The 232,258-nt window shown below is 39.4% G+C and overlaps 1 protein-coding gene across 2 annotated transcripts; it reads left to right on the forward strand.

Moving 5' to 3' along the window:
* The first annotated feature begins 2,919 nt into the window (after positions 1–2,919).
* On the forward strand, positions 2,920–220,969 carry HMCN1 (hemicentin 1). 2 transcript variants are annotated; one of them, XM_030031794.2, is made up of 107 exons: positions 2,920–3,374; positions 36,433–36,503; positions 40,705–40,863; positions 41,427–41,549; positions 55,434–55,605; positions 57,349–57,455; positions 70,336–70,456; positions 71,023–71,286; positions 71,554–71,698; positions 81,186–81,307; positions 87,011–87,286; positions 97,961–98,102; positions 98,524–98,651; positions 99,369–99,482; positions 100,702–100,860; positions 101,619–101,813; positions 102,799–102,897; positions 104,375–104,502; positions 106,520–106,664; positions 108,228–108,340; positions 109,776–109,935; positions 110,751–110,925; positions 113,262–113,389; positions 115,249–115,521; positions 116,595–116,690; positions 117,110–117,304; positions 118,370–118,500; positions 119,176–119,323; positions 119,827–119,953; positions 120,812–120,966; positions 123,629–123,907; positions 124,525–124,806; positions 125,866–125,974; positions 126,555–126,724; positions 126,962–127,116; positions 127,908–128,031; positions 129,334–129,435; positions 131,709–131,885; positions 134,369–134,520; positions 135,290–135,413; positions 139,444–139,619; positions 139,931–140,027; positions 142,064–142,186; positions 143,930–144,091; positions 144,847–145,128; positions 146,422–146,589; positions 150,201–150,314; positions 153,891–153,977; positions 154,374–154,565; positions 155,312–155,485; positions 156,702–156,815; positions 158,263–158,408; positions 160,316–160,466; positions 161,798–162,001; positions 163,049–163,162; positions 164,145–164,332; positions 164,898–164,994; positions 168,114–168,275; positions 169,356–169,469; positions 169,603–169,805; positions 170,040–170,121; positions 170,252–170,383; positions 170,608–170,757; positions 172,002–172,161; positions 172,784–172,908; positions 174,439–174,622; positions 174,789–174,886; positions 175,282–175,560; positions 176,159–176,349; positions 177,535–177,616; positions 178,411–178,547; positions 182,298–182,439; positions 183,503–183,647; positions 184,537–184,664; positions 185,069–185,225; positions 185,404–185,525; positions 185,728–185,892; positions 186,104–186,211; positions 186,673–186,810; positions 186,993–187,127; positions 187,400–187,669; positions 188,031–188,221; positions 188,597–188,810; positions 189,387–189,521; positions 190,010–190,200; positions 190,923–191,004; positions 191,814–192,083; positions 192,616–192,786; positions 192,992–193,162; positions 194,234–194,404; positions 195,662–195,832; positions 197,510–197,680; positions 199,682–199,852; positions 200,312–200,461; positions 200,793–200,930; positions 201,252–201,373; positions 202,899–203,136; positions 204,830–204,892; positions 207,347–207,466; positions 207,715–207,849; positions 208,283–208,396; positions 208,726–208,851; positions 209,669–209,797; positions 214,416–214,766; positions 217,564–217,683; positions 218,332–218,458; positions 219,556–220,969. In XM_030031794.2, the coding sequence occupies exons 1-107, from the start codon at positions 3,107–3,109 to the stop codon at positions 219,920–219,922; spliced, it is 16,920 nt and encodes a 5,639-aa protein (XP_029887654.1). In that variant the 5' UTR covers positions 2,920–3,106; the 3' UTR covers positions 219,923–220,969. The 2 variants fall into 2 exon arrangements, with proteins under 2 accessions (XP_029887654.1, XP_040983936.1); XM_041128002.1 differs by lacking the exon at positions 214,416–214,766.
* The last annotated feature ends 11,289 nt before the right edge of the window (positions 220,970–232,258 follow it).

Raw genomic sequence — 232,258 nt, forward strand, 5'->3', positions numbered from 1 at the left:
GATCCCAGGAGGAAAATCTGTTTTGGTATCAGCAGTTTGCTCTGTAATTAGAGAGTAACATCAGCTTTAAAAACAATCATTTTGATATTCTCCTTCAGATGGAAACTTCAGTTTTTGAAGTGGATGGTCATTTACTATGAACAAGAATGAAACTGCCGACTCTTTCTTCATTAGCAGCCATTGGATAGTAGCAATTTTTAGCTGCAAATTACAAAATGGAGCAGATTCAGACACAAAAGCCCAAAGGGCGAAAAGTACTTTTTTTCCTTCCCAATCTTCTAAACTAGTATATTTCCCCTACAGCATACAAATTTTATGCTTTTTATATTTGAGACAAGCTAGGAAGAGAGAAGGAGTTAAATGACTTAACTCTTTATTCCACTTCTTCTAATAATTTACAACTATCCAGGATAAATAGTCATAGAATCATAGAATAGTTTGGGTTGGAAGGAGCCTTTAAAGGTCACCTAGTCCAGATGGGTAACGCTTTGCTCACACTCAGAGTGGCAGTATATGAGTATGGTGGGAAGGACAAGTCCACATCTGTTGAATTCTCCTGTGCTACCAAATTGCATAAACAAATGTCAAATTCCAGCCCCAGAATGGGCATGAAAAGAATATCAAGGTGAAGTTAGAAATGCTCAAAATTAGGAAGTGTCCAAGACAACTATAATTACCGTGCACGCAAAAGAGACACTGAGTCTCTATTGGAAATCATGAAGGTGGTAGCCTGGTGTGGCAAAGCCAGGTCTGCAGGGAGGTGGGGGACCTCTCCCCCCGGGTGTACCCCGACCTGGCTGCCATCCCTCCCCCTGTCCCTGGCCCCCCTGTCCTGATAATCTCCAGGTGTTTGTGCTACAGTGTGCTTCAACAGTGGCATGGGCCTGACCTCGAGTGTTTGTGCTTCGTTATTATTCTGGCATGCTGTCAAAACCTTACTGTGGAGCATGTCAGAAGGAACATAGTGATTTTTTTTTTTTCAATAGATGATTCTTTGGCAAACTATGAAAATAATTTCATTGGAGAAGGAAAAAAAAATCCTTCCTCTTGCTTCAGGGCTTTCTTCCTGCAAATTTCAAAGGCCTGCTGTGAATAATAGTGTTAGAGCCTCCAAGCTTCAAGGATATTTTATAGTGGAAAGATTTAGGCAACCAAAATAAATATCAGTTTCCACTGTTACCCTGTATGTGTCCGAGAGGTTTATTTTTTCATAGAAGACAGTAGGTTTGTTCTAGCTTGTTTACATTTAAATGAGAAATAATTTAAGACAGAAAGAACATGATGGCTTGCTTTGTGAGGAAAAATGTAACAGGAATTCATCTTCATAAAGGACTGAAGGAAATCCTTAAATCCAAGTGCTGCCAGTCTCTAGGGTGTTCAAAATACATATTCCTATTTTATGGCTTGAATGCATCTCTACTTACAAGATTTGTGAATATTTTTGACAAACCTGGTCTGAGTTTTCTGCTAGCAGAGTTACAGATGAGGCAAGTTTTCCATGGTTTGGGGTTTTATTGCGAATGCTTTGCACAGCTCTGGTTATGTGCTTCCTTCTCATGACATCAGTGCTGAAGGGGAGAAAGAATGTAAACATCTGTTTTTTATAATTCAATTCCAGGCTTATAACTTGATTAGGATAAGCAATGTTTCTACATGATTAATTTTCCAGTCACAATATGATGGTTTTGAGTGTGCAGTTTTAGCACCAATTTTAAGATTAGTAAAATAAGGAGGGAAACTAATGAGGTAAATTCTGCTTCGTGGTCTACCTTCCCGAGCTGCACCAAATGCTGTGTGCCTCATCCACCTCACTCGTCCCACTGATAACAAAGGATGCAATTTCCCTCCCACTTGGTGTTTAAAATGATGTCCTGTTGCTCCCCGCAGCACCTGGTGCAGCCGATGGGAAGGGAGGCTTGTGATAGCAGCACTGAGGTGAGCAAGGGCAATGGGGATTTGGCTCCTGGCTCTCCCCCAAGACCTTTCATGTGACGTTGGGTCAGCCACCGGGTGTTCAAAAGGTGCCTGCTGAGAGGTGGCTGCATCCTTAAACAACTAAGGAGCTCTGAAATATATATATACACACATATATATATCCTTTAATCTCTTCCACCACCTGAGCAGGGCTAAACCACCACTCTGGCCCCTTTCTTTTCTTCTTTGCCCAGCCTTTCTCTTGCACCAGAGACTGTCAGTGCCTGGAGCCGTGGTTACGATCACATCTTGGGGTCTTTACAATGCACTTTAATAGTCACTGTAAGAATACATACATAGAAGCTGAGGAGAACCGAGGCTGGAAGGGGCCTCGGGAGGTCCAGCCTCTGGGTTTCGGGTAGCACTTGTGGAAGCGTAACTGAAGCGAGGGGAGAACCGGGGCAGCAGTGCACGGAGGAGCGATTTCAGTCTCGTATCAAGCGTTTATAATAATAAAAGAATAAATACGCTCCTCTGTCTTCCTAGGGATGAGCTCGGGTCAGCACCGCCGTTCTCACCGCCCCGGCAGGTGGGGGAGCAGACCCCGCTCCCTGACGGGCAGGTCTCTACCGCACCCGCCGGCGCCCCGTTCCCGCCAGGGAGGCTCTCCCGCGGGGCTCGGCGGCCGCCGGGGCCGGGGCCGGGGCCAGGGAGGCAGCAGGCGGCCAGGTGTGAGGGGCGGCCGCGGCCGCGGCCCCGGCCCCGGCCCCGGCCCCGGCCCCGGCCCCGGCCCCGGCCCCGGCCCCGCCCCGCTAACGGCCGCGGCGGGAGGGGGCCCTGAGGTGAGGGCAGGGGCCGCGGCGGGCCACGGGGGGCGGGGGCGGGGCCGGGGCGGGCACCGCCTCACTCCGCAGCCGGGGCTCCTGAGGCAACTCCAGCCCCAGCCGTGCCGGCAGCAGTTCCCGCACCCCGCGGCATGGACGGGGCTCAGCCTTCTCCCTCGGGGCGGCGCTGCCCCAGCCGTGCCCGATAAGAAAGGCGGAGCGGGGCCGCGGTCGCGCGCAGACAAAAGCTGCGGCGCTTCCTGCCCTCCGCGCGGAGGGGAGCGGGTGGGTGCTGGTTTCTGCGCTCCTGCGGGCGTCGCGAGCGCCTTTCTCGGCCGCCGCGGGAGCTGCGCAGGCTGCCGGGTAAAATGGTTTTCCTCCGGGGCAGCGGAGCGTGGGGAGCGGGTCTGGGTGCGGTGCTGCTGCTCGCTCTGTGCCCCTGCGCTGCGCCCGAGCCCGGCGGCGAGGCGGTGCCGGAGGGAGCCTCCACCCTGGCCTTCGTGTTTGATGTGACCGGCTCCATGTACGACGACCTGGTGCAAGTTGTCGAGGGGGCATCCAAGATCCTGGAAACGTCGCTAAAAAGACCCAAGAGGCCGCTTTACAACTTCGCCTTGGTGCCTTTCCACGACCCAGGTAGGGGTTTCTCCCCTGAGGGCGCGGGCGGGGTCCGGGCAGGGTCAGGGGCGCGGGGGCTCCCCCGCCAGCCGAAGCAGGGAGCGCGGCGCGCGCCGAGGTGGGCTCGGGGGCGGGAAGGAAAGGCAGGGAGCCCGGGAAGGAGAGCAGAGGAGGTCCTGCTCAGGGCTGGCTTTTGTGGAAGGTTGGGTTTCCTGCGCTTCCAGGGGCCTGGAGCGTAAATATTTCTGTCGCATCTCGGCCGTGCCTGCCACACGAGTCTCTCCGCTGCGGTAACTTCCCAGGACCCAGTAAAGTTTTCCGGACCCCCTCCTTGTCTCCGTGCAGACAGATACCAGCAGACCTTCCAAAAGCCTTCAGGATAAAGTGAAGCGGACACTAAGTGCGTTAGGGCATCAAGTACTCCTCTTAATAATTCTAACACGAGCTGAAGCGGCTTCAGTGACCTTCTGTCCTAGTAGAGAGCAGGCATACTAGTAACAAAGCTACCAAGTTTTTTTTCAGTACCCTTCTATGTGAATACACTTATGAACGTACATAATACAGTTGCACTTTTCCTCCAGTCTTGTCCCATGTTTACATTGAGAAACTTGCACTGAAATGATCCAGGAGCTTTACATGATGTGTTTTTTGGTTTGGGTTCTTCTTTCTTTCCCTCGTTTTACCTTTTTTGTTTTTTTTCTTTCTACTGTACATTGTGTGTTCCTCTCTTTCAGCATCTGTTTTCTGTTCCTGTCCAGTCCCTTTTCTCTGGCTTTCTTACTCTTTCCTTGTCAAATATCTTCTGGTGACTTGAAGAGGAAATAGGAACAGGGTGCCCCAGGCTGGTAATGTAATCACAAAAGGGTCTGTTTATGTACCTCACTGTTTTCACCTTTGGTGTCACTTTCTTTTTTTTTCCCTCTTTACCTTTTTGTTATTTTATGGAACAAACATATATGGGACTTAAAAAGCATCATGCCACAGAAGTAAGCAAGAAGGAAAATATTTTGGTCAAGTGTAGAGCCTAGAACTCTTACATCCTTTTGGAGAATCAAGCTGGTAGTTCTCCTTGGAGCTCTTTCTCCTTGGATGTCGCAGAAAATCAACGTGTTGGGCTGGGAATGTCTTGGGTTTATTTTCTCTCCATAACCACACTTTATACATCTTCCCTTTCTGCTCACCAAAGATTCACTATAAGAATTGGTAGTTCTCTTTTTTTAGAGGGCTTAGGTATCTATACCAACCATGGGAACAAGAAGATGATCTTGCGTGGTGCACTTTTAGTTTGCAGGTTTGTGTGGATGGTCCTCTGTTCCTGTGTGTCCTTGGTAGAAAAAAGTTCCAGGTTTTGTATCACAAGTAGTTCCAATACTTAGCTTTCATCACAGGCTGCTTTCAAATTCTTTGTTTCAATAGTTAATTTCTTTTTTCTCATCCCACATGTTTTCTCTTCCTCATTCAGTTTTTCTTCTGCACGTTTTTACCTTTTCATTCCTTTTCTCCCATCTCCCTGACCTTCTTGCTTCCATTGGCTCTCCAGGATCTTTGCTTCTGTTAGACTGATTCTTTTAATTATGCTTTACTGTACCACCGCCTTCTTGCTCTGTACATACCTCACCAACAACAAATCTGCTGCCACCTTCCTCCAATTCACATTTTTCCCCCTCACAGACTTTTTGCTTCCTTGCCTCTTCCCCCATTCCCTCTCTTTCCACAGGAGATTCCTTTCCTTGGCAAATGTTAGATTTCATTCAGTAGAGTAACTGAAACTTAAACCTGCAGAGAGCTGACCTATACAACAAAGAACTGCAGGCAAACATATATTGGTGTATCCTGTTACATGTCTCTATATGGAAGTCCAACTTCCTTGCACAGCCAGAGGGGGCCCTACTTTTTAGCGTGATGGATAATTTGTGAGGTCATAAAGCTGTTTGAAAGTGGAGAATGTATAATTTTAAACACAATTTTGTCTTAGTTTCTGAAAACTATTTCTGTGTGTCCTTCTTTGAGTTAGAAGGACCCTTCACAGTCCAGTGTCTTGAATTTTGTGGATGTAGCAGTTCAGACTGCTGGTAATCTGGTATTTTACATCTGATGATGACCAAGCCTAGGCACTTGAAAAGAAATGCAAGAAATACTGTTGTGACCAGTTCAACATCTTTTTTGAATCTATAGAGAAGTAACTTTTCTCAAAAACCTAATTAAAAAAATATTGCTTGGCTTGTATTTCAGAGTGTCCAATTTGTTTACCTGGTGTTGTTCTGTCTGAAGACTGCTCAAATAAATTGATGAGATTTACCCCCCCCTCGCCCCAAGTTGTCTGGTTATTTGCTCAACTGAGAATTTTTCTTCAAAAAAGAACTTTCTATGTAGCTGCCCCACAGACAGACTTTCATGATGTTTTTGTGGGGTACTGTGGTCCATGAGGCAAATGGGACTCTACAAGGAGTGCAACAGTTGGATCTCGAATCCAAGGAGCTCTTTGTGTAAAGCTGTCCTAATCCAGATACACTCTTTATTGATAGGTAATTACAATTTAAAGTTGGTATGGATTTGGCTTTTAACTCCATTGTTTTCTTAATTTATGTTGCACAGTGTATGCTGAACAGTGCCCCAGTCATTCACTTTGCAGCACTGCTTGATTCATACTGGTTAGTGAAACAGCTCAAGTGCTTTCTAAGTACCATAAAGAAAGAGCTGTTGACAAGGAGAGTGTATTCAACAAAACCATATAAGAATCTTGTCTTGGAAGGGTACTTGACATCACACAAGGTACAGCTGAATTATTTATAATTTTAGTTATTTAAAAATCCTCTCATATTCTACTGGACTACATTGTTACCAAGGTGCTGCATATTAATGCTGCATTGTGATATGCCAACACATTGTGGCCTTTGGTAGATTTAAATGTAGTGTTATGACTATTGCAATGGTATTTTGCTCAGAGTATGACGTTTTGGTAAAACAGTAATAATTAAAATGTGTATATTTTTTAGTAACAAACCTGAGGTTTTTGGCATAGAGTTATGGCCTACAGAAAAAATTTGTAATGGATTTCGCATTCTGATACCGCTGTACCATCTGGTGGTATGCTGAGATCTCCATTTTGAAAAAGCCTTTTGTTTTGGATTCTACTTCATGTGTAAGCATGTCCAATGCTTTAACAGATTACAGGAATTTTTCTGTTGTGGTTTTTCAATGCCTAAAGATGATCACAGAAGTTTTGTAGATAGTGAAAAGGCTGTTGACAAAGAAATCTCTTGCCAGACTTGTGTTCAATGGAAAAACTGGAGGGGAAAAAAATAAGTCCCAAATTAAGAAGAATTGGCACAGGAAGATTTTGAATTGAAGCTAAAGCTTAAGATCAGCAAATGCTTTTGTTGTTCTGTGTTGTGGGTCCTGATCTCCTAACTCCCATTGTATCCTGTGGAAACGGGACTGGACTCAAAATGTCTTTATTTAACATCTGTGGCCAGCTTTTTTATTTTTCCTTTATGCCATTAAGGAATTTTGGAATGGAAAATAAGCTTAAGAGGATAAATTAATCCCTAGTATTTTTCTGTAAAGCTAATGGAATTATACCAGTAATAACTTTGACTCCGTGTGATTTAATCCAGCATTCCTTTAGTGTGAATGATTATTTTATAGACCACACTCCAATAATATTAATTACAAGAAAAATGAAGGGAATATATAACCTCTGGACTCCCTAGTGCACAGGATGATGTTTGCCTGTTAATACTCTGCATGTCTACAAATCTCTGATATGAGCATCTCCTAACCCTTTTTCTTACAAATCAGATCAGCAACATATTGCCTATGTGAGAAAAGGGAAGACGTTAATACTACTTTGTTCAGATGGGAAAATGATACTGAACTTCAGTCATCCACCTAGGGTCACATAGTAAATGGAGAACTAGAAATACAATATTTTATTTTTTTTCCTTGATCCCACTCCTCTTTTTTGGGGAGTAAAGCTCTAATTATATCACGGAGTAAAGGTACATAATTACATTTAACCTAATAACCTGGGGTCTCCTTTATTTAATGGACTTGCAGTGCTATATCCATAACAATGGTTAGGCTGCTGAGCCACATACTAGCTTGGAACAAGTTCAGAAGGTCATATGAAAGGTCTGAGAACTTTGGTTTTTGCAGGTTTGATAAGTTTTTTTAGAAATTATAATGAAGAAGAAATAATGTTTTTTTCCAGAGGACGAGCATAAAAAATTTAAATTAGGCTATTAATGGAATTAAAAATTTTCATACTTCTTGATATAAAAAGTATTGTGGTTATACAAATGGATAATAAAGGGAGATGGAAAGCTGTGTGCTGAAATGGAGAAGTATAAGCTTTCCTTTACATGTTAACTTCTGCCTTGAAAAAGACGCTTGTGAGTGATGAAGATTAAATAGTCCTTCGAGTGTAGCAATAAAACTTCCACCCCTGCTCAGCTGAAATTCTTCCTGGTTTTAATTCAACTGCAGAGGCTGCATCGCCAGCCTTCCCAATATAAGCCACCACTTTGTCATTTCTGTATCTACAGGTAAACAGTATCACTGCCTCTTTGCCGCCGAGCAGGTTTCTTATATCAGAGTCTTCTGACAGCTTTTCTCCAACATGTTGCCCTGCGCATCCCCTATTGCATTCTTCTGTCACTTGAGGCCTTTGGCCACAGGCTTTACTCTCAGATTTATGGGTGTCTATTAAACTTTTCAGGCAAAGGCTGAATGTATATAAATCAGTTGTCTGAAACCTTTTCCCATTCGGGAGAAGTTGAATGGTCCTTCTGGTATAGCCTGAAGGTCATTGTCTTCAGGATTCCCTCAACTTCCTTTGGGTGGGGGAAGAAATGCTTCAAGACTTGGTATTAGTTTTACTAAAGAACAGGAACATGGCTGTGGAGAAACTGTATGGCAGTTGTTTTCAAAGCAGGAAGGACAAGTTTAAAGGAAGTACGGTATTTTGTACTGGAACCTTGAGTTTGCTAGCACCACAGAAGTGGCGTTCGTACAAAGGATGGGTGCGGCATGAGAAAAGTCTAGGAGTCCTGCGGTGTGCCATTCCCTTGCAGTTCTCATTCTGGGGGTCACGTAGACCTGTTGGTGTCATTGCGTTTGTGGGTAAGTAATAGCATTTATTTGAGGTTGGTCTGTTATAAGCCATGCTGTGGTGGGGTATAAACTTCCTTAGTGGGTGACATTTAGCACTGTGTGGGTGTAATACAGTGGTTTTTAATTGAGTTTTGAGTACATTGTGATGGAACTAGAGGGGTTAGAGAAGAGGTGGGGGAGGGATATTGCCGGTGTTTTACAGTGTATCTTTTGCTTAAGAGAAAGATTCAGTGGGTTGCTGCTGTGTGCGTGTGTCCTCGGCAGACATCTCATCAATTTCTTGTATTCTGCAAACCACACAGTGAGATGGAAATGGGAATCTCTGCCCATCAGGAACTGAGGACTTGGTGGATTCTGGGAAGGTCTGCCTGTCTTTGGGCAGTAGCTCTTCCTGTCCACATTCAGTGGGTCTCCTCACCTTCCTCAGTACGTAGAACTGTTTGAAAACTGTCTAATATTTGAAATAGACAAATTATTAGGTTGGCGAGGAGGAATAAACCGCTTGCCAATGAAGTTCCTGTGGGGAAATGTTTTGCAAACACTGGGAACTTATAAAAATCCTATAGTTTTTATAGGAAGGAAAGAAAAGAGTTGCCCCAGTTCTGGTTGGTAAAAGGGTAAGGCCAGAGGCAAAGAAAATTATTCTCTCCACTTAATTCAAATAGTTTTCTTATTTTGAGCGTTGAGTGGGTTTCATATTATTGCTGAAATCCAAAGTGGGGCAAAAAAAATGTGCTAATTTAACAAGTCGGATCTCCCTGTTCTGGTGCAGTAGCTCTACCAATGCATCACAGAATATCAGGATAAAGTTGTCACAGCTGATCTTTGAGTAGTGTTCTTTGGTGGCCTTAGAAATTTCTGAAAATCCTATCTGAAAAACTCAAGGTTGTGTAAGGTTTTTTGGGGTATGATTTATTTTGGACTTCCTTAGATATATAGTGATATATAGTGACAGCAATAAGGAGTGCTTATCCAAGTTTTCAGTCTGTCTTTCATGTTTTAGGAGACACAATGTAAATTTACAACTGTTCAGTGCTGTCTTGGTATGCCTGAAGACAAATGATAACCAGAACTGGGCATAATAACTGTTAGATCTGCCCTTTGTGCTATAACTGTTGAAGTGTTACTATTACTTATTATTTCACTGTTGACAATTTCAGCAGGAAATACTGTTTCCTTAAGGTTTAAATACTGCCTCTTTATTGTTACTACTACTACTACTACTGAATTTTATTGTTACTGTTATCAGTTGAATGACAATCACAGATACTGTATAATAGCGACCAACTCTGAGTTGATAAGGATAAAGTCTAAAGCACCTACAGATATTCTCCATCTCTGTTGAGACTTCTATGATAACCATACTGACTGTATGTGAAATAAGTGTTTTGAAACTTTATTGTCATCCTTAACAGAGATGTTGTGATATCTATAAAATTAATTTTATGTGATTACATGGCTGTTTTCTTGATCCTCTGGAAGGATTTATCTGGGGTCCCTCTAAAAGTAGCTGTTTATATAGATTACAGAAGACAGTATTGCTAGTGCCAGAAGCTCCAAGATCTGTGAGACAGCCAAAATGTTGTGACATCATCCAAAAGCCTACTAGACCATCACTTACAACTTATTTTTCTGCTGTCGTAACTCTGCCTGTCCAGCCCTGAAGGTATGCACAATGGTAATTTTCCCCCCAGTTCTTGTATCTTTTTTTGCAAGGGAAAGGATTTTTATCCCTGTTTTTACTTGAAGATACACTGGAGATTGTTTTTTCCTTAGGAAAAAAAGTGGTAATGCCTCAAATATGTCATTCTCTTCTGCTTTGCATTATGAATTATTTTTCGTGTTACTTTTGAAACTGTTGCCTACTGAACTTACACAGAAGCTACTTATTCTATTTTGCTTTGCTATCCCCAGCTCCAAGTGGTGACAATTACATGAAAAGCTCTGTAGCTCATTAGTAATGCATCCCAATGTTACTCTGTCCCAATAATTATTACTGATGTCGTTTAGCAAATGAGGCTTGCTGTTTAGCAGCATACGCCTGTTCTCTATCGCTTCTGGAGTTCACATAGAGGGTACTTCCCCTGTTGTGTCCCAAATAGCAGTCACTATTACAGTGCCATTGCAAACTCAACCATTAGGTATGCAACAATGTGGCAAACAATTGTACAGAGTTTTAAATTCACTCCCAAATACAGTTGTTTTGAGCTTTCTATCAGTTGCCTTAGAATCTTTACTTTACTATTATCCCCCCATGCACCTGAAAAACTCTTTCACTTCCCAGTATAGTAGGTTTTCCTGCATATCGGGTACTACTATTGTATTTTCTGAAGACTATTAGATAGCAAAATGCAGACTTTGCTGGAGGATCACACCTTGTTGAGAATGGAAGGGTGGTGTGTAGCTTCTGTAACTTCCATTCCAGATATGGTTGTGTCTTTAGATCATGTGCAGTGAACTGAACCTGTTGAGAAGCCACTTGTCACTGTTCTCGGGGACATCAGTGTAGAAGTGTAGGTGTACATCACAAAATACACATTTAAAGAACAGCACAAATCCACACAGTGACAGTATGAAGGTCTGGTTGGTCTTTCAGCTGCTGTTCTTCTGCACAAAAAGATTTGTCCCTGCCTTCCCATTAGAGGTTGCTGCCCCATTATTTCTGCTACTTCAACTACTTGCTGATTCATCTCAAAGTAAATATCACACAATACTGAACCAGATTAGAAAGTGATCAAGCTGGTGCTAGTTAAACTGAAAAACCAGTGAACCCTTGCCCCAGATAAGAAGTGGCTGTACAGTGTATTTCACCATGTCCTGACTTACCCAAGCAGTGAATATGGCTTAATCCCTCTGAAACACTGTGTGGAAGGAGGATCTGTTGAAGCTGTATTTTCTGCTTGCATGGGCAGCTGGGGACTGTGCCTTCTCCTCCTTGTGAAGCAGGGAATGGTAGTTGCTGTCATCTAAGTTAGCAATGTCTGAGAACTGGGAGCAGCGGGGAGAAGGTAGATGCCAACAGTGTAAGAGCTGAATTTTAGTCTTCTGCCTTTCTCCATTCTCCTTCCCCTCTTCTCCCCATTTTCCGTTTATTTCTCAAAAGTTGCAGGAGCCTGTGTTTCCACACAGTCATGTATGGAAGCCAAGTTAATCCTATTCATGGCAATAATTGTTTAACAGTAGGCCACGTTGGCTATGACTCTTGATGGAAGCTCTATGGTATGGAAAGAAAAGAGAAACTTATGATGATGTATGCATCTACTGAATTGGTTTAAATGCCCACAAATCAAATTTGTAATGATTTATAAACTTAGATGCAGATCCTCAAATGCTTTTAACCTATGACTAAGCTGTCCCTCCCTGAGATTGATATATTCTGTCTCTTTCTTATCTGGAGAAAGCAGTTATTTTTCTGAGAATGCACAGTAATTAAATGAATGAAGAGGCATAAATATTATATACATCTTTATCTCACTTTAACTGAGGCAATAGTGTTCATTGCAAGATGAACTGTCAGTGAAATATACAGAGGGAAGTTGACGAGGAGGCCAACCAGAGAATGTTTGCCTCTTGAAATGCCAACCTTGCTCTTTTAAAGCAGCAATGCTAGAAGATAATGATGAAAACCAATGCCTTCTGTGGTGGGGAATTAATAGCGAATGCCTTTACTGAAGAGAGCAACTTGAGTTCTTGGAGGAGAATGAAGGAAAAAAACCAAACAACCCCAATAAACCAAGAACTGAAGACTGCTGAAACTGAGACTGTGATCCTTAATCCTTGCTCCTTACTACCATCTGGCAATACCAACTTGATCTGGATCAGGCATGAGGACACGTTCACATGCCTTTTGAAAGCTCTGTATCGCATGATACAGAGCTAGGCCGTGTGTGAACTGCAGGGTGGTGAACAATACTTGTCCTGTGTAGGGAGGCATGGACTGATGGGACTCCATTTGCTGGTACAAATTGCTCTTTAACTTTTCTTAACCAACGGTGAGCAAAATGAGTTTCTATTGGGTCAGTGCTTTATGTGTCTGTGACATTCTTCATCCTGCTGTACCAACTTGTTAGGAACCTCAGAGCTATTTCCATTATGCTGTGTGGACCTGAGGTATGTGTCTCTGTAGTCTTCTTCTGACTTGTGCTTTACACTTTTTGTGTGTGTATTGGAGGCTGCTTGGAATTTATACTAGAGTGGATTCAATTCAGTCAGTTGAGGATCTAGATGAGATGGATTAAGGAGTACAGAAAAGGAGTAGATTTTTCATTTAGTTAATGGATTTTGAATGTGGCCTGAGGAATGACAGGAGGCATCCTTTAGAGAGAGAAAGCCCTCAGATGCCAGTTGGTATATATTTTCCAATCAATGATTTGATTTTTGGCATATGCTGTGGACTTCAGTTTTGAAGGAGATGCATACATCAGAGAAAATATTGAGAACATGTCTTTCAGTTTGCAAATGGCAGAACAATTTCTCTGTTGAAAGAGATTGGTGGTGTTACTTGATCGGCTCACCATGCCTTGATAATCAAAAGAAGAAATAGGTTGGATTTAATGAATTGTGCTCTGGGCTGGCTGCTTCATATGCTTTCTTTACTACTGCCAGAGAAAATGTGTTTTACCCCTCAATTACATTCTTGAATATAATTCATTTTTTATAACTATTGTCAGTGTTTAGTATTTCTTCTTTTAGGTGTGTTGCACTCAGATCTGATTTATGAGATCCTTCAGTTATGCCTGTTACGAATTCATGCTATGCAGTTGTTTTTGGGTGAACTCTGGGCCCAAGATTTGCATTTTGTATAGGGATAGTTTGCAATGTTATATTTTTAAGTGGGATCAGAGAGGTTTAGGTCACGCATATCCCCTTGTGTTCTATGGTTAAACTTCTCGTTGCCTTTTGAAGAACACGTGCAACTATTCTTGGTAACTGTAGATGTGAGCTGAGCTTTTCCCTGTTTTTGCCAGAGGAGAAGCACAATGACTTCATGTTCCTGAAGCACTTGAATGGGGTCATGTTATGTCATGACACTGAAGACTGGATTAATCCCATTTCACTTCAGGTACTCAACTGGAGAACCTCAGCTGAGAGACTAGCTACCCAAAGGTTCTTTTTGTAATTCACAAAAAGAAACTGACACCTTTATGGAGCAATTCATCACCTGTGAATTTTTAAATACTCTTTGGAGGTCTCATTTGCTTTCGCTGGCTGCACAGGGAGCAAAGGTTAGTTCAGTTGAAGCCCTGAATTTAGGAGGTATAAAGTCAAGTGATAGAAAGCAGAAAGCCTAACTTTTTCCTGATCTGGGGCTGACTGTCCAAATAATAGTCCCCGAGATCTGTTTCATACTGTTTTTCATCCTACCATATAGATACTGAAGGCTCAGATGAGCCCAGCTCACATGGGGTAATATGTTGTGCCCACACTGTGATGTCCTCTCTGGTTCTGATCTGACCCCAGACCTTCAGTCTTGCTGAAGAACTTCCCCTGGTAGGGCATTTTGAAACTTACTAAAACTGAGTAATGCTCAGAGGCAGCCTGTACAGGCGGCTCCAGCATAAGCTAAGGGGTTTCTGTGAGTCTGCTTTGCAGAGGGTTTTGGTGGATGCCTAATGATGTGGCTAAGCAGAACATCTTATATCTCATTTGCCCTTACCGCAGGTTGTCAGCCGGGTTTGGACCTTGGGTGTTCAGCAGAGACTGTTCTGTGTAAGCTAAAGGAGTAATGCTGGCAGCTATGAGGCTGATAATCTCTGTGGGGATAAGCCACAAATAGGGGCTGTGATGCACATTGTTAATGTGTATTACAAATGTAAACAGGCTGTGTGTATCTATGAAGATACGTTAACTTATTGTTCTGTATCCCATGTACTCTTCCATCTTGGTTTTCTTTGGCATCCTTGGTACTTCTCTTTGCAGAGACTGTGTGCAGTTTTCTAGCTCTGCTCAAGTTGCAGCCCTTTTCCTAAAATATACTTAGCTGCAGATTTCAGTCTGCAAAGCATTACTGGTAAAATATATGCATATTTGAAAATGACATGTTCTCAGACACCAAGCCAACAAGCTGCATACATCACATGCAACGAAAGATAATTGAAAGTGTTGAATTTATTTTCAGTAATGTATCCCTATTAGCAGTTTCATCTGTTTGCTCTGGAATAGTGGCTTCCTTACCATATGCTTTTGGTAATACAACAGTTAGTGTGTGGTATTAGGTACAATGAATCAACCACATAAGTGTTCAGAGCCTGTATATAACATAATGGGTGTCCCAAAATAAACTTGGATGTTTGAGTGTTGTGCAGAGAGAATTTTAAATTATTCTTTCAAGGTGCCTGCATGAATCGGCTCTTACAGAAGACAGCTGGCCCCCTCACGGCACAGAGCCTGTTGCAGAATTGCAATTGAGAGGGAGTGAGCTTTAGCTCTGTATTTCAGTGCTTCAGTGTTTTCACGGGAGCTGTAATGTGTCCTTCCTCTGCTGTTTTTTCCCAGCCGTAGGACTACAAAATACAAAGACAGCTTTAAAAGACAGTTTCATGTAGCCTGATACATGGTAGAGCCAAATTCCAAGTATCAACTTTATAGGATAAATTACAACTAGTAGAGCTTGTTCTGCAATGAGGTGTAACCAAAAGCAGAATGGGACCCCAGGTTTTCAGACTGGAAAAACCCTGCTGAAGTGGAGTGAGTGGGGGTGGGTTTGCATAATTAAATGAAAATGAAGGAATGTCTTGTGTTGCTATAGTCCCAAATGTCTGGTCTGTTTGCTAAGGATAGCAGCTCTAATCTACGACTATAGGTTACTGCTGGATTCCTGCCATCTTGTTTAAATTAGATTCATAGCCTGGGGGGGTGGGGGGTGTAAGCAGGAAGCCATTGTAATTTTCATGCTTTGGACACCAGTGTATTTTCATGAGCTGGTTAAGTCTCTCTGGGGATGCTGAATATCACTGAAACATTTCCTGAGTTCTCCTAAGCTGCACAATGGTATGTCCGAGTCTGTCTTCCAAAGGACAGAGCTTTTTGTTTAGTTAGTGAGGTCTTAGTTAGTTCACTGAACTAGCATGCTTTTCCACTTGCAGTTCATTGAGGAACAGAAGAAGAGGAGGAAAGTTGTGCAGGAAAAATGAAGTCCTCTGCCTTAGACCAGCTAGGAATACTGGTTTTTTTTATGCCCCTGTATGAATTTATACTTCTGTTTACTAAAATCCTCAAGAGGTTGTGACTTTACAGCTACTGTGTCACAGGTAGTTTTTTAGGCTGTAAATGGGTGAAATGGTTAGGCAAGCACATGGTTTTAGGTAAAAGAGCAATAGCTGAAGCACCCAGGTAGAGAGACTATGATTGCTGCCAATCTTTGGGCAAATCACTTTGCATTGTGGCACTTCTTTTCCATTTTATGTTACTTAACTTGTACAGCACCAACACAATAGTAGTGTGGTTTTAATTAGAGATCTTTAGCGTCACTGTGCACGCACTTACTGTCTTTTACCAGACTCTGAGTACCAGAAGTACTGCTAGCCCCCACCAAGTGGCACAGGCAAAGCCAAGCCCCAGTGTCGCTGCTGATAGACTGCTGAAGCAAGACATGGTGTGCACTGGTTGGGATAACATTTTGACTGCTTTCCTGCAGCATTTGGAGAACACAACATGGTGCTTAGGCAGTGGTACATGTCCAGGATTACTGCCTCCTGATTTAACAACAGTTAAGTAAACCTTAAAAACTTACATCTTGTTGTTTTACAGCATTTCAAATGAGTGGATTTTTGTTTGTTTTGATTTGGTCATGTCTTCCTCTTCTAAATTTTACATAAGCTGAATCAAAGCACAGAGAATTCGTGTGACTTACTCCTGAGTCAGTCCTCTGTGTTAACCACAAACCCACAAATCACTTATTTGTCCCTGAAAAGTTTACTCCTTGTTTTCCTTTCTTTCCTAATCTGTCAGACTCCCACATCTTTTTATCTTCCTCTCTGCCTTCAGCCCATCCCTTCCTCAAAATTTCCATTGACCCTTTTCCCTCAGAGGTTCAGTGTCCCTTCTCAGCACTCCCCTCCTTTATCTCAAGATTTCTTGGCAGTCTGGTATCTTTTGCATATACAGACTGGATCCTGGCGATGAAATGTGTTGCTGCTAAAGGCAGCATATTCTTGCTGTGAAAGAAGTGCTGTGTTAGCCACAAATAGGTTTGTGCAGGAGATGATGGAGAAATCTTTCTCTTGCTGCTTTCAGTGTGTTTGATGGCTGATGTTTGCCTTAGCATGAATGAGGGTGGTAGCAAGGACACGTATCGTTCTCACTTTGCATATTGGCCGTGTGAGCGAGTATGTTTCTAGAGTTTGATCTGGGTCTGAATTGGACCAACAGACTCTGATATTTTGTTCTCTGAAATTTTGACTGAATCTGTGGGCATACCTTTTTGTTCAAGGTGTAGCTGTATCTGATGAAAAAATTACTGCTCTGTGCTGCTATCTGCTTCCCTCTTCTTTGAGATTATGGCCTTTTCTTATCCCCAGCCATAAATGCTGCTTTGCAGTTCCAGGTTCATTGCAAAATGGTCCAGGTTAGCAGAGACTGCTGAAACTCTTTGAGCTCACTAGCTTGTTTAAAAAGGGTGTGCATGAACCGCTTTGCTGCCCAGTGGAGGAGGTGATGACTTGTGTTAGGATGGTTCTGGAGAGCAGGGCTGGCAGTTTGTTTGGCTGGCATAGCTGCAGTGGGAAGGGAATGAGTGTCCCTAGCGCTGATGAACTGAATTGAACTGGAAAGATTGAGTTACACAGGATCTGTGTGTGTGCAGATCTAGACAGTCTCTGTGAATGCTGACAATGGGAGAAAAAAATGCGGCTGCTTTGTTCTAAATATTATTGTTGTTGCTCATGCCTAGGGTGTGAAAAGTAGAGATCATGTCATTACTGTAAAAACTCAGCCCTTTCCCCACCCTTGAAAGTGTGTGTAATTGAGTATCATTCTGCTACCTAAAGTGAACCGTGGTATATGAAGATAAAAATAATGCGTGTTGGCTAAATTGCGTTTCAAAGAATTTGGCAATTTTATCTATTAAAGCAAATCTTTTAAGGTCCTGGTGGTTCAGCATAGCCACCTATACTGATATGTACCCATGTTTTTTCTTTTAGAGGGAAGACACAGAAATACTCCACAGTGTAGAGGTGTGTGGTAGCTTACGCAGATGGACCTCTAGCTTAGCAAGTGGTGTGAGAGGATGAATTTGGTTCTGTAAAGGGTATAAGGGAAGCAACTTAACAGATGCTGTTGCATGCGTACTTCATGGGGATGAGTCTTATTTTGTAAAGAGTATGGTTTGAGATGAAACGAGCAAATAAGAAAAGCCCTAAATAAGTGAAGCATGTTTTGAATTAACTCTTTAATTTGCATAAAGCTTGTTTAGAGACAGATTTGAAGTACATAAAACCTTTCAAACTTGAGAAATTTTGGCTGTGGATATTTATGTAATGACTCAAGTCCACTTCACCTTTTGTGTTGTAGCTACATAGCATTAAACTGTTTCTTAGTTACTTGCAATGAAATGTCCCTTTGTGTAGATATAAAAGCCATATTTTCCACTTCGATATTCTGTCTCCTTGAACAGGTTTTGATCTCAGTTAACATGGAGTAAATCCAAAGTAATTCCATTACAGTCAGTGATGTTAGTTTGGATTTACACCAGTATAACTGAGGTCAGAGCCTGGCTTTGGTTGTTTGCTTTCTTAATTTGCTAAATATTACATATTTTGCAACTATGCTTTCACATCTCCTCTTCAGACCTTGCTGGCTCCTCCTACTTTCCCAAATTCCAAGGGTAACAATGTAGGTGAAATTTACTTGATGAAAGATTGTTTAAGCAGGGTCTGTTTTTTATTAGCTCAGCTGTTTTTCATTCTTTCAGCACTGTTTGAAGTTTCATTGTACTCAGGGTAGGATCTGAATTCATCATGCTTTTTCTACTTGACTGTATTTTGTCAATTAGAAGTGTGGTGTTTTAAATTATAGGGTGCTCTCCGACGTTATCATTGAGTAAGAATTGTATGCCTCAGTGACATTTCAAAGCAGTTTCTAACTCCCAAGATCAGAAAAAGGAAAAAGGTTGTGCCTTAAGGCATTACTGTTAATCAGCAACATAACATGTTTGAAAAAGCTTAGTAAATGCGAGATGTGACACTGGAGAATGAGATGAATTAAATTTTTCCTATTTTTGTTTATATTTCCTGACATTACACTAGTTTTGTAGAAGTGTACTCTGAACTTTGTTACAGAGTATTTTAATTTACCATGTGTGAGTGACATCTGGAATTTCATCTAGGTTACTCTGTTAGTTAAATTGGGTTTATTATTAAGGTTAGACGTTTGGACAGTTCTATCTGTGATTATATAGTTTAGCTGGTACACTGGGGTCTTGGTCCACATAATCATACGAGAAATGAATCCGTAACATTTGTATTAACGTCTTTACAGTTGGACTTCTACTGGTACAGTATCTCTATCTTCATATGATGATAAATAATCCTGCCCAGAATATCCAGCTCTTACTCTAGTGATAAAGAAAGGATGGGAGATGGGAAACACCACCTCCTTCACAGTCTGGAGACCTTGGGCACAAACAAACTCTGTCAGTAGTTAAGCAAAACACTTAAGAATTTTTTTGTATATATTCTGTTGATTTTGATACAATTTTCACATACGCTTAAGTGTTTTTCTGAGTGAGGGCCTGAAGATTTGCCTCTGGCAACAAAGATAGGCTTTGGCAGAACTACTGATTTAAACCTGAGCGATACAGTCTTAATAATTTGGATGCCATTTTGTACTGCAGATACCTGAACAAAAGCTTCACAGAAAGACGGAATGTCTCCTGAAGTCCATGCAGTAGCAGTCTTCACCATGACTATACCAGTGGGCAGTTCATAAAAACAGATGGTTCCTTGATCCTGCACAACACACCGTTGTTTAAAGAGTTAGTCATGCACTTACGGTTTTTGGTCCTTGGCATTAGTGTTCAAGAAAGTTAGCCTGACTATTAATGTATGTAGGAATTTCATGTTGGTTTGTGAATGCCATTAAGAACTGCATGTTTTTGCTGTGGTTTTGAGCCTTCTTTTTGGATGCAAGAACTAAGGCATAAATGAGTAGCTCTGAGTAGTTGTAGCACAGCCATCAGTTCTTATACCTGTGCTTTCGTCTTAGAAATGACTGTGCTATGGGCTGGACAACTGCTCTGGTTTCTCAGGCAGCTGGCTGTGGAAGCCTCATGGCTGGAATGAGAAAGTTCTTGAGAAGATGTGCAGAAGCAGAAGGGGGGTTGGCAGAGGCTGCCTTCTAAAGAGACTGCTCTTCAAGGAAGAGAAGCTATTCCATTATCACATGCTGTTCCAAGGCCTGAGACTTGCATGGGGCAGTGAAGTCCCACTGAAGGGGGTAGCATTCAGAAGTATATTTTCTTCAGATCTGAACTGCTTATGCTGTTTAAAAGTGTCTGTGGTTAAGATGTTCCTTTTCTAGAGCTGTGGTTCCTTGCTTTACTGCTAGGTTGCGTCTGGACAGCATAACTAGCAAAGCAGGGCTCTCATCACTAGCAGGCCTTTTGTTCAAAAGTATGTTTGGAAAAGTCTGTAAGTGAAGGTGAAATGAGCAGTTGAAGATTCAGTTGTTGAGTCACTGGGTGGCTGGACTCCTAAGTCTTGCTGCCTGTGAAGGACATTGGGCATGAGATTGGCACTTGAGGGCGTGCCAGAGAGACTTTGCAGCCGGAGCACTAAAAACCCACATTAGTACAAAGACAGAATCCAATCTATCAGGGCAAGATCAATCTATTTTAAAACTAGCTTCAGTGAGAAGAATATATTCTGAGAGATGTATAACTAGTGCTCTTGTTCTTTAAAGAAAATGAGTGACATGCGTTGTGTGACAATTTGGGCCACTTTAGTTGTTAATTCACATAGTCTATTGAAAATTATTTTTTTTTGTTCTGTTTTTAATGGTGTAGAGTTTTTGGATGAGTTTTATTTTTTTAGCACTACTGGGATCTTATCAAGATCTCATAATTTTAAAAATTGTTCCATATTATATATGCTAAGCCACTTTGCTCTGAAGAGGCTGAGGAGTGCTCACTTGCCAACTCTCATATGACAGTAGTATTGAACTACTTGAGGGTGGACTTTGCTGTAGTAACATCTAGAATAACTGCTGCTGTTTAGTAACTAAAGTCTTAAGTCTTAATGATACTAGAGGACTACATATATTGTGTCAGTCTGACAAAAGAATATGAGAGATGAGAAGCCCATGGAAGATGTAAAATAAAGAAACGCTGAAACCATGCCCTTACCTGCTCGATTCTTTGCTAGCACAAATAGGGTGGGAAACTTTGGTAACAGAGCAGCTGAAAATGCAATCAACTGAGAGCAAACTTCAGCTGATGAGATCAGCCTGTGAGCCCCTTTATTTCTACTCAGCAGTAATGGTGAGTGACAAAAATCTTGCATTGCACTAAAAGCACACTTTCGATGTTCACTGAGGTGGTATCCTCAGTTAATGTATGTGGCTGCCAGCTGCAGCAACTAAGAAATTAGCACCCACCTTTCACTTGTGTTGACTTGCAAGGGGAGTGGTTACGACTTAAAATATCCCACCCTAAATTGTCAAAGTGTATTTGAAAGCACCTGGATGTTCAGAGAGTCAGTGTTTTTCAGGGTCTGCATTGTGCCTGGAAGAAACTACACTTTTGATTGATGTACATACACAGTACAGGTCAGGTTGTAGCATTGATTTTTGGAGCTTGATGGCTTCAAGGCCACAGATCCAAATTCTCCAAAGAAGAAAGCTTTGTGCTCTGTTATATAAACAGGCTGAACAATTTAGTGAAAAAAAAAAATCATGATATATGTTTCCATTTTTAAAATTTAATAATTTTTTTAAGAGTAACTTTGGTAATTATTTAGTGATTGATTATTTTATTTCCATGTGAGAGTTCCATGTTTTTCCAGTAGTCAGCTGAGTACATCCTAGTCTTGTTGGGCTACGCCAGACAGAAGGTGAAATTAGGAAATACAGGGATCAAGGCAAATGAGTTAGTCTAAGTTAATTTCTGTCTAAACATAAATAGTGGCATTATTTTGAACAAATTTTAAAAGATGAGCAAACAGAAAACAAGGTTTCTGCATAATGTATTCCTGTTTAACTGATTTAAGTTATCCTCATGTGAAATGAAAAAGACTGTTTTGTTTAGGGTAAAAAAGTTAATGTTCTCATCTTTTTTTCCTCCTCCCTCACTCCTCACATCTGCTTTTTGAATTAGTTTGGAACATGCTTGCATTTTTACACTAGTAAAGCTCAGTGGAATTTTATAGTCCACAGATAATATTTAATGTTTCCCTCTCTTCCACAGCTTCCTAAAAACTACTGAACAGTCAAACCTGCATCAAGAGCAGAAATATTCTCATGATTTTCCTTTTTCTTCTTCCAAAGCCATGAAACAGCTTTCCTATAGCCATTAACCTCCTGTTCTGTTCAGGCATCCCACTGCACATTTGGATACATCATGTCATGTTCCCTGTGGTCAGTGCCAGGGCAATGAGCCCTTGCAAAGGGGTGATAGAAATCTGCACAGAACGTGATTCTGCCCCTGCCGACACTGCTAACTGCAGCCAATTGCACTGAACTGTGGTGTGTAGATATGTGTGGGTAAATCTGGATGGATTAGGAGCAACACAGTTAAGCTCTCATGAATCTTGCTGTAATGAGCTGCCTAAAGTTATTGCTTGCATAGAAGAGTTGGCAAAAAGGCAGTGTATTTGTAAGTAAGCTGCCAGTGGAAAGGAAACAAATGCCACTTCTGGGACTCATAGATGGCGTCTCAGTACTGCTGCAGGCCAAGCGACAGGACCAGGCCCTGTAACCTAGACATAGCTGTGTTATTTTTGTGAAGCTGTGCTTTGTGGCCTCAAAATTAGTTTCTTGTAAAACACTTCTGGTGGTTTATTCCGAGTTTATCCTGAGCCAAACGTGCAGGTTTGGCTGCCTCCTCGAGTTGGTAGCTGCTTACACAGGGAGTGAAGACATTGCACGGTAGTACTGCTAGTGGTTAGCAAAGGCTCTTGCTGTACCTGCTCAGATGGGGGGAAGGGGTAACAGGTAAAGCTGAGAGTCTGTTTATTTTTTTGCTGCAGACTCCAAAACATTGATAGTCTATTCAGCTTTAATCCATACAATTTGTGAAAACCTTGTGTTTGTATCTTTTCTGTGGAGACACCAGCAATGTCCTTCAGCTTAGTGGAGCAGCATCATCTACTTCAAAAACTTGTTATACCCAAGAGATTTTAGGTAGAGCCTGAAGGATGATGCAGAAGGTGACTGATGAGCTTTTAGGATGCTGACTCCTGAGTGGAGCTAGCTCAGGCTGAGATGGTGACATGCTGTGTGTGCATGGCTGAGCTGTTGGTGGTGAAACCCTGGAGTTGCCGTTTCACAGCTGGAGAAGCAAGCTGAGATTGGTGCTTTCTGAATGACTGCACGACTCTCTTCCAGCTTTGGTTCTCTTCTAGTCTTTTCTCAGTCAATTTTTAAAATTACGATGTTACATTATAAGGTGTTTTGCTGGCTGGCTGAGCCTCAATTTTATACGCCAAATGACTGTCAGCAGAGATGGTGCTTAGACATGAATTGGGGGATTGTTTACATACCATGGAACTTACATAAGGTCAGTGAATTTGCAGGTTCTCTTTCCAAAGTGAGAAGTAAACATGTCTGGCTTGCAGCCAAATCCTTAGCAGCACAGTCAGAATCGGAGACTTCTGTGCAACAGGATTTATTTAACAAATATTCTCAGAGATTAATTGTGTGACTACTGTGGAGACAAGTTCTGGTTTTTGATTATTCCGCCAGATTGAAAGGATGAAGTAAGTGCGATGCTACAGAGCGGGGAGAAGAACATTTTGTTACTTCCTGTGTGGTTGTTAAATGGCTCCCAGCAGCTAAACTTATGGGGACTGCAGTGTGCTAGTTAGGACGGTTGACTGTGTGGCTGGTCCTCCTGTGTGCAGCCTGCACTGCTGCTGCGGAGGCCTTTGCATGCTGCTGTTCCAGGGTGAGAGCTGGGAAGAACCAGAAGCCACACCATAAGGCATTTTCACTGGTTTGGACCACAGAAAGGAAGGAGAGACATAAGACCGTTGTCACCACCAAGCTATTCTGGCGGCTGTGGAGAAACTCCTCAGCCTGGCCGCATGACTCCTTTTCCCTTACCCTGAGGTTGCGGTGGCCATTTGAGTTTCTCAGGCTTGGTTCCCTATAGTTCTGCAATAAGTTTATCCCTTACTGAATGATTTCTGCTGCTCAAAAATGTTTTTGTTGGTGCCTTTTAGAAAATTACACAATTACGAATGATACAGGCGAAAAGTTAAGGGATGGGAGAGAGCTGCTTCCAGCTGCCTTGACAGTTACCAAAGTAAACAGTGCTCTAATGAAGGTTTTGAGAGGCTTATCTGGCCATGAAAAACTTGCTATATCTTTCTTTTTAAATTGACATTTAAATCCAAACCACATCTTTAAAAAAATAGAACTAAAATGTTTCAGTATCCTCTTTGCCCAGATTGGCTCTGTCAGATAAGCAATTTTGCAGTCAAGTTTTCTGCAGCTTTTTCCCGTCACTTTCTTGTGCAATGGAATCCTACAACAGCCCAGGTTGGAAGGGACCTTGAAAAATCATCTGGTCCAACCTATCAAACAGAGCCTCACCAGGAGTAAGAAATCTGTCTGTTAAGTAGAAATAGAAAACAAACTATTTACAAAGTCTTCACTGTTAAAATTATTAATAGATTTTTTAAAAGGACCAGAAAGTTCACTTTAACCTGGTATACCAGTAACTGACCTTCTTCTAACATCTTTAAATAGATGGTTTAACTTAACAAACTAATTGATGCTTCTTTATTCACAGCAGTATTTGAGGCACCATTGAACTGTTGTTAGAGCCGTGGGGGTAATATTCACAACTGGATATTGTCAGAGGGAATAATAGGTGTATACAGACAATGTTATCTGCTGTAAAATTCCATGTTCTGTCAGCTGCATATGGATTAGTTTTGTGAAATAGACATTTATTTAGAATGATGCATGGAGATTTGCATTTACAGTTATAATGGCTAAAAGGAAACGGTTTGGGTTTCTAATGGCTTTACACTGGTAATTCTTTAGCAATTCATTTTATAGTGTAATACTTGGAGGCAAGCTGGGACCTGTTCTAATTGAAATCAGTAAAAACTCTGTCATTGACTTAAAAAGAAAGCAGATGCATTTTTAATAGTAAAAAGAAAAAAATAAATTTTTTGGTACAGAGTAAACTCATATGCAGAATACTCAGAGTTTTGTACTGGACGTGACACAACTTCTTTCTCCTAGCAGCTGGTCTCAGGTTACTTTATTTTTGTTGTGCTTGAAAATCTCTGTTACTAAAGGATGGCAACTGGATACATCATAAAACATTTTATATAGTATTGAATTGATTATGTTAATGCACAAGTATGTATATACATGCATGCACACGCGCACACACACAATGTCATCTCGTAAAAGCTTGTTTTTATTCTCCTAGAATTTTCTAAAAAAAATCTTTTTTTTTTTTTTTTTTCCTTCTTTGCTCTTTTGAGAGACAGGTGGCTTGGTATGAAAAAAGAGGAAAATCCATTTAGTTGTGTTTTAGTTATGCAAGTGTGGGTAGGTCTGTGGTTAGAGTCTCATTATCTTTTCTATTTGTTTAGGGCTAATTGGCTAATGTGGTTTGCTGATAATTTTCAGAGCAGAATTTATTTAAATAACTTTTCAAGGATTTTGTCAGGCATCTGAAGGAATTTTAGGTCAGTCTTTACTTTTTTGTGATTAGGGTTTTTTCCTCTGTAGAGGATAAAATAAAGTTTACCACACTGTGTATAGGCTTCGTATCTAACAGTTGTGCTGTTCTGTTTTGTGCCAGGTCATGCAACTCCCTCTTTTCCAAGAAAGCCGAACAGACCCATTTGAATATGATACACCATATTCCATCTATGATTTTTAAAAAAATTCTTTTACCCTGTGAAGGCGTTACCAGAACATAAGTCTGTTAAAGAACAGCATAGAATTAATATGGTAACTTTGGAAAGTCCTTGTTTCCGTGGTCTCTTGACAGTTTTAAGCACCAACTGATTAGTGCTGTGGTCTCCATAAAGCTTGTTAGGAGAATGGCTCCTTCAAGAAAACATTGACTCCTGGTTTATTAATAACTGGGTAGTAATTACACGTTAAGAACGGTTCCTGACTTGGGTTATCACTATATGCTACATAGCGTGAATGTAGAGTATTTCTCATCATGACAGACTGAGCAGTACTGGGTTGTCCTGCTCTCAGGATGCTCAAGTTGCTGTTGGTAACTTTATTTGCGTACATGGTCTGTTTTTATGTAGATGTTGGTGCTGAGTGCATTAGTAATTCATATCCTTCATGAAAGCAATGTGGCTGCAGTTTCAGCAGGAAAGAGCCAGTTGCTTTTTCAGTTTTGATTGTCTCATGATCAAAAAGCTGACTTGGCGTGAGTAAGGTAGCTCTCTCCAAGGATCTTCCAAGTCTCTTTGAAGGAAGTAATCTGTGAGTATAATCTTCCAAGCAGCAGAAGCTTTTAATTAGACTTTGTAATTGGATTCCTCTATTCTGGAAAAAAAAAAAGAGAAGCTGTGATTTTTTTTTTTTTTTTTTTTTTTTTTTTTTTTTTTTTTTTTTTTTTTTTTTTTTTTTTTTGTCAGTTGGCCTATGGACCTCTCCTATGGTGAGATACATTTGGGGACACGGTGGGAACCAGAGTTCAGTGAAGAAAGCGAAGGAGCCTTATGTGTGAACTTGCAAGAAACCTGCAGTGCCAAGAGGCTTCCAATGATGGAGCTCGGCTATTCTTGGCCAGCAGCAGCGCAGCCAGCGGTGTGGGCAGCAGCTCAAAATGAATCTTTCCTAGATGTTGCAGTAAATAAGTTCATTTTGTAATGCAATACCAAGTATAAATTTTGAATTAAAAATTTAGTTTTAAGTAGTGTTTGATTTAACTTCAATGTGTTGAGGTTATTAATCACAAAACAACTCTGTAAAATTTGTATTTATGTTCATTCCTGCCCTATTCTTTAGTGTAAGTTTTATCCAGCGCTGTTACAAGTGTTGAAGGAGTATTGCCAAAATACACAGACCAAGAGATGAGACAGAAATAGACCTGGACTGAACAGGAGTTCAGTCTGGAGAAAGAATTTAAAGAGCATGAACTGAATTTTACTCAGTTCAGATTGTTGTTAACAAGGGGAAATAAACAAAACCAGAAAGTAATCTGATGACCTTTTCAGCTGTTCAGTGTGAGCTAAGAGTGTGGGCCAGCTTCAGTAACTGATTGCTGCTCCCATGCTGTACAGTAAGGAAGTTGTGGTTGTAGTCCTTATCAGCTGTTTATTCTTTACTGTAGACTGAGGGAGGCAAATTAATCAAAGCTTGCATGCTGTATAGCATCAACAGATGCTTTCTTTTTTTTTTTTTCTTGTGCCTGCTGGTGCTTTGTCTTGTTAGAAAAGAAAAGAAGCAGTATGAACTTCTGTACTCTTGGCAATACTGAACTGACAAGTGTAAAACCGAAACCCTCTGTGCACAGAAGAGATGCGTAAGAGCGTGGGGCAGCAATTTGGTATGTACTTGGTTCACTGGGAGGCTCAAGGCTTGAATGTAGGGGACCACCTAGTTGCAAGAGACTCGCATAATCTCCATGGCTCTTTCAGTCCTTTGGCCTCTCTTGGGGACTGTCAGCTGAGTTGCCAGCTGTGGCTGTGTGTTTTGTGATTTGGGCAATCATCCATTGAGAGCTGGCTAGAGGCAGCCAAAGTCATTTCAGAAATGATGGCTGCTGGCCCCCTGATGACAACAGACCTCCAGGGCTGTTCAAAGAATCAAGGAAAGGGAGGAGGAAGGTGGGTCTCCTGCAGATGCCAGGATTCTGTATGTTTGCTTGTCCCCAGAAAGGAAAAAAATCTTGCTTTGTGTCAGTCTTTTTACATTTGGGACATTTAATAGCCACTGGCATTACTTTAAATTTTAACCACATGGAGTCAAGTTTTCTGGTCTCTTTACCTCTTATTTGTGCACCAGCAATAGACAAAATCTGGCCTATCAGTGGAACTAGAGGGGATGTTCAAGTGCATTATTTCCCTGAACAGTAATCAACCTGTAGACCTATTTAATTCAAGCTTTCTTTTACTTCTTTCCAGCCTGAGGGAGTAGATTTTTCTATCAGTGGTTCTGTGGTGAGCGTGATATAGTACCACTCATCCAAGGGGCTTGAGAAGCTCTAAGGCTGTTTTGTCCATCACCCATTTAAGACAGAATTTGTAGCAAACCTAGATTTATTTTAATGGTCTCTGGGTGGAAGAGGTTACTCTGCACGTCCTGTGGTTTGTGACTGTAGTTCTTAGAAGGTAGAGTTAACAGTGTGCTGGTTGTTGCTCTGCTGGGCAAACTGGCACCTGATTTTTATTATTTGTTACCACGTTTGGTTAATAACTTTTAGACAACTGCACTTGAGGCCCATAAGCTAAACTTGGTGCTTGTTGCAGTAGACAAAGATGATAATATTAGATTTTATCCACTGTAGGTCTCCAAGCTAGGTTTTCTTTTCCAAGAAAAGTAAACATATATAATGCCTTTTTTTTACCGTTGCTATTTTCCTTTTTAAAAAAAAGAGACACAGGCTCATAAATGTTATAACAATGGGAAATAACAGTACAAACATGGTACTTACTAAGGGACATTTTTAGTAAAACTTCTGTTAAATCTTTGGTCTCAGAGTTTAATCCAGGCTTCGGTGACTGCCCTGAGGTGACTGGTGAAGAATTTGATGTACAAGTGTGATGACCATCGCCATCCGTGAGGATGGAGCTTCAATAGTGCTCCACTGATGCGAGGTTAGGCACCTTAGCAGTGCTTTGCAGTTTGCATGGACTGTCTATCTGTTTTTTATTTGAACAGCCAACTAAAGAAAAACTGTGTGCAGTCTGACTCCTTCCAGTTACTTGTCTTCTTAAGCTGAAGTTTGCATATTAAAGTTAATACTCATAAGTCATGCGGCTGAAAAGCTATTTAAAAATACAAAAAAAAAAAAAAGTGACTGCATTAATGAAACACGTGAACTTGCTGGGTTTGTTTGGCTTTTTCCTGTCTGGTTAAGAATCTGGTAAAAGTTGCTCGCTGCAGTTCTTGGGCTCTTTAAAAATTTAATGATACCCAGGTTAGACTCTGAAGGCTAAAAGCAACTGAGTCATGAGGGAATATTATTTAGGAAGAAACTTTAAATAGCTTATTACATGTTCTAGTGCTAAGCATCTTGGCTTACTCCAGTGCTCCTGAGTCCATTGGGAGGGTTTTTCCAGTGGGGTGTGCGTTGGCCTTGGGGGACTCATTGTGATTGTAGGCAGTATCTCCAATGCTGCTTGTGCTTCTGGAAAAATTCAGCAAGGTGTTTACTACACAGCTCCCATCATCTTTGATACGAGCTGAGGGTGTCCTTCACTTTAGAGCAGGAAGCACAAGGCCCTAAGTTTGGGTATGTTTTTTTTTTTTCTAGGTGGTGGTAAGTAATCCTTATCTAGCTTATATTTTCAGAGTCAGCTGCTTGGGTTTAGTAGTCTACTACAGAAATTTTCAATCAGTTAAAAGTGGAGCAGCATTTTAATTGCATTAATGCTTAAAACATAACGGTAAAAAAATCTTATGTTTCTGTGTACGTATGTTTGTCAGCTGTTAGAGGAATAAAAATGTTCACTATAATTTGAGATGGCAGTTAAAAGTATTTTTCTTTTATTCAGTTGCACCTGTGAGGTCACACTCTGATGTTGGAAAAGACAAGAAAGCACTGTGAAACATTTCTCATGGCAGCTCATGAGTGATCTGTAGTGAGGCGAAGTCCTGATGTGGAGGACCCAATTTGCTGTTAGGAAATTAAAGATTTCTGCTGAAGTGCCCTTAGTACAGACAGCTGGCTGGAGGCTGGTTAAGAGTAACTCTATCATTCTTATTTTCTTAATCCTTGGCAGGTAGCTACTCCTACAGGTCTTCAGAGGAATTAAAAGCAAGAGCTTTACAATGAATTGGATATAGAGAAGGAAGCTTGAGCTCTATGCTCAGCACTGTTAGTAAACAGCTTTTATGGAATAATTGCACACCAATTTCTTTTGGCAGCAATCCTGGCTTAGGCATTTTAGCTCTCCTAGCTGATTATTCCTAATCCTTTATCATCTCTTCACTTGTGGTGATAGAAGTACTTGAGAGTGTGTAAAGGAAACAAGACCAGAAGGTAGATCTGATACAAAAATTTTTTTTATATATATAAATAAAATATGGGCAAGCAGGGGTGTGTATGTATATATAAAACCCACATTAGTCTTCTGATCTCAAAAACTGCCAAAATTGCCATAGCTAGGAAGCAGCACTCGGATGGAAAGGCACGATGGGAAGTGCTTAAGCTGGCACTACTCATGAAATGAATGTATGTAACCGTGCCCAGTGTGTGATTTTTATTTTTTTTTATTCCCCACCCCCCCAATCAAACATACATCACAAGAGGTAAGTCTTGACATATGTTAGAAATGTATGCTAGAGTGCCTCCACTGGGTTACCTAATTCCCATTCACATCATCGAAAATCTTTCCTTCTTCCCTTCCACCTCCAGCTCTTTGCCACACATGTATTTTCAATGATCCCAGTAAATCAGAATCTCCCAAAATTGTGTGAAAAGAAGACATTTGACAGCCTGAAGATACAAATAACTCATTTGCATAGTTTGACCTGTAAATTCTTATTCATACTATTTCACTTGAATCATGATACTTAGTGTACAGTGGATGGTGAAAACAGTGATTGCTTTGTAAATGCAACTTCCTGATGAAGACGTAGCAATCTTATGTATACTGCCAGCTCTGAAAATGATTTTTCATGGGGATATCAAAGTTCTCATAGCACACTGTCCTGGTTTCAGCTGGGATAAGAGTTAATTGTCTTCCTAGTAGCTGGTAAGGTGCTATGTTTTGAGTTCAGTATGAGAAGAATGTTGATAACACTGATGTTTTCAGTTGTTGCTAAGTAATGTTCAGTCTAAAGTCAAGGATTTTTCAGCTTCTCATGCCCAGCCAGCGAGAAAGCTGGAGGGGCACAAGAAGCTGGGACAGGACAGAGCCAGGGCAGCTGACCCAAACTGGACAACGGGGTATTCCATACCATGTGATGTCATGCCCAGTATATAAACTGGGGGGAGTGGGGGTGGGGGGATCGCCGCTCGGGGACTAACTGGGTGTCGATTGGCGGGTGGTGAGCAATTGCACTGCGCATCATTTGTACATTCCAATCCTTTTATTATTACTGTTGTCATTTTATTAGTGTTATCATTATTGTTATTATTTCTTCTTTTCTATTCTATTAAACCGTTCTTATCTCAACCCACAAGTTTTACTTCTTTTCCTGATTTTCTTCCCCATCCCACTGGGTGGGGAAGGGGAGTGAGTGAGCGGCTGCGTGGTGCTTAGTTGCTGGCTGGGGTTAAACCACGACACACACATTTCATTTTTCAAGGTATGCCTTTAAAAAACGTGCATGTCTTACTGAGTACAGATCCTTATTTTTCAGATGCCTAGTGCTAAACTTGTTAGTCCACTCCATAAATAAAAAAACATGTGGGAGATAATTGCCACTAAGGTATTCTTTGTGTTATAAGTTGGGGGAAACTATGTATTTCTTGAGTTCTGTACTACATAATGAAGAAATAACTAAATATACTTTGATCTGTACAGTTCTAGGCCACAGAATGCTATACTTTTACTCCATTGCAAAGATGCAGCCCTGGTGAAAATCTGCATTATACCAATGAACTAGTAGAGTTGGGATGACATATTGTTCTGTGTAGCAAAACAGGAATGTAGTAAAAGGGTGTTGTAATTACATTTGTTATTAAAATACCAGTTTTTTGTTGCTTTTGTGTGTGGTTTGGTGGTGTTTTGTTTGGTTTTTGTGTGTTGTGGGTTCTCTCTCTCTCTTTTTTTTTTTTTTTTTTTTTTTTTTTTTTTTTTTTTTTTTTAATTTTCATTTGTAGTGTACTAGTTCTGAAGGTTGTGTTCTTTGGAAGTATCCAAAGGTGTGGGGGCTTCCTGGGGGGATGTTTTGTCTTGTTTTTTTTTAATCACGGATATGGTTTTGCACCAGGGAAACATCTTTGCTCTGAATTAGAAGAAGGAATTCAGTGGGTGAGAGTGCTCCACAGGGTTTAGCCTCTCTTCTGAAATTCCTTCAGCTACCAAGTATCAACTAGAATTTTTTTTTTCTTCCAGAACAAACAAATTCAGTGTTCTGAGTTGATGAGAGGTAGGCAAATGGCTTCCATGTTCCTTTGCTAGATCTCCTAAAGCATCGTCTTGTCCAAAACAGATATTTGGTGCAGATGTCTTACATGGTCAGAATTAAGGCAATGCCAAATTTGCAATCACCCTCAGGGGTAATTATACGTGATTGTGTGTCATTGGGTAATTTGTGATTTTCCCAATGTGCTGGCTGTTCAGCTTGTATATAAACATGTAGCCATTGAGATGTGGCAGAAAGTCATGGAAGAACATCGCGGCTTTTCAGAATAGGGAGTTTCTCCTTATTTAGAAAGGAGATGGTTTTAATCAGATTTGCCCCAGAAAGGAAGTACTGAGATTCTTAATCTCTGTCAAATAGACTGGTACTCAGTTTTATGTTATATGTTATTATATGTATGTTGTGATATTTGTTTAGTAGCTTAGGTACAACCTCAAACACCATAGTGGTTACGTTGAGCTTTGTGATTTCAGTTTAGGAAGTCTGGGCTTTGTTCAGTAATGTACAACCATTCCTTTAAAAAAGGTTTCCTTTCCTATGTTATCAGTTTTATGTGTGTGTGCATTAAGTCTTGGATCACCAAGTCAGTCTGAAAGAATTGACATTTACATTGTACTTTTGAGACAAGAGAATTCAGTTGCTGCCTAAGACAGACATGCTGTCATGCTGTGTCTGTGTCAGGTTTTTCACGTTTTGCATAATCACCTCTAGAGGACTGGGAACAGCTTTGGAGTAATGAGCCATGGGGAGACCTCCACAACAAACTAGTCCCAAATATTCCAATATCAGTGCCTAAAAATGGATTCATAGTTCAGCATCAGAAGGCACATATTCTGTTAGAGTATTTCATGTGTCAGTCTTTGCCTAAAGAACTGATAAAGTTAAAAAAAAAAAATTTTTTTTCTGCTTTACTTGGCGTGCTTGCAGGATCTAGTTTCTGAGTAAATATTCTGTATTTAGAATGATACCTTTGTAACTATGCTTGATTTGAGGAATGTCTGACTTGTGTGTTTGGCTTCTGCATGCAGTTATTAAGACTTTGGGCAATTTTGGATGTGGATAAACGTGCAATTAGACCTATGAGTTGACTGGCTACATGGGTACCATTAAAGATGCACAAAAGAACAAAGTCATGCCTTCACTGCTTTTCTCAGACACCAGAAACTATTTTGAGTATTGACACATTGGTCTTTTTCTTTTTACAGTGTCTACTATCGTCTGTTAATGTGACTGTATGCTTTTTTGATATTTTATATTAGTTTAATGCCACAAAGCTTTTCAGCATTGTTTCAATGAAAGCTCTTACACAAGATGAACTTGTACAGTGTGGTACTGTAAAACTGTTAAACCCTTTAAGTTCCTTCAGAAACTCTGCCTGAGCTCATGCTTCACAGTTAGCATCTTGAAAGTTCTAAGAACAATTCTCCATCATGGTCTGGAATAGTTTTCACGTTGTTAATAGTGCTGTAGTTTAGCATTGCACTGGTATTGGTGTCTCAACTGCACTGAGTCTCAGACCTGCCTCTCTGCATTTGTTCTACAGAGCCAGGTCCAAACTGATGACTGCAACTTGATTTAGACTATACAATTTTTGAGGTTCTTAGTGTATCATTAATTTAACCTTCTCTGATGCCTTGTGAGAGAACTTGCCATTCTTTCCCAAAGTCCTTTTTGGTAATAGTTCCTAGCTGGCAAGTAAACTTAAAGCACTTCTGGTAATGTCTTCTCACTTTTGTCTATTCTGAATGCTTTGAAGGCCTGTGTTTACCTGCACTGATGAAACGGTCTTGCATGGGTTGTACTTTGAGGTAGCAGAATGAGGATAAAAGAAAATGAACTTGGTGAAGCCTATTACAGCTTTTTTGGCAAGTGGGTCACACAAGCTGGTGGCACAACAGCACGTGAAAGACAGTAGATGCTGAGTTTTTTGGTACAAGTTGGTGAGCGTTCAAATCGTGAGAATCAGTCATATCACCATTTAGACCTAGAACGATGGGCTTGTAAGCTCCATGGGAAGAGTACTGAATAACCTTCATACAACTAAGAGAAGATCAGATCAAGTGGATGGGGGAAGCGATACCAGCCCAGAGTTGGATGGTTATTGCCATTCCAGATGCCTTCTGCATCAGTAATTGATTAGTTTAATGTTGGCAAACTGACTGTAGCTGTAGGTTTACATGAAGTACTAGCATCATTGCTTACAACTGGAAGTCTTCCTGATGTCCCTAAGATAAGAGCTGACGTAGAGAGATGTGGTTGCTGTCTTGCACTGGGAATGTCAGTGTCATTCATGTTGCCGTTGTTTGTCCCTTAGAAGAGATCATTGTTACTGAAGATGTGAATGATGCTATTCACTCCTTTCTGGGGTCTTGCTTGACCTCAGGGGAAGCTGATGAACTCTGGCCTTGGTTGCAGGATTGGCTGGGGAGATCTGCCCTCTGCATGCCTCCTGTGAAGTTCTCAGTTCTGTCCTGACAACCGGTAACTCTCTACTTGATGCTGACTAGGCCATGCTCCCTTTCCAACCTCTGATCTAGGTGCCATTTCAAAGATCTGCTCTTTACTGAGCTCACACCAGAGGGCGGCCAGAGCCTTGGCATGATCTTGTGGTGTGCTGGCAAGGGCTTGGGCTTGGCATCTGTGTGCACTGCTGGAGCGAGCCCTTGCTGCCTCTGGAGAAACAAGGCAAAATTCTCATCCGATCTAAACTGGATGTGCTGTCTTAGCTTAGCTGAAGTAATGTTGCTTTTCAGATCTTTATTTTATAGGGAAAGAAAGCCTTTCCAAAGGATTTACTGCTCTAGAATTGAAAAATGTAATCCCTCAACTGACAGGGAATAATGGAGCTAGTGGTTTTACTGTATGTATAAAACCCATTCTATTATATGCTTTAGAACAATGGTTGGCAGGGGATAGATTTGAAGCATAACAATTTGGAGATAGCTTTATTACAGACGTTTGCTTTAAAGAATACCCAAAGGAGGGTGGTACCAGGTGGAGTGGTAGGAGTGGGAGCATCGCAGGATGAAATATGTGGAGGAATGGTGAGTCCTTATAATTGCCTTTTTGATGATACTGTAGTATTTTGGTAAATAACGTTCACAGACAAATGACTCAAAACCATACCAAAACCCCCTTAAAACAGTTTAATATTCTAGGAAAGGTTTTGTGTGATCTCTTGGGTGACTTTCAAACAAATTAAAACCTATACTTAGCAAAAGGCACTCATAAATAGAGCCCCCCAAGCAAACACATGTGTGATTATAGTAGACTTTAGTGATGGCTGTTGTTGAAACTCCAGTGAAATGAAACTTTGGACCATTTAAAAAAGAAAAATGTCTAGATTATATGAAAGATAAGTATATATTAACTTTTATAGAGCTTGGAAAGGGCTGTATGGTCTGCTGAGGCAGCACTTCCATGTAAGCTACAGCTGTGTTAAATTGGTACCACTGCAGTTTCATGTTTTTCTTTCACCCTGACTGCATAATTGTACCCCATTTTGCATGCCAGTACTCAGCTGATCTCTTCATGAGTGGTTTGGGGCACTAAACTAGCAGAAATCTATTCACTTTTTTTCTTTCTGTGTGTGTGTCTTTATTTATTTTTGGCTTAGCACCCTGACCCAGCTTGCTGAGCTAGATGAATGCCATTACTGGCACAAGGACAGGGCAGGAATGCCTGCCCAGGACAGGGAAAGAATGAACTGCATGAGTGCCAAGACAGATCAAGGTAAACTGTCAGGAAATCACAGCTGTAGGAAAACAGCTGGTTAGAATCACATTTGATACCAATTAGGAAGGCAATTGTTGAAGGGGCAGAAGGAGGCTTGTGGTACAGCTAGTGTGATTGGGAAATGCTCAAGTATGTGCTGCTGTCACACACCCCAGTCAACTTCAATTTGGCATCCTGCCATTTCTCAATATACAAAGACATGGGAAAGACCACAAATAAAGTTGATTCTGCTTCAATTCTTTCTGGCAACTGCCGCTAGATATGCTGTGTTTGGGCATTGGGCTCACACCAGGCTTTTTCAGCTAGAGGGTACATGTTCTTTCAGGCAAGAGATGTGGCACTTCTTTTTTGGTGGGTGTGGTTTTTTTTTTTTTTGTTTTTTTTTTTTAATACATTGGTCGGTGAAGCTAGTATGTATATTCTGTTCAGAGGCCTCTCCTTCATGTTTACCTATACAACTGTTTCTGAAAAAAACATTATTTTTTTGTTGCAGCCATACTTGTTTTGGGGATTGTTCTTCCCTTCTGATTACTAAGAACAATTAAATGATTGGTCATAATCAAATGTGAAAGAAACACAACACAGAATGCTTTATGTGCCTATAAATGTTTAAGACACCTAGAAGTTGGTAATACTGGAATGATTTTAGAGTTACTGGATTTGGAATCATGGATTTCAGTGCTGGGTATATCATTCTCAATTATTCCTTTTTAGTTTCTTTTTTACTACCAGATTTTTATTAATCTGTTTCAAGCTCTTCACTTGAAGTTGTCTTTTGATAACTTTGTGTTTTCCTCATAGTTTCCAATTGTTTTCATCCTAGAAATTGGTCCGGTGACGATAACCACAGATCCCAAGAAATTTCAATTTGAACTCAGGGAACTTTATGTTCAGGTGAGTAACTTGTTCGTTCTTAATGTGGTTCTAGCAAAGGCCCTGTTTCCTCCCTCTAATCTTTCCTCTCGTGTTGATGTTTCTGCTACAATGCTTCATCAGGATGTAGGCCACTTATCTCTGTCACTTCACCTGCACAAACTATCATCTTCCTGTTCCCTGGTCATCTTAGTTTATGATTATAATTAATTATTTTGTCTTAGTTTACATCATTGTGTGGGGACTCAGTTCAATAATATAAGAAAGAATAGTTAGATAATGCTAACATTTATTTTGCATTTTAACTAGTCCTGCCACTTGTTCACAGATGCTTTTATGAACGGTTTTACTGTGTTCTGGAACTTATTTCCCATGAAAACCCCTCATTAGCTTTAACTAATTTAGGTACAAAAGGACTGTAGGACCCATCAAGTATTACTTAGGTACAGCCTTCACTGCCATGTGTTACTTAGCACCTACTGATTCAAAGGCATCAGGCTGACTTGGCTACTCTTGACTTACACAAACACTGTTGAATTGCTTCTGTAGCTGTGCTTAGGAGACAAATAGCAGTTTTTAAACTAGCACACCAGTACATCTCCCTTGGTGAAGTTTCCCTGGGTGAGAGTGAACCACAAATGACATCTGGATCATGTCTTGGAAAGAAAGGGAAGTACTGGAATGGAGTTACCCTTACTAAAAGAAAATATGATCCTATTGTCTTGTCTTTTAATCAAGCAAAATGCTTCTGACCTGCAGAGAACCTTGCTGGAGTCAGTAGTGCCAGACAGGCTCTTCCTTAGAAACTGGCACATGCTGTAATGCCTGTAATAAAAGATTGTTTGAAAGCCAATAGTGCTCTTTTGGGAAGAATAAGTAGTTTAAATGTTGGCAGAAAGCTTGAAATTCGGAGAAGACAATAGTAAACTTTCAAGGAGGCAGAAAATGCCAGCTGTTATGCTTTTCTCTTTCATGGGGAAACGTAAACTTTAAAAATCCTTCCAGTCTTCACTTTTTGTTTTCTAAATAGCTATACTGGAAAATAACTGCAGCTATTTCTAAAAAGTATATGATTTAAAGGAAGCTTTTGGGAATTTAAAACTCTTCATTTACAAGTTGTTTAAAAGTTACTAATGAATTTAAGATTTCTTTTTTTAATCCCAATTGATTGCATATTTCATAATTACTTTCAAGATATGCTCATTCAGCTAAATTAAGACTTTCACTGACTTGTATTCATTCATTATATTGGTGAAAGGCCAAAATATAAATTAAAAAAGTGATTAGAACAGGACTGATAGGTCATCTTGCAGTAGTACTCTCAGAAAATGTAAACTTTTCCTACATGTTTGTTATTAGTATTTTTCTTAGAAAGGCAGTTAAGATGCAGGAATAAATATTGTGGAGGTAGGGGAAATTTTAAGATAGGTTTATTTGAAAAACAGTGTAGAGCAAATATTCTCTTTAATAAACAAAGCTAAAATCAAGGTGAGGATAAATTATTTTAAGGAGTCTTATGTATAAAACAGATCAAAATATGCTGTCCAGGAATACTGCAAAATTTGTCCTCCCTGGACATCAGGATAAGCCCATCCCTTGTTTTCCAACAAAATTCATCTGGTCACAGAACAACTGGAGGGTCTGTACATGACATTAGAAATAAGCTTTTGGCTGGCATTTGACATCAGGTAAAAATTAGTCTGTATACATTTCACTGAAGAAACTAGGCCCTGTTTCTTTTTACATTCAAAGTGATAAAAGAAGTATTCCTTTGACACCTCATAAGTTGATCCTATTTTTGCCTATGTTTCATCTGTAATTAACTGTGAATCATTCTTATGGACAGCATGACAATAACTTGTACTTGGCAGCAGTGGCTTCTTAGTGTCGTCTTTTTTCCTGAGTTAAGCAGATTTTTTTTTTTTGGTGTATTCTTGTATTAAATACTGTTTTCACAATGGATAATTATTTGCATAAGCAATATACTTAAATCTTGTCTATATAAAAAAAATTCTAAAGTTATATTCACATAGTTTGAGTGTTACATGATCCTATGATACAGGTGCCAATACACTTTCATCAACAGTTATGAAAAGGCCTTACTTGAGTATTTCTCAGTGTAAAAATTAACAACTTAATGAAAGTAGTATTCTGTAAGAGTTGTTGATAACACTTTTTAAATCTGATACTAAATTATCCATTTGTAAGTGGATACAATGGCATTTAAGGAAATAGTTATATAGTTATTAAATTTAGACATAAGAAATGTCAATAGTACAGATGAGCTGAGCTAAGAACCTACATTTCTGTATGCCTCTCCAAACCAAACGGAAGGTGAGACTTGCTGAGCTTTACTCACATCTGTCTTTCCAGAAAACTTCACAAAGTAATTGTAACCATATTTAATTGCAATTTGGAGAGAAAGGCAGGAAACACTTAAAGGAAAATTTTCATCTTTTTTTTTTTTTTTTAAATAAAGCTAATACATTTGTTTCGTAGTTTTACCTAGCTGCCTTTTGAGAATACCCCTCTTCTACGTTATGAGAATAAAAAAGTTCATGCTTGTTCTCAGAACAACCATTTAGCTCAGCAGTGCTTTTCCTATTATATGTAGAAAGTAGATGTTGCCAGCAGTGCTTTTCCTGTTATATGTAGAAAATAGATGCTGCCATATAAAATACTACAGGAGACAATAATCAAGTAGACTTGAAGTGGGAATACAGATTTTCTTGTTCCAGGTAGGTGTCTGTAGAAATTAGCTATTATCTTGATTTTGCCTACAAATTAAAGCTTTACTTGGAAGAGTCTTTTCCTGAGTATGATACTCGCTTTGCAGGAGCAGGAAAGAAATAACTTGGATATACTGATCTGTCCCATAGGATTGTATAAGCATTGCCAAGATAAAGTTCTGACGTGTCAGAAATGTTTTTGGAGAATTATCTCTTGAATTTCAGGCTGGCTGGAGTCTGCCACTTGCTTTTCCCATAAAAGTTAGACTATGTTTAGAAAGGACTGACTTATAAAAAAGGACAATGGCAATGTACCTATTCTTTAACATAGCTGAGAAGTTTATTGATATTCTTGCTTTGAAATGGGATTAAAGATACTGATAGATTAAAAATTGTTACTGACATGAACATTTAATTGGGGACAGCTGAAATTCTTAAAGACTGGGGGACTGTGGGACGCAAGGTTTTTTTCTGGTTTATGTGTCTCTGTGAATGTTTAACCTCAAAATGTAATTTTTGATGGCATCTCAAGGATTAAAAATAGATGCAACAATTGTATTATCTTTTTCCTTCTTCCTTGCCAGCATGTGGAGATTTGTATATAAGTATGTGTGAAGGCATGTTGATTGTAGAAATAAAACAAATAACAACTTCTGTATTTTATCTTGAAAGTGCAGAGATCTGTTGCTGTTTACAGGGGCAGGTTTTACAGTTCGTATTCAGCTCTTTGGAAACTTCTGCCTTCAATATGCCAAATTAGTTTTTATGTAAGTTAAAGTGAACTTTTATTTAAACAGTGTTTTCCTCTAATTCTTAATTTAGGAAGAGAAACTGATCCTTTTATATAAAGTTAAATAAAGTCATACTTGGAAGCATTTTGATTGAAGAGATGGTCTGAAAAATCTCCAGTTACACAGCTGTCTACTTAGTGATACAGGTCACTGGGAACACATCACCTGTAGCCCCTCTGCTGAGCTCCCTGCACTGGCTGTTCTGCGGTGTGAAGTCTAGGTCAAGTTCTTGCTGTTGTGGTATCTAAAGGTCCTCCTGGAGCTCAGCACTGCTTGGCTGAGATCATTTCCCATCTGTGTCTGTGACCATGACCTCCCATGACTGCTGCATACTACCGGAGCAATTAAATTGTCAGCCAGTAAGGGAGCGTGCGAGTATAGGAAAAGGAGCTGTCGCAAGAGCTGGAGCTAAACAAAACATGGTGCTCCCAGAAAAGATAAGAGTGACCATGACACCAACCATTTTCAGAGCTAACCACAACCCTCCCTTTGATTTCATTTTCCCTAAGGAATCGTTGCAGTTGCTGCTTGGGAGTGTGAGTCTGTGACAGCACTCTGCAGAAACCATACAATGCTTAGGATAAAAAAAGTGAATAAATTATTATAATCTGAGAAAGCATCTGTCCTGAATATTGCAAAAGTAACTTATTTGGCATGTTCCTTCTCCTCAGAAAAATGTTTTGTTTTTCTTATTGTGAGCAGGGTGGTGGAGACTGTCCAGAGATGAGCATTGGGGCAATAAAGATTGCTCTAGAAATTTCTCTTCCTGGTTCATTCATCTATGTATTTACTGATGCGCGGTCCAAAGATTATAGACTTACCCATGAAGTACTTCAACTCATTCAGCAGAAGCAATCACAGGTACAGAGGGGATTTACATTGAGCTGGTTTATGTATTTAATGCCCTGTTTTCTCAATATTGAAGGGTAAAATTTTTCTATGTGAGGCTTGGTGAAATCTTTTTACAGAAGGGAACATACTACTTCCATTCTAGGGAACTTTTTTTTTTTTTTTTTTTTTTTTTTAAATAGAGAGTTAACTGATCTGGCTAAGAAAAAACTTAAAGGAATATTCCTTTTAATGTTGTGAATTAAATAGTGCAAGTGAACCTTCTGCCAGTGTATGTATTCTTGGTCAGCTTACTACTTACATGGGTGTTTTTATATTGTTCTGAAACAAGTATTCTGTGAAGTACAAGTGCTGATAGATAAGTATCATTTCTAAAGTGATTCTTGTCTGTTCCTTTTCTTCATTGCTTTTTCCATCAGTAGTGAGTGCAATATGGCTGTCCTTCATGCAAAGTAATATGAACCCAAGCCAAGTGATACAGTTCTTTTGTCATCATGCCTTAATGTTGTCTTTGCAATGTTTTCCTAAAGTTTGCACCGTGTGCCAATTGATTATTTTGTTTTTTTTAAATACAGGTAGTATTTGTGCTGACTGGAGACTGTGATGACAGGGATCATATTGGTTACAAGGTCTATGAAGAAATTGCCTCAACGAGTTCTGGTCAAGTTTTTCACTTGGACAAAAAACAAGTTAATGAGGTAAATTTGCTTGAACTCTGCAATATATATAGAAAACAAGGCAGAGGCTTATACTCTAAATCTTTAAATGACCTGATCATGGGTTAGGGAGTGTAAGAGGAAATTCTAAATGTGGTACTATTGGTATGTGGACTCTGTTCCACCTTTCTTTTCCTTCTTTTTCCATCTGCTATATCAGGATGCAATTCTGCGACTTTTATTTACATTGGGGAAGTGTGAACTGCCATATCTGAACAGAACCTTGCCAACTTCCCTCCACCTGTGCCAGAAGGCTTCCAGGAGGAGAGCCTTTAAAATAAAGAGCAGTTTGGTGGTCTGAGTAGCCCAGTGACTTTAGTCTGAAGCAGAGTGTAGTATCATCTTTAAATGAGCATTTTGTTAGTAAGCAAGGGATTGCCAGTAAGCCTGGACAAAAATGTTCTTCACCTTATGGACAGATGGGTGTGAGCTAGCAGTTTTCCATTGTTCACAAAGTAACTGTGGCAACTTTTTAATTGAGGTTACTGTTTCAATACTTTTGACAGCTCTGCTGACCTGCTGTTAATTGTGATTGCTGACTCACAGCCTTGAAGGACTATTTTCTTTGAAAACTCCAGTGAGTCTTAGGCAGAAATGAAATTTCAATAGTGCATGACAAAATAATTTGGAGAGATGAACTCACTTGTTAGTTATCTGGAGAGCTGGAATTGTTTATAAATGTTGTAAATGTTTTCTTTTGACTTCCTGGTATAGGCAAAAACTAGATGAGTTTTTAAATAAAAAACTACTTCAGTTTGTTCCTTTTTCTTTATTTCCTAGAACAGACAATGACAAATGTTGGAAATAAATTGCAGTTTTCTACTGTTGTTGCCTAGAAAAATTGAAGTACTTATTGGGGATGTTAGGTTAAAAGTCACAGGAAAAGAAATTAGCTGTTGGGACTGTGCAGTTCCTGACCTGCGTTTTGCTATTATTTGCCTATGAAGGGTAAAACTTCTCTCTGTGAGACTCCATGAAAACCCTTTATACAGAAGGGATCATGATACTGCCAGTGCGAAATGCTCTTTGCCAGGACTGAGGTTTTAGGATTAAGGTTTTGTTTGATTGTTTTGGTTTTGTTTTCTTCTGCTTTTGGGAGGTAGAAGTGAGGAGAAAAAGCCACTTATAGGAGCTAGGCAACACCATGTTCTTAAGTGGAGCTGCATGCACTGTTTTGTCAGCTGTCTGCCTCTGCTTTCTGAACTTCTTGGCACTTTTCAGTTTCTAAGAATACCAGCTTTTGCTTGAATCGTTAGCCTACATGAATTTTGAGTAAGGTTTTAAGCTGGTGGTTTCAGTAGCCACTTTTACCTCCTTCCTGCTTCATCTCAGCATTTCCTTTGAGCAAATAATGAGCTCTTCATCTGTGGGCTAGACAGCCCATGGCTGCACAAGAGCCAAAGATTGATATCAACAAGTGATGATATCGGTAGGTGCTACTCTTGCAGGGTCTTTTTTGAGGGGGAGGGAAGACTACACTGCTTTATATAATTGCATCTCCTTTCAGTGGCCATAGGCTGTAAGAGATCGCCTAGGTAAAAAAACACAACCAAAACAAAAGCTCTAAATCACTTCCAGAAATCTTCCACAATAACTGCTGAACAATTTGCATTAAAACCAAACCCCAAAGACTCTAAAATAATTTTAGTGATCATTGACCTTACATGAAACTGCATCTGGGCTAAGAGACTGTGAAAATGAGTTTACCAAAACACTGTCGTCCCAAATAAAACCTTCACTGCAGATTTCAGTTCTGGATCAGAAATCCTATTTTCAAGGAGTGTATCTGCCAATGGGTGGATGCAAATGAACAGGAGATGTAGTAGTAATCTGCATCATCTGTTTATGGTATATCCTTCAGGCAAGATTCAACAGAAATAAAACTTGCCCTCCTTTTTATCTGAGTAGTCAATGATGTGTAAAGAATGAAGTTTATAAATGCTAAAACATATTCACTGTTTTGGGCCTAGAGACAGCTAATGCTAAATTGTAGATTAGGAAAGAGCTACAAATTCACTGACTGTGAATACTCTGCCAAACCAATGTCTTGTTTTGTTAAAACATTTTTGATTGTTCTACCCCCAAAAAACCCAAACAAAACTATTTTTAGTGTGTAAAGTTTCAAACCATTACTCTCATGCTTGCCCTTTGTGCATTAAGTGGAAAATGAAGCAATATTATAAGCTAGGTACAAGGAAACACAAGAAAACAATACTTGATACTTATCCAATTCTTGTGTTATTGAGAAGACTAAGAAAACTTATTGCTTTTTTTCACTTCTGAAAAATATGTTATGATCTCAAATACTACAATTAACTTGGTCAAAATTATTGTCAATTGATAAAGTGGTGTTGGGTTCAGTCCAGCGATGCGCTTTGTGAAATGTGTAAGTATCTCCACTTATTTGCTGAATGAAGCTCCTCTAACAGTATGACAGGAAGGTCATATTTTGACAAATTTGCAATGGTTTGTGTGCATTAGATTAATAAGAATATTCTTAAAAGTCCAAAGCACAAGTTGTGTTTTTATTATCTAAAATTCTTCTAGATTTTTCCTTTATTTGGGATATTGGGTGTACCATCATCTCCAGAGGTAACTCTGTATTCAAAAACCATGACAGGTTTCTAATAGGAAGAGGTGAAATATGTTTTTGTCATATTTGGTAAAATTTGATTAGTTATCTGATTCCAGGTCTGTAAGAGAGAAAAAGTATTTTGTGATCAGAGTCCTTAAAAGGGAAAGGTTTACTGTTCAAATTTTGAAGTTCTACTTTTATTAACAATTTGTAAAGACTGCCATTCTTAACTACAAATTAAGTGGTCTTCAGTTTGAAATTTTTCAAACTGATCTCTAGTTTTGAGATTTTTATCCTCTTGAATCAGTTCTAAAATGATTGTCTATCCATTCAAAAGAACGGTAGCATTCTCATTTTGCCTCCAATGTCTTGGAAAGGTTATTATGCTTGTTCTATCAAAGCATTTAAGCCCTGATCTTGAAAGGTGTTTCTTTAGGGTGTGATTTTCTTGGCTGCAGTGAGGTTGCATGGCTGCTTTTGTAGGCTTAGGGCTTAATTTGCAATAATTGCTCGAAATTAAAATGCATTGAGAATACTCAGCAAACATGGGTTAAATTCTTCTGTTAAGAACAGATTCTGTATTTTCATAACCATATCCAACTTTATTTGTATCTTTCCAGAAGGTACTAATTTTGACTTGAACTGAAGTTATATTACACCACACTTACTTACTCCCCTCATAATGGAATACTTTAAGGAAATTCCTGTAAGTGATTCTGATGCCTGAAGGTTTGTACTGATGCCAGAACTGGTGTTAAGATGAACAGTGATGATCAGCAGAGTATGAATTTGGTACAGCTTAAAAACAGTGGAGATTAATTAGTCATCACATCACGCCTCCAGATCATTTTGATTGTTTGTGGTAAAAATGAGTCATTACTGTGTCTGATGAATTGGACTGATCAGTATGGCTAAAGCTGGGAGTTCACAAGAACTGGGCTAGTGAGTGGTAGTTTTCCATTTCTTTTAGTATTGAAACACTTGATTTTTCTAATTCTAACCTTCCTGCAAAAAGGCAAAATTTTTTCCTGAGCTGCTTAGAAATACAGCTTGCTTACTGATTTTTAAAATAAGTAGTAATTTATGTACCTTATATGGAACATTGATGGGAGGAGAACTGAGAATGACTGTAAAGGAGATTGGAGACATGGTGTTGACTTTGGTAGAAAAAGGGGGTGTTGTTGAGTGACTCGAAAGTTCGATCACACTAGATGAGAAGAAAAAAAAAAAAAAGTCTGGAACTTGGGTGAGAAGCCTGTGAATAAAAGCAATGATGTGAATGAGAGAAGATTGGGAGGGGACTGAAGACAGGGATAGGACAAGACTAGTAATAAAACATGTTAAAAGGAATGGTGCAAAAGGAGTCATTCTTATGGGGAAGGTGCAGAAGGCTAATGTCTGTAAGATCATGTGGATCTGGAATGGAGTCCAGTACACTTCACACTCATGAATGCTTTGCTGTGAACAGAAGTCTCTCAAACTCACTAGAAAAACTTCCTATTTCTCCTGGCTGTTAGTCCTCACGGAGGATGGCAACCTAGGACTTAGGCCTACACAGCTTAGGTTAGTGTTAAAGGTCTGTAGTGTGTATGAACCAAGCATATGTTTGGATGATGGTACATGAGGAAGCAATTTTAAATGTTGTTTCACTTTGTTAAAAATGTAAAAGGCCCCTCTACTTCTTTACAAGAATAATATGAAGGTGACAAAGTCAAAAGGTCAAAATTACATCTTAGAATTAAGGTTTCCTGCATAACCCTGTTTTCTTGCCTTCTCTTCTCCTTCCGTCCTGTCGTGGTTTAAGACCAGCTGGCAACAAAGCACCACGAAGCTGCTCGCTCACTCCTCCTCTGGCCCCGGTGGGATGAGGAAGAGAAAATATAAATAAAAGCCCATGGGTTGAGACAATGACAGGGAGGGATCACTCACCAATTATGGTCACAGGCAAAAACCAGACTCAACTTGGGGAAAAAAACAACACCAATTTAATTTACTACCAATAAAATCAAAACAAGGATAATGATAAATAAAACCAAATCTTAAAACACCTTCTCCCCACTCCTCCCTCCTTCCCGGCTCAACTCCACTCCTGCATTCTCTACCTTCTCCCCCCCCCCCCCCCCCCCAGCAGCACAGGGGGACAGGGGATGGCGGTTGGGGTCAGCTCGCCACACCTTTTCTCTGCTGCTCCTTCCTCCTCAGGGGCAGGACTCCTCCCTCTTCCCCTGCTCCACTGTGGGGTCCCTCCCATGGCAGACAGTCCTTCATGAACTTCTCCAATGTGAGTCCTTTCCATGGGCTGCAGTTCTTCATGAACTGCTCCAGCATGGGTCCTTCCCATGGGCTGCAGTCCTTCAGGCACAGACTGCTCCAGCGCGGGCTTTCCCATGGAGTCACGGCCATCTTTGAGGGCATCCCCCTGCTCTGGCGTGGGCTCCTCCCTGGGCTGCAGGTGGGCATCTGCTCCCCCACTCCCCTCCATGGGCTGGGGGGGACAGCCTGCCGACTCACCACGGGCTGCAGGGGCATCAACCTCCTCCGGCGCACCTCCTCCCCCTCCTTCCTCACTGACCTTGCTGTCTGCGTAGGGATTTCTCTCACATTCCACTCTCCTTCCCCACTGCAGGTTTCCCCTCTTAAATCTGTTCTCCCAGAGGCAAGATTGATGGGCTCAGCTTTGGCCAGAGGTGGGTCTGACTTGGAGCCAGAGAAGGTTCTAGCAGCTTCTCACAGGAGCCACCCTGTAGCTCCTTCCCCCTACCAAAACCCCACCACAGAAACCCAAACCATGTCCCAAACAGTCATTATCCATTTTCATAGAAAAAGAAGGAATGGTTTCATGGGAGAGGCAGCTGAATGCTGCCTTGGAGAGTATGCTTCTACTCTGAAGATATGTATTGTACAGTGAATGCCAAACAAGGAAGGAAAGAAAAATAGTTACAGCTGTCTTTTCTCTACTTTATATGGAACTTGGATTCTCTGGAAGAAATAGACTGTGATTGTGTACATAAGCACTATCATAAAGCAACTGCAAAAGGATATTTTAAACACAGTTGAAAACAGGCAGGCTTAATTCTTGTTTCCGAACTTTGAAGAGCTTGAGATTCAACACTAATAAACTTTTCAGTTGTGTGTTTTTTATACATGTAATTATATATATAATTTATGATTTATTTTCACAGCATAATTTTCACATGCACTGTCTCAGTCATATTTTTAGATGTGCATTTAAAAGCATTCTTAGAATATTTTTCTCTTTGGGTGGAAGCATGAACCCATATATACTTAAGCAATGAAACAGTTAACTTCGAATCCTGTTGGTTTGACTGTTTGAGAAATATTCTTGAGACCCAGAGTAAACAAATGGGAATAGAGACCATGCTCCATAGATTTTTCCAGGTTTCAGTATGCATTCCAAGAAATGACCTGACAGCAGGGCAGGTTGCAAGAGCAAATTCTCTGGTGAAGTGTTATAAATTATTTCTGTGTTTGCCCTTCCCCCTCTAATAATATTAATCAAGTCACATTTTGGCAGAACAACAAAAGCTGCTGTTGTTTTGTGGGCTTTCTGTAAGGGTCCCATAGGAGGAAAAAAAAAAAAAAAATCTACTTCCAAACCAGTGTTACAGCAGTATTGCAAACCTCTTTGGAATGAGAGGGTTGGGAAATGGATCTCCCAGAATTGCTTATTGAACTTTGGGGAAAAAATTAACTATATAAGCAAGTTACTGCCGGACTTAAGACAGCTGGGTCATTCTGTTGCCTTCCATTTTCATTTTTTGAACATGAAAAACTCTCGAAAACTGAAGTCAGGTTCTACTCTGAATTCAAGATTCTTACTTGCTCTCAGTAGCTTCTACTTCTGATATATATTTTGGTTAAAAACAAAGGTGTTCTTGCTTTCTTTTTTCTGAAATGGCAGTTGCACAACATAATTCTTCCCTGGGATGATGTGTTTTATTTTAAGGGCAATTTCTGCTATAAGAGAACTCCTAAGTAGCTGCAGGATTATCAGCCAGCCTGCATACAATTAATAAACTGGAATTTTAGCTAAGGTTTACAGCAGTTGCTGTAGAATCTAAGTAATTCATTGCTGTATCTGTTCGCGTAACACTCCTGTGAGATAGAAATGTGGTTTTGTGCCCCTTTTGGTTAAGGATCATAAAGAGATTAAGGTGGTGTGGCTAATGTAACAACTTGGCAGTTATGCAAAGTAATTGCACAAACTAACAATATAAGAATGAGGACATAACCCTTGTCAGCTTAGGCAATGTATAATTATAGGAACCGGAGGCTCTAAAAATCATACTCTATATAACTAGATCAGTATGTATTTATATAAGGAAATACATTCCTATATGCCTAAGGTCAGACATAGTTGGCATAACGTGTGCTTAAGAGCCCATGCCTAATGTTTAGTGTTGGTTGGACTTCCGTGAAGATCTTGAGCCAGGCCCGCTTTTCTTTACTTTGTATTCACAATGGGTCAAAATATAAAATGTGTATGCCAGCTCTTCAGAAATACGACACACTTTTGTAGCTCTACTCTTCCTTCACAGATTTCAAAAGTGGAAGGAGATGCAAACTCTTCTTAAGTTTGGTGGGTTTTTTTTCGTTTTTCAGTGTAACAAATGGTAGGAGCTACAGAAGTAGGAGATGCTTTTAGAATCCTGGCAGTGATTTGTATTCATGTCCTCATCTGACTACCTAGCTGTTGGAATGAAAGAAGACAGACCAAACTCCCATTAAAGGTATAGTGGGTGCAACAGTTCAATCCAGTAACCACTGCCCCCTTTGGAAAAACCCGTGCTGACTGATCCCTGTCACCTTCTACTTCATGTGCCCAGAAAGATAAGGAAAGATAACAGAATTGTGTGTCATTAATATTAAAAGATAATCAGAACCAGAAAAACCTCATGATGTGCTTCAGGAGCAGATGAATCTTCTCATTCTGTCAGATATACACATGGAAACCAAGTATCCTTGAAATTCATGTTATACATCTGAGATGAAACTATGGCAATACTTGTCTTTCCATTTTACATCTATTGCACTAGCTAAATTATCAAACTATAGCAGATGAGTAAAGGTGTTTAGAAAGCTCTGGCATGGTGGAAGACTGTTTTCATTAAGAAAAGAAAACCAACCTGGGTAAAGATTTAAAAAAGAAAAGTTTGAGCTCAGTCTCTGTTCTGGACTCAGATTGGATCTTGGTAAATGTTCAAATATTTTTACATCTTCAGAATTCGTTTTCATTGCCTGCAAATTATCTAGTTCCAGCAGGGACCACAAAACTTAGTGTGTACTCATCCATCCAGCTGAAAATTCCCTTACTTTAAACTCAGCTGGTTTAAATTGATCTAAAAATCTAAGGCTGAGGGTTTTTTTTTTTTTTTTTTTTTTTTTTCTTTGAAGCTGACATTTTGAAGCCTTCTGAAAGCAAAGGAATGTTAAAAAAGGTTGGGTATAGTGTTTTGGTTTTGTTTTTTTTTTTTCTTTCAGTGTGTGTTATTGCTTTAAACAAATGAGATTAACTGTGTTAAATTCATGTTTGTATGCTAACTCAAACCCTAAATTGGTCTAGTGGATTTGTATAGTTTTTGAATGAATGTTCTTATTTGTAAAATGAGAGTCAAAGATGGGAGCAGAGGGAGGAGGAGGGAGATGGAGGAAAATGTTACCTTTGCTTCTCTTGGAAAGAGAACATAGCTAATTCTCTATGTTGAAATTTTTTAAGGAATCTAGTGATATCAATTTTGGTGGTCTTGAGTTATGTCAATACTGTTTTTTTGTTGTGCAGTGGTAGCTGTATGTTCAGAGAGTTCTGTCTCAGACATGTGATCTCTCTTTGACTTTGTTAAAAAGTAGTTTTATTGACAGACTTTCCTAGCTGCACTGGGAAATGCCATAAGGAATCACATTCAGTATGCAGCTCTGGAAATCAATCAAATCATGGTTATTTACAACTGCTAATGTGTCATTTTGTGACTGCATAAAAAATTATTTCTGTTTTTATGCAGACATCTGAATCATGTTGTGGTAGCTCAGTTGCACTTTAACTTGGCAACACAGTGTGGAAGCTAACCCCTTGGACCCATGTTTTCCATTATTAACTGACTCAGTGAGACAGCTAAATATGTGCCCTTCAGGTTAGATTTTTAACCTGATTTGATTTGGTACCAATAAACTATTTACTGGATTTTATCAGGGAGGCTTAGCTCCTATTTCTGGTAAGATGTATCCTCACCTTGACAAAAACCAGCCTGGTCACATGCAGTGGACAATCCAGGCTGGATTGTCTCAACAAAGAAACCAAAACCTAAAGAGTTGGTTCTCTTCCACACCCGAAAATACTTGATGCACGGTCTCTGCAGAACATGCCCAAGAGGTGCTGACAGTCTGTCATTTGAAGAAAAGTGGCCCAGTGGAAGTTGAAGCCAGTCTTTTTATGCCAGATGTGTTTCTTCTGTCCAAAGACCAGCAACTTACCTTAAAAGAATCAGAGTAGCATCACAGTTGCAAGTATATTGGTTGGTTCAGCAGCGGACTGTGAGGAGTTGGGGTACAAGACAGGCTCTTCTTTTCCCAATGCTGTTTGAATTGGTGTTGGTATTTTTGTGGCAGTGTTGTCTGAATTGACTTTATGGTTAACTGAAATTACTTTTTTGTCATTGATGGGAGAAAGGAGTAGAAGAAGATTGGATTTACTTCACTTTCTTTACTGAAAATTCCTTTTCCAATTTGAAAGTGTTCTTTATTCTCTTAAGGTACACTAGACTGCTGTGCATCATTAAATAACTGTTGCTTCTGTTTCCAGTGATAGGATACAAGGCCTCATATAATTTACCTTTGAAAGAAAGTGAGCTTTTGGAACAATTTCCATGTCTCAGCTCTCCTGTCTGCCAAAAAGTCTATCTGGGGCTCATAAAAGCATTGTTTTGATTAGATTTTTGCTTTGAAATAAATGGTTGCATGCTGATAAACTTCCCGGTGGAGAGCCTTCCTACTTGTCTCCCAAATTTTTAGAAGTAACATGGTCCTGCAGTGGCTTGAAGTGAACTATACTGTGTGAAAGCCAGACTTGTAAAGGAAATTAATATGATGTAGTAGACTGAGATGTAATTAGGAAAAAACCCACAACAAACACAGAAAAATTTTTAAAGGTGGAAGAACCTGTCTTAAATTCTTTTGCTGAAGTTGTGTGCTATGGAGTTTTGGTGACTGTGGTTGAAGACATTTTCCCCCTCTTTGGGTTGTTTTCAATCCAGATCCTTTTAATGATTCTATGATTCTAATGGTCTGGCTTGCAGCATGACCCCAGAAGCAGACAAGCAGGGGCAGTGAACTTTAGGAAGGAGAACGAGCAGCAGCAAGGAGGGAAGAGAGAGGAATTCTTTGTTGGTTTCACTTCAGAAACAATTCCTTCATGTCCCTGTACTCATGAACTACGACATACGAAAAACAACATATAAAACCTGAGCACCCCAAGGAAGTAACCAATGGCAAGATGATAATTTGGCTCCAAGTGCATTTTATAATCAGTGTGACTGCTGTTAGGCATTGTTTTATATCTTTTGGTAAGAGCTGCTGGAATAGTGTCATTGCCAGTACTCTGATTTTAAGATGCGTTATTCGTGTTGCAGTTGCTGTCAAATGTCAACAAAGTGCTTTGGGATCACTGAGATCATGTAAGCTTTCAATTAGTAATTTTAGGATTTAAGTTTGTTATAATTACAATTCTTTCTCATTCAATGCAGGAATGGCTTAGAGCAATCATGAACCACTATCTTGTGTTGGTTTATAATGTGGAGAGATGGTTTGTAAGCTTTAGTAGTGCTTGCAGATTGACCTAGATAGAATTGTGTGTTCTTTCCATCTGTGTTTTCTATTCTAGCTTGTTTTCACTGTGAAATAATGGTTTCAATAGAAAACTGAACTAATTATAGAGAATCTTTTCTCATGAGGCTAGAGTATGAGAGTGAGCTAAGCCACTGAAGGCTTGGACCTTCTAACTCTTTCCAACCATGGGTAGTAAACACAGAACTGGTCCAGGAGTGCTGGATGGGTGGGTTGCCATATCCACCCTGCCAGTTGCTGTGCTTGCTGCTCAGGAAGAGGCATGTCAGGTTGATGGTCATGAGTTGGGCATGAGGTAGTGATGACTAGAAGACCCCAAAAATGTGTCATGGGAGCTAAAACTGTTACCTAATTTTGTTGTTTAAAAAAAAAAAGTAATTTGGGAATAACAATTTTTTCCCTATTGTATCCATGTTAAAATGTCATTTTACCAAATTTTCAGGTATGTATTATTAACCCTTCTGAGCTTAAGAAAGAATTTTGTGTATCAATACCAATGTGATTCCAATTCTTATATATATTGGCAAAGCTCCTGCAACGATGCTTTACTTTGTGACTTGATTTAATTTACTTAAGTCTTTTGAAATGAGTTTAAGCTAGACTGGAAAATTCCTTTCTTCTGAAAATTTATACAGGTTCATTAAATTTTACAATTCGTTTAAAAACTTACCTGTGAACTTAAGATCCTGGAATTAAATGGAAACTTTTCCATATACCTAGTACAAAAAAGCATCATACTCTTCTCAATATAGGTGAGTAGAATAGATTGAAATTTCTTTTGGAAGCATTTTTGGACTCAAATGTATAATTTCTAAAGGTAAAACTTAAAATTAGCTGGATCTTTTTGAAGCCTTGTGATTCCTGTTCCAGGCTTGTCTAAAGTAAACAGAGTTGCTGAATAGCTGGTGTCACTAGCTGTTGCAGAAACAGTATTTCTCTCAGATCACGTTACTTCAGGGATTTTGAGTAGTATAGTTAGTTTTACTGTGATTTTAGTATGTTCTTTGAAAGTATGCCTAAGTACCTTGCTTATGCAGACCCATGTGGAGAGAGCACATGGCACTGTTGTTACACGGTCAATGCTGTTTCACTTCACATTGCGTTGAGAGTGTTCAACATGTCTCAGGTGAGGCATTACTAGTAGTGGAGGGATAATAATTTTTGAAATCATGCCCCCACCATTTCAGATGCCTTTTGAATGATGCCCTTCACTTAAACTTTTCCCATTTGCACAAAGGTTGCTGGGCATTCATAGTATTAACATAAAAGAACAAGTACACTTTTATTTAAAACAGGCTGGTATCTAGTTTCTATCACAAAGTTATCTCGCACAGAAACCTATGGTATAACCCATTTTTTTAATGGAAAAAGTAGGCAAGTTATGCCCAACAAACCAAGGAAATGAGGCTCTTTGGGGCTAGTGTGTTCAATCGCGTCCTAGAGCTAAGGACTTACTCAAGCCCTCCATTGCTGATGGATGACATGTCCAGGTTAGTTTATTGTTGGTTTCCAAGTCTTGTGCACTGACCAGTTGAACTGGCATAATCAAAAGCTCCTTTAAAAGATGTTTCTGAATGCAACCATGGTTAACTGTAATCTAAAATCATGGTTCAATATTACTGTGAATCATACTTACAATGTTACATGAAACCAATATTGCTTCAGTGGGGTTAAAAAAAATATGCTGCAGCTCTGTGACATACAGAGCTGATGTTGTGTAATTTATTTTGACAGGGCAGGTGTGGTTTTGGGGGGATGTTGGGTTTTTGGTTGTGGTAGGTTAGCCTTGGCTAACAGCTGAGCTCCCACTCAGCTGCTCGTTTGCTCCCTGCAGCCAGGCAGGGTGGAGAAAACAGGAGGAATGGAGTGAGAAAGCTTCTGGGTCGAGATAAAGACAGGGAAATCACTTACCAATCACTGTTGAGGGCAAAACAAACTCAACTTAAGGAAAATTAATTTGTTGCCAATTAAAATAGATATTTAATTACTCATTCAGGTAGTGGGAAACAAAGACAAGTATGAACACCTTTCCCCCAGCTTTCCCAAGCTCAACTTCACTCCTGACTCCTCCTCACTCCCCACAGTGCCACAGGGGGATATGGAGGTTGTGGTCAGTACATAGGGGTTTCTCTCTGCTGCTCCTTCCTCCACACGCTCTTCCTCTCCTTCAGTGTGGTCTCTCCCATGGGCTGTGTTCCTGTCAGGAAAAATCCACTCTGGTGTGGGGAGGTTTCACATGCTGCAGGGAAATACCTGCTTCGCCTGGTGTCCCCTCAGGCTGCAGGGAGATCTCTGCTCCGGCACCTGCAGCACTGCCTCCCTTCCTTCTCTCACCTGGGTACTGCAGGGCTGTTTCTCACACTTTTTTTCCTCACCCCTCACTGCCTAGGCAGCATTTTGCCCTTTCTTAAATACATTTACACAGTGGTGCCACCAGTGTGGCTGAGGGGCTCAGCTGTGGCTATGGTGGGGCTGCTGCAGAACTGGCTGGGACTGGCTATGTCCAGCACAGGGCAGCCCCTGGTTTGGTTTTGGTCACAAGAATTTCTCTTCTAAAGCATTGTTCCCCTCTATTCTGACCTGTATGCTGTGCCTAGTAGTAATTTGTATTAGGTGTTTTAGGGGAAAAAAAAAAAAAAAGAAAAAGTCCATAGATGGCAATTACTCAGTATATCTGGATGAGGGAGTTTTCCTTCTTGCTTCAGATGATTAATAGTTAGTTGATGACCAGAAATATGCATAGATCTGTATCCTTAATTCCTTTTTAAAAGTGTATGTGTGGATGTTGTGTAGACATGTATCTGGTCTGTTTCTGTACTGCTTTAAACATGATGCCAATCATGGCTTCAGTAGTATCTTCTATTAAAATTGCATGTCTTCAAAGTGTTAATATTTTTTCAAATATATTTGCCCTAATGTGGCAAGTAAGCCTATTCAATTCAGAACTGGTAACTGCACTGGTAAGACAACATAGTTTTGGTCCTTGTTTTTCCAGGCTGTCTGTTTTGTCATATCATATGTATTGATTCTTACATTGAACGGTAGAAGTTGAAGCTTACCTTTGCTTTGATGTTGCTGCTTGGTTTCCTGTGTATTCCTGGCATGCTTTCTTCTTTTCTTTCTGTATTCCTGTGCTCTTGTGTGTTCCTGATACAAGTTGAAAACCTGTTTGTGCTGTCCCCAGAATGTCTTTGTTGAAATGGATGCATTGGGCGATTGTATTAGGCAAGTCCTTTACCACTGTGTTTGCTCAGGGTGATGCACTAGCTGCATGTCATCAGACAATAGGATGATAGGTGAAAGTAGTGATCTTCTATTATAATAGAAGTTAACATGGAATCTCTACAAGACAGTAGAGACAGTATTTCAGCAGAAAACATTTTAACAGCAAATACAATTGACAGTATAATAACAACTGTTATTTTCTCTTCTAGGTGTTAAAATGGGTTGAAGAAGCAGTTCAAGCCTCCAAAGTGCATCTCTTGTCCACAGACCATTTGACCATGGCTGTAAATACTTGGCAGATCCCTTTTGATCCAAGTCTGAAAGAGGTTACAGTGTCCTTGAGTGGTCCTTCACCAGCAATTGAAATTCATGATCCATTAGGTGAAGTAGTTTATACCTTCTTTTGTGATAGCAAAAAAAAGTGAATTAAAAAGACAAATCATCTCCCACTGTCTCCAGTAAGGAAGGCCATATTTGTGATTCATAAATGTCTTTCACATTTTGAAAACCAGTATCAGGATTTCAGGATATTTTTAAATCTTATTTTACTTTTAAAATACAGGATCTTTGGATATCTGCACTTCTGATATTTAAATTGTTCCTGATGTTCCATTTTTTTGACTCAGAAGAAACTGGAAGTCTCCCTTATTCTGACCACTTCATCTCACCTCCATCTACTTTCTTACTGTTTGTCCTTGCATTTCAAATTTCTGGACGCTGTTGTTTTTCATGTATTTATGTAGTCACTGAACCACCATTTAGGGGTTATACATGACAGTTGTTTTTTATGTGGTGGAAGGTAAACCAAGGTCTGGATTCTTTGAACTATGAAAAAATTCAGAATCAAACCCTGTCTCGTGCCCATCTCTAGCTGAACAGTGTGTGATGGGGAATGCAATGACAGATTTAGATGCTAATTTGTAATTGAAGATATTTTGAACAAATCTACTGTTCATTGTTATGTTGATGCCTTAAGAACCTGGAACAGCTCTCCAAAACCAAATTCAGATCATACTTTGTATTCTCTGAATTACTTTTGGCTAAGGATATAGCTTAGGTTTTAGTATGTTGGAAATATTTTATGCACAGGATGGGTTCCATGCAATATAACTTGGTCTCTTCTCCACTGATGCATTCTTCTTTGTTTACAGGAAAGAAATGTACTCAGAGTGTTTCTCTTCAAACCATAACAACACACGGTCTTGGGCGCAACTGTCAGGCTTAGCTGAAGTTTTGACCTCATCTATATGTTTTCCTTTCTCATAGGTCAGCTCCATGCACCTAAATCCACACAGTTTCAGTGAAGTTAGTTGAGGCATGTCTAATAAGGTCTTAAAAAGTGACACTGGGACATCCCATTCTCAACTTCACCTTTCCCTTTCGTGCTCTGAAAGAGCCAGATGTGTTTTTAGTGCTGATGGTACTTTGTAGTCAGTCTTGAGCGAGCAAAATGCTTATATAGAGAACTAGTTCCTGCATACAGCCATCCATGTATTTGTATGCATAGGTGTACATATAAAGTGTGGTATGGTGCAGTATGAAAACTTGCACTCTTTTATTGATGTCTGTGATGTCTAACAGGCTAAATTCTGTGTGAGGATCTCTGTGAATTCCCACCCTTATTCACATGCTAATGCCCCTCTGCCAGGAGAACCTGGCTTATCAGTATTTTTACTTGTGGAGTTTATCCTGCTTGAAATAGGTCTAGAGAATGGAAGAGTGGGTGGGCTGGCAGCTGGCAGGCAGGTTAGGGTAAGTCTGTTCTAAGATCTCCTTCGAGGGAGTTTGCTTCTGTTCTGCCTTCTTTCACTGAGAGCTGAGTATTTTCTGTGAACAAGATAACTTATTTTACTTACGCTTTCTGGGTTTCTCACAGCTCTGTATTGTTGCAGGATGTATTAAATTTCCCAAGTGAATAAAAAGAGTGAAAATAAATGAGCATTTTTAGTATTCTGGCAAAGAATCACAGGGAATTTTAACTGTTGTAAATGTCATTGACCGCTAAGTAGTAAGTCAAGTATTGTAAAATACATCAGTACAGAAGAACAATATTGTATTTACTCACTGTTTTTTTTAGGCAATATTGTATTTACTCAATACTGTATTTATTCCTTGTTTTTTTAGGCAAGCAGATCAGTAAAGGATCAGGACTGAATGAATTGCTAAATATCCACAACTCTGCAAAGGTAGTAAATGTCAAAGATCCAGAGCCTGGAACGTGGACAATTAAGGTAAAGTTATGGCAGAAATCACATATGACTTGTCCTGTAGCTTATAAGGGAGTTGTATAATGATTTACTACACTATTTATCATAGATACTCATAGATGAGTTTGTGTTTATAAATGTCCTTTCTGACCTATGTGTTGTGACATATTCTGAAGGCAGTAGTATAAAATTCTTATTGAGATGATAACGAATTAAATGTTACTATCTTAAGTCAGATCCTTAGGTTGTCCTTTTCCTTTGGACAGAAAAAGTATGAAGTGAGCACGGAATTTTTGGAGCCTAGTGAGCAGATACTCTCTGTAGAAAGTGTGCGCACAGAGGGGCTTTGCTGTGTATAGCATGTTTGGAGGACTGGGAGAGAGAGATGATGTGCACTTTGCAGGCCAGATATTTCATTAGCAGGTTCACAAAGTCAGTAAACATACATTTAATTCGAACTCCTTATCAGTAAATTATTTAAATACTACAGTATGTAAATTTGTTCATGTGAGTGCTATCCTAGCATATACAGTTACAGAATGTACCCTAAAGGATTTGGAAATGTTAAGATCAACATGATTAGCAGTAATAACCAAACAAGAAAGGATCATTACGACTCTGCTGAAATGGTCGTCTTGGAACTGACTGTAGCAACCTAATATGACCACTTGATCAAGCTCCCTATGCCAAAGGTTGCTGCTCCCACAACAGTCTGTAGGAAATTTCCCCTTTCATCTGAAGGCTCCTTGCACTAAGCACAATCAATATGCACTGAAGTGGATGAAGAGCAATCATACCTGCTGGTTCTGAGAGTGATAGCAAGCAACCAGCTCCTAGGTAATGATACATTAACATACTTGCTTCTGAAATGAAAGAACAAAATGTCTCAGCGATGAAAGGGCCACTTAGAACTATGGGTCTATGGGATTTTCTCTGGGTCACAGCACTAGTTTAAATGTTTGGTGTTGGCCATGTGTTCCTGTGAGTGCCATATCATGGTTTTAAGGCATGTGGTGAACAAGGTGTGTAAATGCAATAACCTCCAAGAACACTTATGACCTGTTACTACACTAAGAACTGGGAGCTGTGAATTGAAGCCAGTGTAGGTGAAATCTTTACTGTTTATAGATCAATAAATGTATGTATAAAATAGGTGTAAATCAGGAACAGAAAGTGGATTGCTTAGACTAGCCTAAACCCCTAATTTAGCAGAGATTCAAGTTAACAGAGTATATCAGGCCGAAAATTGCTTACCTGCAACCATAATAGGGAAAAAGGATGAGCAAGAGCACTCTTACTATAATGCGGTAAACTGGAAGATGAAGCTTAGGACTTGGCTAGACCTAGGGAAATGTATGTATTCATCATTTTGTTTTACAACGTGTTCATTATGTCATTTTAATGAACTGTTCAAAATGTAATTGCACCAAATGTAAACAGAATGTTAAAACTTTAAGGATTGTGCTATGGAAAAGATAGTATTTAAACTTAAGAACTAGCCACAACGCTGTTTTTATGGCTAGATGCTGATGTTTCAAAACACTTGAAATGTGTTAGCTAATAAATGACACCCCACTACCACACCTTAAAATCTGTGCAAGGCCTACCTGTTTATGTAGAAATCGCACTATTTAACTATGTTTTGTGGAGAGATTGTCTTCAAACAAAGTCGATCTCTACCTTGAGCTGGTTTATAGGGAGCAGCATGTGTTGACATATGTGCTTAGAGTGGGGTAGAGGAAGGGAGGTATAATGAACTGTAAGTTTTTACATCATCTTCTCAACTCTTTTGTGTAATTGTGGCCTAAATTGACTCGTGCTTTGTCTTATTGTTGTATACTTCTTTACATAGGTAAAGCAGCATGATCCTAGCTTTCCTAAATTGATGTGGAAACAATCATATTGGTATAGGTCTTTTCCAACTGAACTATCCTATTCTAGAAGTGTAAATACTATATTGTCATTTTTGGAGGGGATGTCACCCGTGTAAGAGTCCTTTATAGCCAAGTTAACAATGAGGTGTGCTGAATGGATGCATGCTGTGTATTGTCTGTGCCATATGTGCAGAGGTGGTTTGAAAAGGATTATTAATTCACATACAGAACTGTAGGAAACTATTGATACTGCTGCAGAACTGGAACTAGAAAAGCAGGTTGAGCTCTGCAGCTCTATGGAGAGTTATTTGAATGTCTGTCTATGCTTCCAGGACCAGAAATGCTGAAAAACCTGGTGGTCTGTTTAACAAACAAAACAAAATAAACCCCCAAACACCAAACATGTTTGGGTCCCGCTGGATGTAGTAACATCAGACATTGGGTACTGAGAGAACTTTTCCTACAGTCAGTGCCTTAGTATTCAACTCTGTAGCTCGTTGGAGTCTTTTAGGTTAAGCCTGCAGTCTAGTAAACATTCAATGCCCTGCAACACAGAGGAACAGAGTACAGAAAAAGCAAAAGCCCTGTGTGATCTCTCCCTGGCCCTATATAGCTGTTGCTAAGCTGAGGCCTTTTTGGATGTGAGCTGAGCCATGTGGAACCACTTGTGTATGCCTGCACTGTGTTGCCCAAATTTCTGGAATCCAGAAATTGCTGAGAGAGGAGCTTGCCACTCTTATAGGCTCAGTGTGTAACACCCTTCAGACCTAATAAGCTCTCCTAAAGCTGAGGCTGGCATTCAGCGGTGCGAACTGCCAAGTGGCTCAGCTGGAACCAGGCCAGCATGCTCAGCTAGATGCAAACCAGTCCCAGCCAAAGCATCAGGCTGCTCCTGCAGTAAGGGTTTTTAAGGTTTTTGGTTTTTTAAGCTCAGCATAATGCTGTCTCCAATTCTGTGGAGAATAAAACATTCAAATTTATGTGTTTTGGGTAACAACAACAAAAAAAAGTCTTGAATATAGTTGAAATATTTTTGTTATAGACGCTCGTGACAAATTGGAGGAGCCAATTTGTATTAAATAAAAGATCAAATTTATTAGCAAGCGATAAAAGAGCAAAACAGCGCTGGGCGGCCGGGGAGACAGTGCTCCGCCACAAGCTCGCACTCAAACAGGGGAAGAGCCTCTTTATTTATACAGTCTTTTTAGTCCCTGATACGTGAAGGCTGGCTGGTATCTTCGGTATCTTGTGCCATCAGGTGTTAAGTGGTCGTAATTTGCCTTCTGGTGGTTGTTGGGATGAAGGCCGAAGTTTTCCTCAGCTGTTCTTTAGGTGACTCAAGTCCCGTTCATGCTCTCTAAACGTCTCTCTACATATGCTAATCATCGGTACTCATGGTCTTAGATAAGTGAAGAATATCCCTACCTCCACATGCGATTTCATGAACAAAGTTAACCCGTTCATTACAATCCCCCCTTTTCTATTTTATCCTGATTTTGTTCATTAAATCGATCTAATACTTCTTTTGCCCGCCCGAGGATAGGATTAATTCCTTTATCCTTTATTTGTTTATATTGTTTTCGTAACAGCATTAAGTGTGCAGCTTCTAAGCGCCCTTTAACAATAGCGATCAACTTATTAAAAATGCATGGCCCAAAAGTCAAAAATAAGATTAACAAGATAAGGGGTCCTGTAATAGTTGACAATAGGGTGGTTAACCAGGGTGAATAATTAAACACAGACTCATACCAGCTCTGTTGTGCTTCCCTGTCTTTTTTCCGTTTTTCTAACCCCTCCCGTAGCTTGGCCATTGTATCTCTAACTACTCCAGTATGGTCAACATATACACAACACTCTTCCCGTAGGGCTGCACATAACTCCCCCTGCTGCATGAACATTAGGTCTAAGCCCTGTCTGTTTTGTAATACTACTTCTGATAAAGACCTAACAGACTCAGACTGTTCTAGGGCTGTCATGGCTTTTTCTATCCTAGCCAAATCCTCGTCGACTGCTATTCTTAAGGATTGAAATTTTTGATTTTGTTGTACGAGGGAGGTTATTCCTGTACCAGCTCCAGCAGCTCCGACTGCTATGAGGGTTGTTACCGTGAGGGCTGTCAAGGGCTCACTTTTTTGTATGTGATGGGCCTGAGTAGTTTGATAGTCATAAACAAAATCTTCGGGATGGTAAATAAGCTTAGGTATTACAGTTACTTGTATACAATATTTAGTTATCCAATTAAAAACCTTTAGGGATATACAAGGTGTAAGCCCAGTTTGGGAACAAATCCACTTAGTATTATCTGTAGGAATTAACCACTCAGCTGTTATTTCTCTTGATTTGTGAATTGTGTTACACAGGTGTCGTTTGTCTTTTGGGACATTCCCTATACATCTTCCTTTTCTTGATACTTGGGACTTTGTTATCCCTTGTTTACGTCCAGATTCCTTATTCCATAAGCACTGAGCTGGGTTTGTTCCGTTGGACTTTTTAAATCTACTGTCTACCCCAATAGCTTCATAAAAGGGTGGTCGAATGTCGTAACACAACCAACAATGCTTAGTTATATTAGGGTGGGTGGCATTCAGTACCTGATAACTGGCTTGGAGCATATCCCACAATGGATTGATTCTTGTTGATACGCCCGAGATATTGTCTTCAGTGATGTCTATATTAGGGAGGATAGTAGCAGTCTGTACAATACTGTTACTATCATCTTCCTCTGTTAGGACTGAATTTGGTCCTACACCAGCTCTTTCCTTATCGTAATTATTCCCCCTTAATCTGCGCCTGGTTTTCAAAGTCTGACTCCCCATGTTCCCTCGGTTAACCAAGCAGGATCTTTCGGGTTGGTTGCATTAATATAAATATATGGGCAATTTCCACTCTATAGTCCTGTTTGGCTTCCATCCCAACCATGTGAAGCAGGTGTACATCCATGAGGCCCCCACCTTACAGATAGGAATTTATCTGGACCTCCCCTAGGAATCCAATCAGAAGCTATAGTTTTGCAACCCCAATAAGCACAATAGTAAGAGTCGGGATGGTTGCAATACCCCTTTCCAGGGTTAGAACTGGGACAAAACTAAAAGCCTAAGTTATGTAGACATGGGTTCCTGGGTATGATCTGACATAAGGATTGATTAAAGCTTGGGACCCCGGCAGCAATTACTTGCTGTAGTATTTTTTGATCCTCCCACCTATAGAGCGTCCATTTGTAAGGTTGGTGGGGGTTCCCTTTGCCTTGGGTTGTCTCTATTAGCATTAGTAACAGTCCTATCATTCAAGTGCTTAATCTCAAGTTTGAGAAAAGTGGTGTCCCTTTACCCTTGCGACAGGTATTCCGAAGGTGCTGATAATCATTTTGATTTTTGTTTTCATCCCTGGTGAGAGATGGGAGACTTTGGGGAAGCTCTGAGGATGTTTTATTTGGGAGTAATAAGTCAAGAGGCTCCGTGAGCCTTCTCTGGAGGTAGTTCATCAACCTTAATCCCCACAGCAGTACGTCTCTGCCCTCTTCTCTGCCTACTCTGTTGCTTAGAGCAGCGAGGTGTACCATCTTCTCGGCAGCAGTCGTATTCTTCAGGGGAACCTCCTTTATATTTACTTTGCTTTGACTTATATGCGTCCCAGTTTGTATCTTTCACTTCCCAAGCTCCCCACCCCACTCTGACTACTGTTCGTCTGCGGGATACTTGTACTATTTCAGCCTTCGTTGGGCATAACACATTTACATAAAGACAACACCTCTCAGGGTTTATGCCTTTAGCAAAAATATCCCACCATTCTTTGGAGTCTTTTATAATTTTTCCAGTTGATATTCCCATACATAATGCTTGCTCAATTAATTCCTGTTCGTAATTATAACATTTGTGGCAAATGTCACTAGGGGAATACCCATAAGAGCAATGTGTCCACCACTTTTCTCTACAAAGTTTACACCTGTAACATATAAAGATAACATATACAGTGAGGATTTTTACAAAAGACAGTATCACTCCTCCACTTTTCTTCGGAACTTGATTTTCAAGCTGTCAGGGTCTTTGGTCACCTCTCAATGAGAACTCCAAATTGGTCCTTTGATCCTGCTTGCATGAGTCCATCCTCGTTCTGCAGTTCGGACAGCAGTTTCTGTGGTAAGTAAAACAAGAAAGGGCCCCTCCCACCTAGGAGTGAGAGAGGATTTTTTCCAGGCTCTTATTAATACCATATCACCTGGCTTCACTGAATTTCAGGGGTTGTTCTTCTTTGGTGTCCCTTAACATGTACCACAGTTATTCGCTTGGGCCCTCTTATTGCTTGTCCTGACTTCCTTTTCCCTGTTATTACTCGAGATGACCCATCAGCGAATAACTTTTCTCCCTCTCCCAATTCTACCTCTTCCAGATCTAGCCTAATTTTTGTTTGTTCTTCAATGGTCTGAAGGCAATTATGTGTTAATTCTTCTTCAGGACCCCCATACAAAAATTGTGCCGGATTTTTTTAAGTTTGTTGTTCCGATCTCCAATTTAGGGGAATGGATTAGGATCCCCTTATATTTTAAAAGCCTAGCATCGGTGATCCATTTTTCAGCCTTTTGTTGGAGAACTCCTCGAATATTATGGGAGAACACCCTTAATTCACTTCTAAACGTTATCTTATTTGCTTCTTCCACTATCAGGGTTACAGCAACAACTGCTTGTAAACAGGTGGGCCACCCTCTACTGACGGGGTCTAATAATTTGGAAATATACCCTACAGGTTTCTTTTTCCCTGTCCACTCCTGGGTTAAAATTCCGTATGCTGTCCCCTCCTCAGTGGCCACAAATAAATAAAAGGGTCTCCTCACATCAGGCAGACTCAAGACAGGGGCGTTAACTAGATCAGCCTTGAGACTCTCTAATCTCTCTTCATCTTCTGGGGTCCATTTAAGCAACCCATCCATAGTTAACTTTTGATACAAAAATCGTGCTTTCGCACTAAAGTTTTCAATCTACTGTCTACAATACCCAAATAGCCCCAACAATTGTCTAATCTGTTGTTTACTCCTCGGGGCTTTCAGTGATAAAATTCCATTTACTCATTCGGGGTCTAACTTCTTAGTCCCCTTGCTTATCCAGTGTCCTAAATATTTCACCTCCTTTTCCACAAACTGTAGTTTTGGCCGTGATACGTTGAGGCCTTGAAGGCCCAAGAAATTTAACAACCGTATGCTTTCTTTTCTGACTGTTTCTTGATTTTCTCCTGCTAACAATAAGTCATCCACATACTGTATTAGTAAGACCCCATCCTGCAGTTGGTATTCCCGTAGAACCCGTTCTAGGGCTTGTCCAAATAAGTTTGGGGATTCTGTAAACTCCTGGGGGAGTACAGTCCACCTTAACTGCTGTCTCCTATGAGTGTCTGGGTCTTCCCACTCGAAGGCAAAATAATCTCTACATTCCTCCTTTAGAGGGCATGACCAGAATGCATCCTTAAGATCTATTACGCTATACCATTGGTTCTCGGGTCCCAATTGACTCAGCAGGGTGTGTGGGTTTGTCACTACCGGGAACCGGCTGACAGTCCATTGATTTCCCTTAGGTCATGCACCAACCGATAGCTACCATCGGATTTTTTTTACTGGTAAAATCGGGGTATTAAAAGGGGACATGCAGGGTTCGAGTACCCCCTTTCCCAATAGTCTTTTAATCTCAGGTTTTAGTCCCCTTCTCCCTTCATTAGATAAGGGATATTGTTTAATTCTCACTGGAATCTCGGGGTTCTTAATAACCACCTCAAATGGTTCAATCAAGCCATTCCATTGGGGTCTCATCTTTTTCCTGTGAGCCGGATCCTGATTATTCCAGTTTGGCCGATTTAAGGGCTATTTTTGATCCGTCGCCAGGCCAGCCTGATGTTGTTGGTCCCACAGTCTCATCCCAGCCCCCCTAATCTTGTCCCTTTCTTCTACGGTAAATAATATGCCCAGGATAGACTGTAATTCATCCCACGTGTACAAATTCAGTCCCAAGAATTGATCCAACCTTTTGGCTACCCCCAGGGGATCATCTAACAGATTCCCCATTTCCTTCTTAAATTTTTTTTACATCCCCTGTATTAAGGGGAACTGCCACATACCCCGTTCCCGGTCCCCCCTGTTCATCCTCACCAGGCACCAGCATTTCCCGAAGAAGGAACAATCTTTCCTTTCTTCGTATTATTTTATTACGTGCAGACCTTCTGGGAGGGGGTGCCGGGGTTGAGGGGCCTGGGCTATTTCCTGGCCTTGGAGTGGGTCCTGAGGAGGAGGGGCCTGAGGGGCATAGGGAGGGGGTCAAAGGGGGTCCTCAGCATCTTTTAGAAGTTTATCTGGTCTGTTTTCCCTTAAGGCAAAGAGGAATGACATTTCCCAGGATTGGGAAATCCATAAGGCAGCATATTCACTTTCCTCTGGGCTGGCTGGTGGTCTCTTATTGTTTACCCATATATTTAATTGTTGACACACCCAATCCTCAGAGGACCCGAACACAGGCGAGAGTACATGAGGATTGCTGGGAGGTTTTCCACCCCAAATCTCAATACAATAACTAATCATCTTTTTCCTTAGACCTATCCTTTTTCTTTGGTGAACTGTCTCAATATCTTAACATCAGGCTTAGGGGACTGTCCGGGGGTATGTCTGGTAACTTACTTCCCTTCCCCATTCCCATGGGTCCAGAGGGCTTGCTTTTCCTCTGTCCCATCTTCCGAGGTGCCTTTATCCACACACACACACTCACTTCCCCTTGGTCGTGACTCGCTCCCTCGCGGGCTACGAGAACTGCACTACTGGAGGGTCCGCACTCGTGTGATCTCAGAGAGACCTCTCACACAATCGCACCTCGGGATAACCACCCCAACCAAACGGCTCACGCTTTATATATACTCACCCGCTCCTGGGGTCTCCGTTTGGTCTTCGTGCACAAAATTTAAGGGGTCCTGCAGGTTCTTTTGCTCAGTTATCGTAATTTGGAGGGGTTCGTGGGTCCAGGGTATGGCGGCAGCACCTCTTCAAGACGGGGCTATCCGGGGATAGGGCGCCTCCCCGCTTGCAAGGGTCCGCACCAAAGAACCTGTATCCGAGTCACGGCACCAAGTTTGTTATAGACGCTCGTGACAAATTGGAGGAGCCAATTTGTATTAAATAAAAGATCAAATTTATTAGCAAGCGATAAAAGAGCAAAACAGCGCTGGGCGGCCGGGGAGACAGTGCTCCGCCACAAGCTCGCACTCAAACAGGGGAAGAGCCTCTTTATTTATACAGTCTTTTTAGTCCCTGATACGTGAAGGCTGGCTGGTATCTTCGGTATCTTGTGCCATCAGGTGTTAAGTGGTCGTAATTTGCCTTCTGGTGGTTGTTGGGATGAAGGCCGAAGTTTTCCTCAGCTGTTCTTTAGGTGACTCAAGTCCCATTCATGCTCTGTAAACGTTTCTCTACATATGCTAATCATCGGTACTCATGGTCTTAGATAAGTGAAGAATATCCCTACCTCCACATGCGATTTCATGAACAAAGTTAACCCGTTCATTACAATTTTAATTAGTTTTATGAGCAAACCAGGTCTTAATTAGGTTTGTGCAAACAGCTTATACAGGTACTTGTCACCTGGAAGTGCAAAAAGTTTTAATTTTAGTATGATAACAAATGATGGTGAGCTAAACACTATTAGCTGCTATTAAATCAACTGCGGAATGATCAGTCCAAGAAGATCTCACCTTAATCCATGAACAAGTGGTAGTGCGGTTTCAATGCTCAGTGAAGTCTTTAAACCAGAGGTTTGAGTAATATAAAACACACAGTATGCAATCCAGTAGCCTCCTGTGCTGCAGGAGGCCTCCAGTTGCCTTCAGGTACTTCAGTATGAGGACATCAAATCTATGCATGTATGTGTATTTGATAAATAAGTTTTCCTTCCAGGTCTGCTATAGTACTCTTGGTTTACAAGGTGACAGGAGTCTTTCTAAAGAGCAATAACATGAGATGAGCACGTGGCTCCTCCCTCCATAGTGTATCAGCAAAGGAAGCATGCTTCTTCAGAAAGATAGTCCTGCTGTTGCTTGTGTTTTCTGCACCTCAGAGCTAGCTGTGAGACTAAATTTATCTGCTGGTCCTACTGCTGAGATACCTACCAAGAGATGGGCCTCAACAGGAACAGTCTGACTCTGTTTAATAGAAGAGGGAGCATCAGTTTGCTTTTGCTAAATCCCTCCCACAAAGACCTGCCCTGTGGACTCCTCTTAAAAGGTTTCTTTGGAGCAATTTGGGAGGCATCCAACATCTTGCAAGTAACAGTTACCTGCAAGCTCCAGGACAGCGGCATTAGAAGGCAGTTGTATCTAATTACACCTGAAAGGCCTTGCCTGCCCTGTGTTTTCAGTTGAAAAGGCTAGTGAGCGATGGAGGTGAATCAGTGGGGGAGAGGCAGAGGTGAGAAGCCATTAGGTGCTGTTTTGTTCTGTTCTTTCTTTGTTTTTGTTCTATTAATCAATAGCCCATAGCTGTTTCAGCTGAGCAATCCCACAAAAACTTCCCTGCTGCATAGAGTTAAACGACCCTCTGTGTGGTTGAGAAAAGGAGAGGAAAAGCAGTGAGAAATCAGCAGAAAAACTTGGCTGTTCTTGTGATCAAGACAGGTCTTTAATGACTGCTGTTGTTCTTACTCCCTTACACCCCTATAGCCAAATGCAGCTGGTTTGATGGAGTGTAATGACAAAGCAGTCCAGAGTAATTTCCACTGAATGAGCACATTCCTTAAAGCCTTAATTCAACTGCATAAATATAAATATATAAATATAACAGTGCAATAAAAATTTATTTAGCCATTTTAGCTTGTTTTTTCTGTTGTGAAAACTAAGAGTTTGTTTTACAAAACCCCATACATTTTTTCATATGTTTATTTATAGATACCTGCATTTCGGGCAATTTTATTTTGTGTTTGTTTGCAAGACAGGAAAGCATTTTTTTCCTGACATCTGTGACAGGTACATGTTTGCTCTTTTTATCATATTTGTCCAGTCTGGTAGGAAAAACACTAATGTACAATACCAGTGATCCATGTTAAACTACAAATAATGAAAAGAGACTTGACAGACACTAATTGGAAAGCAATCCTTTGGGATGAAGTTTATTGTTAGGTGTTTGCGTAAGACTGCCAGCTCCTAGGCACGACAGTGACAGATGCATTTATTGTTACTAGTAGATGGTAAAATTTTGTAAGGTTATTCTAGCCTTAAAAATTCAAAAGTATCCAAAGGTCTGAATAATTCATAGAGAGAAATAATTTCCCAATGTATTTTACTATGGATTGTTTACTTGGCTTTAGTCAATGGCTTGTTTTGTTTGCACTAAGATTTTAAGGCTGTGACTGAAGACTTTAAAAAACCCCCCAAAAAGCTTTGTGAAAAGTTTATTCACACCATAAATTCCTTATACAGATGTATAAAGCTATAAAAAGAAAACTTTGTCACTGAGTTTGTCTAATGAAATTTTAACTGCCAATTAACACTTGATAACATGAGTTGTTTGGCACACTTAAATATTTCTTTGTATTGTTAACAGCTGGTTTATATAAAAAAGGCTTTAGTAGTGATTTTTCTGAGGTGAAAGGCTAACCAAATAGAAGCAAATAGAGGTTGTTTTAATCAGATAGACATCAATTTGTCATAGTGTCTAAATGGCTGTCCCTAGGCATTTAGTTGTAAGAAACAACTGTTTAATATTCACATGCAGCTGTATCAGAGGTGGTTACTAAACTGAAGGAATTAAGTATTTGAGAATGGATCAGATAATACTCTCTAAATAGATAAAGCTCAGTGGAATTATTTCATTTTAATACTGATTTTCTTTCACATTGCAAGTCTTGTGTGCTGTATCGTCCCCCTGAACAAAAACTTGGAGTAGATTCTACTAACTGCAGATTTGATCTTGGCTTAATATAGCTTAGATATCACTCTTCACAGCCTTTTGAACTTTATTTTTTCCTGCTGTTCTGGTTGAAATTGTCTATGGGTTTGTCATTGTTAAGTCTGTAAAAATCTAACTCCTGGCTTAGTGCAGTGCAGCAGTGTTTTGTTTGTTGGGTTTGTTTTTTTGTTCGTTTGTTTTTTTTCTAACATCTCAAGGGTATGGAAGTAGGTGAGGACAAAAAGCCTTGGGTTCCTGTGCACTCTTGGCCAGCAGCAGTTGTCCTTTTCTTTCTCAGCATAGAATGATAGAAAGTAACTCAAGATAAAACAAAGTAATTCTAAGATTGAGGACTTGCATAAAAGCTACTGTACTCTCAAACAACATAAAGCTAAGGCTTTTCAAGAGTGGGTGGATGGGTGGGGGTGTGATTTGTTTTTTGCTGATTCAACCAGAATGACAAGATGGGTGGGGGTGGGGATGGAGGAAAGGGGCGAGAGGTACTTCTGCATCCTCTGCTTTCTCACTGAGACCTTGATTGGGAAAGAGAAGAATCTTTAATATATGGTGTTCGTTGAGGTTTCCACTTGTTTCCTGATATACAGTGCCTATGATGTTTGCATATGCCTCATGGGTAAAATTATATTTGTGTATATTTAAAAAGGGAGCTTACTAATAAATAGAAAGGTAAGATAAATTATTGTAGCACTGGAAGTTGTTCATATATATTATCAGCAAAAATTTTACACTGATTTTTCTGTTGACTTGTGTTTCATTTACTATTTTGTAGTATGCTTTAGAATGGTCAAAATCCTAACTTCCGGACAGTCTCCTGTTACAGTCACTGGCATGTGACAAGTAGTTGTTGATCTTGCGTGTTTGTGTTGTGATTTACCTCCAAGACAAATTGGCTCTTTTTGCAATGCTACAATTGCAGGGTCCAGTATCTAAAAATAAAACTTTATTAATGGCATTTTTACTTAACACTTTTGACATAAGTCTCCTTTCTGTCTTGTTTTTGATGAAGACTGAAGTCTGTCTGCTGAACTCGGTGGATGGATCAGAAACTTTGCAATTCCTGAAATGCTAATTATGCACATGATCTTTAACTCTGTTGCTTTTTCAGACCTCGAGCAGTGGAAGGCACTCTGTTCGGATCACAGGTCTCAGCACTATTGACTTTCGAGCTGGGTTTTCTAGGAAGCCGACATTAGACTTTAAAAAAACATCCAGCAGACCAGTGCAAGGTTCGTTTCCATTTTAGTCCATGTTAAACAATAACTGGTTTTTAGGACCCCAGAATCAAGTAGAACTCTGTGATGATCTGTCTGGTGAATTTTGTGATAAACCTGGGGCTGCTGTTCTTGGGCCTTGAATGTGTGAGAGCAGCCAAGGTTCCTGTTTTATCATACTACAGTATTTTTTCGTTTTAGCTTGGGGTTTTTTTTTATGTCATGCAAATCCAGATGTTTTTATGAAATGCCTCAAAATTGCAACACTGTTTCTGTTACTTTTGGAGCTTCAGAAAAAGCCTTTGGCTCTGGGGCATGGTGAGGAGTTGATAAAGAGGCTGCTGTTTCAGAAACACCTGTTGGAAATCAGTAATTTAAACCCTGATAATGAGATAATGAGTGCTGTGTCTCCTGACAGCTAATAAGCAGAGCTCAGCTTAGCATAACTTAGTTTTTTGCTACTTAGTAAGGGTTGAAACTGAATGGTGCATTCATGGAGTAGTGAGCCATAAATATGAATTTAACCTTTCCTTATTTATTTATTTATTAGCACTTGAAATAGCGTGTTTCTGTTTTCCTAGGGATTCCTACCTTCGTGCTGCTAAATACCACGGGGATCTTTCTTCCAGCTAGAGTAGACCGACTGGAACTTCTGAGTATTACAGGGGAACTTCTTAAGACCTTGCCTGTGAAATACTATCCTGATAGAAAGCCCTATGGACTGTGGAATATTTCTGACTTCATTCCACCAGATGAAGCTTTTTTTGTTAAAATAATGGGCTATGACAAGGATGATTATCTTTTTCAGAGAGTTTCAAGTGTTTCATTTTCTAGTATTACTCCTGGTAAGAGATTTTAACTTGAATTGAATGGATGTTTGTCATATCTGATTCAGTTAAAATTGATATCTAGTATCTTTTTCTAACCTATACAAGCACTTTCTGTGCTGTTTCCTTCCAGTGTTCTATCTCTAGATCATGACGGACAGGTTAATGTTATTATCTACTAAGTATAACTTTATCAGAAATTGAATTTCCTTTTAATAAAAGGAAAAGATAGGATGTATGTTAGTAGCTGTTAATAATCAATTGGGGTATATTTGTTTTCTTCAGCTTCTCCAAAAGTTACAATGCCCACCAAGACTCCAGGATATTATTTACAGCCAGGGTCTGTTCCTTGCCACGTAGAAAGTCTTATACCTTTTACTCAGCGTTTTACTAAAAATGGAGTAAAACTAGGAGTGGATCAGTTCTTCAAGTAAGTAGTGACCTTTTTTTCCAATACTGTTTTATTTCCTATTTATATCCTGTAATTTCTATTTATTATTTACTATTATATACTGCTTATATCCTATTACTTCCATTCTGTTATTTTTGGTGATATTCGTTAGGGAGGCTGTATTCTATGGAGAGATTTATAAAATATATATATGTGAGGAGATTGAAATAGACGGACGCCTGTAATCTTGAGAGCAGACAACAGACGACACTTTATTGCTAAAACACACACATACTTATAGTCACATATTCTGCAAAGTCACTGTACACGCGCACAAGCATAAAATATGATTGGTTATATCAAACACTGTACACGCGCATAAACATAAGATATAATTGGTTATACTAACTCTGTACACGCGCATAAACATAGGACATAATTGGTTATACCAATTAAAAAACACGCGAACTTGTCTCAGTCTAATTGGTCAAGATAAACTGCCGAATTGAGGTTCTTTGTGCCAAGTTTCCCTTTATCGTGGAATGCCGCACCTGTGTTCTTCTAATTGGCAATCTTTCTTTTTTAGTCTTCTTGTTTATTTCTGTTCAAGGTCTTCTAAAGGCCTCTGGAATGCTCTTGCGACCGATGTTAGCTAAACATGTGTCCACAATTCCCCCTTTTTTGTTTTTGTCAATTAACAACAGCCTTACTTGATTCATCAATTAATTCCTAAACACATTGCAACATACAAGGCACACAAATTAAAATACAAAAAAAAAACCCCAATACGAGATAAATCAAAACTATCTTAACTCATGATTTAAGAGCAGCTCTATTTTGCAAGGTTGTGTGTCTAATACTATATACATCTAACAGTAAATCAGATAATACTACACCAATCTGTATTCAGGGATCCCAGAATTTGTGATTCCTGGGGTGGCAATGAGGGTGAATGCCCGATCCGTGGAAACCAGGCATTCCCATCCATTGAGTCCATGACCTGCTGTACAGGGGTCTCCATCAATAAGTTCTTAAACTTTGTTGATGTCAGTGGAACCTCCTATTAAACCTATGAAAAAGGGATTGCTTAGTGTTGCTGTACAGAGGCATAAGCAATCTTGTCCGGTCATGTCAGCCAGGGTCATCCAGATGTTTTCTTTGGCTTGCGGTGGTATCCATGACTACGTCCCTCCGAGGACTGTTGAAGAAGATGGGACCATCCGTACATTCTTGTGTTGTCTTGTTCCGCAAACTCAGCCCAGCAATCGGTAGGTGCCAGCTTTACGTGGGCGTCCCCACAGAGGCAACGACGGCCTTGCCATACACCAACCCGATGCTCTTCGGAAAATCCCGGTATTTGTACATTTGTAGAGGAACGGATTTCAGCACACGTGGCCAGCGGGTGCCAAAATTCGCCTCGGTTGCAACATGGGGAGTCTATGACGCATGCGCTCGTTGGCCAGGCGCGCTGCACGAGTCATAGCCATCCTGTCTAATTGGTTCATGGGCTTTGTGATGCGGTTGCAATGCACAGAGAATCTTGACCTGTTATGTTGGCCAAGGTGACCTACAAGATCTATGAACACAATAATTAAACACAGTAAAAGCAACATTATACCTAATAAAATACACAAGAATAAAAGAAACCCCGATTTTTAACAAAGATACAACCAACTCCTAAGTCCCCATACCGCAGCTAAATGCTCTAAGCCGAAATGACAGCTTTCTTAATTGCGATAAAACTCTTGCAGCTCCTTCTTGCCTCTGCAGTTCTGTTACCTTGTTTATTAATTGCTCCACTGTCCAAGTTCCTCATGTCCGTTGTTTCTCTGGTGGTTCAAAGTCCATTCATACTGCAGCTGTCACGTACTCCGGTCCACTCATTGTTAACTGCGGCCATACTTATGCTAACTCTAAATAATCAGGCTCAAAGAAATGTTCCCCATTTTCCATGAAATCTCCCACAATTTCCCCCCTTTTTTTTTTTTTTTTTTTTTTTTTTTTTTTTTGCAAGCCAAGTTACAAGAAATGCTTTTGCAATCATACGTTTCAACTATTTTTATGATATGTGGTACAATCATTACAACTGCTAATATTACAATTAAAAATAACTAAGCCATACATAAGCAAAATCTTTCAACTATCCCGTAATTCCAAAACTTGTTAGCCGTCCACTTAACCCTGGTGTCCAGTTATCGTGAGCCTTTTACTGTGAATCATATTGATATCGGGTGTTAGTAACGTAAGTTGTCCGAGGCTACATGGCCTCCTGTTAAGTTTCGCATCCCCAGAGGTAAAGCAGCTGGAATAGAAAAAAAAAATGTGATATTCTGGAATAGATATAGGTTACAACCCAAGCTGTAGCATTTCTATATACAGGCAAAATAGCATTTACATTCTGACCCTTTTGAGTGGTGTTATAGGTGTAATTAAACATCACACAGGCATTCATGATGACTGATCTTAAACAACTCTAACTCTTGAGGTTCTTGTAATACTTGAGGCAGGTGTGGCATACAGCAGGAAAAGTAAACATGGTATCTTCCTTGCTGTAGAGCTTTTCTCCGAAGCGTTGCATCAAACTATGTGTATTTTTTTCCCAAATCATTAGTGAATCGTCACGGATAGGTACAGAGTTAAAGGGATTAGCAGGAAAAGGAGATACAGGTAGTGTAGTAAAGTCAGGTTCCGTTTTAAGTTCTGCAGACCCTGGAGAGGGAGTAGCAGGCGATTGGGTGGGGGGGTGGGGGGGGACGGCGGCGGGGCACGGCAGCGGTCCCCGGCCGCGCAGAGGCCGCGGGAGGCAGCGGCGGGACGGCCGCGGCAGGCCAGCGGTGGAGGTAATGAGGGATATAAATCCAGCTCTTTTTCAGAGTCCACCCTGCCTGATGCAAAAGAATTATTATCGGAATCAGAATCCTGCTCGTTAGCGGCCTGCTTACAGACTGCCTCCTCAAAAGCAGTATCAGGTTGTACTGATATGATTTTCTCTGCTGGCTGTAAATGCACCAGCGTAGTATAAATAAATTTCCATGTCAACAACAAGGTTTAGCAAGCATTCGTGAGTCATGTGGAGTTAAGGTTGACCCAGAAAATGTAATGGGACAAAACTGCCTGTGTAAAAGGCGATTTTAAACTATACTGAGCAATTGTAACCTTTTTTTTATGATTTTCCAATCAAATGGAACCCATTGATTAGGTCCACCCCCAGCTCCAGCAATAACCAGAAACGCTGTGGGAGCTGCTATGATTTCTCCCTCAAGTAAGCATCGTGAATAATGCCTCGCTATCTATTCCGGGGGTCCGTTGTTTCTGGAAAGGTGGGGGATCGGTTCCCTGGGACAAGGAAAGGGCAGAGGTAGGAGGAAGGGGGGGGGGGGTAAGGGTGCATCAAAAGGATACGGCTGGCAGTTTTTCTCTCGCTTCACAGCAGCTTCCAGGTTGTGCCAGCTTTTCTATTACTGACTGCAACTGCTGCGAAGTGAGCTCCGGCCCCTCTTCCTGATTCTGTAGGGTTTCCTTTAAGTGTACGGTTAGGGAGGTTTGGGAACTGTCAGATGGCTGATTAATATCAGTAGTCCCAGGGAGTGGAGCCGAAGTCAAGGGCACAGGAGCAGGCAGACAAGCTCTGGGAAAGCCAAAAGTCTCTCTCGCTGTATTATGTTTTTCTCCCTGCGTTTCCCCTTCGCATGCGGTTGGAGAGAGAGCAGCAAAAGCAGACGCAAGGCGCTTTAAAACGATCTGCTTTCATTCTTTCTTTCTTGCAGAGTTGTCTTAATTTATTTCCATAAAGTTGCAAGACCTTTAACTTCTTTAGACCCGTCACTAATTTCATCCCATAGGGGAGGTTCCGATAGCTTGCCCAGGTACTAAGCTCAAAAGCTGTACCCACACTAATTAAAAGGTTTCTGTCCTTGCTTCATTGTAAAAGCCCGCTTTAAACAAGCTTCATCATATTTTAATGCCTCTCTAGAGAGAATATGTTGAAGGAGATTTAGGACCGCTTCTTGCTCTTTGTCCAACCCCATCTCCTTCTCCGACCGCTCACCTGATTAGGGCGAGATTCCCTTTTCTATTCACTTGCGCGCGCTTCCTTGTCTTCCCCAGCTCAGCTGTCAATCCTGCCGGGGCAGCAGGATAATTTCGGCCTGTGCCTCTCCGCTCCCTCTCTCCGTCGGCTCCGTCGAAAAATTCAACAACCGATCCGAGGGTCCCTTGTTAGGGCACCAATTGCGGAGGCTCAGGACATCACACACAGACCAATGTGATCAGGTGAAGCCCGTTAAAATTTTGACCAGAAAATATATTCTCCAATAACGCCTGACTAAACAGAGCAGACAGTCCATTAGCCATTACTGTTTCTGTTCTTCTTTTATTAAATCCCAATTGAAAGGTTGCCACACGTTTGGGGCATTCTGCCTGACTGTAACTGGAAAAAGCCACAGGATTTAGACCTTCAGTTAACATTTTATCATTTATGTCCTTCCATCACTTTTTATAGCTTCTCCTGGGGATGTATCTGCCTCATAGGGAGGTGCAGAGGGGATAGGTCTCTGCTCGAGAGGCAGGTTACTTAAAAGTTGATTGTTGCCTTCATTAATGACATCTCCCTCGGTGTTTAATTGCTCATCACTGTCCGAATTATTTACCACCTCGCCACACACACTTTTCTCTTTTTCCGGGGTATTTTCAATTGAAATTTTTACAGCAGCAGCCACCTCCTTTCTGCCTTAAGGGCTTTCAACGTTTCCAGCACCAGTCTCCACGTAGCAGAGATTTTCTGAGCCTTCACGTCCCCCACGCGATACAAAGTCCCAAATTACTTTTCCCATTTCTTCCCAATTGTTAATTTCAAAGACTTCTATATTCGAAGTGGGGGCACCATGGTCCTTAAGCCATTTCAGCATCATACGTAAAGTATTTGAATCATATTTAACTCCTCTCATGGAGAGGATATGCGAAAGCATTTGTACAATTGCCCCTTCTTCCACAGACATCTGGGCACCCATTTTAATCTTTCTAGCCGCTCACCTTACTTCCAAACGAGCAGGTGATTGATCTCCCGGGAGAAAGTTGTCCGCTCAGTCCAGCTGGCTAGACGACCGTTCGGCTAGAGTCTCCTCCGGACGCACTTCCAGCAATTCCAGCGTTTTCTCGACCCGCTATCACGTCGGGGTCACCATTTGAGGAGATTGAAATAGACGGACGCCTGTAATCTTGAGAGCAGACAACAGACGACACTTTATTGCTAAAACACACACATACTTATAGTCACATATTCTGCAAAGTCACTGTACACGCGCACAAGCATAAAATATGATTGGTTATATCAACACTGTACACGCGCATAAACATAAGATATAATTGGTTATACTAACTCTGTACACGCGCATAAACATAGGACATAATTGGTTATACCAATTAAAACACGCGAAACTTGTCTCAGTCTAATTGGTCAAGATAAACTGCCGAATTGAGGTTCTTTGTGCCAAGTTCCCTTATCGTGGAATGCGCACCTGTGTTCTTCTAATTGGCATCTTTCTTTTTTAGTCTTCTTGTTTATTCTGTTCAAGGTCTTCTAAAGGCCTCTGGAATGCTCTTGCGACCGATGTTAGCTAAACATGTGTCCACATATATGCATGTTAGAGGAGGGTATACACTCTGTACAGATGATGAAATTATATGTTTCTGGCCAAAATCCCCCTCAAATGTGTGTTCTTAAATTATGATAAACTGGGTCTAAAAGTCTAGAAGGCAAATGCTTTTAATTTATATTTTAAAAAGTTATGTAAAGTAGACTGGTAACTAGCTTTTTTTTCTGGAACACTACCACCTCCACCCCCAGCCTCCTCCAATGATACATAGATGATTCTGTAACATACATTAATGTGCTTTATTTTTAATGGCCTTTCATGGATGCCCTAGAAGTATATCGTATGACCTACTCTAGAAAATTTTACTCTTCAGAAAATCTCTCAAAATAGGAAAATTTACACTGAATATGCCAGAAGGCTCTTCAGATTTCTGTATAGAAAATGGATTGCATGCTCTTTCTCTGTAGAATGAGATAAGAATAAAAAAAAATATAAATAAATGAAATAAAATACTCATAAAGTCCATCTTGTAATTCTGGTAGCTGAAAACAAAAGGGAAGTATGTATTAGAAAACAGTGTTGGTAGCCTCTTGCAAAGGGTTTTGTTTGTGTTGGTTTTTTTTTTGTTTTTTTTTTTTTTTAATGAGGTGTCATTTACATTTAGTCAACCCCAGCACATACTTTAGCAGCTGTGTAATTTTTTCCATTCAAACCACACACTTCTTTCTACTCCTTGCTTTTCACGTATCCAGCACCTTTATGATTGGGCTGCATTTTTCATTTTTTGTATTACAGACCAGATGAATGAACAGATCATCCAAGTTAATTTAACAAAATATATCTCAAGCCAAATATTATTGATCACAGTTAAATAGGTTCTAATTCAGCTTGGCTTGTCTGCATTTTATTAGTAGTGAAGTTCCATATAGGATTTGTCCAGCTTACTAGTTTAATGCACATATAAGCTATATTATTGCTCTGCATTGAATGAGTTTGAGTTTTGTTTTGGTGACAAGATGTCATCTTTACTCAATTTTTTTTTAATATTTATTTCAAAAAGTGGTTTATAGGTTGAATATTATAATTCTATTATGACAGTTGTCTATGTGAAAATACCATTAGAATGCACATGGGTTTAGGGTTCTTGAAGTGAACATACTTTAAAAAATTTTTTTTCTACTGTGATTCCAGAGGTACTATCAGCTGTGATAATAATTTCTAATTTTAAATAAGTAACGTGTAAGAAAAAGAAATTTCTCTAAAATTGCAACAGCTTTGTTTTTCTAGATTTCTGCATCCTGTGGTGGGTGGTCTAGTAAGAAAATTTGGATTTTGATTAATATCCTAGTGCATTTCTGACAAGTCTGATTTAGGAGACCAAGAACAGTAGTTAAGTACCTCATGCCAGTGGGAAGTCAGTGGGCACTAAGCACTAATGTGTCTTTAAAATCCATTCTGTATTATAAATGGCAGATCCCACCAACCCTGCAAAGGTCAGAATTGGCAAAAATAATGCGTGAAATTCTCACAAGAAAGCCAATCAATTTAGTTAGTTAAAATACTACTACTAATAATAATAATAATTTAAAAAAAATTTGCTCTGAATCAACTGATATTTGTGGTTGTTAGTCAAGTCTAGTATCTGATTTGCTAAACCATGCAGAATATATCCCTCCAAACTATGTGTTAGCAGTGTGGTACAAGTGAATCTTAGGTTTTAGTTCATTCATATGAGTCAGCCTGCTGCTGGTAACTTCCCAGGTGAAAACGTGATAAGGAGCATGGTGGTTTGTGGTGACCAAGAGGTGAGGTTAGATACAACATGAGTATCACTGTGCTCTCTGTCAGTGTTTCTACAGTAACTAATAACCAGGATGTAATTTCGTCTTCAGATTTTGCAACTTGGCTAAGGGAGCATGTTTGTATTTTCTAGACTGACTAGGTAAGCAGCTTGATCAGCAAATTGCATATATTGTATAATGATTTGGGTAAATAAATGACTTGACATTGAAAGGTTCTGTGTTATCCCAATAACACATGTTGCAAAGAGTTGTGTGCAGTTACTGCTTTTTAGAGTCAGTGCCGAAGTGTGCAGCATATGCCTTGAGGTGTGTATTATTCATGCTGCCGTATTTAGTTATTTTTAATAGACCATCACAGGTCTCTGTTTGCCAAGCTTTTCCACTCTGGACACATTTTCTTTTATGCTTCCGTTCTCAAGGCGTCCATGTTCGACATCTGGTGTATAGCAAAAGTCAGGAATGAAGAAGAGTAGGATTGCGTAACTTCACTTTTAACATACTTTCCATGAAAAAGAGAAGTTTCTCACTTTTTACTTGGAAGACACACTACCTAATTCTTTAGTGTTGGCAATTACTGCCATGTCCAGTTGCCAGCATTGCATTGTAAAATGTCATAGATTTGATATATGATATATTAGGTTATCTAGAGTAAGTATGAATTAAGAGAGAATAAGTAGGAAGCCATTTAAGGTCACTGTATACTGTTTTCATTTGTGGTGTAGTTGGATTGTCTGTCTCATGGTGCTACAGCATTGAACTTTCACTCATATTCCAAGTTTCTTTCTCTTGTTCTTTCTATGTTCTTTAAGCATTGATAAATCTATTCAGACAAATGAGAGAGAGACAAAGGGTTCACTAATTTAGTGTTTTCCCACAATGTGTCAATTACTTGCCAAAGCTATCAGGATACTTCAGTGCTCATCAGTTTTGTTTATATGCCATAGCAACAGGCCACAGGGAGTGCTGGGACAGTGGAGAAGAACCACTGTTTTGCTCATTAATGTCATCATCTGTGTGTCTGTTGCACCATTAGTTGTGTAAAATGTGGGTTTGAATCTTGAGAAGCTGTAACTGTTTTTAAGCACATGTAACCACCAGTCAATGTAGTTATACCTTTATCCTCTTCTTGACTTTAACATTATATGTGATAGATACATGGTATTATTGCCTATCAGCTTTGTCCTTGTTGTGACTGATAGAAGAACTGCAAGTATTTCTCTGGATTCTTGTTATATTATCTTCCTCATATCTCTTCTGTACCCCACGCTCCATTTTCAGTCTTGAATCTATCAATTCTGTCTTTATATGTGTTGCGCTGTTTATTTTTGTACGGCTAGGCAATCAATGTGCAAAATACTGGATTATCATAGTTATTGCTGGTCATAAGTTCAAAGGTGCAGCTGGCAGAGGAGAAGTCAGTCATCTTCATATCATCTTCACATTCTGCTGGATTGTAAATGTTTGGGATTGAGGTAGTCCCTGCAGTTTAAAAAGTACAAAGAGAGCTGCCTAGATGTAGTCATCTTGTGGTAGGGTAGATGCTGCTGTCTACACTATATGAACCTAATAGTGGATTTGCATACAGGGGGGAGAAAGCAGACTATATCTGGTAAAGAATGGGGTCTCCTTTATGTGTAGCCCCTATCTGTACCTGTGAGTTTGAGAAGCTCAGGCTGGGAGGATGGACCCTTGTTACCCTTGCTAGTAAGAGCCACAGGTTTGATACCACATACTGGGTCTACGTAGAAACTTGTCAGTATTAAGGAAAGTTGTCTTCTCAAGTAGTAAATATAACAATAGAATACGAGGAGCTGAGTGCATGACTGCAAATACAGTGAGTTTAGTTACTGCGTGACGACTGTTGACATATATTAAAGGCATATTTGTAGATGTGCAAGTGAGACGTTCTGCAAAAACTTTACATTTCTTAATATTTATAAGAAGCCTGACAATGTATATATAATTTCTTTAAATAAAATCCATAAAGCTAGATCCAATTTGATTCATCAGAGGGCCTGTTTATCCTCTTAATTGTTGTGAAACTCTCCTATGTCTGTAGTCAGGAAACCAAGTTCTTGTACCTCTTGATTCCTTCAGGAATTTAGTGAGTATGCCCTTTTCTTCCTCCAGAGAATCATCTAGTATGAGTTGGGAAATTGCCAAGGTCTCCTTGTCTGATGAAGGCTTCTATGAATGTATGGCAACTAGCAGCACAGGAACCGGACGTGCGCAGACATTTCTGGATGTATCAGGTGGGTAGTAGTCCATCCTTCTATGCTGAAGTGTGGTAATACATTGTACTGGAACACTTAACAAAGAGCAATGGCACTTGGGGCCAATAAAATACATTTCCAGTTCTAAGTATATTTTTAATTAACGTGTTTTTTCTCACCCATGTACATAAGTGTGCTGATGTTTATTCAGCAGATCTGTTTTAAATATTAATGTTGGATTTGTTTTAATTAGTTCCCACCACCAGTTGGACTTGCAGAGTAGATATGGCCTGTACAAGCAGAAATTGAAATCTCAGATTTCAATTGTTAACTTGACTGTATGTATGTATTATTTGATAGATGAGGAATTACAAAAGTCACATTAAAAAGTTTTCTGTTTTTTTTTTAAACAAGATTCAGTAAATTGTTAGAAATCTCTTCTCATCTATTACCTTGAATTTTTTACAGGTGAATAATTAGGATGAAGGAAATAAAATTAAATGAGAAATAACTTGGGCTAATCACAAAGATAATTTTGAATAAACAGTAATATTAATTGCTAGCCCCAAAATGGCTAGCAATCAGTATCTATCCAATAGATAATTTTAATCATGGTTTGTTTGGGTTTTTTAAATTTAATTGAAAATATTCCTAATTTCATTAAAATCTCAATTTAAAGGACAGCTAGTTATAAATCTATCTGGTCATCCATTTAGTATGATTGGTGTGCCTTATGTGTTAAAGCCATTTCAAAGCTTAAAGCACTGATACTCCTCTTGCTGACGGAGAGGGAGTTTTCCTTATGTAAGTTAATGACCTGTTCAGACTTGGGGCACTAAATGATTATGCCCCATTAATTATTACTGAAAGTTCATTGTGGTAAGAAAGAATCCTTCCTGAAAAGTGAATAGTATCATCCGGTTCAAGCTTTGGACTTAAAAAATTTGGAGTGGGAGAAAGGGAGAGAGTAAAGTTGGTCTTCTGTGAAGACAAATGTAAAGCTATGCTGCTTGTGTCCTGTCAGTCTGACCGCTGGGACATGTGGACTTTGGTTATTGCCTGCAGATTATGATGTTGCAAGTTTCAATTGCAGATCAGCTAGAAAAGTTTCCCAAAGTAAAACAACAGGCTTTACTTTATAAGGTTAATCCTTTTACTCTGTCAGAGGAATTTAGTTTAAATAACTGTAAACCAAGATGCACCCAAACACAGATGGAGAAAACATAAACCCAGGCATGGTCTTGAACTGCTTCAGCAGACAGTAGAGGTCTTCTGCAGGAAGATGACCTGTAGGAAAAATTAAGCAGAAAAGCTTATTTATGCACATGGGTGGCTGGATGAAAATCCTGTCCATAGTATAGCATATTTTGTCACTTAATTTTTCACAGTTGCAATGGAATCTGAGGGAAAGGGAGAAAGAATTTCTATTTTGAAACAAAAATCCATTCTATATAGCCTTCTGTTTGTGTTGATCAGACATTTGTCATGCAGCAGTGTAAGCAACTTACTCTTGACTAGGGAAAATACTGAAGCTGAGTCAGTCAATTTACAGAGGCAGTGAGGGCAGTAGAGCTCAGAACAGCAGTTTGAATTCAGCCTCAAGGTTTCATATAACTGCTTGAAATTGAAGTTGTCTTGTCTTTTGTCTCCTGTAGGAGCTAATTCAGGTTAGTTAACCTGGATTATGAATCATAGAATCACAAAACAATTTAGGCTGGAGGGACCTTTGGAAGTTACCTACTCCAACTCACAACTCAAAGAAGAATTAACTTCCAAGCTTGATCATGTTTCTCAGGAACTTGTCCAATCAAACTTTGAATGTCCCCAAGGATAGAGATTTCACAAGTTCACGGGCAGCCTTCAGTGCTTAAGTACCCCCACTAGGAAAATATTTTGCATGTCCAGTTGGAATTTCCCCTGGCTATGACCGCAGGCTTTTGCGCCTTTTTTTTTTTTTTTTCGGTGGGTGCCCTGAGAAGACTTTTAACTCTGTAGTCTTTAAAACAGCCCACTTGCTGGTTGAAGAGGGTGACTATATATCTCTTCACCTTCTCTTTTGTAGGCAAAGATGTTCCTCTCACTGCGGTATGAGCAAATCCAAAGAATCCAGTGTGATATAACTGATTCCGTGCAAGGCAAAGTTTGTAGAAAAACAGCCCTCTTACACCAAGTGGTAAATTTGAGGAGAGGAACATCCTTTTAGTCACACCAAGTACTCGAGTAGATCAGTAACATCAATACTTACCCAAGTCCTAGCTCTAGAGCACTATTTTATATTTTGGCTACAAAAATCCTTCAGGCAGATAGGGTATTCCCATATGCTTATTTCAAACCATGTTTTGGAGGACAAGAAGCTGTTATATTCTGCCCCAGAAATTGTGGGTATAAAGATTCTTGGTCTGGAAATTACAACCAGCCTCCTTCTCACAGAGAAAACGAAGGGAATCCTAACTCTTTTCTTGTGATGTTGGTAGCACTTGAAAGTCAAGAGTGACGAGGGGAAAAATTCCTGTATCCTCTATTTACAGAGCACTGAGAGATCTCCTGAGACTGACTCACTATGTAAACATGAGCAATTAGTTCTGTTTTGAGCCATGCAGAGGATTAATGTGAGGGAGATGCTTTGAAATCCTTGTGTACAAATATTTGGAAGAAAATTACTTGAAATTTCTTCTTTAAGCAAAGTAAACAATCTTTTCAAGTATTCTTAGTTTGCCCAGCTGACAGCGCATCACAGATAATCCATTTTGTCAACTGCTGTGTGAAAGGTATTGGAACTATGTCAACATTTTCTAGTTTCAGAGAAAGCAAACGCTTGAGTTTGACTTCGTCTTACTAGTATTAAATCTTTAAAATGCCATATGGCTTGTTAGCTTGTGCAGGCACCTTAAATAAAGTGCTGGTAAATAAGTGCTCTAAATTCTGCTTAGAGTTTGGCGGCGGGATTGCTATGTGTGTGCACTATTGAGGTAAGAGGCTGGTGTAGTGTAGTCCAAAAGATGTTGTGCCCCACTGGACTGACATTCAAAAGATGGGGATTTTCGTCCTATACTGGCCTTCATCTCTCTCTTTTTTTTAAAGTTTCTTTAAGTAACATACTTGGTGATATGCCCATGGAAAGCATTAGAAGATTTTTCTTTTCTCCCAAACAAACCAGAACCTAAAGTGCAGGGGAGAAACTCCATTCCCGGTAAGAAAGGGTAGCTTTTCTTGACTCTCCTCTGCAATTGTTAAAATACACAGCTTTGGTAATAAGGGTGATTGCTGTTAGGGACTGTGCTTATAGAAAAGCAGAGCTGCACACCCAGTATGCAGAGTGTACGAGTGATTCATTGCTATGCAGAGATCTAGCATAAAGCTTGTGAACCTCATCTGAGACCCCACATGAGACTTAAATGAGGAGGAATTATGTCTGTCTCTGAGCTTAGGAGTAACTTTCACCCTTAATAAACACAGACATTTTTTATTCCTGTTATCCTTGGTTTTCCTAGGATAATTGTTTTGTAGTGTGTACTGGTAAAGATCTGGTCTTGCTCTTACAGCTGTCTTATTTCTGCTAAAGCATGCCGCTCAGAATATTATTCATTGCAGATCTTTGTTTTTTTTTTTTCAAGAACCAGTCTGGGGAAAAGCAAGTGGAATATTTATATGATTTTATGCATAAAGTGATATATAGTGTATTTTCTTTCTCGAACATCTAAATGTTGCCTCCTTTACCAGTGGTATCTCAAGAAGGATCATGATGACTGCTCCTGTTTTAAGCATCTGTGGTCTCAAAATTTAATTCCAGTGCAAAATCATTGCTTTCTTCCAGGAGCGTGATAGAACTGTACAGATGAGTAGAGTGGAAAGCAAATAATAACAAATAGTTAAAGTTACAACATAAAATATGTAGAGATAGGAAGAAAAAGATAATGAAATTACCAAATATTTGAATGGAAACTGTTAAGGGATGTTTTAAGGGCTGCTGCCTAGAGCAGCTCCAGCCTAGGAACTCCTCCTATCTGGCTGCTGGAGCTCAGCCCCCTGTGCCCTGGGATCTGAGGGTCTTTGTCCCAGACCCTTGGACACAACTGCTGCTTTCCTGTTCGCACATTCGTCAGTAGCAAAGCTGAGCAGCTATCACAGAGACACATGCAGGGGACACTGACACAGCTGGCTCCACAGACTGCCACAGACAGGGTGCTGCCTTCCACAGTAGCTACATGTAGGACTTCCATAAAGCATGGGACAGCCAACTCCCCTCCTCCTCCCTGGCTGGTAAGGATTGAAGCTCACTGGTGAGAGCACATATGCACTGCTCTCTAGAGCCACACACACATTTACAGATCCCTTGAGTAGTGGCATGGCCCCTCTGTCTCCCTGATACCCCTGCCCAGATCCTGGGCCCTCTTACCTGCTTCTTGCCAGCTGTTCCAGCTTGAAGTTTGCCAACAAACTGCAACCCCCTCACCCCTGCACAACTGGTTTGGGGAAGGTACAGAATTGCCCGAGATCCTCACTGGCTCCAGTAGCTGGTATTAAGACCCCCGTCCCTCCAGTAGCTGACACCACAGATCTGGGATGCCTACAACCCCCGGTCTGACTCCAGTAGCTGGCACCCAGTCCACTCACACTGGTCCCCCCAGTAGCTGTCACTTAGTCCTTGCAGGACACACACAGAAGGGATAGGGAGTGAGATTACACAGAGAGTTAAAAAAAGATTTAAGAAGAAGACAGAACAGACTGTGGTGATCAGGTGCAGGGATCAGTCAAGACATGACTGGCCATGTTTTAATGCAACAGGCCCCTTTTATGCCCCTTTCTACCTACTTCCCCCTTTGCTCCTCTCTGATTCACTTCCCCTGCATAGTCCTTCATCAGCTTGCATAGTTTGACAGCTTCCCCTGCTATATGTGGGACCCTCAGGTTTGTGTCCTTATTGGTTGCAAAGTCTAGGTTGACTTTGAAATGATGCTTGTGGCTTCTTGATAGCCCATCAATTAGCTTGACGAAATTTGTTTCTTGTCATTGTCTCTGTTATTGTTCATCTGTCAGGTTTGTGTGTCTGTATACTCTGGTTATTACCTCCCCTTTTCCTTATCCCATTTGACAAGGTCCTTGATCAGATAAACTTAAGGGAACAGATGCTCTCTCCTTCCACGTTCCCTTATAGAAACCATCATGGAAAGAACTTAATGATCCTTAGACCAGCTGTTGACTTGGTTTCATTGTTGCTATAAGAAGAGCTTTCTAGTAACATATTGGGGTTTTTTTCATGTAAAGCCTGTAAAAATCTAGCGCGTAGCTCAGATTCTTCCATGTGTGGTCATATCTCAGTCAGAGATCACACTGAGATGTGGTGGTGGTCCTGAATCTTCCTTCTGTTGCTGTGGCACTCTGATCTCTTGTTGGCTTTCCCCAGCGCAAGATGAGCTCAAAGAACACAGCGCTACATCCTCTCTCATACATCATGTGATCTTTCATCCTATGTGATATGATAGTTTTGAGCTAAATCAGGTGTGTTCTTGTGATGTAAGCTCCTGTCGGGTAGCTTGGCATCCAGGAGTGAAGATGCTGCCCGGGGTTCTGTTTCATGGCTTCAGCAATGTGAAATTAAACTAAATGTTAAACAAATGTTACATTTTATATTTTTTTAAACTCTATAGTGTACTTGAAGTTGTTTATCAAGAATTCACAAATGAAGCAAAGGTTCCCAAATCTTTTTCTCTTACGATTTTGCTCCTTGTTCTTTCTACGCAGAGCCTCCACCCATGATTCAGGTTCCTAATAACGTCACGGTTGTCCCTGGTGAAGGAGCCATCTTGACCTGCCTAACTTTAAGCACAGTGCGTTACAATCTCACCTGGCAGAGAAATGGCAGGGATGTGAGGCTTAAGGAGCCCCTGCGAATAAGGATGATGAGCAACCTGTCTTTAGAGGTGAAGACTGTAAAGCTCACGGATGCCGGCAAGTACAACTGCATTGCTTCTAATGAGGGTGGATCTACCACAGCATCAGTCTTCCTTACAGTGCAAGGTAACAAGGAAACTGCATGTTAGTTAAAGTTACTCTGTCATGGTTTGTATTTTCTTTATCTTGTGAGCTGTCTCTTTTAGTAAGTCTTGTACTTTATTTGTGCCTATTGATAAAACTGCTTGGAGACTGACGAACATTACGTAGTCCTTCCCTGGTTTAAAATGGCGGTGGGAGTCACCAAAGAGCACTAGTGCTCATTTTGTGAGACTGCCTTGTACTGTGTGTCTCTGAGCCGTGGTTTGATCCTCCTCCTGTAACTGCCAAATTAACTGCTGCACAAGTGAATGGAACCTGAGGTAGTTTTGTTGTTAGTGCCTCCTAAAGAGTAGAGCACAAAAATAGCTACGCACATGCATACCACTCCCCAATATTTGTAGCCAACCTCTACTTTGAGAAAACTTACAGGCTGGCTATGTGGATTAATTTTATTTTTATTTTTTTCAGTGAAATTATAACTATAATTATGTATGTGTAACTAAATTGATAAAAGTTTCTGTGTTCATCTGGGTTATTTTATGTCTCTTTATAAAAGAATAGTACTTCTAAGTTTTTCTGTGTATCATGTTATTGTATCTGGTTTATAGTGCTAAGCTAAGAACTAATCACAATTTTATGAAGGGCTAGATTTTATGAAGGCAAGGACTTTAAAAATGTCAGAAGTGAAAATGACAGTATGGCTGAGACCAAACAAAGTCTAGATCTGTGCTCTTGCTGCATACCAGGAACAAATTTCAAAAAATATGTATAAAAGCAGTAATCTCTCTTGGAGCTAATCCTTTTAAAATTTGAAAGTACTGCAGGTTTCTCTCTGTCTGTCTTGGTCATGTGGAGGTTTGAACCTTTGGTTCCTAGCTACCCATCTGTGGATAAGAAGAGGCAGAACTCAAAATGTTTTAGAAGGAAAACTATTCTGTCTGCTTGTAGGTGACTCTGACAGGGTTTCTGCTTGGTGATGGTACTGGGTCACATTCTGTGCAGAGTGGGTAGCCTCATTAACTTTGCTGCTGTAATTCTAGTACTTTGTTAACTGATGGAAAACTTAGAATTATTGAAAGAAAAAAAATTCAATGGAATTGCCTGGCTTAAGGAGCTCCACAACAGAGAAGGGTCAAAAGTGGAGTTGTAACACTTACTAATGGGATGTAGTTTTTCTTACAGGAAGAGCATACTGGTTTATCAAGGTGGAATAACTAGGTGTGCAATCTATTATGTAGGACCTATTACAAAATACAGCAGAATGAAGTGTTTCTTCATTGATCTGTTTGAATTACCCTTAGATGGCTACAGCAGAGTATAACTGTAAAATTTCTAGCAAGGCTGAAGGCAAAAAAGCCATGAAAAAAACTCAACACCCATACGTTTGGAAAACTTTGTTTTAAATTCTACAGGATTTTTCCATCAAGACAGTCATTCAAGCATGTCAAAGGCAGCAAGAGAAGCCCCCCCCTCCCTTGTTCATCTCTTCTGGGATTTAGATTTTCCTCCCTAATGTCTGTAGACCAGCTGGGAGCTTTAACACAATGACCAAATCACTTCTGGCAGTTTTTTATAGTAAAGAAGTTTACTGCTGCCACAACAGAATATTGAGTTTCAAATCACTTATATATATAGAATGATTATATCAAATATTTGGGAATTATGTTTTGGCTGGTACTGGTATTGCTAACAGCTTTAAAAGATATCTGAGGTAACCCTCTTGGACAGTTTAGATGGGCTTAGTTGAGAGTCTGAGTTGTGTTTTCTTTCATTTCTGTTGAAAGGATGCTTAGAACAGAATAAGTATGTAGAAAATGCTAAGCTGCGGCTGAATTCAGATTTCTGCAGTGGTGCCTGCCTCTGTTTGGAAAAGTAATCTACTGCCAACCTTTCAAGTGGCTATATGCAAAAGCTGAATGGTGTCAGGATGGTTGTATGCCCTATTATTTGTGATCATTTTAGTTTGCTTGGACAACATGATTTCTATCAGATTTCTGGAGGTGCTCTGGTGTGTGATTGTGTCATGTACAACCCATAGTGCTTGACAGGGTCTAGAGTAGTATTCAAAAGAACAGTTCATTTTTGGCAGGAAAAGAGTAAAGGGTGGCTATATGTAAGAAGCAAAAGCTTTATAGTGTTGTCATTATTAACATTCTGAAGAAGGAAATCTGAAGTCTTGTTAATAGATTGAGATGGTTTGTGCTTTATGTAGTTGCAAGTAATTCGGAATGTCAAATTAAATTCATATTGAAGCCCTTTATTACTGTTGGGACAGTTCCATATAGATCTCTGAATTTTGGATCATAAGAGTATAAACACTGCTTTCACCCCCATTTTCTTTCTGGAGTGGGAGTTAAGGGAGAGAACAAATGTTGGTAGGCCTAAAAATAACCCAGCATCTGCTTCACATGCTTAAGTGGACTGTAGTAAACCCTCGTTTTGAAAGCTTTCAGTTTGATGCTGCTGTTTCTGAAAGAGAACATTCATCTGGTGATTTTTTTTTTTTTTTTTTTTTTTTTTTTGTGCCAGCAGCTGTACAAATACAGACTGAAATCTTGAATGAGAGTTGACTTTTTCCCCCAGTTGTGTGTTCTGTGTTAGGGAGAACATGCTATATAAAGTCACTAATTGTCCCACACTAATACTGAGCACAGCTAGATGAAGATCCCGTTTAAAACTTGTGCCTACTTGTGGAGGAGTGGTGTACTGCTCAGGGTAGTCTGAAAGGTCACTGAATGCAGTTTTATAAGTTTCAATGAGTATAAGCTTTTGAGCCTTCTAGGATTGTATTGGTGCTTATTGAGTGCTATGACTAACTTTTAAAGTACTTGCTCATCTTTGGACCTTGTTAAATGGTGGCTACATAGTGTGAATTGTTCAAGTCCTTCCAACAGATTGGTCTTATATGGAAACATAAATGAATTTGTAAGGGCAGTCACTACTTTTTCATACGCTTCATATAATTTATCAGAAGCCTGGAGGAGCGTATTGCAGCTGTGAGAGGCTAGAGATTGGCCAGGAGTGTGAAACATTGGTGATGCTTTTCAATGATTGGTGAACTTTTCAATGATATATTTCTCACTGATGAGGGGAATTCCATGAGCATGTAAACTTTTTCTTTCCAATCTGTTACAGTCTTGTAGGCAAAAGATGAGTTTGCTATATGCATATTTGTCAGGTTGACTTAATATGGTGTGTTTTGATAGCTTGATGTTTTGTTCTTGATGTTTTCATACACGTAAGTGATATTGATTGAGGGGGGATTTTGAGGAGCTTACGCTTTTTTTTTTTTTAGTTGAAACAGTGTGCATGCTGAAGAGATTGATGTGTGGTGGTTTTTTTGTTTCCTTCCCCCTCCGAGAATTTCAAATACACAATTAAAACCCAGATCCCTGAAATTCAGGTGATGCTAAATGTGATTTTATGGTAGTCTTGGTTTTGCATGTTTTCTGGTGTAAGTAAGTAAGAGTAGACAATGAAGCACTTTCAATGGTTGCAATTGTGTTTTGCTGCTACAACACAGGTGTATAGTATGTAGAAACTTCTATGGCTTTTGCTTGTGTTTATGTTGGTGATTAGTAGAGATGTTTGAGTTTAATAATCTCAGCATACGATGAATTCCAGCAGTAGATTAACAAGAACTGAGGCAAGACTGAACATTTGTCGTATTGGGAGCCATCTAAAGTAATCATCTGCCAGCTGCTGTGCATTGAGCTCATTGCTGAACAGCATGCAGGTCAGCATACTATTCAGATGTATTTCTTTATCTGTATGTACAGGTAAAATAAAATCATACATGCTGTAGTTACTGTTCTGTCCATAGCATAGTGGGTTTCCTTTACCTGCTTATTTAAAAATGTTTGAATGCCTGTCTGTTATCACCATCACAACTGAAAGGCATTTTTAGCATCTGCTTAGAAGTAGCACTGCTGAATAATTCAGAGTGATCTGTGCTAGTGGCTAAGTGCTAGAAGCACCTAAGCTGCACCTGCAGGAAAGAAGCAGACATACTATGTGTTCCACCTGCCCACATAAGAAGTAAAGTGTATGTTTAACTTTGGGCACTGAAGAATTGTCATTGCTGTAATAACAGTCTGCTAAGGGATCTGTTGTAAAGCCAATGCATGGCAAGAGTACTGTCCTACTGTATGAATGGAGTCAACTACATTAGATGTGCAGCGGGGTAAAGTGGGACCTATTAGCCTGACAAGATGCAAATGTGCTGTCTGCTGTAGGGAACTGATGTGGACACTTACCAGCCAACCAATAGCTTGAAATCCAGGTTGAAAAAAAATTGCCCAGGTGACAATGTATGTGACTTGGCTCAACCAAAGCAATGGTAATACTTAGGTACATCCCAGACAAGGAGCAGAAACCAGAACTGAACAAAGGAGCAGAAACCAGAACTGAACACACACAATAGGACATTTAGCATGAATGTACTTATATGTGGAGTAAGTCCAGGAAAGAAACTGTCTGGATGAACAAAAGGTAAATCACCTCCTTGGCATAACCCAGTGCTTTGTTCCCTGAATTTCCTCTGCTTTTTTGTCTGAAAAGAGACAATACAGAAATAAACATCTTAGTCTTTGAGATAGCTATATAACTGATTGTGTGAATATCATTCACTTAGATATACAGATACACACTGTAATAATGGGCAAGGAGAAGTTTGTTATACTGTACTGAGTTCTTTAAACATGGAGAAAACAAGAAAGGGAATGAAATTGAAGTATTACTGCTTTACTTGCTATTTCAAATTTAGGAAGTTAATTAAATGCAAGGTATCTGTCCTGAAGAATGAAAAGGAGTTTAGTGCCTTCTGTGGTTCTTTCCAGGCTGTTATTTGGAACTGTCTGAGAAGATGAGTTCATGGTTGGTTGTTTTTTTTTTTCCAAGCTGCATATTTTAAAGATACTACCTCAAATCTGTTATCACTGTGACACTTCCACCCCTGTTAGAACAGGAAGTAAAACAGTTGAGCTCTCAGCAAAGTTCTTTGATGTAAAAGTCACTATTCTTTGAAAGAAAGACAGCTGAATCAGTAGGTATCCTAGGTGCTAATTATAATTTACTGCAGACTCAATGATAGTCATTAAGCTGTTTTTCAGAAACTAGACTCTTGCACAGGAAATGCAGGTTAGCAGAAGGGTCAGGAATTGTCTGAGCAGCCTCTCTGGAGTTCTCTGCCACTCAAGAAAATTAATGAGTATCCCCAAGTTCACTTGTCTTCTCCACACATGTGCCGTTCATAAGAGGTTCTTTTCTACATTTGGTGAAGGGGAACTGATGGGGAAAAAATTGTGTTATTAGACCAATCACTCTTATGGCCTGATATCATGAGTTGGCCTGAATTTATTGTTTGGGGAAGTTTCTTTTGATGATATTCCCTGGGTGAGATCTCTACAAGTGAGTACAGAAGTGGGACAAAGAAAGCCCTTTCATCCAGCTAGAAATATCTTTAAATTTTCTGTGTCTTTTAGATAATTTGTCACAAATTCAACTAAATAAGTGATGATTAAGCTTTTGTGATTTTTCATAGTATTCAGATCATGCATCGTAGAAAGAGTTCTTACTCCAAATAATTTAAGTCCTAACTTGATGAAAGATAAAAATTTAGGGTATTAAACAGGAAATTAGTGTCATGCATTTTAATTTCTGTCATTTGATTTCTTGCTCACTATTTTCTTGCTGCTTTCTCACAGAAAATGTAGGCCTTCAGAAAGATTTCTAGGAAGAGTTTTGGAGGAGTGAAACCATAACATGTTCAGAAATTGGTATTTCTAGATGTCTTCTGACCTGCACAAACCTCTGGTTCAAGGCAATGTTTTACACAGATCTCTTGGAAACTAGCTTCTTGCAGGTTATTTGATCTCTGTTACTGCAACAGTTAATAAAAAGCACAAGGAAATAATTAATTAAACTATTAAGTATTGTACTTGTAGCTATAGGAAAGGTGTTGGATTGGCGACCCTACCAGGAGGGCTACGTGCAGTCCTTCTTTATGCTCCTGTGCATTACCAAGTTCAATTTACACGTCAATAAAGTGAACTGTGTCTCATGTGAAGATGGGGACACATTCACTGAGAAGAACCCACTAAGTTTTGGATGTCAAAGTCCCCTATTTCACTTTCTGTAATGTACTGATTTTCCAAGATTCTGTTTCTTTATCTGCAGCATGTCAGGGCTGCTCTGCTGGAACAGGAAGGCTTGACTTTTCATTTTCATTTATAAAGGTGATCACCAAGTGTTTTTTTCCTGAGTCTACCAAGTTCTAGGGCTGACACTAACATAATGTAGGTTTTTAGAGAGTCTGAGATCAAAGCCATTCACTTCCATTTATGTGTTTCCCTGTGGAAAACACTAAGGCATATCTATAAAACTCACAGTAACACAGGAATTAGTAGACATCACTGTGGTCACACAGGACTTTGGTCTGAAGAGAATTTTTTCACACCAGCACTACAGTTCCTGTATTACTAAAAGCAGGGCTTTGTGATAAGCATCTGCTCTTGCAGTATCTTGGTAGTTAGGATCCCAAGTAGGTCAATTCAGACCCTTTTAATTGAAGTAACAGGAATGGGTTGTAACTATAGACAAGTACTAGTGAGCAGACTGGACAGAGGGATGGGGCTCCATCTATTCTCTGCCAGTATTTGTGTGTGTGTAGGAGGGTCTGGATGGTCTTGAGGAAGTGAAATTTTACAAAAACCAAACCCTTGTGTAAATTTGCAACAAACATGGGCAAACTGCTGCAGTGGTTGCGTTCTTACATGGTGTTTTTTTTAATCTAGATACATTTAAATAGTTAGCCTTGTTAATGCATTACTTGTCAGGTGAATTGGTCGAATCATTCAGTTTTCCAAAAATGTTCTTAGTGTAAAAGGCGAGAAAGAATCTTGAGGGTGCTGCACAAAAATATTGATACTTTGAGTAATGATTCAGTCAAATATCGTCTGCAGAGTGGCTTTTGGGGAAAAGTTTCTCTCAAAAAAGAAAAAAAATACATACAGAAAGTAGTGAAAAAGCATCGGCAGTAAGTATGTTTTATACTAATAAAGACTGATAAGAGGGTTTTTTTTTTTTTTTTAATGTTGTGTGAAGTAAAAATTTGGTATTTGCTGTTCCTTTTTCATGCTAAGTTTAACTGCTTCAAATGGTTTTAATGACTATTAGGGCCAAGGATGGTTACAACTACGAATGCTTCAGACTCTGAAATTCTCACCAACCTTCTTTCTCTTAAGAAGCATTACACATGATCTATGTTGTTTAAGAGGTTTTATTCTGCAGCCTTGACACTGTAAGGAGCTTGTGCTTCTCCTGCCCATGTACGAATCTTCTCCCCTATGATACAAAGAACAAAGCAAAAGAAATCAAATTGACCTGTCACACAAGAAAGCCCGTTCTATGTGCCTGCCTGGTTGCTGGCTGTTGAGCAAGAAAACAATGTGGTTAATTAGTGGCAAATGTGGCCTCACTGATTCTAGCTGGTAGCTTGAGTATTACAGCTATAGATATTGACTTTTTTTTTCCAATTAATTTCATTGCTTATGTATTAAATACAAATATTTCTTCCATCTTCTTCTGCTCTCCTGGTAATATCATTGTGTGAAAATAACTGTGTGCACAATGGTGTGCTGCCAAAGCACGATATGTAATTGCCATCTGAGACAAACAGTTTCCTAATATCAACATGAGAGGAGACCTTCCTGAAGACCAGAGCATGCAGAATATCTCCCAGTGTCTCTTGGCAGGATTTAAAACAAAATTTAAATAGCTGAGAAAGCTGTGCACATCATGAATTACTTGAGGGACTGTTCTGTAACTTGCATCCATTTCTTGCCTCTCCCAGCCCCCTCGTATCTGGATATAATCCTAGTACTTCTGGAACTATGGTTCTGCCTTCCTCTGGTGCCTTTCCTGCTCAGAGGTTTCAGAGCCATTATGAAACACAGCAGTGACTTTTCAGGACCCTGCAGCTTTTTATTAAATCTACTGTACAAGTGAAAACCTAATGAACTTGGGGAAGCTTAATGGCCGTAAATTTCAGAAAGGAAATAAGGCATTATATGCATCTGTGTTTACAATTTTGCAAATGTGTGCAAATTAGTTGCTGTTTATTATTTAATTCATTCTTGTCTTTGGCAGTATAGTTGTCTCATTTTGCATACACTTTTACTTACAGATCTCAGAATCCTTTACAAGCTCACACAGCTAGTTAATGACTGAAAACAGAGTCATCAAGTCCTGGCAATAATAGTTCTGCTTCCCAGAGGACCAGGTGCTATACTGCATCAAAGAGCCTTCCTCAAAACAGCAATTACATTTCTCTTCGAAAGAGGGGTTTTATGTGCTTAATAGGGGTGTGCAGATAAGTTTGCACGAAACACTAACAGATGTGAATTATTCATGAAACTCTTAACACAAAATATTTTATTTAAAAGTATGCTAGAAAGGTTAAATCAAAGTTATGTCCATACCTGTTATGTCCATACCTGTATACGGATGTTACAACTAATTATATTTCAAAACTAATATTTTTCATGGTAACCTTGCTCTCCTGTTTAATAAGATGTATTACAGGACAAATCATTCTATAGTAACTGTGATTGTGGCAGACAATAAAATGTCTTGTATCCATGGGACACTTAGGTACTTCCCTGCCTTCCAGCTGTAACGTGTTGTAATTAGTCCATATTATCAAGTGAAGTTGGACCTGCAGAGGCACAGACACCTTGTTAAAGTCAGCATGTGACTCAGTCGATAATATCTTTAGATTTGCCAACCTGTATTTCCCAAACCTATGCTACTCTTGATAAGCCCTTCCATGTAAAAGGTGAAGAGATCTCCTGCTGTTCTTACTTGTGCTCTTAATTTGATGTTTGAGCATTTGAAAATCATTTAATTTCTCATTATCTCATTTTCTGTCAGTCACTAATCCCCTCTCATTAGGTGTGCTGAGATCATGGGGAGGAAGATTGTTTTCTGAGTTCTGTGTTTTAATGACATTTGCTTAAAAGCCTGCTGACAAAAACCCATGGTGTTTATGCCCTGCAAGGAGGCAGAAGCTGCCTCGCTTCTGTCCTAGAAGCAGCACAATCTTCTGCAGGGAGATTCTTCTTCCAGGCCAGAAACACTGTGGTTTTTAGTTAGCTTTTTAAGCAAATGGTATTACAACACAGAACTTGGATGGTAATCTTCCTCCCCACAATGACAATGAAAAGGGCATGGTATTAATTCTTCCAGAAAGGCAGTTGTAGTAGCACTCTGAATTGTTTCTGTTTGCATTATGACAGACTGAACTAGAAAGATTTATGCTGTTCACCTAGAAGCTGCATAGCATCACCCCTTCATGTTGTCCTCGATGGATTATGCCACACATAAATAGATTGTGTGTACTGGCTCTTACATACATTTTTCCTTAGCAGCCACAAAAATGCGTCAAATGTCACCTGAGTCTATAGGAAGGTGTAACTCCCACTGAAGCTAATAAAAAAAGCTATGCAGAGCAGCCCTGGATTCAAGGTAACCTCTGTGTTACATGTATTTAGCCTCTTTTAGTCTCCCAAAAGGGAGAGTTAGGCTTAGGCTTTTCATTCTATGGATGCCAATAAAAAGATCAGCTGCAGAGGAATACATGTTAATACAGTGCGTGGTTCACAAGAGGCAAAGCTCCTAAGGTGAAGATTGATACTACTGATCTAATAGTAGCCAGTTTCATGCCATAATCAAGATGGAGTACTAACTGCTGCTACTTCAAGTTGCTACTTTTTCATCCCTTAAGTGGTGCGGATCATTTTCTTGCCGCTCTAAGCAAGACAGTCATATGTACCATAGAAGAAAATGTCGATTGCCACAGTGAATTGTTTTGGTGGTCTTTTTGACTGAGGAAATCTGTCTAAGGATATAAGTGCATGAATTCTATGAAGTTCGCCTAATCCCTTTTCTGGTGAAAATGCAGCTGAAATCCGTAACATCCGCTGGCATGGTTAACACTGCAGATTCAATTGTCTTCAACATGATTTTGCTATTAATTTCTTTCTGTGTGTGTGCACATAGATTGTCACTTTTATTTTTATCACTCAGGTTATATTCTTACCATTGGCATGCCTGAACATTTGTGGTCATTGGCTTTAGCTTTCAGGAGCCTGCACAAATTTGTCTTACATTTATAAAAATTGGCTCTGCTGCTGCTTTGCTGAGTTTTAAGCATGCATTAAAAATTCTAAGTTAATTATTACATTCAAGTTGAATCCATGTGAAACCACTAATGCGCTCATAGTTTCTATTCAGAATGATGCCCTTGTACAGCTTATGCCTCTTTCAGCCTGGCTTTGTCACCTTGATGGATCATGTTGGTGAACTTTGCTTGGTTCTGGCAGCTTTTTGTCAGAATTGGTGCCCCCATTTGGGAGCTCCAAATTCTGCATCTCAGAAAAAAGCTAAATGTGTAGGCCTGTGAATTAACTTGGTCTCTGTACCCTGAATCCTGACTTGCATACCTTTATAAAACTTTGTATGTGTTATGCTGAGGAATTGGTAGATTGTTCTAGAGAAGCAAGAAATGAGTGGGCTCTGACCTTTATCAGGATTGTTTTCTCACTACAGAGGTGTTTGAAAATGGGAATAAAGTGATTGTTGTAATCTGTGTTTTCTAAACATGTATTTTTAATTGCTGTTCTTAATTTCTTTTACTAGAACCGCCTAGTGTTGTCATTTCACCGAATAATCAGACTTTTATGGAAGGCTCTGAAGTGTCTATCAGGTGTTCTGCAACAGGTTATCCAAAGCCAACAGTAGTATGGACACATAACGATATGTTTATTATTGGTTCAAGCAGGTAGGGGTTATAGCTTTCTCTATTTATTTTTATTTGTTTTCCTATGCGAGAGAAAAGTTTTGAAGAATGCTAAAATATTCTATTTCTTCCACAGGAGTCTGAGTTTTGGAAATAGTACTTCAACCTTTACTTTTGTAACTCTTTAATTTCAATTTTCTCATCTCTAAAAGAGAAATACTGTAGGTCTTTTCTTCAGAAGGCTTTTTACAAGATTAATTTAAATGCTTTTCACAAAATGCATTGATATTCTCTGGTAGCTATAATAATACTAATATTATTGTTTATCATGAGAAAAAAACAGCAATACCTGTTTGTAAACCAGCTGGTCATGCTGCTGCTGTTGCTGCTTGGAGTGTGGATGTAACTGTTACTCTGTTTTCTTTAACTAATCATTTTGGTTGGTTCCCTGTGTGTTTCCCAGGTATAGATTGACCCCAGAAGGCACCTTAATCATAAGAAAGGCAGTTCCAAAAGATGCAGGAGTTTATGGTTGCTTGGCAAGTAACTCAGCTGGCACAGAGAAACAGACATCCACCCTTACATACATCGGTAAGTAAAAGAAACAACGTAGTGAAATTAAAAAAGCAAACTAATACATCAACAGGGAGGAACTGTTAAAATTGGTAGAACCATGCAGAACATATTGGTAGAAATTTCAAAAAACTCAGAAAAGATGTTGAACAGCTCACAAATATCCCTTTTGTTTCCTATTCAAATCTGAGTAGTATTGTTAGGTGATATTTGGGGCTTAATGTTTCTTCTTATGCTGTTTTTAAGGAAAAAAAACCTAAAATTGGGTATTAAATTGAGGTAGGCTTGCAAACCTGAGTAGATCTTTGGAGAAGGAATTATGTGTCTGTAAATTCCTGTAGCATGCTTAGCACTCTGGAGCCCTAGTCCAAATTGTGTACTCTAAACACTACATTAATATATTAATAGACTACTAAAATTTTTGATGACCGACATCTGGTTGGAGCGAGAGAGAGACTGAATCTTTTTACTTTCTACATGATCAAACTCTTCCAATTCTTTCCTTAAATTCCCATATAGTCTCTGTATGGTCCCAGTGCTCTGGACATTCCAGGCTCTACTTTTTCCTGTTTCCCAGTGTTTGTCACCTTACATGATTTTTAAGGCTTTCTGACTTTTAATACAAATACTCTTCCATATAACAAGAGAAAACTCGAGTATTTCATGGTTTATGTCTTAAAAATGGTATATATTTTGGATGAGGAACTTAATTTTTTCTATATTGTTTCTTTTTAGAGGGTCCAACATTGACCATAGTTCAAAGTGAAATTCTGATTGCTCTTGGAGACACAACTATTATGGAGTGTAAAACAACTGGAATCCCACATCCCCAAGTTAAATGGTTTAAAGGTGCGCTTCTTACTTTGTGTTTGGTTTATTTACTTTAGCAATAACATTCAGAACAATGATCTTGAAGTGACTTATTTTCTCAAAAGCTTTATGTAGTTCCAACTAGTGACTGACCTGTGAAATTCTCTAAATCTAGAAGATGTGGTGCTTAACCTCTAGGACATAAATTCTTGCTCCTGTTTAAATACAGTGAATGAACATTCTGTAGCATAATTAGCAAAAAAAAAAAAAAAAAAGCTGAGCTTTTTGCCTACTTAAATAAGGTTTATTCTTGTGACAGAAAATGGTTAGCTCTATGCTACAAAAATTGCAAAACATTTTTCTATTTTTCCCATTGGATCTTTGCTTGAATTCTTTTGCAATGCCTAGGGAACTTTTATTTGTTCATTCTTCCAAATCTCAGAGTTGTCTACTACAATTTCTTAAATAGGGGACCAGGATATTGGGTATCATAACTGCAGGAGTTTTCATAACATTAAGTCAGAGAATCCTGTCTCAAGACTGAACATTTATTCTCAGAAAAAGCAGTTGATGCCTGTGTGTTATTGTATAAAACACGTCCCTGCTGATTTTCTGGAAAACCAGTAATCTTGTTTGATAGATATTGCCAACAGATAGCTTATCCAGTCCAATCCTTCATCTCTGACAGTGGCTGGATGGAAGCACAAACCCTGTTGTGGTCTGTTTGCAAGTAAATATCCCTCAAAGGAAGCTACTTCTGAACTCACTGCAGTTAATGCTTGCCTTGCATTTTAAAGCAGGAGTCAACAGGCTTTGATACTCATCCTAAAGAGTACATGTGGGTGAATTCTGAATGTTACACATCAGTATTCTGGCTTCTGCTGAGCTTGAGAGGTAGCAGAGCTGTTTTCTAGGTTTTGTGGAGTTCCCAACTTGGTACAGAGCTGGCAGACAAGTGGCTGCCACACATAGTCTCTAACTTGGAAGGAGAAATATAGCCTGGCACACTGTCCTAATGCTGATCTCTGTCCAAAGCTACTTGGGTTTGTGTTCTCCATGTGAAACAAATAAATAAAAAGGGATTGTATCTAAGGTAGTAAGGAATTTTCCACTCAGTTGAGCAGAAGTCAGAATGCTCATCTGCTAAATGAGTACAGGCACATTGTGAACTAATCTCAAACTTGGACCCTCTTTTCTTGGAATAATTTTGGTAAATACCCTGTTTTATTTCAGTTACTTTTTTTCTGTCTGGACTCAGGTGACTTAGAGTTGAGGGCATCAGCATTTCTCATTATTGATACTCATCGGGGTCTTTTGAAGATCCAGGAAACACAAGATCTGGATGCTGGTGACTATACTTGTGTGGCTACCAATGATGCAGGGAGAGCTTCTGGAAAGATAACTCTAGATGTTGGCTGTAAGTAGCTTGCAATCTAAGGCAGTAAATACTCTAATTTCAGTGTTTCTGTTTCGGGTCAATGGTGCCTTGTTTATTTGAACCTTTCTCACAAATACGTGTAAGTCTGTGTGTGCTTGAACATCTTTCTGGTGGTGTTCACTAAGCTGTTTCCTTGTCATATTTGGACTCCAACTTTCCTTCACTCTTACCTCTTTTGCTAAGCATAAAAGTTACGAGGAGGAAGAGAGGCAGAGGAAACTGTTCAAACCTCAACCTAACATAGTTCTCAAGTAGAGAATATATTATACTAACTTAAGTTACTACATGCAACTTAGCCCCTCCTCTTCTCTTTTCCTAATTCTTTCTAACTGCTTGTGGCCTAACACATCACATCTTGTTAAATGCATGTTCCTGTCAGGCACGTACACTTTCTGAAGCAATGAGCAGCACTGTTTGACGGAGATGAGGAACTTAATAATGCTAACATTTGAGCATGCACGTTCATCTGATGGGGGTGGCTGTATCTTCATTTCTTGGAGGTGTTTAGCCTATTTCTGAGCTCCTCATTGTAAGTACAGACCATGCAAGGCTGCTTTTGTAAGGTGTTGCTAGAGGTGGGAATCTATTGTTAGAAGAATAATTGTGCATAACGGGACATAAATTGAGGTCGTCAATAGTGCAAGCAGAATGCTAGTGTCATGTTGCAACCCCAAATCACTTTCTGTGTATATATTTTTTTTTTTTTTTTTTTTTTTTTTTTTTTTTTTTACCCGCAGCTCCCCCAGTTTTCACACAGGAACCCAGTGATGAATCTGCAGATATTGGTTCAAACATCACGCTGCCATGCTATGTTCAGGGTTACCCAGAACCAAAGGTTAAATGGAGGCGGCTAAACAGTGCTTCCCTTTTCTCAAGACCATTCGCAGTTAGTTCTATCAGTCAACTCAGAACAGGAGCTCTATCTGTTAACAGTAGGTAGACTGAACTTTTTTTAAAAAAGATTCCAGAAGGAAATATGACACATGCAATGTGTTCAAGTTACTATAGTCCTTTATAAAATTGTTAACTTTGTAAAAAGACTGGATTTTTATCAGAGATTGTATTTCTGATATTGACTTCATTGCTTTTGACATGCAGTTCATTTTCCTATGAGTTTGTGAATTCAGTGGTGTTTGGTCATTGGCTTCATTCTTCTTCACAGAAACTATTGCACCTTTGTTTAAACATATGTGGGTTATGGTCTCTGTTGATACTGAGGAGCCATGGATTATGGATTTTCTTTTCTTTTCTTCTCTCTCTCTCTCTCTCTTTTTGAGAGAGAGAGAGAGAGAGAGAGAATCATTTCTAAACTCACTGTTTTAGACAAGTCCTAATTTGCATAGTAACAAAAATTCTGCAAGTGGCTTTGTAATTCCACTTACTTAGAGCATTTCCGTCGCCCTTATACTAAGTAATATTATTCTGTTTTCTTAATTAGCTTTTTTATTCCTTTCTAGACATAATCAGGTTGGGTGCAGTAATTCTTCTCTACTGTACATACAGTGAGGTAGCTCATGTCTTATGTACTATTTTGTGGGTGTCTGTTCACATACAGACACACACTGCTGTATGTAGCAAGTAATATTGCATAGTCAATGCACTACATGATAGTATATGTACATGTAGGTATATGGTGTACTACTATATATTATTTATACACATTAGTATATACTGTATTAAAGTATATGCAATAGATAAAGTGATGAAAATTATCATATATATATATGTATATAATGCTTTTTTTACTCAAGTGCTCATATAGTCATTGCTTCTGTACTTGGTGACAGATGGAAGGAATGATCTGACCAAAACTGAATATTTGAAACTGAAAGATAAAAGGATAGGGTATCCATGTATTGCAAACTTTTCAATATCATTTCAGATGCTGCAATCAGATCTCTTTTTTTCCCCCTCTAGATTTGTGGGTCAGTGATGAAGGAACTTATATCTGTGAAGCTGAGAACCAGTTTGGAAGGATTCAGTCACGGCCAGCCACGATCACAGTAACTGGACTGGGTAAGACTGGTTAATGTCAGCGACACAGTGAAAGGAAAGACTGGCAGCGTTTCAATACCTGGAATACACTGGAGGAGGTGATAGTTGGTGGTGTTTGTACAACAAATAGGATGTCTGTGGGTTATGTACATGCATGGTGACGTATCTACATGCTATATTTACACATATGTAGTCATCCACACAAACTGAATCAGAAGACATTTGCATGGAATATTGTAATGGATTTCTAACCTGCAAAATTCACCGAACATTGTCTTTTGACTGGCTACCTTAATTTGAATTAGTTCCATCTACACTTTATAACACAGACTTCAAAAAAGTGATTTATCCTGTCTTCTGTTTCTTATTTCTAAGTAAATTTATTAAGGAATGAAAAATCACCATAATAATGAATGCTAATGATGGGATTTCTACCATTTAATTCATCTTAAAAAAAAAAAAAAAAAAAAAAAGGCAGCAATGAACTTGCTTAGGTCAGTGTTTTGATGTAACTGGGAAGGAATTTTAGTGATTTGAGAAGACAGTAAATGTCTAGCTTTGACAATAGCTGTGCTGTTAAGGAGTTGTTTATTACCTTAGTTGGACAATTGAAATAAAAGGAAAAATAATGCTATGGAATGTATACATTTGTGGGAGGATAAGAATGGAGTCCATCTACCATCAAAGAAACCATTTGTTAACTTAGAACATGTAGTGGGAATCTGTAGTGCTAGCAGTATTTGATAGACATGTTTTTACTGATTTTAAAAGTGTTATTTAATACCCAGTACTTGAAATTAATTTACCAAGCATGTGCCCAGGGGTGCTTCCTGTTGGGTCTTTACAAAGCATGCAGAATTTTCTGCTGGGTTGTTGACCTCTCTTCTAATCCTTCAAAATTTTATGCCCGAAAGAAATTACCACTTATTTTTTGTCCTCTCCAAATCTGCTGCTTTTGGTTTTTGGTGTTTTGCCCAAGTAAGGAAAAATAATATATCAACTTGGTAACAGGGGAACATGAGTTTTTAGGGAAATGCTGGATTGGATCCAATTTCAGCTGGACAACGTCTTCCATTTGCTGCCATTCCTTAGTCTTAGGATCATTGTATGTGTATTCTTCCAGCTTCTTTTCTCTTCTATGCTACCCCACCCCTTCATTTGTTTCTTTCTTTTTTCCTGCCTACATCGTTGACATTTCAGATAGCAGAATCCCATCTGGTATTTCTTGTTGTAAAATTATGTTGGAACTCTCATGCTGTTTGTTGATGGCAATTTTTTTCTTGCCCCTTTTTTTCCTTTCTACTTAAATTGTATAGTTTTCATTGTAGGAAATGTTTCTTGCTCCGTATTTGTATAGTACTTTGCACAAGGAGACCTTTGTCTGATGATGCTGCAAGTAGCATTAGTGACAAAACTAATAATAAAAATAAAATGTAATACTTTACATGAATATAAAAAAACTCCTAATAATTTATTCTAATTCTTTCTTTTGTTCAAGTTACACCTCTGATTGGAGTAAGTCCAGCCACAGCTAATGTAATTGAGGGGCAGCAGCTTACTTTGCCATGTGTACTGCTTGCTGGAAACCCCATTCCAGACCGGAGGTGGATTAAAAACAGTATGGTGGTAAGACTGTGTTGCTTCCTGTAAGATTTATTGGCAGAGAAAGTCTATGACTGACATTTCAAGCCACAATAACAACTTGGTTTAATTTACAAAAGTTGATGTACGAATATACTGATAGATTTTATGCTTAGAAGTAAAGATGCTTCACAAGATTGGACTGGCTCGCTGGAAACAAGGATCCAATGTCATCAAGGTGAATTACAGCACATAACCACCACTCAACAGGAGCTGCTGCCACCTCAGGAGAAGCCAGTTGTCTGTATCTGTAAGACAGTAGCTGTTGCCGAGTTTCTGCCAGCGCTGTCATTCAGAGTACAGTCATTCCCCTGAGAAATGATTGTTTATTACCATTCAAAATATGAAAGTGGAAGTGTGGCATCCTGACGGTTATGCCTCACTGATCACTGTCATGCTAGGAAATTTCTAACTCTGAAACATAGATGAGAGAATAGGAGATGGTAGTGGGGGATGTGAAGGTTTAGAAAAGAACTTGAAACCAAAGTATTTGTGAATTGTTCTTTTATCTTCTATTTTACTTACTTTCAAAGCAGTTTTATGCATTCTTGTTAGCTCTTGGATTTCAGCCTTGGGCTCTGAATATAGGAATGCTGGTGAAATATACCTACCAGAATGACAAAAGTGCTGGAATTTAAACCCTGGTAACTGAAAAGCATTTCTTTTTCCCCATTTTTTAAAAATAAAGATAACAGAAAATTTCTGTAGATTTAGGGTTTTTTTAATATCATGACTTTTACTGTTGCTTATGGGACGAGATAAATGTCAGTGTCCCTGTACCATATACTCCTTTCCTAGTGGTACACTGCTCAGAGCATGAAAGAGTGTGTTTTCTTTCCCTCTTGGAAGCATGCTGTTGCCAATTTATAACTCTTGCAGGCAGAAAGGTGGTGTAGACACCGCGCCGAGATTAGTTGTCTGAGTGAAGTTTCATTTCTTTAGTAGTAGCAAAATTACTGACTTTAACATCCTTATGAAGCTGTGCTTTTTATCTTGCTTGCTAATTTCTCCCTAAAGCCATTTCTACACAGCTGTAATTAAAAAATAATAGCAAAATCTTTTATTTATTGTCACCAAGCAGAGCCCTGCCTGGCACTACCTGACCCTTCGCTTGCTAGTTTTCTGCTCAATTTTTTTTATCACTGAGAATCATTGGCCTTTTCTTTAGACTGTGTAAGTGCAAGTAGCACAGGCTGTAACTTCTGTGAGAAATACTGGCAGGATCCTCCTTGTTGAGTTGCTAATTCCTCTGTATAGTAGTGCTAGTTTCCTGTAATTGTAAGTTCATGGCAAAAGCTACACTCCAGGGAAAGTGTTGGAGTAAGTTATATTTAGAGAAGAATGCAGCTTTTTCTGAGCATGGCACGACTGGAACAATTTTGCATTCTAACAACCTTTCTGTAAGGCAAGTCTATGTTGCAGAGCTCATGGATTTTTTTTAATGTTGCTACAGGGTATATAACTTTTAAAAAATTACTCTTTGGTGAAAGTTAAAACTTTTCTTATCTTTCACAATGGTATGCTTCAGAGCTGATCTCTTCTACTTGATAGATATGGCACGTTTGAAGTTTTTGATAACTGTAAAAAAAAAAGGAACTATTTGTGGAAGAAGAACAAGTCATTGCACTCATCAAGAGCTAATCTATGATCAAATTTGGTTACTGGAATAACATAAAAAAATGCAGTAAAATAATTCAGCTAAATTTGGTTTTGCTTCAGTGCATGATTATAAGCATGAGTGGCAGTTCTATATGTGCTGCGGCAGAGCAGAGTTGCTGTTGCAGATCTTAATCTCGCTCCAGCAGTAAATACAAGGTGATACAAAATTCTTATTTAAAATTAGCTTTTTATGAAAGATGGAAAGTAGGAAAAGCTGTAGTAAAATTCTTCAGGAACATATAATTTTTAAGAATGTGAAATAGTCAAAGCCACGCTGCATCCCAAAGAAAATATTACCAACGAGTATTTTCTTCAGTAAAACATTGCATCGCTCTTTTGGCAGCTGGTTCCCAATCCCTACATGAATGTTCGCAGTGATGGAAGCCTGCACCTTGAACGAGTTCGGCTGCAGGATGGTGGTGATTATACCTGCATGGCAAGTAGTGTTGCTGGGACAAGCAACAAAACTACTACCGTTAATGTGTATGGTAAGGAACACTGTCTTGTTGCTTTTGAATGCAAGATGAGAGTGCATTTCCTACTAACAGCAGCTTTCACTAGAGCTTTTTTGTTACAGTTATACTAATTTCTCAGATTTCCTCTTTTGTCATGATGTTACTTCGTAAAGTAACATTCTGGGAAATTGGATCCACTCCACAGGAAAGAACTGAGTGGTGAGACTGTTTCTAAAATAAAACAAAAATAACACCATTTTGTGATTGTAAAAGATCCTCATTGTTAAACATCTACAAAGGTTGGGCTGTGCAGTCTTCATCTCTAGCTTTATTAACAAAACAGATGCAAGTGGAAATCTACTGGAAAACCATGAAAAGTGCTGTCTGGGGGGTTCATAATTGGTATAAGGAAACACAACACTCATGGGAGAATTAGAATTAAAATGAATTATTAGTTTGGCAAAATGTGTTTGGTTTTTTTTGTGTGTGTCCTGTGTCCCCCCCCCCCCCCCTTTTTTTTTTCCTTTAATTAAAACATACCAAAAATTACACTGACAGCAAGACAAAATGTTAGCATTGCGGTAACCCATCTGTATTTCAGCTGAAGATGCTTGTATTAACTCTGTGTGGGGTCACAACCACTTCATGGTTTACAGCCTGAAATTTTCTCACATGTTAAATTAATCATGGCAGATTTATTTTAAGCTTCACTGAAGATGCTGGAACATCCTTTTATGTTAAGAATAGCTGCTATTCTTTAACACAGGCAAGTACTCAGTGTCTGATTAGGTCTTCCATGTCAACACTAGTTTTTGGCATATTTCAGAACTTGAGAACAGAAAGGAGTATATTTGTATGTTTTTAGAAAGAACTAGTTTTTGGTATTATAGCCTTAAATCTGATCTTTTTTTCTGTTGTTAATTCAAGACCAGCTCAGTTAAGTAGGGGATCTGGGGTTCTTGTTATCTCTTGTTACTGATTTTGTGAAATGATCTGGTATTTTTATTCAAGTTCATCAAGACTGACTGCAGTCAGTCCCTGCAGAAACTATCACTGCAGTTAGCACAACTTCGTAGCTTTTATAACAAAGACTAAATGAGCTTAGAGTGTGATCAGTTCTTCACTCTCATATCTGTTCTGTTCAAAATGTTGTCCATCGATGGAAATTGATTCAGCACCAAAAATGCCAAACCCAATCTTGTGAAAGGTGCTGTATAGGTTGAATCATGTACAGTACTGTTTTGGTAAGCCTAAAATGTTGTCAGAGGATATTGTGACAAAGCCTTTCTGAAATGATTGCAATCAGCTATGTGAAATACCTACAGCTAGTTTAAAACTCTATGTACCTAATCCAATGACCAACCTATAGCTGACATGCTTTGATATGAACAGGTATTTATTCTGTTAGGAAAGACTGGAGAGTGGAGAGCAAAGTGGCTGGTCATTGTCAACATTAGGATTCAGAGAAGAGGCTGAAAATGCCCAAACCCTGCTGCCTGTCTGAAGTAGTAATTGAATATAAGGATTTTATCGTAAGAGTTGTGCCATGGTTTGAAATGTCTTCTGCATCTGTGTAATATTTGCATTTATTTTTAGTTCTGCCTGTTATTCAGCATGGACAGCAGATATTCAGCACCATTGAAGGAATCCCAGTAACATTACCATGCAAAGCAAATGGAGTTCCTAAGCCTTCTATTGTCTGGTCCAAGGTAATTTCTCATCTTTGAGCTGTTCATGGTGAAAGATGAATTGAATGCATCATTTAGTTGTCATAAAAACTATATGCAAGAAACATGGCCAAAAGCATCAGTTGTGAGGGACCTGGCAATCTCTATTTATTCATATCTGCTTTTGTTTCTTAGAGCAGTGCTTTCTGGCCATGGTCCAGCCATAGATCAATGTTCTGTTCTTTGGAAGGGCTTTGGTTATCGCTGTGTCTTTGTTTTTAACACTTTAGAAATTGTTCATATTCCTGTTGTGAATTGATAATTTAAGATTAGGCAACCTGCCACAGATTGACAGTTCATTTTTGTTTTGGAGCCTTACTTTAAGATGACTTTTTCCTCTGAGGAAAGTGTGTCTAATAATGACATTCTGGGGTTAATGTTCTGTCACTGTTCAATCATGTCCTTGACAAGGTGTCTACTGAGGAGGACCTCAACCTTTTGGAGAATTTGTCTGAAAGTCAGGCTCCACCTTCCCCCCCCCCCCCCCCCCCCCCCCCCCCGCCCGCCTGCCTTGAACAGCATGATTTCTGGTAATAACAGTTATTTGGGGTATGTTGCAGTTCACATGATATTGCTGTGAAGGCACTATTGTGCCTCAGAAGTTGTGCAGATGTAACTGATTGGGACCTTATGAACAGCTTTGTGTAAAAGAAGGAATAGAACAAGGTTAACTGTCTTGGTTTGGTAGGGAGGAAAACATGGGAGGAGTGTTTTTTCTTAATTATCACTTACAACATTCAATACAGACAAGGAAGGATCTGCTGACTAAGAAACACTTTATATAACGTATACAAGATACATTTGGACATCAGAAATCAATGTCAAAATTAACTCAGTTGAAATCTTGACTTCTTAATTTTCTTTTAAGAATTGGGGTCTGTAAAATGTAACAAGTTTTCTGCATAAGAATCCCTGTGCTTCTGCTCTTGTTACTGCTTAGGCAGTGACACTTAAGGAGTGTGAAAAGTTAGTTGAAGTTAGTTAATTTGTATGGAAGGAATTTTGGGGCCAGGCTTCTTAGTTAATATAAAATATTTTGTGCATCTCGTCCATAAACAATGGAATCAGTACTGTAATATAAATGAAAACATTGCTCAATTTAGTCAGACTGCCTGCAAATTGTTTGGTCTACAGAACTGCATGAAAGAGCGTGGAGCATATTGCACAGTAAAAAATTAGACCCAGTGTTATATTACAAATACAGTATCTTTCATACAAAGAATGGGTTGCAGCAATGGGGTAAGCTAGCGGAGATGCTACAGGCCCTAACAATTTTTATATTCTCTTAATAATTTTAATGTTTTCATTAGATTTTATCACTGTAAGCTTTACCTTTTATTGAATTAAACAGTTGTAATTTGGTTTATTTTAGAAAATCCACGCGCTGTGGACTTTTTTTTTTTTTTTCTTTCCACAGAAAGGAGAAGTAATTCTTCCCAGCAATGTGAAATTTTCTGCAGGGTCTGATGGAAGTCTGTATGTAGTTTCACCAGGGGGTGAAGAGACTGGGGAATATGTGTGCACTGCAACAAACGCTGCTGGTTATGCTACACGGAAAGTCCAGCTGACTGTCTATGGTATGTATGAGCTACAATCAAATATAGTGTTATTGTCTGTCTCCTGCTGCATTCTACTTTAGAAGGTAAAACCCACTCAGGTGGATTGTGAACTAGGATACCCACGGTGCAAACAGGATTTAAACTAATATTTAATTGGTGCTTTTGGCTTTGTCCTAGATCACTGGATCCACATACTAGGCAATTTTACAAATGGCTGATACTGAAAGGCCTATTCTTCAGCCATTATGATTCTCTTAAAACTTCCTGATTCCTGTTACCTTGAGTTCATGGACTAGGATCTTGGGCTGATCATAATTTCATCTTTTATGGAAGTGGATAGGAAATATCTGTATAGGAATGGAATTTCCTGCTGATAGAATCCCACCAGTCCCAAAGCTTCCTACCATCTCCCAACATTACAAAAAGTTTGATTTAGGTGTAGGCTTGCTTTGCAAGGCTTTTATGGCTTGTAAGTATTGGTGCTGTAGTGTAACATAGTTCAGGTATTGGTTGCAAACTACCTATGCAATACAGAGCTCAGCATGTGTCTGAACTACATAGATCTGTTGCTATCCAGCTTTTTAGGTAGATAGTGCAGTCTTGCTGGTGTTTGTGGTATGACATGTAGGCATCAGCCAGTGTCTGAGCTACAGGCACTGTATATCAGCATTACAGTGATTTATGTCTATTGCAGACACGTCATTAAAAATAAGATTGTAATGTTATATACCTCATTAAAAAATAGATGTTTAATCTGAAGTAAAACTGTGTGGTGTTACATTTGTACCAATATGTATATTCATTGCAGCTTCTTAACATGTTCCATGTTATAGTGAAACCTAGAGTATCCAGGCCTGGTGACCAGCAAGGAAATGCGTATGATAAACCCATAGAGATCTCAGTAATTGCAGGGGAAGATGTCACACTTCCATGTGAAGTGAAGAGCTTGCCACCCCCCATAATTACCTGGGCCAAAGAAATGCAGCTCATATCTCCATTCTCTCCAAGGTAACAATGTTTGATGAAAACAAAAGAAAAGTGAAATTGTGTCTAAGCTTTCAAGACTTTGGAAGGGCATATAATTTCTAATCACCACAGGATCAATCAGAAGGTATTAAGTTGTCCTGCGTGAGGACCCTGTTTTACTAGGTCTTGAAACTCTTTCCTGAACCAAGTGTATGCCTCTTTCTGAAGGATACTAAGACCATGCATCATTATACAGCTTCCATTCCAGTGCATGTTTATATGCAAACGCAGGAGGCCAAGACAAAAGAGATCCTGTTATATTTGTACTGTGGTGGTGCTCAGAGACCCACATAATCTGTGCCTGATTATAAATGTTTAAAAACTGTTTTTCTTTTCTTAAGCACTTCATATTTATGCTCAGGGGAGCATTGTCTGTTATTCATATGATGTCTGGGCTTCCAGTAGAATACAGATGATTATAAATGTTTGGGAGTGCTTACAAGGGCTTATAGCTCTCTGTGTTTTGGACCCAGAAACTCTCCAGATATTCTTGAACATGTGAAAACATAGCTAAATGCTGATAAAAATGTTAAGTTGACAGTCTTAGAGAATGAAGAGTTGGGGACTGTCTTGTATACAGCATGGGCCACCATGTTGGAGTTGTTCCTTATTATTTTAGTATGGTGCAAAATAAGTGATTATTCTCTGTATGTTCCCAGTTGAAGTGCCAGGTACTCTCATGGGGCGTGCTAGTGCTTTCTAGGATTCAGGATACCTCAGAAAGGGTAAAGTCTACAGATGTATTCATAAACCAGGAAACAGAAATGCTGGCCAAATGTCCACTGTAGCGATTGCTGTGCCTGTTGTCTAGTGTGTCTCAGTGATCCAAGTGGAAGGAATCAGCCAGTGTCTGAGCTGAATTAAGGAATAGTACAGACCTGAAGGTGAGCCTCTTTCCCTTGTGGCCAGATATATACCTCAGAGCCACCCATTCCAGCGGGTCTGCAACAGCCTCAGCAACTAAGAGCTGCTGGGCCAGCATATTTGGTGAAGGAGGCTTGTGCCTAGAGAGTTGATTTGTAGTTAGTAATCTGCGTGGAATTTTCTGCTGTGTCTGACGAGCATGTTGCATGCACTGACGAATCCATGTTCTTGTCCCTTACTTGCCCTCATTTTACCTCGGGAGACATTGATAAATTAGACTACTTGCTTATGGCTGTTGTGGAGAGATCCAAGTTGTCCAGAGTAACAGAAGTCCAGCTCAGCCCATTCCATAAAATTGTTTACAGATGTCAGCAAAGGTTAAAGAATTAGTCCAAACAAAATTGTTTGAGACCACCCAAAGGTGATGTTAGAAATGTGACCAGTAAACAAAAGATGACTGAAATCAGAAATGAAGGAACTTTTATTGGAAAGCAAATGTAATTAGTGCACAAAATAATGGAAGATAAGTTGCCCCAGCAATCTATCGTTTGGGGTTATTAAAAAAAAAAAAAAAAAAAAAAGGTTTGGAAAGATATAGGCAGCAGAGGAGGAATCATAGTATCAGACAGATTTGGGTGGCCTGGAGGAAATACACTTCACTTTCTTTCCATTCATCTCTCTGGGCCGTTGCAATCCCCAAATTCACCATTTATGCCCATATGATAACATTGTCCTAATTAGACAGTGCCAGAGAAAGGAAGACAGATGATACCACCAATTCCCACCAAGTTTGCCTAAATTTTCTATGTAACCTTGAGTGCTAGACTCGAATTTCTTCTTGTCAGTTCTTAGCTGTCATTTTTTCTTCCCTCCTCATTTATTTTCCCTATCTTTATTACTTTTGACTTCTACATAAGATTTTGGCTTAGCTGGCCAATGTATCCTGTAATGTTACAGGCCTGTGACCAGAAATGTAGCAAAAATTAATGCTATGTAGTTAACTATTTACTGATGAATAATGACAGTTTCTATAAACACCAGAACTGGCAGTTTTGAATCGGAATACTCTTCAGAATCCTCTTTTCCATCTTGAATCAGGAGGTTGAAGGGCTCCATTTCTGTACCTGTTTGTTTTTGTTGGGGTGGTTTTTTGTTTGTTTGTTTTTTCATTTCTAGAAACAAGACAGATTTTAATATGTCCTGTAAGTAGCTAGAACGAAATTTTGTAATTTGGATGTTACTTTTTAGATATTTGCTGTATATTCTGAATGTAGTGGCTCAGTAAAGAGTTAGAAAAAATGAGTAAAAGTCATAGTTCAGTAATATGGCACAGCTCAGTGTGCCTGGTAGAATGGTGGTCTTTTAGGTCATAGCAATAATTAGCAATGTGTAAGTAGAGGTCATTCACCTTTCAATACATGTTTATACAGTGTATCTGCTTCTTATTTTTCCAGACACAGTTTTCTACCCTCAGGGTCAATGAAGATCAGTGAGACACAAGTTTCAGACAGTGGAATGTATATCTGTGTAGCCACAAATATTGCTGGGAATGTGACACAGTTAGTGAAGCTAAGTGTACATGGTAAGTTTTAACTTAAAGGGTAATCATCTGCAAGTTTCTGCATGGAATTTAGCATCACGCAGAGCTTTTCAAACGTTTTCCCTTATGTACATTAAGTTACTATTGACCTATATTATTTCAGGTCATATTATTTTCATGTGCAAGTTGTTATTGATTATGTGGAAAGGAAATATTGTATACACACACATATATGTGTATATATATATATACACATGCACACCCCCCTTCCTTTAACGTTCCTTAGACTCATGAAAGAATTATAGCACAATATGACATTTTACTCTTTTTAAGTCAGCCAAAGGGATTTTAAAAACTGAAACCTTTTGTTCTAATGCACTTAGATGTTCTCTGTGCAAGAGGTTTCTCAGCAGTAAGTTTGCAAATAGTGGCTGAGAATAGCAAAGTTTGATGAGGCTTACAGGTATCAAGTTCCCACCAACTTGATGGGAATTAAATATCCAAACTCTTTTGGTAGCAAATGTCAGTTTGCTTGCACACCTGCTCAGGTGGTAGTGAAACGAGTGTGCAACTCTGTCACCTGTTGATAGGCAGCTGCTCCTGTCTTTGTGCACAGCTATATGCATATACATTCTGCTGTACCCACCTTTGCAAATGAATACCTTAACCCACCTTACCATACTTTCTCTATTCAAACCAGCACCCTGTGCTTGTGCCCACCTGCCTCTCCCCCTCATTAAAGGTGTCTACTCACTCTTGCTCAAGCTAGGGCCCATGTGCCCTTCCCTCTCCTTTTTACCATAGATCATCACATTGTCAGTCCCTTGTCTCGCTCCCACTCTCCCCATCCTGGGGCCCCAACCACAGTCTCTTAACCACTTACACAATGTCATGTATTGTAAGCTCAATGCTCTCTCATTTATTCCTCCTCACCTGTGTCAGACAGAAACACAGGTTGTGGCATATGTACCTCCTGCCAGTGCTAAAGCACATAGGAGAGTGGGTGCAGGAGCAATGGCCTGGCACAGCCCAGACGAGGCTGATCAATAGTAATTGTGGGTGTATAGATAGTTGTCCTGTGGTTCATGTTGCTGTAGAGTTTGGAAGTGTTGTTACCAATGCCCATTGCCAGCGCATGTCTTTGAAGTGGACCACATACCACAAATGTACCAGATTGGAACTCCTACCCCCAGCACCTCTGAAACCTTCAGGTGACACTACTTCAATTATAATGGCTGTAACAGACTACTGTCTGGTTCTGTGTATAGAGAAGTCTGATATCGGTGCACATCTTTGTTTATCTGTAATTGTACGTTAACAGAGAGTCTGGAATAATGGCACTTGTTATTGTGTCAGACATTCTTTATAAGTCTTTTTATTGTCAATGATCCTTAGAAAGAAAAACATTGTGGCAAAAGAGTTATGTTGGATTTATATTATTCTTTGGGACCAGCAAAATCTCTTCCACTCAGATTTTATCTCCTTGTCTGAACTTGTGTTTGGAAGCGTACAAAGATCAGGGAGTAGGGGAAGGAAATTAAAATATCAAAAGGAAAATTAACTTCATCATAAAAGCTTTTGAATTGTTTTGTGTTATCAAGAGCCAGTACCCATAGCTCTTCAAAGGTGCTCGGTATAACAATATTACACTACTCATGGAATTCATGCAGTAGAATTTGAAATGTAGCTGCTCCAAATAAGTTAAGCAGTAGAGTATCGTACATCCTATCCTATGTAGAGAACATGCAGCTCTGCTTCCTTAGTCACCTGAGGGAATTTGGTTTCAGTGAATAAGGAAGGACGTTTTCTAAAATGACAAAAAAACAGAAAAGAATTTCCTTCAAGAATGATCTTGTACATCAATTTCTTCACATTCTATGGACTAAACTTGTCTTCCCTAGTTCCTCCAAAGATACAGCGTGGGCCTCGAGTTTTGAAAGTCCAAGCTGGCCACAGAGTTGACATACCCTGCAGTGCCCAGGGGATCCCTCCCCCAACAATCACTTGGTTCAAAGGCAGAAGTGCTGTGCCGATAGGTGGTGGGCAGTTTATCCACAGCCTGGATGGAGCTCTGGGCATCAGCAACGTCCAGCTTCCTGATGCTGGAATCTACAAGTGTGTCGCTAGTAATGTAGCGGGCAGCGATGCATCAGAGATAACAGTACAAGTTCAAGGTATTTATATTGGGGCCATAATCTTGCCTCCTGCCCTGGCTAGGTATGATTTCATGCCAGTGCGTCTGGTTTATGTTTTGTTGTTGTTGACTGTTACATGATGCAAAATCCAAATCTGTTTTAGATGTTATGTTCTGATGTTAATTAAGGAAAATTAGAATAGGCAAATAGTCTTTGGAGAGTTTGCAGAAATAAGAAAAACAAATTCAAAATATATTACTTTATTTTTAATTAAAAAAATCTTCAAGCTACTTATGATTTGGTTTTGTAGTAGGTAATTAAATTCAGATTCCAGTATGGGAAACCTCTTTTTCAAATATTATCTCTGTGTATTCAGTTGTCTCACATTTTCACAGACTGTCTCTGAACCTCAGAGCCTGGTGTCACAGCTTTAAACAGAGCGGAATTTTTCACGAGCTGAAATTGAGCTCTTCACTCAATCAGTCGGTATGCTATTGAAATGGTGATGGGGCAGCAGTGGTCAATGTACCAATTTAAATATGTAGTATAACTCCTCACTTGATGGACTGACAGACATCAATGTAGCATGACTGACTTAAGCTACGCAGGCATTATTTCTTCTTTGTAATAGTCGGAAGGCAACATTCTGATCCCTTTGGATTAGAGGTGCTGAGAACTGCTTGTTACAAACAACAAAGAACTGCCAGTAACTTTAATTATAAAATTCTTTGTATAGTCTCAGACCACATAAAAGTTTAAAATGAGATGGAAGAACAAAGGATGGTAGTACTACTAATACGTGGTATGAGAAAAAACAGTTTAAATAGTGTTTTTCAGATTTTGCAGAAACACTGTCTCTGCCTTCAAAACAAATACAGTGGGTTTTAGAGAGAACCAGTTTCAGTCAAAGCCTCTTTGTACTGCTTACTTCCTAAATATTTCTGTGGAAATCAAGACTGCTTGTGTAGTATACTTCATCAATGTAAAGAGGTTTATTGGAATCTGACCTTCTGTGAAGGAGAGAGACTTAGAAGTGTTATGTATTGCCAGACTGTATTTTCACACTTGGGAGCAGAGGTCAAGAATTTTTGGGGGGTCTAATTTTCTTTCAGAGTCTCCTACTATTGAGGATCTGGACCCTCCCTACAATAGTCCCTTTCAGGAAAGAGTGGCAAATCAACGCATTGCATTCCCATGCCCAGCAAAAGGTGTGTATCATTGTTGCCACCTTTAGTGACAAAAGTATATTTTCCTGTTGACCATTGAAAATTACTAAGTTTCTGTGTACTCCTTGTCATGATAAAAAATGTACAATCTGCACAGTATTTTCCCTATATACTTTATGTGGAAAAATTCAAACTAACAGTGATTTAAATAACCACCATGTGCAGAAGTTCTGTGAAAAGTCATTGCTAGCCAACAAGGATATTATAATGTTTAGGACTGAGATTTTTAATGTTAAAATCATACTTTAACAGTTGGGGCCGCCTCTAAGTTTGAAAGCTCATAGCCTCCCTGTGCATTGTCCTTGCCAGTAAGACTTCCAGCAAGCAGTGTGAATTGTTTGAACCTTTCTTATTCTGAGCTGAGCGAACAGTTTCTTGAAGTTTCACCTTTTTCTTGTTAGGTATTCCAAAGCCCGTTATCAAATGGCTACGTAATGGAAGAGAGCTGACAGGCAGTGAACCAGGGATTTCAGTTCTGGAGGATGGGACACTGCTGATCATAGCTTCTGTTACACCTTCTGATAATGGAGAGTATATCTGTGTGGCAACCAATGAAGCTGGAAGCACAGAAAGGAAATACAAACTGAAAGTTAATGGTAAATAATAAATGCAACTATCGGGGAACTGTTTTTGAAGAACATCTTTTCTTTTATTGTTGGAAATTGCATGCCCCAAATCTGCCCATGTGCAGTTAAATTATAAAATCTAATCTGAGTACTTGCATTTGTATTATTCTGATTCCCTCTATAATTTTTCTACTGTTTTTGTGTTCTGTGACTTTATGCACAAACCATCTTTGTTTCGCTCAAAGAGCTAGGTGCATCTCATTTCCTCTAGTTATACTTGAAAACTTTAATGCAAGTAACAAATGAAGACTTTTGTGCGGTAGAAATTAAAGATTGGGTGATGGATCTGCATTTCAAATATAAATATGAGAAAAGTTATTTAACAGAATGAACATAGAATAAGAGAATTCTTGCTCCTGATATTCTTTTTCCAGAATCCTAATTGGAAAATAGAAACTCTACAGGTGGCCTTGAGATATGCGTTGATATTTTGCTTCTTACAGAGTACTTTTATTTCAGCCTTGTTCGCTTCCCGTGACAGTTGGTTCTGATGCCTGAGCAGGATTATATTCTTACCTTTATTCTGAAAAAAAGCAGGAATTCCATTTTGTACCAGCAGGGCTCATTAGTGGGATTTGAATTTTCTAATCCACCACATAAAGCCATTCACTTTGGATTCATAGTGGGACAAATAAGAGGCAGATGATCTTGGGGATGACTGGAGCAGTGAGGAGGAAGGATGACTCTCTAGAATCTGCTTCTAGAATATGTTAAGCAAATAACGTGGGATTTTAAAACTAAGATTAAATTTAAGATTAAATTTTAAGATTATTCTCTTAAAATGTTGATGGTGATTGTGTTTGAGTGTATTTCCCTGGGAATCTGTTATTGGGCAAGAGAAGACTGTTTTTTGATAAAGAGAAGAAAGGACACAGGGAGGTATGTCCAGATCCAAAAGGCAAATGGAAGCATTGGGGAGGGAATGAAGAGGGGCTGAGAAATTTAGATTACAGAGGCCCTTGACTTGGGGAGAAGGAGGAAGCAGGAAATCAGTGGAATAGAAGGCTTAATACATGACTTTGAACTTTCTTGTAGTTCCTCCTGAAATTAGAGATCAAGAAAAGGTGACAAATACATCCGTAGTTCTTCATCACGCTGTAAGTCTCTTCTGTGAAGTATCTGGTAATCCCTTCCCAATCCTTTCCTGGTATAAAGAAGATATCCAGGTATGTACGATTAACCTAATTGAAGTAACATAGCCGTCATCAGTCAGTTTTCTGTTGTCTTTTGAGTGCTTGGTATGAGAGCTCACTTAAAAGTAAATACATGTACATGCCTTTATGTATATTTAAACTGTACTGGGAACTCCCACACGGAAAGCCAGCCAAATATGGCTAATCCATTAGTTCAGCTGTTCAATAAGTCAAAAGTAAACTCTTTATTTTCAAGATTCCCCTAAGAATTAGCCTTATCAATCTCCCAGTATTGTAGATGCCAGAGTCCTTGCAGAGGGGACCAATAATGGTATTTTCTTCATTCTATAGATGGAGAAATAAGAACTCTTAGGGGTGATTTGGATTCTTTAGGATTATCCTTGAGTCCTGTGCTTCTACTTGTAGCTGATAAGTGATAGTTTAAGACGAGGAGAGACCCCTTTATGCACCTTTGTGCCTGAACATTACCAATGGACAAAGAATTTCTTTGGTTTTCCCACTCTATTGTATTTTGAGCTATGAGCCATATTGAATAGATTGCAGAAGTTGAGGAGGTTAGTGCTGTAAGTGAAAGGGGAAACAGATTATGCTTAGACTAAAACTACCATTTTCTTATAAAAATCCAGCTGTGATATTTGGCTGATATAACTTGGATCACATAAGGCTAATATCTTGGGTTCTCTTAAGGTTGTGGAAAGCAGTACTCTCCAGATTTTGCACAATGGGAAGATACTGAAACTCCTTAAAGCTGCTACTGATGATGCTGGACAATATTCATGCAAAGCCATAAATGTAGCAGGAAGTTCTGAGAAGCTGTTTAACCTAGATGTACTAGGTTAGTTCTATGTTTTTGGTTTTGTTTTTTTGTTTGTTTGGTTTTTTTAAGATGGTGATCTGAAAAACAGTTGATATTTAAGAAGCCAATAAATTTAAACTTATTATAAATAGATTTTTCTTCTTACTGCCCATTAAATATTGGCTGCCAAAGCACTCATCATGATGGCTTTTGAATACTTAAAATTCGCCATTCTTGTAGTAACACAGACAAAATGCTGCTTTTCATTACTGGATTTTGGTCTTTGATACTTTTTTTTGTATTTTGGGTGTACAGCAGTCTAACATAGGAGTTGTTTTACATACACATACAGTTCACCAGCACAAGTGTGGAAGTGCTTGTCATGGTAGAAATGATGTTGTGATCTAGCAGGAGTCACTTTGCAGTGAAAAGTAAAGTTTTTCAAGGGAATAGTATGATGCACTACTGCATTTCTTCCAGTTTCATAGCATACCTTCTCTGGTTAAATACCAGTTCTTCCTGTAATGTTTGTCTTTTTAAAGTTCCACCAAGTATAATAGGTGCTGATATCCCCGGTGAAATTGCAGTCATCCTCAACCAGGAAGTCAGTCTGGAATGTAGAGCCAAAGGCTTCCCTTTTCCTGACATACACTGGTTCAAAGATGGCAAGTAAGTATATTATAGCTTTTGTGATTTGTGTCTGGGTTATTCCTCCCTTAGAACATAGAAGGTGTACTGTATCACCAAGCTCTGCTTTTAACTAGTGTTAAGTTATTGGCATCCGATATAATTTGTGGTGGTGTGAGGTGGTAAGTTCTTTAATGAAAAGTTAGCATCCTGCTTTTCTTTGTGAACTGTCCCATTGCTGACACTGGCACTTGCAGAGCAGACCTACAGTATTTGAAGTCAGACAATACTTGAACCAAGATAAACGTAACCATTTCTACAAGTTTATTCTATCTGGATTATTTTAAACATACCATTAGTTTAAATACAGTTGTTTTGCTGACATGATTTTTTCATTGGTAGACAGTACCCATGTCAAACATTTTTCTAGCTAATGCCTTGTGCAGTTCTGCATATACATATTAAAGGTTTTAAAACATTTGTAGCCTGCATGTTTCAATTCTTCGTCTCATCTTCCAGGAAAGCTTACCAAGACAAGAATTCTTGGCGGCTTTAAATAGTAGCTGAAAAACAAAATGGGCTGTAAATGTTTTTAAATAGTGTTGGTGTTTAACAATGTAGTTCAGTATAGACATTGGCTAGTACTCACAGATATTCCAATATGACAGTTCCTTACTCTTTGCTATTGATATGTTGACAGTTTCATCTGGTAAATGCAGACATTTTGTTATAAGCAAAGGACTGTCATGACCTAAGTAATTAAAAAAAGGAACTGAGATCAGGATTAGGACCGTGGCTCTGATGTTGGTTTCCCAGACAACCCGAGGAAAGGGCTTTTGTGTAATTAATGTTGAAAGGATGGGGTCAGCGTTCCGTGAAGCAAAATAATCTCTGTTCCAGGCCCTTGTTTTGGGGTGATCCCAATGTTATGCTTCTGGACAAAGGTCAAGTTCTACACATAAAGAGTGCTCGAAGGATTGACAAAGGTCGTTATCAATGCAGCGCCACCAACACTGCTGGCAAGCAAGTTAAGGAGGTCAAGCTGATCATCCATGGTAAGTTTATAGAATGCCTGATCCTAGAAGATCCTTTAATTCTACTCATAAGGTTTCTTTGTTGAATGGAGATACTCAGACAAATATAAATTAAGGCTCTGATCCTGCAAAATTTGTGTGTAAACATAACTTACCACTTTGTGAACAGATGAGTATTCTTTTTGAGTGTTTATATGTATCAAGTTACGTATGGATGTAGTCTTTGCAAGCTTGGCTTTTAAGTGGCATTTTTGTGCTTTTTATTAGTTTCTAATTGGTGAAAGCCAAAAATCTTGAAGGGCCTTCTCAAATTTTGCTATTAGTTAGTTTCAACTGAATTATTTTATTATCACATTGGCTTCATTATTTTGATCTGTCTTAGGGAGGAGAAAATTAATTAGAAGATTTTTATTTTAATACACTTATGGTCTTATTTTCCTTAACCTAGGGCTAGGAGTAAATTCAGCCAGGAATAAGTTAAACTTAGTGCAAAAATATAAAGCAAAGTGAAAAGTAAGAATCAGACCCAAATAATCTTTGAAAAAGAATGTTCCAGATGATCTTCAGGTAGTGTGCTATGTCATCTTGCTTAAATTGGTGTAAATGGAGGTCATTTATAGCAAGTGAGGTCATTTATAGCAATAGAAGAAGCACTAGCATGAGATAACCATGTTAACATTATTATTTTTGTGAAGTATATAGCACACTGAGTATACTTCTTGTGTTTTTACAAGCAGTGGAATCTTAGCAAAGACATGGAGAACAGGCAGTGCCTGTGATTAGTGTAAATAAGTTTAATGTAAATTAGGAGATTATCAACTGGGAGAAAAGGAGGGGAAAGATTCATGGAAGAAGGAAGAAGCAGTGTTCAAAGGAAGACTTCAAAGGACACGAGGAAGAGTTTTTCAATTTGGAAGACAAAGAATGTGTGAAAGCCCAGTCAAACCTGAAAACTGAGACACAGTGCTAGCAGAAATTAGGGCAAAACAAGTGCAGAAGTCTATAGGTGGCATAACACTCTTGTGCGCGGACTACGAAGGGTGGGGATTTGAATCTGTGAGCCCTTAAGCTGATGAGTCCTCATTTACTGTGGATTTGCTTCTGAAGATTGTGTGTCTTGTCTTTGGATAACTGTGAACTTATTATACATTATTTCCCTCATCTGGGATGTTTCTGAAGCATGGAGCAACCACATGCACAGAAATATCCCTGTACACCAGTCATAGTGAAGTCTTTTTCCATCGGGAGCAAAGAAAATGCTGTGAGGACTTGCAGGTGATTGTGGCTGTTGTGAAATTAGAGGAAATAAAAACCCCACACAAATAAAATCCTCGCAGATGAATAGACCTTACTTCAGGTTCTTCAGAAGAGAGGTGAATTTGTCATAGCAGAATGGAATCTCTCTTTTAAACTTCTCATTAATCCTAGTTGAACAAACGGAAGCCCACAGAGTGAGGAACCTAGATGCTAATTCTTGCTAGTTCTTTCTTGGTTTTAGCTGTTTAGCCCTACTTTTGGCTTTGATATTTTCCAAAAAAAGCATGTTAAAACCATTCCACATCTCTGTGGATGAAAGCATTTGCTGATAGAGAAATGTATTCTCCTTTGAACTGGGTGTGTTTCAGCATATTTTATAGGTCTGTGTATTTTTGCACACAAATTATTTAATTAGGAAAATATTTCAGCATGGTTTGACAATGTGCAAGACCCATCTCATAGGTGTAGATCCATTCACTGGCACTGTGCTTTACGTTTCTGCAGTGGCATTTTAAATAAACACTATGGAAGTCAGTGGAAGTCTAGGATATACTGAGCATGTTTGGCAGCAGAGGAGTTAATGTGTCTGCCAGATGTGTCTGGTACTTTCAGCAGTCATAAATTTAGTTGTTGCCAATTGCACTGTGTTTTTATTACTTCTACAGAGATTTACAAACTCTTTATATTGGCTGATTTACACGAGAGCTTGTTTGCTAGAAAAATCCGAGTACTGCTGCGTAGTGAGCAAGGGAAATGACTACAGGCCAAAAGTTTCAAAAATAGGAGCATAAAGCTAGACTGTTAAGCTCATATTTAGTCTCAAAGTAAGTGACTTCACCTTCAGAAGTTTTGTGTACTGGGCAGTTCCCACTCCAGTCGTAGAGGCTCTTGGATGTACGTGGTATTTTAAATAGCAGGTCGCTGTTCCTTGTTGGGAGGATGCACCTCCCGAGGTATACAGGGCTTGCTCTTTCTTTACCCCTCAGAGACAGGGAAGAGGCAGAGCCATGCCCAAATGCATTGCAGGATGCGTGGAGGCCCAGCTGTCCCATGGCAGGGGGGTTGGACTAGATGATCTTTAAGGTCCCTTCCAACCCAAACCATTCTGGGAGTCTATGTTGGAGCCTAGAAGGTAAAAATGTTTCCACGTACCTCTAGTGAGGCTGTGGCACTTGTTTCTTAAATATATGGTGGCCCTTTATGTTGTGTTCTTGTCATGCTTTCAACTCTTTGTGTGCCCCAGAGAATTGTACAGGCAATGTATAACTCTGCTGGGAAAAAAACAAAGAACGAACACCAGGAAGGATTGGAAGTCTGATTAAGCTAAAATCTTTTATTCTAACAGTATTCTAATGTTTAATCCATTTAAATCTGCACAGACTTGTATACTAAGGTTTTAATGTTGTTGTTTTGTCTTTTGAAATAGTCCCTCCTAGTATTAAAGGAGGAAATATTACCACAGAGGTATCAGCGCTTCTTAACAATCTTATAAATTTGGAATGCGAAACCAAGGGAATCCCTGTTCCTACCATTACATGGTACAAAGATGGACGCCCGATTATTTCCAGCCCCCAAGCTCTGTATGTGGATAGAGGGCAATTCCTGCAGATACCTCAGGCCCAGGTATCAGATTCTGCAAAGTATACTTGCCATGTGACCAATGCTGCTGGAGCTGCTGAGAAAATATATGATGTGGATGTCTATGGTAAGTGAGAGTTTATTGAACTTGGTTATTTGCCGTGTTACAGGAAGTGCATCCTGAAAGCTTTTCTGCCTTTGTAACGTCAGCAGGCTTTGCAGGCCTGTCAAAGGTGCACAGCAGTCAATGGCTGCATTTAGAGACAGGCCTGTGTTAGCAGGGCCATGTAGAGGGAACTTTGCACCCTGTGCTTTATGTGAGTCTCAAAAAGCTCTTGACTTCATAGGCCTTGATACCATGCTTTAGTGAAGTATGCAAACTATTTCTTCTCCATGTATCCTTTCTCTTTCTCACATGTGCATGCTGAACAGCACTTACCTGACATAGCTGCTCTGGGTGGGATCTTTAGCATACTGTTTTAAGACCTTCATATTTAGTTCTTCCATCCCAAAGCCCTGCAGATCCTCTATTTTATACAACTGGTCAATGTTGAACTACATCATTTGACTTCTCTGTTTCTCCTTTGTCTTGGCTTGCCCCAGCAGCAAATTCTCACATGAAATTGTGTGTGACATAATGGCATAGAGAGCCAAAGTGGGTGGGGAGGAACTAACCCATTTGCTTTTAATACATTTTCTGGCTACAGAATTAATTGCTTGCAATACATTTTTTCCTTTCTACAGTTCCTCCGGTAATTGAGGGTGATGCTGACACAGCCCAGAACAGGCAGGTGGTTGCTGGCAGTTCACTGACATTGGAGTGTAAAGCTGCTGGCAACCCTCTGCCTCTCCTTACCTGGTTAAAAGATGGTGTGCCTGTGAAAGCAAGCGACAACCTCCGCATTGTATCTGGTGGGAAGAAGCTGGAGATTCTGAATGCCGTTGAGGCTGACCGGGGCCAGTATTTGTGTGTGGCCACAAGCATAGCTGGAGAACAAGAAATCAAATATGAAGTTGAAATCTTAGGTGTGTGAGCAACAAAACTACTGATTTATCAGATTTCCATAAACCTAATAAAGTATGTTTTTATTTTTGTTGGTATTGTTATATGAAAGATCAGTTAGTCAAGCTACATATCTAGTCCTGAGCACTGTACTGCACACAGGGTTACAGGATGGTTTGAAGACTCTTACTTTCAGGTTAGTTCTTTAAGAGTTTTTGTGCATGTGGTAGGTAAATACTATTCTCAGTAACCTTTAAAATTCTTCTAACTTGCCTTCATAGAAGAAAATCATGGATATGAAAGATATCCATTAAAAATATCACTGAACAGTTGCCTCTGGGGAGAGAACATCTTTCTCTGAATTTGAGTTGTGTTGTGCAAATTTTGAACCTTTTCTTGTAAAAGATTTTTTCCTTCTTTTTCCATTCAATCTTTTACTACAGTCTGCATCTCAGCAGTCCCTTCTGAATGTCTCTAGGTAATGAATTGTACAGATGTTAATCACATTCTCCCAACATGGAAGGGTTTATTTAAGAACTGTAAAGGCTTGGTTTTTAGGCTTTGAACTGCTCTCTTGAAGAACATTGCATACTATTGCATGCAGATGTAGAGCATCCATTCTGCTGCTCAAGGTATATCTCACAGGTCTTGCTAGTCAGTGAAGGAGCTGGGAGGAGCTGTATGGCAGTGCTTCCTCCCCAGCCCACCCACTCCTGGGAGAGAATGAGACAGGGTGAAGAGGACCTGGAAGAGGGTCTTTTGCACTTCTGTTTTCTCCTGCTGACAGAGGGTGCTAAAAGTCATGTCCCTCCCCCCTGCCCCCCATTCACAGGATCGTTCTGACAGAATCTGGAAAAAACAAACAAACAAACAAGAAACAATGGAGAAGAATGAGAACATCATTAGGTAAATGTTTCTCTTCAAAAAGGAATAGTGGTTCATAATGAACTACAAATCAGTGTGTGTGCCAAAGTGAGGTAGATGTCAGAATTATTTTGTTTTTAACATTACTATTTGAGATAGACTTTTATGATATTTCTGATGCTTAAATGTTTCTGTTGATGGATTTTTTTCTCTTACAGTCCCACCATTTGTGGAAGGTGGGGATGAGCTCTTGGACTACATTGTGATTCTCCATAGTCCTTTGGAGCTGGATTGTTTGGCAGCAGGGACACCCTCACCAACTATCATGTAAGGGGATTGGTATGACAGTAGAAAAAAAAAAAAAATCTGCTGATTGATTAGGTGAGCTTGGAGGTGGTCTTTATGAACTGCCCATGCTATTTAGAGATGGTTAATGTGTGGAGGAGAAACTCTTGGCTCCAGTGAAGACAGTGTCAGGCACACACATGGCAGGATCAGGATTTTATTTTAAAGTAGTTTGGTATGTTGTACCCATATGCATGTCCTGGAAACTAGGATAGATAACAAGAGCTGACAAAACTCTCGTTCCCTTGCTAATGCAACCATGCACTTTTCATCTGCCACCAGTGATTGCTTTTGCTTTGGAGATTTCTGTCTGCCTCAGTTGGTGACATCTGCTTTCACTACTGCTTCCCAGCTGTCAACCTTTCTGACTTCTTTAATGCCTGTTCCCCTATACTCCATTCTCCTGATAAACCATTTTGGTCCATGGCACTAAGAAAAGCAGAATACTACCTGACATCTCCAAACCTTCCTGAAAATTCTGTTTAGTAGAATTATGTGTGTTTTAGGAGTGTTGTTGATCTTACTTACATAGAGATCTGAGTTTGTACTTTCTTTTCGGTAGGTGGTTGAAAGACGGTCAACCAGTTGAAGAGAGAGGTGGACATAAGATCTTACTAAATGGACAAAAACTTCTCATCTCTCGAGCTCAAGTGTCAGACACTGGCCGGTATAAATGTGTGGCTGCAAATAAGGCAGGAGAACATGAAAGAGAATTTGATGTTACTGTGCATGGTAGGTTACTCAAGGGGTGTGGCGGGGGAAGAAGCAGACTGCCTTTATTTTAAATTGCTGGCAAGAAGGTGCTCAAGTTTTCTGTAAATGTTTATTTGTATTAGTGAATTGAAAAATTGGAGATGAGAGTAGGTGAAATAGAAGTAGAGCTGCTCTTACCTGTGGGATACTGCTTCTATATATTTAAATGTGTATGTTCAAATCATACTTCATTTTTGTTTCTGGTGCTTCTTCCAGTTCCTCCAACCATCAAATCAGCTGGGACTTCTGAGAGAGTTGTTGTGATATACAAACCTGTGACACTGCAGTGCATAGCCAATGGCATTCCCAGCCCTTCCATAACTTGGTTAAAAGATGGTCAACCAGTAAACACAGCCAGAGGAAATACAAGAGTAAGCGCTACTTTTTTATGGGATCCAAACCATGAAAGATAGTTACAATAAATCATACATGTTAGTGCTTCTTTTCCTTTTGCTTCCCTCATGCTGTGATATAAAGATGCTAAAGATCCATCCTGGAGAGCGATGGGCTTTTTACCTGAATAGGACAGTATCTCAGATTGAATAGCACTGTTTAGTAGACTGAATCCTATTAGACACCTCCATATCAGAAGAGTCCATGACTGTAAATTCAGCATCCGGCTCCTTTCAGTTGTACTTTAACCTTCAAGGTATGGTTGTCTGCTGGTTATGAGGTGGCTCTACCCACTTGTCACTGTGAAGCAGGATGACATGAGTTTTTCTATAAGCACTGCTATTGCAGCACCTACCTATACATTCCTTTCTCACTGAGATTCTGAGTTTCAATGAACAGCCTTTCCCAGTGCTTGCATGCTCCAGGGAATTGAACGCTTGTAATGGCTTTGATTTACTTTAGGCTGGAGCAGTTTTGACATCTTGCCAGTGGCAGGTCTCTCTGCCTGCAGCCTCCTCTTCACTTTGCTTGCCTGTCCCTCTGCCATCTAGGTCTCCTTACAGCTAGCTGTACAGCTAATAATCCTGATGTCCCAGGAACACTGAAGTCTCTGAACTACCAAGACCCCTTTTGCATGAATATTAGCCCCAGGTTAGAAGAAAGATGAAACTGGCTGTATTTGGTGTAAGCATCTGCTTTGCCATTACGCTTAGCGGCTCTGCCTGGGATTGTTGTGTAAAGTGGTTCCCTGCTCTCTGTTTTGGTACAGCTGGAGTCTTCAGGCCGTATTCTGCAAGTTGTCAAGGCCCTGCTGGAAGATGCTGGCCGATACACTTGTGTGGCAACAAATGCTGCAGGAGAAGCCCAACAGCACATTCGGCTTCATGTGCATGGTAACGTTTCTGCTTCTAGTTAGAAGCTAAACATGACTGTTTTAAGGCAGCTTTTTCACATCTGTATTCCCTTCTCTTTTAAGCTCTCTGGTATTTTTGTTGTCTCTGCACATCCATCTCAGTTTTCTTTCTTTGTCCCACTCCATTAGTAAGAAGTCAGGGCAAAAGCTGTCATTCTTGGGATTTAGCCTTTATCGTATGGTACTGAGGGCCATGAAAATGAATGCCTTTCCATTTAACTCTTCTGTTCAGAGGTACCCCAAGAAGCCAAACGCATTGCCACTAACCCTCCACTCAGAAGGGTACTTTATGTTTCTGAATCAAGATATGATATTTGATCCAAGTCTTCTGGGGATAACAGCATTCCCCATGACCTTGCAATGGGGAAATTTTACAGTAATGACTTTTCTGAGAAAGAAACATTCTCTTATGAGGGGATTTTTCAGACTGTTTAAAAAGAATTTTACTTCACATCTAAAAACAGTATAAAAGGAATCAGGGAAACCTGAGAAGCTGCTGTTTGCATGTGAATTTAATAAATGCTCTCACTATGATTTATGTATATTTGCCTCAGAATTGGTCACGAGGTATTGTGCATTCTTGATGTGACCCAATCCTCAAAGGATACAGGAGGTGCAGGAATCGACTGTGGCAAAATGCTCATGATGATTATGATTATGTTGACTTTTATTGTCAGATGGAGTCAGTAACTGGAAAATGTTAAACTGAAATGGAGATTGCAGCATCTCCATGGGTGAGACTTAGAAAGAGAAACCCCACTGACGTTATACTGTGATAATTGCATCATAGTTGATTTTAGTGTCAGTCCCATGGTCATAAATATCTCTTTTGCTCTCAGTCTTCATGTTCGAAGTGTCATTATCTGGTGTTTCTGTCATGTTACAAATTCATAAACTTCAGTAAGTACACTTGCTGTGTACAACATTCAGTTTAATTTTACCAGTTCAAGTGAGATGAGCTTGCCACATTAGAAGAATTACTGTTCTCTGTTGCGCACCCATTTCCTGCAAGTCCATTTTAAGTGCCATTTTTCGTGAAAAAATAGAAAGTAATAAAAATAATGTTTTATTCCTCTTAACACTAATGAGGTTATGTAATTAGAGAGTATTCCCATTTTAAAGATGAACTTTCTTGAGAAATTCCTCTGTCATCCAGCAGTTAGTTGAAGCTTGTACAATTCATTGCCCAAAGTTTCTCAGAGGGCAGATTACTTTGTGATTGGATGTTCTGCTAGTTGGGTGGCTGGATAAATGAAAACCTGATGCCTTTGTCTTTTCCCAGAACCGCCCAGTCTGGAAGAGACAGGGAAAATGTTAAATGATACAGTGGTGGTGAATAATCCAATACATCTTGAATGTAGAGCATCTGGGAACCCTCTGCCAGGTATGCACATGCACCTTTGGGAACATGAAGCAGATCTGATAAAAGGTTTTCACTTTTATGTGTCTTTTGAAAATAATGGATATTTTGAATGTGAAGTTAGTTCTGTGGTTTTTGAACTAGCTAGAAACTATTAAACGCTATGTATAATGGGAAATGTCAATATATCAACTGACGTGGAGTAAGTATTGAGGAATTCGGTAATCCCCACCATTTTTAATTAAATTAATGAAAAACAGAAGGATAATCTACTCCCTTGCCTGTATAGCAATGTCCTGTCCATAGACAAGAATATTGTGAGACTTCTGCTAAATCAGCTTTAAACACATCCACTCTTTTCCCCTGTCAGGTCAGTATTTTATAGTGTAAGACAGACTTAAAAAAATACCTTGTGTATTGAGTGTGCCTGTCAAATGTGGCCATGTCTAGGACTTAATCTAAAGCCTATTGAAATTTATAGGAGGCTCTTTGGTCTGGGCCCTTTGCCTGTGAAAATGAGTAGATCTTCTGTGTGTGTACAGAGCTTTCTGTGGCTTGCCCCAGTGATAAATTATACTAATGAATTTGTAGGTTCTCTTTATATTCTAAGCTTTGAAAACTAGGCTGTGTATATCTGTTTGTGTTTTATTTTCCTCACATTTTGTGGAATTATAATCTTTTTTTTTTTCTTTTTTTTTTTTTTTTAAAGGCTAGTTTCCCATAGAAATCATAGACATCTACCCAAGCGAGAGCTGAATGAGTTTGGCTCCTGTTTAGGCTAATGGATCTTTGGAATTATTTCTGAACTGAAAAAAATTCTAAAGCAATCTGGATTTTGGTTACTTCATTGCTGGGATTGTTTCAGTGCTAGGGTTTTTGGATTAGCTTTTTTTTACAGTTAATCTTTTTTTGTTGTTTTTGTTGAGATGTGCAGATAAAAAATTATTGCCTTCTTTTTTCTAATGTGTGCTTTTTCCTCCCACCTTCTGATGGGATATAAAAATAACATGTTAATACGAGAATAATTTTCTGTATTAATTATTTTCTGTATTAATTATTGTAAAGCAAAACTTGGGGAATAGTGTATAACGAATATCTTATATCTAGTATAGCACTTTATTCTTGTGCTGATGATAGTCCCATTTTCAGAAGAACGGTGTTACTAAATTTCAGATGATCATCCAGGTTCACCTTCTCTACCTTTTTAAATAATTCATTCTCAGCAAAGTATTATTTTCTAGAATCATTTATACCAGTATAAAACAAAATTTGAAATTATTGGGGTATATGTAAAATTTTATAAAGACATAAGGATTTTCTATCTGTTTTGCACTCTATTTTTCTCATCAAATTGTCCGTTATTTTAGAACAAACAATTGAAATGATGGAATTCGTATAATTTATACACTAAACCAGTTTGGTCTCCTCTTCTATGTATGATGTGATGCTACATACTAATGTCAAGATACGACATTAACTAAGAAAAGTGATAGCACAACATCACAATGAAAAAGAAAGAAGCTTGCATGCACTCTTGTTCATCAGTCAGGCCAGATTACTTTTTGAGTCTGTGTCTTTCACAGAAAACTTGTGTGCTACAGAAAATTATTCAGTGAGTAGCAGTTTCATCTAACTGAATAGTGAAGTGATGCCAGTAAAGCATTAGTTTCACATTCTGCTGATGGAGGGTGCCATCTTTTGGCTGAGATGCATAAAAGCCCTCGGATTTTGTTGATATAAAATTTTCTTTTGGAGTAATAGCAGTTTTCTGGGCTTTATTTTCAGTTTTTCCATCTGCCAGTTGAACTTTGATTTGATAGCTTGCATCTTGATTCTGTAAACTTTCCCAGTTGGTTCAGTTTAATGTATCAATACTTTAGGTAAAAAGTGAAAAAATAATACATATCATATTATTGCATATTTTTAAACAGCTGCTGTTGACCTTGGCATGAGATGAGTAAATCCCCTTTGTATCCCCAAAATATACTTTATGTGATAATTTTTTAACTTCAGAACATTTTTTCATAAATATATGGTGCACATGGATGGTAGTGTCAAGTTTGCGATTGAATTCTGTAGGCATAGTCAGTATTTTACACAAATATTACAGATTTCCTAATTTTCTAGTTACTTTTTATTGTTATTAATAATGAGTAGTATTGATATTGGGTTTTAAGTTTTGGTGTTACGTTGGTGTTATCTGAAAACTTAGATGGAAAGTTGGAAGACTGTTTGGTCCCATTGTTTGTAATGGGGATATTTTTGGCAACTTTTCCATCTTTCCTTTCGTTATGCAGCTATCACGTGGTACAAAGACGATCGTCCACTTACCGGTGCTGCAAGCGCCACTTTTCTGAACAGAGGGCAGGTTCTGCAGATTGAGGGTGCTCAGATCTCTGACACTGGTGTTTACAAGTGTGTGGCTGTCAACACAGCGGGCACAGCTGAGTTATTTTACAGTCTTCAGGTTCATGGTAAGTATTATAAAACTTAGGAAAAACATGTGTGTGCACTTTTCAAATTTCAAGTCTGCTTAGCAGACTTACCATCACTCATCACACCATCATACTGGAAGAAATACGGCAGGAGTCAGAGGGAAGAAAATTCACTCTTCTGTTTTTCAGTGACATTAGAATACATGTTTTGAATTAGGAAAATATGGTAAGGGAAGTAAATTCTAGGAAGAATGAGCAGGGACACCAGATTTGTGGAAGAGTTATTTATGTTACCACTTCAGCAATTTGGAAGACCTTGCAATTGCTTGGTTTTGCTGTAGATGACTTTAAAGCTCACAGTAGATAAAGAAAGGACACAGGTCAAATGTTCTTTCATAATCCAAGAGTTTTAAAGAAAAATGTACTGTATCTAATAAGATGAAGTAGAAGTGTGGCTGTTTGCAGACATCAGATACCTGATCAAAAGCCAAACTGGAGCTTTTCCACTGATTTCAGTCGCTTTTGGATGGGGCTGTAATCCAAATTCTTATCTTTGATACATGCATATGCATGTAGCTGGTTTTCTGTGGGAGTCTTTCATGCAAAACTGTGGCCCAAATTTGGCACAGTGTCCCCAGCTGAGGTGCATGCAGAGTATGTAGTTCCTATTAATGTTAATTAACAAATAATGAGTTGGGCAGTACATTTCCATCGAGTTAATGACCATCATGGGAAAAACTGATGGCTCAAGACATGGTCAAAGGCAATTAACCCCACCCAGTGATTAATTCCCAGGAAATATTTAGAGCCAAGGTCATTATTCTGGTTAAACCGAAAAATGAAAAATAACTCCTAAGTATACGCGTTTCTTTTTATGGGTGGTGGGTTTTCAGTGGATATGTCTGGAGTTTTCTAGGGACTAATACTTTCTGACTTAGACACATAAAATTGTTTCCCCTTCCAGAACAGAATATATGCAGTTGCAGCCAAAACTAATTGCATCAAAGGAAGCTGAAACACCTATCCATGAACCTACTTAATTCAGCTTGTGTTGTTCCAGGCTTACAATGCAGTGCTTTTTGAATTTACCATGAACAAGTTTATCATCCAGTTTACTTAGAGTTTATGAGATTGAGAAGAGAAAAATTGAGGTTCCCCCCCCCCCAATAGTGGAAGCAAGAATGACTACTTAATGGAGAACAGACTCTGAAGTGTCAAGCACAGAAAGTTATGCTGCATTTACTGAAAGCCTGCTCTAGATTTCTGTATGGTAGTTGACACTGTGAATGAGCACCTATGTTGGTCGATTACTGATCATATTCAACAGCTTCTGTTGTTGATAGTGTTGTTGATGCAGTAGCTATGGTAGAAATTATCAGATCATTTTTGCATTAAAAACAATGCTTGATACTGCAGGCTTAACATTAAATGAAACTAGGCAGGCCTACTGAAGGAAGCAGGTTGAATTCCAGTTTAGTATATTCATATGATTTCATTGTATTAATTTTTTTCCACTTCTTTCTCACCACTATAACTTTTCCAGGCATTTTGAGAACAATGGATGCTATTGTAGTGAAATAGGGGAACTGTGTGCATGTGTGTGGGGGGAAAAAAGTTTATAAAATCACGCTTGTTTTTTTCCTGCCATTTCTGCTATTACTGGAATTTATCTAAGAGTAGGTAGCCTGAGTTACAGGCTGTTAGAGGTTGCTGAATTTATTAATGAATCTTATTTTCACTACAGAATTTTATGCGCTTTTTTTTTTCCCCTCACATAGGATATGTGTGAGTAGATCAACCATCCTCATCTCTTTCTAGGAGTGACTTACTGATACTGACTGTAAAGCTTTGTAACTAAATTAATAGTGGTAGGAGCAAATAAAATTTTTTCAATTCTCCTGATAAATGAAACATCTCCCTTTTTTAATACTTCTTATCTCCTTTTTTAACATAGCTCTACAAAATTTGCTAGACTGTATATCTATAGTAAGTGTTTTGAGATGTTCCAATATGATGTTTTTTATCATCGGACAGGCAAATGTTATACAGTCTAATCTGGTAAATGTTCACACATGCTCTGCAAGGCCAATTTATTACTCTGTGTATGTATTTGCTTTATGCGGCTTATATGATAAACTTCTTCCTTTAAACCACCACTCTTAATGCCTTTCACAAGGTCTAAATGGAGTATTATAAAAGTTTTAGGGAATATTTTCTGGTTTTATGTTATGGTTCTTGGGTTTCGCAGCTGTCCTCTGGGCTGTGGGCCCAGTCCTGCTTACCTTGCTCACAGCAGTTTCATTGAAATTATCTGACTGCTTATGCAAGGAAAGAGCAGGATTTGGCACAGAGCAAACAAATGACAAGAGTTCAGTAGGAGTGAGATGAGAAATCTTTACAACAATGTAGTGCCTTGCAGAAAGAGAAATAATGTTCAAAAGTAAGCAGCCCGTATCATTTAATTGTGATTAATACTCCTATGTAGCTGTTTCAGCTTTATTTTCTTTTTTTTTTTTTTCCAGTCCCACCATCGATCTCTGGCAGCAGTGACATGGTGACAGTGGTGGTTAATAATCTAGTGCGACTGGAGTGTGAAGCAAGAGGCATCCCTGCACCTATTCTGACATGGCTAAAAGATGGTAGCCCTGTTTCCAGCTTTAGTGATGGACTCCAGGTACTGGGTTCAAATCCTGCTATCTGTGCTGTTTCCTGTTGTGGTAGGAGACTTCTAAGCCAGTGCAATTTAATGGAACAGAATAAGTTAGAGGATTTGGAATGGAAGTATAAGGCCTTTTGCTCAGGTTATTGGTGCGGGTTTAGCTCCAGTAATTACTGTGTGAAGTGGAAGATATAGATACGTTGAAATAAGGTGCTCCTTTCAACGGATTTCATGCTGAGTAAGAGTTTGCATCAACAAATTTTTCACTTACTGGCAAGAAGAGGACACTGGACCATATTCCTATGCTGAAGAGATCTGTAGAGCTTCAAGATCATGTAATACCTCATTACATAAAACAGTAATTCAGAAAAAAAGACCAACCACTGATGTAAGGAGATATCAGAGTTAAAAGGAGAGGGCACGGTTGCTTTTTGAAAGCTAATTTTACAATCTGAAAGGAAAGAGAGGAAATTTGTGTACTATGGGGACAATTCTGGGCACAGACAAAAGGTGTGACAATGTTTGAAACTGGTAAGAGGGAGAAATGTCCAAATCCTGCAGACTTGCGAATGCTAGGAGTTCCTTACAGACTTGCATGAAGATAGACTGATGCTTTTGCAAGTCTCGATCAAAAGAGAACAACAGAGTGCAGGGAATAGTGTAGAGAACAGAGCGATGGTGGGAAGCAGTGGCAAAACAAGTACTTCATTTTGAAATGAAACCTAATAGTTCTCTCTGCTTATGTTTTACATTGTATTCTGAATGTGTCGTGCTTGTATTGCAGGTTTTGTCTGGGGGCCGAGTCTTGGCATTGACTAGCGCTCAGATCAGTGACACAGGAAAATACACTTGTGTTGCAGTCAATGCTGCGGGTGAGAGCCAAAGAGATATTGATCTCAGAGTTTATGGTGAGATTTTCTGACAAATCGTTTGTTGGTTTTTTTTTTGGTCATGAGAACTGTTCATGGAGCTTTAACTAAGCACACTGTGGCCCAGACCTTTAGCAACATTGAATAAAAATGATTCCAACCCATAATGGAAAGCAAAGTGATGAGGAGATGTGTGCACGTGTATTTGTAAGTAAAAATATACATATGCACATATGTACACATGTATTAAAGTATGTAAGTATGTTCTTCTCCGTATCCCTGAAGAAATGTAGCTGCAACAGTGAATTTAAAAGTTTAATACATAAAGGCTCATTTATAAATGATAGGGGAAAAATATGTGTTTGTGTAAAAAACCATGTAGATCCCATGGGGAAGAGATGTTATTGGGGCCAGAGCTCAGTTGTCTTTATTGAACTAGAGTGAGTCAATGTGAGTTTGCCGTACAGCTCTCCAGTTTCCATTCCATTTTCAAGCCTTGCTATGCCTGCCTAAATGGTGGTGACTTTTTTAGTTCTAATAGTGACACTGTATTGAGCTGTACAGAGCCCAACCAGTCAAAATTGTCTCTTTCAAGAAGCAGGAAATATATCTCTTTTGTACTTTGTCAGTTTTCCACATTATGTCAAGTTAATTCTGAAATCTTTTTGATTGAGCTCATGTAAATTCATCCTTCCTTCTGATTTCTTGTAACTTGTATGAGCTTCATCCTGATTTTTTTGCAACTTGTATAAGATGCCTTTTCATATTGCGTTCTTAGAGATCATTGGTGATATGCAGATACCAAAGAGCATGACATACTGCCAGGAGGAATGCCAGGGAGTTTGACTGTAGCAAGATTTAATTTTCCTTGGACATCTCGGTGGTTTTCTACACCAGTGGAATGAGGATGAACAATGATCTGCCATTTGTTTTAGAAATCTTATGGTACCAGATGTGGAAAGAGTGGTTTGGAATTGAAGAACATTTGTAGTTTTGCTTCTGCTTTCAGTAGGTCAGTAGAGAGAGAACTGTTTTGGCTCTGCCATTCTCTAGCTTTATGGCAATCCTAAGCAGAAGTCTGGAAAATCTTGCAAGAGAAGTTAGAGGTTTGGATGTTTTCTAAGGTGAATAGGGACAGCTGGCCAGGTTATTTGTTTTTGAGTTTGGCTTTCAGAATTTATTTCCTTGTAAATGCAGTGTGGTTAGGATACTCGTGACTTGAGTCATGGCTACTTTTGCATCTGTAAGGGGCAGTTCAGAAAGTCAGGCCTGTGGCATGGCAAGCAAGCTCAAGGTTAACGTAGGCTGGAATGTTTTATGTCTAGAGCAAGGAATATCAAGGTCCCTTCTGGAGTTTGGCATGTATGTATATGTAACCACAAAAGTGGCATGGATATATTTATTGTTTCTCTTTTATTTTCTGGAACTTCTGTCCATTTTAGCTAGATGAAATTAAGAGTTAGTTAGAAGTTGTGTATGTTTAAAATAACTATTTTATTAGAAGCTGGCCAGGGTTGAGCTCAGCTGCAGGGCCATCTTGAGTGAGGCTGTCACCAAAAAGTAATATTACTCTTAAGATTTGCCTCATATGGGTAATCTAATTAAAAAGTTACAGGAGGAAAATAATTTGGAGTGCAGTTGGAGCTGAGATGGTTAGAAATGTGCGGTGCGCTGGGCTAGTCTAGGAGTTGGAACAATCTGGGTAACATATAGTTACCATGAGCGTAATTAGATTAATTTTAAACCCTGTTCCTTCAGAAATAAATGCTTTAGTGTCTGTCTCTGTTTCATAAACAGTTTTCTTTTGAACACATTTCAATTAATTTAGCTGAGAGGAAAAGTAGTTGGTGGAAAAGTATTTGGAAACAAATTTGCCTTCTGCAGTAATGTATCAGCTTCCAATATTCAGTTCCACAACACTTGTAAAGAGTCTGGGCCTTTGTGAATTCTACAAAGAAAGTAAGATAAACAGATTTTTTTTCAGTTACTATATTTCTTATCCACAGAGACCAGACTTTTCCCTAAATTATTTCCAAACTGTGAAATCAGCTGCTCTGCTTAGTACTTCCTGTGCAAGAAAAACAAAGCTTTATTGTTAAAGTTATTTTTCAGGACATCTTGAGAATTGTATTTCTGGTTTACTGAGTATCACATTGGGACATTTTATAATCTCATGTGTGCTAATTAATTCAGTATCATTTTGTTCAGAGTGAAGCCCAGAGTATTTCTCACAGACAGTCCCACTGCTTCCCTTCTTCTTTCCCAATATTTTGTGCAATCAGACATGCAGTTTCTGGAGTAATGGATTGCAAAACTAAAAAGCAAAGCAAATGTGACAATAAAGGTTCTTATATCTGGCCCTGGTCAACTTTCTGGGGGCAAACTGAACAGTCTTAGTACACCACAGCCATAAAAATCGCACTGGATACTTGTAACCAGACAAAGTAATTCTTGCTGGGAGTATTTTGATTTTGTAAATATTTTAATTGTAGATCTAATGTTGCATTAATGTCAAGAGTTTACAATGAACATGCTTTATGTTTTAAAATGACAGGAAAGGAAAGGGAATCCCTTTTAAGGATTTAAGAACCATGTATGCCATTAAGGGCATGAACAGGAATTATCTTCTGGATCATGCTTTAGGAGCCCAGTAAAAGCACTTCTGCTCCCTGCAGTTTGCTGCAGTCACCTGTGTTAGTGGTGCAAACGAAGGGACCTGACTTGCTGTGATGTGCATGACAAGCACATCCAAGTTGTGTCTCACTGGCTCTGATCTCGGAGAGGGAACCTCTGGTATAGAGCTGGGGGTAAGAGCAGCAGTGCAGGGCATGATAACCTACACCACTCTTGCTGTTTTCCAAGTCAGCTTGTGTCTGACACTGGAATACTTTGAAACTCTTGAAGTGGCAATGTTCTGTCAACAACTCAAAGCTGCCTGAGGAGTCTCAGAAAATTTCCTCTGACTGATGGTACAGCGTGCAGTTACAAAGGACATTCAGGTCAGCCATGAATACTGATACAAAGCCATAGATGGCAAACAGTTTTCGGTCTTTAATCTTTTCAGTTAAGCGCATCTTGTCAGTCTAATACTTCCTCTGTGTTTTTTTTACTCCAACCACGAACACTTTCCCCATGGAAAACTGCTGACTTGCTGTGTTCCAAGGTTTAATTCTCAGTTGCCTTCTCAGTTACTTTGTTTTTCTGACTATGGAAACAAAAATAATCTTAAAAATGGGGGAAAAAAATGTGTTTTCTTAAATCCTGACGCTGTTCAAGAACAGCTAATGGGCTTCAATTTAAATGTCCAGAAGCTTTTTTTTTTTTTCTTCTACACAGAAAACTTTCATTTCAAAAGCTGATTTTCCTACCCTATAATTTGGAAATAATAGTGTAATAATGAAGTTATCACTGAAACTGTAGTACAAATCCAAAAATAGTGCTCGGTGCCAACAATTGCAATAATTAGCTAGCAGATACTACACAAAACAGATAGACAATAAAGTAATTGTAGATTATGACTTGATGATTAAGTCATTAACCCATTCACTTGGCTGGAACCACATAGGATCTCATTCTGTCTTCTGTATTTGGCCATCTTGACAAAATTCTTCTTAAAGTCAGAGTTGTCCTTAAAGCCAAGTATCCATCTTGGCACTGTCTGGAAAAGTTTAAGGCATTTTCAGCTTCTGGGTCTGATAATTATCTTGTGAACCTTTTCACTCATCAGCTCTTTTTCTTTTTAGCAGGAATGTACTTCCCCATTCTTTATACACTGGTGATTTTCCTTTCTAGCCATATTTCAAGTATTTTTTTTGCTAGTCTTGGCTTATCTACATGGTTTCTCTGTAGCTGGTATCTCACTAGCATAGATCCTGTGTAGAGGATATTCTGTTGAGTAATAAAAATTATTCCGGTGCTCTTTGTGCTATAAAGGAGACTTAAGTTGTGTGTCAGAAAGGTAGTAATTGCCATTTTATTTTTGTTAAATGAAGACTGCTAACTCCACAGTGTGGTTACTCTGGGAAGTCTGCAATGCCCAAAGGTCCTTTGTTTTGATTTGTTGCTGTAGTTCCACCAAACATCATGGGAGAGGAACAAAACGTCTCGGTGCTCATCAGCCAGGCAGTGGAGCTGCTCTGCCAGAGCAATGCTATTCCCCCACCCATGCTGATGTGGCTCAAAGATGGACGACCCTTGCTGAAGAAGCCAGGTCTTAGCATCTCTGAAGATGGAAGTGTACTGAAGGTAAACCGGGCAGTCACACTCTGGTGGCGATTGCTTTCTGGGGAGTTATACCCACCATGACGGCACTAGATACCCATTAGAGATTAGATAGCATTAGGCCTTCTGGTGCAATAGAGAGCAGTGGGTGAGGAGTGAGGGAGGTCATAGACACCTGGATGTTTGTGTACAGATTTTGCAGGAGTAATACTGTATTATTAATATTTAGGGAAACAGATGTAAAAATAAAAATTGAAACCTGAGCAACCTCTCCCTACAAGTTTCATGTATAACAATGTAAGAAGAATAAATCCAGGTTTTCATTTTCTTCCTAGATTGAAGGAGCTCAAGTACAGGACACTGGCCGTTACACTTGTGAAGCGACAAATGTTGCTGGGAAAACTGAAAAGAACTATAATGTCAATATTTGGGGTAAGATTTATTAAGGTTATTCCAGGAATGGGAACGGAGCTCAGAGTGAAATCATGATGCAAGACACTAAAATCCTCGGTAGTTCATAAACACTTAATTGCTGAGGTTCATGCAGGGAGATGTTATTTCATTTGTTGTAGTTTAACAGTCCCAAGAAAGTGCACACATTTTTCAAATTGCTTTGGTTCTAAATTAATACCAGCTACTTCACAGGCCTTTGTCAGGCTGGATTTGCATGCATGATAGTAGCTTAGAGCTGTAACTAACTGGTTTTGTATCCATAGCTCCTATTTGTGCACCCTAATGCCATTTAAAGTAGCCTACCAACTTTCTACTTTTTTAAATGCTGAAGCGTGGAAATTCAGATAAATAAAAGCTGGTTTACCTAGCTTTATTTGCTCTGTAAAGTTATCATCACTGAATCATAAAAATAGCTTTGGTATAATTTTTCTGTGGCTAGATGATGAGTGTGGCTTAGGACATTTATTTTAATATTTGATTTTGAGTGTTTTTGCTGCACCATCATTTTCTTACCATATGCAAATTGAAATGTGCCTTTTTTTGCTATTAGAAATTAATTTCTTGCTTTGAAATCACAAGACTGGAATTATCCAACAGGGTTTGTAATGATAAAACTACAATTTTTAATATAGAATTCTGTCATTATTTATTAAAAAAGAAACATTCCTGGTGTTTAAGTTAGAGGTGGATATTGTAGTACCATCCAAGACCATGCAATTTTCCCATATACCCATTTACTGTGCATGTCATCTTTAGCTCTCATCTCTCCCTCCCCAGATTTGTAAGATCTGCAGTGTTGCAGACAGTCTTTGCTGCTGGAGGGATATTGGATTTGTTCTTCTGCGCAGTGAGACCGTTTCAGTAGGATTTTGAGAGGAGGGATAATTCTTTGCTAGTTAGCAGCTTTGATGGAATAAGCTTAGTAGAAACCAAAAGTTGCCTGTGAAAGTCATCTGTGGATAACAGTTTAGAATTATAGTCTTTGTTTACACCAAAGGACCAAGAGGCATGCTTGCCATATTTTTAAGTTTTAAATCCAGGAAATGGATTTAAAATCTGAGGATTGGTGAGATCCTGAGAGCTAACTCTGGTTCCAGGAACCAGCCCATGTGTTAAATGTAAGATGTACCTCCTTAGAGAATGGCACAAACTTTTTGACAAGAAACAGGACAAATAAAAGGTTGAAGCCCTTTGCAGTCAGTCGTTTTGAAACCCATACATCTGGTTGCTGCTAAATAAGAGTTTGAAGTGTCAGAAGGAGAAGCCATCTACTGTCATTTGCATAAAAAATGTGCTGGATAAGTTACTAGTGAGATTTTATTTGCCAGTTTCAGCCTACGTTCTCCTCTGCTTTTTTTGGTCTCTTTTCAAGTGTTACCTACGCTATTTTCATCAGAAGAAAATGGTTCTTCCATTTCAAGAAGGCAGTTATCCCTTCTGCAGCAATTGAACCAAAGTCCTTTAAGACTTTGACAATCAGACTGAAAACAGTGGTCCCTTTTGTCTGCAACTGATTTACAGTCGCAAAGCTGGCACTCTGGTACAGTAGGGCAATTGAAGGGATAGGGACCTTAGCGTTGGATGTGGCAGCCACTGTGTTGATGCAGGAAAAATTCAAAAGAAAAACTTAGGCTGACTTTTAAAAGTCACTTTCCACCTAATGATGATATCTGTAGGTTTATTCGCTAAGGCCATGAATGAGGCAGGCTCTTAGAGTTGGAGTCAGTTTACATCATTCACAGAAACGGCTTTGTTCTGTGAAGTCCATTCAAAAGTCAGCCAGAAATAGAGTCTATGTATGCACTAGACCTCAGAGGCTGGAAGGACAGATGCAGTCATTCGCAAGTATATTATTCCCTACCCAGGGTCTGGTTTACGTTGTCAGCAAGAGAATACAGTCCTTGTAATTGCTTCAGAGTATAACAGGACAAATTTGTATGAGGGTCATTTGGGTCTTGCTGTTGGCCGATAATGTTTTGTTTCAAATGCTGCAATTATTTGGCATTTCTTTTCAGTGTCACCAAGTATTTATGGCTCAGATGACATCTCTCAACTGACAGTAACTGAAGGGAGCTTGATAAGCCTGATATGTGAGTCTAATGGCATCCCACCACCCAGTCTTACCTGGAAAAAGAATGGTGGGTAACTGCCCATTGTCCGTTTTATAAAGCAAATGTGATAATTCTGACCTGCCAGTTTTTCTTTTTTCCTGTGAGCATTTTAGATGGTGTATTCTGAGGAGTTCAAGCATGCAGATATCTAAACAGTCCTGATATCGAGTAAAATGAATTACAGTAGTAGATTATCCCCTTCTCTCTAACTCACCTCTGCTTGTATTAGGTGTCGTTATTCCTAAAGGTGTGCAAGAGAAGCACAGGGCAGAGATTCCTGAGCTGACTTAAAAATGGACTGTGAAGCACTTAACTCCTCTCAATATGCTTATTTACCATGGTGCAGCAAGGCAGCATCAAGACGTATTTGTGGATCCCAGCCGGCAGGGCTGTGAGTCACTGAAGTCCTGTGGTGTGGAGTCAAGGGTCTCTGCCCTGTGATCCACTGCATAACATAGACATATTCTCTGAGTTATTTTTAAATTTGCAGCCATGGCATACTACCAAGTGATGAAAACGCATCTAGTTGTCATAATTGCTTTTGCGATTTACTGAACCTTTCTCTCATCCCATCTTAATATTTGAGCAGTCTGCACACCTTTTTGCTTTAGGTGTTAAAGTAACATTGACAAACATCTTCTTATGAATCAGTAGACAAAACCAGGTATTTTTAGCACCTTCTTTTAAGCATGGACACTGTTGGAGATGGAATATTAGACAAGATGTTGAACTCTTCTAGTGTGGTAATTCTTGTGTTATTAATCAATCTTACCTACTCATCTGTCTTTTTCTAACAGCACAATTCAGTGTGGTATGTGCCTACCTTATTTTGGGTTGTGGAAAGAGCAGCTTTTAATTAAAAAACACTTTTTCTAATGCATAAAATTTTCAAAGAAGATGAAGTTTATCAATTTCTTTTTAAACCATGTCTCTTGGAAGCCAAAAGGCATTGTATGACATGTTCTAATAATGTACCGCGAGGCTAAGGTATATACACTTAAATGGCTGAAAGGAAACTTAAACCTGTTGGAAAGTCTAGAAAGGCAGTTAGAAAGTAGTACAGTTTTGAATGTTAGGCGAGAGCCAGATTTTTCATCATGTTTGATATTTGGTGCACTTGTTCATAGAGAGGGTTTTAAATGCACAAGTGGGAAATGAAAATTCAGCTTGTAAGAATTATCAGTGGCAGGTGTATTCCTTCTGTCACAAAGTCTCCCTGCGGTTTGTAGAGATGAAGATAGCTGCCTAACCTGAGGTCTCCAAGACTGAAAATTCTGCTCAGAGAGTGCAATATTGTTTTGCTGTCATGCTTCTGCTGAGGATTTCCTGGGCAGAAGTCAATGCACATGTGCTGTGTGACAGAAAACATACAGATGGTCTGGCTGTGAAAACTAAATTATATGTTTCCAAGCACTGGCTGTGCTGGGTGAGACAATTATGTACTGGACAATGAGTCAGATTTTACTGAAAGTGTTGAATTTGCTGCTCAGTGGAAGTGTCCAAAACTTTCTGGATGGATGTGAGTGTGGTGAGAGTTGCTGTGCTTTAGCTCAGGTTACTGTATGTCATGAAGTCAGCAATTAATATGGGAAGTCCTCAGAAACTGCTTGTGTGAAGTTTCTGATGTCTGTGAAAAACTCTAATAGAGCAGTTCTGAAATGGACAATTGTGGCACGCAGTAATTTTTAAACGACCCAGTTGACTTTACACCGTGTGAGCAAGCTCGTTACCATTTTTTATGTTTTTTGTCTGAAAGAATGTCTCTTTCAGGCTCTCCACTGGTGGCTGACCTTTCAGGAAGGGTGCGGATATTATCTGGAGGCAGACAGCTACAAATTTCAATTGCTGAAAAGTCTGATGCTGCATCCTATACTTGTATTGCTACAAATGTAGCTGGAAGTGCAAAGAAAGAGTACAGTTTGCAAGTATACAGTAAGTTACCATGAAAAATTCTGTTCATAGTTTACCAGTTCTGCAATAGAGTTACGTTATGAAAGTGTTATCAGTACAGTGATGTTAAGCTGCAAGATTTTCAGAGAGTAATGTCTAGCTATAGGACAATTTAAGGGTACTCTGAGGAGAATGTTAAGTAATTAAAATTTTGGCAATCTGGACTTGGAGCTTGACCAAGACATTGTATATACCTGTTGAAAGTTCATTTGACCACAGATGATTACAAGGATGTAACCCCTTTAGGTAGTGTAATGTTTCTTGTCGCCAAACTGTAGCAGTGATGACAATTAATTGAACTTAGATTTCCCTTAGATTTTACTGCTGCTTCTGTGTTTTGGTCATGAATAAAAGGAGGTGTTTTTAAACAATCCCATGAAAGAGAAAATCTTCAAAAATCTGCATGGATTGACAGCATTTGGGGCAGTCTTTTTTAATTTAATTTTTTCTCCTGTTTGCATTTGTAAAATTGCCTGTAAGCTACATTTTAAAAAACATTTTTACTTTATGGGGTGGGGTGAGGGGAGAGGAGGTGATTCGTCTTGCCTTGGTCCTGTGGAAAATGCTAAGAATTGCAGAGTGCTCCTAACTGATTTGCCAGCAGTAACCTGCAGCAACTGGTCTTTATTAAAATGCTGATCTGGCAAACTTGATTGTTGTTCTGTTCAGAAACAGGTGAAGATCCTGAAATGTAGCTTCCAGTTGACTTCCACACTGTGTTTCTTTTTCTTTCATAGTTCGACCAACTATATTAAATAGTGGTAGCCACCCATCAGAAGTTGTCGTCACCCAAGGAAATGCAATTTCTTTGGAGTGCAAGGTACAGGGCATTCCAGAACCAGCAATAACATGGATGAAGGATGGCCATCCACTGGTCAGTGGAGGAAACATAGCGACACTTCATGATGGTCGCTTTCTTCAACTGAAAAATGCCCAGGTGTCAGACACTGGCCGCTATGTCTGTGTTGCTGCCAATGTGGCAGGGCTATCTGACAGAAAATACGATTTAAATGTTCATGGTAAGTATGTGCAAAATGGGGCAGGCATAACAGAAACAAATTAGACCTTTAAATTCACCCAAGGACATCCAAGAAATAGTTGTGTAGCTAAATGCACCACCTATATCTGTTGCAGGCTTTACACGTGATGCAGTTTCAATTGCAGGTCAGTGATGCAGTTTCAACTGCAGTGTTACAAAAATTCAAATCCAGTTTTATAAGTCCTGAATATTTTAAAGTCTTACCTCTGTCCCTGTTAATATGAATCCACCCCTAGTTGCTGCATCTCCCATGAGGAGAAAACCAAGATATGGTATACTTTTATATGATACTGGAGTGAGTGTCATGGTATGAAGTATTCTATTGTGGGAGATAGAAATCAAGGTTAAACCAAAAACTCCCTGTTACTAGCAGCTACCAGAGGACCGTTACTGGAGGGTAGCCAGTATCTCAAGTATCTAATTATCAGGTTCTCTCATTTTGCACAATCAGAAGAATTTAAAGATGATATGTCCAACTATAAATCATCTCCATCATTTGACTTGATGGCATTGATCAGAACATCACAATATCTTACAGCCACTGTAATGCTTTTGCATATGACTTTTTAGGCTTTGTCAAACACTGAATATTCATATTTTACTGCGAAAGTAAACACAGGAATTATTATTATTGAAAATGAGAGACCAAAATTGTTTACCAGTTTTCTTTTTTTATTTGGAATATTTGCTGTACTGTATTATCAAACTTCTGGGCAGTAGAGAGAAACTTCAAACCTCCTCAAGCTACTCAGAGTGCTGGAGGATGTTGGTCATCAATTCTTGACCCCAGCCTTTATGTTCTGAAGTATGAACTGTAGAACTGCAGAACTGCTTCCAAAGTGGAAATATTCTTATTCCTAGCAAAGAAAAGCTAAAAATAAATTTGGTAGTTATTTTAATAGGGGGTTGTTCTTTCCATTAGAAAAAGCATGTAATTCTGTCAGTGTTATAATTTTCCCTAGCGTTTCATTAGATACAGGAAGTTATAATTAGCATAGAATGGACAGAACTACTATAAACTTATTCACTATGGAATTTAAGCCATAAAATAAAGGTAATAGAACTGATAGAATTTAATTTTAATATTTCCATGCCATTACACAGTAAGAAATTGTCATTAACGTGTAGTACTAAATGTCTCAGTTTTGTAGCTCTTCACTTGCCAAACTTATTTTAGCTTCAGTGAATTATTATTTGGATAACCGAATGTTTTGAGAGCAAAGTTAATATTTATTTGTTCTGAAGCATGGCATTTCTTTACTCTTTTCTGTAGTTCCCCCAAGTATTGCTAGTTCCCTGCAGATGCCTGAAAACATCAGCATTGTGGAGAAGAATCCCATCTCTCTGGTTTGTGAAGCTTCAGGAATTCCCTTGCCATCAATAACATGGCTCAAGAATGGATGGCCTGTCACTTTGAACAGCTCAGTGAGAATCCTCTCAGGTACAAAAGCTGTAGTTATTTAAAAAAACAACAACAACAAAAAAAAACCAAACCAAAAAAACAGGGAAGAGGGTGAAGGGCCCTCTGCATCTACAGTGCAGGTATGTCACATGAAAGAAGGTTTGGTTTAATAAGCTGTAAAGACAGGGAGAGAAGAGAAACTGTTGTTCAATGCCAAGCTTTTCAGTAAATGGGGTCAGATTGGCTGGAGTGTCTGGTGAATTGTTAATGTAAACTTTTAAAGTTGTTACCAAACTTTATGTGTTTGGGCCAAAGGTGTGGTATAAGCCATAATTCTGGCTGTTAGTGTATGTTAGTCCAATGCTTATTTCCAGAACTATGTCAGATGGTAACATCTTGCTTTGTCAGGACCAACACATATACTCCATTAGCACTCTCATTTGGTTAGTTTTCTCTACCTCTTCCTCTTCACAGTTATTTTACCTTTTAAAGAGGAAAAATCTTTAAGAGAGAATGAATACAAATGACAATAAGCAAAACACATCTTTCATTTCTGTGGGTCTGTATATAAAAACAAAGGGAAACCTGTTCATGAGTGTCAGAAATTAATGCATGTAAATACCTCCCTGGCCTTGGAGCTAACTGAATCTGATCTAATGTCATCTAATAAAAGCTGGAATTAGGTCATCAGTCAGAGATAGCACAGAACACTGTATTAACAATTCTAGTCCAAGGGATCTGGAGAAACTAGTGATAGGCAAGTGGAGAAACAGATGCAATTTGTCAGGGATCTCAATTTTCAAGCTGGAATAACCTGCAAAGAACTAGTTCAGATGCCTTTTTATGTAGTAATTGACAGAGGTGTCCAAAATAGGAGAGGCTCGGTACCTGTTCCTGTAAACCATCTTCCTATAATACCACAGGGAAGTGAGAGTACTTGAATGGCAGCTGCAGTGATGTTAAAGCTTTGTGTTTACAATAGGAAATTGAGTTAGCCGCCCTTTAGATTACAAATGGAAAATGTGTACCAAGCAGGCAATAAATTTTGTGTTGATTTCATGTGTTTGGGGATCAGCTTTGTGGAATGCATAGAAGTAATTAAGTATCTGGTTACAAGTGAGATGTTTCTTTGATCTTGGGCTTGCCACACACAGCTAGAAATCTCATTAAAATAAGTTTTGATTAAGTTTCTTATACTCTGACATAGCCACCATGCAAAGCATGGACACAAGAAAGCTATCAGACAGATAAAGGAACTGGAAGTTGTTTAGAAGCTCAGCTAAGACTGGATTTGAAGCTGAAATTTTTCAGGATTTTTTTCATCAGTGTAGCTTTTAACATTACAGGTAGTCCTGTCGTCTGCTTTCCCATTCTTACATATGGTGCATGGAAAAAGGAGTGGGTGTCTGATTATTATCCGGTGTAAATCTGACTATCTGAGTTGGTATGTGTTCCTTTTTGTGCAAAGTTGCCATCAGCAAAAATAATGTCTTCTGGGCTTGATTCTTTGTGTTCTGTCTGTTGATTTCTACACCCACACTAATATCACCATCTGGATTGCAGAGTCAGGAAGGGTGAGAGACAAAAAGATGTTTGTTGTCTCTGAATGTTAGCTGCAGTGGGAGTGGGGAAACAGGCCAGAACTCAGCACTTTGTTTTCCAGTAAACTTTGTGCTTTTGCTCAGTTCTTCAGAAAACTACATGTTGTAGTGAACTGTAACAACATGGCATTTGGAACTTTATTTGTGCTTGTACAGCTGTAAAAAAACCCAAAACAACAACAACCACCAGAAAATCCCCCTCTTCGACTAATTTAGGAGGTAAAATACTTTGCCAAAGCAAGATTTTGGTTCTGTTGATTGAAAACATGCTTGGCGTTGCAGATGATTTAAATGTGTGGACGCACACTGCTGGCAAGTTCTAATTTGTTAATACAGATACTATGCTGATGTTTCCTTTTGATGATGCTTCCTACGTATCCTTTAAAAAAAAAAAGGGGGGGGAAAAAATTCCACCATACCACATCTGCTTTCCTTGCAGACCATGCATTAAGCTGCATACTATCTTTAGGAAGGAGAAAAGCTTTTATTAAGTTTTAGCTAAATCTAGAAAATCATATCCTGCCTCAGCACTGGAGCCCGGGGTGTGCTATGGTATGTGATACCAGAGAAAGTTACCATCTCCTGCAGGCAGATATCTGCTTCATTTTGCTTCTTACGTGGCTTTGTTCAGGGTGTGGATGGGAGAAGGGATCAGGGTGACATGAGGCTGCAAGAAGTGAGCCTTCCTCAGTCTCACAGTACTCCCTCCAGCAGGTAGAATTCCTTGGGCAGAGGCACATCCATTAACCAGGTCAGCAGTTTCTTCCTTCAAAGCACATGAGCGGGAGCATAAATTTCTGGGATATATCCCGATAATGAGACCCTGTGGATATCCGCAGACAGGAGATGCACAGTTCAGAAGTGATGTACTATGTGGTAATGATTGCTAATGTGAGAGCTGCTAATGAGAAACTGGAAAAAGCAGAGGGATGGCCACCACTTTTGTTTTCACGCTTAAATGCTCATTGATGTCTGTTTTGTTGTTCCTCTGCAAAACAGGAAGCAAAGAGAAGTTATTCTGCTATGGCAAAGTGGGGATATTCTTGGTCCTTTGGTCAAACGTACTTGCACATCTTCTTCCTTTTAAACTAGCACGCCTGTGCAAATGTGTTCTGACAGGTGCTCTGCTACAGTGTTAAGAGAAATCTGTTATTTTAAAATGTTACATGTAAATCAGTACTGTTGTCACCTGTTATTATTATTGATGGCACAATTAATACAAATGCTAGAAGAAAGGAGTGGAATTTTATTCCTTGTCTGTAAAATGTGAAAATACCTTTAAGGACTGTTTGTATGTGTTTATAAAAATAAACTTATTTTTATGTGTACACGCCCCCCCACTCTGATGAGGCTTTATTTTTCCTGTATAGTCATCTAGATTCTCAGTATAACAAAGTACTCATGTGAACAAAAATCCTACTGAGACACTGCATGCTGTCAAAATTTCCTGCATAGAAGTACGTGCACAAATACTGCATATTGCAAACGCAGTGTTCCTGCCACATGCAAGGTGCCTGTGCTGATCAATGAATTATGTATGCACTGTACCCCTGCACATAGGTTGAGTGACCTGTGTGGAGCAGGTTTGATTTTCTCTGCACAAACTCTACAGTTGAGTCTTGAAGTTTTCAGGGATTGTTCTGATTGGTCTTTGACTTCTTCCAGAAATTCTCAGAAAATGGCTGAATGCCTCAAAGTTCACTTAAATGTAATTTCTGGAGGAAAAAGAAGAGATATGTCTGGGTAGTTTAGAAGTTACTGTCTAGAAAGAATAGTATGATCAATATTAAGCAAAGATCTAAAAGCACTGAGGAGCTGAGGGCCTAAGCAGACATACGAAATGATTGCAGTAGGAGTAAGGTCAGTCACTTTCTCTCACTGTATGTTCAATAAAACAAAGCACATTAAAAAATAGACCCTGTTAAAAAAAATCTACAGCTGTAAATTTAACCACAACATAAAAAAATTAAGGGTTAGCACAGACAATTTAGGAGCATGTTGGTTGGAGCAGGACTTTAATGGTGGTATGTTTTTTGGCTTTCTCCTCAGGAGGCAGAATGCTCCGTTTGACACACACGAGTATAGCAGATGAAGGTCAATATACTTGTGTAGTAACCAATGCTGCAGGAGAGGTGAGGAAGGATTTTGACCTTTCTGTTCTAGGTAAGTGTGTGATAATTTTTATTACAGTAGAAGGTAAAGGGGTCTACTGTATACTTTGCTGGTATTTTAAAAATTGTTATGCCAAAACATATGTCCTTAGGGGGGAAAAAAGTGAATTCGATAACATGGTCAGAAAATCAGGTTTTAAAGAGAATTTACTTCTACATTTGAGTTTGCTTTTCATTTAGTTTCTAAAATGAAGATTCTTCAAGCATAATTTGGAATAACTGGCAGCTACTTCTGTTTTGTGGTTTGCTTCGTTTCTGAAAAGGACCTATGTCAATGTAACTGGCTTCAGTTAGGTTGTTATTGCAGTCGGATAGAAGTCTAGAAGATGCTCACAGCCAGACTCCCATCCTCACTTCTGTTTCTTGTTGCTCATAGCTTCACTCTCCCTTGGGCAAGATGAACAAGGTGAATCAGTTTATAGGTGATCCGGAAAGGTGGGATTTTTGTGTTTTCCTGGTCAGGTTAGTTTTCAGGCAGATCAGTTCCTGCTGATTCACCACAGCCTATAAATGCCACTGTTGGTGAAAGGAAGATGACAAGAGTGAGTGGTCAGGGGAACAGTGCTATTTCTTTTGGCAGTGGCCTGAATTTAAGCTGGTTTAAGTCAAAAGAAAGCTACAGCCCCAGGAAACCATAAGAAATTCACATGAATCTGTTGCATCTAATGTTCAAATGCAGAAAGGTGCAACCCCATATGATAATACTCATTAATTAAAACTAGCATTACTGTGCAGCACTGGGTATAATATGTATAGCTGAGTGGCATGATGGTAATAAAGTGTTGCAAGAAAGATGTGAAGGCAAAGCCAAGACCGTCAGGGAAATTAAACACTGGAGCTGGAACTGTTTTTGCAAAATAGAGATCTCTGATCCAGTGCAAACCTTCAGTCAGTAGAGCCTTCGGTATTGTAAAGGGTATAAACCAAGCGTAGTAGTGGGCACTCCTGCTAACGTATTTAGACAAGGACTGGTACAGCAGGCTCTTTAGATGGCTGTTTGGAACCATTAATGTGTAATTTTGTCATGTTACTTATTTTTAACAAACAGTATTTTTCCCAGAAAATACTGCTTTTTGGTTTAGTAACTATTTGTTACTTTTACTAGTAATTACTAGGCCTGATGCAGGCTGTCTTACAGCATTACTGTATATAATTTTCCTGTAAGTTTCTTTTCTCTAAGATGCTGACTGCTATCAAACTTCCCTTGCCTTCAGCTGAATTATGCATATTCAGCCTGTAAATGATAACTTGCATTCATGTCAGTTCATGTTTATTTGATGAGCTCATGGAAGTGTAAGTCTGGTAGAATGGAAGAGATGGATAAACACTGAAAAGCATTCATTGTTTTACTGTTTTCTTTGGAGGGTTTTAGTAGCAGGGTGTTCTTGAGGGTTCTGGGAATCTCTATTGCATGGGCTTTGTTTGCCTTGAAGAAAAATGCTCCGTGAAGCTGATTTCAAGTGGGCTAAGTGGAAAATTCCATTGTTCAGTCTTCTCTTCCCTCCCCCAGTAATTTCTTTGTCTTTCTAGAGGAAACTTAGTGGAATGTGGCCTTATAGTGACACAGAATATTCACCAGCTCACTGTAAATAGGAACTGTACAGAGACATACCAGTGTTACTCTAAATTGTAGGAGGTGCAACAGGCGAGCCAGTTTGCATGGAGAGCTTGGTGTAATAAGCATAATATTTATATATTTGCAAAATGTTTGGTGTGGCGTTGTCATATTTCTGAAATTAATATGTTTTGACATCTTACAGTATTATTTTGGGGCCAAAGCGATGAGTTTCTGTTTGTTTATTAATAGTAAATTTTGGCCTGACTTAAAAGTCCTGAACTTTATGCATTTAGGTTGTATTTTCCCCCTATCTAATTCCTTGACTGGTTGATGCATCTTCATCTCATTGCATTTGGATACTAGAATCCATACAAAAGTCTGTTTTGTGTTGCTTGTACAGTCACAGCAGAGAATTTGATCGTAACTGCATCTCAAGCTGGTGAGAGTGCCAGTACTGGCCCCATCTTCCTGCATGCTAAATTCTACTAACCTACATCTCACCAGGTGTCCTGTTCAGAGGCCAACTTTTAGCCATGCTGAAGTAGTATCTTTGCCATTCCAGTCAAGTGAGATGCAAATCTCTTTCAATTTTTTTTTTATTTCTTCACTCTCATTTGTACCTTCATTAGTATAAAAAATCTGGTGTAACATTATTTTTTTCTGTTGACAATGAATTGTGCCTATTACCGTGATTCTTATTTTTATAAAATTTTTGCTTCCAACTTAGTGGTAGATCACAAATAAGCTGCTGAATATATTTTAATTCCTCTCCTTTAGGTCTTCTGTCTAGGTTGAAAGTTTGCATTTTGTAGGATTATTGAAGTGTAGTATCTGGCTCCCTAGTCCCTCATTTTTGTTACAAAACTTTCCAAAATCTCTTGGAGATTGGGCTTGCTTTCTTATAACTATAGGTCTCCTTTTCAACCTGTTACACCCCATGCCTACTTTGATTTGTAGTGCCATTTTCTTTTGACCTGAATCTACAAATGCCTCTACTTTGAAAGAAATAGTTGATTAGAGCTCTTAACCACCACAGCGACTCACCAACACATTCATAATCTGGTCTCCCTCACCCAAAAGCGCATGAGTCTGTGTAGTCCTGTTGACCAAGATTATTTGGAAACATGTCATCAAGTGGTCAGCCATACAGTAAGAGTTTCCTTGTATTGAGTTAGCTATTTGGGGAGTGGATAGGTATTTTAAGGCTATGGTTTTGTCCTCTATTTCCCTAGAGAAACATAGTTTGTACCACAGCAAGATGCCTTTAGACCTATATGGTTTGTTCATCTGCCTGTATGGAATTAGCTGTATTTGCATAAAAAACATGTGTGCCTTTACACAGCATGTTGTTTGTAATCTACTGTATTCTCTGAGCATGCTGGTAAGGAAAAAATCCACATGGTATGTGAATAGACAAGATGACCTTTTTTTTTTTTTTTTTTTTTTTTTTTTTAAAATAAATCAGTTCTTTCCCTAGAGTTCTAGATAGATGCTTTCAATTACTGTTGGAAAACAAACAACTCTTAAATACATGGTTTTGAACGAATAAATCACTTGCTGCTTTATATGGGTGATAGAACTGGTTTACAAATTTATAAAACCTGCTGGTGCATACAATCAAACTTGGCTCCACTAACAAGTCCTCATCACCATTGCCCTACTGATCATACTCAGAAATACCGCCCTACAGATGATACTCCTCAGCACCCCGAGTATCTCTCTAGCTCTGAAGATGAAGTCAGGTGAGTCCTTTATGGGTCTGTGTTCCTCTCTTGCCCTTTGTGTGGACTTGTATGGTTAAGGGGTGCAGAACAGAGTGTGTACCTGTTGTCCAGGCAGGTTGCCTCTACAATGTCTCACATCTGGACCCGTTTCTGGTAGGTCTGAGCTGTTCATTGATTGATGTGATTAAGGGAAGCATACACTGAGATATAGCCTGAGCGTGTCTTTGTTGTATTTAAATCGGTTGTAAGTAATACTTGCTGATGATGTTGTGTTGTCTGTTTGCAGTGCCTCCAGGGATTGTGGGTGAAAATAAATTGGAAGATGTGAAAGTGAAAGAGAAACACAGAGTTTCCCTAACATGTGAAGTGATAGGTAAAAGTATACAATATTACTTATATTTACTAATCAAACCCATGGTGTCAATCATCATTGGTTCTGGACAGCTTGTTTTTAATGGAATTTTCAGTTCAGTGGAATTTTTAAATTTCTGATTTAACCATGGTGCTTATAGCAGGACTAAGCACTCCTACTTATAAAGGTTGTATAAAATGTAACCAAGAGGGCAGTTGCTGTGATATTTCTTCTCTAAACGCCTGTTGAATTTAAGAGGAGGTTCAAAGACTTTAGAATACATATTCCAAAGCATCTCCCTAAAGGATATATTTTAAAAGGGCACCTGAAACTGTATTTTTCTGTTTTTCAGAAATCTTGGCATATCCTAGAGGCTATGCAACAACTAATATCTGCAATTTTCTTTACTCCATTAAGGGAACCCTGTACCACAAATCACCTGGGTAAAGGATGGGCAATCTCTAACTGATGATGAAGATCACAAGTTTCTGTCCAGTGGGCGTTTCCTGCAAATCACCAATGCTCAAGTCACTGACACAGGGAGATACACATGCATTGCATCCAATACAGCTGGAGATAAGAGCAAAAGTTACAGTCTTAATGTACTTGGTAAGACAGCTGGGCTGGCTCTTGCAGAGCAAATACTCATCTCAGGAAAAAACAGATAATCATGTTGGAATTTTGCAGTTCTTTAATTACAGCAATGCTTAAGTTGCCTGTCTACAATTAAGATTTCATAGCTTAGTAATTGATAAATAATAGTAGTTCAACAGAAACAGCAGTTCTGTGCTTCAGACAATATAGAGCTAGAAAATGCAGAGCTATAATAGGACATTGTATGAAAAGAGCAGGACAGTACATTGTCTTATTTTGATTCAAGGAAGGAGTATCTGAAAAGCACTTCAGATTGTGATCTATTCATAAAAGCTGAAACCATCTGCACTTCACTTTTTTCATGACAGTTATTGCATAATCCAATGCAAACAATGGCGAGTTTGTTTTTCACATCCTCGTTTCCTAGGCTTGTGCCTCATACCAATGTGCTGCTCACAGGATCATCAAGTAGTGGGTCTGCCAGCTGCTGCGAGAGAAGCGGTGGCTGGCTTCTTGGTGACCTGTGTTTGACAAAGGCTAAGGGTGGATGGATTCCACTGAAACGGGCTGACCATTGACTTTAGGACAAGACATAAAACCAGATGAATATTGTCTGGTTCTGGGCTTCAGTGTGCCTCATAGGAGTGCCTCCCAGCTATTTAAGGCTGCAACCAGATTCGTAGACTGAACAGGGAACAGAAAATTGGCTTTTCATAGAGGTCCTTCCTCTTTCCACTGATTAATGACTTTGTTGCTCCTAGTGTCTCCAACCATTGCGGGTGCAGACAGCCATGGAAATGCAGAAGATGTCACTGTTATCCTCAACAGCCCAACATCGCTGGTTTGTGAGGCTTACTCATATCCTCCAGCTATAATCACCTGGCTGAAAGATGGTAATCCTTTAGAATCAAACAGAAATATCCACATTTTGCCAGGTAAAATTTTTGTTGTTATTGAGAAATAACATAACACTTTATTCTTCTATTGTTTAGTTTCCTGTTACAGGTTTGTGGTTTTGAGGGGTTTTTTTGGAAAATCAAGGATATATATCTATTAAGGACAATGTTTGTACTTTTGTAGTGCTTCCCATTCCAATATTTTTTAAGTGCTTCACAATTAACTGATTATTTGCTTGTATTTTATTTGTATTCAGGTATTTATCCTTTTGTTCTGTAAATCTAAATTCATTGGAGTTAATGATGAATGGAAATAATTTGAAATTAAGTCTGAAAATCAGATGGAGAGAGATACAAACAACAACGTTAGTAAAAATCATGAGATGGAATTTTTCTAGGTCATTAGTAGTTTGCCATTTTTAATTGCTGGAGTAACTCTTACCTAGCACATTTATGGAGGTGGAAAACAGGAACAAGTTCACTGGTAACACTGAAGTAATGTAAATGAACAAGTACTTTAGCATTGTTAACCGCAAGTGTTCAGAGGAAGAATGAGATGATATTGATAGCAAGGAATTGAATTACTACATGGGGGGACAACTTCTAGGAATGCAGTCTGAAAAGACCTGCAGCCCAATTAAATAGTGACTCACCTCTGAGAATGCAGACAATTTAAGTCATAAACAAACGCAGGATACTATAGGAAAGAAATTAATGGATGTTAGTTGTAGTGGCCACTTGAAGTCCTAAATTCTACCAATTGATTCATGTTTACACTTCTCACATTGTGGTTGTTGCTTCTGTCCATTCTTCGGAGGGAGTTAAGGGCCTCTTTCTTATGAAGTACTGCACTGAAATAGAATGGCAGTTCAGAGGCTCACATCCACCGCTGTGTGTTGAATAGGCTGTTATTCCTTAGTCTTACCTATTACTCCTCCTTTCCCTTTTTCTGTGAATGAAGTGCAGAACCATAAATCACTTCTTCATATCTGAATAACTTCAAGAAATTTCTTATGCAGAACTGTTAACAAATTTTCCAAGAATCTGTAAGCAACAGGAGTTGTGATCCAAAGCACTCCTACAAATTATGGACATTTATTACACAGTATACATGGTGGTAAGCAATCAGTTCTTCATGCTTATCTAAGGGCAGAATTTGGACCAAAGGATTGAAAGTAGGCTGCAGAAGCTATTTAAGTAATTGGGAAGCAAGAGCATAACATAGATGCTATTAAAGAATGATGTCTTTTGGCAGGTGGTCGAACCCTGCAGATTCTAAATGCACAGAAGGACAACGCTGGAAGATACACCTGTATAGCCACAAATGAGGCTGGAGAAACTTTGAAACACTATGAAGTGGAAGTCTACAGTAAGGAAATACTTCCAAATTTTATTTTTTTTTCATTCTTCTATTTTTTCCCTTTGGATTGTTACCTGTCCAGGTGAACACAAGGATTTCAGTTAGTGGTTTTGTTTAGCAAACATCTGCATTAGCTCATGGCATTGCTTGAGGGAAAACACAGGAAAAGTTTGCTGTTGCATCCTTTACAAATGCTGCTGTTGGGCTAAAAATCTTTGTATCACCTGAGGGAAGATATTTAAGAAACGTTGAACTCCAGTTTCTTCTGAAATGCTTTTTTGGTAATGATTTTCAAATCAGACAAGTGCAGCACAATGGGAGATGTGAGCAGAGAATCTTGTGAGCAAAGAAACTATTCTAGGAAAAAAGGAGGAGAGGGGATCCGTAACATCTAACGGGAAACTCTCTTGAGTAAGGTAAAATGGGAGGATACTATTTTTATATCCTTCCATAAAATACCATATGCACAAAAGCTTTCCCATTTCAGGCTTCCTGTCAGCATATTGTCCTTTGAGCATTTGTGCCTAATACTCTATTTTAATGCTCAAACTCTTCATTATGAGCTTAGTCAAGCATGATTTCTCTCTCTCTCTCTCTCTCTCTCTCTCTCTCTCTAATTTCCTAGTCTGAATTGGAGTTTGGTTTGCTCCCTCACAGTAACCGTGCTGTTATTTTAATTACAATAAGTCCCTAATAAGGCCCCACTGGATTTGGAATAATGAGAAGATGGCAAAAGAGCTCATTATTGAAGTATGGCTATGTAGCAACATAACACCCCCCCCCCCCCCCCCACCACATGCCATTGCAACTGTCAGTTATTATGTTACTGTAAGCATTAGGGAGAACTTAAAATTTCCCATTGAAAAAAGAATGGAAAATGCTTTGAAAACATTTAAAATAATTTAAAAGAAATTATGAGACCAGGGTGGGGGGTAGCTTAATAATATTGAAATGTTCTGTTTTCATTCTGATTCAGAAGGAAATGAGATTTTGCAACACTGGGATTTCAACAGAATGGAAATGTTGAGTTTTGACCAGCTACTCTTGATCAACCATACATTTCTGAGAATATTAGTTTCCATTAAAATGCTTTTTAATGACTGCAGTAGACTGAACTTTATAGAATTCAAGCCAAAAACATAATAAAGTGCTATAGCTAGGTAAGGCTATAGTTGGGTTTGCATGTCTAAAACTGTTGAACACAGTGTTATATATTTTTATATATAATATGTATGCTAAAAATAGTTTAAAATACACACACACACACACACACACAGACACACATATATATATAAAAATAAAAATTCTGCTGTGGGGAAGAGGCACATTATAGAGGGAATGCACTTGCATTCCTTGAGGTTATCATCCAGGTTTTCCCTTTGTCCAGTTAATTTTGAAGTGCTGCATAAGACAGTAAGTGATGTAAGTTCCTCTCGCTCCCTTTGTTTTTGTGCAGTTCCACCCACCATTAACAAAGGGGATATCCCAGGGATGGGTGTCTCCCCTAAAGAAGTGAAGATCAAAGTAAACCACAGCCTCACCCTGGAGTGTGAAGCTCATGCCATTCCGGCTGCTGCAATCAGCTGGTACAAGGATGGACAGGCCAGTCACAAACTTAATTCCTTCTAATGTTCCGTACAGAAATAACTGTATAGTCACTATCACTGTTAATGAACATTCATGCAGCGTAACAGGCTCACTTGCACTGCTGGAGTCAGCAGGAAGTCATCTTCCCACCGTCCTGCTGGCAGGATCACCCCTTCACGCATCTTAAGACATTTGCTGTTGGCCAGACCTCTGCAGGTTGACACCCTTGCTTTTTTGTGGGTTCTTGGCAGTGCCACTGAGACATCAGTGCTGGAGTTTCCAGGGCCTGCCACTGGCCTGTGCTTTAAAGGGGGAGGGCCCTGCCTAGCAGTAGCATCCCATGGTGTGACCACATGTCCTTTTGCCATTGTGTAAAGTCCCCAAAGGCCCTATTATAGAACGGCCCCATGCTTGGTTCCTCTAAGTGCTGCCCTTGCAGAAGTTGCAGAGAGCCTCCCACTTGGTTCTGGCAGAGCTCACAAAGCCACAAAAGCATCTGGATCCTCTGCGAGGGAGAATGAGGCGTGGTTCCTGCCACATGCAGTCTTCACAACATCGGTCTGGAGGAGAAGTGGTTTGGAAGGGCGATACCACAGAATTGTACTGATGTGCAGTCTACTGGGGCCTGGCTATAAATAAAAAAGAAATGGTGCGACTCTTCTGTAAGAAAGGAGAATATAACATATCTCGCTTTAGCTGTCCTTGGTAGGGCACTTATCACGTGGCAGACTGCTGCACCTCTGCAGCTGGACCAGCCCTTGCTGGATTTACCGAGCATGCAGAAACAGCCTGGAGTCACAGGAGAGACTGTATACACCCTCCATCTGTTTCAAGCATATGCTGTAATTCTAGAACCTCCTGGGTGTAGTGATTGTATTGCCAATGAAAAATGATGTTGGGGAGAGTTGAGATGTCCCCACAGAAAGATGGTGGCTGTAAGCAGCTTGCTGCCACTGTCAGAGCAATTAATCCATCCAGCAGCTTTTTCTTAGGTTGCCCCTGGGCAAATGGCTTTAACTCACATCCATGGACTAAATTAATTGTCCCCTGCAGGCCAGGAGTTCAGTGCTGACTCCCTAATGTGTTCCATTTTCATTACTGAGAGATACAGGTTGTATTAGTGTAGTCTCTACTGTTATGTGTGATGTAAATTCTAGGGACAGTAATGTCTAATTCTGTGTATCTCTGCATTGCTGCTGCATCTGTTTTCTGTTCACACTGTGTCCTTGCTGGGCAGCAGATCCTAGTGGCTGTGTGGCTGTAGGGTGAGTTAGATTGAGTTGTTCACCTCATAGAAAACCAATAGTTTTACATGTGTAGGTTTTCCATCAGCTCATCAACTTGGCCAATTGAGTTCAGGGATTGAATTGGCCTGATTTATTCAGATGTCATGAGAGGCCTTGCTTGATGGGGATGGCATTGCTGAGGTGAAGATGCAGAGTTTCTGACAACCATGAAAAGAAGACTGCCTCCAGGAACTTGGACCTTGATCGAGCTTACTCAGGGAGGAAAAGCTTTTGGTCTGAGGGGAGGGAAGAGCAGATGAGAGGAGAGCTGGGCTGCACCGCCTGTGGCCAAGGCTGCCATCCCAGGAGCACCTAGCTTAGGACTGTGTCCTAACTGGTGACCCGCAGTAATTTAGTGTCCTAAGCAACTGCTTTCTTTGCGTAGCTTGAAAGCGGGCCTTGCTGGAAGCATTAACAAAACCTGAAGGATGTTCTGTTAGTAGTGGTATCAAAGCAGAGGAAATACCAAACCCTATATATATATATGTATACACACACACGTACTGCATTAGGAAGGATTTTGAAACAACCTGAATTTGACCAAAAGAGAGATGATATCATATTACTTCCACAAATATGGCTATTTCTAGTGTAAGTTTTGCCAAGTATTAATTTCCATGTAAAATTACGTTGCAGCCATTTAAACCAGATGATCATATCATTATCCAAACTAGTGGCCGTACTCTGCAGATTAAGGAGGCTCAGGTATCAGACACAGGTCGTTACACTTGCCTGGCATCCAACATTGCTGGAGAGGATGAAGTGGAATTTGATGTAAATATACAAGGTAAACAGAGTTCAGATAATAAAATTCTTCTGATAGCCTCCTTTTCTAATGTTGTGGGATGTTGGAATTCTTTATAATTTTGTATCCTTTGTACCTGCTTGGTCTAATCCAATACTTTTGTGTTTTGTGTGATTTTTATTTCAGGTATATTTTGCTCATCTTTAAGAAATACACTATTTGATTATTCTTTCTTTCATGTTTTGTGACATATGCAGTGTTTCTGAAGTCAGTGGAATAACATAGTGTCGTGGTTTAACCCCAGCCAGCAACTAAGCACCATGCAGCTGCTCACTCACTCCCCCCCCCCGCCCCAGTGGGATGGGGGAGAAAATTGGGAAAAGAAGTAAAACACCTGGGTTGAGATAAGAACGGTTTAATAGAACAGAATAGAAGAAACTAATAATGATAATGATAACACTAATAAAATGCCAGCAGTAATAATAAATAAAAGGATTGGAATATACAAATGATGCACAGTGCAATTGCTCACCACTGCCGATCGATGCCCAGTTAGTCCCCGAGCGGTGATCCCCTGCCTCCCCCCCGCCCGCCAGTTTATATACTAGATGTGACATCACATGGTATGGCATACCCCGTTGACCACTTTGGGTCAGGTGCCCTGGCTGTGTCCTGTGCCAACTTCTTGTGCCCCTCCAGCTTTCTCGCTGGCTGGGCATGAGAAGCTGAAAAATCCTTGACTTTAGACTAAACACTACTTAGCAACAGCTGAAAACATCAGTGTTATCAACATTCTTCTCATACTGAACTCAAAACATAGCACTGCACCAGCTAATAGGAAGACAATCAACTCTATCTCAGCCAAAACCAGGACACATAGTAACTCTGATCTTCCTCTAAATGACATGAAAAAGTTTTAATTTTGCTTAAATTAAGACGTCTTATTCTATTTATCTCTTGAGTAGTACTTAGAGGCCCCAGCCATAAGCATCCTGTTGGCCTACACGCTGTGTGTAAATGCAAGAGAACAATCATTAGCCATTTCTGAAAACTTAGACAAAATTAGAGCTTGAGTGAAACCAGATAGCTTACTATTTAAGTATTATTGTTGATTAATACCCTCTGTGTTTTGTTATCAGGTCTTCTTGCACTGTTATTTATTAGCGTTCAGAAAATATTAGATTGCTCAATTGTTCATTCTAATGAAAAGAACTAGAATTTTCCTGGGTAATTTAAGTTGGGGAAGAGGTTAATTTAATACACTTAATTTTTATTGCTGCTATTTAACAATTACAGTATCTTTTAATTTCTTGACTTTAAAACTAGCTATTTCTGCTGTAAAATTCTAACATTTTCCCCCTCCTTGGTTGTAGTTCCTCCTAGTTTCCAAAAGCCTTATAAAGAATGGGAAGCTGGTAACACAGTAGATACAGGAAGAGGTGGAGAAAGTAAAGATGTGATCGTCAACAATCCCCTTTCACTGTATTGTGAGACTACTGCTGTTCCTCCTCCAGTTCTGACGTGGTATAAAGATGGCTATCCTCTGAGCTCTAGTGATAAAATACTAATATTACCAGGTGAGTATTAAAATGTCACTCTCTCAAGAAATGGTGTTAGTGCTAGTATTTGTATAGTAATAACAAATTTTTCCCCTTCAAAACACTGCTTTAATGTTCTTTTCGGACTTTCTTGACGGGCAATGTTTCTCTCCAGTCCTTGGACTTAAGCTGTTTCCTTCTTTCATTTATAAAGTAGTCCCTAAAATGGTGTGAATGTGACCATTTAACTTTCATATGACGTGTTGAAAAATAAAATACAACGATGATACCTTCTCTCTGACGTGTTCCTGATTTATTTCCTTATTAAGTTTTGCTTTTGCAAAATCATAATTGGAGTAGAAAAGCCTCTTAACCAGGGAGTGAGGCATGGAAATAATGTTTTCAGCAAAAAAAAATGGCCATGAGCTCCTTCTTAACCTCATAGGGGAAAGGGAAAGAGGTGCTTATAACGCTGAGAGTACAAAAAGGGAGCCTTTCTGTGCAGAGGATGTGTTTGGGATGGTATGTGTAAAGAAGGGCAGTGGTGGGGATAATGTATTTTTGTCTATCTATTGCTTATCTGTTGGGAGACCAATGACAACCACTCCCAAAATGTACTCCTAATATGTCCTCTCTTTATGAAGCTATTTATGTGGCTATGCTTGAAATGAGGAATAGAGTGAACAGTACCTATAAGCCTCAGAAGTAAATTTTTTCAGTTTGGAACAGCTTTACCAGAATATTCTGTGCTTATTTACTTTTGCCTAGTAGTTCTCTGTCACCTTGCTGAGAAATATTTTTATTTTTAATTGAAGGTTAATGTCTGGCTGTATATGGCTGAAGAATATTATTCCTTTATGTGGAATTAATTACTTTTTTCTAACATTTCAGTATGAACATTGCTGATTCCAAGTATCTGCCAGTAGAAAAAGTAGCTAGGAAGTAAAAGTCTTTAGTTACTTATAATTCAGAACAAATGCTGACCATTCATCAATTTGCTTGCTCAGGTGTCTAGTGAGATGTGGTGTGGAAATGATGGAAACTGCTTGATGCTGCATTTAAATCTTGAATGCACTTTCCTTCCAGGAGGCCGAGTGTTGCAGATTCCACGGGCACAGGCTGAAGATGCTGGGAGATACATGTGTGTGGCAGTAAACGAAGCTGGGGAGGATTCCATTCATTACGATGTCCGCGTGCTCTGTGAGCTTTCCTGCTTTCCTTTTTCTTTTCAGTGACAAAAATAGAGTTCTGTGGAAACTAGTGAAGCTTCGTAGTCCAGATTTACTTAATGTTTTTACAGTTTATAAATTCTGCATGTTTGTAAACTATGAAATTAATGTGGTTATAAAAGGTGCTAGAGTGTTGTAGAAGTATACAGAATTGCATGAAAGTAGTATTAACGTTGTTAGTTCGGTATGTTTTCAGGTTATTGTTACAGGAGCTCAATTGTGTTACCCCTATCACGCTTCACCAGAAACAAAAGTATATGTAGAAATCCAGGTTTTATCTTGGTATCTCTTGTTCCCTATCCAGTTTCCAATTCAAACTTCTGACCTACTAGACTTTTCTCTCTCCTTATTTTGGTCATAATTTTCTAAAATACCTGCAGAACTCCCAAAGGCTTAAGGGAATTGATGATTTAGATCAACCATTGAATGCCTGCAGAGTCCATTTTGTATGATCTGTTTACAAACATTACACAGAAGGCTTTTGTATACTGCTTGCATTGTCTGTTGATGTACTCAAGGTTTTTGCCTTGGGAGATGTTTATTTTTTCACCTCTATTTCTCTATCTACCACTGAAAACACTGATTTATTGTTAGGAAGGGGTCCTGCCTTGGAAATCCTCTTTTGTTCTGACAACAAAGAACATGATAGACTAACTGGAAAATGAGTTTTCAGCTCTTCTTCTTTACAGCCGCTGTGAATAAGCGTAGTACTCATGTAGTCCTTTAAGTTATACTGATTTGTTCCAGCTGAACTACTCTTGGGATTTTACTATCTTTCTCTGTATTCACTGAAGATTTCACTACTTTCTTCTAAAAATCCAATCTAAAGGATTGGTCTGCAATCTTAAAAAAAAACCAAAACCCCAACAAACCAAAACAAAACCCACAACAGAACAGAAAACACTGAGAGGTACTAAGTCACAGTATTCTTACCACATTTTGCTCTTTTGTAGTACCACCGTCCATCACTGGTGCTGATGGTGATCTGCCTGAAGAAGTGACTGTGCTTGTGAACAAGGTTGCAGTGATGGACTGTGTTGCAAGTGGCAGCCCTTCTCCAAGTATTACCTGGCAAAAGGATGGCCATCTCCTAGCAGAAGATGACAAACACACATTTTTGTCTAATGGAAAGAGGTTACAGGTAGCTCTTCGTGAAAAACTGATTTTTAACATCACAAACACAAGCTGCCAATAAAGACAAAACTGTTTAGATTTGCTGAGTGTGCGATTCTGAATTTTTTTTTTTCTACAGGGTGCTGCAAACCTAAGGAGTTTTTGTCCCTTGTTCCTGTCCTTCAGCAGCTGCTTCTCACTCCTGTGTAGTTCCCTCAGTTCTGCTGACCCAGCTGTTTGTCGGGTCACGCTGTGAACTGCATCAGTGAAATCACTTGGTTTAAAATAATGTTGACTTTTGTGGAGGACAACCTGTTGCTGTCAGTTTTGTCCAAGTTTCTCTAATAGAGTTTAATTATTGCAAAATGTACTACATTTTTCTTTTTTCTTTTTTTAAGAAAATAGTGTATTCTGAAGAACTCCCCCTTCCTATCAATGAATTAAATTGGATGAAGCTATTAAAACAAAAAAAAGACTATTAAAACAAAAGAAAGCTGAGCTTAATTGTCTCCACTTGGTTCTTTGACTGTAAGTTGTCTTATATATTAGCTCAACAACCATCTTTTTTTTTCCTCCCCCTCTCCCGCCCTTAGATTTTGAATTCCCGAATAACAGATACTGGCAGGTACGTCTGCATTGTGGAAAACATAGCTGGAAGTGCCAAGAAGTATTTTAACGTAAATGTTCATGGTAAGTACAATAATCCATAATTTTCTGATTGTATTCTTTCAAACATTAGTTTAGCTTGAATATGTTAATTTTAGCAGAGTGCTTAGGCACATACTTAGCTTTATGCATGTAAGTCATCTTTTTGGGTGTAATGGAGATTCTGACGTACCAGAAATCAAATGTAAGTTTAAAGTACCTTGGCAACACATGGCTTTTGATACCACATGGCTTTAGCTCCCTTATATGTATTCCACATAGGTGGAAATTATTATTGAGGGAGCCTTGTGTAGTGGCTCTGTGTGTACACTGTGTAGGGGTTGCTAAGCCCTGAAATCATGAATTACAAACAGGTTGGATTATAATCTGTTTCAATATGTTCATAAAATGCATTTTCCAAGAAATTTAATGATTAGAAAGCATTAAACAGAGTTACAGCATTATGAAAGCTTACTTTTTAAAAATTTACCCTTTAAGATTCCTTTCTGTTCTCTATTTTTTGTTTTGTTGTGGAGTTAGAATAGGGTTAAAATAAATTTTGGCCTTCAGCGTCACAAGTCTAAAACAAATATGATCAAGAAATTAAGACATTTTCCATTATTTAAAAAAAACAGTCTCTCCCGTCACTTTCCCTTACCTCTCCTGATAGATTCAGAAAATCACGGTATCTCTAATTAACATTTCAGAGTAAACCCTAATTTCCCCTTTTACCCACTCTTCATTCCACCACTTTCAGCTTTCCATTCTGAATTGAAGATCAAATAAGCATTATTCCCACAAATTCATCTCCACCATTACATTTTAAAACGTACCAAGGAACACTGGCAGCTACATCTTTATCTGCTTTCACAGTATGATTTGGAGACTTATATCACAGTCTTCTACATATGATCGGTTTCCATTTTCACATCCTTGTTAGCTAGCTAATCTTATGTATTACATACTAGCTAGTAAACCAAGTGCTGTCTTCTCTCTCTCTCACTTAAATATAGTACCAGCATCCCAGGAATCTGATGATTCAGGTTATTACATACAGAAGAAATAATTTTTTTTCTCATTCACACATGCAGAAAATTTACATACTAAATGAAACAAATTTATAATGCTTTTTTCCTACTCGTAATACAATAAGCCAAAAATAGATTGTCATGGGAAGAATTTGCCTTGGAGTCATTCTCTGAGAAGTTATTTTCTTTCAGTGGAGTCTATCCAGATTTCCTGATGTTTGAGTTTTGTTTTTAGATCAAAATATTTTGCTTTTCTTGACATTTGTGTTATAATTAAAACTTCCTGTCTTTAAAATATTTGTTTATAATAACTATTGTCTAATACTACTATTTTAAAAGAAATATTTGAGTGAAGCTTGAATTCTAGCTCAACAGTATTACCAATTTAGTTCTATTATTCTCTGTGAATGCAGTTTCATTTGAAAAATTAGACTATAGCTGTTCAGGAAAGGACCATGCAGGGTGAAGCACTGATGAAAATGCATTATCACTAAGCAGCATGATCTTTGCTTTGTCAGTGTCAAAAAAAGGTTATTTTCCAGCATTTTTGTATGTTTCTAATGGAACTGCTTTCATAAATTTAAATAAAATATTAAAGATGATGCTTTTTAGTAAGTTGAAAAATTCACTTCTTGTCTCAAAGGTGAGTAATAAAACTAAAATAAAACCTTCTAAAACATTGAATATAAGCATCCAGTTTTAAAATCACAGCCCCTAACCTAATATATAGGTTATATATAAATCTCAACCCTTACATAATAAATAGGTAATTTTCACGCTGAATACTAAAACTGAGCCCATTACTGCACCTCTATGCACATACAAATACATTTGCATATGCAGATGACCTGTGGTGCATTTGTGAGTGCTTTGTGCATGCAGTGGGGGCTGCAGAATTTGAAATCTACCATTTACATAGTTGAAGCAAAGTTCATTAAAAGGTAGCACAGATTTGTCCCTGTATATTAAATTGCCCACTGTCTTGCACTGCCAATAATCACATCTGGGGGAAAGTAACTGTAAAAGTAGATAAATATAAATGACTATAAAATGTCATCAGATCAGAATTCTCCCATTTATTCAGTGAACCATTTTATGCTCATTATCAGGGAAATAACCTTCAGTTATTCCAAGCTGAAAAATATGGACTGAATTCACCCATTTACATTGACTCCTCTTGTTTCTGCAGTGCCACAGAGGAGCAATAAACTTGGCTTAATGACTGTTTTGTGTCATTCAAGTGACAGCAGCTGGAGTATTTTTGGTGGATATGGTCCAAAATACTTTAACATTTCTGTCTTTGAAGAAGAGGATTCCATGTGTTCTTTGGAATGATTTTTCTACCCAATGGAGCCAAGAACATGCTTTTGCTTTCCTCTTAAGCGTTTTATATATCCACACTGCAAAAACATGGAAACTAAAACTTGGGGTTTATTAAAAGGAAGAGATTTACAGCTATTTCATTTTAAATAGTTCTTTTAGAAAGGTCAAATGTCAAAATATTCTTGTATTTAAAAATACTGGGACTTGTAAGCTTAAAAATGCACCCCTTAGAGCAATGCTTCCATGCCAGAATTTTAAACTGCTTAGCTCACTATTAAACAACAGGTTTGTCTGGTTAACAAAAGAACTCTGAACTGTAACAGAAGGAATCATTTTTCGTTCTCTGTAATGAGAAAATGGACTATTTCAGAAAGAATAGGAGCAATACAATATCAGGAAGAAATGATACTTAGTCATACTACATATCCTGACAAGGTAAATGTAATCAGTCCTGCCTTACATAGCAAATGTCCTATGAGTACAGCATTTTAAAATTGATAGTGGATTGGTCAGGAACTGCAGGACCTCTTATAGGTTGATTAGCCTTCCCAACCTCAAACACAGAAGGATTGCAAATGAAACCATTGAAATTTTCGTGAATTATAGGAACAGGAATGACCATTAGATTGGCTTCAGTCATATTTCCAGATGCATCCAAAAAGCAGCAGATCCATTCATAGGATGTGAAAGATTCTTGCAACTTGGTCCTTTGGCAAAACTCAGCAATTCAGCTTTATTTTAGTAAATCAGGATCTTGTGGAATATTGTTTGCTGATGCTGTGATAGATACTGTTAATGTATCTCTCTCTGCAGTTCCTCCAACTGTTGTTGGTACTAATCCTGAGAATTTGACTGTGGTGGTGAATAATTTCATCTCTCTGACTTGTGAGGTCACTGGCTTTCCACCTCCTGATCTCAGCTGGCTCAAGAATGGAAAACCTATCAGTTCGAATACCAACACTTTTATTGTGCCTGGTGAGGAATCTCAGCTATTTCTACAGTCTTTGGACTCAACTTCTGTCTGTTTTGTCTTGATAAGGACCATGGCCACTATTTATGGAGCCAGTATGTTCTTAGTATTGCTCCAGTGAGTAGACAAGACACTTGGCCTACTGCGTTTAATAATTTCTTGGCTGTTGGGTGTGTTCACTTTTTTAAAGAAAACTGGCTCAGACTGAAAGCACTGAAATAAACTGTGTGGAAAAGACTAGAGGGCAAGTCACATAACAGAGGTGCTCTGATATAGGTATTGATCAAAGTTGAGTCACTTTGACTCAGCTTCCAAAGAAATGATCAGAAATTGTGACAGAGGGTAAGATAAATTCTGCTGGCTTAGATGACAAAAAGTAAAAAGCTTCCCATTGACTTCAGTGGGAAACTGGATTAACCCTGCTGAACTCTTAGGAAGAAATCCTTGTATTCTGAGGTCTCCTTAACCATCTGAAGTTCCTCACTAAATAAGGTCCATGAGTGTCTGTGTCATTTCTGCTCCCGCTGCTTATCTTCAGCCCAGGGTATCAAGTGAAGATCACTTGTGTGTTGCTCAGCCCTGTCTTGCTGGTATCATGTGACTGGGGGCTGTGTTACAGCATAAGCTAAAGCACAGGCGTGGAAATTGCTTAATGGCAGTAGAGGCATCTGTGCAGATTAGTAATGTAGACACAGGCAGTAAGTAGCTTCACGAGTGGAGACAGGTAAGACTGGGGAGTAAAGAATGGGATAGTGACAGAGGTAAGGGGAAAGGGCATAGTTATGTTAGGAGACAGCCATTAGCAGCTACTAAACAGACAGGTCTAAAAGGAGTATTTGTGGCCCAAACTTGTAATTAACAGTACTAATGAAATTTACCCTAAAATTTTAGTTCTCTTGTCTGGATTTTTTTTTTTTTTTTAAGGATTTAAGAACCTTAAAAAGCAATGGCAGTGCAGTGCTTTTTTGAATCTGAGGTTAATTTAGTGCCTGTGCTCAGTCTGTTGGACCTGGAATTTTAAAATAGCATTTGAGATTGACACAATAATCACAGAATAAATCTCAAACCTTCTCTCTTTACTTCAGGTGCTCGGACTCTGCAGATTCCCCGAGCCAAACTACTAGATGATGGTGAATATACTTGTATTGCCAGAAACCAAGCTGGGGAAAGTCAGAAGAAGAGTTTCCTAACTGTCCTTGGTTTGTTTTTTACTATTTTCTGAAATAATACCTATTGCTTTGAAAATGCAGTATTTTATATTTATTTTTATTAGGTTGTTTTCTGCCCTCTCACCAAAAAAAAGGCAAAAATAACTCTGAGCTTCTTCTACAGTGCCCCCAAGCATCAAAGACCGTAGCGGAACCTCACTGACAGTGCTGAATGTGAGAGTGGGCACTCCGGTGATGTTAGAGTGTGAATCCAATGCTATTCCACCACCAGTCATCACCTGGTACAAGAACAGGCGCCTAATTTCAGAGTCTGCAAATCTGGAGATCTTAGCAGATGGGCAAACATTACAAATCAAGGGTGCAGAGGTAGGTCAGGCTTTTGGAATGCTGTATCTGCCACTACTCTGCTACTGTTAAGCAACTGTTTTGCCCTTTATTGGTGTTTTCTACTAGCTGTGCATAGGAGATGTATTTGCTGGAGGCCTTTCATTCTGTGAAAAGGACCTTGAGCTGGCAGAGGCAGAGGCTGTTAATATCTCTAAACTGTAGCATTAAAATAAGACTCCATAATAAGGTTTTTTTAATTTATTTTTATTTTAGGTTTCTGACACGGGCCAATATGTGTGCAAAGCCATAAATATTGCAGGGCGAGATGATAAAAATTTCCATCTTAATATTTATGGTGAGCATACTCTGCATTATCTGCAGTAGTTATTATAATACCATAGACATTGTGGAGTAGACAATTCAAAATCAGTTTACAAAAATATTTGATAACCAAACCATTCTTACTGCTTCCATTCAATTTATAGTGCCACCAAATATAGAAGGCCCTGAACAAGAGTTGGTCAATGAAACTATCAGTAATCCTGTTACCTTTGCGTGCGATGCTACTGGAATTCCTCCACCAACATTAGTGTGGCTTAAGGATGGAAAACCAATAGGTAACAGTCTCTCACGCTCTTTCTGCTCTTTTTTCCCCCTTTGGGGCACCACTGTGCTATTTGCTGCCTATTTTTTGTTTCTTCTTCATCTGTCTCTAGACAGACTCTTATGTTAGCTGATCTGAATCTTTGTTTTGTTTTGAAATTTTGATGAAAAAAATTCTCAAAATGTGTTTGCTGTCTGTGGCCTGCTTTGGAATGACTACCTGTTTACATATTTTCAGAAAACTCTGATTCTCTTGAAGTTCATATTTTATCTGGTGGAAGCAAGCTTCAGATCACTCGCTCTCAGGTTCTAGACAGTGGGACCTACACATGTATTGCCTCAAATATAGAGGGAAAAGCTCAGAAAAGTTACGTGCTTTCTATCCAAGGTAAGGCATGAGAGTGCAGTGAGCAGAACCGGTTAATAATTGGTTGAGTATGACACTGTCTCTGTACTAGAGACACTGAGATGACATAACTTGAAAGCAATCGGTAAGGCTGTGTGTGTTTGCTACTGATCACATCCTTCCTCCTGCTGAACACTGAAGCTACGCTGGTTGATTGACTGTGGAGCACCACACGTAGATGGTTTCAGAAGCAGTGATACCACTTGCCTTTTTTGCAATAGCAAATAGGAGGACATAGCAAAGAAATACTGGCAGAATTTCCTTATGTTCTGCCCCCCCACCCCGCTCAGATGAGAAACCCTTATTTGTTATGGAATTGTCTCCTGCCTTGCACTGCAACTATCTTTGTATTCCTCTGTTCCTAATGACTCATCCCCATTAATTGCGCTAGTTCCCTCCCCTGTCCAGTAAGACACCTATTATATAGCATCTCCGGCTTTCTGACATCGTCCTTTCCCATGCCAGCAGTTGCTGGTTGAGGAAGAAGAGGGAGCATCAGCTGTGAGCTGAGTGTGCAGGCACACCCATGTGCGATAGCTGGCCATCTAGTAACTCTTTGTCATGGCAATTGTTCCTTGGGGGTGCCGGTTTTTTGTGTGTGTCCCTGCCTGTCTGCCAGTTTTTCCCCAAGCTTAGGAACTGAATATCAAGCTGCTTGTTTGATCAAATGTGACTGAAATAGCTTGAAATGCTCAAAACTTACTAGTGGGACTGACAGTCTTGATGGATAGCATGACTGTCATCCTTGTTCTTTAGAAGAACAGGCTAAAAATGGCTGCGGGTTAGGATGGAGTAAGTGTGCGGCTCTTAACAGGAATATGATAGTCTTGATGCAATAGAGCATGTGACTTTGCATGCTCTAGAGTTAAACAGGCATTTAATTGTTACAGTGCATTGTGATGTTTAATGAAATGGGATTTTGTCATAATACTGTACATGTTGGCATTGTTTAAGCAGATAACTGTAGATATTAAATATAATGGCAAAGATACATGTTTTTTATAATTTTGTAAATTAGCTGTTTTAAGGAATGATTAAAGTGGCTTTGAATTTATCTTCGCAGAACCTCCTCTAACAACAACATAATCGTGTACTTTCTAAACTAGATTTGAATGAAGGTACTGCAATATATGCTAGTACTTATGAGCTACTGCAGTGTAAGTTTTACAGTTTAGATTATGTTTCTTGCTGATGAATCTTCTCTTCCCTCCATCATGTATTTCCAGTTCCTCCTAATATTGTTGGCTCTGAAATACCTAGTGAGGTCAGTGTCCTCCTGGGAGAAAGTGTCCAGCTCATCTGCAATGTCAATGGAGTGCCCATGCCTGTTATGCAATGGCTTAAAGATGGAAAAACAGTTGCCAGTGATGATTTACAAAGAATAAGGCAAGCAAAAATAAGCAGACACTGCATTGTCATCTTCTATAATTTTAAACCTCAGAGGGCCCTAAAGAGGGAGCATAAAAGAGGGCCCTACGGGGCGAGTGTAAAGAGAGCCTGAGTCTTAGCTTAGCCAGGTTAAGAACATCATCTCCCTCTTTAGCTTCTATAAATCTAGTATACTTTGTTACTACTTTGATTTTTATTTATATTTTTTTTATACAGAGATAAGTATGTGATATCTATTTCTTTCTCAGCTAATAAATTCCATTAAAGTTCATCAGGTTCGTTAAAGTTTATTCATGTCAATAAGTTCCATTAAGTTCCTTTGGAGGGGAAGGATCTGAGACATGGAAACATTTTACTCTTGATGCTTTTCATCATGGGTTCTTCAAAGGCCTGCTTGGAATTGAATACTAATACAAGTTTAAATACAGGACATCTCTAGGAAAAACTTCCTAGCCTATCTCTAATAATAATACTTTGCAAAAAACCCAATGGTTCTCTCACCAAATTCCCAAGAGGATAGATACAGGTAGCTTATTTAAATGTACAAAACTGACTGTTTATTTGCCAGGTCATAGGAATACGTAAACAAACTCACTGGATTTTACGACCTTCCTTGTAGGGTAACTCCAGACGGCAGCACATTAAACGTTTTCAGAGCTCTCAGTTCTGATACAGGAAAATACACTTGTGTGGCTACTAATCCTGCAGGAGAGGAAGACCGAATTTTCAACTTGAATGTATATGGTGAGTTTTCACAGATGCGAAACTGAAATCTGGTCTATAGTCCTATCTTTGTAAGCGCTCCCAAGAGAGGGCCAAGAAATGAATGCCTGTCTTCAGTGTAATACTACATGCATGTGTTTCCAATTTCATGTACTGTAGATATCACAGTATATTACACAGGATGTTCTGTCAATGACAAAACGATTGAAATTACTGGTAAATGTATTTTGGGATAAACAGAAATTAATTCCTTTGGTGTATTTCATAATAGAGGAATTCTGCTTGTGGTGATTTTTTTTTTCTTGTAGAGAAAGATAACACTTGGGGCTGATTTACTATGATACTGCTATTTTTTTTGTTCTATTAGTTTATCTTCAATAATTCCAATCAAAGCACATTAGCTAAAACCAGAGTAGTATAGTAGGGAACTAATAGTTAAAGGTCCCTAGTGTTTAAAAGAAAAATTATAGAGTTTTGGGTTAAATTCTTCTCTTGCACAATTTGACATACAGAAGATAGTGAGCATAACTCTTCTTTAGCAGTGCAGAGAGTGGACATTTCAATTTGTGAAAAATATGTCCATTAAGTATAATGACTAGTGTGAAAGAGTGAAGAGCTCTGCATAAGGCAGTGTTTCACAGTAGTGTGTCTGTCCCAGTTATACAGAGACTCAGAATCAATTGGAATTAGGAGCATGAGCAGACTAGCAAGAGATGACCTTTGACAAAATAAATAACAATACTGAATGACCACATCATATCTTCTGGGGACAGAATGGCACCACACAACAGTGGAGACCTTTTTGGTCAATTTGTATTCATCGAGGTTCAAGCAATAACCAACTTAGATGGTCTTATCTATGCAACTGCCATGGTGTGTGATGGAATCTTAAGTCAGCCAGAGCTTGGAGCTGTATGTGGCTGGGCCTTCTTTATGTAGTGAGTCCCTTCTTGCCCCCAAGACCAAGGCTTTCAAACTAACATGTAAAACCAACAAACGCAAAAAGCAGTTCTTTTACAATAATCAGCCAGAATACTTAACCAGGCATTTTGAAATTTTCTATATTTAAAAGTTAAGTCAGCATATACATCTAGAAGTTAATAAACTAACTTTCCTCCTGCATGATTCTAGCTTTCACTTTATTTAAGATTTATTTCAATAGGTAAGTTTGAGTGGCAGCAAACTGCCAAGTCCCATCTGGCCTTTAAGTGGTTCAGCCCATCCTCTGTAAGGCCTGACCACCTGCTTCCTGCATTGTCATTCTCTACCCATGAGCTTCAGGCTCTGAGCTCCCTCTTGTTTGCCACAGCCTGACAAATCAAAGAGATAATCCACTATCATTCTAAAGTGCATCTGATTTTAAATATGTAAATTGATAATTTATTAGTGCTCAATATTATTGTTACAGGATTTACTCTTTAAAAAAATGGGGATCTTCTTATTGAATTGCCTGTGGGGCATTAGGTGCAGGATTTCCAGCAAGGTAACACACATGGAATGGTTTTAAGAGCCAGTTTTAATATCTTCCTTTTCAACATTTACAAAATGTAGTTCCTCCAACAATAGCCAATAATAAAGATGAACCAGAAGACCTCACTGCCCTTTTGGACACCTCCTTAAATATTGAATGTACTGCTACTGGAACCCCACCACCACAGATAAACTGGCTAAAGAATGGCCTTCCTCTGTCTGTCTCCTCCCAAATCAGGTTGCTGTCAGCTGGGCAAATTCTCAGGTTGGTTTTCATCTATTTTAAATAGCTGAGTTTTCTGTTCTCTTTTGCTGTATCAGCGTAATTCTGCTAGTATTTTTGGAAGCAAGAATAAAATTTGATCCAAACCATGCCATAGTAAAGATAATGTATTCCATTTACAGCTTGCTTAAAATGATTTTCTCTTTAGACTTGCCCGAGTGCAGATACCTGATACTGGTGTGTACACTTGTGTGGCATCTAACAGGGCTGGAGTGGACAACAAACATTACAACCTTCAAGTTTTTGGTGAGTTTCTCTGAAATGCTTTATGTAAAGATTCTTATTTCTTAATTTCTTAAACCTAATATTCAGTTTTCTTTCTCACCAACACAAAGTTGCAGACAAGCACAAGTATATCTTACATAGGTAATCATGAGGGAAAGATTAACTTTTTAATGTGGTTTTTTTAATGGAAAATGTTTTAACCCTAGAAGAGTCCTTACTTGAATTGGCACCCATAATGTGTCACAAGTTTTTTAGAAAGAATAATAATGTATAATTTCTAAGTGAATTTTAATGCATGTGCTAAACATGAATGTAAGTGGGGAAATGCAAAAGGGTAGCTGCATTCCAACTTTCTTAAATTCAGAATTAACACTTGGGTTGTACTCTGTATGAATCAGATCTTTGTTTCTTGGCAGTACCACCAAGCTTGGATAATGCAGGAGGAACAGAGGATGTGACCGTAGTAAAAGGCAGTTCAGCTTCGATGAAGTGTCTTACTGATGGCAATCCTGCCCCCACTATGTCTTGGTTTAAAAATGGACATCCTTTAAGCCTTGGAGCTCACCTGATGTCAAGTAACAAAGGAATGGCCCTTCATTTTGTAAAAGCAGAGATTGGTGACACAGGCAAATACACTTGTGTAGCATCCAATGAAGCTGGAGATATCAGCAAGCACTTTTCCCTAAAAGTGCTGGGTAAGTGTTAACCCCTCAGATGAACAAAATATGAGCTGTAAATTAGTATCTACTCAGGACAACAATTAAAAAAATATCGAGGGATAAGGAGTATTTTCAAGAAACATTTACTGGGATAAATAAGAGAAATAAGGAAATGGAATGTACCTAAAGATGTGTGGATGTGTAATATAGTATATATTTTTTCATGTTTCCTGAGTACTGAAATATGCTATAATTAATAGTAAACTAATATACAAAGTAATTTGGTTTAAATTAATAACTTTCGTTAGTAGAAATTCAGCTTGACAGGTTGACAGCACAGGAGATGGCATAGCTGAAGGTACAACAGCTAAAGGGCTAATAAATACATTCACTGATATCTTATAATGTATTTTACCTGGGAATATGAAAACATTTTCAAACTCATAATTCCAACTCATAAAATATGCAAATTAAGAGGCAGATGGAAATTACATGAGATACTCAGTGAGTTCATGACACAGTCAGAAATAATACTAATGTAGACTAATTCTGCGAACTCTAACCACAAGGCTGTGTATCATGTTTTATAGACTTTTTGAGCCAATAAAGAATTTGAATGTTTTTCCTTCCACAGAGCCACCTCACATCAATGGTTCAGATGAGCCAGCAGAGCTCTCTGTCGTTGTCAACAACCCTCTTGAACTTCTCTGCATCTCCTCTGGTATTCCAGTCCCCAAAATCTCATGGATGAAGGATGGACGCCTGCTTCTGCAGAATGATAATGTTCGTGTCCTAAGGGAAGTCCTTCGAATAACCAGTGCTCAGGTAGAGTATTTGTTTCAAATAGGCTCAGTTTTGCAAACCCTAGAGGAGTGCACAGAACTGCCTGCTATTAGGACCATCTTAAGAGATGTCCTGAAAAGCCTCTGTAAAATCATCCACCTGCCTTTGTGGTTAGAGAATACATTTTTCAAACCTTGCCTTAGAGTTTCCCATCCAGAACAAGCAGTAGTATTATAGGTTGAGAGTGCCCAAGCACTTCTGCCTCTTCTGAGCATTATTACTCCAAGTTTATTTCAGAGTTCTGTAATTTTTTTATTTATTGGTACTTCTTGTTACAAAGCAGAACAATCAATGCTAGGGACTTGTCTTTTTCTGGGGTTATTTTTGGTTTTAGTCTGTGTCTGTAATCTGTTCTTGTTCATTTCCTACCTATTTGACTCTTGTTACTATCTCTTGCTTTTCTTCTTTTGTGTTTTATAGTTCCTCCTCAGCCTTTTTTCATTTCTTCTCTTTTCATTAGCTCGGATTTTCCTAATATCCATTTGCTTCTCACATGTATAAGTTGTAGATTACAGAGAAAACTGCATTTGCAGTCATCTTTGTGCAAGTTAAGAAAAAATAAATGAAGACAATAGAAAGACTTTCAGATTAATTCAGAGAATAAAGGAGTCCAGGGAAAAATAACCTTTAAAAACCTGCTGTACTCAGCCTAAACTAAGGCTGTACTCAGCTGTGGACAGCCACACTGAAGTTCACCAAACAGAAGTGGGACAGGGCTTGGGACTGATTGCTGCTCCTTTTGTTTATAAAGCAAACGCTCCTTGTCTTTACAATGAAGAGTTTGTAGGAAGAAGAAAGCATAAAAGTATTAACGAGTATGTGTGCACAAAAAGATTTCCTTAGTACCCAATACCTATAGCCAGTTCCATCTTTATTGATAACCTGCTGCAAAAAGCATCACAAAGAGAAGGGTTATTGCTGGAGACACATTATCCAGAGAGATTTTATGGGGTCCTGCAGCTCTGAAGCAATCTGTGTACAATCCTACCATGGTAAAGTAAAGAAGTTTTCAAGAACTTCATTAATTTATTTCAGGCATTCTTTATTTATTGTGTTTGTGTTCAAGTGCTGCCTGTTACATGTTGTTGTCCATGTTTGTATTTCACAGTTTTTCTGAATTGTCCCCATATTCTATGGTTTCTGCTGAAGTTGTTTGTGTGTTTCTAGGTGGAGGACACTGGAAGATACACATGTTTGGCATCCAGCCCAGCAGGAGATGATGATAAGGAATATTTAGTAAGAGTGCATGGTAAGTTTAATTTAGGAAAAGAAATTATTCCTTCAAAGCATAAACTGCTCAGGTACATAGCAGTATCTCATTTAACAAGTTATATATTACTAAAGAAGAAATATTACGTGTTTTGAGAAAGTGATATTACACCATATGATCATAATTAACATTTCAGAATAAAGGTAACTATTCTGAACATGATACACAATTAAAAGCGAAACTTCTACCTGATGCAACTGATTTCTATTATAATTCCAAGTCTTATATTTTGAATACCTAGGAAGTTTATAGATACCAGTATTCAGTTGGATTGAGTTTATTGTGCTTACTGAAAAAGAATGTGAAGTATACTGATACCTTTTTCTACTGAAAAACTAAGATGATAATAGATAAGAAATGTACTTAGAAATTAATACATAAAATGTAATGACAGTAAAGGAAGTATAAATGGGACTTCTGCAGTTCTACAATATGCCTTGGATTTCTTCTTGAAGATTTTAGCTCCCATGTTTATTGATAAACAGTTTACGGAACTTTGGTGATCTCTGCTCTATCTGGCTTAAATGCTGGTACTCTCACTGAGAAGGGACTTTAATTTCTGTCATGGTAGTTTCCAGTGTGTGGATTAGGAAACAGGTTCACCAGTTAAACAAATGTCATATATTTAACATGGGTATTGAAAAGAACTAATTAATGATATTGTAGCTTTGCATTTATTTTAAACTTAAGAAAGAAATTAGAAATTTTCCATAAGTAATTTTAATGCTAGCTCATATGTGTGGTGTTTATTTTTTTCTTAATTTTTGTAACAGTTCCTCCTAACATCGCTGGTACCAGTGGTCCACAGGACCTCACCGTGCTGCAGAACAGACAAGTTATACTGGAATGCAAGTCAGATGCTGTGCCACCTCCGACAATCTCATGGCTTAAAAATGGAGAACTTCTAGAGGTATAGTGGTTATGTTATTTGAACTAGTCTTTTGCTCCCTTTATTTTTTACACACAGTGCTTGAGGTTTCTTATTCTGCTCACTTGCCCCTTCAGTGCAGTCCAAGTTATGGTGCCTTGAATTCAAGAGAAGCTGAGTAGCCCCAGAACAAATACAGTTAGTCCTAAATGAGTACCTGAAGCTAGCAAGCATGTGAAGTGGCCATCCCGCTGTTACTTGTTCTTTTTTCCTTTAGGGGGATCCCTTGCTCCTCCTGGATCCTCTGAACAATGCTAGAAGCCTTCGGTATACTCCTGAATGGCTTCCCAGGAAAGGTAGCTGAGAAAAGACTACACTATATGTTTCCTTTGGGTATATTATGCATCCTCATATTTTAGTAGTATTCAGAAAGGATTTAAATTATTTACATTGGAAACAAAGAAAAGAGAATGGGTTGCTAATCACCACAGTTTTGTATCAAATACATCTTTTTCACTCAGAATTCCATGTAGTGTCATGTTAAGGCATCGAGTCTTTGCTGGTTGAGAGACAATTAGCAAGATGAGGATGGTTTATACAGAAATAATTTTTTGCTTCCCATCTTCTTCCTTGGGATCACTGAGAAACCAGGTGCTATCCAACTGAACAATTTAAGTTCAGTTATTAATTGAACTTAATTAATAATTTTCCCTCAATTGATCTTTATTCACCTGAAGTTCTGCTTATTTGCTTTCCTTCTGACATGCCATTCCTCAGACTCTTACTCTGTTGTAAATTTAGAAGAATGAAATATTAGTGGACGAAATAGGAGTATGGTGGGTAATTATGTCTTACTATGTGCTGCTAGGGAATGTTACCTTGAATATAGCACAAGAACTAGCTAGAAACAAGTTTAACAGAAACACCCTTCTTCTGAATGATTAATTCTTTAATTGGGTAGTGATTATTTTTATGAAAGCAAGGTGAACAAGGCTTGGAAGTCAGAGTATGTGAATACTTTTTGCCTCAGTCTTCCTTGGAAAGCTTGTGTTTTAAAAGCAGTACTCAACAAAAATAAACCGTGAAAAGAAGCCAGGGTTACAAAATTCACCAGAAAACAAAGCAATAGAGGAACACTATGATAGACATAGGTACTCAGCTGATAACCTGTGAATTAACTTTTGCAATGTTAGTTTTCTTCTTGCCTTATGAATTCATGTCAGTATGTGAGGGCTGAGACATCTTGGTTGTGTGGTATGGTCAATCCCCTGCCTTTTGATTTATAATAGAGTAGGGAATTTCAATCTCTAGAGTTAGTTCTCCTCCAACACTAAATTTAAGCTATAAATTTAGTTCAGACACGGCACTCGTAATTTGTCACATGTATTTTAAGTAGCAGACTTGGGTTTATTCTGGTCCCTACCATCCTTTTCATTCTTCAGCTTAGCTTATATAAATATATCCTCCAGATATCAGGAAAACATTAGTGTCCTCCTGAATGCCTGGTTGCTTTCTCAAACTCAAAGAAATATAACAGCCTACTAATACTAAGCAGGTGAGAAAGAGCTCTCCTTGGGTGTGGAAAGAGAAGTGCTCTGTGGCATATCATCCTCCTTATCTTGGAAAAATAGAGGTTTCGTGGTGACAAGAGAGGATTGGAGAAAGTCAGGTTCTCAGATTGCAGTGTTATTTCAATTTAAATCATCACTGATTTTTGTGAAACACCCTTGTGGTGGAGGGTGTCATTCCTCCTAGTTTTGTTGTCTTCCACTGTGCAGATTTTGAGGTCTACTCTAGACCTCTGTATGCTTAATGATATAATTGTGCAGCACCATGATTTTTGGTAGCAGAACTTGTCCCGTTCCAATGTCGGGGAAGGTTTCAATATGATCCCAAGAGCAAGATTAAGACACAAACGAGGTCAAATGCCATATACTCAAAAGAGCTTTTATTATCAAAAGTATCAAAAGTAGAAAATAGTAGCGATAGGATAGAATGGAAGAAAAGGCAGAAATCAAGCAAGCAGTTGGGATAGAGTTGCAAGGGTAGTCACCACCATGGATCCAGCGGCATCCAGTTGGTCCTCAGTCTTCAATTCTTTGGTGGTGGGTGCACACCACGGCTTGTCTCCACGTGTTTTTTATAGGGCATAGTTCGATGATGCATGCACATACGTACTGTTCATGCACTGTTCACACACTGCAGGGTTCGTCTATGACAACACCTTCGCATGATCAACACTAGAAACCAGTATCTTATCTCAAAGGCTACAGTTTCCATGAGAATGGTAGTCTCCACATTCCTGCATGCTTCATCGGGTTTCCTCCCCTGGATGCCTCAATGGCCTGGTAATCATCCTTATGGACAGAGGAGTGTCCTGCTTAAACAGGCTATCCCAGAGACAAATGGCTTGAGATAAATAGTTCACAGTTCAGTCTCTCAGGTCAAACAATCCTTGAGATGAATGGCTTGAGATGACAGTCCAGTCTCTCACACCTAACAATCTTTGAGACAAACAGCTCAAGGTAACAATTCAGTCTCTCACAGAACTATAGAAAGATCTAGCCTCTAGCAGCTTTGGAGTCCTTGTACCCTTCATTGATCTGGAAATGCACATTGAGTGTTAAGAAAAGTAGGTAGGAGTGTCTTGACCTAATCTGGCTTTATTTAAACACTACAAGAATTGCTGAATTTGTATTTTTTCAAAGATGGGTTTTCTGACGTAACTTGAGTAGAGTATAAGGATTAAATGATAGCTTCATTGCTTGTCTTTTGTCATCTGTATGCTTCTGTGTTTAGAAACCATAGCATAGGCTATGTACTCAACAGGAAATACCAATTATTACCCCAGATCTGACTGTCTGTAATTTACTCTGATGGTGAATCATTTCACCTGTGAGGCTCCAGCACTGCTGTTTATTCTGCACTGGTAGACTTGCTGAGTTGGTGCCTAGTATGAGACCAGCATAGTAGGGTACTAGTGCAGAACCCAAGGAGTTTCACCTATCTGTTGTAGTTGCTATTCTCAGATCTTCTAACCAAAAGAGTAGGCGGGAAGGAATGTCAGCTTTCAATTTTATCTGAAGTGTGGGTAGCACATACTGGAAAAGTTTGAGTTTCTGTTCTTTTTCTACTGTTTTTTTAATCCAGTCAGGTTTTTGAAAACTTGTAGTTGATACTACTGTCAGTCATTCATGCAGATATGATGCAGACTGGTTGTGGTAGAAAAGCTTTGACTTCAAATGGCTACCTAGCAGGTGCTGTAGAGTCACTGTAGAGCTGAGAAGAGTGGTATCCTCATATTCAGAAATGCTGGCTAGTAAACTTTCTGGCTAGTAAACTTAGTAGGCTAAGGTTATGCTGGCTCCCACCTGATCAAGACTGTGATGTTTGAAGAACAGTGTAGAGAAACTTGTATTTCTTCTGCCTGTAGAGTGCATGGATTTTTCAAAAGAATAAATAATGTCCATTGTGTGCTATTAGCTGCCCCTTTCTATAAAAATTCAAAAGCTCTTTGGCTATGTAACCTAAAAAAGTTGCCTTTTTCAGGCACAAGTCCCAGTAGGGGTTTCAAGGGGGAACCATTAAGCAATGATAATTTTTTAAAACATTGTTTACCCTATTATCTTCATGGAAGTAAACAAAGTTAAGCCAGCAATGAATTCAGTCCCTGGTTTGTCTTTGGCCTTCTTTCATGGCTTTTATTACTCTGCAATGAAAGAATGTTCTATCTTCATAAAGAGAACAATGGTAAAGTTAAATTTGTCAAACTCTCTCTCTCTTTCCCCTTAGGGAACTCCTCGAGTTCGAATCCTATCCAATGGGCGATACCTGCAGATCAATAATGCTGACCTCAGCGATACAGCAAGCTATACATGTGTGGCAAGTAATATCGCAGGAAAAATGACCAGGGAGTTCGTGCTGACAGTACATGGTAAAATCATGGATCCAGTCTTGTGCATTTTGATCTTTGCATGGTATTTCTGCAGGAGTTAAAATGGCAAGAAAGAAGCATTAGTAGTCTCTTTCTAGCCAAGTGTTGGCCACTTAGGCTGTGTCTAAACTGTTGGGACCATGTGTATTACCTCATGTGTGCCACCATCTGAGTCCACAGTTGTCCCCCACACTAAAGGACCTGTTGGGGACTCGCCACAGCTCACTCTCCATCTGTCTGTGCTTCCTGCTAATGGAAGGTGCTGTGCATCTAGCCATCATCCTGATACAGAGTCACGATACATCCAGAACGAACACCCAGATCCAGGACTGAGAAATGGTCTTGGACAAATTCAGATAAATTCTTAAAAGCATTTGACTGGCACCTTGGGGGACTAAGTTTCATAGCTAGCTTGGCCACCAGTTTTGCAAGTTACTTGAAAACTGTGGCTGCTTCTCTGCACCTGTAAGCATGAGATAGTAGGAAGGTAGGGCTTGAAGGGCCCTATGCATCTCCATACTTGTCCTGTACTACCATAGGCCTGAATTTAATTTTAAACCTATTTATTTTCTCACCTCTAGTCTGATGAGAAACTATTCTATTCTCACACCTGGGTGATGATAAGAAACTTTTTTCCTATTTCTGTTCTGTTCATAGCCCAGTCATGTGTACCTGCATTACACTGTGTCACCCCAGCGACTGTCCTTACTGGTCCAATTAAAATTCTTTTTTCTCCTTAATTTGTAATTAGGAAGCAAGGATATCACCACAGCCTTATTTCACTGAATTAAATATGCTGAAATCTATTCCTGTTTTAGCTATATGATAACCTTTGCAGTAACTTGCAAAGATGATCTTTACAATGCATTTCAGACAAACTTTCTTTTTCATTCCCTACTGCATCATGGCAATTATCATGCACTACACAAAATGGTAAGAAACTTGTTTCTGTCTTTGCAGTGATCCCCATACCTGTTACTGCATCTGTTTTCACATGTTTAGTTTCAATCATTGCAGCATAAAGTTTTTTTTCTCTGTATCATCAGCAATTTTCCCTTTACAGTGGCTCCTACAATCCAAAGCAGTCCTCAGACTGCTGTTGTGCATCTAAATGCTTCTGCTGTTCTGGAGTGTGTTGCAAAAGGAGTACCAACCCCGAGAATTACATGGAGGAAGGATGGGGCTATTTTTACTGGAAACAATACAAGGTATTGTCCAGAAGTCAGCATAAATATTCTTCATTGTTTTTTAAGAATGTATTATTAATTACAGAAAGCTTAATTAGACCTCTGATTTGTAAATTAGTTTTGTTTTCACAGGTCAGAACTAATATTTGTACTATCATCTTGTAGACCCAAATGTGGATAATATGGTGATAGAAACAGTAATACAAAGAAGTTGTTCTACAGAAAAGTAGCAGTACCAAGGGTTTCATGCTTTTATTGTAAAGGACAAAAAACTCCTTTGACAACCAAATGTAGTAATAATTCTTCTGATATTAAAGATTTTGAACAGTAAATGTGAAAGAACTTTATTTTTTTTATATATATGGAGTTTTGGGATGAAGCCAAGCAATTTCATGCAGACCAAAAGCTACTTGAGGGTACTGTGCAGTTTCTAATATATAAAACTTTCTATATGTGTTCTAGTATCAACTTTTATTACAGTGAATGGTTTCTGTCTTCTGATTGTTTTAAGGGGCAGTAGTTTGGCATTTTCTAGAACTGAGCAAATGCTAAAGAATTCAGTTATGTTTCAAAGAAAAAAGAAAATGTACAAGCATTAATTAGGTTTTTTTAAGGTTAAAAGAGAAACCATAAAAAAGGGCTTTTGGATATCTTCTGCAAATCTGGCATCATTTATGTGGAATCACTATGTCAGCTAGATTTCATAATTTCTCTGGAAAATGGATGTGCTGGGACAGAGTGAAGTCAGAATAAGTGCAATAAATGAGAAAACTCTATGTGCCCAAATTAAGACACCGTGTGTTCAGGCTATTTGTTGTGGACCCCGAGTCATCTTTTCCTTCTGTACTACCAGGATAGCCTATGGTTCTGTTGGTTGGATAGTAGAAAAAAATATATGGCTTTGTTTCAGATATTCCATGTTAGAGGATGGATCTCTACACATCCACTCAGCACATGTTACTGATACAGGAAGATACGTGTGCATGGCAACCAATACAGCTGGCACTGAACGCAAACGAATTGATCTGCAGGTTCTTGGTAAGAGTTTTGGTTTTAGATAAATATATGTGTTTTTACAAGTCTGAAGTCCAGTTACATCGTTTTTCTTGTTCTGCCAGATCCAATTTTAAGTTTAGCCCCTTTTGAGCTGCTCTGGTTAAAAAACCAAACAAACAAACAAACAAAACAAAAAAAAAGGAAGACATTTATGGCCTTAGGAATACAACCCAAACATTCATGACAAAAAAATATGTATTCCTGGTGCACTGGAACTAGAAAGACTTGACACATCCCATGCTACATGTTTACTACTGTCAAGTTACTCTTTACAAAAATCAAGTAAATGTCTTCAGGCAGTTCAGCTCTACATATATAGGTATGAGAGGGGTGTGTGGGCATATGTATATAATTATTCTGAATAATTAGGCTTTGTTTGTCCTTAGTTCCTCCAACTATTGCTCCTGGACATACGAATATTACAGTTACTGTAAATGTGCAGACCACTTTGCCTTGTGAAACCACTGGAATTCCCAGACCAGCAATTAGCTGGAAAAAGAATGGGCATCTGCTTAGTGTTGACCAGAACCAGAATACATACAGGTGAGAGGTGTTTTCTTTTCACCATGGGTTTAAAGTTTTCAAGGATGATTTTGGCACTTTAAAAATCTAGCCATGCTTAAATATAATCTTGTATAGCCAGCAAATTCAGTGGTCTGATTACCTGAGAAGAAAAGAAGTATTTCAATGGCTTTTACTTTCTTCTCTTTTCTTTGTTCAGACTTCTATCTTCAGGTTCCTTAGTAATCATTTCTCCCACTGTGGATGACACTGCTGTCTATGAGTGCTCTGTGTCAAATGATGCAGGAGAAGATCAAAGAGCAGTTGAGCTCACTGTTCAAGGTAGAGGGGATATTGCTATTACGTGTGTATGGCACCCAGAATTTCTTTGGGGCATTCTAATGTTGAGATGAGATTTTTATATCATTCTTTTATGATACTGATATCCATAAGTCTCTGGTATTCCCAAGAAAGATAAGTTATTTCCAAGAATTCATAAAAATGAAAATGGGCAAGTAACCTTTACACTGATCTTCATTTTTAGTGCCCCCATCTATAGCAGATGAAGCCACAGACCTTTTGGTAACAAAGCTGTCTCCAGTAGTAATTTCCTGCACCACATCAGGGGTTCCTGTCCCCTCAGTTCATTGGACCAAAAATGGCATAAAGTTGCTTCCCAGAGGAGATGGCTACAGAATTCTCTCTTCAGGTACTGTGCATGACTGGAGCTCAGCCACAGAAAATCAGTGAAAGGGTGTGATTGTACATGTCTGGAAGTAAATAATCCCCCTCCCCCCCCAAACTCCTCTCCAATTCCTTAGAATAAAAATATAGACCTCTTTAGATGGATGCTGTAAGATAGTTTTACTGTGAATACAGGATACTGCTGTATGTTCTAATGCACTCTCTCTCTGCTGCAGGTGCTGTTGAAATACCTGCTGCTCAGCTAGCACATGCGGGACGGTACACCTGTGTGGCCTGGAACGCAGCTGGCTCAGCTCACAGACATGCCACTCTTCATGTTCAGGGTAGGATGGGAAGCTGAAGTGGAAGTGCATTCTGTCAGTAAACGTTGCCCTTTAAATACATACGTATGCTGCAGAGTAATGGTGAGGCCAGAGTGGACCATCACAAGTAGTGTCTTGCTTAGCTGAATTGTCTCGTGGGTGCACTGATTATTGACAAAGTCATTACTCATGCAAAGTTACAACTCTGGTACTTTGGATAGAGCCCCCCAGTCCATGCTGCTGTAATTTAGTTTTGTAAGATTTTTGTTTCTTTGCTTTTTGGTAAGTTAAAATGTATCTGTGATGGCAAATTGCATGAAGTAAGGCTGTGTTCTGTACCCATACTCATGCTGAGCATGTTGTTATATTTAAAAGCACTTCCACTGAGCTCTCTGTAAGGATGGCAGAATGCAGCCATTGCTAATATAGCCTTCTCAGACTCTCAGGTTATGCAATTTTAGTATCTTCTGTATTTTCCACAGAACCACCAGTTATCGAAACTCAGCCAGGGGTGCTGGATGTCATTGTGAACAATCCCATTCTACTACCATGTGAAGCGACGGGTACACCTCGACCCGTAATAACATGGCAAAAGGAGGGCATCAATATAATCACAACAGGTATCCTCTTACAGCCTGTAAATCCAGCCTACTTGCTGTAACTCAGAAGCTTATTTTCTCTTTTTGGAATGTTCAAACTTATATCTAAGGAACCCATTCATTTAAAAAACAAACAAAAATAAAACACACACACACACACACACGCACACAGAAGTGTCATACTTTGCTTATATTTGTTCTAGGCAACAGTTATATGGTTCTTCCAAATGGCAGTTTACAGATTGCAAAATCAACTGTTGAAGATGCTGGCACTTACATGTGTGTTGCTCAAAATCCAGCTGGCACTGCTCTGGGGAAGATCAAACTGAAAGTTCAAGGTAAATTATCTTTTAAACTCTTGTAGTGATTTACAGCAAGAAATTTGTGCACGCTTTCTGCTGGTCAAAAGATATTTCTGAGCAATAGAAATGGACCTAATGCTTTCCTATTTGATGTAATGCTGAATAGAGCCCAGGAGGTTTATTCCCTTTAGTTGTCTGTCTACTTTAGGATCAAAGTATGCTTTTAGTATTATTTTCACTAAGAACTGAAGCATTCCATGCTTCTTACAACATCTAATTCTTTTAAAAATTTTCTTAATTCTTTTCAGTTCCTCCTGTTATCAAGTCCCACCTCAAGAAATATGTTGTTCCTGTTGATCAATCTGTCACTCTGCAATGTGAGGCTGAAGGCTACCCTGGGCCAGAGATCAGTTGGCATAAAGATGGACAGCAACTAACGGAGTCCATTAGAAGAAGAATTCTTAGCACTGGTGCTCTGCAGATTGTGTTTGTACAGCCTGGTGACACTGGCCGTTATACATGCATAGCGGCAAACCTGGCAGGGTCCAGCACTTCTAGCATGGAGCTCGCTGTGCACAGTAAGTGGGACTGTATGGAAACAATGTGTGTTATCACAGCATGAACGTGCGGAGGGTAAGGAGCTAGGATGTAAGGGAGAAGTTCAGGAAAATTGTGCTACTTAATGGGTGAGTTTTATTTGGTTGTATTATAAGTCAGTTGCTTGAATTTAGGAAGAATATTACATTTCCTTAACTTGGTTTATACTTTGTTACAAGTATTTCACACATTTCTCTGGCATGCTTAATGGTGGTCATTGATGGAGACAAGAAACAATACAGAAGATCCAGGCAATGATTTCTTTAGTCCAGTATTGTATGCTTTTACAGTAGTTCTTGGATAATACATGGAGGTAAATCTTTTTAATAAACCTTCTCACAGTTCCACCCAAGATTCACAGCACGGATGTGCAGTACACAGTCACGGAGGACTCCCAGGCTGTTCTGTCCTGTGTGGCTGAGGGGATTCCAACACCAACAATAAACTGGAAGAAGGACAATATGCTGTTAACACAGTCAGTAGGAAAATACCGGGCTGTGTCAGATGGAGACCTCATTTTGGACAACGTTGTTGTAAGTTCCCTAAATCTAAGCTATGACTTGACAGGTTTAGCAGTAATAAGACCCTGCTTCTCTTAGTTTTCACCCACTTCTGGATTAGTCTTTGTTTTATTTTGTTTTCTTGTTTTTAATGTTCCAGAGTCTTTATAAATGTTTCATTATCCTTTGAGGAGTAAAATATCTGTGAAGAATTTGTAATGATAAATTCTCAGGAATGGCAAAAAGAAGTGTAGGTCATCTTTCAAATTTAGAGGAAGTGAAAGAGTTCAGATGAGCATTTCTGCTGAATGCTTGCTCCAAACCTTTTGAGGTTCTCTTATTGTTACAGGTGGTAGCATTTTATAGGATGTATGACAACTGAAATTTCCCTAACATGCTTTCTTTCAGCCTGAAGATTCTGGTAGTTACACCTGTATTGCTAACAATGCTGCTGGAGAAGACACACACACTGTCACCCTGATAGTTCATGTACTTCCAGCTTTTACTGAACTGCCCGGAGATATAGCTTTGACTAAAGGAGAACAGCTCAGATTAACTTGCAAAGCAACTGGGATACCTGTACCCAAAATAACATGGACCTTTAACAATAACATCATTCCAGGTGGGTAACACTGGGTCTTACTGGGCATTCTGCTCTAGAGTTGTTTTCCCCCCACATAGCATTGCAATTAGTTTAGGATAAGGAAGGAAAAAAATCTAGAGGGAACAAACTTGTTAGGGAGTGCTTGTGTGAGGAATATCTTCAGTATTATGCAATCACGTCATTAAATTGCCTCTGAAACAAAGCTGTAAGGAAGATAATTAAGAAATTGTTCCTCTTCTGTTGCCAATAATGTAACACTTTAAGAACATTCAGTATCTGATGATATTTACTCAGCATCCAACAACTGATGCTGTTTCTCTTAAATATGAAGAAAACCTCAGCAGTTCATAGAATGCAGATGCACAAAGCTCAAAATTAAGGGACAACTTAAATGAATACATGCATGTGGGCAAATGTCACAGCAGTGACTTTTCTGTGCGTTTCTGAGGTGTCTCAGAAATGAAATGGCACAGTGCCATTGAGCTGTGTTGTTGAATAGCACTCTAATTCAAACAATCTTACAACATCACAGTCACTGAGATGTATACGATTAAGATAACTGAAGTAACCCTTTATTGTGTGTTCTCCCTTCAGCACAATATGATGATGTAAATGGACACAGTGAACTTGTTATTGAAAGAGTATCTAAAGATGACTCTGGTACCTATGTATGTACAGCAGAAAACACAGTTGGCTCAATCAAAGCTATTGGTTTTGTGTATGTCAAAGGTATGTAAAATAACAGTAGTTGTGGTCACTATTGGACAGTTTCACACAGCCATCTGTTTTGATAGTAGAATCATAGAGTCATAGAATGGTTTGGGTTGGAAGGGACCTTAAAGATCATCTAGTTCCACCCCACTGCCATGGGCAGGGACAGCTTGCACTAGACCAGGTTGCTCAAAGCCCCATCCAACCTGGCCTTGAACACTTCCAGAGAGGGGGCATCCACAGCCTCTCTGGGCAACTTGTTCCGGTGTCTTGCCACCCTCACAGTGAAGAATTTTTTCCTAATAACTAATCTAAATCTACCCTCTTTCAGTTTAAAACAGTTACCCCTAGTATTTGTTACCTTGTGTATGGTTAAATGGAAAAAAATTGAAACAGATTGAAATTCACACTTCAGAAAGTCAGAGATGAATGATGCCTACCAGCAATTTCATTAAGGGCATTTTATTTTGACTCTGCTATTTCTCTGCCATCACTTGGTTTTTCAGAGCCTCCGGTCTTCAAAGGGGATTACCACTCTAGCCGAATTGAGCCCTTGGGTGGCAATGCTATATTGAATTGCGAAGTCCGAGGAGATCCACCTCCAACCATCCAGTGGAGCAAAAAAGGAGTTGGCGTTCCGATTAGCAACAGGATCCAACAGCTTAACAATGGTTCTCTTGCTATCTACGGCACTGTAGTGAGTCACTGGTCTGTTATGATGTGTTTCTGCATTGTACTTGATTAATAAAGGTATTCCAGATCATATTATTTTGAAAGAGTGAGGCTAGACATTTAATCCACTTTTGCTTTTACCTTTAACAAATGTTTTAATTCAGACTAGAATTAGACTCAAATTACTGTGACAAAAAAAACCCAGGGGGGGCTATTGTTCTCTTTAATTGTCAGAAAGACTGACTCTACATACTAATCATTGGTGTGTGAAATCCTGGTCATGCCCAATTAAATGGGACTTTTGCTTTTGACCTTAAAAGAGCCTGGGTTCTACCCAGTCAAGTCAGCTGAAAAGCAATTGTGTTCTCCACGTGCAAACTTCTTAGCATCTAAATTCCTAACATGAATGGCAAGACCCATCTTATCCCTATAAACCAATGCCTGTATTTTGGAATGGGGTTAAAAACAGCAGCTCCCTTCAGTTCATTTAAATAAAAAAATTATCCTCAGAATTAAGGAGTTGAAGGAAATAAAAAATGGATTAGTAACAGTAAAAATAATTTACAGTATCAGCTTAATGTTAATAAAAACAAAATGTTGGGATACCCTAGAATCTAACTGGGTGCCTCTTAAGATCCAGTGCATGCCATGTGTTGCAGAAAATTCACCTGCAGGAGGTGCACTGTTAACTGAAACCTTCATTACGTGTTGACAGGTTATATGACTATTTGGTTTTCATTTCTTTAGAATGAAGATGCTGGTGACTACAAGTGCGTGGCTACCAATGATGCTGGTGTGGTGGAACGCAGTCTGACGCTAACACTCCAGAGTAAGACTCAAAGTGATAAGTTTAATGCCGCTAGATTGGAGTGATAACCTACCTTTGGATAGGTGTATGTAGTGCCCATTGAAGTTTTGGAGGTTGGGCAGTGCACTGTAGGTTAAGATTCATCTTGTCTTTCATCATTAATATTTAAGAGTCTAGTCTAAGCTAGCGATTGAGGTCAAAGAGGAGAAGCATATAGAGGGTGATTCAGCTTCATCTTAGAAACCAACTTAGAATGGGGTGAATCACCTTCTGAAAGGGCCCGTTTCTCTCAGTTGACTTGAGAGGATGTCTCTACAACTAGACTGAACTAGACTCTTAACTTTTAAATTAGGTCACTTATGTGAGATGAATCCCAGCTTTCACTGACAGTATTTTATTTTTGGCAGAAATTATATTTTAGAATTATTTTTTTCACTAGTGGTAGAATTTCTGAACATCCCTTTCCTATTACAGCCTCAAGCAGTATGGATCTGTGACTTATGTCTCAGTTGCCTCTGGACATGATTAATAGCATCTTCCTGCAGGTTTTATGAAAAGCAACACATTTTAGCAATAAAGACGACTGTGTGCTCATATAGTCAAGCCTCAATCCCCACTTTGGTTCTAAGATTGCTACATATTAAAAAAAGCCTATCGTTGTCATTTTAACTTGCATATATTTTGACAGTGGAAGATCAACAATAATAATTTTAGTCAAAGTAAACTGACTTAAGAATTTTTTGCCCCCATTCTGACCAGATCTTGAATATTCAATACAATGAAAAAAATGTAGCCATGTGCTATTGCCTAAAGAAACCTTTCTCTTTCAGGTCCTCCAGTCGTTACTGTTGAACCTGTAGAGACAGTTATTGAAGCTGGTGCCACAGCAATGCTGAACTGCCAGGCAAATGGAGAGCCTCCTCCAACCATCAAATGGTCCCGCCAAGGTCATCCAGTTGTGAGCAATGAGAGAGTGACTGTTCTGTCTAACGGCTCCTTGCGTATTGTTGCAGCACAAAAGGAAGATACGTCTGAATATGAGTGTGTAGCAAGGAATCTAATGGGATCTGTTCTTGTTAGAGTACCACTGACTGTCCAGGGTAGGTTCACAAAATATAGGACTGTGACTATCAAACTGGTAGATTACAGCATTAATTGAGATTAATTATGATCAAGATTGTATCTTACCCATATATTATGGATAAGAGATTTTATCTTATCTTCCATATATGCATTATGTATATGTTAAGCCTAATCTGAGATGTCAGTGGGTTTGTTTCATGAAATTTGTTCCATTATGCTCATCCAGCTGTGTGAGACAGATGAGTGTGAAGGATTGAGACACATAAATAACAATGAAGGGGTCTTGAAGTAGATCCCATTCTCAGAACACATATCATAACTTAATTGTACCTCTAAAGAAAAGCATTTAGGAGCATAAGCAGTAACTATTTCAGAGCAGCTGAAGTATTCTCTGAACTGTAGTAAGATATTTCTGCAGTAATGAAGACGTGAAGGGAGTTTGATTTCCAAGTATGGCTTATGAAGTGCATTTTTCACTTTGCTGTATCAATCTATGAGTGTTATAAGCACAAGCACGTTACAAATAGAGCATAATTTTTCTCACTGCAGTGCACGGTGGATTTTCTGATTGGCTTGAATGGCGAGCTTGCAGCGTAACTTGTGGTCAAGGTGTTCAGGAGAGAGTCCGTCAGTGCAACAACCCTCTTCCAGCAAATGGCGGGAGGAGGTGTGAGGGGCCCGATGCAGACATACGCAGCTGCCACAATAAGCCATGTCCAGGTATTTCTTTAATGAATTGATACTTGTAATGTACCTTTTGTTAAGTGCCCTAACAGTGAACCGTTATCACCACGGATCTTCATGACATACTAGTTTTTCTAAGAAGTTAGAATTCATTTTTACTTCTGTGGAAAGGAAGAGGAAATCTCAATAAATACCTTGAAGATATTTTTTAATTAAAACTGTGGGGTTTTCTGTTTCTTAGTGGATGGCAACTGGTCGGAGTGGGGGCTGTGGGAAGAGTGTTCAAAGAGCTGTGGACAAGGCAACAGGACCAGAACCAGAACCTGCAGTAACCCACTAACTCAGCATGGTGGGAAGCCCTGTGATGGCAGTGCTGTGGATTCAGTCATGTGTAATATTAGGCCTTGCCCAGGTAAGAGAAGATTGGGTTAGAATTAGCTGCATAAGGGGCTTTCTGTAGAGATTTCTTCCCCCCCCCCCCCCCATGCAAATTCTCTCAGCTTGTTTCAGATTATTAAATTATAAAAGAATTAAATGCTGAATTTTTTTATATTAACATTGCTTGTAAAGTACTGAATGGCAGTAGTTCTTGGAAACTGAAGTCACAAAAGTAAGTGCAAGGAAAATTTTCAGCAATTTCTCTTTCCCCCACCCCAATAAAAATGTTAATTTTGTATATTTATGTTTTTCAGTGTTTGTTACCCATATGCTCACAGAGTAAAACTCACTACTCTGTCATGCAAAGCCAATGAAAATGAAAAAGCTATTAAAAAACCACGTAAAACATAATAGTTAATAATTTAAGACATTATCAGTATGCTTTTCTCTGTTGTTTTAATTTTCAGCAACATCTTTCTCATAACTAGCTGAATGTTCAGGTTTCCTTCCTGTCTTAGTAGTACTTCCTGCATTTGACAGGTTGTAGTTTATTCATCACCCTTCACTGCTGGCATGTTTCCTTCTATACAATTTTTTTTATATTGATTTTTCCCTTTTTCACTGGCTTTGCTACCACTGCAATGCTAAATGTTCATCCACCATCTAGAGATTAATTTCTCTAGATCTTGGCAACAAAATCGGTTCTGGCTCCTGCTTACTGCTAGCCAATGAAGCTGTGTGCCAGCTTTTAGCTAGCATGCCCCTTCCCCTGCTGAGACCTTCAGCCTAGCACAGGACAGTCAGAGCCAGGTAACTTATGAAAACACCAGATCTGATCAAGTGTTCAGTTCTGTTGTTCCAAGATTGTAGTGAGGTGAAGTGATGTATTCAGAAAACAAAAAGGAAAGAACTGATCTCTCTTCTGGAAACTGTTGATTCATTTTAGCTGTTGCTCAAGGCAAAGGTTTTTTCAAGGGCTTATTCAGAATATTTCATTTATTGATACTGAACAATGTAGCTTTTTTGCCTTAGGCTGTGGAGCTGTAATTTCATGTTAAAGCAGCTGTATAATTGAAACAGTTTTATAGCTGTGCTGCCTTTGCAGTTGATGGTGAGTGGAGTTCTTGGCTGCCATGGGGTCCTTGCAGTGAGACTTGTGGGAAAGGTACTCAGACACGACTGAGGCTCTGCAATAGCCCTCCTCCCTCCCATGATGGATCATACTGTGAGGGGTCTGATGCACAGATGCAGGTTTGCAACAAGAGACGCTGCCCAGGTAACATACGTTTGACACAAAGAGAACAATGACAAACTTGTCATTTCCTTTCCAAATTCTACTTTATATCAAAAGCTTTCCAGTTCTAAAAGTGTAGTCCCTGAAAAAAAAATTCATTTAAGCCTTTTCTTTTCACTGGCCCCTGTCACTATCTTTAGCATCCCTTTATAGACCTAACACATGGTATTTCTTCTCCTATCCTTGTCTCTCTTCCTTTACCCTGCCACTGTGTGAAAGCAGCATTTTAAATCCTTGGCAGTTAAATTACAGGTTTCCTAAACATATCTTTTTTTAAATTTTCCTAGGTTCTGTTATTCATTTATCCTTTTCTTCCACATTTCAATGAGTCCTTCATGACTGGATAGGAAAACTCAAGTATTTGAAATCTGACCTCTGTATCTGGCTGAGTGCAGGGGTAACAAAGGGAAATTTCATGAAATGGAATGTGCAGCAGTTCAGACTAGATCCTTCTAGCTTCACAATCCATTTTGCACGTGCCAGATCCTAAGCTCAGTCCCCACCGTAACTGTGAACTGATAGAAGAGAGAACTGACCCTGCGGTAGTCAAGCAACTGAGGGCTGAATGTTGCACATTTCTCTGGCTTGATGGGCTGCTGATAAGGATGCTGTTGCTTACAGCTAGTTTGTGACTGATCAGCCTCTTCTCAGCCACCAACTCAAGTGCTCACATGGATATACCTGTTTTTAACAGTTTGTGTCACCACATCTTGGGAGATCAAAGGTTATACTATTCAACCGCTCAAACCTGGCTCACATGAGATAATTTAGTAATAACTCCTATAAACAGCTGAGCCGGTAAATCAAAGGTTGGTTAGGAACGGGGGGGAGAAGGTGGTGATGGTTACGTCTTCAGACAGTGCAGCTGCAACTAGATTGGGTTTTGGGGATGGCACTAGTACCAGCCATCTGCCCAGTGTGGTAATTTCAGGGACTACTTTTTATATGGTTTGACTGGCTTACAGATACCTAGAAATATCAGACTCACTGAGCTTGAGGACTGAGTGATCCCTGACCATGATTCTGGTCAGGCTTACAGGTCATTTAAAAGACACGTCATGCTTTTCTCCAGTTTCACTCCTGGAAATCCCTGTGTAGAAATCCCTGTGTAGCTTAGATGTTCTCCAGAGAGAGTCAGTAACATCCTACAGTCAGTTTTACCCTGATGTAACACTGATTTGCTTTGTTATTTCTAATGTCAGAGACTGTAACTGTACCATGCTATGCCTTTCTTGCCAGTGGATGGGAAGTGGACCACATGGAGCAGCTGGAGTGCCTGCACCGTGTCCTGTGGAGGAGGCAGCAGGCAGAGAACGCGCCACTGCTCAGACCCAGCCCCACAGTTTGGGGGCCACAAATGTGAAGGAAACGACATGCAAATTGATTTTTGCAACAGTGATCCTTGTCCGAGTAAGTGCCTTGGGTCAGGCTGCTTGTCCACTGACTGGGTTTGTATGTATGCATGAGAGGAAGGAAGCCTTCCACAAATCACACACTCCCACAGAAATCGGGGGGTCTGAACACAGGCAAGTGGTATTAGCTGCCTGGCAAGAGTGAAAGCATTTCTTCATCAGTCAGCGTGACTGGGACATTTTAAATATTAACTGTTAGGAGCACAAACCAGTAGCAGCTGGTTCATAAGGTCCTGCCACACTGTCAGAGGTCACGCACCTATCTGTGGTGGGTTAACCCTGGCTGGATGCCAGGTACCCACCAAAGCTGTTCTATCACTCCCTGCCCATCAGCTGGACAGGGGAGAGAAAAAATATAACAAAGGGCTCATGGGTCGAGATAAGGACAGGGAGAGATCGTTCACCAATTACTGTCATGGGCAAAACAGACTCAACTTGGGGAAAATTAACTCAATTTATTGCCAATCAACCAGAGCAGGGTAATAAGAAATAAAACCAAATTTCAAAACACCTTCCCTCCACCCCTCCCTTCTTCCTGGGCACAGCTTCACTCCCAAATTCTCTACCTACCCCCCCAGCGGCGCAGGGGGACGGGGAATGGGGGCTGGCGTCAGTTCATCACACGTTATCTCTGCTGCTTCATCCTCTTCAGGGGCAGGATTCATCACATTCTTCCCCTGCTCCATCGTGGGGTCCCTCCCACGGGAGACAGTCCTCCACGAACTTCTCCAACGTGGGTCCTTCCCACGGGCTGCAGTTCTTCATGAACTGCTCCAGCGTGGGTCCCTTCCATGGGGCCACAGGTCCTGCCAGAAAACCTGCTCCAGCGCGGGCTTCCCACGGGGTCACAGCCTCCTTCGGGCACCCACCTGCTCCGGCGTGGGGTCCTCCCCAGGCTGCAGGTGGATATCTGCTCCACCGTGGACCTCCCTGGGCTGCAAGGGGACAGCCTGCCTCACCATGGTCTTCCCCATGGGCTGCAGGGGAATCTCTGCTCTGGTGCCTGGAGCACCTCCTCCCCCTCCTTCTTCGCTGACCTGGGGGTCTGCAGGGTTGTTTCCCCTACATGTTCTCACTCCTCTCTCCGGCTGCGGTTTCTTTGTGCCCTGCAACTTTTTTTTCCTTCTTAAATCTGTTATCCCAGAGGCACTACCACTAGTGCTGATTGGCTCAGCCTTGGCTGGCGGTGGGTCCATCTTAGAGCCAGCTGGTATTGGCTCTGTTGGACACAGGGGAAGCTTCCAGCAGCTTCTTACAGAAGCCACCCCTGTGACACCCCCCCACTAACAAAACCTTGCCACACAAACCCAATACATTCCAACTATGTCCCCTCCCGTGGTGGCAGCGGTGTTAAAACTGTCCTGTCAGAAAGTACTGCAAAGTGATTCTCTCATATCTCACAGTAAAGTGTAGTGACTCATTTGGTTAATAATATGTGTTGCGTACTTTTCCTATAACTGACAGTGTTCTGGAGTTGGTTAATATGCTCTGAGAAGTCACTGAATGCTGGACAAAATAACTTCCTTAGATCTTTAATCGTCTGGGGGTTTTATTTTTATTTTGGGAAAAGAAATTTAAAAGTTACTCTCCAATAGGAATATTTTCCTAGCTTGACTGTCTGGTTTTAAGTATCTGTTATTAAGAGGAAGACATAAAATCTGACTTATTTTTACAGTTCATGGCAACTGGGGCCCATGGAGTAGTTGGGGAACTTGTAGCCGAACGTGCAACGGAGGCCAGATGAGGCGATACCGGACCTGTGACAATCCTCGTCCTGCCAGCGGTGGAAGGGCATGCGCAGGGGCTGACATGCAGATCCAGAGATGCAGCACTGAACTGTGCCCTGGTGAGTGCTCAGACTAACAGAGAAATTAAATGCAGCTTTCCCTGGAAGACTTCAGGGTATACATAACATATGTGAGATTTTCATATTATGAAAGGAATGTAGGACATTCCTGTAATTACTTGCCATTTCATACAATCTAATGATCCACTCTCACTTTTCCTTTAAATGACTGTCACCTTACAAGGATTTCCCCCTTTACATGTTAGATTTTCCCCAAATGAGGTGGACTAATTCAAAACAGGAAATAGCATATGAAAATCTGTCCTACAGCTAATAATTCTACTTAGTTTTTACAGTAAATACAGTTTATGAGGCTCCCAGTGAACTCTCATAATATATTCCAGGAGCAGGGAAAAATGCTCAGCTCAAATGCTGTAAAATGATAATCAAAGCAGTCAATTGATTTATTGACAATACATAATAACTAAGGGGCAATCAGTGAACTTACACATTCAGGATCAGTATCAGCAATACGGAAGATAAACCACAATGCTAGAGACACCTACAAATTTCTGAACACCCTTCTATAACTCATCCCAGAAAGGGATTATTATTATTGTTGTTATTATTATTATTATAGTATTATTAATTCTAATATAATAAAAAATAAATCATTAAATCCCTCCTCTATGCGCGCCCCTTTACACACCCTCCTCCTGTGGGAGATGCACAACTTTATGCACACCTGTGCCACATGCATGCTGACCTACATGCTGGTAACAAAGCCCCTGATGAGGCCACATCCGCACACCCCAGGTGTAGGCCCCTGCTTGCCGCACCCCATAGCGTCAGCCTCTGCGAGCTGGATACCTGCTGCTCGTGGTGTGCGAGGACAATTCTCCATCAGGTCTCAATGGAGGTTACAGTGTCAAGTCCAGTCTGACTGTTCTGTGTTTACCCTCCTCTTGCTTGGGTTTATCCTGCCCAATCACAAACTTTCATGCTGCTTTTATAATTCTTTTCAGTTCCCTTGTTACTGTTATTTTGGCTAATGGTTGTCTTAAGCAAAGTTTTAATTGTTACTTTCCTCTTACCATTGCTAGTTTTGGGCAAATATCGTATCAGATCAGGCATTTCCAGATTACTCTGTTCAATGTCCAGTCATGGTCCTATTGTATCACCTGTTATCGAGGCTGTGCAGACTCCCACACGTGTAGTTCAAGCCAACTCTGATTGACCTCTTGTAGAGTGTTTGGCTAGATAGAACATGTGTTCCTAATTTGCAAGATTTATGTTTTGTTTGGTTTCTTGTACTCTTCCATCAGTTTTATACCCATGCAACCTCAGATATTTTCTCTGTAGGAGTAAAAGCACTCAAAGCTCTAGACAGATAGGTTGTCTCTAGTGATAGGCTACCAAAAAGTATGACAGGAGATTCTGAACATTGACAGCTGTTCTTTATCAACTGGTTTGTGATGGGTCTGCATGCATGTGACAATGTTTTTTCAGTTTTGAAACCGGTTTCTGTGGAGCCTGATACTTTCAGGTAACAGACACAGAGACTGGCAGGGGCATCTCTGCAGAACCTCCTGGGGGGTGTGGCTGGCAGAAGTCCCAAACACCAGCTGAGCAAATTAGCTGCACACTGGACCTCTGTGTGCCACCCTTAGGGAGGACTTGCATGATTGTGCGGAGTGACACATGTAGTTTATACCGTACAAAGCTTCCCTGGTCACCCATGAAGTGGTACCTCTTCAACATGACTTAGGGAAGAATTTTATGTAGCTCTTGCTAAATCCCCAACCATTATACTGGAAACATCCCCTGGAGGAGACTCCTTGTTTCTGGTACAGCTGATAGACAAACAAAATTTTGAAGGTGGTGTGTTTCTGACGGGAGGAGTGTTCATACCTGCCCATTAAGGTGTTTTTGTCATCCATTGAGATATTTCTTTTCTCTAACACATTGGTTCCATCAAAAAGGAATGACACTAAAGCATCACTGGTGCAGCCTGACAACTTTAAAATGAAAAGTCGCTTTCTTCATTCTTTGTATCTTCAGTGGATGGAAACTGGGGGCAGTGGCAAACATGGAGCCAGTGCTCTGCCTCTTGTGGAGGAGGAGAGCAGACCCGAATACGCCTGTGCAGCAATCCAGCCCCGTTAAATCATGGACGTCCTTGTCCTGGAGACTCCTCCCAAATATCCAGGTGTAACACCCAAGCATGTCCTGGTGAGTTAATTTACAGCCTGCACGCAATGATAACATGGCGAAAGCCTGTGGCACTCCTGATTTGACCGGTACTCTCCCATGTCTTGGCCAGTTGACGAAGTAATTTAATTTTTTTGGCTTAAATCTCCCCTGCAACTTCAGCTGAATAAATTTTTTGTTAACCTGCTACACAGCACTAGAGTATGCTGTTAAACAGTTGTCACTTTTCAGACAGGGGTGAGTGCATAAGGCGATTCCCATGTTACTGTGCATGTATCAGACCACATATGTACAGCATCCTGTTGTTTGCAGGTTGCGAGCTTTACTTTTGCAAATAAAGTAGTAATATACGCAGAAGTATCCTTACTTCTTAAAATGCTGGACAATATTTCTCAATTTTCTCTCCCCCAAAATATCAGACCGTAGAGTTTTCACATGGGCCTTTTTTTTTTTCCTTTCTCCCTTCCCTCCCCTGCACAGGTGGGCCTTCACGTGCCAAAGGCAGCATCATTGGAAACATTAATGATATTGAATTTGGAATTGCTTTCCTGAATACCACAGTAACAGACAGTCCTGACTCTGAAACTAGAGTAATACAAGCAAAGATTACAAACGTCCCTCGGAGCCTTGGTAGGCTTTTTATTACTTTTTATCACCTTTTTCCTTGACCCAGGCTGAATTCTGTGCAATGCCAATTTTCAGCACTTCATTTCATTAAGTGTCACTGAAGAAACTGATCTAAACTTTCCATAGACAGAGAGAGGAAAAGGGAATCTTCAATATTTACTTCTAGTACATTAATATTTGTAAAATGGTTCCTCTGAATATAGCAATATCTATTTTTGCTGGTTTAAATATTAAGGGTTACACTAGTGTTAGGTCTTCATATTTAACTCCTACAGATGTGGGTCGCGTGATGTTAGGAAAAAAACTCTCCAATGTTATGTTGCATTTCTTTCAGGTCCAGCGATGAGAAAGCTTGTTTCTATACTCAGCCCAGTTTATTGGACAACTGCAAAAGAAATTGGAGAAGCAATGAATGGTTTTACGCTCACTGATGCAGTCTTCAAGAGAGAAACTCAAGTGGAGTTTGCCACTGGTTCGTTACCTGTGATATACCATCTCTTTCTGTTTCCAATAAGCTTGATAGATACTGCAGTTCTTAAAAAATAGCACAATAACTGTTGCTGAATTTTGAGTCTTGTGCTTACACCAATATTTCTGAATGACTATGGCTTTCTGAGGCTTAAATACAGGTTTTAGAGCTGTGATTTGAAAAATGTGAAGTTTTTTATTATAGGCATGGTATGCCTTATAAAAATGAGTATAAAATAACTGGTCAAGGGATCCCAGTTCAGATACTGTGTGGCTAACATGAGTCTCTGGTTAAGATAAATCAATGTGCTGTTAAAATTCATAGGTGAGGTTCTGCGAATGACTCATATTGCCCGGGGCTTGGATTCGGATGGAGCCTTGCTGCTGGATGTTGTTGTGAGTGGCCACGTGCTGCAGCTGCGGTCAGTAGCTGATGTTGACGTGAAGGTAAAGCTGCTCGAGTTACCACCCCCTTCTCTCATTGATACATACTTCACCTCTCATCTATGTCCAAGCAGTAGACACTGAGGCCTGAAAACTGTTTTATAGTATGTGACTTATTCTGTGCCTGGTTTAACTGACAGATGTTCACATTGCCTTTAAAAACAAGAACTTGTCATTGGGAAGGTAGTACGGGTCACTCAAGGTTTTTAGATGTTGGAAGGTAGTGTTGAGAAGTGTCTTTGGAGCTAGTTATCACAGGCAGGCATGTCAGGTGTTGCTTTCAATAGAGCTATAAAGGTGCATCTTAAACCTGTCTGACATTTTGCCTTCCCTGAGGATGACACCAGCTCTCTTATACCATGGCACCTTGCAAAAATTTCTCAATATTACTGATGATTCATTTGCAGCTACAATTACACATAGTCTGGCAGAGAAACATTCCTGTGGCTGATGAAGTTGCAAAGACAGGGGATTAACAGATTCTGAATCGGATTGCAACACAGGGTGTGGTGTTATCGTGGACACTGTCATGATGCTGTTAATGATGTGCTCCTTTCTCTGCTATAGCATCAAAACTTTCTCTTGTGGAGATATCTATTATGGCAAACAGTCCTATTATGCAATTCATCTGAAATGTTTTGCAGAATTTGCTTTTTCAAAGAATGACACTTCTCTATGAACTTTTTCAGGAATGATTAGAGAGGGCAGTTTGCATGATAGTATGGCAAAAGGTTATAATCTCACTACTGAATTGCTCTGCCTGTTGGTTCTTGGAGATACTCTCTACTGCTCCTAGTAAGATAGTTTCTATCACTGACGTTGTACTCCTGATAGAAAGATGGAGTTCAAAGGAACTGTTTTTCTAGCTTTTTGGTTTACTGTATCACATGACAAACATTTTGCTTAATACAATATGTGGTATTAAAGTTTTGGTTTAAAACCAGGTGCTTGATAATTTGTTTTACTGTACAAGAAAGAATATTCTTTACCATTGTTTCTATAAAGGTGGTAATTAGTTAGTGGTAGGTAACCAGTGAAATTGTTTTAATATGTTAATCCCACAGTACAATAAATATACATGAAGTTCTTGATATTTCAATACACTGCAATATGTAGCATGTCCAATATTTATACCTTTTTTCAGTGGCAGAATTTTTCTCTACTGATTGTTTATTTAGCACATGTTGTCAGCATCTGACTTAGAAACACAAAAAATATTTAGACCTCAAAAGATTGTTACAGAACAATAAGATCATTTTCAGATTTTGGAAATGCTCTGCTGAGGCCCCTGTCATCAGGTTCCTCAGTACCACAGCCTGTTACTTATTTGAAGAAATGTACCAGATGCTGTTAAGATTCAACGGTTAAAATAAGAGTAAAAAAGGCATGTGTTGTGTGAAATATGATATGTTCAGCTGTTAAGAAAAAAAAATGTTTCTTGGAATACATCTCATACCACTTTAAAATACAAAGACCACAGTGGTGTTGGCTGTACTCAATGGCTGATGCCTGAATTTTGCTGTTTCAGGATTATACAGAAGACTACATTCAAACTGGTCCTGGGCAACTGTATGCCCATTCTACTCGTCTCTTCACTATAGATGGAGTTAGTGTTCCCTATACATGGAACCACACTATCACCTATGATTACACTAAAGGAAAGATGCCTTTCTTGGTGGAAACACTCCATGCTTCCTCTATTACAACAGAGTACAACCCACTGGAAGAAACTATGGCTTTTAAAATCCACGCTTCTATAGCAAAAGGTATTGTACTAATCTTTCACAAAAATAAAACAATGGAAACATAATATCCTATCTTCCTAAAATTCATTACCTGTATTCTCAAAAGCCAGTTATGGCCTTGAAAGAGGAAATTCTGTGAAACTTGGGTAATTTTATTGTAGATCCTGGGACCTACGTGTCTTGTTAACATACCCATAGACTAATACGTAAAAGCTGTTGCAGTTTGCACTTACTCTTCACCTGTAGTTCTCATCGATGATGTACGTCTGCATTTGCTGATGCTGCTATTAGCATCACCAGTAGCTTCAGGTAGCCAGCCTAAAATATTTCTCCATTTCCTTGCATGTACCTTTCATTCTCTAAAATGAAATTACTGTCGCTTTTGTGTGTGGTCAAGCATTGGTGGGTTTTTATGTTTGGGTTTGTTTTTTACATAGCTGTTGAGAAAAAGGATTGTGAATCTTCTTCTCACAGCAAAAACCACATAAACATAAGTAAGGTAGTAATGAGGTAGAAGAACATTCAAAATTCAACACTAAATGGGTAAAATGTCCTAAGTCATTCCTCAGATTGAACTTCTCTGGAATTATTTGGCATATACAGAAAATATGATGCTGAGCTGCAGCTTGAAAACTTTACTGGTACTTTATGGATACATTTTTTAAGGCCAGATATGAATGGTGCACAGTTATGCAGTGCTGTGTAGACACATGCTTATGTACAGTCTGTAAATTTCCTGACTCCTAACACAGAGGTGGCAAGCTAGTAGCTCCATCATCTGTTGTACTGTGCCTTAGCATTACTAACTGCTGCCTTTTACATAAGTGATCTTAAGGAGTAGGGCATATATTTGTGTAAGTGGGTTTTCCTTTGAGAAGTCATAATTGGTTGGCTTTTTTTACATAGTAGAGAAAGAACTGAGGTTTGAAAGTAAATGAAAGAGTGGGATTGCCCATCTCAGTCTTTCTTTTCAATAACAACATTCTAAATGAAGTAAAATAATTATCTTCCCACTTGCCAGGCTATGAACTGATTGTGCAATTTGGAAACCAAATAAGATTATTTTTTCTGTTTTAAAAAGAGGTCTGATAAAAGGAAGTCTCCAGATCAAGTTATGCCTATGCATAAATCTGGCCAGACCTTTACTGAACTTGCATTTATTTCCTCCAACAATTAATATACTGCTTTTTTAAAAATTTCATATTCGTTGAATCAATTTTCAAGCAGCAAAATTTATGTGGTCTTTGAGCAGTCTCTACCGGAGTTTTCCATTACAGTTCATAGTACGCACTTGTGTTCTTCTACAGTGACTTCTCACAGTCTATGACATGGTGATTTGTTTGGTTTGGGTTTATTTCCCTCCTTTTACATGAAGTGAAACTGAATGGTCTTTGTTCTTTTAATAAGGAAAACTTTATGGAGGAACACTGCAGGATGTATTAGGCTGGGATGCAACTTGCAGTCACTCTGAGGGAAACCCCCCACCGGTTTAATATTTTTCAAAACAGCAAAAACCATGTACTACTGACTTTTACTGCCCAAGTAGAAAAACCACTGAAGTCTAGATTTTTAAAAGTTTCTATTTTAGTGTCCAAGTGTAATAAATATTTTATAAATAGCTGGGCTGCAAGTCTTAATGTTAAAGGGTTTTTTAAAAGTAATAAAATGGCCATATTTTCACCCACAAGTAACATATGCTTCCTTTACCATACAGGAGATCGTAGCAATCAGTGCCCTGCTGGGTTTGGTTTGGACTCCACTGGGCCTTACTGTTCAGGTAATGATGTGAAAAGGGTAGTGTGTAATCATAGACTCATAGAATGGTTTGAGTTGGAAGGGACCTTTAAAGCTCATCCAGTTCCACCCCACTGCCACAGGGAGGGACATTTTCACTAGATCAGGTTGCTGAAAGCCCTGTCCAACCTGAGCTTGAACACTTCCAGGGAGGGGGCATTCACAGCTTCTCTGGACAACCTGTTCCAGTGTCTCGCCACCCTCATCATAAAATATTTAGTATTATTTCCAATCTATATCTACCCTCTTTTAGTTTAAAACTGTTACCCCTTGTCCTGGCCCTTCACCAGGTCGCCTACAGGGCCTGGTAAAAATTCTCTCCGTATTTCTTATAAGCCCTCTTTATATACTGAAAGGCTGCAATAAGGTCTCCCCAGATCCTTCTTTTCCCCAGGCTAAACAACCCCAACTCTCTCAGCCTTTGTCCATAGCAGAGGTGTTCCAGCCCTCTGACCATTTCCATGGCCTCCTCTGGAGCTGCTCTAAGAGGCCCATGTCTGTCTTGTGCTGGGGGCCCCAGAGCTGGATGCAGTACTCAACCACATCACCTTTATCTAGAGTTTCAAAGCATGCAGTGCATACTTCAAAAAGTGTAAGTTACCTTTGATGAAAGGGTGTGGATCCAAAGCCAGGTGAAGACTTCACTTCTGTACTCATCTAGAACAGAAGTAGTGCCCAGACAGCTTTTCATCAGTACCCCAGGTACAACGGGGGGACACTGAGCCACAGGATCTGCTGAGCCTGCAAAGTAGTGAAGCACTCACATGATCTGTGTGGAGGGAAGGATGAATGTTGGCAACCTAGACAACTGCGCACAAGTTCCTGCTTGGGGGATGGAGATCAAGAGAAGGTTATAAGCGTTTTAGCTGTTGACTGAGTCACATTTGTTTTAGGGAACAATCGTCTGATATAATTTTGTGGACTTATTTCATTGCCCCTTGAAAGCTTACAAATTAAAGAAATTCTACAAGAAACAAACATTACACTATCCAAAAGGTTTAAAACGAGGAAAACTGAAAATAAGGTCGCTAAAACAATTTTCCACTGTCGTGGTTTCAGCCCAGCCAGTAACAAAGCACCACGCAGCCGCTCTCTCACTCCCTGCCCCCCCCACCCCAGCCACGGTGGGATGAGGAGAAAATATAAAGGCAGGCTCGTGGGTCGAGATAAGGACTGGAAGGGATCACTCACCACTTATGGTCACTGGCAAAAGACAGGCGCAACTTGGGGAAGAAACAAAACCAATTTAATTTACTACAAGTCAAAACAAAACAAGGATATTAGGAAGTAAAACCAAACCTTGGAACACCTTCCTCCACCCCTCCCTCCTTCCTGGCTCAACCCCACTCCTGGTTCTCTCTCCCTCCTCGCAGGGGAACAGGGGATGGGGGTTGGGGTCAGTTCATCACAGTTGTCTCTGCCGCTCCTTCCTCCTCAGCGGGAGGACTGCTCACTCGTCCCCTGCTCCAGCGTGGGGTCCCTCCCACAGGAGACAGTCCTTCACGAACTTCTCCAGCGTGAGTCCTTTTCTGCCGGCTGCAGTTCCTCACAAACTTCCCTGGCGTGCATCCTTTCTGCGGGCTTCTGCTCTTCCTGAACTTCTCTGGCGTGGGTCCTTTCTGCGGGCCGATCTTCAGTCACACGCTGCTCCAGCGCGGGCTCTCCCATGGAGTCACAGCCATCTTGGGGGGCCTCCGCTCCCCTCCACGGGCCGGGGGGGGACGACAGCCTGCCATCTCACCACGGGCTGTGGGGGCATCCACCTCCTCAGGCGCACCTCCTTCCTCACGGACCTCGGTATCTGCAGAGGTGTTCCTCTCGCATTCCAATCCCCCTCCTCACTGCAGGTTCCCCTTCTCAAATCTGTTCTCCCAGAGGCGCTACCACTGTCACTGGTGGGCTCGGGACCCACAGAGGCGGGTCCGCCTGGGAGCCGGGGAAGCTTCCAGCAGCTTCTCACAGGAACCACCCCTCCGTCCCCTCCCCGCTACCAAAAAAACCGCACCACACAAACCCATGACAACCACTTGCAGTATCATCTGTAAAACAGTATGAGTTCTAAAACTTTAATATGGCACATGTAGTAATCTTTGCACATCTCCAGGAAATCTTAAGTCTAACACTGAAACCCATCTTTTCTGTTGTAAAGAGATGCTCTTGAAAAGATTGTCTCAAACATTTATTACCGCGGTAGTGACCCAGTCTTGCAGAGCTAACACAAGGTTTTAGCAAGCCGTATTAGTGTAGGTTTAGTAACCATAAAAATAAGCATGGAGAATGCACCACTGAACCATTTCTGTGAAGCTGCTCCATTGCTAGCTCTAGTTTTGCCCCGTGGGTCTACCAGACATATACCTCTTATGAACGGTTTGTTTGGTATAGTTTCTTGTAAATTCTTGTGAAGTCTCACTGGTTTTCCAATGTTCCCTTGTTCCAGACGAAGATGAATGTGCTGTGCGAAATCCTTGTTCCCATACCTGTCATAACACCATGGGATCTTACTACTGCTCCTGTCCAAAAGGCCTCACTATCTCTGCGGATGGTAGAACGTGTCAGGGTAAGATAAGGATTGCTGTGGACGGGTTGGATACAAAAGCCCCACTGCACTTAAATCGCTAGGGAAATGTTCTGTTTGGGTTGGGCCATTTTCTTATTATAAGAGTATAATTTATTGGTAGTATTCTAATTATTTTATATCTGAATATATTTGCAATCAAGTATTTCATAGTTGATCATGCTCAAGACGCTGCTTAATCTTTGTTTCACTTTGAGATAGTGAGGTTTACAGCTTGTTTTTAATTGTAGATATTGATGAGTGTGCGTTAGGTGGACATACCTGCCACGCTGGCCAGGACTGTGAAAACATCATTGGCTCTTACCGCTGCGTGGTTAGATGTGGGAATGGCTTTAGGAGGACAGCTGATGGATTTAGCTGCCAAGGTATGGAGAGTTCTCTGGCTTTTGGTGTTAGCTTTTAGAAACTGAAAATACTGTCTTTCACACAGTTGAAAATAACTTTTTAAAAGATGCGTTTCCCAATAAGGTATCTATAAATTTTCATTTTTAAGGTTTTGGGTTTTTTGTGTGGTTGGTTTTTTGTTTGTTTGGTTTTTAAACCTTTTGTTTTTTCCATCTTTAGAAATAAATTTTAAAACTTATCAGGGAATAACCTAACATTCTTGCTTTTGTGTCCCATGTGCATTTTCTGTTACAAAGAAATGAGAGAAGTAACCGCTTCTGAACGTACCTCAATATTGTAATAACTAGAGCTCAAAGCAGAGTCCCAAATGTTGACTCAACCAAAACACTGTTCAGGTAAATGATGGCAAGGCAATTCACAGCTATGGTATCAAGGATTTGTATTGTTCAACAGATGTTAATGAGTGTCAAGAGTCCAACTCCTGTCATCAGCGTTGCTTCAATACTATAGGAAGTTTCCACTGTGGTTGTGATCCAGGATACCAGCTAAAGGGCAGAAAATGCATGGGTATGAATGAATTTTTGAATGTTCATTCCCTCTTTCCAATGGACATAGTTCAACATTTATTTGTTGCTGTATTTGTTACTGGAAATCTTTATGAATGAAAATCCTACTATGGATGATATACCTAGTATGCATTTCTGAATTTGTTTGTAAAGCAGTACTAAAAGCCAGAGGAAGTGGGAATTGGGCTGACTGATAAATGTGCACGAAGTACATTCAAATGCATGTACACAGTATAATTAAAGGTGGATTATTCTGCTCGTTAGGAATTGAGCATAAGGAAGAGAGTTCATTTCCATTCTTGCTTTTTTTTTTTTTTTTTTTTTAATAAGATGTAAATGAGTGCAGGCAGAACGTATGCAGGCCTGATCAACTTTGCAAAAACACCCGTGGTGGCTATAAGTGCATTGATCTGTGTCCCAATGGAATGACCAAAGCAGAAAATGGAACTTGTATTGGTGAGTAGAAGTGTTAATGTACTGTACGATGATGGTAAACACAGGGACAATGATGAATTTTTTCTTTTTAAAACAATAATCTTAGAGACAGTCCATCTCCAGTTGTGAAGACTGGCACATATTAAGGCACCAACTTTTTTTTCACTTATGGGAACATAGGTATTTAATTTTTTTGTAATTCGTATTAAAAGAATAGCTGTATCCTTGCCACTTCTAATATTCCATTGCTGTTAAGAACGAACAGTAAAGTTTCCCGCAGCATCTTTTCTGCATTGTCACCTTGAATTCTATGAACTGTTCATTGACTGAAATGTTTTGCCCCATGTGTGAATGCTTTCTTAAGAGTTTGTCTCAGGAGCTGTGAATCACAATCACAGGTCCTTGCTGCTTATCAGGGATGCTTTTAAACATAACCGATGTTATACATACTACCAAATCTTTTTTTCTAGTGGGATATGACAGGAAGATGGATTATGTCTCTTTGGAGAGTAGCTGATCACATTGGAAACCTCAATGACAAGTTTTGAAAATTAACAGGAAAAGTGTGTGTAAATGCAATACAGTTGAAAAATTTATCTGTGTATCTGCTCAAAATCTGCTTTCAGATTGTGAAAGATTGTGATTCGTAACACAAACTGTTGTAGAGTAATGCCTAATCGTGGTACCAGGTAAGAAAAGTATATGTTGAGAGGCTAAATCTATCTAGAGGGCCAAAGTTACTTGTGGCTTAACTGTATTCCTTCTACATTAAGAAGTTTAAAGCTATAAGAAGCTTCAGGAAAAATCTGACTACTTCCCCTTGCCTTGTTGCTTGCAGACATTGATGAATGCTGGGATGGAACCCACCAGTGCCGCTATAACCAGATTTGTGAGAACACACGAGGAAGTTACCGTTGTGTGTGTCCAAGAGGGTATCGGTCCCAGGGAGTTGGAAGACCTTGTGTGGGTAAGTTGTCCAGTCACATTAGTATCACATATTTTCTGCTGCTGCTTTTGTCTGGCCTTTCTGCTGCAACATATCCAACAATGCTATCCCATTTGAAGACTATGCTCTATAGACAAATTTGCACTGAAGTTCAAAATTACCCATCTAAAACAAAGCGTCCCATTCAAAACAAATAGTCGAAACTAAATGATTCCAAACGGAGATTGTTATAGGTCCATACTTTGAAAACAAAGTGTGCAAGGGTCTCAGAGGTGGTGGATGGATGTGGTGAGCTACCGCTCCGCAAGAGGCTTCATTTATAAAAATCAGGTCAGATTTGTTAGTTGATTGGACAGTGAAACATGCCTGGCTATACCCTGGACTGCATTGATTCACACCTGAAAGCAGTCAAGCAGGGGATGATGGACTCCCCTAAAGGAGAACACCCAAAGAAGTGTGTTGCAAGAGGCACGATAACACCCAGAACTTGCTTCTGCAAGCAAACATGCTTACCCACCCATTAGAATTGCAAAGGGTGTTCCCCATATGGGTAGAGTGGAGGAAGCTGATACGCATTTATCACTCAACACTCCCCATTCTGGTTTGGGTGGATCACAGCAGGGAAGGAGGATTCCTGTCAGTCACAGGAATGCTGACCATGTAGTTACTCCCCTGTGCTATCTACACAGAACATTTTGGCATAAAAACATGCAGAGCTTTCTCCCACGCACACATACGTAGCATGTGAAGGATGCTCCCGTAGCTCTAACATGGATAGCAAGAGAGTTTAATGTATGGTGTCAGTGCAAGTGCATAAAACACTTCCCCTGGCATTTAACAGACCTCAGGATGGCACTAGGATCATTTAGATTCACCTTTTCTGTATTTATGTAGAATATTTAAAATATAATAGCTGATCCACCCTGATAATAATGATTTATGAATGTTGGTGTATGACACTAAGTGAAGTTGGTTTCAGTTGGTCTCATGTATCATTATCCAAGAAGTATTCCTCTGTGATGACTTCTTAAAGATTAGCTTTCATAAGTGATAAACAGCTGCTTTGAAGAACAGGATTTTTTTTCTTTTTGTTTTTTTTTTTTCTTTTTAAACAACCTAAGATTTTGGAGTACCAAAAGCCAGGATTTTTTTTTTTTTTTTAAAGAGATTAAGCTGCAGTAAGAAACTGGCTGTAGACCAAGACATTACTTCCACCAGCTGCCTCTTTACTGAAATAAAATCAATCCCAGACTCCTTAACATATATTAAAACCATTTAAATTTCTGACATTAATAAGCTTGATAAAGTCTAAGACTACAGATGTTCACAAAACACTAGCAGCTGCCCTAAAGCTGTCTTCTGACCAAGGAGCACTGAACGCTCCCTCTTAAATTAAAGTATGACCTTTATGCAGCTTTGAATTTTTATCTGCTTAAAAATATATTTAAAATATAGATGCATAAAAGATATTAGTTCACATGTGTTAATAAAATCCAGTTTTTATTGTTAATGTTTCCAGTGAGCACAGGGAAGAGTTGAAAAGTAGGGCGCCAGACTGAAACAGAAGAATTGAACTTTGTTCCTACCTGTGCTACTCTTACCCTGTGTAAAGTCCTTTGTGCCGCAATCCTGTCTGTCAGATGGGGATAAGGTATTCATTTGTCATCACAATACCCATAGATATAGGCATGCCCATTTAACTAAATCACAATATTACTGTGTTGGATCTCAACATGCCATATCATAGAAGGAAGGGCTTTATCAAAAGCTGTTATAAAGCATTTTTGCATATAATACGTGCCAGGCTATCTAGAATTCAAAATGAAATATTATTTTTCAAGTTAAAAGAATGCATGAGAATTTAGCTATTTTAGTTTCAAAGTCATTTCACCTTGTTCTTGTAAATATTTAATAGTCATAGTGCATAATCAAAGGGATACTGTCCAGTGGAGACCTAGGCTTACCAGTCGGTCAGTGATCACTTCTCCCAGGGATGGCTATGGTATAAATGCAAGTGACTTGCTGCCTTCAATTTTACTTGTATTGCACAGGAGGATCCTATGAAAGAAATTGCTCAAATCTTCACGTGTTTTCTTTCATTATTTCTATGGTAGTCTTATATTCTTTATCCACAATTTGTTCCAAGGGCATTGGTTGTTGTAAAGATCATAGAATAGAATCATAGAATCATTTAGGTTGGAAAAGTCTTTTAAGATCATCGAGTCCAACTGTCAACCATGCCCACTAAACCATGTCCTGAAGTGCCTTGTCTACGTGCTTTTTGAATACCTCCAGGGATGGTGACTCAACCACTTCCCTGGGCAGCCTGTTCCAATACCTGACAACCCTTTCAGTAAAGAAAATTTTCCTAATATCCAATCTAAACCTCCCCTGGTGCAACTTGAGGCCATTTCCTCTCGTCCTATCTCCAGCCACCTGACAGAAGAGACCAACACCCACCTCACTACAACCTCCTTTCAGGTAGTTGTAGAGAACGATAAGGTCTCCCCTCAGCCTCCTTTTCTCCAGGCTAAACAACCCCAGTTCCCTCAGCCGTTCTTCACAGGACTTGTGCTCCAGGCCCCTCACCAACTTGGTTGCCCTTCTCTTGACACGCTCCAGCAACTCAATGTCTTTTCTGTAGTTAGGGGCCCAAAACTGAACACAGTATTTGAGGTGCGGCCTCACCAGTGCCAAGTACAGGGGAACAAAATGTTAGATGTTAGACAATAGCCATGTGCAGTATTTTCTGCAGGTAAAGAATTTTAAACTCTGCAATTAGAAAATAGTTGAGCGTGAGTTTCAGTATTCTTTTACATGTACATGAGTAACACGTTTTTCATCTTAAGCACACAATGAAGGAATATAAACTTAAAATTCATATTAGTTGTTGCCATACTAAAAATGAAGTTATATTACCCTAATGATATTTCAACTAATATATAAAGTTTCAGTTACGTGTTTGTGAAATAACAATTGGAAAATACTGCAATACTCTGCAGTAATTATCCCTGGATTTCCAGCTCTCAAAACATTTAATTATTAATACTCCCCAAAATTCTTTAAAACATATAAAGTATTAAAGACTTAATAAAAATGCAATCTAATATTCTACTACATTTCTGAACAGTATTACTTTTTAAATACCATTAGCACGCATTTGTGTCTTGGAGGGTTACAAACTAGGCTCAAAATACTATGTTCAGAGGGAACCAAAGTGAGACTAATAATGCTAGCTTAATGGCATTTTTACAGTAATAATTTAAAGAATACACACTTTCCACTAATATGAAATAATTAAACCCTTATCAAGCCACCATTAAGATAATCTTTCAATTCTAGTAAAAAAAGGTTTACAATATATGTCAATTATAGATATGTTGTTATGTATGTTAATATCGGGTTATTTATTGCTGATCATTGCAGAGTTGCACATTCCTGTTTTGGAATCAGCAAATTTTTGTGTTTTTCTAGTAAAGAATGAATGTAAGTTTGAAAAGGAATACCGTATACTTCAAATTTTCAGCTGGGGCTGAAATAACTCAGTGAAAATTTTAGAAAATTTCTTTCTGGTAGCACTAGAGAAACTGTGGGAGAAGGCCTGGTCCTACAGTACCCAAGAGCACTCATATTTACTCTATTTTGCATGAAGGACACTCGTCATGTTACATCCTTAAACCCTTTACCATGCTTTGTGTGCTCATCACTCTGATTTAAGGATGGATATTTAATGCTAGGGTTGGTCAAATTACTTTGGATTACAATTTAAAGGGAGGCAACTTAAAAAAAAAATCCTTAGGAAAAAAAGTAATTCTGTTTTTTAATCGTATAAAAGTGAATTAATATTTACTGTTAAGTCTCTAACCTTTCATAGCTGGAATGACCAATAACAACATGAAAGGTTAGAACATACCTGACCTCCTTCCCCTGTGACACTGTCCGTCCTTGAGACCCAATTTTTCACCTCACACAGAGTACAATAACTGTACTGGAGCTTCCGAGCTTCCCTCGGTGCCAGTTTGAATGAATTTCTAACGCTATACTTCTCAAGAATGCTCCGTGTTAAGTATCCTCCTTTAAAGAAGGGCCCAACAGCTTCCCCCATCCATCTGTGGAGCACTTAAGACAAAAAAATAATTACTGAAGTAGTAGTGAGCAGCGTAGGCTGAAACGATGAACAGCGTGGGTCCTAAGGGCCACTTATTTCTCACACTGCATCTTTTCTGGTAACCAGCAGGAACTGCAGCCAGCAGCTTTCAGGCTATCACACTACCCTGCTTTTGCAAAAGCAGGGGAACAGGCTTGGATCCCAGTTTTATATCCACATCTTATCTTCAGTAACACTTGAGGCAAGACTTTGCGTGAGTTCTTGTCCTATGTGAGCACAGTCTTATGTCACAAGCAGCCTTACAGAAAGAGTAAAGGTGTATTACTGCACAGGATAGAATAACCAGCCTACTTGGCATCGTGTTTGCCGTATTTTACTGCCTTCAAGATTTCACTTTTATGTCTTCAGTTTGTTCTACAGACTGAGATAAGTATATATGTATATATATACACATATAGTTATGTGTTGTTGTTTGTTTGTTTTTTCTCCTTTCCACATGGTTTGTTGCTCTGGATCATGTCACCTGAGCAGACATTAATGAATGTGAACAAGTGCCTAAACCCTGTGCATTTCAATGCACCAACACCCCCGGCAGCTTCAAGTGTATCTGTCCACCTGGACAACATTTATTAGGTGATGGGAAATCTTGCGCTGGATTGGAGAGATTGCCAAATTATGGTGCCTATTACAATAGCTATAACTATGCTCAATTTTCCCCTGTGAGAGACAACTATCAACCTCAACAATATTACAGGCACTCCTCAAATCTCTACAGCTCCTTCTCAGAGTATAGAAACAGCAGAATACCTTTCTCCAGGACTAGAAGGAACATTAGAGAAACTTGTCCTGAAGGCTATGAGGCAAGAAATGACAGATGTGTAGGTAAATGTCAGTCATATCTATGCAATTCTCTTGTTTTGGTCCTTATTCTTAGGTTACTGTTTCATATATAGCAGGGGCTGATGGTTTGTGGTGCTGTGGTTTTTTTCTTATTACCCTGATAAATATTTGGAGAGTTCTGCATGTTCTTGTCTCCTGAGCACGTTGTAGCAAAAATGGATTCAAACCTCCTCCTTGTAACCTCTTGTTTTAATTGTGCTGCTTATTGTGTGTTTGCAAATTATTTCCCTCTGCTATTCTCTTTCTTCCGATTATGGTAGCTCACTTTTGTGAATTTTCTCACACTAAAAAACACCAGTAGATGCAGTCTAGTCCTGGGGATGTTGCTTATGTCAGACTCCCACTGACCGTAGTAATAATCTGGTTCAAAAAGGTTTTGAATAAAGATCTTAGAATTGAGCACACTAGGGCCAATGCCAGCACTGCTACAGGACTGTCAGTCATGGCTGTACAGGCAATATAAGCAGAAGCTTTTAAATTATCTGTAGTTATGATATATAGTGGGTTGCAATGTAATTCACTGAGCCTGGAAAGACTGATTACAAGTAAAGTAATAGGGGGTTTGTCATAAGCTGTGACAATGATAGTACTACCACTTCTTTTTCCATGATAAGGAGAGCAGGGTAGTTATGGTAACTGGCAAGCCCTGCCCCCCCCCCCCCTTTTTTTTTTTTAAAGAGGTGCAAAGGCTCAAAGCACACTCTTATACCAACAGGAAACAAAGGTATTTGGCACCTCTAACCATCAAGCATTTAGTTTGCTTCCTCCTTACTCCCTGAGCTTTTCTGAGGTTTTTCAGTGACATGCTGCTATTTTCACAGGTATTGAAAATTTAATTCAGCTCCTTGTGAAAGTCAAAGGAACAGCAGCCTGTACTGTTTGTTGACCGATCTGTACTAAATGTGAAGAAATTAAGAAGTTAAAAAAACAACCAAAACCCCAACAAACTACTGCTCAAAAGCTGGAAATGTCAGGTCTTTCTCATGCGGCAGTAGTTAGTGTCTGTGGATCTAGACCCTCGGTAACTGCTGGTCTAGAGCCAGAAACTGGGCACTCCCTCCCAGCCTCCCTGAAGCACGTTCCCCTCCCTGCCCCAGACAGCCAAACAGACATGGGCTGGAGAGGGACCACAGTGGGGCTCTGAGCCTGGGCTCGCCTTGTCTTCCGGGAGCAATCACCAGACCTGATGCTCTGCAAAAAGGACAGATGGCGATATTAAAATGAGTTCATCTTTTGAAATATGCTTCTCTTAAGCCAGATTTTGCCAACTTAACTCACATTTTGAGTATCTTAAAAAAACTATTCAGTTAAGTTATTTTGCGATAATGCTGCTGAGTTCAGGACTAGGTACCACAGTCTAGGCCTTACTAGAGCTTGTCCCAATGCACTGACCATCGCAGTTTGTGGTGCGTTAGCTATGTGCCTCAACCTAGCATATGTGCCAATGACACTTCAGAGGAGGCACAATATCCTTCCAGGATAAAGACAGTGATCTTACAGGTAGATTCTAGCAACCAGAATTATTGCTAGAATTATATAGCAATATATAATGTTGGAAAATATGAATATACTTTTATTAATAAAAATTATAGACAGGCAGACATCAACCCTTGTATTTACATTATAAAGACATTTCAGTAGTTGTATACATGCAGTTTGTTATGGGTATAGCAATTTAATTGAAAGACCTAGGAAAATAGCTACCGCTGATGAAAGGGTTAAGCTAAAATCTGTGATCTTCACCGCAGCTTCCAGTTTGAATTAGTTAATATTCTTGTGCTTCCATTTCATTGGAATAACCACCTAAATTTAAAAATTACTGTTTAATATGAAAAATACACCCAAATGATGCTTTTTTTAAAGAAAGTTATTTCAATAGACAACCATCAGGATTTGATGCTAACATTCCATAAATTTCTAGTCACATCTGTTTCTTTTCTGTGGTTGCATTTTTATCTAATGCAACTCCTGTAAATCAGACAAAGAGAGGGGAAGCAAAGACCTTCCTTTCACTGTTTTAATCATGCAAGTCTTAACTCTTGTATAAGACTAACTTGAGTAGGGTCTCTACTGCTGTCCTGAATTATACAGATGTTTCAAAAGAAATTATAATTATGTATGACCTGTGTCTAAATCACACTAGTCTGCTTTGAAAATTTTACATCAAGTCGTCTGGTACTTCTGTATTGGAGAGGGAGATTAAAAGAAAGAGTTATGAACATTCACTGATAGTCTTCTCAGATACTGAGCTTAATTCATCCCCATGGTACTGGGAAGATCAGTTTGGAGGGGAAACAGCTTTGCCTGAGGAGGGATTAACTGTAAGAACAACTCCCCCATTGTCAAGGCTTCCTCTGGCGAGATAACTAATCTGGGCGTTTCCTAAGCATATTGCCTAAAACTTCATCAGGCAGCTCAGTTTGGTTTTGGGGGCAAGACTGTATTTGTATAACCTTGTTGATGTATACAGATTGCACCTCCACCTTTCTTCCCAGAACTCTGTATCAGGACTAGTCTCTTCAGCTAGAATACTTATTATGGCTGCTATCAAAAGAGGTGAGGATCCCCTCAAAGCTGACTTTAATTATTAAAGAGGTATAACGGTAAGGTGTGAAAGGACTTGCTAGTCTTACACATTCAACCCCATCAGAAGACAAGATCCAGACACCTTCCGCCAACTCTGTCCATATGCTTGTATATAAATAGCACAAAAAATACCTCAGTTGAGTACCAGGGTCAAATAATCCTGATGTGTACGTGTTCATGTTTATTTCCACAGACATTGATGAATGTGAAACCAGAGATACCTGTCAGCACGAATGCAGAAACACCCTGGGAAGTTACCAGTGTACTTGTCCATCTGGTTATCGCCTTATGCCCAATGGCAAAGCCTGTCAAGGTATGGAGATCCCTTGGAGTGCTCACAAATACATTTGTAAATAAATAAGATACAAATCATATTCACTACATGTATAAGCCACCTCTTTGAATTTGCTGTATGAGATTCGGCATTCAAAATTTCCAGTTTCAGAAGTTTTTATATTTCATGTTTTAATGCTTCATAAAACACCAGCAAATTAGACAATTGCAACTTCTTATTCTCTGAAGTTTCCTCATGTGACCTTACATTATAGATTTAACTCCAGGCAAGTAAACAGCAGCTCTAGGGTCAAACCCAATATAATCCTTAACCCGTCTCTGTCAAAAAAAGGTACTGTCAGATTTTTCTGATCCACAAAAGAAGAAAATTTACCTAATTAGCCTCTGTTGACAAGACAACTACAGTTTATGTTGGATCATGGCTGTAGGGCAGCTTTTGAACAATACGCCATCCTGCACAGTAATAAAATGCCAGCAATAATAAATGCATGTTACTGGAACTAGTGGCTCCAGTGTCTCAAACAGCAAGACAAGATGCTGAAAGATTTCCCTGTGTGCAAAGATAGATTCTGTGGTCTGCCCAGCCTTTACTGGCCCAGCTAGTTTTTAACTGTTAAATTAATCTAAGTACCAGCAGCTGATTATTTGCATGTTTTTTTACATTCAGATATTGATGAGTGCCTTGAACAGAACATTAATTGTGGATCAAATCAGATGTGTTTCAACATGAGAGGAAGCTACCAGTGCATAGACACACCTTGTCCACCAAACTATCAGCGAGAGCGTCTTTCTGGGTACGTTTTATTTTCAGCCGCTTTTCACACACCCCAAGCTTGAATCCTTAACCTGTATTTGTCAGAAGAAACTATCTAAGTTTGACTGACACCAGTGAAGCTCATACTAGCAAAAGGTAAAGCAGTAACGCTCGAGATGATTGTTGGTTTCCTGAGCAGCAGTTTTCCATGTTTCCCACACAGCAGAACCAGACAGCAGTGGCTGCTGGCAAGCTGGCTGGTGCTCAGTATCCATGCAGCACTTTAGGTCAAAAGGAAACAGCACCAGAATGTTCCTTTATGATATGAACCCCGGTGGGCAGCACGCTGTGATTCCTTCTGTCGATTCGGTGTCATTCATTTGTCACTTTCGAGCATGCCTTTGCATCTAAGGTTTCTGACTTACTTCTCTGAAGGGTCAACTTACCATCAATTTCAAAGCATTTAAAATAGTCTTTTAGTCATGAAAAGAATGCTACAGTGAGTAGTTTTGTTATTTTTAAGTTACTCTATTTCCCTGTTCTGGAAAAAACATATTAATTTCTTCTAATATACTCAAGGAAATAGCTTGCTACATAGTCAGAAACCATCTTTTGTGATCAAACTGAACTGGAATGATACTTAAGTTGAAATGGATAATGTTCTTTGATCTCTGTTAGTGCTGACAAGCAGAGCCAGCAAAGATCGCCTATTTTGACTTTTGACAAATAGAAGTAAAATTTACTCTGCCCTTCTTCATTCCAAATTCTTTGTTTTATGATCTAACATGCAGAAACCTCAAATGGAGCTGCCTGCTACCTTTTAAATCAACCTTTTCAACTCTAAGAGCAAGGTCACTAAAACATATACTATTGACTTCAATGACATATATTGTATCCAATATCTTTACGTTACCTCTTGGTACTTTCTGAGATGATCCTGTTGAGGGGAAAATGGGAAATTAAACTGGGCTGCAACTTTAAAGGAACAGTGGATAAAGAGTGTATGAGCATATTATCTTTATAGAGAACTTTTAATCTGCATACTGCAACAGAGGAAGAATTTCTCCTTTAAGACTTACTGCAGTACTTATGATATTGTGCCTTCTCCCTGGGCTAAAGTGCTCTGCTTATTCCTAGGTTCTGTCTCAAAAACTGCCCAGCCAATGACTTGGAGTGTGATCTGAGTACCTATGCCTTGGAATACAAACTCCTTTCCCTCCCTTTTGGCATAGCTGCCGGTCAGGATTTAATCCGGCTGGTTGCCTATACTCATGATCAAGTCATGCACCCAAGGACAACTTTCTTAATGGCAGACGAGGACCCAACAATCCCATTTGCCCTGAGAGATGAGAACTTGAAAGGAGTCGTGTTCACCACCCAACCGCTGCGAGAGCCAAAGACTTACCGCATGGGAGTCAGAGCCTTATCCTACAGCATCAATGGAAATATTGAGTATCAGACAACTTTCATTGTTTATATAGCTGTGTCAGCCTATCCCTATTAAACACCCAAACTACTTGACAGTAATCGCAGTATTTTAACCACATTCATAAATGCCAGTGGGTATTACCACTTCCAGACTGACTCTACTGCCTACCAAACAGTTGTGAACCATGTCACTTGAAGTGGTGCTATGCTCTTTTCTTTTTTCCTCCTTCCCTGAGGCTGCCCATTCAGTCCCATTATTCCAATTCAAGATGAAAATCTATGGCTTTGAGGACCTGTTACCACTTGCTTTATTTATTACACTGGAGTAGTCATTTTCCACAGTTTGTCCTGAAAATGAGCAGAAAAATCCAAGTATGAGCTGAAGTATGTGGTTAAAGCAGTAAGCAACGAGCAGTCTCTGTTGCAAGCAACTAAAGAAAAGCCTAACCAGGAGAAAAAAAACAACCATAATTTCAAGTGGTCTACATATTTTAAAGGTTGCTAAGTGTTTTACAATTTTATATCCGTTAGATTTTTTTTTTTCCTTATCAAATACCTGATAGAATTAGGGCTGTAATACACTATGTTGTGTGCTCAAAACCACTGTACCTAATGGTTGCAAATACTGAAACAAATAACGATATTAAAGTTTGTTTTCAGCTAAAGAATCTACAGTAGAATTTGGAACTGGTACATTTGATTTCCCTGCAAGTTTAGAGATGTCACTATTTTTTGGAATTAAAAACAGGGCTAGATCTGCTTTATACCGCAGGTATTTTATAATTTTTTTTTTTTACTCTGACATTCTGGTATAGCCATTTATTTAGCTCAAAACCATATCCATTTCAGTACTCACAACTCAGTTAAATGTTTTGGGGTTTTTTTTTGCAAATGGAACATTTTTCTCCAATTGATGATGTAAGTTTGGTTCAATAATGTCAATACACTGTACACAAGTAATTTTACCAAGATGTATTCTATTTTTATGAAAGTGTATATATGTTTTTTTTCCTATGTGTATTTTCTATGCAGTATCTCAAGAGTGTTTTACAGTTAAGTTTGCATAAAAGGACAATGTCAATACATTGAAAATAATCAAAATAAAGGTTCCCATTGCCTTTGAGATTGCTGCAAGTTTTATCATTGAAAAAAATTCTTTCCCATTTGTAAAGCAGTTGCCTTTAGTGCTGGTAGAGAACGCAGAAGGCAGCATGCCCAGCAAAGTGGGGAGCAGCATGCACCAATGCAGCCAGGTCTCCTGTTTATTGCGCTGCTGGCTTCCCCACATCCTTCAGTTTTTCAAAAAAAGTCAGGGAAACGGGTGCAGTTACTGTAAGACCTCTTACTTCAGCCAGAGCCATCTGACTAGGAGACATCTCATTTCCTCAGAGGAAATGGGTTTTGCCAAGAGTTAAATTTTTGTTGCATATAAAGGCAGTGTTTATTCATAAATATACTGAACTCATTGCCAAACATTAAATAAGTCACCATAATTCCAATGCATATAAAAGAAAAAAAGAAACAAAATCATTGAAAGGCATTAAGATTGGAGCCCACTGGAAATCACCAATGTTCACTGTGAAAATTTTGCCATTTTCTAAGTGAGAAAGAGACATCAGCAGAGCCCTCGGATTGAGAACTCCACAGGGGCTGAACTGTAGACTCTCAGGTTTCTGTGCTGCATGATTGGGATGCAAGGAATGAACCAAGAATAACTCATTTCACTCATTTCAATTAAAGTACATTTGTAGCAACAGGGTAAAATTGCTCTGCAATGGAATTTCGACTCTATACTTTGACATCATTAATAATGCCTAGTGAAAGCTCCACCAATTTTCCCCTAATCTTGCTTTTTGTTCAATTTCCATTGCAACAAGTGAGATAGTCCTGCAAAACAAGGATGGCTTAAAATTATTTTGCTCTTTATACAAGTGACAGGCTTCAAACAAAACACATTTGTTTCTTGGAAGCCTGACTTGAAAAATAAAAGCAGTTTAGGAAGTAAAACAACATAACTTTCATGACAAAGACACAAGGGAAGGAGAAATGAGAATAAGCTATATAGTAAGTATAGGTAGTTACCTCAATTTCTTTTAAGGATGACAATCACACTGAAAATTATGTCCTTGAGGGAATTTAACTCCACTGTGAGACAGGAAGAAAAATAAAATTTCTATTATGATCTGTTTTCTGAGAAGGGGAAAAAAAAAAAAAATCCAATCAATAACAGAGTTAACAGGCTTTAAGGCAAATCTGTTTGTTTCTTTTTAGGGTTAGGAACTTACCAGACAGAAGGCACTTAAACACTCCCAGACACATCCACAGCTTTGTTTCCGCTATTTGCTTTCTCATTCTGTGCTTTTCAGGTACCCAGCTGTAACTTGAGAGGGAGGAGCCACTTGCCCATCTGGAAGCTGTTAGTTACACAGAGATGATTCCACAGGATTGAGGGACCAGCAAGATCAATGTTATTGTGAGCTTTATTGTTTCACTTATTGATGGTTGAAGGGAAGTTATGAATAAAGGAGAACTTGTTCCATGCTCTCCTCTTCCTTGGACATCTTGTTCTGTGTTACAAATTTCCAGTCTCTTTTGTTTTAAGAAAAGAAAGAATTGCAAACATGTTAAATTAAATCTCAGAGCAAACACACCTGCTGCGGATCTACCTCCACAAGCTATAGAATCATAGAATTGTTTAGGCTGGAAAAGATCCTTAAGATCCTTAAGGCCAACCGTAAACCTAACACTGCCAAGTCCACCACTAAACCATGTCGCCAGGTGCCACATCTACACGTCTTTTAAATACCTCCAGGGATGGTGACTCAACCACTTCCCTGGGCAGCCTGTTCCAATGCTTGATAATCCTTTCAGTGAACAATTTTTTCCTCCTCTCCAATCTAAACCTCCCCTGGCACAACCTGAGGCTGTTTCCTCTCATCCCATCACTTGTTACCTGGGAAAAGAGACTGACCCCCACCTCACTACAACCTCCTTTCACATAGTTGTAGAGACCAATGAGGTCTCCCCTCAGCCTCCTTTTCTCCAGGCTAAACAACCCCAGTTCCCTCAGCCGCTCCTCATAAGACTTGTGCTCCATGCCCTTCACCAGCTTCGTTGTCCTTCTCTGGACATGCTCCAGCACCTCAGTGTCTTTCCTGTAGCGAGGGGCCCAAAACTGAACACAGTACTCGAGGTGCAGCCTCACCAGTGCCGAGTACAGGGGGACAATCACTTCCTTGGTCCTGCTGGCCACACTATTTCTGATACAGGCCAGAATGCTGTTGGCCACACTTTTCCTTCAAAAAGGTCCCAGCAAGAGCGTTTTTGGGGTAGTTCAGAGATGTGCTGTGTTATAGACGCTCGTGACAAATTGGAGGAGCCAATTTGTATTAAATAAAAGATCAAATTTATTAGCAAGCGATAAAAGAGCAAAACAGCGCTGGGCGGCCAGGGAGACAGTGCTCCGCCACAAGCTCGCACCCAAACAGGGGAAGAGCCTCTTTATTTATACAGTCTTTTTAGTCCCTGATACGTGACGGCTGGCTGGTATCTTCGGTATCTTGTGCCATCAGGTGTTAAGTGGTCGTAATTTGCCTTCTGGTGGTTGTTGGGATGAAGGCCGAAGTCTTCCGCAGCTGTTCTTTAGGTGACTCAAGTCCCATTCATGCTCTGTAAACGTTTCTCTACATATGCTAATCATCGGTACTCATGGTCTTAGATAAGTGAAGAATATCCCTACCTCCACATGCGATTTCATGAACAAAGTTAACCCGTTCATTACATGCTGAATAACCTGTTAATGCTTCAGTGCTACTTGGTGCCTGTGCTACCATCCTTTTGTACAAGCCTACGATTTCCACTGCTCATTTGATTTCCTGGGGAGGTAACGCAGCACTTCCTCTCAACCCTATCCCTGAAACACCACCCCCGACACTGGTTACCACCATTCCTGGGCCTTACCTAGGCACAAACATGACAACATTTAATTAACTACAATACCAAGATTAAACGTACCCGCTGAAAGATGGCAAATGTGTTTTATACATACTGGTAGTTTAAGTGTGACATCTTGTGGCAGTCCAGCAGCATGCAGCTGGGCACGCAAGTCTCCCTGAAGCTCACCTCTGGGTGAAGACACACTAGATACTGGCTACCCACTTGCTGCAGTACTGCCCTGCACCCAGCCCACACCCATATTCCAGGAAAACATCCTGCTATGTCTGAACCTTTGCCAGGGCACAACCAGACCCACTTTTCCTCCTGCAAATGATCCTTCCTTATTAAAGCCTACAGGAAAATACATGCTGAGATACAGCACTTTTTGCAAAAAAAGTACACAATTCCTTCTGTGTATAAGTTCTAGTAGAGGAATAAGGCAACAACAGGAGTTCAGGGACAAAACCAGGGTCAATTGTCAGAAAGGCTAGAAAGTCCACAACCACCATCACTTGTTACTTGGCAGGTGTTCAGGAACTGAGGACGGGTAAGGTTCCCCCATCACACCTTCTGTAGAGATCCAGTTTGCCAATCTTTTAAGAGAGGAAATCCACTGAGGTTTAGGTTTTGGTTTTCTTCGCACGCTGGCTGAATTCAAAAAGCTATTGAATGGGTACAGCAAGGAATCAATGCAGAATACATAGCACTGTGGGTTAAATGGAAAACAAGTTATCAGATGAGAACAATGCTCAGAAAAGACAAGAGTAGCAGTGCTTGACAGATAAGCATCCACTTGCCAAGTAAGAGCCAAACAGTCAATGCTAAATGAAGCAGAAGGATGAGTAAAGCAGTCGTCATTACTCTCACGTCAGCGTGGCAACTACTGGCAGGACTCTGCTCTTGGGGTGCAAGTGGGAGCTCTGGTACCCTTTGACTTCAGAAGAATTTCTAGTTCTGGCAGCTCAAATCTAAGGCTGCTGTCAATAAAAACGGCATGTTACGACCTTTGAAATCCACGGATTAGCTTATGAGGCTGGAATCCAACCGCCTGCCCCCCACCCAGTTGCACACAGGCGGGGAACAGGACATGCAGCACTGTGCAAGGAGGTACATCCAACACCATGGCTGTGGTTAATCACCCAGGCAAAGAGATGCAAAAGAAAGCCATCTAGCACATTTCCATTTAAACTAATCCCTGCCAAGATGCTGTGACCTACAAACCAAACATATAGATGGGTGAGGGCTGCTGAGCAGGTCTCGTGCTTTGTTTCTGCGGAAAGCCTGTGGGCAGATGAAGGCTCCACCAGTCTTCTGGGCTTCAACCTCTGCTTCAGATGAGATTTTGATAGAGTCCACAGAGTCAGCAAATGGATATCACCTGCAATGATTCAACACTGTATTGAGAAGTCAAACACTGAAGCATGGAAGTTTAGAACACCTTGTACACCAATGTTCGTTCATGCTGAGAAGCCCAAAAAGTCAATGACTTGCTCAAGCACAGCCATATTTCTTGCTGGGAAATCAGAGACAGTTTCACCTCCTGCACATACCACAATGCAGACTGTGTCTGGAGCTGTTGCTCCACATGAGCCATGAGACACCTTTAGCAAATTACTTTGTTTGTCCTTTCTTTCCCTGAACAAACTTTCTGAGGCACAGGGTAGCTCTGGGCGTGAGCTGAAACAGAAAGGAAACACCAGAGAGTGCCAGCCAATTGCCAGAGCTAAACAGGGCTGTTGCGTACCAGACGTCCAGCAGCATTGCACCAATAAACTTAACATCTAAGCACAGCGTATTCAGCCCTGCCCTGTGAATAACGTTAAATGTAATCCCTAACTGGCAAGCAGATTTTTATAAACACATTTGCATGTCTGGACACACTTTTCCAATCACTTTTCATATCATTGAGTTCTGCTATTCAGCATCTTCAGTGTACAACTGGGGCCAGACAGCATGCACAGCTCATTCTTCTGGTTTGATAAATTTAGTATTACAAAGGGAAACAAAGAATACCTGCTTACAGATAAAAGCATATGGATAAAAAGAACCATTCTTTAACATTTTACACAACCACAGACTCAAATGATAATTTATGAATAGCCAAATGATGGGAGCATCAGAAACATGACCAAGCCAAGAAGTTGTTCAGATGACAGAGCAAAGGTTCAGAAGTGCTCTTAAGTAATGCTGTGCGATTGCTGCAAGGAGAAGAGAATCTGATGGAAAGATAACCTCGGGTAATTTTTCACTGTATGTGAGGATTATAAAACTGTGGCCATTTTGGGACTGAGAACAAGTTGAGATAATTTCTTGGATAAAATGCGTGTAAGAAAAAAAAAAGGTATAGCAAATAAAGCACTTGCATTAGAAAGATCTTTCCTAAAATGGGAAGAGCTAGCACACAACAGTAAGGACTGCACAATTCTTGTTGTTCTTGATAGTTTAACAAAATGGCTTGAAATTCAGTGAGATGCAGCTGACTTTCTTATTAATAACACATCATCCCACTTGAAGTTATAGACTAGTTTACATACAGGTCAGAAGAAGACATCTTGAGTAGAATCTCTCTGTCATGATTTTTTTTTTTTTTAATCTGTATGCTGCCTATGAAATTGCACAGTAAATCTGATGTGCAGAGTTCGTATGGAATTCAGAGGAGTTCAGCTGGCTACGGACCAAGGTGAGCAACCCTCCAAACCTATTAACAGCTTACAGAAAAGCAGGACAAACTGTAGTCCAGCCTTTCTTTTGCTTGGATCTCAAGAAGTGTCTCAAGGAAGCCTCTCTTAGAGAACGCCTGAGAGGTATCAAGAAATCTGGACTGTACAGATAGGAACGATCTAGCCCATAATTAAAGCAAGGCCAAACTCTCTTGCTACAGAGAAACATAGCACAGCTGCTGGCAAATACTTAAAGTTGTACATAAAAGCTTCAAAAAAAGAATGTATCTGATTTTGGGTCCACAACTTCAGAGGCAAAAACCAACGAGGATCCCTAAAGAGACAAATCCTGTAAGTGGCCCTAGTTACTGCTGTCCCTAGTTAAATACAGTGGTGCATAAACCACAGCTAGGTTCCAAGTTCCTCTCTCTAACAGCCTTCACAGCCATCACAGGTTTTTAGCCAGGGTGCCTCTAGAATCTGATCCTGTAGATCTAAAGAGTGAAGACAGAAAAGTTGGGAGAATAATGAATTCCCAAATGCCACAGAAACAACAGAAGTGCCCCAGCTCTTCACTGAAAGCAGGTGAATGAACAGGACTTCTCTGCATCCAGAGGAAAATGCGGAGTGCTCTGATGCAACTGTGTGAGTGACTGAAATTGAAGAACCAAAAATACCATGAGAAAACAACATTAAAAATGCATGCTGAAGGGACTACAGGAGCCTTAGTGATAAACTGGGGAAGGCAAGGCATTCTTCTACCAGAACAGTACTGTTTCTGCATAAATGTCCTGGCAGTTCACCACCTGTGGACAAATCTTAAACACTAGAGAGCTTATGAGTAGGAGATAAGCTGAAAAGATGTTCAAAACTGCAGCAAAACTATCACCTCTTCGATGTCTCTTCTGCTTAAAGGATCTGAACTTTGAATACAAACCTTGTAAATAACTCTTATTACATCAAATTTATTCATCCTTCCTCATCATTGTCTGCTAACAGAATTAGCTCACAAATCTTCCCATATTTACGAACTGTACAGGTCAGATTGCTTTTCTCTGCCCTGGCCTTGTTTGAGAGAAGTTATTTGTGGTTTGCTTACTGGTTCCTCTGCAATGCTCTCAGTGATGTGGAGACTGATAGACAACCTCAAATTGGGTGTAACCCTGCAAAGCCTTTGCCAAAATATTACTGCTAACATTTTGCAGCTCATGTTTTGAAAAGATTTTGGAAGCATAAACGATGTTGTCCTTTAAGAGATGAGGCTGTAGCACAGCAGTGGTTTGTGTTCACCAACTGAAATGCACAGCAAGGTAATATCATGGTATTTTTACCATGTCCGGTAGCTTTACTATGGACAAGCAAAGAGCCATCAGTGATTACCAGTCACATCAAATGAAAGCCATTCACAACCTTGATAAAAACCCCTGCCTGCCTTTGAATTGGACACTTCAACTAATCAAAATATCTCTTAATCGTATCAACAGTTCTCAGCAGATACTAAGAACAATAGCAAAAGTTAAGTTTTACTTAGAGCTGATGTGAAATGAATTTTCCTGATAGAGATTTGAAAATGTTAAACAGGACAGAAAGGATACATCGCAGAATGAATTACCATACCATGAAAAAGAGCATCTGCAAAGCAGCTAGTAAAAAGTGTCTGCATTTTGCTGAGAAATAGCTTTTCTGAGAAGTAAAGTTGTTACTGCAGCAGCCAGGTTCAGCAGTGAAGTTCAGGCTTTGCCAGACTAGCCATTGTTTATTTATAAAGCCCTGTTGATTATCTAAATAAATCACATAGCACTGGTTTTGCTCCCACCTTGTGTGCTAGAAAAGAATTAATAGAAAAGAACAATTGCTGCATCTCCAGCCTGAAACTTAAATCTAAACCAGTCATGCTAAAATTTAAGACATTTTCCTGATCTAGAGACATGTGAGTAAATTAACCATCAGTAGATTTTTAAAAGTATTTGTATGAGTGACACCTGGCTGTGTCTGGGCATTGAATTTGCATAACACTTTGTAATACATGCTGTACTATCTTTGACCAGATAGTACTTTACTTGGTGCCTATTACACAGCTTGTCACTGTATGTCTCTAAATTGATTTATTCCATGCTTAACATGACCCCTTTGTGCCATGGTCTGGTACTTACCTAGTTTTCCAGCAAAGACAGTCCTAAAAATGGAAGATGCAAACGTTGATAGCATTTTGACAAAGACCTCTGACCACTTAAAGCTGACCTGAGAGAAACCCATACCACCTTCTTCTAACTAGAATAAATCTCAGCCTGACATCCCCTGATGGACGGACGGACGGATGGATGTATGTCTGCTCAACCTGGCAAAACCAAAACTGTCTCTTCAGTGGCTTTTCTGCCAGCCTTTGTTTCTTTCAACAAATGCTTCTGATACTCAGATACACAACACGGACAACATCTTCAAATTAGACATTTGGTCTGAATTACACTGAAGTCAAAGGGTTTTTTTCCTTATACTTCATAATAATACATCCATCTCTATTCACACCTAAAAAGCTGAAATGACTATTACAGCACAAGCTTCATATGCCTGAGCATCGACTTTCCAGCCAGCTCTCAATAATGGCAATAACCTTTTTTCTGATCACAGCAAATCCTTTTTTCCTCACTCACAATAATTCTGACTGCTACTAGAAAGACCTTTATCTTAGTCTAATAACATAAGATGCTGCTACTTTGCTTTCAAGTCCTCTACAGCCTTTCTCTACTGTCAAGAAACAGCCTTGCTAGACTTTCAAATGTTTGCTTTTCCTCTCAAATTGGCCTTTTTACTTGGCAGAAGTTACACACACACAGAAGCATTTCATTTTGCTCTTTCAAATCTTTCTCCAGAGTACTCCTCTGTTAGGATGTCATTAGAGATAGAAGACAACAAAGATAGTGAAGCGCGTAAGTACAGGGAAGGAGTCTAACATCTTTTTTCTGTAAAAGTTATCTAAAAATTAGTTTTTGAAGGTATTAAACATCTTCTAGTGTAACATCATGTTGGTAAACAGCACTTTTATAATGATTTCCCTTATGAAAGTGTTGGTTATTGAGTTGTTTTTCTTTTTTTCAGCTTTACAAATTCTGTATCTAAAGTCCAGATAAACTCTATTCAATTACAGACAGAAAATGCCCAAGATGTGCGTGCATGGATTTTAAGACCTGTTCTGCAATGTGCTCCTAGGGAAAGGGCAGGGGGTTCCTCTGGGTCACAATCTGAGGTATAAATGATGCACTGAAATTTGCCCACTAATGCTACACCAAAACCTGTGATGCAAAAGAAGTATTCTTGGAAATATGAACACTGTTATCAACAAAAACAGAGTTTCAGCCAGCAGGATTTGACTAAAATGGGTCCTTGTTGCTGCTAAGTACAAGCACGCAGGAGTGGACGGTGACAGACTAGGGGTGCTGTAAGGAAGGACCCAGACTGGTACAATAAGCTTTGGATGGCCCAGTTAGACTTTGCCATGGACTGCAAATAACAGCTGCTGCCACCAGCATTTGCAGGTCTCAAATGATGGTCACAGAGGAGAAAAATTACATAGATCAGTGAACACCAATGAACATGAGTGTCTCTCATCAGTACCAAAAAAGCCCAATAATCAAAGAAAGACCTTCTCTAGATTTAAATCAGAAAGGGCATACACAAACAGCAGATCACATTTCATGTTATGCCATGGATTCACTGTTTTAGTCCAAGTGAGAGCTGTCATTGATTCCTGACAACATCCTGAGCAGCTACTTACAGCGTATGTGAGCACTTAGAAATGTGACCATACTTCCACAGCACACTGGGACAAATTCAAATCAGAAAACAGAATTTCAGTCTGTATCTGCTGAAACAATGGGTAGGATTTTTTGTTTTTAAATATGTTTGGGATTTTATTCTTCTGTTTTAATTTTTCTGATGAGAGCAGAACACACACATGGTATCAAAAAGCTTTGCTAATTAGCAAGCACATCGGCAGTTATGCATTTGACCTTAGTTCTGAACTTCTGGCATGAAATTCTAGTTTTTTCAGTGTTATGCCAAGAATGGAATGAATATGCATTTTTAATATTTATAAGACTGTCAACAGAAACAAGCACCTCACACTTCTTGCATTCAGGCTTCTTATGGTGGAGAAATATATTCAATTACAACATAACATAAGGGAGGCAACCACAGATCACACATTTTGTAATCTAGTTTACCAGGCCAGACTTCTTTCAACTGATGATTTGGTTACTATCTAGTTGGAATTTTACATTCAACAGAATTTTGCAAGGGCTAGTTTCAGTACCCAAGTTATATGTTTTTATTAATGATCAGGGCAGGGTGAATATTAGCAGATGACTCAAAAGGTAGAGGGCAAAATTAGGATTAGAGTTGCAAAAAAAGTTGATTAATTGAAGATACTCCCCCAAAACCCAGGATGCTGTTCAAAGATCAAACCCGACACATTACACATGAAAATACAATTGCGCAAATATAACATGCACAATGTCTGGTTATGGCTGCTTTTCAAAAGGAACTGAGGTATTACTGAGGATCACCAGCTAAATGAGAGTTAATATTCTCACACAGTGACGGAGAAAGCTTCCTACTGATACCAGAACAAAAGCATTGCATGCAAGACATGCGATGTATTCTTATTTCATTTTTTTATTAGTTATTATACAATTTTGTCTGGAGTATCATGTCCAATTTTGGCCCTATGTTCCAAGCAAGCTGTAGATCACCTTTGAGAGACTCAAATGAGAAAAATAATCATTGCTATTGCCTGAATTATCACAGGATAGATACATCTTTCCTGTTGCTAGATGTTCTCAGAAGACATTGATTTATATTTTTTTAGATTGAATCTGAGGTATTGCAACACACACAAAAAATCAAATATTATAAAAATTGTCATTTCTGCTGTCAGTAGCAGCATTGATATGACAGCTATTCAGTGAATTTTCTACTCCAGTTTTCCATAGATAGATTTTGTAAGTAAAGAAAATACTTGATTGCATTCACCTATTATACAGCAGGGTTTTTTTAAGCTGTTTTGGTCCTATTTAAATTAAGTTTACTTTGTAAGATGAGCAACATTACTTGTAAATCAGAACATATGGTAAAACCCTGCAATCTGCCAGACAGTCTTGTGAAAGAATAATCGCTCCAAGTAAGTGTTATTTGCAATGCTCTTTAATATTATTCCAGACACAGTGATTATATAAATGTAAAAAGCTTAAAAGGATGGAAGTAACATCATATCCCTGAAATCATCAAAGTGTCCATATTTTCTGAAGTTCACATATGACTCACAAGCAAACTACCATCCTGGCAGAAGTCAAAGGTCCCAGAGGGTGAACATGCATGATGTTCACGGGAAAAAGAAAAAAAAAAAAAAAAAGAAAACGGGAGCGAAAACTACAGATATTTATCATGCTCTATGGACATCTTCATTGTCCAAGTGACTATTCATAGATTAACTGTGACAGCCAAGTTTAAGACATATGAATTAAACTGCTTTCATTAACAAATGTAAAGTTAGAATGGACTTCAAAAGAACATAACCTTATTTTATGGTGGGGCCAAGACGAGTATTTCCTTTCATTCAACAATTATAAGGAGGGACTAATTGCAAATATATCCACTTTCTCACTCACTATTTAGTGGTGTGATTTTGCTACAAAATACATGAACTAGGAAAGCTGCATTTAAATTATCTTGTATTAACCTAAACTGGTATTTCAGAGATATTTTTCAGAGATCATCTTTGTCATTAAGAAGATACAAATTTAAATTTAGCTTTGGTTCCA

This window comes from Aquila chrysaetos, chromosome 12 (genome assembly GCF_900496995.4).
Source record: "Aquila chrysaetos chrysaetos chromosome 12, bAquChr1.4, whole genome shotgun sequence".
In the NCBI taxonomy this organism is placed as follows: domain Eukaryota; kingdom Metazoa; phylum Chordata; class Aves; order Accipitriformes; family Accipitridae; genus Aquila; species Aquila chrysaetos.

Excerpts from the sequence above, each read along its gene's own strand:
- HMCN1 (XM_030031794.2), top strand. The coding sequence starts at position 3,107 with ATGGTTTTCCTCCGGGGCAGCGGAGCGTGGGGAGCGGGTCTGGGTGCG. Across the intron at positions 106,665-108,227 it reads TACTACCGTTAATGTGTATG|TTCTGCCTGTTATTCAGCAT; the intron begins GTAAGGAACACT and ends ATTTATTTTTAG. Across the intron at positions 155,486-156,701 it reads AAATATCCACATTTTGCCAG|GTGGTCGAACCCTGCAGATT; the intron begins GTAAAATTTTTG and ends GTCTTTTGGCAG.